Here is a 218,122-nt window from a genome sequence, read left to right on the forward strand (position 1 = left end):
AAACACATTTGTAGTTGATTTGGCATTGAAACTTGATTAGTTTCATCGACCAATCAGGCGTTGTATGTTATGTTATTTATTTCCCAAAGGAGGTTCTCATATCGCCCAATCGTTGTATGTATTAGGTATATTTCTTTAATTGTATACACAAAGTGGCACCATTTTTGTCAAATTCTAGTAATGATGGGAATCGAGAAAGCTCCTCAAATCTTATGGGCAGCACGGATAAGAATAAGAAAGCGGCGCACACCTCTCGACACCCTTGAGCTCTCATACCGGCGTTGCCCTAGAGCCATCTTAGATGACGCTTTTTGTGTGGGGTCCATCGACAACTTTAAGTTTTTTTTAACTTCATAAGAGCTTACGCCTTTAGATGACTGAGTGAATACATAAACATGATAATATTTTTCACCTGGCATGCAATCATGGTCGCGCGATTAATGATATAACAACAGGCCATCCATTTCGCACTATTTGTAAGTGCGATAGGGACGGCCTGATGTTTATCGTTTATCGCGCGACCATGATTGGACTGCTGCTGTTGAAGCCAAGGCGAAGATGACACGTAGCCTACGATAAAGCTAGTTCACCCAGAAGGTGCCTGTTCAGTGTTCACCCTTGATTTGAAGGCATCAAAGTGATCAGGTTACATTTTTCATAATTTCTGATACGCTTTGCCCTACGAAGGAATAGAGAGTGTTTGTGTCAGCAAAAAAACATGGACTTTGCCAACAATTCATCTGTTTTTGTTAAAATCGGTTATATGTTTTATCTGTGCCAATAATAGAGTTAAGGTTGTCACCTAATTAAATAATGTTGACATTGATATGAAATAACTTTGTTTGAATATTGTATAGTTTTATGACGATTTTATTATGTTATTATTGATATGTTAAAAATTATATCTCAATTAATTTTAAGTTTTGTTTAATGTATAACGTGCTCTCTGGTCAATGTAAATAAATCACTGCCCTTTATCACAGTGTACATATACTAAAAGTGCAATTATTTTATATTTATGTATTTTTTAAAATTAAAGTTGTATTATGTTGCTTACAAAGTCTTGCAGCCTTATGAATTTTACGTGTGATACATCTAATCAACAATTTATAATGAAAAATGCTGTACATAATATTATGCTTAATGTTACATTTTTACAAATATATTTTTAATTCTAAATTTTATGTTTTGTTTTAATTTAATTCTAATTTATGTTTTTACATAGTTCGAAACACTAAATACCTACAGTGTTAATTTTCAGGTAGCTACCCAAGCCCCGTAGCCGAATGGCATTGCTGCGACGCGAAACGAAATCGAAACGCCGCAGAAATGTACTCTGGCTATGTCGCGCCAATACGCAAGAGCGATAGAGATATATAGCTGCGAAAGAGATATTATCGTGAGCGTTTCGTGAGCGTTTGTGCATTCGGCTACGCACACAGAGCCTCATTCCATTATACAACCTGTTTTTACTGAATTCCGTTAACTTTAAGGGAAGGTTCTTTAGATCAAATCCAATACATTTCTAAGAAACAAACGTCTTAACACTTTCGAAACCGGGCTCTACGCGGCGCTACGACATTTTCGCTACATAAGGGGAAACCCATGTAATCGGCTACGCTTCTACGAGCGGTGTGTCCGACAGTCGGGTTCTTGGTAGCGAAAGTGTTAACTTTTATAGTTATCGAGTTATTAAAAAAAATAGGATAATTACTGAACACGTGTGTGACAGCCTTTACCAATTCCTAATGTTATTTGTTTTGACATGTGCCATCAATCACTTGACATTAACTTGAATGTAATTCTTAAGGGTCTCTCATACTAATTAATCCATTTATTATGTACGAAAACGATGAAAAAATTTTTTTGCAAATATAACTAAAAGTGATATACAGGATGGTTCCTGATAATGAACCTAACGACGTGTCGATTTAACGGAAAACAAAAAAAAACACTGTGTATGTATTTTGAATATATTGGGATGGGGCGCGATCAAATGAGAATACTCATAGTTAGGTAGGTACATAAACAGATAAACATAACTACATATACCTACCTGTAATAATAAATAAGACACTATTTACATTTCGAATCTAGTACATAATTAAAATCCAATCAGTTTGTGTAATCATTACTTTTTTTAGGCAAGCCCTTAGAATTATGTTGAACTCAACTTCCATTTTAAGAATTATAATGAAATGTGATAATGTTAATACATGTATAAATATACTAAGTAAAATAACAAATTTTAGTTTGATTAACCTTATATACGTACAAATCTGAAAAGTGCCGATTTTTATAATCCATTGTCAGCGTTTTTTGTTCGTAAGCTACACACAATAACCTATACTTAGTCACGAAATTGTTTTCATATCACAAAATAATATCTTATCTGTGATGTACAGATTGCATGCCGGGAATTCATATAAAGTCTAAAACTATTGTCAGGAGGGCGCTGTTATCTGATGTATGTGCTCACAGTTCAGTAGGTATAGTCAAAACTCCGTATAGACAGATAAAGTCTAAGAAAAAAACGTACCTCACTACCATACAGAAAAAGTTACGGTGGCCTAGATGGCATTACACCATTGGGGCACGCTCAGCTAGATGGCGCTAATATTAATATTTGACATTTTAAAACATATCAAGCTAACAATATGGGCCAAATTGTCAAAACTGAGGTTCAAAAGTTTTAAGCCTTGTCAAGAGATGGCAGTCTATGCACTGTGATTACACATTTTACTTCGACAGTAACTATCTATAATACTCGATACTCTTTGGTATAGTATAAAGAAAATAGTTTTCTCAAACATGGTATGAAATATTGATGTTATGTGCCTTATAATTGGCAGCGAAGTATGACGTTGCAGGTGCGGCTAGGACGATTGATAGATAATGGAATTTCATACAAACCTTGCAGGCCAAGGCCGGCAAAGTCCTCTTTTTAATTTCCAAACACAGATAATTGTGACATAACATCCAGGTATTTAGCCAATTAAAAAAAAACTATAAGGGGCTTTATAGACGTGCCGACTGCAACTGGTACGGGCCCTAGACAATATTTGATTTTGGGTGCGTTTTCATACAAAAAAAAACATTTTTTCGTTTTTTTTTTTTTAATTTTTTTTTAACTTTTTGTTTTTTTATAAGCGTATACGGGGTATCAAAGGGGAACGAAAATTCGATTATTTTTGCGCTACGACGCACCGCTTAGGAGATACAGCCATCCAAAGTTACTATTTTCAGTAGACTTTATTTATTTCATACCATGTTTGAGAAAAGCACTATACATACCTCGGCGGGAAATGGGGTTGCCCGCCTCAGACCTATCCGGCCTCGCTTCGCTCGGCCGTCTATATGTCTTCGGCCGGCAACCCCCTTTGTCCCGGCCTCTGTAGTAATGTACTATTAATGAAATTCTGCAACATGGCGCGTAGATAGTCATATAATATTTCTGGTCTGGTTTTATGTATTATTGAGAAGACATTTTGTTTAGTAGTACCTACCATTTTAACGAGCCACCAGAATTTAACAACTTGTCTAATTTCACCAATAGTAAACCTTACTATGTCGCAATAACGTTAAAAGTGATTTTTTCTTGTAGGTATATCACTTTGCGAATGTGCCACCCTGAAACACAGTTTCTCGAGCATAAACAAGTCTCGTTTTAAAGTATTCGTAAAAGAAGCTTAAAGTTTTCATATCTTAAAGATTTTCGTATGGGTGCTTTGGAAATCAATAGTTTTCAATTTCAGCAAACGTATATGTAGGTTCAAGGTTCATAAAAAACTCGGACGACTCGCATCCATACTTATCGACTCAACAATATTTGCACCTAAAACCAGCCTTAACTTTTTAAGCCTCTAGTTTAAATATTTTCTAACGAATCTGGCTAGTAACACTTGCACATAGTTTTTTTTTTCGTGATTTAGCGCATCCAAAATCGAACATGTCATCCTAGAAACGTCTTCGAAAACTTAAAAATCAGAACATTTCCAAATCTCTAAAACCGAGCTTTATGACTTAAATCTAGAGCATCTTTTCAAATAAAGACAATAGCCGGCGAGCGTTGAACCCAATCTGAACCATTTTGCGAATAAGATCGCCAGAAAACGTAAATCACTGCGCACAGCAGCCGCGTACGAAGCGCGAAATAGACGAGGATACTGTCGAATTATCCGCTAATAAAAACCAGCACTGCCCGAGCCACTGCGTACAGAAGCCAGTAAGTATTTCGTCGTTTATTTCGCTTTTAAGTTAAATAGGTTGTTTATAATATGGATGCACAAGTAGATTGTACAAAACAGTATAAAATACTTGTTACATATTTTAAAGAACCTAAACATTTTAGTGTGCCATCAGCAGAGGTGACCTGTTTGCCTTGGTGTGTTTTCACATTATCCGATCCGATACATACATTACAGGCGCCATCTTGGATTTTTTCTTTGAAATCCTTCCAACATCCGATATCGGATCGGATAATGTGAAAGCGGACTTAGTGTGACGTCAGAGATGTCAAATTTGAAGGAAAATAAATAACTTTGACAACCTCCGGCCATCAGCCGTAGAAAAGAACCGCTGGACTATTCGCGCCGTCTCTTAGACTCATACTTTTGCATGCATTTTTTAACTAGCCAGCATCTCTTTAAGTGTTGGTCAAGATCAAGATTCAATATCAGACCGTCCGTTAAAACGACTACAGGGACAATGATCATCAAATCCCACTAGTTATCTCGTGAGCCAAATCTAGGTACGAGTAAGTATTATCATATTTGATTTATATTTGTAAATTCTTGCCAACCGCCCACAGTATGCCAATATTTATAGTTCACTTTCGCGCAGGGCTTGAAGGCGAGAACTGCAATGCCGTTGTACCAGCGACCTCCGTTCTGGCGCGTGCCTCATCAGAGACCGGACCCTGATGACTGCAGGGATTTTGGACAACGGAGGCGGGTAAGTCCCATCTTTATACCGGGTGTGTTCTGTAATACGAGCAAATTATTAAAACAAATACTGTACTCCTCAACTAAAGATAGTATTGTTCAGTTATTTTTAAAAATATCTGTATATTTCTAATTTTTCATACAAATCAAATGTCAGCTTCGATATACGCCATCATTGTTGTACGTCTAATTGGATTGGCGTTGTCTGTCACTTTTTAAACATGACAAAATTCGCAATACATTGTGTCTTATTCAAAATCTAAATTACATATGTATAGCCTACAGTTTAATTTATTGCTCATACAGGTGACATTTTGTGTGTTATAGTGTCAATATTTGTATGGTTTTTAAACTGTGCCGCGTATAAATCAAGTATAAATTAAACAAAGTGTCTATGCTTTACCTACCCTGCAATGTCAAGCTGCTTAGTGTCAAGAGACACCGCGTGACCGATAATGAATTGCGTTGGTAGTGTTAAAATGTTTACTGTGTTAAAGTTACTGTTAGGTAAATGTTTTATTTTAGTTAAACATATGCATCTTGAGAGTGTAACCCAGTATAAAAAATCTTGACCAATTATTGTGTCTAAACTGTAATTAAAATTAACAAATTAGTAGGTACATCAACAATCTAAAAAAACCTTTAATAATTTCTGTTACCGACCAGATTGTCTCTTCACTAACTCATTACTCTCTCGTTATTCTTAATTCTTTCAGTTCCTCAGAATTTAAAATGTATTATTAGACAACGCCACAATTCCTCTGAGATATTAGTCGGTATTAAAGTCAAATGGTATGATTTAGTTTACCCATTACTCTCGCTATGAGTGCATAGACAAGTTACAAATCGTTCAGGCTCCTTATCGTTAGTTTTCTCTTTTTACTCTTCCGTGCTAACGATAGAGCCTGTATTTCGTTCACCAATAAGAGTGAAGGATTGTCACTTTGGCTAGTCTGGTTCGTATACACGGTCCATAGGCGATATCCTCTATAGATTCGGTAAGGAAACGCCAGACGGATTTAGAACGGCAGCTGCCAAATCATTGCGTTACGTTTCGTTTTAGGTCATGATAATATCTTGTAATATTGATGATTGATATTAAGTTTATTTTTAAAATTGTAGCGTCTGCGGTAATATTTTAAACAACGATAAAAATGGCTTGACCCTGATTGCTCTCCAAATACCTAAGCTGGTACCAATTTAACCACTCTAGAACCCTGTCTGATTCAGACACCGTGCTTTATTTGCGATAGAAATCACTTTCTCGCTTAAGGTACAGCGGGGCAAATGTCGACTGGGGGGTAAATGTTTTACAATGTTTGCATTATTAAATAGAGTGTCCACCTCGAGATTTGCCCCTCTGTACCTTACTGTGAAAAAGTTCTACATTGGCCTACGATTATAATTGGTTGACTATGCATCAAATGTTGTCGTAAGTGTATAAAATGTACTGAATGTTTTCTTCTTCAGCTATTTAATAGAACGATTCGAAGGATACTTATATCAGAATGACATCCACGTGATATCTTTACATTGTCGTGAATTTCCTTCGTGAAAGGGGCTTTAAGTAAAATTAACAGAATATGATAGGTGTTTGATGTTTTTTTTTACATAGTCAAGCCATTATATCCATAAAATATTGCCAGTTATAAAAATTACACCATGTCTTAGTTTAACTAATTGAAACTGTAGGTACTTGTCACTAAGTGTGCTACGCACGTAAGTATACTTATAAATACGAGAGTTGTTGCCCTATGATGGCCTTACCAGCAATAGTCTTCTTCTTTGTCGTATCCTCATGGCTGAGGGACGTGACGAATGTGGACACTCTTCACCAGTTGTCTCCACGCCACTCGATCCTGGGCCCGGTGCATGCTAGCCTGCAAAGTGGTCTTTGTCACAGACGTTATACCAGCAATAGTATAAATAAAAAATATACATATAAATATTGTACCGTTCTTTTCTACATTGATCTACATAGGGCCGGCTGCATCAAACCGTCTGTCACCGTTAAAGCGTTCGTTAAATTTTATTGTATAGGAAGTTCCATAGACATCTGCTGCGTGATGATGTGTCTGTCAAATGTGGTTGATGCAACTGGCCCTTAATCGTAGTTTTCATCCAAAATCGAAATGAAATTTCTATCGTCACCATTAAACCATGTTTAAGTATTGTTAAGAGGGAACAGTATACAGGGATATGTCAGCAACGCACGTTCAATTTATTTGCAAGAGAGTCATCTAAATATTCTACATGTTGCTGGCTGTAGATGCACGAAAACAGGCATAGAGGTATCTCAACGTAACACCTGTGTCGATACCTGCGTTGTTATTTTTTATACATTCTGTACAGTCAACCAATTAGAATCCTAGGCCACTCTAGAACCATGCCGTATTGCATGACACCGTGCTTTATTTGCTATAGAAGTCAGTTTGACTTTTACTGTGTTACTTTTACAGAGGCCTAGGATTCAGATTGGTTGACTGTATCTGGTGGCGGTGGTTGGTTGTCGGCTCGGTACTAATTCTGGTACGTCATAGTCGTTTATCAGCACAATTACAAAACCAAAACAAAAGCACACTAGCTCCCAGGTTCCGTGAATCACATGTTTTGAAGACGAATGTTAGCTGCCAGCCAGCCGTGCTATTTTTCATAATTTGTTTACAAATCCTGTGTCAGCGATGACTAATAACGTCCATTTTTATTTTTGTACGTTTTTTTGCTTTAAATGTACCTACCTGCCTAAGTAAACATATTATCCATTGAATTACGCTTAAAAATCTTAAGTTAAGCGACGGCGTTATCTAAAAATAGTTTCTTCAAAAATGGTTGTCCTAACCGCCTAAAGTTGGAATAGTTTTTGGTCGTTGTTTAACGTCCATTTTCGTCTCTTTTTGACATTTTATTGCTGTTTAGAAAAAAATGCAAGAGTTTTTTGGCACCACAAACAGAGAAAAAGCTTCAACCATATCTTTCGCATGCATAGGTAGGTACGATTAATTGATTTAATTATCACTATTGCGGACTATCGAAATATACCTAAGAAAATCTGAGTAGGTAGGTATCTATAAAATATATACTTCTAAAATGAATCATCAATTCACTTTCAATATAAAAATCGAAATTGGCAATCAATATTGCCCTAGGTTCCCGTAAATCGAACTAGGTCGATCGAGGCAGGGTTGCAGCGGGCGGGGCGCGCTAATTTTGCCACAACATCGCGCCTAGCCGTCGAGAGCGCACCGCGTGCAAGCCATGGGGCGGCTGCATACGTTTGTGGTGACCTTAAGGAGGGAGCATAGGGACACCAACTGGGGACTCCGGCTGGTTGGTGGCGCGGACCTCGCGACGCCGCTCATCGTCACTCGGGTAAGCCGGTGTAAACAAAGCTGGAACGCGTGGGCTGGAGTGTTTTGATACCGGCCTTGTCACCTGTGTTGTTTGAAGTGAACATTGTAAACGGTTACAGCTGTCTAAAATGTAGGCGTTAAATAATATAATGGTGGTAATATCAGCGACTTTCCATGATCATTTCGATTTATTTAGAGGATATTTATGAAAAGGTATAGGCCGGCGATGTACGTAAATATTCGTTAACTTTTAGATTTTTTTTTTATTACTTGTAGTTGTGATATTTATTTACCAATTGCCTAGTTTTGATTTTAGGACGTGTTGTCGTTTCTTACTTTTTTCTTTTTTCATATTTTTTTTCGTTTTGTTTTTGGTGGCCGGCAGAGAAAGTAAACAGGGTTGTTTCTGACGCATTTAGTGTCAATCTTAATCCATCGAATATTTAAACTGAAATGCATCTATAATAATTTCCTATAGTTGATGATATAATCTAATCTATAAGGTACCGGCGCCTGAGATGGCTCATCGTTAAAGTTTCACGCATACAATAAATCTGATTTGATAAATCATCGTGTTTCATTAAGACATTTACATTTCTAAATTTCGAAAGAAAAATGTCCCTTATTACCGACTCATTTTCAGTAGATCCGAATGAAAAATGAAAACGATTCAAACGAGTTGTCCAACTAAACCATCAACAAATCCAGAGCGATGTCTCTTTATAACCGATTTATTCTTAGACGCGTTCGACAGCCGCCTTAGACATTGTGAGGCTTGACCCCGTTTTAATGGTCGTCTCCGAATTTTACGGAAGTTCAAATCTCATTTCGACTGACCACAGGAGTTCGTAATGATAGATTAGCTTAGAAATATGTTTCCAATATTGCAACACTAGAATCTACTGCTTTCCAATATTGCAACACTAGAATTGCCAGCTCTTTTTGTGTCCCACTGCTGGGCAAGGGCCTCCCCCGCCCCGCATTTTTTCCACTCGACGCTGTTGTCGGCGTTTCTCACCATTTTGGGTAGAATGCGTCCAGGCAGTAGCCGAATGGCATTTCTGCGACGCAAAACGAAAACGAAACGCCGCCATAGGTAGTCTGGCTCTGTCACGCCAATACGCAAGAGCGATAAAGATAGATATCTACGAGCGTTTCGTTTCGTGAGCGTTTGTGCCATTCGGCTACGTAAATGAAAATGAAAATGAAATATTTATTTTTCAAGTAGGCATATTAAGTACAATGCGCATATGAACGTCAAATAAAGCTACGCCGGCTCTAACCCTACGCCTCAGCCTCGAGAAGATTTCAGTCCCCCCTCAGTTGGGAGGGGGGTATCCACTATGGGACCGGCAAAAAACTCGGCGGGCAACTTCTTTTCAAAACATTACATCTTATAATTAACATGCATTAAATAACAAGATACAATAATTTAACATGCAAAAGTATTCATCAAAGAATATGAACAGACTAGGTACCCTGGTCATCCCGTCAAGCTTACCTAGGTACTGATAATTTAGTAAAAATAGGAATGCTAATTTCTCTGTCGTGTACTGTTTTTATCTAATAAATACTTAAAATGATGACTGTGACATTTCAACAAAGAATAGATAAAACATAAATGAAATAATTGACACATTAAAAGTTTTATGCATATGTTTGCCTAATTAGAGGTTGCTGCCAAACCTCCAAAACCACATGATAATTAGCGACATAATTGTAACACCGACAGTTTATATTTTTACGATCTGTTAACAAAGGAGGGTCACGTGGTTTAGTTGTTGTTGCCAGACATGTGTGACATGTTTATTGTTGTCTTGATATTGCCATTATGTAAGGATTTAAGGATACATTTAAATCCGGGACGGAAGAGTATTATATAACTGTGACACTGGTTGGTGTTATTATAATTTCCAAGATGGTTATTGTAGATTGTAGCAGCTAGCAGCTCCTTGAACATTTTGACCAATTTCGAAGATGTTTTTGAATTTTCATTTGGAATGTTTGTATCGATCGTGAAATGGTCCAAATATATTTTATTTTTCTTATTTGTTTTTTATAGTTAATTTAGTAAATTTGTCCTGTTTTCATTTACCCATTTGAGACGTAATTAGATTTTGATTGAAACCATGAAGCTTTTCGGAATAACACGGCTTTGGGATCAAGCCTTTGGGGTATGAAACACAATTGTTTTCCCGGCACCAACACGAGAATAACAATTAACGTAACACATTGCAATCATAATCTCAATTAAAGTTATAAAATATACATATAAATATATTCATAACATAAACATTCAGTCGAATTGAGAACCTCCTCCTTTTTTTGAAATCGGTTAATAATCACTTAAAATCGTTGTGTGTGTGTGGATTGAGTGAGCACCTTCCGAAAATAAAAAAAATATGCTGATCATTTAGTAAAAGTTCTAAAACAATTGTAAAACGAATCTCTGAATTTGTAAAAAGATAAATCAAAAGATACAGCCATTAACATGTGCTCACTCAGTTCTCACAAACTACCAACGAAAACAGTGAATATATTCATTTAACATATAATATTTATATACTAACATTTAGTAAAAAATAGGCCAACCTACCTCTATAAATATTAGATCACCTAGTGACGTATTAAATTTTTTACAAATAGTTTCTTATGCTCACTCAATCCACACACTTTTGAAAAGCCGAATTTTGATGAAAAACATAAGATTTAGACCGCTATTATATGTGTATAGTTTAGTAAAAGTGAAATGGGAATTTGTAAAATACAAAACGAACCACTAACGTGTCAGGTTTTTTTATAATAAATTTTTGTAAGTGCTCACTCAGTCCACACGTTTTGAGAAAGTTAAAAATGTAAATATCTTACGATTTGTAGCACCTAAGACACTCAAAAGTACTTCAACATTTAGTAAAAATTTTTACTAAATATCCACCATCTAATATTTTATATTCATTGTCTGGTTTTAAAGATATTCAGACATAACTTTTCTCATACAAATGTATCAAGTAGGGTGACTACACTATGTCGGCTCCTGATTTTCCCCACCTTCCCATTGTCATATTGAGATTGGGGAGTTTCGTTCGTTCAATTTTGATAATATTAAACTAATACCATATTAATTATCCATCTGCAAACTGTTTTTAGGTTATTATCTTGGCCTAGTGATGATGTGTATTGTGTAATTTTTATCGACGTCAGGATAATAACCATATCGACATGCATGCATTAAAAAGGACATGAATAATAATTGGTAAGAAACAAAGAATATAATACTTCACTAGTAAGAAACCAGAACCTGGTAATCTAATCGCGCTAACAGATGAGCGTACCGGATTTGTAAGTGGGAGCGAGAAATAGTTATTCTTTTCTCGCTCCCACTTACAAATCCGGTAAACTATTATCGAAATTGAACGAAACTCCCCAATCTCAATATGACAATGGGAAGGTGGGGAAAATCAGGAGCCGACATAGTGTGGTCACCCTACTTGATACATTTGTATGAGAAAAGTTATGTCTGAATATCTTTAAAACCAGACAACGAATATAAAATATTAGATGGTGGATATTTAGTAAAAATTTTTACTAAATGTTGAAGTACTTTCGAGTGTCTTAGGTGCTACAAATCGTAAGATATTTACATTTTTAACTTTCTCAAAACGTGTGGACTGAGTGAGCACTTACAAAAATTTATTATAAAAAAACCTGACACGTTAGTGGTTCGTTTTGTATTTTACAAATTCCCATTTCACTTTTACTAAACTATACACATATAATAGCGGTCTAAATCTTATGTTTTTCATCAAAATTCGGCTTTTCAAAAGTGTGTGGATTGAGTGAGCATAAGAAACTATTTGTAAAAAATTTAATACGTCACTAGGTGATCTAATATTTATAGAGGTAGGTTGGCCTATTTTTTACTAAATGTTAGTATATAAATATTATATGTTAAATGAATATATTCACTGTTTTCGTTGGTAGTTTGTGAGAACTGAGTGAGCACATGTTAATGGCTGTATCTTTTGATTTATCTTTTTACAAATTCAGAGATTCGTTTTACAATTGTTTTAGAACTTTTACTAAATGATCAGCATATTTTTTTTTATTTTCGGAAGGTGCTCACTCAATCCACACACACACAAAATCGTTTTATACAAGCCAACACATGGGGAAACATCTCTAAATTCTCTTATAAATTTTTGAAACTCGTGTGGTGAAAAATATGTTAATAGCAAGCAATATAGTACCTATCGCTTAGGTAACTTTAAATTCTGTTCAGTGCAAACTAAAAGAAACTCGTGTACGTGAAGGCTAAGGGTAAGGTGAAACTACATCTACATCTACAATTATCGAGCATGACAGTAGACTATTACAGAGGATTTTTGTCAGATTAAATGTGGAAGTCAGTCCATTGACTACTGTGTCTTGTAACAGGATTAAAGCGTTTAACAGAAAAAATGGTGAAACTAAAAACTTTAAATGGAAATTATTCGCCTGGTACAGTCGACCAATTGGAACCCTAGGCCACTCTGTCCATCAAACCATGCCAATGACAAGCATTAAGAGATTTCTTGCAATCTGATTTATAAAGTCACTATGACATAGTTCTACAGTGGTTCCAAGGTTGATTGTGCCTATACTTCTGGAATTAGTAGGTACCTATACTTCACTTTCATCGTAGGAAATTATTAATATATTGATGGCGCTTATTAGCACGCTTCCGGATAACTCATGGTTGTACATTAAATCCATTAAAGTTATCTGGCGACCTTCAATGTAATAAATCTTCGATAACCTTGATCCCTTTCTCGTGCCTGTATTAAAATATTCATTGCTTCCTCACCATCTGGTCAATGAGTCATTGCAATATCGAGACGGGCTGCAGAATGATATTAAATATATTGGAAAGCTGAACAAAAATAAACGGTACATTTTTATGAGGGCGTATTTTGCAAGCAAATGCCACACGACCCGAAAGTATTTTTTTAGGTGACATGGATATATTTTTATCTCTATTATTTATGTACCTATATTTTTTTCCACCGTACCATTTACTCCCCAAACTACCCTATCGTAATGTCATTGCGATAAGAATTCAGGGTCTAAATACTAATGATGATTTACAAATTAAACTGCATACTTAAAAATTGTATTTGTTTAATAGCGTTAGCAAGAAAAAAAACAGATAGATAAATATATAGAAACTTTATTCTTTATTCTTTATTTATTTATTCCTTAAATTAACATTAGCAGCCTAGCTAAACATGTCAATCGTACAGGAGGGTATAAACATGAATAATCCTGGTACACTTATATAAAATAGTGTGGCGGAACATAAAGTACATAATATAGTAGGTACTCACACGTGGATCGAACTTGGAGTAGTTATAGACTCCAAGTGACGGGCGCTGATCGCAAGGAATTGCGGCTCCGTGCTGTGAAACATATCCACACTATATAAAATAGTGTATAAACACTTATATAAAATAGTGTGGCGGAACATAAAGTACATAATATAGTAGGTACTCACACGTGGATCGAACTTGGAGTAGTTATAGACTCCAAGTGACGGGCGCTGATCGCAAGGAATTGCGGCTCCGTGCTGTGAAACATATCCAGTTTGCTGTCGCTGGCCAGTATGTCATTGAGAAGGGTTAAAGCGTGGTGCAGTGGTGAGTGCGACAGAGCATGGGTGCGTGCCACCGAGATGGCGAAGTCTGTCGGCGGGGACGGAGTTTTAAACCTTAAGCGGTGCCGTGACCAAGATTTCCAAACTGTGCTGAATAACAAGTTTACTCTTTATTATTTGAAAAAATCATAGTTTCTAGATTTATCCTCGTATCTTTAGTGTAAATAGAGAAACAGAAAAAAGAGTTTGTGTAACGAGAAACCATGTAGACTAGGGAAGGTATGCACGATAAAGACATTGAGAGAAGAGTGAATGCTGGAAATCGAGTGAATGGGGAACTTAACGCTTATATCGGCAGCTAGAAGGCAGAATGTGTCGCATAAAGAACGGTTTGCTGTGCATAGAGAGGTAATGTTGCCTACACTTGCGTGATAGTCAAAGAGTAAGAATCAGGAACTATTAAGGGAAAACTGTGGAAAGAAGGCGCAGTGACGAAAATTAAGAAATGTATGTTTAGAAGGTTTAGACACGTGAAAAGAATGAGTGAAAAATTGTTAGCAAAAAGAGTTGGAGGACTAGGAGGGAAAAGTAGAAACCAGATTCGGAAGAGATAGACTTCGGCGAACTTTGCCTGATCCAATCAGAAAAGTCAAACTGACAGACGTATATGAGGAATGTTATGAAAGTGAAAGAAACGAAAGAGATTTATCAGGATCATAGCAGTGAAAATCTGTGGTGTCTACTTACCCCTCCAGGAAAAAAGCGTAACTATGCATGTATGTCTGTAAGGCTGTTGTGGTGTAAGATGATAAGACTTAGGTACCAAATAGTAGTTTAACGTCCTAAACTTCGGGAAATGACTTGACCTGCAAATACACTATACGGGGTTTTCATTCGTTTAAAAAGTATGTTTATGAGATGCAGCCAGAAATTGTGCGTCAAGCTTACTTTCTAGCATCTTTAGACTAGGTCATGCTAAAGATTACTTCATTTGACGTAAACGCAATGCGTCATGAGCGCAAGAGACACGCGTATCCGCCAGCTGGGCTATGTTAGATCATCAAAGACCCTCTGCCGCGCCACCATATGTGCATTTGAAAACACATCCAATTGCTCAACTTATCCTCATGCTAGAAGGTAGAAAATCGAACAGTTTTAAACAAATGATGAGCGTGAAGCCTTCACAGCTACGCAAGTCACAGCGAATTAGCTGAGAATCGCCGTCAAACAAGTGTTGATGGACACAAGTATTTTTATCACGTCCTCGCCATTGACTTGAGGAAGTGTGATGGATTTACGCAGCCCAATGTTCAGCCTCCTTAGAACTTCATAGCTTTGCAACAATCACTTCAGAAATCTTTATAGTTCCAAAGCTTTTGATAACTTTTAAACTGGTTTCCTACCTTGGTTTTCTGATGGGAATTAGCGGTGATCCGGCGGTTGTTTTCAGTAAAAATGTCGCCGGTTGGAGCGACGCCGGTACGCTTTTAGACTGGCTGCGGTCCAAAGTCGGTGCATACGTCGCTCTCATGTCGCGTCGCTCCAAGGTCGTCGCATGCACTTCTAACCCTTCGAGGCCCTAGCAATATGATAGCTGGTACCTCCACGCAAGTCACAAATGCTATGGCCGTAGGAAAATTCATAAGATCAACCAACCACAGCACAACCACAGAATTTATGTTTGTTCTGATTAGAAAGCAGTATAGAGCTCTTGGTAGGCCAAATGAAATGACCCATAAAGAATGTATAGAAAAACGTAGGTATTTCTTTCTCGTCACCTAGGGCTTTTTAAAACACTAATAAAAACTGCGTCAGTCTAGTTGACGATGGTTTGTTTAAATTCATAAGAATGCTTTTTGGATTAATGGATGCGCCAACCACAATTTATTGCTAATCATGCCAATTATGTATGTTTGTATATGACAGCAAACATACTAAGCATAGATTAATTTGTCTGCACATAAATAAAAGTTGCAAGATAGTTTGTCCATGCTAGACTTTTGATAGTGTTTCGCGTAGGATAACATTCATGAATGCGCAAATAGCTCTCGCGTTTTAAACTTATTACTGTTTTCCATAGCGACAGAGGTTTAAAATGTTATTGCAAGCGTGATTCAATCCATCCATCCCACACCTGGCTTTCTGTTTATATCTCTGAGGTGAGCGAACGAAACCTCAGAATGTCATGGCCCAACTCTCTCAACCTTCGAGTATGACATAATAATGTAATGAGCTATTTTCTTTCTAGGTATTTGCTAATTTATTTCGGGCGTCTGTGTGTCGGTTTAAACAAAAAATGTGCGTAGTTTCATTTGAGTTTTGAACGGATGAAAAATGGCGCTGTTTTTGTTGTTAAAATTAAAAGTTAAAATTAAAAGTAAGGCATTGAAATACTTGGATAACTTACCATTATGGTGGTCTTTGGGGGGTTTATTTTTTCCTTAATCTTTCACAGATCAACATCATATGATGAAAACCATCGGTCTTGAAACCGTTGTGAAATATGATCCGTTAGTATTTTCTTAATTTTTAGCACGTCACTTACCAAAGTTGCTGGAGTTTTATTTATTATTTTGGCGCTAACTGAAGTGATTCCTTGTTTACGTCTGGACTGTGGAGCTAATTGAGAACGCCAAAAGTCTTAATCCCGCTGAGAAACACATATGTATTTATAGAATCTGGAATAGATAAGTGTCTGAGGCGCCCACTAGACTTCTCTTATATTACGCACCTAATTTACTCGAGCTAAAATTAGATATTAATGAATGACACCCCCGGGAAATTATTCAGAATAATCAGAATTGCATCAGACCAAACCTTTGGATCCTAGACGTCCTTGTATGGTATGATCTTCGGACATCCTTAATATACCTATCCGTGATGATAGGTAGGACTTTGATTATATCATGGCGTTAATTCTGACCACATTGATTCTATTGAACTTTGAAAAACTTTGTCATAAAGGTTACCTTGCCTACCCTTTCTAATTAAAACTTGTTTATTTTTAATATGAAAACAAATGAACAAATATCCCATTTCAGGTGACCCCAGGCACGCCGGCCGGCAAGGATCTCTTGCGCGGCGATATTATAGCGAAGATCGATGACTACGATGCGCGAGACCTGCGTCACGAGGATGCGCAGAACCTGTTCAAAAATGCACAGAACCACATTAAACTTGTAGTGCAGAGGTAAGGGGAAAGCTATTTTTAGGAATGGGATAATGAATACAAAAGGGATACTAAAACGCGTGAAGTATGCAGGTCATATACCTACCTCAACAATATCTATGTATATCACGAATAACAAACGTTTTGAACCTTTGAACAGATATTGGTGTGGCATTTGGTAACATCATATGGAAAACGTAAATGACACAGTTGAAATAAAATAATAAACTTCTAATAAAAGTTATTAAAGCATCAAATTAGCTGCTATTACGAACGCTTCTTAGTATCTTTTATGTGTATTAACTATTAAAGAGCCTCATTGACTGGACTTCAAATTAAACTAAAAGATGACGAATGCCGATAACTAGGCTGCTTTATTTTGGATTTTGAAGCAATTATAAAGCTTGATCATAATCAGAGTTGACATCAATACTTACAAGCTTCAACCCTGGCTGTTTTCGAGCATAATCAGAGCTGACAGCAGTAATTAGGTACAAGCTTTGACCCTGGCTGTTCGCAACGCTTCAACATCGCATCATTTCCATTAAAAAGCGACGAATTGGAAGCCAAGGAATGAGTCGCCTTGATCGCACATTCCCGCGTTATTCAAAATAACTGAGGACAGGTCAATCTGCCAGATGGCGGATATGTGAAGGTGACACTGATTTATTTGAAATTTTTAAATTGACTAAGAATATAGCTAGAGGTTAAAGCAAAAGAAACGTATTCAAGAAAAGGGGACTGTTGAGTTGACCAAATTTTTTGTCGATTCCTTCGTGTTGAGCCTAGTCTTGCTCGACTCCGGAAACTCAAAAATATTGAAAAATATTTGAGCATTTATCGAGGTTAAAGAATTGGCTCAGTAAAGCCAAGAGACAGAGCTAAAATTACAATCGTATATTGACAAACGCTGAACGATGACGGAGATGCGTCGAAAATTACTTTTAATTTTATTCTTTTTTCCTTCTATTATTTGGATTTCATTTAACTATTCCTGGAATATATTTGAGGTTGATTACAGTTCCTCAAGTCAAGAGGATACGTTTCAATTTTGCGTCATGCCCTCAATTGTTTGTGTCCCAGCTTTCCTATAATTATAAAATAAGAAATAGTGTTCAAGAAGATGTGACCGCAGGGGTGGATCCAGTTCGCATCTTTACTCTCTGCCTCCACGGGCAACTGGCAGCTTTGTAGGCAGAGTTCCTACGCCCACCTTCTATCACGAGTTCGCTGAGTAAGCCTTGCATCCTAGGTGTCGTTTGAACCTTTCGGGAAACCTAGGATAAGCTCTATATACTAAAAGTAATATTGAATTTATTGGCCGATGTCTTCCCCATAGTAGAAGTCCTTATTTTAATATAATTATGATGAGCATTTTCCTATTTAAATCCGCGCATGATTCTTCTTCAGCCTAAACCAACAAAATTACTTAATTCCTGAAATTTATTAAAATATTTGCGTTTGTCTGTTTAAATATACATAATATATGCTACAAGTGTATAGCAGGTTCCGTAAGCTGACCGTAATAAAAATTGTTTGCTGATATATTGAAGCCCTTATTCGAATCTATTTTGGACATAGCCGTAATAAGCATTTGAATACAAATCCCAAATGGCATGTTCCTTATCTAACTCGAACCTGTAAAGTAAGTTTATACAAATGTTATTTAAATAAGTACTTATTGGGAATATCTGGAAAAGGTTACTTTAAATCAACCGTAGTATTTAAAATGTGTACTGGTAATGTTGGTATCTTCCCCATAACAATTGTCCTTAGTCAAATTTATTTTGGACGTAGCTAAGGTAAGCATTTTTCTTGTAGTCGGGTTCTTGTAATATGGTTCTTTTACAGCCGGGGCGCAAAATGACTTCGTTAGTTTAATTAAACATTTTGAGGTATTTACATAAGTGTTACAGTCGGCATAAAAGATGATGTCATGTAAATTGCATTTCACCTTATGTGCGAAACACGCTCCATGTAAACATATGCGTCAGTCGAGAATGTGAATGTCATGCTTCTTTTAACATGTTTTGCTTGTAAACATTACAAATTGTGGAGACAATTATGTGACAGAAAATAATTTGCATAAGTTGTCGGATTTTTAATGAATTATGCCAAATGATGCGTCATCATTGATGAAATATTTGGCTACTAAATGCTATCCTAATTTGAAAGTATTTAAAGTAGCATTTTAAGGCGATAGTGATAGCAGGGATCGGATACCGGTATTTTTTTCGGAACGGTTCCGTACGTTGACCCGAGAACTTTACTTTAGCGTTTCTGGTTCCATTAACCGGTATTCTTTTTCGTTCAGTGAACGAACGTTTATGAGTGAGAACTGTTCCGAAGAACAGAATTAAATGATACGTTCTTTAAAGAACAGTTCGCGGGAACGGAATTAAATGATACGTTCTTTAAAGAACAGTTCGCAGGAACGAAATTATTTCGGTTTTTCTATTTCCAAGAATTTGAACGAACAGTGCAAGCGGTGTCGGCCACGGCCATCACTTTAGTAACTTTAGTTTGATTTGAGACTAGCGGTGAGTAAACGTGGCGTCGAACGAAACAAATACGTCGAAAACATTCTGCACCACAACCACAATGAAGTAAGTTTTTTTCTTTTAACTTAGTGCTTTCAATTTTACCGATTTTAAAATTTAAGTAATGTCACGACGCTTAAGTATTTATTTACAGGCAATCGTACAGTCCAAGGTCAAATAAGGACGGGACGCCGCTATTAGCAAGAGCGAGCGTCCTTATTTGACCTTGGTACGGTCATCTCAGGTGTGTGTGTGTGTGTGTGTGTGTGTGTGTGTGTGTGTGTGTGTGTGTGTGTGTGTGTGTGTGTGCGTGTGCGTGTGCGTGTGCGTGTGCGTGTGCGTGTGCGTGTGCGTGTGCGTGTGTACAATATACACTACTTTCCCATTAATTGTGTCGTTGGTACTGTAGATAGTCAATTACCATAGAAATTACATCAGCTACTATCAACAATGGACCTTTAGGGTCAGTTGCACCAAACCGTCTGTCACCGTTAAAGCATTCGTTAAATTTTATTGTATGGACAGTTCCATAGGCGTCTGCTGCGTGACGATGATGTGTGTGTCAAATGTGGTTGATGCAACGGGCCCTTAGTCTAAAAACGTCACAATGAAAGATGTGAAATGTGCAATTAGTCACAAAAATAAATTGTTTTTACTCCCGTGTCCCAGAACTCGAAGAATCCCAATTCATCCAATGTTCTTATACTGCTGCGAGTGAAAGGGGCACTAATGATGATATTTATGACTTGATCGATGCACAGAATGAGCCACTGAGTAAGTACTTACCTATACTAAACCTTCATAAACCTAAATACTGAAACTCTGCCCGGTGGTTCGGTGTTAGGGCTTGCAATTATCCGTCCAATTCGAAATCCGGATGATTCGACTCGATATTTGAAAATCCGGATATTCGGATAAAATGGATATTTCGAATATTTTTTATTTTATTTAATAAATCTCATAATTAGTAACATAATTATGTACTACGATACGAAAAACACGTCGTAGGAAATTGTTATTTTATAATCAGGCTTGAGCTGTTGTTCGTAACCTTAATGTTAGGTTAGGTTACTTAGTTATTTCATTCTTGCCTTTTTTAGGGTTCCGTAGTCAACTAGGAACCCTTATAGCTTCGCCATGTCTGTTTGTCCGTCCGTCCGTCCGTCCGTCCGTCCGTCCGTCCGTCCGTCCGTCCGCGGATAATCTCAGTAACCGTAAGCACTAGAAAGCTGAAATTTGGTAGCAATATGTATATCAATCACGCCAACAAAGTGCAAAAATAAAAAATGGAAAAAAATGTTTTATTAGGGTACCACCCCTACATGTAAAGTGGGGGCAGATTTTTTTTTTCATTCCAACCCCAACGTGTGATACATCGTTGGATAGGTATTTAAAAATGAATAAGGGTTTACATAGATCGTTTTTTGATAATATTAATATTTTCGGAAATAATCGCTCTTAAAGGAAAAAAAAAGTGCGTCCCCCCCCCCCCTCTAACTTTTGAACCATATATTTAAAAAATATGAAAAAAATCACAAAAGTAGAACTTTATAAAGTGTGTGTGTGGATTGAGTGAGCACCTTCCGAAAATAAAAAAAAATATGCTGATCATTTAGTAAAAGTTCTAAAACAATTGTAAAACGAATCTCTGAATTTGTAAAAATATAAATCAAAAGATACAGCCATTAACATGTGCTCACTCAGTTCTCACAAACTACCATCGAAAACAGTGAATATATTCATTTAACATATAATATTTATATACTAACATTTAGTAAAAAATAGGCCAACCTACCTCTATAAATATTAGATCACCTAGTGACGTATTTAATTTTTTACAAATAGTTTCTTATGCTCACTCAATCCTCACACTTTTGAAAAGCCGAATTTTGATGAAAAACATAAGATTTAGACCGCTATTATATGTGTATAGTTTAGTAAAAGTGAAATGGGAATTTGTAAAATACAAAACGAACCACTAACGTGTCAGGTTTTTTTATAATAAATTTTTGTAAGTGCTCACTCAGTCCACACGTTTTGAGAAAGTTAAAAATGTAAATATCTTACGATTTGTAGCACCTAAGACACTCGAAAGTACTTCAACATTTAGTAAAAATTTTTACTAAATATCCACCATCTAATATTTTATATTCGTTGTCTGGTTTTAAAGATATTCAGACATAACTTTTCTCATACAAATGTATCAAGTAGGGTGACCACACTATGTCGGCTCCTGATTTTCCCCACCTTCCCATTGCAAGAAATAAGAGTATAACAGAACAAACATACATACATACAATCACGCCTGTGTCCCATGAAGGGGTAGGCAGAGCACATCAAACTACTTACTCAGGTTTCAGTGCCACTCTTGGCAAATAAGGGGTTGAAAGAAAACGAAACTGTGACATTGCAGTGACAGGTTGCCAGCCTGTCGCCTACGCCACAATTTAACCCATATCCCACAGTCGCCTTCTACGACACCCACGGGAAGAAAGGGGGTGGTGAAGTTCTTAACCCGTCACCACACGGGCACAGACAGAAATCAATAGATTATCTTCTTCTCCTTTCGCAAAGACCTAAGTAATGATGAAGTCTACTTACCTCAATAATATCTTCTCTGCCAAATGGAAAAAAAACAAGAGGATGTTATCAATTTACTATTTCAATAGTTTCTTTTCAATCAATTTTGAGAATTTCTAGAAAACTAAAAACTATAAAAAAAGTTGAGTTTGACCCGACAGATCAGGGTGCGTAGCTGAATGGCACTAATTACGAAACGCTCACGAAACGAAACGCTAGTAGATATCTATCTATATCGCTCGTGCGTATTGGCGCGACAGAGCCAGACTAACTGGCACGGCGTTTCGTTTCCGTTTGGCGTCGGAGTAATGCCATTCGGCTACGCACGCTGTAAAGCTGCTAACACATGACCGTACGAGCACCGTACCGCACCAAGGTCATCCATATGGATGCTTGCTAGCTTGTAAATGGGAGCGAGAAATAGTTATTATTTTCTCGCTGCCACTTACAAATCCGGTACGCTCATCTGTTAGCACGATTAGATTACCAGGTTCTGGTTTCTTACTAGTGAAGTATTATATTCTTTTTTTCTTACCAATTATCATTCATGTCCTTTTTAATGCATGAATGTCGATATGGTTATTATCCTGACGTCGATAAAAATTACACAATACACATCATCACTAGGCCAAGAACATAACCTAAAAACAGTTTGCAGATGGAGAAGTAATATGGTATTAGTTTAATATTATCAAAATTGAACGAAACTCCCCAATCTCAATATGACAATGGAAAGGTGGGGAAAATCAGGAGCCGACATAGTGTGGTCACCCTACTTGATACATTTGTATGAGAAAAGTTATGTCTGAATATCTTTAAAACCAGACAACGAATATAAAATATTAGATGGTGGATATTTAGTAAAAATTTTTATTAAATGTTGAAGTACTTTCGAGTGTCTTAGGTGCTACAAATCGTAAGATATTTACATTTTTAACTTTCTCAAAACGTGTGGACTGAGTGAGCACTTACAAAAATTTATTATAAAAAAACCTGACACGTTAGTGGTTCGTTTTGTATTTTACAAATTCCCATTTCACTTTTACTAAACTATACACATATAATAGCGGTCTAAATCTTATGTTTTTCATCAAAATTCGGCTTTTCAAAAGTGTGAGGATTGAGTGAGCATAAGAAACTATTTGTAAAAAATTAAATACGTCACTAGGTGATCTAATATTTATAGAGGTAGGTTGGCCTATTTTTTACTAAATGTTAGTATATAAATATTATATGTTAAATGAATATATTCACTGTTTTCGATGGTAGTTTGTGAGAACTGAGTGAGCACATGTTAATGGCTGTATCTTTTGATTTATCTTTTTACAAATTCAGAGATTCGTTTTACAATTGTTTTAGAACTTTTACTAAATGATCAGCATATTTTTTTTTATTTTCGGAAGGTGCTCACTCAATCCACACACACACACCTTTATAAAGACTTTCTAGGAAAATTGTTTTGAACTTGATAGGTTCAGTAGTTTTTGAGAAAAATACGGAAAACTACGGAACCCTACACTGAGCGTGGCCCGACACGCTCTTGGCCGGTTTTTATGAAATGACTTCAGTTGCCCATAAGATATATGATTTTATTTTTATGTAATTTTGACTAATATTTGATATTAATGAATTTTAATGCTAGAGACATAATCTGATTGCCATATGAGGCAAAACGTCATGTTGTGATCGTTTAGATCGAATATTACCTAAAAAAGGTATTACCTACCTACTCCTTGTTTAAATATCAGATTGCATTTACGAGGTTTTCATTGCCGATTTATTCAAATGCAAAAAGAACTATAACATATTACAAACACCATTTAGCTTTGTTAAATAACAAGGCTGAATGATCTTTCTCTCTAATAATTTTCACCTCTTATCTTTGATGACTTCGTGACTCCATTCCAGTTACACTTGGGACTCTCGGGTAGACGTTCTTAGCCAGAGGGCCTTACGTTACGTATACAGCGAAAAAGTTTTGGTGTTGCAACACTTGCAACCTATTTTGAAAGGATAAAATGTAAAAGCGTATCTGCTTAACTACTTCATCTTGTTCTGCAGTTCAATACTAAACAGGTCTTCCGCCGCGGGATACATAGAAGACTTCTTTTTGTCAGAAAATTTGAACAGTTTTAGTTCTGTTTGTAATTTATTTATTTATTTATAATGTATTCGGATGCTAACAATAATGAAAGTGCAGCGTTTGATACGGTACTCAGTGTCACTTGATTGATTGAGTTAAATTGATATACATTTACATGAGATTATCCACAAATATTCATGAAAAAAACCCTGCCTGCTAAGCCGCGGTCCCGGCGGATTCGAATCCCGGTAAGGGCATTTATTTGTGTGATGAGCATAGATATTTGTTCCTGAGTCTTGGATGTTTTCTGTGTATATAAGTATGTATTTATCTATATAAGTATGTATTCGTATCGTCGCCTAGCACCCATAGTACAAGCTTTGCTTAGTTTGGGGCTAGGTTGATCTATGTAAGATGTCCCCCAATATTTTTGTTTATTATTTATTTACTTATAGTCATACTTGTTATGGAGAATTTTTGGCCAAAAGCTGCACTTTTGGATGGAAGCAAGCCGCTTTGCATGGTGATAGTAGACATTATAGTAAACGATTTTTTCCGAGGATATCGAAATTTCATCTCTTAGGAAGCCGAGCGTAGCGAGGTGTTTTATGAAAATGAAAAAAATTCTATCTTTTTATTGTATCGTCCGATTTTGACAAAACGTATCTCAAATGAAAGGTATTAATTTGTGTAATTTAAAAAAAATACAAAGAAAAAAAATTTAAAAGAAAAGTAAGAAAAAAATAAAAAAAGTAAATTTCCGTCTCGCACTGAATAACTTCAAAGAATGACAGACAAAATGTACAATGTCGATATACAAGTTTTTTTTAATCGAAGACAGATAAATTTTTAGTTGAAAACTGAAGACCGCATCGAAATCAGATCAGCATTTTTTAAGATACAAGTTGCCAAAGTTGGGAAAGATCGCTTTATATGGCCACTTTGAAATTCCTTTGCCAGAAAGTCAGAAATAACATGTTTTTCTGACACAGAAAAATACATAGTAACAGTACACATCAAACTAAAATTAAAAATTCCGAGGATATTATAATTTCATCCCTTAGAACGACGAGCGTAGCGAGGTCGGTTACGAAAACCGAAAAAAAAATCTCATTTTTTTGTACGTCGTCCGATTTTGACAAAACATGTTTCATTTGAAAGGTATTACTTTATGTAACTTAAAAAATATTGAAAAAAATTGGAAAAAAATGTAAGATTTAAAAAAAAAACCTTAATTTTCGTATCACACTGAATAACCGCAAAAAACGGTAGACACGGTGTATAATTTCGATATATGATTTTTTTAAATTAAAGAAAAATAAATGCATGATTATAAACTAAAAACCGAATCGAAATCGAATCAGTAGTTTTTAAGATGCAAGTTGTCAAAGTTGGCTTAGTTCGTTTATATGGTCGCTTATAATAGTTATAATATAAATTCCTTAGCCAGAAAGTCAGAAACATTATATTTTTCTTACAGTTAAAAGTATGCATAGGTAATAGACATCATTATAAACATTTTTTTACAAGGATATAAAAATTTCATTCCTTAGAAACCCTTACAAAGACGATCCAATAAAAAAAACTGCCTTTTTTTTGTTTTTAGTAACAGACATCGCTACGCTCGGCTTTCCAAGGGATGAATTTTTTATATCCTCGTAAAAAATTGTTTATTATGATGTCTATTACCTATGCATACTTTTAACTGTGAGAAAAATATAATGTTTCTGACTTTCTGGCTAAGGAATTTATAAGCGACCATATAAACAAACTAAGCCAACTTTGACAAATTGCATCTTAAAAACTACTGATTCGATTTCGATTCGGTTTTTAGTTTATAATCATACATTTATTTGTCTTTAATTTAAAAAAATCATATATCGAAATTATACACCGTGTCTACCGTTTTTTGCGGTTATTCAGTGTGATACGAAAATTAAGGTTTTTTTTTTAAATCTTACATTTTTTTTCCAATTTTTTTCAATATTTTTTTTAAGTTACATAAAGTAATACCTTTCAAATGAAACATGTTTTGTCAAAATCGGACGACGTACAAAAAAATGAGATTTTTTTTCGGTTTTCGTAACCGACCTCGCTACGCTCGTCGTTCTAAGGGATGAAATTATAATATCCTCGGAATTTTTAATTTTATTTTGATGTGTACTGTTACTATGTATTTTTCTGTGTCCGAAAAACATATTATTTCTGACTTTCTGGCAAAGGAATTTCAAAGTGGCCATATAAAGCGATCTTTCCCAACTTTGGCAACTTGTATCTTAAAAAATGCTGATCTGATTTCGATGCGGTCTTCAGTTTTCAACTAAAAATTTATCTGTCTTCGATTAAAAAAAAACTTGTATATCGACATTGTACATTTTGTCTGTCATTCTTTGAAGTTATTCAGTGCGAGACGGAAATATAAATATTATTTTTTTCTTACTTTTATTTTAAATTTTTTTCTTTGTATTTTTTTTTTAATTACACAAATTAATACCTTTCATTTGAGATACGTTTTGTCAAAATCGGACGATACAATAAAAAGATAGAATTTTTTCATTTTCATAAAACACCTCGCTACGCTCGGCTTCTTAAGGGATGAAATTTCGATATCCTCGGAAAAAATCGTTTACTATGATGTCTACTATCACCATGCAAAGCGACTTGCTTCCATCCAAAAGTGCAGCTTTCTTTTCATAACTAGTATGACTATTATTAAATAAGGTAGTAGTGCCACTCAAGGAGTAATTTTTGATATAAATCGCTTTAATATCGTAAATGTGTTAATTTTACTTTAAAATTTGTTTTCCAAATGAGCTTCTTAAAAATTGCAATGGTATTTCTGTCATTCACAATATTCGAATTATTCGTTTTATCCGGATTTTAACGTGCAAATTATCCGAATTTCAAAATCAGCGGATATATCCGGATTACAATACAAGCCCTATTCGGTGTCACTCCTAAAGTAGGTACTTACAGGCGACCGTAACGACATATGTCAATTAGGGACGCAGTTATTTGTAAAAACCGGCCAAGAGCGTGTCGGGCCACGCTCAGTGTAGGGTTCCGTAGTTTTTCGTATTTATCTCAAAAACTTCTGAACCTATCAAGTTCAAAATAATTTTCCTAGAAAGTCTTTATAAAGTTCTACTTTTGTGATTTTTTTCATATTTTTTAAACATATGGTTCAAAAGTTAGAGGGGGGGGGGGGACGCACTTTTTTTCCTTTAGGAGCGATTATTTCCGAAGATATTAATATTATCAAAAAACGATCTTAGTAAACCCTTATTCATTTTTAAATACCTATCCAACAATATATCACACGTTGGGGTTGAAATGAAAAAAAAAAAATCAGCCCCCACTTTACATGTAGGGGGGGTACCCTAATAAAACATTTTTTTCCATTTTTTATTTTTGCACTTTGTTGGCGTGATTGATATACATATTGATACCAAATTTCAGCTTTCTAGTGCTTACGGTTACTGAGATTATCCGCGGACGGACGGACGGACGGACGGACGGACGGACGGACGGACAGACAGACATGGCGAAACTATAAGGGTTCCTAGTTGGCTACGGAACCCTAAAAATGAGAAAGCCTTATACGGTCAACCGGGGTGGCTTTAAAACGCAGGGGTGACTTTGAAAATTTAGTTTTAAAGTCATACTGTAAGTAAATTCGCGATTTTCTATGGTAGATTTACAAGAATATTTATTGATCTATTATCTATCTACTAATTACATGAACAGTTTCAGTAAATAATGAATGATGTTAATTTTAAAGCCGTTCAAATACCATCAAAGTAACCCCAAATTTTCCTAAAGCCACCCCGGTTGACGTAGCTCTCCCGCTCTTACAATCCCGTACTTGTTGGACCTTGGTCGGTTTGGTCGTCTGTAGACAGTGTAGACACTAATACACTCGCCAACTACAGTTGTGTATTCCATGTAGATACACCAAGGGCCCAATTCTCAAAAGCTTGTAACTTATTGTAATAATTTTCTAGAAATGTAAGTACATTATGCAAAATAAATAAGATATTTTTATTGCAGATAAAAGCTTTGACATAGATGATGAAGATCTAGCCTTCAAAAAAATATATATAGAGAAAAAACTACCCCATATCCAAGCGATTCTGATGACCTTGAGTTGGATGTAAGTGCTTATAGTGTGAGAAAGCTGTATAAAATATAATCTGCACTAATTTGTATAAATATGTGTGTTACTTAATCTGTGTGAATTTGTAATAGTGATATGTTTTTAAATGTTTTTAAGGACCAAGATGCAGTCCTTGAGAGAGCACAACCCATGCAATCCATTTATAGTGAACCGGAACCGGACGCGATGTGCCCTTGTTCATGCAAGCGTAATATAGTTGCAGTCGTTATAAGAAAAAAGTTAGAACAAGTTCCCGAAGAGAATTTACGGGCTTGTTTAGAAGATCTCGAAAATAAAATAGAAAAATATTATTAAATGTGTATCAAGATTATGTGTACTCTATCATAATTATAGCTTCAGTGTAAAAGTCAATCATATTTTGGTACATTCGTTAGTGAAATATCGTTATAAAATAAGGGTTATTCCACTAGTCAGAGTTACCACTAAGTTGTTACCAGTGGTAACTACAATGTTATTTTCCTATAGGCAATTACTGGAAAGATTATATCATAAGATTCATAAGTTTTGTTTTATTTTATACACATGTAAAGCATGACCAGAAATATATGACTACGCGCCATGTAGCGGAATTTCATTAAAACTATTTTCTTCATAGTCATCATACTATACTGAACTGTCACTCCATACATCAGAATAACAGCGCACTCCTGCCTGACAATAGTTATTTATATTTCTGGTCAGGCTTTAGTTTCTTAACCATACTTACCATATCCAACGCGATCAATGTTATTTTCACCAAATCTAATGGCAACAGCTGAGACTGTTTCCTCACCTTTAATTGATTGGCCTCAATGGCCACTGCGTAAGAGTCGTTAGAGGTGCACATTGACTTGCCTAATATCAAGGACGATAGATACCGGGACTGACAAAGCCCATACAAAAGTTTACCTCTGAAATGTCCCATACATTTCCGAGCGATTATTTCCGAAAAAATTAACAATATCAAAAAATGTTAGTAGTAAACCCCTATTCATTTTTTAATACCTATCCAACAATAGGTATATCACACGTCAGGGTTGAAATGAAAAAAAAATCTCTCCCCACTTTACGTGTAGGGGGGCGGGCACCCTAATAATGTTCTCATGCAATGATTAGTTGGTTTCGATTTAGCTTAATATATTTTTTGTTCTTATTTATGGTGTCTGTATTTAGCTCTGCCGTGAAAAATATTTAAAGAAATAAGGAGGCCGTTTCATCACCGCCACCAGTTCAAAACAAGGTCCCACGTAAGAAGAAAATAAACATCGACGACTTCGATACAGGCACAAGCTTCATGAATTTTAGGCTGTGTGGAAGTAGCAAGTCTTCAAACCTAGCTTATTAAATTGTCATTCTCTAAAACCATGCTTTAATTTTCTACAAATATTAACGCGAAACGAAACCCAGTACTCGCTGTCCCGATTATACATGACGTCGGCACATTATTGCCATATGAAAACGATTTGTAGCGACACTCTTCCAGGGTCAAATAAAAACTTGTCAGGCTTTAGTTACTAAAAAAAATCCGGATTTAATCCGGAGTTCGGATTTTGCCCTAAAAATAATCCGAAAATCCGGATTTTATATTATTGCAATCCCTAGGTATAACCCAATCCTTTCAGAAAATATTTACTTTATCACAAAATTATTTTAAACTTTCTTTTTGACATCGAAAAGGCTTTAGTTTTTTACATACCGAATAACTTTATTTCGGTATCATGATTCCTTTTAAGATAATTACATTATGTATAAGGTAAGGAATAATATTTAGAATACCTAAAATATGACAAATTTGCATTCTATTCAAATCAGTACGAGTATACTTCACGGAGTCCAAAACTATACGCAAATCAGAAGTCCAAAACTAGAAAAATATAGATAGAGACTATAGAGAGCGATTGCGGGCGCCGGTCGGCTCGAGCGCGAGTACTTGCGCCGCCGGCGTACGCGTCTGTGTGCGTGCGCCACGCGCACACACAACTTTACTATACAGGGCCTCTCTGTGGGTTCCGCCCCCGTCAACGCGACGGCGATAAAGACCTAAAAATCTGAATTCGTGCTTGCCTCCTGTATCGTCTTAATCCTTTAATGATTCCGTTAACGTGAAACTTTAAGTAGACAGGTTTTATGAAGACAATTGGCCGGTGAGCCCTACAATTTTAAAATTTGCCGCCCTTTATACATGGTGTATATTCTATGCTGTTTCTTCCTATCCTAATAGTTTCAATATCAAGCATACACTATCACTGCACGTTCGCTGTTTATATAAACGCCGAAAGTTGCAACTCAAGTAAATGAAGTAAACAAAACAAACAACCTACCTTCACCTTCATTGCCGGCCGCGGCCGGCCGGCTAACCGAAACAGAAATATACATGAACTTCGTGTGAAAAAGAGACAGCGAAAGGCGGCTCGTGCGTCGGCGAAAACGTTCGGCTCTGGCGCTCGCTACAGTCGCTATACCTACTCCCGCGCGGCTCGGAACGAAATAATATTGGTTTTAGGAACGCTAAAATTCTGTTCGTTCATTTAAACGTTACTGTAAGGAACTGTTCTTTGAGGGAACGAAATAAGAACCGAAACCGAAATTATTTTGTTCCCACTGAACAAAATTTATAATGAACCGTTCGTTTAGGGAACGATATAAGAACCGTAACCGAAATTATTTTGTTCCCATTGAACAAAATTTATAGGTAACGGTTTAAGAACGATATCAAATGGTATTTGGGAACGGGTTCCGATCCCTGAGTGATAGAACCCTACGAAATTTTTCTCTCCCATTTTCATACAAAAGTCCTCATTTTTTTCGGAGGATTTTAAGATTATTGATAACATTTATATTTTTACAATTTGTTTGTTTAGTACAGTGATAGGTATTTTTGAATTTTTTGTTGCTATTAAAGTAATGATCATTTCAAAAATTACAGTAATAATATATTATTACCTTACCAGCAGGTGCATTAGGGTAATTCCGAATGACAAGAATGCTCTGGTAATTCCGAAAGGGGAATCTTGATATGATGGAAATAATGGTGATTCTTATGCGACATTCGTAATTAGACGACTTTCGGAATGACCCTAATGCACCCTATTAAAAAATCTTACATAGTTACAAAAGAACATTAAAAAATAGTGGTATCCCTTTCAACATGTGAGAAAAGGAGACGACATCGACACTACGATGTTGCCACTTTTTAATTCCTATTCTTTTTGGTCAGACTATAAGCGAATGTAGAGTCTATGATTTTATTAATATAGGTACCTCCGTCAATTTACGTGAACTAATTGTCAAAAAATAAAAATTAAATATTATATATTTGACAAAATATGTAGTTCTAATGAAATTCCGTAACATGACGCGTAGTCATATTTTTTGGTCAGACTTTAAGCGAATGTAGTCTATGATTAATATAGGTACCTCCATATACCACAAATATATCACATAATCTCAATATCCCGACAGGAAATTAGGGACCATATTTATATGAAAATGCGGCCGTTCCCAGTTTCTCTAAAACTGCGCAATTATTATGGTTAAACTTAACAAACTATAAACATCGCTTGTTTCCATATTTCAGAAGTAGGACATTTAATGTTTACATGCTACCATGTGGCCCTAATTGTAACAAGCACGTTTGCATGAAATCACACGCCTGTTCAATGTTCAGTGCATTTTGTTTACTTTTAAAAATACTCGTATATACTATGATGTTCGTTTTAGATTATACATGAGTATTGTAGAATTGTTTACAAGAGTATTTATTTTTCAAGTTTTATTTTTGTTTATTTAGAATTTTACAGTTTGGCAAATTGGTACAGGAAGTTACCGTTTGGCATTGGAAAAATGTCAGTAGAAAAACCGTATTTTTTTAGGTTTCGATACCAAAAAGATATTTTTCCCCTCACTAGCTCGGAAACACGTGTTCTGTCATTTAATACCAGCGGGTAAAAAGTAAAAACGCATTTTATCCACTAGTGGGTAAAGTAATTTAACCTTGAATAAAGTAAAATTAACTGCTTTAAAATTGATAAAAGTAGGTGAATCTAGTAATAATGATGATTTACCACCTGTGAAACTACTAGAAGCAGTGATAAACGCATTTTTTGCGTTGTAGTTTCCTCGCTATAGTGAGGGGAAAAGTTTTGTGTTACACTCGGGTGCAAATGTATTTTACTTCTCGTGTGTTAAAAAACTCGCAAGTTCAGGATTCTATTCTCGAACCACTCGCTTCGCTCGTGGTTCAACTATAGAATCCTTTCACTTGTTCGTTTTTCAATTCCACACTCGACGTTAAAATACAACTTTGCCCCCTTGTATAACAAATAACTATTAAATGGGCTAAGATGTGACGGATAGTTCTCTCACAAAAAAAACATTGCAATTTGCAAGTCTTTTAATACTGCCGAAATGAGTCTTCCAAAGTACTTTAGAGTTCCAGAGGTCCAGATGCTAGAAAAAATTTATACCAACGTATTACTTAGACTTCAGATAGATACTCTTGTATATTTATTTGTCCATACTATTCAATGTTCGATTAACTCTTTCACTGCAAGTACATTGTGCATTAAGTCAGGGATAAACTAGGGGAACAAAGTGCCGCCATATAGTTACCTCAGTGAAAAGACTGCCGAAGTCGAGAAACGACATCTGGCGACACCGATACAAGACTTATGTCGCCACAATGTCGAGCGAGGTCCGATAACATCGCGCCACATCGCTCGCCGTCCCTGACGACACGCGTTGTGGGATGTTGGTCATCTAGTGTATCCCTGACTTTACGCTACGTAATAGTTAACACTTTCGCTACCAAGAACCCGACTGTCGGGTACACCGCTCGTAGAAGCGTAGCCGATTACATGGGTTTCCCCGTATGTAGCGAAAATGTCGTAGCGCCGCGTAGAGCCCGGTTTCGAAAGTGTTAACCTCTACGAAGACTTTTGCTACGACCTAAGACCTCCGCTACGAGGTAGCACTCGTAGCACTTCTACGCATTGAAAGAGTTAAGGAATCCAATAACGACCTGTCATCTACTACATTCGAACTATAATATGCGTTAGAAATTATCTCTAGATACGATGTCACTTTTGATATTGACATGATCGGATTATTATCGTATCTAGAGCAAATTTTTGACTTATATTAAAGTTCGAATCGGGCAATAAGCATTTGTTTGAGTTGTCCAAGTCAAAAGTTGATCTGTAACTGAAATGTCGCAATCGCGAGGGCCACGGAACGTGTGCTCTGAGCTTTCACGCTCAACGCGTGCATTTCGTGGACCGAGTCATCACACTATTGCAATTTGTTATTAGTTCCTTACACGGCACAGTATGAGTTTGTTCATTTTGTTACCATGTTCATATCACTCGCGCCATGTGTAGGGACGTGGATCGTGATCAGCCGCGCAGCGCCTCATCCCTAGCGCCCCGGTCGCCTGTCTTCAATGCGAACTCGCCATACAGGTATGTTCATTCTTCCATAGCACAGCGTAGTACCTGGGTGCGTAGCTGAATGGCAAAAACGCTCACGAAACGAAACGCTCGTAGATATCTATCTCTATCGCTCTTGCGAATTGGCGCGACAGAGTCAGACTACCTTTTCGTTTCGCGTCGGAGAAATGCCATTCGGCTACGGGGCCTGGGCACCATCTATTGCGAATATTGAGTTATAAAGAGTTCTAAATCCAAGAACACTATCATTCACTCTCCGCTCCGTGGCAAATGATACGCAAATGTCTGTGTCGCAGACGAAAGAGCGATAAAGAGAGAGAGAGAGAGAGAGAGAGAGAGAGATATGACTTCGGAGCGTTTATGATAGTACTCTTTGCCACAGCCGCAGATAATTTTGAGAAGTTTGGCTGTTAGGCTGTTACGATTATATAAAATACCTACAGATTCTGTAGAAAAATGAACGGACAATGGCATATTAAATTTGTAAGTTACGCAAGCTTAAGATTTTTTTTTGAGAGATTAGAAACTTACCTTGACTTAGTCTCCTTTACAGATCCAGGAATTGGAAGATTTACATTTGTGTTCTCATTATAAAGTACTAGCTTTTGCCTACGGCTTCTCTCGCGTTAGAAAGAGAAAAAGGAGTCTATGTCACTCTTCATCCCTTCAGCTATCTGCACTTAAAAAATCACGTCAATTCGTCGCTCCGTTTTGCCGTGAAAGACGGACAAACAGACACACACACTTTCCCATTTATAATATTAGTATGGATACCACCACATAGTAAGTAGTAACACTATGTCTCATCAGTATCGAATGCGACATCTGTGAAAACTTCGTGTCTTTAACAGTTACAAGTAAATAAAACAATTGGTCACACAAACATTAGTTGGCACACAGATACATCTCTCAGATTTCAATGTCAGATTCCATTAAAACCAATGCCCTTGTGTGTGATGTCATTGTCATTATGTAAGTCATCTCGTCAAGAACAATGGTCAAGATCATTTCTAAATTGAAAAGCTGAAAAATTCAATGTTAAATATTTCGGGATGTTCGAGTTTGAACATCTCGGAAAACGAATATTAATTGAGCAGTTACTAGAATTTTACTAAAAATAACGTATTAAATACATAAGGTATTCGACTATTCTCTAGGTTTTTGTGATTATAAGGCTCAAGTCTCAAGGTTCAAGTTTATGTAAATTAATTGCACTCCTTGAAATAAACAGAAACATTTAGAAAACTATCAACAATGCTAAACTATGTATAAAACTTGACGAAGCTTAGGTAGGCACGCAAGGGTCCCCAAATAAAACCCTTCCAATCCAGCTTACATATTTGACTACGTTGCATTGTGCTTGAATCTTTAGAAGTTAAAATATTGAGCATTAAAACGTACGCTGTTCACAGGACTCCAAGCCCGATGCCTCCGACGGCGTTCAGACCAGAGTCTCTACCCCGCACACCGGTTCCACAGCAGGGCTACGGGCCCCACGGCCACGCCCAGCAGACCTACCCGCCACAAATCGAGGGAGAGTATCGCACAATGATGCTCTCACCTACTTACTCTTCAAGGACAGATGATACGCTGGATGAGTCTTTGAATAGCCAGGTTAGTGAACTCTGCCCCGCACACCGGTTCTACGGCAGAGCTACGGTCCCCACAGCCACACCCAGCAGACTTACCCGCCACAAATCGAGGGAGAGTATCACACAATGATGCTCTCACCTATTTACTCTTCAAGAACAGACGATACGCTGGATGAATCCTTGAACAGCCAGGTTAGTGAACTTTGCCCCGCACACCGGTTCCACAGCAGGGCTACGGGCCCCACGGCCACGCCCAGCAGACTTACCCGCCACAAATCGAGGGAGAGTATCACACAATGATGCTCTCACCTACTTACTCTTCAAGGACAGATGATACGCTGGATGAGTCTCTGAATAGCCAGGTTAGTGAACTCTGCCCCGCACACCGGTTCCACGGCAGAGCTACGGTCCCCACAGCCACGACCAGCAGACTTACCCGTCGCAAATCGAGGGAGAGTATCGCACAATGATGCTCTCACCTATTTACTCCTCACGGACTGATGATACACTGGATGAATCTTTGAACAGTAGTCTCTAACCTATGGGTCTAATGAGAAACAGCATGCCTAAAACAGCCGACCTAGCTACAGCATATTCCTGTCGGTCACATAATCCTCACGGACAGTCAATGCACTCGACGAGTTTGAAAAGCCAGGTTAGTCAGTTCACTAGTGTAATAAATGACTTTTGTCAAGAGGGCGCTGTTATTCTGATGTAGGTATGTGGTGACAGTTTAGTATAGTATGAAGAAAATAGTTCTAATGAAATTCCGCAAGATGGCGCGTACTTAGTCATATATTTCTGGTCGGGCTTTAAAATACCAAACCGAAAGGGCAAATAGGCTTTCAACATCTTTTAACATTGCCTCGGATAGTGTATGCTGTTTGGCATTTGGATGCTATTTAGCATACTTGTTAGCGTATTATGTGCCGTAACACTCAGTTTTGCCCCAATCGACAACATGATTTAGCTCGTCCACATTTCGTCTATTTCCAAATTAATATCAATTATGCCAGCTCCACCTATTCGTACTATCTTTCACACTGAGAACTATGTATCTTATTGCAATTGCACATGAGACTCACCGATTATCAATTTAGAGTTGCAATGCTCCTTGCATGTGCAATATTCGTCATATTTGTTTTGAGACGCTGCCAACGCAGCGGCCGTGTCATTTCTGTTGCACTGTCCAAATATATTAAATAGTAGTCATGTTATACTGGGAGACGAATACCACTTGTCATAGCTATCATATGACTTGTGTAATAGGGCTCACTGATTATCTGGTTGCCGAAAGAAGGTTATTTGGCGTTGTCACTTTTTGGTTTTAACTGACTGGCCAATATCGTCCGGCGAAATGATTGTGAGTGGGCTTGTTTGATGCCTATTTAAGATGCCGTCTCCAACGCATGTTCTTTTATCCCTCTCACTGTCGCCAACGTCATCCTGGAATGCGAGGGAGTGAACACACAACGGGCTCAAATCCTCAAAACGATGAGGTCACTCCAAGAAGCCTGTGGAGACACCAGAAGGATCCTGCGCATCTGGGCGGAGTTAGGCTGGCTAGACCCCTAGCCGCACGGACATTGTCCTCTCTCTGTGATGCTAAATGCGGAAATCCGAGCCCATAACCATAACCCTCTCACTGAGCACCCTAAGGCACTGACCAAACACAGGCTACACCTGGAACCTGTAAGGTACAATTTTCTCCCTGGCACTGCACTGAACTTATGGAAGACAGGGAAAATATTTCGATTATATGAAATTATTTCCAATCAAGAGTCCCTCGGTACGCGTCCTTTCAATCGCTATCTAGAGGCACTTACTACATTCTCATTGCAATTTTTTACAATGTCTGCCAAATTTATCCAATTCACTAATCAACGGGGTAAAAAAGAACCACTTACTTTAACACATAATGGCAAAACCTTAGCAGAGTGTGATAACACCAAGTTCTTAGGTATTGTTCTGGATGATAGATGCACGTGGAGCATGCATGTCGATAAAGTTTGTACCAATATTAGTAGATATGCCTATGTTTTAATGCGCCTGTCAAAAACTGCTGATAAAAAACAGTCATGAAAGCATATCACGGATTTGTGGCATCTAACTTAAGATACGGATTACTGCTCTATGGCAATTCACCTCATATAAATCGTACCCTTATTGCCCAAAAGAAGTGTATAAGGGCAATCTGCAACACCTCGCGACGGACGTCTTGCAAAAACCTATTTGTGGATCTAAAGTTGTTAACAGTACATGCCCTGTATATATATGAAGTGTGTGTCTTTGTAAAAATGCACCCTAACATGTTCAAAAAAAAAGGGAAATAACACACTTTAACACAAGATTTCCAAACAAGCTAGTCCTACCAAAAATAAACACTAAAATGAAAAATAGCTGCTGTTACACAATGTGCATTAAAATATTTAATAAACTGCCTGAAGATATGAAAGAATTACCCCTTAATAGATTTAAAAATAAATTATACATATACCTAAGTCAGCAGAGTTGCTACAGTTTAGATGACTTCTTAAATTGCAATAACGTACAGACTGATTACTGAAACTTAACTATTAACTATTTAGGTACTTATTGTTTTAAATTAATTGGTCTGAATTGTTGTACCTACCTACTGACATCTAAAAACTGTGACATTCTTTATACCTTCTAATTTACTCAAATATTGCTCTTTTCTTATTTTAATGTTTAATCTCCTTTTATAATAGACGTATCTTTATGAATTTTAATTTTTTTTTCTCATGTTGAACCTAAGTTGCTAAACAATATTTGAGATACCAAATAATGTAAATTGTTATGTAATTTAATTATGGTGGGCCTAGCTTACTGTCTTCTTTTTCTCCCCTTGTTTGACATATAATTATCGTTAAGAATTGAATAATAAAATTATTGTTATAAGTAACTTAAGATAAATTAGCTAGTAAGGAATTAATTTGCATGACTTTTTGAAGTCTAAATGTACGCTCATATAACCATTGTAACATCTTATTGTACTACATTTATAGCAAATAAATATATTATATTATATTAAGTTTGAAAAAGTTTTTCTTTTCTCGACTTTAAAAGTCGGTATCTTGTCGATGTCCCGCCCTGAGACACTCAGGGAAGAGGAGCATCGGCGTCCCCAATATATATAGTGTTCCCTAGTACCTTAGATAAAATAGTGGTTGTATGGATGGCGGCTTGCTTTTGTAATATATGTATGTTTATTTGAGCATCTAATTTATCTATGTATCTATGTATGTTTTTTGCTACAATACCTGTGGCTCCTATTACTATCGGGATAACTGTAGCAGGCATCTTCCATAATCTTGTTACCTCTGTCCTCAACAGGTGATATTTGCTGAGTTTTTCAACCTCTTTTGGCCCTATGTTGTAGTCTGATGGAACAGTAATATCTATTAAATATATGTGCTTCTGTATTTTATCTATGTAAATAATGTCTGGTCTATTATGCGCTACTGTTACGTCTGTTTGTACCGGTATCTCCCACATAAGTTTTGCAGTATCGTTTTCTATTACCTGTGGTTGCGTTAAAGTTTCTTTCCACCAAAGGCTGTTAACATCGAATTCGTGCTTTTTTGCTATTGCCCAATGTACATATTGAACAATGTTGTTGTGTCGTCTGGTATAATAAGTGCCAGCCAGCTTCTCGCATCCTGAAACTATATGTTGCACGGTTTCATCTTTCGAGAGACAAAGCCGGCACCTACCATCCACGCCTTTTTTAAGTATGTCCCTCTCGATTTGGTTAGTGATTACAGCTTGATCTTGAATGGCAAAAATGGATGATTCAAGTATAGGAGATATCGATTGCTTCTTCATCCACCTGAATGAGTACTCGACGTCTATGTTTGTCTTTTCTAAAACTGCTTTAAGGAATTGACCGTGGAGAGGTTTACTCTTCCATATATTAATATTCTTTTTCACTACAGCCGATTTAATTTCTTCATCTGTCCAGTTCTCATTTCCTGTAATTGCCAGTTCTCTACAAAATTCTATTGCATCCTTCTCAATTGAATATTTATCCCGGTTTCTATCATGTAATACTATTGCCTTTATTAAGTGGTCATTTTCGTTCTGTAGATATTGTTTATATTTAATAATTTGTGTTTTGTATACATTTTCCATATTCATTAATCCTCTACCTCCTTTATCTATTGGTAAGTAGAGCCTGGTAACGTCTGCTTTCTGTTGCTGCGCTTTATTCATAGCTAAAAATTTCCTTGTTTTTGTATCAATTATTTGCTTGTTTTTGTATTATATTATATTATATTATATTATATTATATTATATTATATTATATTATATTATATTATATAATTGCAACGATATCTAAGCTCAAACATTCGACTAAGTCTAGCAAATTCTCCGATCCACCATTTTGTATCATGTCCTTGGCGTTTACGCGATATAGGTTAACACATACGTCTGCCTGGAGCCGTGCCAGGGCTCTATTATGTCTAAAGATACGTTATTAATTAAACCAGCCCACTGACGACACTAACTTATGATCACAGGCTCTTTGGTCGTGTAAAACTGGTCTAAGTCAATAAACTTTAGCAGGTACTTTCATTTCTCGAAAGTTATTTTAAGAGTGTTAGAATTTAATATTGTCTTCGGTTACCGCGATAGTTACTCATGAAATAAAACTATGGAAACGGATTAAATCGCGTATAATGAATTTAAAATACATCCCGACGTTTCGAACTCTTTACAGCGTTCGTGGTCAACGGGTGACTGAGGAAAAATTAAAATGTGCAAAAGCTACCCACTTACAAGAAATATTAACGAACCATGACCACAAATAATATAGATTTCTAAGGCAGGTTCACACACTATTAATAAAGCTAGTTATACAATATTCAAAAAATGTTACCATTACTCTGTTAAAAAATAATTAACCAATTAATCTACACAAAATTGACAAAGAAACAAACTGCAAATGTCCAACACCATACAACACAAATGCCTCACAGCCTTCGTCGTGCTTGTTCCATTATCAGATGTACTAATGGATCCCAAGCCGACACCGCCGGGTTTTTTTAACAGAGTAATGGTAAAATTTTTTGAATATTGTATAACTAGCTTTATTAATAGTGTGTGAACCTGCCTTAGAAATCTATATTATTTGTGGTCATGGTTCGTTAATATTTCTTGTAAGTGGGTAGCTTTTGCACATTTTAATTTTTCCTCAGTCACCCGTTGACCACGAACGCTGTAAAGAGTTCGAAACGTCGGGATGTATTTTAAATTCATTATACGCGATTTAATCCGTTTCCATAGTTTTATTTCATGAGTGTTAGAATTTGTTTTACAATAAGAAAAATATCGCCTCAGCCTACACCCCAAGGATGCGATGCATAAAAGTTCATCATTAACTTTTCAGTCTCTTGAATGTACTTAAGCTTAAGTACTAAACTTATTATTTAATCGTATGGCGATGTATACAAATAGGCAAAATAAAAAATATATAGGTAAGGCAACATAAGTTTTGCAACCACTGCACAGCACTGGGCGTCAACTCCTGTAGAGCATCCGGGCTACCCGAGTATGCCCGAAGTGGGTACCGCTGTATGATGTGCTGCATGGTCTATTCTTCGGTGCCGCAGTCGCATAGCATGGAGTCTTTCCATCCCCACTTATGAGGCTTACTATGCAGAAGCGAAGGTTTTATTTTGGAAAAATCTCAGAGTTTAGTCAAAATATCGGTTGCAAGTATCTAAATTAAAATGGTGGTTCCTACGACACTAGCTACATTCCTCATAGTTTATGTAGGTATACAATACAGGTATAAATTAAGTACTTACATACACTTAATTAAGGGTCAGTTGCACCATCCACCCTTAGACAGGGTAATCAACGTCACTCAAGAGTTCTATGTAACTTGCCATAGAAAAACATTTTCAGACTGTCTCCGAAAGACTCGAGCGTGCCATGCAAAAATGAATGCTATTTTAAAAATAATTCAAGTTATTTAACTGTCTTAATGTAGCGTCTTCCTATATCAAACTAGCAGGGTTTGTGATAAAAATACCATAAATACTACTTATAATCCTATTCATGCGAATCTAAATCGGTTTTCTGATTCATGGAGCGCAATTAGACTGCGTACACGCATTCGATGTGGGCATGAATTGCTGCGAATATGGCAGCAGTTCAAGTTTCAGCTGATGTGTGGAAAATCGCGGGTTTTCGCGCTACAGTAACTTTAATAATGTATTGTAAGTATACAAGTATTATTTATGCTTTTCAGTTCATCCATTCTATTTTCAATTCAACGTTACAATACAGTGTGAAGTCTTATTGCTGCATACAATTTTATGGCAAGTGATTTTATGTTCAAGTTTAGAATTCTTTCTTTTAACTTATTTGGCATCCAATATGCAGGTAAGTACCTATATCTATTCCGTTGGGAACATAATGTATTTTCAACGTATTTGGCATTTTAATTAACAGCTCTTATAGGTCTCCATCATTAGTGTTTACTTAAAACCAACCCCATATCCATACATATTCAATAACTGACCATACTTAAACTTAAGACATTGTGATGAAATGGGCCTCGTGAAAGTCGTGAACGATAAAAAAATTAGAATGATGTAGTTTCCTACTGCTATTGGAAGTATTCGCAGTAAACACTAGATATTTGCATACCTATTCCCACACAAAATTCATTTTTGAACCTTAGAGCAAACTTTCATGCAAATGCCTATGTAGGTATACATAATTGAACATTTAAGTTTGAAGCAATACTCGTGAATTAATCTGTACCGTAAAGCAAATTGGGCTTGAGTCAAGGTGCCTTTGAAGTGTTTACCTTGACAATAGGTGTTTTTCTGGAGAAGTCAAAAGTTGGAACCGACTTCCTACTAGACACGCGTAAACTAACCTCCAACGCTCGCCAATGATCAAGTATCGGACAATAAATAATGACAGGTTAACAGCGACTCCCACGTCACGCCTATTTTCCCGCTATTTTCCGAAATAGACTGCATCACGTTGTTTACGCAAAGCCACTGGACCGGCAGTCCGCGCTCGAACCTCGCTCGACCAACGTCCGTGCTCGCTACTCGACAAAAGTGCTTTAAGTGCTGCAGATATGGCCGTCAACCCTAACTTCTTCCCGAACGGATACCAGGATCCCATGCATCCTGAAGATGAAGTCGTCACCAACTGGGTGCGTTGCTTAAACCTGAATACTAACGTGCTAATCTAAATGAGATCCTCTAAGTAAAGGATTCTTTGATGACAGTGATTTAGATTAATATTCAAAGCCAGATGCTTGTTGGATTGGCGATTTGGAATCGTGAATTTCTCGTATGTTCTAAAGGCATCTAATTTGGGAGCACTTGAAGGCGTAGTGTTACAAAATATGTGATGTAATAACTCGTGGGCTTTACGGCGTAGTTCTCCGCAGTGAGTGATTCGTCGGAGATTTTCAGCACTTTATGTTGGCTTTTAAGAAAATGTAATATTTGACAGAAAAGTTGACCAAGACATCTAGGTCATCATAGCATAGCGCTGGAAACGAACCAGCGTAATCATTTTTCACGGCTGTTATTGTATTTAAGTCATTATTTATGTGCAAACTGCTTGCAGTATTAAGTAAGTAGGTTCCATTCTCTCCATCTTCTTCCATTTGTCTTCCTTCTTAAATTGATGTGCACCCTTATTTCCTATATCATCAAGTTTTATCGTTCCACTCTTTCCTTGCAAAAGACTTTTATTTCTGGGTTAGTTCCAGATCCAGATATTTATAACATCTTTTGTTTGGGGTTCATCATTTTGTACAGAAATTTAATCAGTGTATTTCTGTGGAGGAGGTTTTTGTCATTGTTTCATAAATTATGTGCTTAAGGAATTTGTAAGGTTAAATACGTACTTCGCGCTATAAGTATTCCTATTGTAAAGAAACTCTTATTTGCTTGAATTATGAAAAGTTTATTTTCTTCGACCATGCACTTAGTTTTTAATAGATTTCTTGAATAACTTTCGTGAAATTCACACTGTTTCCTCTATCTTGACTCAGAGGTTTGCACTGTCAGCTCGGCTGCCCAAAGCCTTCCCGCGCACGCCCGCAGTGTCGTTATAAGGCGTTGCCATGGTTACAGAGCCAAACAATGCGTTTTCAATTTTTTCGATACTGCGCGCATGCGCGGAAAGCCGGCGGACGCTAGCTTTGGGGAATAGACCTTTATGTAGGGTTTTAAAGATCTGTGCACGACCCTGTAAATGACGAATAACAGTCCGGGAGTAGAAAAAGTTTATTTTTTAAGTTTGCCAGTTGAATAACATTTGAAAGAAAACTGCCGCCAAAAATTAGTACCTACCTATATAATTCCCATTTTATACACAATCGAAAGTAAAATAATTCTATTAAATCACCTTCCATTTCACTATCATCGTATTTGATGTGAGTCGTCAGCTGTGGGTTATTTCCGTCGCAATGTCACGAAACGGACGCCCACGAGAGTTTCCTGGCGAGGCTTCTAACGAGTATTAATGTCGGATAAAAAAACATGTTTTGGCCTGAACTGCTTGTTACGACAACATTACGGCAGCATTGAGAAAATGTAACTAATGTATCTTCCATTTGTCTTGCACAAGTTGCCCAATCAATCGCATACAAATGCCCGAGACATGATCTGTTTAGTAAACTCGGCCGTACCGCAAAATTTTGTAGTGGCACTAAATCTGATAAAAATGTTTAAAAGAGGGTAAAGACTTTACTAAGTAGGTAGATATATAAGGATTAGCTGCGGGCGTAGCATGCAAATTGGATAGACTTTATCGCATCGGTGAGTCCTTATCGCACTTACAAATACGTAGGTAGTGCGAAAAGGACGATCTGACGTTAGGTATATATGGTTTACGGAGACCGTGCCTGTCTGTCTGAGGTCCATACGAATGTCAGATTTCCATCGCTGAAGTAGGTAAACTTGTGTAGGCAACTAAAAGTTGGACGTGGGAGTCTTAGAAGAGGCATACCTAGTGCAGTCCCACAGAATATATTTATGTTTTATCATAATTTCTGTAACTATTCGTCGGAATGTGTAATTCTTTTAGGATTCGCAATGTCCCGGAAATTTTGAGTTCAGGAAATCCTGATGAACCGGAAATCGAAGAACCTAATGGCATCAGGTCTTAACACTATGAAAATTTGATTGTTAATGGTGGAAAATGAAGCATATTTGCTTACCTGAAAGTGAACGATGTTAATGTGCTGGAACGAAGTGACATTTGTCCCCTAGTTTAGAGGGCTTAACCAGGACAAGTCTGGGAAATCTGAACAAATGGAAGTCCTACATTAATTTACACCCATACCCGCGTTTTCCACTATGATTTGGGGGCCAAATCGTGTGATTCTACCACCTCTCCCCAAAAATACCCATATCGCTGTTTACGCTTTAATAGTTATTTGTTATACAAGGGGGCAAAGTTGTATTTTAACGCCGAGTGTGGAATTGAAAAACGAGCAAGTGAAAGGATTCTAGAACTTGCGAGTTTTTTAACACACGAGAAGTAAAATACATTTGCACCCGAGTGTAACACAAAACTTTTCCCCTCACTATAGCGAGGACACTACAACGCAAAAAATGCGTTTATCACTGCTTCCAATAGTTCCACAGGTGGTAAATCATCTTTATTACTAGATTCACCTACTTTTATCAATTTTAAAGCAGTTAATTTGAATATTGTTTTGTTTCTTGTGTATTACTTGTAAACTATGTGAGGTGTGCAATAAAGAGTATTGTATTGTATTGTACATTCAAGGTCAAATTACTTTACCCACTAGTGGATAAAATGCGTTTTTACCCGCTGGTATTAAAGGACAAAACACGTGTTTCCGAGCTAGTGAGGGGAAAAATATATTTTTAATCACGGCATATATACCAAACACCCAAATAAAATATCAAAACCTCTATAAATAGCAGGAAATGGCAAGAATCCGCACTTTATACTCTGAGTAACGCGTTGCGTCAGCAGCTCGTAGGTAAACATTCAGGAATAGACGCTTTTGTTAGCGATAGCCATTTGGTGGCATACTTTTTAGTTTATTTTACAAAGTCGCTTAGCACATTGTTTTTATTTCCGGGAACATAAAAGTTCTTTGTACTGTCGGCATTAACATTTTGTTAACATAAAATTCCGTGTACCCTTCCGGGCAAAGTTGCCCTAGGAAGTTCAACTTTGCCTACACGATATAGCGATTCAGATTTTTTTAAATGTATTATATAGATGTAGATTTTTTTTTAAATAATTATACATTAATTATTTACTTCTAAGGGTCACTTGCAACAACGAAAATAGAGGGCTAACCCGCAGGTTAACCCACCATTTTATATGGAATTTGACAGATGACAGCCCACTAACCCTGAGTTAAGTGGTTGGTGCAAGTGGGTCTAAGCGGACGAATTGTTTGACTATGTCCCACGTGTGCTTTAAAATCTGTGCCTGGGCAGAAGGGTTGCCATTGGTTTTTATTTATTTTTAGGTCAAGATCGTTTAACTTTTCATTTATTGACATTGCTTCTTCAAACCAATATCCGGCCTTCAAACTTTATACAACATATCGCTTTGGAAACTGTCTCCCACCATATTTTCTTCTCGTCCCAAATCTTTGAAGTGGTTTGATTTTATAGCCGTCATCGACCCAAATTTGATTCTATCTAAAAAAGATTTCAACAGCAAGTTAAGTTTTGTGAAATATCCACTCTAAAGCATCTGATATAAGACTGAGTGTAGAACGATCCTAAATGTTATTTTATATAAATAGTGCGCTAGAAATCATAACCCACATGGAATAGCCTCGGGTAAATATAGCGACACGAGTTTAGTATAACCTCGATTACTTTAATGAATAGACGAACCTAAAATCCTCTATATTTTTGGGCAATGGCAAATAAACATGAAAATCATTTGGCCAAATGTCTGGAGATAGAAAACAATATATTGGGAAATCTAATAAAAATAAACTACTCTGCTCTGAACCCCTACGTACTTGTTTACTATTACAGAGTGCATTTATTACTAGTCTAGATTATTTAAGTGATTACCTAGTTCCTTTTTTAGACCTGTTCAAAAATTTCACTAAAATCTGCTGATAAATATGACTGGCAAGGAGCAAATATCAATCATCAGAAGCTGAAACGAACACCTCCTGTAAGCCTTCAATTTAATATTAAATATTTCAAGTTGGCCTCGACTGAAAGAACATGGGGGAGGCCGCATAGGACCATGGAAATTTCTTCCGTGATCCCTTTTTTTTCCATAATAACAGGATCTCATCATAATCATCATAATTTCAAATAAGCTTATATCTTGCAGCCATACCGCACGACGCCCCTCGTGCTGCCCGGCGCCAAGGTCCGCCGCGAGCCCGGCCCCACGGAGTCCTACTTGAGACACCACCCCAACCCGTCCATGAGGGCGCCCCCCAGCCACGATTACCGCGACACACTTATGAGGCAAAGGGTACGTTACGAGTTACTACACACATTCAGCAATTCTAATAAAAACATTACATGTGCCTATAACATTTGAAGAGTTCCCTCGATTTCTCCAGGATCCCATCATCAGACCCTGACTTGGTGCCAATGGGACCATCTCGGGGTTATACCGGTTCGATCAAAAAAAAAATTTTGAAAATCGGTCCACGATTCTCGGAGATATCGAGTAACATACATACAAAAAAAAAATTAAAAAAAAAATAAAAAAAAAAAAAAAAAAAACATTCAGTCGAATTGAGAACCTCCTCCTTTTTTGAAGTCGGTTAAAAAAGCTTGTACATTTGGCTCACGTCATCGATGTTGAAAAAATTGGTAGTTTGTTAGAGTAAATGATCCACCAGGTTTTCCAAAATGTCCCAGGAAGTTTATAGGTATGAGACTCTCCTTTTTAACCCAAAAAGTTATAAAAACCTGGTAACACAAAAGGAAAGTTTTATTTAAACTTCCTGGGACATTTTAGGAAACCTGAATTTACTCTATCAGTCTACCAATTTTTATCAATATCGAAACGCACAAACTTTTGACAATTACTTACGACACGGCGGTTTATTATGAAACTTTTGAAACTTGACGATGTTGACGATACTGACTTGACCTGTCTGTCAAGAGTTGATGGTGCTACTGGCACTAGAGGTAAAAACAGACAGGATTGGCCAGGCCTAGGGGTGCCATACTTACATGTGCAATGATTACATTAAAAGCCCTGATAATAAGGCAAATGTTTTGTCGCATCCCATGCGAAGTTAGAAAAAGATCATTCGTCATATAAAACTCAAATCAAGTCACCTTCCTTTTTTTAGTCTGTCATTCGGGTAATTTCGATGCATTTTTATTTCTTTAGATATTTCTCAGTGTGCAATTATTATCACGGCTGGCCTCCAGAAGTTGTTGATTAAAATTTACTTGGACTCCAGAAAATAAATTACATACATTTGTTAACACCAGCAAAAGTAAATTCAACGTGGGCACTAAAAACCAGGGACGAGTTCTATTTTAAATTTTATTACTCGGTAAAATAGTAAACAAGGTGAAGGCATGCACAGCTACCTATATATAACACTATGTTTGTTGTATGTATATATTCCAGTCCAAAGTATATAGGTACTTCAAGAGTATAAACAAGTAAGCTTGAAAGTGACTTGAAAGGAGACAAAGTTATGTTTAGAATAAGAGTAGATTGATATTTGTGGATGTGAATTTAAGAGTAAATATTTTAATATTTTATTTTGGTGAACAGTTCCCCAATAGATTATATTAGACGTATCTGTTATTAATCCGTCTCTCTTTCTTTCTGAATATCCAATGTATGTAATATTGGAGAAGAGTGGGCAGTGGGCACGTAGTTTACGTAGCTTAACTTTGCCCAGATACAAAAATATTATATCGTATAAAAATATTGTAAAAACAGGTTTCATTCCTCACTAAACATTTTAATATGTACCTACCGGAGGATCTGGTACTGAAATGCAAGACAAATGAATACCTACTAGTCATACTGGGAGAACAAAATTTATAGATACCTACATGCACTTACTTTTCTATGCACTATTTATACACACATGCATGCACACAAATACGTCCATACACATACACACAATTAAACTTGTACAATAGACGCTTTTGTATTGGTCGTTATTTAAGCCATAATTCTTAAGCCGTTGTACCTAGTTTATATAGGCACATTTAATTTTGAATCATACACAAACAGCATAACAATACGATTATTAGAATAAAATACTTTTAACTAGATGCACATTACTTTTAACTAGATGTAGATTTTTCCAAATTATGCCTGAACTAACGTACAAAATGTAAATTACTTTATTAGATTTTTAGTTATAGTTTTAGATAAAAAGCTAATTTAAAATTTGCACGGCTTAGCGAGTATTAAATTTAGAATTTTTGGTAACTTAGGTGGCTGAATCCGTGGTGCAGCGAGTGATCGGTGACGACAATAAGGTGGTTAGAGTGTGACGTGTTAGAGCTTCGAGCATGAGAATTTTCAGCAACTTGTGGCATTCTATTGCAGGCTAAAATAATGAACAACAGCAACAGAGAATGTCATATGTCATTTTCCAAATTCTCATAAAGTAAAATGTGAAAAAACAATTTGCTATTGTTGTATCTCTGAACGATAGATAAAATAGAATACTTAATTGAGAACCTGTAAAAATAATACGCAATAAGACTCTGTAATAGTTTTAAGTGTGTACTGTTATTTCCAAAATAGTCTATTTTGGTGCGAAATCATCAAGGTGTTATTATAACAACCTACACAGGTTAGCAGAGTTTTTTTTATTTGTTTATTTAAATAGCTGCAATAGACTGCCAGTCCACTCATCTGTCTATACGCCATCTTGATTTTCTTCATTAAAGCTTCCTATTTTCATCATTTCTTTCATAAAACATGCATTGGTTTCCACTCTGCGTGCTTTTCTTTTTATCTATGTCATTTTTAGGGTTCCGTAGTCAACTAGGAACCCTTATAGTTTCGCCATGTCTGTCTGTCCGTCCGTCCGTCCGTCCGTCCGTCCGTCCGTCCGTCCGTCCGCGGATAATCTCAGTAACCGTAAGCACTAGAAAGCTGAAATTTGGTACCAATACGTATAACATCTAAAGTGGGGGCTGATATTTTTTTTTCATTCCAACCCCAACGTGTGATATATCGTTGGATAGGTATTTAAAAATGAATAAGGGTTTACTAAAACCGTTTTTTGATAATATTAATATTTTCGGAAATAATCGCTCCTAAAGGAAAAAAAGTGCGTCCCCCCCCTCTAACTTTTGAACCATATGTTTAAAAAATATGAAAAAAATCACAAAAGTAGAACTTTATAAAGACTTTCTAGGAAAATTGTTTTGAACTTGATAGGTTCAGTAGTTTTTGAGAAAAATACGAAAAACTACGGAACCCTACACTGAGCGTGGCCCGACACGCTCTTGGCCGGTTTTTTTAAATTCAAATTGGCAAACGTGCTCCCAATAATCCACTTTAGACAGGTACAATACGGTCTGTTAATAATTAAAGTGATTTCGTTACTGAAATAATCGTCAGTTTTTCTTTATTATTTCGTGTTTACATATATTTAAGACATTACTTTATCTTTTCAGGGCTTTGTACACAAGCAATTCAACTCCCCGATCAATCTATATTCAGAGCAAAACATCGCCAACTCCATTAGGCAACAGTCCTCGCCCTTGCCGTGAGTATAAAGAACATTATAATGTAAACAACATTTTAAGAAACCAATAAATAACGAAAATAAACTCTCGACTTAAGAGTATGGAGCTTATTTTTGTGATATTTGTACAACTTTGCTCCATAGAAAACGTTGCATTAAAAAGTGTATGGGCAAAGTTGCATACTGGGCAAAGTTGGATGGTTTCGTTATATTAAATAAGTTAGAGATATCTTGTATTTTTATATTATAAACAGAGTTTATATAAATACTTGAATATACAACAATATTTTAGTAGAATTGATGAATTTTAAACTCGTCAATGTTATTTATATTTTTAATAATTTTGTTTATAGTCTCGCAAATTGTAGAGTAAAGAGATATGTAGAAAATGTTTTGAGTGTCATCATTTCGAGACTACGAATATCTTGGCACTGAATTTCAGGAGCATGGCTGAATGCCAAGCTAGTTATATTCACACATTCAATGCCTGACCGTCCGTCTGTGTATTATTCCAAAAATTGTCATAAAACAAGACATTTCTTGCGATATATTTTATTTACCCTGTTTAAGGGTTTTTAACCTGTGCCGTCTGTATGTTGTATAATATATATATTTTAATTGCTAGATATTACTAGTGATATAATATATATTGGCTTATTAGAATTCGAAATTAGACTAGTGAATCTAGTAGTGATCCCTCGCTTTGTGTGCTATACACAGAAAATATAATACAACTACTCAATCCATGTAAGGTCCATTCAATATTGGTTCACTGTGACGGTTCATGAAACCCTTACATCTTAACCTTAACTAATGGAAAACTTCCAATTCATGGATAACTCCACAGGTCGCTGTCTTCAAAAATGTTGAATTATTATGCTTAATAATGGACTATTTCTCTGCTTATATAGCGCTAACGGCCATTACGGACGGCCACACGTAGTCAAGAGGCAAGTGTTTTACTAGACACGGCTCGACGCCATCTCTCATGACGCATTAATGCTTATTTTATTTTTATTTTGCTATCTTTCGTCTTATGAAACTCGTTTTTCGATCTCCGTTCTGGCGACGACCGCCTGTCGCCACCGCCGGTCCTAGCGACCTATCATCCACACGTTCACGCGACAAACATTGTGTGCCATCGTGTGGGTGTAGCTATAATTATTTATTTAGCTTATAAGTCAACATTATCAGTCGTCTTCTAAATGATCGATGTCAGTATTTTTATCGACCTCTCCTTCCTCAAAAACAAACACGACTAAACACCTCGTTACGTCACTAACCGCTTCCGCGCCCTTCTAACGGTCCCCGGGTCTAATTCTAATGTTTCTGTCTATTTTGCGCCCGCTAACCACTAAACACTAACGCCCCGCCCGCCGCCCCGCCCGCCCGCAGCCACAAGCCGACGCTGCTGTACGACCCGGCCAAGTCGGAGACCTTCAAGGCGCTGCAGGAGGACGGGCTCGGCGATGTAGTGCAGGAGGTGCCCCAGCCAGTCGAGTGCAAGGTCTTCACTGCGCCGCCCAACAAGGTAACACACTATATTTTATCTTATAGAGCCAGTTCTTTTCGTGGTTTTGATTTGTGTATGCAGAAAATACCTAGATGTTGTTTTGTTAAAAATAATGTTTAACCAAATCCCTAAAACGAACCACGAGATGAATGGGCAGTCTTTAGTTGGTGATAGGTATAATTATTGTTTGCTATCCAAACTCCCTGTAATGATGACCATGATTAATGTCGATTGTCGACCAAGAGCAATAACAGGTCTATGGAACTGGAACACCCTTATTTTTCCTACAAACATTAACATATTCCAAAGCCATTAAAACGATGTTGACCAATAAATAACTTTGAAAGAGTCAAATGTGGTATTAATCAAATGTGTACATTGACAGAGGCCCGCGCCCACTCCGAAACCAACGAAACAGCTCGAGCAGGTGAACGGCCACGTAAAACAAACGACCTTCGTAAGTATTACACCTTTTGTTACTTAAAAAATACATGGACGAAGAAATACAATGTAGCATAGATTTTCAGATCCACAAAATCAGACTTCGTTAAGTTTTAGCCATGTAGGCCAACTTTACCTATTTATGAAAAACTGATACCTAATAAACCTTAATGTAATGATAACTTACCTTACCTATGGTATGGACCATTAAAATCATTTTAGGAAACTTTACCCATTGATAAAACTTTACACGGGCAAAGTTAAATCTCAAGTGGTAAAGTTGAACATTTACCTGTAGGTAATTTTGGGTAATTGATTTTTTGACAGAATTTTTGTCAGGTAAATATAAATAATTTATTTTAACACGATTATTTGTATTTCAGGTAAGCTCGTTACACGAAGAGCACATCCAGCAGTCGAACTCATTCAAGCGCCTCATGTACAACGTCCTTGGCGACGCCGAGTTCTAAAATACCTTCCAATGTTGACTTAGCTATGTGCAATTTAAAAAAAAAGTTTCTGAAAAAAACAAAAGAAAAACACGCACGACACGTACTTAACCCTTCACGCGTGTTGGTCGAAAGTCGAGGGTTCTCTCGCTTGTAAACAGAAAAGATAGATCTCGAATAAAAAATTGTTCAGGATCCTTTTCATAATATTATACAAAGAATCAAAGGAAACTGATCGTCATAATATATTGCCATTATGCACATAGCTAATAAAATAGCAGCTTCTTTCTCACATGCCAATGTATGTGTAGATACCACGAAGCTTGGCCCGTTGACTGATTTAGAAGGACGCCGATCTAACTGACTTCGGTTAGGAATGTAACTATAAGACTAACAAAACTATTTTAGGATGCTATTGTAATAAATACTCAGCAGTGTGTTATATTTTTCGGTGGATTTAATTTCTAATACTCGAGTATTAGCGATATGGATTATATTAAGTAGCGATGTAACGTATTATACTAAGTGTTGATTTTCTGTTTGGACAGAAATTAAATTGTTTATGTATACATAATGATGTTGAGTGTACAGTCTAGTCACCGACCCGAGCTCTGGTCGACGCACGCGTATCGAATTCGACCAGTTTAATAAATTATTTATTTTTATCTAGTAAGTTGTTTCATTTATTTGGCTTTTTCAATCCATTTTGAACCCTGAAGTGACTCAACCCATTGAAAAATTCATAGGAGAGGCATTCCACGAGAATTTCGCTAACAACATGCAATTCTTCTAATACTTCTGAAGACGCTATGAAAGTTGTGTCTGTCAACCTTGGTTAACAAATTGGCAGTATTTTCTCGTGCTTTACGGATTTGATTGAAATAGCTGGCATACAAGGCAAAAGCATGTCGTAAGCGACTTTCTCGTGGAATGCCCCAGGAGCGCCTAAAGTGCTTTTACTACAAGTTTTGATGACGTTCAAAAGGTTAATATAGGTGGGTGGGTAATTGTAGATGAAATATAGGTACTAGTTATAGGTAAGGCAACATGGGGCAAGATTGAAATGTTTGTAATATAGAAAGCCGCCTGTCGAGTCGAGCTTCGTTATATGGAACATTTTTCATCTCACCCCTCAAAAAACCCTTCCATCTTACCCCATGTTACCTTACCGCAAATGAAAACAACGAGTACAATCTCAAAATAACTATATTTATAACCTGGAGCTAACTAACAATGTTACACAACAAAATAAAATACAGTCTTACGAATTTCATGAATGATAAGTACACAGGTCAGAGAGAAAGTAATTTTGAGCAAAAATAAACTTAACTATATCACAATTATACTGACAAGGTGCCTTGTGTGCCAGATATGACCCACGGGACTTCGGATCGCAAATGGGTTAAAGTAACAACATTGTGATACAAAGATATTCACGTATTTTCAAATAAGGCACTAACTACGTTCGAAACATGAGAAAAACCAGGAAACTATCGGATGAACGCATTAATTAATATATCATGAAAATAATTATTTACACACAGCCGCATAACTTTCATTTACAGATACACAATAAAAGAGTGATATGTGACACGCATACGAGTAGTACACCAGATGAGTGTCAGTATATGCCCCCAAGGATCATAAAGACAGGGGAAATTTGTGAAACCCTGTGTTCCATTTATGGAACAATTTGACTGATAACTTTCTTGAACTCAAGCATGCATTTGATTACAATAGAATCTATTCCGAGTGATATATTTACATCTTAATCAAATTATTGCCTTTGGTAAGAGGTAGCGAAAGTCACTAGTCAAATAAAAAAACTGATTTTTCAATGCATTGAACAAACATCTAAAGTCTGTAAATGTATTTTACACCAATCTTTAGTGATCCTTGTTGGCACTTATGGTATCTCAATACCGCCAAGCGCCCATACTCTCCATCTTTTTACAAAAATATACAGTTTGCTTCGCTAAAACAATAAACATGTAAATAACTAAGTGCCCTTTAAAATAACATATTATTATAATTATATAATTAGTAGAAACTGGCAACAGATAGCATTCTGATAACCGTCATGATTAAAGAGAGATATGTTAAACAATTTGAACTAATTTAAGGATTACAAACGAATCGACTCATAAGTAAAATATAGCCGTACATAATACACCTAATTTTGGACTGATTTTTTTTTTGTTTAATTCATTAGCACCAAATGTCCAAACTATTAATTAACTACCTAACTACGAATATAATAATATGAGCCGTGAATAATTTGTGACATTATATTAAACATGCTTTTTATAGGAAACATTAAATTTACAACTTGTGGCAATAACGTGCATACAACATAAATGAGTGCCGCATTTAAATGTATTTTTAGGATATTATTGAGTTACTGACAAGTTAATAAAACATTTATAATTAATTATGATGATTGTCTGAAAATATAGAAATAAAACAGTTAATTATTGTTATTTTACGGTATTATTTCAGAGTTGAGTTGAATGAACAGTTAATGTGATGAAAACATTAAGCGATTTTTACATTTTTACATTTAGATTGTGTTATTTATAATATTACCTGGCCAAACTGTTATTAGGGTTACCAAGTGTTGTACAGAAAACTATAATATCGAATATTATTCGATGACGCCCGTTTTCGGTTAGAATAATAAGTCCATAACTTTATACGTTGTTAAGCCTTTAATTACCTTACATCATTAAGATTTTGGCAAAAATACGGCAGTACAAAAATAAACGGGCTCGTGTTGTTCGGATATAGAAGTGATGTGGTAACCGTAAAAAAAACTGCGTAATGGCAGTTTTTGAGGTTAACCGTTTGACTTTGCCCATAGCTGCCACAACAAAAAATGTAACAAACTTTTGGCACAAATAAAAGTACAATTCTATTTTAAATCAGTTGGTTAAAATACAACAAACAACCACTTGAGATAGTTATTTCCTATTCCAATTAATGTTTCACGACCCTACCAAAACATAGTTATGAATATTTTTAAAACATGATAATTATGTACAGTTAACTTTAAATGTACTAATGTCAAACGGTTAAAAGGTAAAGCGTCTATCATGGACTCAATGTATAAATGCTTCCTAAATGCATGACTAACGATGATATCACCAATTAATTTGTCTGCAATAATTAAAGTCTTTAGTTTTAGTAGTTCAACATTTTTCAAGTGTAAATACTGGCAGTAAAGAAAGAAGAAAACTGTATTTGTCTGACCTGAAGAGTCAAACTACTAAAACTAGAGTTACAGGTTGTTTAATCCTAATATTTATAAAATTTCTTTACAGGCGTAATATACATGGAATTAAATAAATATACTTTTTCATTATAAAAATAAACGGACAGTTGTTAGATTCATTTTGTAGAACTACAGAGTTAGTAAAGAGAGCCCTATTATAAGAGATGTACGTTAAGGAGATTCGACATTTGAAATATTAAACTACTTTTTATCTAAGTATGAAATCTCCAAGCATGTTCTAGGCGGTGATAAAATTGACAAATTAGAAGAGTATGCTCTACCGAATAGATTTTGCGTGGTAGAGCACAGTCTAAGAGATCAACAGTAAAAAATATGAGACATGGTATTTCGCATTGTTTTAGACAATATCAATCACGATAGACAAATGGAAAGCAGCAACATAAATATGAGTAAAGTTAAAATAAACACATTCGTTGCAATTACCTGTTATAGGAATTATGGGCAACGTTTTATTATCAAGACATATCAATTCGTGGAACAATAAGGAATATGTTCCGAAAATGGAACAAATGAAGTTTTTTTGTACCTTACGCGTCGAATGATAGTCCCTACTTCCTTCACATCCCTGTTTATGGACTCAAAAAAAATTGTGGGATAGGATTAGCGACATACTTTCTTACATAAATGTTATATTTTTCAATAAATTAAAATGCTGAACTTCCAAGCAGTGACAAATATTTACGTGATAGGCATATAAAAATTAACTGTCATAGGAACCATAACTCGACACGGAAGGTATAAGGGGAACAATTACGAAAATACGCACACACAACAACAAATGGCAACAGTATTCGTTGATGACAACAATTACGGCTTAAATGAAAGTAAGAAAATAGATCGATTACTAGGCTCAGACATGGAAACAATTATCCAGGCCGACATACTACCAAACAACCAAAAAACAAACCTAACTACGGTTTCATCCTTACTGGAAATTCATTTGGAACTGTCGGTAAAAGTAGTCGACTAACATCAACCTCATTCATTAAAATCGGCTTCGAATATTCGACGTGAAAAACGTGACTCAAAAAACCAGGTCCGGATTTAGTGACCTAAGAACCCTAGGCACTTAGTATGGCACATGAAATTCTAAATGAGAGTCTCAAAACCATTGCCAGGTTGCCTAGGCCTCTCGATCCGGGCCTTATGGGCCTAAGAGGAAATTCGGCCCTGCAAACAACCACCATCATGCATACAGACTGCGAAAATCGTTAAAAAAGTCGATTAAAAACAATGTAAGTAACGAAGCATGACAATAAATCAAAATATTCATAGATAATCTCTGATTGACTTTATCAACTTATAATAAAATAAATTTGGCTCGTGATCTGATTAATAGACGCGTTCGTATTATAATATATTTCACTATTTACAATGCTCGTAATGTTCTATAAGTAACTAGTTACTTGATTAAAGAACACATTATTTACAACTTGACCTCATCTTTACAATATTTTAGGTATGAAATATTAAAAGTATTATAATATTGCTGATGTTCGGTGATCATCACCGACCACAACACGTGTTTTTGACATGTTCCATATATGACCCACGCGCTGTTAAAGTGTTAATAGAGAGTCGTGTTCCTTTCTGCCCAAATGATTTAACGGGTTATTGAAAGTACTTAGTAATTATAAAGCTACATTAATGATGAATTAATTGCGAGACGGCCGTATTTTTGTCCTATAGAGTGTTACCCCCTTATTAGTGATGTGCAAAATGCGGAAACTTTCCAAAAAAACCTTAAATTTCTTGAAAAATTCACGAAACTTTCACGAAAAATAAAGGGAATTTAAATTTATGAAATGGAAAGTTTCCATCCATACAATTGTCCATACAAAGTATGGAAAGTTTCCGAAGTTTTCCTATGTGAAAATTTCAGAATTTTGGAAACTTTCCGTCGGCACATCAGTACCCCTTATTCATAAACGTGCACTAAAATTATCAAGCCGATGAAGTTCGTTTGTTCCTTTCTATCACGCCAATACGTTGGAAAGAGACACACGAACTTTATCAGCTTGATAAGTTTAGAGTACGTTTATGAATAAGGGGGTTAGAAATTAGCGCATAAAATTCAATTTTATATTGAGTTTTTAGTTGGCATTTACCCTGTACAGCTAAATGGAAGTACGGTAATTCGTACCGTTATTTAATGGAATGATGAATGATTCTATTATTAAAATTCAGAAGGGTTTAGGCGTATAATGTCCCACTCGCAAAACGTCCCTCCGCTATAATAACGTCCCATACGCAAAACGTCTTCTCTGCTAATTGTCCCTTATGCAAAAAACCCCATTCGCATTACGTCCCGTTATCAAAATGACCCATACCCTTCGCGAAATGTCCCTTCTGAAAATACCCCTATCGCTGAAAGTCACGGCTGCCTAATGCCCCTTTCGCAAAACGTCCCGTTTGCAAATAGCCAGGTTCTTATGGATTAAAGAGGTAATAATACAGATTGTTATCAATACTGGCCACTTGAATATAGTCCGGTTTCCTCACGATGTTTTCCTTCACCGAAAAGCAACTAGTAAATATCAAATGATATTTCGTACACAGTTCCAAAAAACTCATTGGTACGAGCCATTTTTTATGGGACATTTTGCGAAAGGGACGTGTTGCGATCGGGTTATTTCGTGAAAGGGACTTTCTGCGAAAGGGACGTAATTTATATAAAGGGACATTTTGAGAACGGGATATTTTGCAGAAGGGCCGTTTTGGCAATGGGACATTTTATAAAAGGGACCTTTTGCGAAAGGGACCAAGAGACGTTTTGCGAGTGGGACATTATACGCCTAAACCTTCAGAAGTAATCGAATAGGACACAAAATACGGCGAAGCTTGGATAGTTGAAGACGTTTAGATCATTATTTTCGTTAGAGGTAAATTATTGCGTCAGAAGATCTTTAAAAAAGTGTAGTTATTATGTCTTTTTTTTCACACCAGTTGCCTTCTCTTTCTTTCACGCGCAGGTGTTGCCATGTCACTAATAGTATAAATAACTAGAATAAATGTGATTCACATGATAAACAATGTTAAATTTGCAATAGCACTATGATGTTTTTAAGTAGGCACGTTATGCAAAAAGAAAGTAGTTAATTTATAGACAAACATTTGTTCCATAAAACATTTATTTTTCTCCTACGTTGCCAAAAAAACTAAAATAATTGAATTTCGTTGTATATGGGCCAATATTTAGTAAAATAAAGTTCATTAAATTAATAAATAATCTCATTTGGGCAAAGTTATAATATTGGGGTAAACTTGTAAAATTTGAAGGTTATATACATTATATTCACGTGTTATAAGATGTTATTGCATTTGTCTATATCTAACCGTAGAATTGATCGCTCGCAATTATAAATACATCGTTATTTATACAGTAGGCAGAATCGTAAAATAGTCGACTAGCGATATCTATTCTAGATATTTATATTTTTGCTCGTTCGAATTTTGTCAGAAAACGATAAAGGTCCCCAAACCTATTGACGCCTCTAGTCGACCAAAAATAGCTCGTTAGTATGACGCTGAATGCACGCGTACGCATGTTTATACTAACGAGCGGTTTTTGGTCGGGAAAAGACGATTGAACGTCGATAGGTTTGGGTATCCCTAAGAGTGCGTAGCCAATGTGACAATTGTTTACCCTATGTATTTAACGAAGTGTATTCTGTTGCAGTAATATGAGCGGGGTAATAGAGAGAGTATGTCTGTAATAACTAATATGCTATGGAGCGCGAATCCTTTGTTTAACTGAATAATTCGGCCCTTAACATTTTTGTGCGGTAGTCGAAATTGTAATTATACATATTTTGTATTAGGTCTCCGACTCGGTACCGCAGAGAACTCGTTAAAATGTACGGTACGGGAGGTTTATTAAGTGGCTAATATACGATCGCACCGCACCGCGACCTTGAAACTTTTCACGTACAGGATAGCACGAGGATAATCTCGTTACCGTGCGGTCGTGCGTTATTATTTTATTTCCGTGGTATACGTACGCGTACAGTGTGAGTCTGTTCCGTATTTACCATCTGGCACTTCACAACTCGGGTTTTAAACATGTTAAAATAATGTTCCAATCAAATCTGTTACAATTCGACTGTCAGATTTGTATGTCGCATCGGAGCCTTTACATTTACGTGAATCTAATTTTAGAAGATAGCCGGGTTCACACAGAGGCAATATGCTCGCGCGGTTAATGTTCAATGCGGACGTACCTAAGCGCCTCTGCCCGGGCGTACGTTTCGCTCGGTCGAGCGACCTGCCTAGGCGCGTCCCTCGAATATTTGTCGCGCGAGCGCATCGCCACGCGGCGTGGACCCGACTAATCAGATAGGCTATACAATACAAGTATACATACTTCGCTTCGGACAATCCGGGTACCGGAGTCTCTTCTAGTAGAGCTCCGGGTCGGGGTACAACGTGAGCCGCGCAGAGGCGGGCGGGCCTCAGGACGGCGGCGCGGGGGGCGCGGGCGCGGCGGGCAGCAGGGACTCGCGGGACGCGCGCAGCGCGGGCAGGTTGGGCAGCGAGCGCGCCGCGCGCGCGTCCAGCGCTAGCAGGGAGCGGATGTCGGCCTCTAGCGGGTCCGCGCTGCGACAACGAAAAAAAACAATAAATTAACGCATCGACTGACGAACTCACACTGCCTCGTTTAGCGAGTACACTGTACGGCAGAATCAGAAAGTAGTATTAAGTATCTAGAGTAGCTCGGAATATCATATGGTACACGATTGATGATTTTACTGTTGTAATTGTAGCACCGCTCACAATCTCTGCTTATCCTCGAGGTTGACTGGTAGAGAATGCGTTAAAGCATTAAGTCCGCATTTTTGTACTGCACGATTTTTTTCTTTTGTGCAATAAAGATTAAATAAATGAATACACCGTAGGAGCTTGTGCCTCCACCGCCACACTAACTGGCGTATTAGAACATCGCTTAGCGAGTTGCGGCGGATCCCGCGACGCATATATCGAAGCAACACCAGGCGGATTGAGGCGGATCCCGCGACGCATACATCGAAGCAACACCAGGCGGATTGCGGCGGATCCTTTTTTCACGAGCGCCCCTGATCTACTCTATATCTCACCAGATGTGGTACACCGTAGGAGCTCGCGCCTCGACCACCACACTAACTAACGTGTCGGAGCATCGTCTAGCGGGTTGGGACTTGTCCCGCAACGCGAGTCCCCCAAGCGGCGACTGAGGTTTGACAAAAGTATGAAAATAAACAAACATATACCTAATGTGGTACACTCTAGGCGCTTGTCACCGCCACACTAACGCATCAGCATCAGAGCAGCGTCTAGCTAGTGGTGACTGATCTCGCGACGCGGGCGCCACGTGCAACTGGCTCTTATCAATCGTCAGGAAGTAGTCTTTTTTTTATACCACGTCGGTGACAAACAGGTATACGGCCCGCCTGACGGAATGCGGTCACCGTAACCTATGGACGCCTGCAATTCAAGGGGTGTCACATGTGCGTCGCCGACCCATTAGAAACTTATACACTCCTTTTTTGAAGAACCCCATACTGTAGTTCATCGGGAATACCTCGGCAGGGAGCTCATTCCACAGCCGGAGCGTTGGTGGGAGGAGATTCCTCTGAAACGGTGCGCGACCATTTAGGTCGCAAAGTGTGTGGATGAGCGCCCCGTCGATGGCGAGCGGTGCGATGATGAAAAGTGGCCGTCGGCATCATGTCAAACAGTTCTTCAGAACACAACCCACTGTAGAGGCGATAGAACACACATAAGGAGGCGAAGTCTCTCCTTAGACTTAAGGGTTGAATACCGCCTGTGAGTTCGGGATCGTCGACAATAGAAGATAGTGTTACCTAATATGGTAGACCGTGGGCGCCTGCGCCTCGACCGCCACGCTGACCAGCGTGTCGGAGCAGCGCCTGGGTTGCGGCGGGTCCCGCGTGGCGGGCGCGGGCGCGGGCGGCCCGGGCGGCGGGCTGGGCGGCGCGAGGCGGCGCCGCGGGTCGGCGCGGTAGGACTCGAAGCCGCCGCTCTCGTCCTCCTCGTGGTACAGCGCCGGCCGCACCGGCTCGATGTTCGCTACCACCTGACGAACGAAACCGATCTAATGTATGTATATGTTATGGACCGAGTGATTAATGAGAGCATGATTAGAGATGGGCCGAATATTCGATAAATATTCGGTATGTTCGGCAAGTTTTTCAATGTTCGTATTCGGTCGCATTGCCGAATATTTAACCGAATAAACAAAGTAAATAACTAATTAAGATCTTACGTATTCCATTGGATAATAAGCTCCTATATTAGTAGCTAAAAATAAACTACCTAAAAATGCATCAAGATATAAACACAATTGTTTTGTAAAAAGTTTAAAAACCGTAGTTCAAGAGTTGAGAAAAGTTCAGAGTTGTTTTAACTAAGTTTTAGTTATCCACTAAATCATAAAAACATAGTTGTATTATGTATAACCATTATCGATCATTTCATAGTTTTAATCTTAACATTCACTTTAAAAATATGTCGTAACCGAATATTCGGCCGAATGTTCGGTTCGGTAAGAGCTGAACCGAATGTTCGGCCGAATATTCGTATTCGGCAAAGTCCATATTCGGCCCATCTCTAGGCATGATGTATAATGCCCGGGCATTATGAATAATGCCTAGCTGTATTGGGCAATGTGATTAATCATTGTCTAGACGCCATTTTTTATCACATTGCCCGGGATAATGCTACGTGATCGTTGAGCAAATTGATAATAAGTTTAACAAGTTTGCATGAACGCCATTTTTTATCACATTGCCGGTCATTATGATACTGCTACGTAATTGTTGGGCAATTATTAGATTAGATTAGATTAGATTTCATTTATTCACAAGAATATATGGTACATAAGATGTTACAAATGAAGATACAGAGCCTTAATACATTCGGCCGTTAGGCATGTGAAAATTGGTGTAGGCATAGCCTGCTTATTCTAGTACATGCGTATATTATATTACTATTGATACTTATAATTATTATGTCATTCAATCATATTTATTAAAGAGCAGTTTCCATGTCCTAGTATTACCTACATTATTCATTACTTACTATCTTAAATAAAATTACATTAACAAAGTATCGCTAAAAAAAGTATCTATTCTGTAATATGTTTTATTAATGAGCTCAGCCTTTAATTTTCTTTTGAATAGATTAAGGTGTAACTCTTTGAACTGCTCTGGTAAGTGGTTATATACTTTAGAGGCCATACCTAGTATGCTGTTTCGCAAAAGCGCAGTTTTTCCAGCTATTGGGTTAATTTTGTACTTGAAACGCCTGTTCCTAGAGTTTTCTGATATTAGTGGGAACAAATCAGGGTTTGATTTGACAAAAACTGACATTTCATAAACGTAAAGGCTGGCTAATGACATTATGTTTAGATCCTTAAAATATAGTTTACAACTTTCAGTCTGTTTTAGTCCACAGATGGCACGTACACATTTTTTTTTTTTTTTTTTTTTTTTTTTTTTTTTTTTTTTTTTTTTTTGCCCGGGCAATTTAATTATTTGAATAGTTATTATCAAACTGCCCACTCACAATGCGCTTTATGTATAGTGCCTTATTTATCACTTGGTCCATAACATATATACTTTATTGTCACTAAAAATAGGGCAAATGTCGCCACTCAAACACGTCTACGATATAAAAAGTCTACGTCTACTCACCGGGGTCATACCGTATCATAAAATGAACAAAAAACGCGAGCGAAACGTGGCAAGTTTTTTTTTATTCATAGAGAGCGGATATCAGGTACCGATATAAATATTAATATGGATATGACTAGTACAATTTTTTAAATACATGTCATGTGGTTTTTTAATAAGGTCTTACAATTTATTATTATCACATCGCACACCGCAAACTTCGCTGAATAATTAGATTAAATTAAAGTTATTTTTGCAACAAACTACTTTTAAAGAAAAGTATTTTATTCTAAATAAAAGAGTTTGTATACAGGAAGCGAATTATTTTCATTTTTCTATTCTTTGAGTCATAATAGAAGTTTTTGCTGTGCAATGCTCAGAAGAAATATTAAAGAAGAAGAACTTAAATAAATAAAATATTTAAAAATAACAAACATTTTTTTTATTTATTATCATCATATGTTTTGGCCCAATATTCACAAAAGCATCCAAACAGGGTTTTACTTTTATGTTCCGATACATTTTTTTTGTGTAGAAAAAAATAATCAATTATGCGAGTCATATCCATATTAATATTTAAATCGCTACCTGAAATTCGCTCTCTATTTATGCATAGTGAGTGATAACACAATTTAATATTTCCCAAGGGTGCAACTACTTGTGGATAATAGTGAAAACTAAGCAGTTTTGGCGTAATAAGCTCTTAACAGTCTTAACTTTTTATGTACCATTCCAGTACTATCTGTAACCTTCATCCCTCTACACCGTGTTTTAATTTGTTTTCCGTTAAATTCGACACGTGGCTAGGTTCATTATCATGAACCATCCTGTATATCACTTTTTGTTAAATTCGCAAAAAAATTTTTTTCATCATTTGCATACATAATAAATGAATTTTTTAGTGTGAGAGACCCTTAAGAATAACATTCAACTTAGTGTCAAGTGATTGACGGCACATGTCAAAACAAATTGTCACTACTTTAAAAAAAACTTGTACCTTCGTCTGTCAATGAAAAGAAAATTGGAGTAAGTATGTATGGAATGCATGTAGACTTACTGCGTTTTAACTTTGAGGAACAGCGCGAGATTTTTTTAAAGTAGTGACGAAATAACATTAGGAATTGGTAAACGTTATCGTTATCACACACGTGTTCAGTAATTATCTTTATTTTTTAATAACTCGATAACCGTAAGAGTTAAGACGCTAATTTCTTAGAGACATTAATTGTATTAAAATTTAATCTAAAGAACCTTCCCTTAAAGTTAACGAAATTCAATAAAAACAGGGTGTATAATAAGGCAGAGAATACGTGAACAACTGTAAATGCGCGTTAGTGGTGAGTGAGGGCGTTCATCTGGACTTATCTTTTTTTGTTTGCCATCGTTGCAGTACAAAACACCTGTAGCTCTTATCTAGTTACAATAATGGCTCAGCCACGACATTAGTCTAAGCGCGACAGCGGTGAGCGGCGGCCATACATTGGAGCGAGACACAGCGATGGGACTTTACATTCGCACGTATGGCTGCCGCTCACCGCTGTCGCGCTTAGACCAATGTCGTGGCTGGGCCGTAAGGTGGGTCAATACCTGTCCATGTGCGATAGCGCGGCGCTGTGTGCGCGGCGGAGAGTGGTGCGGTATGGGCATCTTTTCAGGCGCGTTCTGGATCAACAATATTCTGAAATAAAACGACACTCCGATTATCACGGTGGAACTATTAACATAAACAATAAGCCTTTTCTACTAAAATTACACTTTACAGTAGATAATGAACAAAATAAATTCGAGGGTTTACTGGTGATACCCGATAAGTTGAGAAAACTGGTTTTTGAAATTCGAACTATATGCAATTTTACAATGTTGTTATTTCAAGGACAAATTATCTCGATTTATCGGGTTTCTCCAGTAAACCCTCTAAATACGTAGATGTAGACAATACTTTTCAAATGAATTTTCCCGGAAACGTTCGTATTTGTTATGGTAGTTTAGACAGTCTTGTATTGAGACTGACTGAAATAACGTGACACGTTTGTACTTTCCCGCATAAATGAGAAGAAAAAGCTTTAATCACTACATCTGTACAACAAATCTTAAGCAGACATCGCTTCCGCACTCTCCATGTTTATTCCCTCAATAGGCTAGTTTCCTACTATTGTCCCAGAGCTGTAAGAACCTCTTTTTGACACATGACAGCGTCCACAAAAGGTAAACTCGTGCAACCTAATGAAATTTTAAATAAAATCCTGTAATAATATTTAAAAAAATCAAGTACTTAAAATAGTATTTTATACAATCGTGATATAATACAAAGCTTTTCAGTCGAGTACCATGTTTAGGCCACGAAGCTTTGCTGAGTGGCCTAATAGTAGGGTACGAGAGTGAAAAGCTTAATTATATCACTATTGTATACAATACTTTTTCTACGAGTCATCATCTTCATCATCAATGGACGGAAATATCATCATTCATGCAAGTTCAAATTAATGTTAATAGCGTCTTTCACCGTTGTATCAACATCGAGTTACCTAGCAACCAATTGTTTGTAATAACCGTCTCTGATTGGCCGATAACGCGACAGATAAAAAAAAATGTGTTTCAGATGCCGACAAATTTGCCAGGTATCGCAAATTAGTATAGAAATTGTATGAAGTTCTATTTTTGAAATTATTACAGTTAACAAAAGTCAACTATAATGAGATTATTATAGTTGAGTCGGAACTGCCATAGAGTATCCAACACTGAAAAGTTAGCACTTATAGTTTAGTCTGTGGTGTCCTAATTGACAGATTACAGCCGACTAGTAGAAAAACAATATTTCGCTTACTTTAAACATAATCTAACACATGTTATTTTTTACGGATCTTCGTTAGTGAGTATTTTACGATATTAATTTATCACGCAGGATTTACTTATTATGTCATTTATCATTCATTTTTATTTTTAAACTAGTGCTGTGGCAGAGTCTGTCATTTCAATTTAAATGACATTTCAGTAAGTTGATAAAATCGTATATTTGTTTAAGCGGCTCCTTGTACATAGGGCCTAATCGATTCAACCAATTCGAAATTAATCGTTAGATTTGGCAAACGATACGTCTTAGCCACATTGCAACATATTTCAAAACAAACGTGTCAAAAATGTGAACTTACAAATCCGGGATAATAGTAAAAAAGGATCGAGTTTCTAGAGAGTTACTGTCAAAGAAAAATGTGTAGCCACAGTGCATAGACTGCTATCTCTCGACACAGGCTTAAAACTTTTGAACCTCAGTTTTGACAATTTGGCCCATATTCTTAGCTTGACCCCCAAAGGTGTATCGCCATCTAGCCCACCGTACCTTTTTCTCTATGGTTCACAGTACGTTTTTTTTTCTTAGACTTTATCTGTCTATACGGAGTTACATATGTCTTTGCTACTAGTCAAATCAGCTTTTTTTTAAGAACTGTTAAAACGATTTGCTAATATGGAGTTACTATGAAATACTGAGGAGTGACGTCATGGCCAATTCATTTACTTTATATCTTTCTCTTTGACTTATTAAATAGAAATTATGTTTAAACATAACTACTGTCTATGTTTTCTTCTAATTATGTGGTGATTTATTTCGTGCAGTGCATAAAATATTTTATTTTAAGTATAGGAGACTAGCCTATTGCCTTTCTTTAGCTTTTTGTATCTTGCCACGTTAGTAGTAGGTTTATAGAGTATGGAAATGTTATTCAAGGTCATATATTTTTTACTATATTTAATATGATGTTACCTGTTGTGAGCGCGCCAACGATTACACAGGTGCAGGTACTGGCGGCACTGGATATACATGAACACTGCTCCGCCCGTGAACCCCACGGCGACCACTACCAGTTTTGTCCAGAACGGCCACGCTGAAATACAAACGAAACGGATATTTAGATAAATTATTATAAAACTGTGGGTTAAATTGTGGCGTAGGCGAGAGGCTGGCAACCTGTCACTGCAATGCGGGGCAAGTCAAGCCATTGAAGCTCATACTAGTGTCTGTGATATTTTAGTAATATCAAACAAATTTCGACGATTTCGTAAGCATTTTAGGAGAAAACTTTTCATTCATTAAAGAAAATTTCAGCAAGGACCAACTTTCGTGACGGATCACGCGAAAACTATAAGTGCTAGCACTAAAGTGTTAAGGAGAGATTCGTAGTAAATTTATTAAGGATTACCAATTTGTATGGACAAGTAAAAATATGATAAAGCAAAATTCAAATAGCTTGTCCTCTAGGTAGTTTTTCTCCAGTTCATCGACACTTAGTTTGCCCTAGTTTTTTTTTTGTTTAGTATTCTGAGCGGCAGCTGTATAAACAATAGCGAATAAAAAGTTCACTTTTGCATAGAGGCGTTACTAAAGGCGTTTAAACACGACACACAGTTTCATTTACTGTTTCATTCGGTAAAAAAGTGAAGCAGATGAGACAAATAGTCAAATCAAGTTCATTAATGTCGAAACGGATGGGCACAATGGAAAATTTATGAGAAACGAGAAAAGACTCATCATCATCAACGTAGAGGCATGTTTAGATATCTGTGATGTTGCTAGAGCCTTTCTCGAAAGTTACAAGCCTTGTAATACAAGTTGTTGGGTTGTCATGGAAACACACTTGTAATACAAGGACGTAGGGTAATAGTCAAACGGAATTAGAAAGACCGAACTGGGTGCGTAGCCGAATGGCACAAACGCTCACGAAACGAAACGCTCGTAGATATCTATCTCTATCGCTCTTGCGTATTGGCGCGACGGAGCCAGACTACCTTTCGCGGCGTTTCGTTTTCGTTTCGCGTCGCAGAAATGCCATTCGGCTACGGCACGTGGTCAGCCAGCTTAGCCAAAGTGACAATCATGGACGCTACGTGGCGATTGACAGTATCGACAAGCAGTCTGGCTCTGTCGCACTACTACGGAAGGGCAAACGGGAGAGCTAACTATTATACCTACGCTTATGAAGCGTAAGCTATTGTGACGTTGGTCAGGTACCTTACTCTAAATTAACTGGAAATAAAATCTAACAAACGTATTTTGAGAATAAACAACGTTCTGAAATGGACAGGCAATTAATTATGAATCATTCTTGATGAGCAGAGCTCACTTTAGCGCATATTAGTCTTTTAGACGATGGTAATACGTTAGAGGTAAATACAATACGTAATATTGCTAAGGATATGGATAGTGTAGTGCGCGTCGTTTACATTACAGCATCTTTTTTTTTAAATTATAAATGGGCTTACTCTTGGCCACAGACTAGCCAAAGGCAAAGACCTGGCCTACGATGGAGTGAGCTCGCCGAGAAGATGCCTGTTCACTCTTGATTTGAAGGTTGCCGGGTTATATGAGCTCGGAAATATAGCCTCCGGCAAGGAATTCCACTCCTTGGCAGTGCGTATAAGAAAAGAAGAAGCAAAGCGCTTCGTGCGGATTCGTGGAATATCTACCAAGTAAGGATGGAGACCGGCCATCTGTTCATTTAAAATGAGTGTTGAGTGCTGTCCTATTACAGAATGATAAAACGATAAGTTTCAAAAAGACACAACTGAAATGAAGGACGCCTGTTTCTACAAAAGACTGTAAGAAGCTTAAAAGAACTTAAATCTGACTTCACAACTAAGTATTTACAAATTGGGTGGCCCTTAAATAAGTTTAAGATACTAAGGACTTAAGTATTTTTTTCGATACCCCACTTCTCAAAACAATTCAAAGGAGGTACATTGAAATTTCTTGGTACTCGTACAAGGTTGCCTATTCTGTTACGCGTACTAAGTTTCTTCGGGTATTCGATCGAGGGCCTACAGCGAACACCGAAATTCGAAATATACGGGCATCTTGTTCTGACAGTACTACTATACCTACTTTGAATATAGCAAATGAGAAACTTCCGTGTTCGCGGTAAGCCAAACCAAAGATTTTGAATTGTCACATATCTGTGTTACATCAGGCCTAAGATTAACACTTAACACGTTGACGGAAACTAGACGGTTGTGGAAGTCTTTTTATTGCCTGGTGTCCGTTACAACATAATTAGGGCCCGTTGCATCAACCACAATTAATAAAATAATTTAAAGACACATGTTGATGTGTCACGCAGCAGAAGTCTATGGAAATTCCCATACAAAAAAATTGCGATTGCTAAATTCGGTGACAGGCGGTTTGGTGCAAGAGACCCTTAACGGTGGATGAGATTGTTACCTATGAGTCCTCGATGAACCTCTTCTACAGCCCGTTCTATGAGCACGAATAGACTCCACATGACGCAGAGCGCGGCCACGCAGTGGAATAGCACAGCGCAGCAGAGACGCCGGCGCTCCACGCCTGACATCTCCAGTAACCGCCACTGTAAAAAAAAGCCCTTTATTCATTTGTTTAACTAATACATTACACGTGTTTATATTTACAGTTAGTTTTATTATGAATCCCTATGGTGGGTAAAGGCCTCCTCCATTGATAGCCATTTTTCTCTATCCTGCGCCGCCTGGATCCAGTCCTTGCCGGCTATCCTTATCACATCCTCGTCCCAGCGCGTGAGCGGTCGGCCCCTGCCCCTCTTGCCGAATGGGCCCTTCCACTTCGTCACCTTTAATGTCCACCTTTGATCTTTTTGGCGAGCTGTGTGTCCTGCCCATTTCCATTTGAGTTTTAGCAGGAAGATATCTGAGTCACCTATGGCCTTGGTCGTTATGATCCGCACGCTGGCGGGGAGAAAGATCACGCTAGAATAGGTACTACAATACCTACTAACTAGAAGGACAATAGAAAGATTAGGTACTTGGGCTTACCCAAGTAATCTTTCTAATTGTCCTTCTATTATGTATTTTGAGCGAATCCAGTTTTTAGCTTTAGGCATAAATAACAAAAATTAAAAGTTAATTTGCCTTGCGTAAGACTTGAATCCACGGAGACTGGATCACTAGGCCCAGTGCTCGAAAGACGCCAAGGCGAATATTTTCACCATATTGGTCTATAGACATCTACAGTAAATGTTTTACACTTCTGAAAAGGCTACAGGTACTGGGTTTCCAAGTCATCATATTCGAATTCAACAACAAGGATGCGCTGTCGCTGTCCAATTGGTAATAACCTCTTAGACGACTGCGAACTCAGGATTTTTAAGCTCAATAACTAGCATCGTTTACACATTAGTGCTTGTTACAAAATTTGTATATTTCCATACCATAATGTAGGCAAATTACCTCTAATAAGTAAATATATAGATTGATACACAAACCCTGTACTTCCGAGTTATTTCAAGGATAATACACAGTTATTTGATACACAAGTTTTCCTGACATCGTTAGTGTTACAAGGTCAACTGTTTTTCGTACGTCAGCATTTCTAAATAAATAATTACCTACGCAGATGTGCATTCTGGCACGTACAGCGCGTTTGTACTCTTTAATACTTTGAAGAGATGTAATAATTAAAAACCGGCCAAGAGCGTGTCGGGCCACGCTCAGTGTAGGGTTCCGTAGTTTTCCGTATTTTTCTCAAAAACCACTGAACCTATCGAGTTCAAAACAATTTTCCTAGAAAGTATTTATAAAGTTCTACTTTAGTGATTTTTTTCATATTTTTTAAACATATGGTTCAAAAGTTAGAGGGGGGGGACGCACTTTTTTTCCTTTAGGAGCGATTATTTCCGAAAATATTAATATTATCAAAAAACGATCTTAGCAATCCCTTATTAATTTTTTAATACCTATCCAACAATATATCACACGTTGGGGTTGGAATGAAAAAAAATATCAGCCCCCACTTTACATGTAGGGGGGGGTACCCTAATAAAACATTTTTTTCCATTTTTTATTTTTGCACTTTGTTGGCGTGATTGATATACATATTGGTACCAAATTTCAGCTTTCTAGTGCAAACGGTTACTGAGATTATCCGCGGACGGACGGACGGACGGACAGACAGACAGACATGGCGAAACTATAAGGGTTCCTAGTTGACTACGGAACCCTAAAAAGGTTCAGTTCTGTCACACCTCGGACAATGGCAATCAAATATATGAAAGAGGCGCGTACGAGAAACGCACACAGTCTAAACTCGTGTAGGTAAACCCATGCCATGCTTGTATCATGGCTTGTATAAATGAAATATGACAGGTCGACTGGTCGCGTTTTTAACAAGCGGTAACTGAGAGGTGATCAAGAGCGGATGGGCGGCACTTTCAGCGGGGAGTGGGAGTGTCTTTGTTATACTGTGGCTTTGTCGACGTCTTTAAACAAGAATTATAGTATAAAATTGGGTATATGCACGAAAAAAGCCTTTTTCTACTCCCGAACTGTTATTCGTCATTTACAGGGTAGCCTCTTGGCGCCCAATGTACTTTCTGAAATACATTTGGTTTCAATGGAATTTTAACTTTCATGTAAACAAATAAAATATAATTTCTTTTGTTTCTGAAATTTTTCGAACAAAAGAAATTGAATTCAATCTCAAGTACAATAAGAATCAAAATTCCCTATCATAAATTTTGTATGGTGGGCGCTACGAGGGTAGTGCAAACCTTTGCGTCAAAATACAGGAAACAGTGGAAATTTCACGAAAGTTATTCTAGAAAACTATTAAAAACTAAGTACATGGTCGTAGAAAAAGTATTGTATGCAACGGTGTTTAACTGAGTCAAAAAATACTCGTGGCGTCTTTATTAACAATTTTCGGCTTCGCCTCAAATTGTTACCCATGCCACTCGTCTTTTTTGACCTCCTTTAAGCGCCTGTTGCATAAAATACTATTAAAATACCATACCGGCAAGCATGGTCGCACGATAAATGATAAAACATCAGGCCGTACCTATCGAACTTACAAATAGTGCGATAGGGAAGTCCTGATGTTTTATCACTTATCGCGCTGCCGTACTTGACTGCCATAAGTTTTAGAACACGATAGCGTAAATCGCTGAATATTTATACAATTTTTGGTTCCAGTAAGACCACGTTTTGTAAACTAATAAATAACTAAGCGAATGGATATAGAGGATTAGTTTTACTGCATGTATTCAGTGCAACTAGAACCTCCTTTTTGAAAATTTTAACCATGTTCTTTGTTTTAACAGATTTATGAGTAAAAATGGTTAAATATAATCAGTGTCACCACCTAACTGTGTATCAGCCATAAGTGTGGCGCCATCTACACGAGCTTATTTTTTGATTTTTTTTCTTAGACTTTCATCTTAGACGGAGTTATACAATGTCTTTGTCGGGTTGGATACCCAACACAAGCAACTCTAGTGTATGTATACTACCAAAAATAATATTAATGCGTGACGTTCACCCCGTATCGAGTATTATCATAATCGCTAGTAATAGTCAGTTTCCATACTTATATAATTAACTGAATCGCACCTGGTCACGTGCGTCCAAAACGAAATATCGACTACAGACGATTATACGCGATCACGCGAACTCATTAGAAACCTTACTCTTAAGGCATAAATTACGTATTATAGCCCTAATTTAATATTATAACGTCTTTTAAATAAAAACCCCGTGGTTTTTTTTGGCGGCGTGCTTAGGCCTCGTAAGCAAGGACGTAAGTAAATATTAATAAATATAATTGGGAACACCTTACATAGATCAACTTAGCCCCAAACTAAGCAAAGCTTGTACTATGGGTGCTAAGCGACGATATACATACTTAAATAGATAAATACATACTTATATACATAGAAAACATCAATGACTCAGGAACAAATATCTGTGCTCAATTGCTCATCACACAAATAAATGCCCTTACCAGGATTCTAATCCAGGACCGCGGCTTAGCAGGCAGGGTCACTACCGACTGAGCCAGACCGGTCGTCAAGTAAGTACTGGTAGGACACACTGCTGGTCGAATATGCGAGCCTTTTGTACTGCTGTGAAGTTCATTTCAAAGACGAATTTTATGTTGGAGTATGCTGCCCATGCTAGACTCTGCCGTCGCGCTATATCTCATTGCCCTGGTTTTCCCTACCGATGAAAATCTCGTGCCCCAGATAAACATACTTATAATACCTTTGGCTTTAGAAGTGGCAGATCAACGGAAGATGCAATTGTAGCCCTTACATCACTAATAAGTAAAAACGTTGATATGGGCAATAAATGCATGGCAGTATTTTTGGACCTGAAAAAGGCATTCGATACGGTATCTCTTCCCACACTTATTCATAAACTAGAACAAATTGGTATAAGAGGCACCCCTTGGACTTGTTGAGTGACTATTTACAGGGTCGAACACAAAAAGTAAAAATAGGGAATCATGTAAGCCAGGAAGCAGACGTTATTTTTGGTGTGCCTCAGGGAAGCGTCTTGGGCCCGACGCTCTTTCTGGTTTATATCAATGACCTGACAAACCTCCAAATAGAGAATGGGCAAGTGTTTTCGTACGCCGATGACACTGTCCTTGTTTTCGAAGGAAAATCTTGGGAAACAGTGTATAGAATGGCTGAGTCTGGTCTTGGTAGGGTATCCTCTTGGCTGAGAAATAATCTTCTTACACTAAACACAGCTAAAACTTGTTACATATGCTTCTCTAAGTATAAAAGTTCTCAGCCAAGAGGTGATCTAAATGTAGTGATTCATAACTGCACAAATGTCCCTAACGATTGTACGAGTACTTGCACACAGATTACTAAACTCGAATCAACAAAATACCTTGGTGTTATATTGGATCAGCGATTGTCTTGGCATCCACAAATTGATTATGTCAGTACTAGGATTAGAAAATTGATATGGATCTTCAAAAAACTGAGACATATTACTACCAAATCGCTCCTGTCACAAATCTATGTGGCTCTAGCACAGTCCGTTATGAATTACTGTATCTCAGTCTGGGGTGGTGCAAGTAAATGTAAATTCTTAGAAGTTGAACGGAGTCAAAGATGCCTACTAAAAGTCATGCACCAAAAACCATATCGCTACCCAACACAACAACTTTATGAAATCAGTGAACAGCTAACTATGAGAAAGTTATATGTTATAGCGGCTGTACTACGAGTCCACAAAAGTAAAAAAATTGATGTGACGGTGTTATCACGAAGACGTAAAAAAAGTGTTATCCCGCCAGTATACTGTAAATCTAAATTTGGAAAAAGACAGTATCAGGCATTATCAGTACACCTATATAATATAATAAATGACAAAATTAATATTTACCTCTTAGCTTGGTATGACTGTAAAAAAACCGTAGTGAAGTGGATACAAAACATAACATATGATGAAACAGAAATGTTAATAGGGTGATGAGTAGAAAAAGACACGCGAACACACACACTCACTCACACACACACACACACACACACACACACACACACACACACACACACACACACACACACACACACACACACACACACACACACACACACACACACACACACACACACACACACACACACACTCACATCTCAAATCTTTAACTGTGTAAAAATAAATGTAGTTGAAAATTGAGGAAGAGCGGGGCTTCCTGTCACAGGTATTATAAATACTTACTAGGAAGTCTCAACCTGCGAGTGTTATGTTGTAAATTGGTTTATGAAATAAATGCTTTTTGATTTTTTTTTTTTTTTTTTTTTTTGATACCTACTTTTTAGGGTTCCGTAGTCAACTAGGAACCCTTATAGTTTCGCCATGTCTGTCTGTCCGTCCGTCCGTCCGCGGATAATCTCAGTAACCGTTAGCACTAGAAAGCTGAAATTTGGTACCAATATGTATATCAATCACGCCAACAAAGTGCAAAAATAAAAAATGGAAAAAAATGTTTTATTAGGGTACCCCCCCTACATGTAAAGTGGGGGCTGATATTTTTTTTCATTCCAACCCCAACGTGTGATATATTATATTGATTTAAACTAACACGATCTTCACTCATATTATTAAATTAAAACGGAAAACAAGAACATATCGCGGCGGTCAAAAAACGACAAATAAATAAGTCTGCGGTTGCCGAGCATTTGCTAGAGTCAGGACCGAACCACTGGATTGAACTGCATAATCCCAAAGTCCTTTCAACTGAACGTCTTTACTATAGCAGGAAAGTACGTGAAGCGATTGAAATCAGGAAACATCGTAATTTCAATCAAAATGAAGGGCAAGGGATTTCATCTTCGTGGAATCCAGTGATTAGCAAGTGTAAACGTGAGAAAACTTCCCGTCTCATACCATCGGATGTCGTGAGTGTTGTATGTAGGCAGAGTGGCAACCCTAGCGTAAAAGTGACTGATGACAATCAAGTGCGGGTAGTTCGAAAAACTCGTACAGCTAGAAGATGTTGATACAACTCCCAGCCAGTCTACCCGTGACCACGGACGTAATGTCATGTCCGAAACGTCGGGTTAAATATAAAACGTAAGTTTTACGTGATTAAGTCCCGTTTTAATTTAATAATATGTGTGATATATTGTTGGATAGGTATTTAAAAATGAATAAGGGTTTACTAAGATCGTTTTTTGATAATATTAATATTTTCGGAAATAATCGCTCCTAAAGAAAAAAAAGTGCGTCCCCCCCCTCTAACTTTTGAACCATAAGTTTAAAAAATATGAAAAAAATCACAAAAGTAGAACTTTATAAAGACTTTCTAGGAAAATTGTTTTGAACTTGATAGGTTCAGTAGTTTTTGAGAAAAATACGGAAAACTATGGAACCCTACACTGAGCGTGGCCCGACACGCTCTTGGCCGGTTTTTTTCAACGACAACTTGGCGTACAGTAATTTACAGTGTTTACGCTCATTGTTTTTGCGACGTTTGTCGTTTGTGTTGTAAATTGATATCTTATTGATAATTCAATGTGAGTTGACAATATGCTTATCAGCATTCTGCACCATCGATCGAAGATAAACATAGATATTGCAACTCATCTACTTAATAATCAATATATTATGTAAATTACTACTATCTATCCTTTATCAAGATGTTTGGTTGCATTATCTGTTCAGTCAACCACTATCTAGGAAGATTTCCTCCTCGAGAGCGCTGGTGGCCTAGGTAAGAAAACAAGAGCGTGCGACTTTCAATCCGGAGGTCGCGAAACCAATGAGTTTTTCGGAACTTATGTGCGAAATGTCATTTGATATTTGCCAGTCGCTTTTCGGTGAAGGAAAACCGGACTAATTCCAATAAGGCCTAGTTACCCTTTAGGTTGGAAGGTCAGATGGCAGTCGCTTTCGTAAAATTAGTGGCTACGACAACTACTCCCAAGATTTACGGAACCCACCAGCGCACTTGGAAGATTTCCTATCGGACATATACATATCATCTTCAGAGCTGAATCTGACGGAAAATTTATTAATTCTGAATACTGATGTTTGTTTCTATTTCGACGTAATTTAGTCATATCCATACTTATATTATAAAATGGGAAAGTGTGTGTGTCTGTTTCTTTGTCCGTCTTTCACGACAAAACGCAGCGACGAATTGATGTGATTTTTTAAGTGGAGATAGTTGAAGTGATGGAGAGTGACATAGGCTACTTTTCGTCTCTTTCTAACTCTCCACTTCCCTAAAATGAGGGGTGGAAGATTGTATGGAGTATTCTGCAATTTGAGGTACCGGCCACATCAGAGCGTCGCGTGTCTCGGGGCGCGCAACGGACGTCCGCGCCACGCCACCTGAGTGTAATTCAAAAAGCGTCTCCTCAGTACATTTTGTATAGGAAGGACGTAAGGCGCGCCGCCAAGCGGCGCGGCGCGCGCCACGCCGCCGCCACGCCACCTCAGTCAATCTATGTAAAAAAAAGTCCTATAATATTTAATATTTGTCATCATTTCTAATACCTAAATCCATATTAAGTAGGTATAATACTTAATTGGTTTCCTGTACAATTGCATTACAAAATTACAGTTGTTGTCCAGTAGTTTCTAATCGAGCTCAATTTACTGAAAAGGTTTTCCTAGTAATTTACATTACTTTAATAACTATTATCCTAGTACTTGTTTTATCCTGACCTCGCATGCAAGAGTTATGGACCTAGGTATATGGATTACAAATAATTAAAACTTAGCAGAAGTAAACATAAGGATATCGGGTACTGTTTTGCATAATAAAATTATTAATTAAATCTTATCACTACATATTAGTGTGTAAGTATTTCTAGGTTGTTTACATAGTTCGGCACATACCGCGATACATACCCGTAGATGTCGCCAAATATAAGTACAGGGAGCAGGCAACTAGGCCTTGCTGGTGAGGCTGCGGAAGATTACTTCGGCGTTCCTGGGACCTCGTCTTTTAGGAAGGCGACGGTTAATTAGTGGATAAACCATGGGTCTCATCTGCCTTGGGAGTCCCACAAGACTCCAAGAAGTGACCCATTTAAAAAGGCAACTAGTCCTCATTACAAAAGCGAACCGTCTGTAACGTTGACATCAATTTGACAGTGGCTATATATAGGTATACCCAGACGCTACCATCTGTGTAAATTATGTATACTCATCTCGCTCGTACTGGCATATTAGGGCGAGCGAGATGTATAGGTACCAAAATCGCGGTGAGGCTACTGACCTTACACGCGTAGCGGAAAAACGGCTTACCAGGTAAGTACGTTTTCCTCGTAGCTTAATCGAAAAAGTAATTGGTTTTAATATGAAATTACCTATCGAATAATATGTAGAAAAAAATGCTTTTTCAGTACAGATCTGGTGTGTTTTGCCCGCACTAGTGCTCAAAGTGGTTCATTCAAGCGCGGATCCAGCTTCGTGCCCAGGGGGGGGTCATGTGGTAAAGGCCCAGGCCCCCCCGGGGGGGTCACGTGGTCTATTTGTATGGCCAGCCTAGGCTCCAGGGGGGGGGTCATGACCCCCATGACCCCCCCCTGGATCCGCGCATGGGTTCATTTCTTGTTAAGTCGAAAATCCGTCTTCCACTTTTCCGCACTTGTATCGTAAGGTACCTACTATTATTCATGGCAAAATACAAATAAAATACTGTAAGGCATAGCCACGAAACGGTTCAGACTTAGCATGGTGATATAGCAACAAGTATGTAATACCTACATGGTATCGAATTGCAAGATTTCATGGGACAGTGCGCTATTTATTTCCAAGTGAAATTAAATATAAGCGTAAAAAAAATAGCATATCGAATATTTTCAATGAATCACTTTTATCGCACTAAATATATTTGTAATGCTTGGCGTATTAAACTTTTTTTATTATACATGTCGTTAAATTTACTCGAAATTAAAGATAATGAGTAGACGTAAATAATGATATTAATGACTAATAACATATATTACAAAACCATTGTGTTAATTGTTAATAAGTCTATTCCACAGACAGGCCAATACAATACAATACAATGGGTTAATTTGGGTATTCCATATCGCAGTTGTTTCAAAGAATGTGTGTTATAGACAGTAATCGGACTCTTGGCGTCATTTCTAACAACATAAGGTGCATTATTCCGAAAACGTCATACAAATGACGACCAATTACTCGAATAGAGGACTTATATCTAATCGCTCCTAAGAAAAGTGCACGTTGTGGTAACCATAATACCTTTTAATCATTGTTATGACCTCGCAAATAAAAACATTAGGATGAAAGTAATCGTTCCATTTTAGCAGATAATCGCTTTTCGCTGAATGACTCGTCATGGCATAGCGCCAAATATATACCTACGATATCCAATTCCTTATAAGTAATAGATATATAAACTTTTGTGCGGTAGGTAGGTATGGCTTAGATCACCCAAACATCGGATCGTAACATGGTAATATAAATATGGATCGTTCAGTCAGTCTCGTTGTATTCTGAATCTGGCCATATGCCCATTATTTATGTAATAGAAGATTGCGATTTTACTATAGCAATTATTATTTATTTATGATTTTCCTAACCAAGCAAAGCTACATTCACATTTATTTATTTATTCTTACCCCTTACCAAATTTGTGCCACTTTAGCTAGATTTCTAACGTCGTTTTCATAATACGGCGTCAGTGCGGGACGTGATTCGAGTCTATCTTAGTAAAATCGCCATCAGATCAGATACATCAGTGCTGCCAGGCTGCTCAAAAATTTCTGAACATACCTTGCAAACACAGAATTAGATTTAGATAGATGAAACAAGTTCATCTATTTGTATGGCGGCCGAGCGTGTCAGATTTTGTACCTTGCCTGTGATTTTAAATAATTTAAATATGTGTCTGCCCTTGAGTGTTCACAATTTTTGTGTTGTTGCAATTAAATATCACGTAACGAGGCATTTTTAATGTTTTTGTTGACTTCAACTTACAAAAATTGACGCCCGAAAGCTGCAAGCTGCGATTAAAGACGGACAACTCAGTGGACTTTACTGAGGTCATTTCATCTATGGTATATATTTTATATATGACATCTGTGCTTGCAATAGAGTCGTGTTGAGATAGTAAGCGCTGTGGCCGCTCCGATATTATTAAAGGCGACTGTAGGTAGGTAGATACATACCTCATTGAAAGGCTTTATCTTGGTGTGCATGATGAAGTTGAACTTGCAAAGCTCGCAGGAGCGAGTCTCCGACGCTGTCAGCCATTGCTGCAGACAGCTCTGGTGGACGTACTTCAGGCTCCCTGTAACAATAAACCACACATTTACTCGGACGCCATTGCAGAAGCGAAGTCTATGCTACTTGTTTATATTACGTCGGTGGAAATAAAGCATAAGGCAAAAGCATGCGTCTCTTGAGTGTGGACGGTCCCTAAGAAGTCGTCCGGCAAGTTCAGAGGTGTTACGTGCGCGTTACTGACCCTAAGAAAAATCCTCGATAAATTCTGGCAACCTTATTGAGTCCACGCAGAGCGAGGCAATGTCTTAGCACGACAAACGGCGTTATGCAGACGTGCCAGCACAAAGGCAAGTCGACGGTAGACAATCGAAAGGTTTATTCAAAGGCAGGAACACAAGCAACAAGCAAGGGGTGTCAGTAGGTAAACCATGGGTCTCATTAGCCCTGTTCCCTGCACGTGGGATGGTATGCGTAACGTACTTCCCCTCCTAAAAAAAGGTGCATCCAATTTAGGGAGCACACCATGAGTGCGCTTCAGAATGCGCGCACATAGAATAGGTATACTGAATAGTATGTTATGTGCGCGCCTAATGAACGCAACTAATACACGACACGCGTAATCACGCAATCTAAAGCTAATATGCGTATTTTTAACGCATTTGTTAAATCGTCGATAAAAAAAGTAATAACTTTTCCTGATGGGTAGAGACAGGACAAAGAGAAAATGGTGTAGTGTGGGAGTATATAACTGCAGTTTTTGAAGATGGAAGTAATACTCTAATTCATTCCCAAGAGCATGCATGCATACACTGCAACCAGAATATTAACCATACTTATCAATTTTTATGTCCATATAAAATAAAATATGAATCATGAGTGACAAATATATATATATATAAGTATGTATAGACAGACGCAAGTGGGAGTCAAAATGCAATAAACAACTGAGTAATATTGTAACTAGTTTTATAGTAATATGTTTATGGTGACCAGTAAACAGACACAAGGACAACAAAGTTTGTAGAAAACATTGTAAAAACTATGATCCCCTACACAAAACGTGTGGTGATATTGTTGAATAAGTCTTTCAGAACCATTCTTAGATAAGTATTTTATTTTCAAAATATACTGAATTAATATTGTCTTCGGTTACTGTGATAGTTACTCATAAAATAAAACTATAGAATACTAAACTATGGTATGGGGATGAATTGTAAATTCATTATACGCGAATTCAATCCGTTTCCATAGTTTTATTTTATACTGAATTACTCTCTCAATCAAAAAACGTTTTCTCTCTCATCTGAATCAAAATTCAAAATCAGTTGATTGGTTGATAAATGGTTAAAACTATGTTGATGAAGCAGTAGGTAACAATGGAACCTAACACTGAACATGGCATGACATGCTCGTAGCCGGTTTAATAGCCGACTTTTTATCTAATACAACCCTAAGTTATTTAAGCATGAAGAGAAGACATGGAACAATTTGCACACATCTGGATAACTCCTGTGCCTCAATTGGTCAAATTGATTGGACCAAAGTTCCAAATGGTCACAAATTCAAGTTTCACCGGGAAGGTCTAAATTCTTCCAAAACTTTAAAAATTTGCAGCTTCATAAAATTATTTATAAATTACTACATTTAAAAAAGCAGCTTTACTCTTCAAGGAGTTTGCTAAGACTGTTAACTTCCAGAGAACAATGGATTAATTAAAAATACTATGAGACTTATTGAGTAAATAAACTAATACATGTTGTTAACGATGCGCGCAACCTGTTGTTTTGAATACTCCTAACTGTGTTGGCTACCTACAGGACAGGCTCTGCCTAGTGTAAGTCTTTGCGTTCATGTTATTAGAGTACTGCTTATTTTCGTCATGTTAATTGTAATTGCCTATTGTCATGTACTGTAATAAACTTTACTTTACATATAGAATAACAACAGCTGTTCAAACAGTCTTTATAAAATAATATTGACTCATTTTCCTTTAATTCCAAGGAAAAACATGATGAATCTTTTTTAAAACATGGTTGGTAGTCACAGTCTTGCCAGCAGTGTGAAAGACCATTTAAAAACACTTGCAGGTGTTTTTGGCTTGACAATATATTAAATTAAATATAACATTCCATGTGTTTTTTTAATTTCTTTTGGTATTTCAGATGAAAATGTCCTTACTTCACTTGAAGCATAGAGACCCTTCTGTAATGGAACCTCGCAAATAAGTTATTATGAAGTCTTATGGATAAATACAAATAAGACGCACATTTCATGTAAAATATTTTGACATTTGTTTGGGTCATTCTGACATCAACATCATAGTTTTTTAAATGCAATTAAAAACCTTTTTTAACCCCCGACACAAAAACGACGGGGTGTTATAAGTTTGACGTGTCTGTCTGTCTGTCCGTCTGTCTGTCTGTCTGTCTGTTTGTTTGTCTGTCTGTGTGTGTGTCTGTCTGTGGCATCGTAGCTCCCGAACGGATGAACCGATTTCGATTTAGTTTTTTTTATTTGAAAGCTGTGTTAGTCGGGAGTGTTCTTAGCCATATTTCATAAAAATCGGTCCACTAGATCGCGGTCGGGGGTTTTTTCAAAATTTTAATTTTGTGGTTAGGTTATAATTTATTTAAATACTTGCACTTATGGTTTGATAAAATTATCATTGGCCAAGTACCCACAAGACTGTTCACTTCCAGTCTGATAATGATCATATTTGCTATATTGTAGAATTAGCAATCATTGTATTGTCTTTACCATATTGATATATTGTATTTGTAAGAAAGGAATAAAACATAATTGAACTATCAAGCCCCTAAGTATTTTGATTAAGGAGATTTGGATGTACTTAATGTAATAAAACTTTTAAAAATTACTATTTATAAACATTAGCTTATTTAACAGGTTAAAAAACACTTCTAGTTCCTTAATAGCTTGATATATCAAATCATGGACCTTTTAAGTTGTTGAGGCCATAACAACAAAATACTTTGCAAGTGTATGTGACATATATGTATTTAATTTGTTTAGCTTATTAAAACCCTAATAAGGGTTAGGTGGCACAGAACCACGCTTATAGAACAGAATGGAAATCCATGAAAGAGGCATATGTTCAGCAGTGGATGCAAATATGCTGAGAAGAGGAGAAGAGAAGAGAAGGGTTAGGGGAAGGTATCTAAAAAACGAATAATAAATAATGCAAACAAACAAATCATAATGACTAACTTTTATCATGACTTTATATGCTCAATAAGTAAAATGTTTCACATATATTTTTTCTAAAATAAATGTTTAAGTTTAAGTTAAAATAATACCTTAAAGCAAGACCTTGATATTATGTGCACACTGTATATTTCACTAACACCAGCAAAAGTCAATGTCAACTCCACTTGATGTTGTAATCTGTTTATCAAACATGCTAATCCATTTACATGTCATATGTTTCCAACACTACATATCATGTATAATGTACACCCCATGTATGCCATAACGAATTCATTTCATGGAATATCTCTTGCACTGAATCTATTATTCCTAAATAACAATTTAAACAAACGTGTACTCAGATGTAAATATACTGATTGAGCAATCGACCAGAATACCAACGCGTGACGTGATTTACGTTATTTTCCATAAGACAACATCATGCTAGGAACAGAGGAGCTGACCTGAGCAGTAGCAGGGCGCCAGAAGGGGATTGTGGACCTCGCTCTCGCAGTGGCAAATGCGACAGATATCTCCGCTCGAGTTGCTGCATGAGGTTCGACTGCTATCTGACCCTCCTCGGATCACCTCTCGCCCGCAACCGCCGTTCCATTCCCAACTCTCGATTTCCGACGAATTTTTAACATTAATCTGCTGTACTGGCATTATGCTAACCAGCTCAAAAGAGCACTCATAACATTACAGAATTACAAAAAACTAAACTCGCACTCGCATCGAATATCGACAAAGCGACCATCCGGACACATGACACTGGCATTAATTACACTACCCTTTTAAGTAAATTAACCTTTTCGCGAAGAGTTAAAATATTAACAATAAAGACGAATTACATTTCATGTAATTATCATAGCTCTACACGAAAATATCAATAAAAATTATTAGTTACTCGTCTACTGTCAAACGCGATCTGATTTTCACAGATAACTGAAAAAAAATTTGGTCTACAATTTATGGCCATATTTGAAGTGGGCAACACTGGATGTTTACGCACAGTGTTTTTGTAGAGCGTTTTTTTAAACCAACGTTGTTTTTGATTTGGCTTTATGTTGGCAGTATTGAAGAAGGATATAGTTTCATCTCGTTTTAAAAACCAAATAAATCTATGAAACCAAATGCATACAGAGCGCCATCTATGTCATGGTTTCAGTTACTACCATCACTATCAGTGTTGTCACATCTACCTATTTATAGGTAGATCTACCTATTTTGCCTCCCGTCTACCTGTCTACCTATTTCGGTCCTAAATCTACCTATTTTCTAAAATATTACTATTGTAGAAAATTCTCCATGCGTGTTACGAAATTAAGTTTTACCTGTCTTATAATTACAGCATTTTACTTAAATCGGAACGTGTTTAGTGAATAATCTGTGGGTGAGTCATCGACCTACAATAGGGACTGAGCTCACACTTTTTTTGCCATACTAAATTGAACCTTATCACCTGCGCATAAAGGTGTTCTTGACAGACTAGCAAAAGTGTGGCCACATGAGAGGGTCAAAGTTGGGGCTGGTGTCCCTCTCGCACGTGTGACCAGTATTAAAAAAATACTATAATAGTAGTATTTTTACCTGTATGATAACTAAGTTTATAAACTTCTTAAATTATTTTCGTATTATATCGAGGCAAGGGTATTAATATCTTGTAACGAATTGGCAAGTCATTATTATGAAGCCATAAAACCAAAAAAATGCGCAATTATTAAAAACCTTTAATTGGGTATTAGTAGATTTGGTAGTAACTTTGAATATTGACTGGTATCCCCAAATGATGACAGTGATGACGTCATTCAAATGATTTTGATAGTGGTAATAAGTGCGAGAGGGACACCAGCCCCAACTTTAACCTCTCATGTGGACACACTTTTTGGCCTAACTACTCATTCTGGTTTAATTATAATTCTGTGGGGTGAGTCGGCTTGAAAGTCTCAAAGACTTTTACAGGGGACAGCTCCATCACATTTTTTGCCATACGAAATTAAACCTTATTACTGAAACAGAAAGTCGATCGTATCAGACTAGCGAAAACGGTCCACATGAGAGGGCATTGTTTGGGCTGGTGTCCCTCTCGCACGTGTTGCCAGTGTTAATGAGGTTCCCATATTAGTAGTATTTTTATCTGTATATTACCTGACTTTTTAACTTCTTATTTTATTTTAATGTTATATTCAAACTAGGGTTTCGATATATTTCAAAAAATTTGAAAATAATTATAATGTAATTATTTTGATGCCAGTAAATCAAAGATTTGTATAATTAAAAAATACTTTCAATTAGGTGTTAGTAGATTTGGTAGTAACTTTGAAAATTGACTGGTATCCCCAATTTATGACAGTGATGACGTCACTGAACAATGTTGACATTGTCAGCAAGTGCGAGAGGGACACCAGCCCAAACAATTACCTCTCATGTGGACACACTTTTTGACCTAACTAAACAATCTAGTTTAATAATTCTAAATCTATGGAAAGTCTTGATGTTTGACAGTTTTGACACTGACAGCCTGGTAGTGACAGTGACAGTGTCATTTGACCACATTTGACAATGACATTCCTCATAGCAGTGCAAATGTAGAAAGGCTATTTTCTTCAATAAATCTGATGAAAACTTGTCAAAGGAACAGATTATGTACGGAAACGTTAGAGGGGCTGCTTCATACAAAGCGGTTCATTGCGAACAATGGAGACGCTTGCTTGTGTTTAAAATATTTTAACAAAAACATGTATAAACACCATAAAGAACTCACCAAGTAAACCAATAAATATATTTTTAATAGTTTAGAAGCATTTTTAATCATTAAAACTGGACTTACCTTAGATGGTATTAAAACAGGTAGATCTACCTATTTTTCGTTTCTAATTCTACCAGTTTCTACCTATTTTTTTCACCCTGGTCTACCATTTTGTTCAAATTGTATGTGACAACACTGATCACTATTCACTTTGTCTTTTCATTATCTGTGCCGTCACGGACGAGACAAGAGGCCGCGCGTCTCGCTTAACTTAAAATAAAATAAAATTCAGTGCTACAAGATAATAACATGGCAGTTCCAGCTAATATTCAAGGAGAAGTCCTCTCTTTAATACATCAGTTTATGCTGGGTGTGGATAAATCGCTGGCTGCAGAAATATTGAAGAAAACTAAAGCGGTGAGTGCTTAACCCAAAGACCACGTGTGGGATGGCCACACGTGTTCTATACCCGGCGCCTGCTTGTAAGCTTTTTAATTAAACTGCAGTATGGAAACAACAAAAGTTTATGAATGTAATGTATTTTGTGAATATACTAACCTCTAAAAGTGAAATATGCCACGAGTCCTTCAATTTCCGACATGTTAAGGGTTCACACAACATGCCAAATTCTGTGAACATGTATTGAAAAGTCCACGTGTAATGGCTACTACTGCTACTAGTGAAACAACTTTGATATGTATGTTCTAATAAATTAATAATGAATGTGATTTAATATAAAACGTAGAGTTGGAAGATAGACTTATTTACGTCTCATTCCTCTTCACACTTCGAAACGCGTACAATATTGCGCCGTGGGTTAATAATTCGATTTTTCGCAACTATGATGTTACTTGTTACATGATATCCAATGATTGAAGTTAACAATCGTCACTACCTCTGAGTAACTTGTATATTTTCTGCAAGATACATAATTTATGGTGCAGTTGACATTTTGGGTGCATTCGTTTTTCAGAAACCGCGAGCCAAAAATCTACCAACACTGCTGGATATATTCACAGAGTATAAGAAAAAGGCTCCAGCCCCTAAAAAAGCAGCAGAAAGGTAAGATAATTCGGATAATTTTATTGAGCTATTTGCTTTTAGGTTATGTCTCCTAAATGAAAGAACGAGGCTGACTGAGACCAGATTAATTAAGTTTTTATTTGCCAATTGTTTAAATAAGTAAAATTACAAACAAATTATAAACAGTAAAATATTAGATTTAGCATCTATTGTTGGTCACAATGGTCACTGGCTTCATATTTCATATTATTTTGTTTCTAAATGTGGTAACACCACCAAAGTTACAAAATAAAAATAATGGCATAATATTCCAGCTCCGATGACTCAAGTGATGATGAGGCACCCAAAAAGCAGGCAGCAAAGCCAGTATTAAATGGCAAAGGTCCTGCTCAAAAGAAACAGGAGTCCTCGGATTCAGACAGCTCTGACGAAGAGCAGAAACCGGCACAGGTAAAGATAAAATCTAATAAAATCAATTTCATTTGGCTAAAAAATATCAAAACACAAGTCTTTCTTATTACAGAAATATTCTATCCTCAATTTATTAAGTTAAACAGAAAAGTTATAATGCCTTTGATTATTTTTAATGATGTTAAAATAGTCTATGAGTAATATGTGATTTTAAAATCATTTTCGTCACTACCTCTGAAAGCAATCACTTTACATGATGATCATCAATTAGTCTATTTGTAACTTTACTAAAAGCATTGCTTATTTTTAGAAAAAGGCAGCAGCCACCCCAGCCAAACCTGCAGCTAAGCCTGTGGCCAAGAAAGCCGAGTCATCATCAGACAGTGACAGTAGTGATGATGCCACGGCACAACCCAAGAAACAACCAGTCAAGCCGCAAGTCAACAATGTAGCCGCTGCCAAAAAGCAGGAATCATCATCTGATGACTCAAGTGATGAAGATGAGAAACCTGCACCTAAAGCAACTCCTGCCAAACCTGCACTTAAACCTGTAGCCAAGAAACAGGAGTCATCTTCTGACGACAGTGATAGTGAGGATGAGAAGCCCAAGCAGCCTGCTAAACCTGCAGCTAAAGCACCTGCTAAGAAAGACTCTTCATCTGATGATGACTCAAGCGAAGATGAAAAACCCAAACAGGCTGCTAAGACGCCAGTAAAGACCCCTGCCAAGCCTGCACCAGCAAAGAAAGCAGCATCTTCTTCTGATGATGATAGCAGTGAAGACGAAAAGCCCAAGCAAGCCGCTAAAGCTCCAGCAAAGGCTCCAGCCAAACCTACACCAGCCAAAAAGGCAGAGTCCTCTTCGGATGATGATAGCAGTGAGGATGAAAAGCCCAAGCAAGCTGCTAAAACACCAGTCAAGCCTGTACCAGCCAAGAAGGCAGAATCAGAAGATTCTGACAGTGACAGCAGCGAGGATGAAAAACCTAAGCCAGCTGTAAAAACCCCAGTTAAGACACCAGTCAAACCCGCTGCCAAAAAAGCTGAATCTTCATCAGATGATGACAGCAGTGAAGACGAAAAACCTAAAGCCATTCAGAAACCTAAAGCAACCCCGGCTAAGCCTGTAGCTAAAGCGGCTAAGAAAGAATCATCTTCGGACAGTGACAGCAGTGAAGATGAAAAGCCGGCTAAGAAGACTCCAGCCAAGCCCGCTGCCCCTGCTAAGAAGGACTCATCTGATGATAGTGACTCAAGTGAAGACGAGAAGCCTGCAGCCAAGAAGACACCTGCAAAGGCTCCGGCTAAGAAGCAAGAATCATCTGACGATGATTCTGAGGAGGATGAACCGCCTAAGAAAAAAAGTCATTCAGTCAGGATGAAAGCATGGACACGTCGCAGCAGGTAATGACCATTTTACAATTTTATAGCAAAGTTTTTGAAGTAATTGTAATAATGTTCAAAACCCCCAAGTAACCTAGTTGGGGTCCACTTGACAGGCCATGTTCTATTTAACATCTTTAAAGTTGAATTTAAAGTTGTTTATCATTTTACAGGGCAACCGTAAGAGGAAAGCATCTGGCAGTGAGGCAACGCCCGCAAAGAAACCCTACAGCAATTTTGTAAAGGTATGTATTCATACATACATACATACAATCACGCCTGTATCCCATAAAGGGGTAGGCAGAACACATGAAACTACTAAAGCTTCAGTGCCACTCTTGGCAAATAAGGGGTTGAAAGAAAACGAAACTGTGACATTGCAGTGACAGGTTGCCAGCCTCTCGCCTACGCCACAATTTAACCCATATCCCATAGTCGCCTTCTACGACACCCACGGGAAGAAAGGGGGTGGTGAAATTCTTAACCCGTCACCACACAGGTAACCACACAGGTATGTATTCATTAAACTATTTTATTTATTTATTTTTTTATTAAGGTGTCTATCATCACTAATTGATCATACGCCATGTAATTCGATGGTGAAGTGCCATGAACTCCTAACTAAGTACGAAAACCTAAGTAGTTGGGAGTTCATGGTACTTCACCGTTGAACTGATGTAATTTATAAGGTGGAGTATAAAGGGAAGACTTATATGGAAACACGTAGTACATTGTCTGTGCCTGGTGAGAAACACCAAGTTCATGAAAACCAATTTGCCTTTGCGTCTAATAGACTTTTTATACCCCATGGTGGCAAACAAGCATACGACCTGCCTGATGATAATGATGCTGCCACAAGGCCACACACTGTAATGTTATAAATAATGCAAATTTTGCAACATTTTCGTACCTCAGGGGGGTCGAGGGTCTAATTATAGCCCAGCCTCCAGGGGGCCCTTGGAATCGTCCTTGCATAAATGTGTCAGAAATTACATACACAATATTACAATAAAAAATTGTGACATTGTTTTTGCTTTGTTCCATCTTAAATATGAATATTAGGCAACTTGGTTTTACTTCTATCTCTACTCAATAATCATCACTGATTGGGGATTGGGTTGCAACTTGCAACTCGGGCAATATTGCCTGCCTACATTTTATTTTATTGTAGTATATTGTATTAAAATATTACCTACACTCAATTATTTTAACGCGGTTTCGTTACCTCTGCGTTGCAGCCAAAACCCCGATCAATAATAGGCGAGACGACTAAAAAAAAAATAATTAGTCCGTCAGTTAGATTATCAAAGAATTTTAGACACGTATTTTTTCTTTTTTCTCTTAAACGAAAAATTACGACGGTAATACAGTGCGTTGCAGTTTCGCGTGACGTCACGCCTAGGTACAATGTTTACTTAGACGTGACGTCACAAGCCCCCACTCTGGAACGTTGATGCTCTATATCTTTGTATTTTTTCATTAATTAGAAAAAGCGAAAAATATGTGTTCAGTATTTTTGGACGATCTAACTGACGGACTAAACAATGAATTTAAAAAATATAAAATGTTAAGTGCGCTTTTAAGCCGCGTATCGACTGCGGGCGGCTGCCGCGCGAGCCATGTTCGACCGCGCCAAACCTGCGTTTTGGTGCGAGAGCCAATTTAAAGCTCAACTTTCATATAGCGCGGCAGCGGCGCGCGGCAGGCGATCCGTGACCAAACATTCATTTAGGTCCGTCCCAATTGCGCACGCACAACACACTGACGCTCCTTTGCCGCGCCACCAAAAACCGACACGAACTGGTTCGCCGCGCGGCACGTTCGAGCGCGCCAATTAGAGATGGGTCGTGGGTAAATACCCAATCTACCCACCCGGGTATTTACCCGGTAAATACCTATCTACCCGGTATTTACCCGTATCTACCCAAATTGACGGGTAGATTCATTTCATGTTGCACATGCTGATTTGTGTTAAAATGGAGATAAATACTAAGTTAGTGGTTGTAATTATTATACACAATTCAAAACGAAACTGTTCAGTCAAATATACAATAAAGATTACAGAAGTTTTAATGTATATTTTCAAAAATAATTAAAAATAATATGTTTTACGTGTGCTTTTTTTAGATTGCATTAAATAGTCGTATTTATACGATAAAGATAAACTTCCTAGTACTGGTTGGAGGGGGTTATGGTGGGGTTAGGGGGGGTAAAATGTATTTTTTTCATATTTCATGGAAACTATCATGAATATTGAAAAGTTTTGTATGTACGAACTAAAGTAGACACAATTTCCTACAAAAAAGTTTATATACATTTTTGTCATAAAACATACTATGTATGAGTTATGAGCTTCAAAATGAGATTTTTAAAATATTTTTATTCACATATTTTCATTTACAGTTTTAATTTATCAGACTTATAATTTATATTAAAAGCATTTTAAATTATTTCCGTATGTCAGAGAATGATATTACACCATTTTCATAGTTGGAACGATACACTAAAATCACATTTTATCTCATAGCAACCTATTCGTTCTCAATTTGAATAAACATTATGTGTACAATTACAAAGACTGACTTAAATTAATCTATTTTAGCCCAAAACACCAATTAAAACGTCAAATTTGGAAGAAAAATTAAAATACCCGCGTATTTACCCGCGGGTAGGTAAATATCGGGTATTTACCCGGTAAATACCCACCGTCGGGTATTTACCTGGGTAGTTACCCATCTCTAGCGCCAATGTTCAAGCTGCCGCGCGCGGCAGACCCGTCCCCATATTGCGCGGCCGCCGCGCGAGCCAATGTTCGATGGTTTGCCGCGCGCAGTCGATACGCGGCTTTAGACAGTGCTATTCACGATAATGCGCAGATTTATCTGACCCAATCTTAATACGGTCGTATGTTAACACCATCCACTACAATTTCTAGGGTACATTGACCAACACTTCCACTCCCGGTGATAACCATAAACCCACCCCGTTCCGCCGCGTGGCCGAGGAGAAGGTCGAGGTCGACCCTAGACTTAAGGACAATTCTTTCGACGCTAAGGTAAATGCCCCCAAATTTCACAAGCCAAGGCAACTCCACGTACAAACGTTCAAGTGGCTTATAATTACGGGCATTTACTTTAATGAACTAACTATGTAGGGTTGTCTTGGTTTCGTATTCATAAGAATCTCTCTCCCAGGAGGGTGAAAACGGTGAAGAAGAGAACGAGGACGGAGGCTTCAAGTCCGGGTTCGGGGGCCGAGGAGGGTTCCGCGGCCGCGGGGGAGACCGGGGAGGCTTCCGCGGGGGAGACCGGGGAGGCTTCCGCGGGCGCGGTGGCTTCGATAGAGGAGGCCGGGGAGGCTTCGACCGCGGGCGCGGCGGCCGCGGCGGGCGCGGGGGCTTCGGAGACAGGGGGGGCTTCAGGGGCCGCGGCAATGACCGCGGGGGCCGCGGAGGCGACCGGGGAGGCTTCAGGGGCCGCGGCGGAGACCGAGGAGGCCGCGGGGGCGACCGCAACTCGTGGGGAGGAAACCGCGGAGGTGGCTTCAACAAAAGCTTCAATGACAGAAAGAGTTTTGATAGCGGAGAGAACCAGAACAAGAAAATTACGTTCGATTAAATAGGTAAAGTTTACAATTAATTAAGACTAATTTTTTATCAATTGTCTTCATAATCTTTTTTTATTTTTATTTATACTACGTTAACTTGCCATTTAGCATGAAATTTGTTCAACTTCTATATAGGCTTTAAAGTCCACATTTCCCATAAAATTTCGTTTTACATCTTTCTTTTTGAATTTTCAATAAAGTTCATAAAAATCAATTTCGATCGCATTAAATCTCCCTGAAAGTGTTTCTACTGCGCCATCAATAGGTTTGCGCGTGTAACCTCACTTACCATTGTCGTATTGTTTCCAGAGCGGCGCCCGCGGCTCGTGGGGCGAGCGAGCGAACCAGGACCTGAAGCACACGCGCGGCAAGTCCTTCAAGCACGAGAAGACCAAGAAGAAGCGCGGCTCCTACCGCGGCGGCGCCATCGACACCGGCGTGCACTCCATCAAGTTTGACGACTGACCAACTGAACAGTAATACTAAAGTACCAAGGCCTGTGCACATCGGATGCGTGCGCGTTGTATTGTACAGAAACCTAACAGAGACGGCACACCGCTAGCGTGATACAGACACGCACACGCAGCCGGTGTGCTCTGGCCATTGCTCCAGTGAATTTGATGACTAAAAGTGACAGACTTAATCATAAATGTAAACTCACAAACGTAATACAGCAACATGAAAATGTTGAGCAAGGCATTGTTTCAATTGCAAAGAAAAGAGCTAAAAGAGGAAATATGATGACATGATGAAAGTGTAAATTAGATGAAGCCACAGATTTTTTTGCACTTTAAACCATTTCGAGGTTTTATAAGTATGCTTTTTTTTCACTGCGAAAGTGAGCCCTATTAAATTAGCAAAATTCTGTCTTAGCTCAATATTTTTATCTATTGGCTGTAATACTTTTTTGGTTGAACTTAACGAAATTGTGAATATGTGGCAAATTAAATTATAAATTCATTGACATTTTTATGAAGGCTCGTGTATAAAGCCGTGCGTTTCTGAAAGGTAAATTAAAAAAGCAACAGTAAATATGATAAAGCCATGAAGTATTTCACAGTATTGAATGGAGATACCAGAAATATTTCAAGTATAAACATTCTCTTTACTTAATAACTAAGAACTCCCCAGTTATGTCTAGCTGTATTGAAAGCCTTCAGTGTATAAATTGTAAGTCTTAATTCTTGATGCATTTCCTATACTATTGTAAGAATAATATTTTATCAATATTTTAGGTTTTTAGCCTATCAATTTTACTTTTAAGGACAATATTTTTTACGGAGTAAAATTTGACATTCATTGCTTGGAGGAGTAATTTAACATTTGGGTAAGTCTAAATTAATTGGTGAATTCAAAAACAACTTTTATCTGTAATTTTTTTTGGATTAGCCATTCAAAGTTTAAGTGATTGAGTGATAGTAATAATTTTCAAAGGTGTCATAATTTAAGGATGAATTTAATAATTATTTTCAATACAACTTTAAATATACCAGTGTTTGAAAGTTATTACATCGCATAATTTGTTTTTGTATAATATGGTAGTTTCGATGTCTTATTTGTTCTTATAGACTAATGAAACTTGTAAATACGTTATTATAAGCTATAATCGATTCATTTTCGATCATTTCTTTAATTGTAGCTTATTATAGTCATTAAGAAAAGTTGTTTTATCTAGGTAAATAAACCGCCTCTAAATAAAAAAGGTTTTGACTATAAAATTGTCTTTTCTTCCCTTCTGAGCCTACAATATTTCACAGTACATATATTATGACGCTCATTATAAAACTTTACGCGTGTCGATAATGCCTTTGACTAATTGAGCACAAAATGAATAAAGCTAGGAACATACTACGCGGACGTCCGTCATCGCGCGTTCCGCGGACGCGGATCTGGACAATGAATATACACTTAACCGTGCAAACTAACGGTCGTGGACGTGGCCTTGAACGCATGGACGTCCGATCGAAATCTGGCTCGCTGGATGTTTTGGTCAGCCGAAGACCGTGCACACTGATCGGTCGCGGTCGCTCGACGAAGGACGTCCGCGTAGTATGTTCCTAGCTTCAAGGGCAAGCGCCACAAGGTGCGTTCTGAACGCAGCGTTCAATACCAGTGATTTTAAGGTGAGTATTACATTCTTTGGTCCACATAGATTTCGTAAGGCTTCCACCATGGTACCTATATTACAGTATCGAGGGCAGTGAGTAGTATATTTATTTGATCCAGACCGGATGTAAATGATTTTATTTAAATGTTTATTGATATTACAAAATGGCATTGTGTGAATAAAATATGAAGATTTTGAACGTATTCTGGTATGTCAATGTCATTATTGTTATTGTCAAAAAAGAACCTAACCTATGCGTGCACAATAACATATAACGATTAACGATTTAGTGGTAAATAATAAACAAAATGTTAAGCAATAGGGTAGTGCACCTATTTGCAAGATCTTTTGAACATTCTCACAATAGAAGCTTCAAAAACTTTGGCCATAAGAGACAGCCTATACCAGGAATAACAACGCTTTGGCATGGATTCTTAACTTTTACATTCATCGGACTTGGAATCGAATGGAAAAGGTAAAAAAATACACATATACATTACCAATACATCCTTGTTTCGTGCCATGTCATATAGTTAAGTTTTTATTTAGATTATTGTAATAGATTGTACGTAAACATACCTGCTTTGAAGCAAGATTTCTAATTTTGCAAGTGTCTGGTATAGTTATATAAGACGGGAACAGGTATTATGATACCATCAAGCTGATCTGCTGATGTAGGCGAAATTGGCCATACAATCTGATAAGGGTGAATCAACTTTTTGACCAACAGTTTTGAGTGTCTTAGGTGAAAATATGTCTCTGGATTTACCAAGAAATCGAACTTCTAATGAACAATGTTTCAGTTTATTGGGTTTAACAGTTAGGGCCTTGATTTTTTTGACATAATGTATAAAATAAATTGTTATTTTAATGATGAAATTTTCCAACTAAGTTAAATATATGCGTACAGAATTGAGTTGATAAAAAAGTTGATTTGCTCATAAAGCAATTGTAACCTGAGTATGGCCTGTTGGAATTGCTTTCATGAGTTGATGAAGGTTTTTTATTCATACAATACAGTCATGCTATATTTTTTTTCCATTTGACATACTTTTCATAGAAGTACCATATGTATTTAAATTATGAGTTAGTTAATAAATAAAATAAATAAAAATAGCCTTTAGTATCAAAGTTTCGTTTCTATTACATATTTTGTTATTTATTTATATCGGCAACTCCAACTCATCCTTTGAAGAAGGCCTCTTCTAACGTCTTCCACTGCTTCCTGTCTCTTGCCACATTCATCCACGCCCTTCCACCCGTCCTTCTCAAGTCTCCGGACCATCTACATTTTTGAGGCCCGCTTTTTCTTGTGCTGTACCTAGGGCACCATTCCACAAGCACATGGAAATGAGTTAGTTACTATCCATGTAACAAAACAGATCATTAAAAAAATACATTTCTAACTTAGTATTTTTTTTTCAGAATAGCAAAATTTATGCTGGGTGATGATGAGGTGCAAATATCGTGGGATCCGACAGACCCTGTCAAAAAGCAACAATAGGTAAACTTTATAATTATCTTATAATTTGTACAAATCCATACATTTAAATGTAGTGTTGAACTGTGATACATTGTTGTATAGTTAATAATGTATTTAGAAATAAAACATGTTCTTGGAAGGAACATAAATTACTTTTGTCTTAGTACTTAGCTTTTAGTCCATTCCTGGATATCTTGACCTATTTATAATAAGGAGTATGTATCTTAGTATCTGTTATAATTATAAATCATCATTTAAAATGGGGTGCCTTTCATTTTCAAACTTTAGTAGTTTATAATGGGCCCAACATTACTCTGTTTTTACTCAAATAGCCATTTAAATTATTAATAATTTAATTTTATACACCAAAGTTTGAGGGTAATCAGTGGATGGACCAATTTTTCGAAAGTACAATACGTCGAAACTTTCTAAAAACAGTATTTAATTCCAATTCGAATTGTAGTATTCTTTAATGAAAAGATCAAATTTAGAAGTGAGATCAAATCGAAGAGTTGAAACTAATGGCCATGATGTGGGCTTTGATCCCTGGCTACATTATTTGTTTAATATGTTTATTTTATGTCATGTGAGCTATCTCAGTCTACTTACTCATTTTGGTCCCTGAAAAGTAAAAAATATAAATAAAACAATATTACAAGAAAATATTTTATTTAAGCTCAGAATTGCTTATCAATCTAATGATAATTGTAATATTGCCTAAAATAAATATATCTGATTAATATTACTATTAACAAAAGTAAAAACGGCAAATTTCGAATTCTTACATTATATCATGTAGTCATAACTGTGGCTAAAAATAAGTTCTTAAAGCTAACATCAACTATAAAAAATGGTAGATTTAAATGTATTATAAATGGGCTATATTCATAAAAATACGCATTATTAATATTAATACCTCATTATTATAGTTAAATGGCTAAAATTAAATCTATAAATATTGTATTTCCTTCCATTTGGTGCACCAATCATAAAAGTAACGGTCAAAATTATCATTTTCGTTTTTTTCTCGTCATTCATATATAACCAAACATTTTAAAGTAACTACTTAGCCTTGGTCACATTGTTGCAGAACCATGAAACTTTTCATATCCTAATTTCCAAATTGACAATTTGATTGGTCCGATTTGTCAGACCCTTCTGTCGTTTCAGTACAAAATTTAAACAAAAGCATGAATGGGCAGCAAATTGACCAATGAAACTGCCTTTTAGTACTACCCTACCGAAAAACGAAATTTTCGATAATGGCGGTAGGCAACTTAAAACAAATACGTTTGTTGTTCCATTCCACGGTGTTGCAACATAAGAAATCAATGTGACTGCATTGTTAGTGTTAGTTAACTGGCAACATTCCGTAAGCTGTATACAAAGCTCAACTTTAAGAAAGTTACCCAGTGCCATAAATAAAAAGTTTATGGCACTTAATATTCTTCCTTAATATGAGTAAACAAATATATATCACTTTAATGCGAGCAATTTAATAAGCACCAATTGTTAATTTATAAATTACTCATACACAACAATTGTAAGTCGGTTAACTTTTATTATGTACATCTGTGAGTTAAGTATAAAGGGATGTTTTTTATCCAACGTCTAACTTAAAACGATATGTGTATGGAAGTGTCGGGTCCAACATCCAAACCTTTCAAAGTATGAGTAACTCGATGACTAGTTTAATATGCGTTTATATTTGACTAAATATTGGTAATTTAGAGTTTATTTTTTACCATGACAATTTTCCTTAACGTATTGATAAATAAGATTATATACAATTAAGAAGAAACATAGAATGATCGCATGATAGTGTACAGGCATATTGTAGATGGCGCGCAAAACGCCTGGCTCCTTAACTTTGACACTGTTTACTTTAGACTTCTTTCTTTCCCTCGGGGTTTCAGTCGCGTATGACTGAATGTTCGTCGCGTTTTCTTTTCGGTAATCACTTGTAGAATGAACACTGGAATCCACTTTGGTTTCTTGTGTTATTTGCGTTTGTTTGACTTCCCTGATCGATTCTCCCTCGTGTTGTAACACGGAGCTTCTCGCCTCCTTACCCCCGCACGCTTCCAAACTCTCTTGCAAGTAATGGTCAATCTTCGTCAACTGCTCTGATACATGGAAATTAGCTAGAGGGCTCGGTGACCTCGCTATCGGCTCCGATAGAAATCCTAACGGGCTGGGCGTCCTTTTAACTGACTCTGAAGCTAGGAAACCCGTGAAAGGGCTCGGTGGTATTTTAACACGTTCAGAATTCAAGAATCCCGCGAAAGGACTTGGTGAAACTTTAATTGGTTCTGAGGATAAAAATCCCGAAGGACTAGGTGACATTTTAACTGACTCTGACGATAAGAATCCCGCAGGACTAGGTGACATTTTAACTGATTCTGACGTCAAGAACCCCGATGGGCTAGGTGATCTTTTAACTTGCTCCGAATTTAAAAATCCCGCTAGAGGACTTGGTGTACTCTTAACCGGTTCGGTAGTAAGAAAGCCAGGCAGAGGGCTGGGGGACCTTTTGACCTCATCACCCAAATTGTTCTGGAATTGTTTCTCCTTGCATATCGAGTTGACGATCTTGTAGCTCTGCAGATCTTCGAATCCGTCCTTAATGTATGGAACTGGCGTCTGCGGCCGTTCGAATTGTGAAGGCGTCAGCAGACGAGGAGCGTTAAACTCTAGGACGGGTGTGAATTTGACTTTAATGACCTCCTCGTTCGTGACTGTTTCTGTTTTGACTATATCGTCTATATAGTCTTTACCAGTATTGCTGACGCTGTGGTAAACGCTGGGCGAGTCGGTGACGTCGCGGCGCGAGGAGCAGTGCATTCGATCGACAGTTACTTTGCTCAGTAACTTGCCATCTTTACTTCTGATGTCGGAAAACAGTCCTCCATCGAAGTGGAGGGGCGTTTCCAACTTTCTCGTCCTCTGCGGAGATTCCATACGAGGGGAAGGTGGTGCGGGGGCGGGTGACACCGGGCGGAAGGTAGTCGTAGAATAAACAGTATCAGAGTTGTACATGACGCAGCGACATCTAGCGGGCGTGTGTCTTGCAGAAGGGTCGTCCTCCCTTAGCGAAGAAGCTCTGTCCTTCGAGGTTCTTTTTGCAGACCTGGAAATAGTCAAACAGTCGTAACAGTGGATACTACACATGCGTTTAATTAGTTCACACGTCTATTACATATACATTAAAACAAGTTGAGGTATACATTGTCATAATACTATTTTCAATGAATTGATAAGTTTTGCTCTAGTATACAAATAATAATACGTTATTGAAGATGTCTGTATAAATTTATTTCATCAAACAATTCATTGAATGTGTCAAGTGTAGTACATAAAATAGCCAAACGATGCAAATAACTATACATATACATTACTGTATATATCAGTCAAATTCGTATATTTTGACGAGACAAAAGCATTACCGGGATCAAGCATTTGACAAAGGACAACCTTTAATTTAGCCTGGCATTCACTAGGGGACCAAACAAATCGTATCGACATAAGAAAGTCATGTGTTGCGATTATGTTAACCCCTTCAGTACTTTTAGGTGTTTAAAATAGTAATCAAACAAATCGATCCCCGTGTTTTAAAATCATTCGATTATTGGTTATAGAACCACAGATACAAAAGGTTGCCATAATAACATCTATGGTTTTTCGCATCTGTGACAGCATGCCATTGGCCGAATGAAAAAGTCACGTGGTTTTGTTTGTTTACGATTATTTAAATACCTGAAATAACGTGAATAACCAGCTTATATGTATAGACTTCCAGAACCTTGGGAAGTTTGAATGGAAACCATGTACAAGATGTTATATATACGGAACTACTAATATACAGTTATTCTAGGGGGAACACTCACGCATGAAAGGGATGTTAATCGGATAAAACGTAAATCTGATGTTACTGCGTATGATGATATTTATATGTCGTATAATTAGTTCATTGCCTATTTATAGACGTATGAACAGTGTGTAAAGAACTCAGTATAGCACCTATTTTCTGTGAACAATGGATTCAAATAATCTATTTACCGATTTAAGAATTGAACCTACTACTGCTTGAATGAATGAGTTCCTGAAATAATGGTATAAAGCGAAGAGCCCTAAATACTCAAAATACAGGTACAGACTTTTTAATATCCAATTTAATAAAATTTTATCTAATGATGTAAGTACCCATTCAACCAACGTTTATGGACTCTGGAAATTTTCTACCTATCCCTACCTACTGTCGATGTTTACTCCTAAAATTGTATTGAGTATATTATGTGTCATGGAATAAATAATTGATATAATGAATCTATACAACAGAAAATCTGTAGAATTTGCGTTTGAACTATGGACATTGGATTGTCAAGAGCTGGGGAAAAATTGAGTGAATATAGCGATTTCTTTATGACTGTGTTCTGAAGGATTACTGAATGGTATGGACCAGAGGTGTTACGGATTTTATATTTGGAAAAATGGAGAGGAGAAAAAATAATGCCGAAATTGACGATTTTACAATTTGAATTGGTATGAAATGAATCACAGTTTGACTATTTCATGTATTTACAATAGATTTCAGTTCATAAAAATATTGAGTATTTATCGTAAAATTTTATAATCGAATACCTAACTGGGACCCAATAATCGATTACATAAAGTGTGATCTAAAGAAAAGAGCTGAAACTGAAAAAAGAAAAAAAAGAGAAAAAAGTGGACAATAGCAAAATAATTTGTAAATAACAAAGTTCTCTTCTAAAACATTATTTAGGATATTTTGTAGCAAACGTATCTGTAACCAAATTAAGCTTCCAAAATTCAATTAACTATCCTTGCAACCAAACTAGGTTACAAATTATATCTGAACATTTTTCAAGTAACGTTATGCCATTTCCTACATTCCGTTGATGTTGCTGTTGCATCCACAGAAAAAGGGTGATTTGGCGAAAATTTGTTATAGCTCTTTAATTTCTCTTGAGACAAATTTGGCGTCACCTTATTCGCAGATTCCGGTATTTTTAGTTCCACCTTACAACAAACGTTATAATGCTTTACGTTTGCTTCTATGGCCCTTAGTGGGAAGATCAGAAAAATCTTTACTCATCAGAATGTTCGAAAATCGGGTCCCAGACCTAGATGAGTGTGTGTATTTAGTAGGTAGGCATCATACGCACCGTGCAGTTGAAGCAGTGACTGTGGTAGTTATTGTTGAGCGCCTCGACCCACCTGTCGCCCGCCTCCACCGGGAATCCGCACGCGAAACATTTCGTTGTGAACAACTCGTTCCAGTCTGGAATTTGGAAATTATGTGTTCGAGTTACGCCTAAAGAAAAGTGCGTCTCAAAAGTAAAATTGTCAGCACAATCGCATAAAAGGATATTCTGAAAAGGTAACGTAGGATAAAATAAAACAAAATCCCAAATAACCTGGTCCAAGAATCTTTGAAGACCGATTTTCCTTTTTAGTATTTCACATCAGCGTTCGTAATAAAGAAAAATATGACCCAGGAATCTGCGCTTCTGATTCTATAAAAACAGTAAGCACAAAGCAGTTTTCAGAACTGCTATTTTGAAGGTGCAGATTATTGATCCATCTCGTCTCGAAGCGGCATTCGAAGAAGAAGTTATCAAGTTAAAATAGAAGGACAGGCAGGATATCAGTTACCTGATTCACAGTAAGGCAGACCATCCTCCAGGAAGAAGGGGTTGTTTCCGAACAGCTTGCCGCAGTACACGCAGTTGAAGCACTCGGGGTGGAAGTGCTTGCCGATTGCGTTCAGACAATCCTGGAAAACATGGAGATTTGCGTTATATTTTACCAAGTCACGCAAATGAATAGTGAATAGGTGTTTAGTGTTTCCATATGATTAATGAAGAAGAAGTAAAGATTATACAATGAAAGTTTATAATAGAACTTTGCGGAAATGAAGGAATTATTCCTGTGCAAGAGACAAATAGGGTGGATGAAAATTACGAAAGACGTAAATTTAGGAAAACGAAAAGATGAAACTAAAGAAGGTCCGAGCATAAATACAAACTTAAGAGAGTGACGAAGAAACTTACGCCCTTGATTTTGGCGTGGCACTTGTCGCAAGCGGGCGCGATGTACTGCTCGAAGCAGAATTCGCAGTAGAGCTGGCCGTTCTCCTCCACGAAACCGATGTCCTGCAGCGGGCGTCTGCACGTCGCGTTTACGCAGATGAAGTGCTCGGGGCACCAGATGCGGCCCAGCGCGGTTATGAACGGACCCCTGTTTGGAAGATTAAGTATTAGATAATTTTGACAGCATCAGCTTATTAAGCTAAGTTCGCTCACTTTTTCCGATGTCAAACTCTTGAACTCCTGATACGCTACGATTGAATTTTTCTTTCACAGTTTTTTGAGATTATTAGACGTCTTTATGATTTTCTTACATCTCATTTTTGCCCTCTGTGACGTTATTGTGACGTAACAGGTGCTCATGAAGAAATATTTTGTAGCTAAGTTAATATGTTAATAAAAAACTCATGCTTCATTCTTAAAGACAGTCATGCTTTAACTTACTTTGTATTTTGTTGGGGGTTTGTATTTACTTTTTATATTTACAAAAATGTTTGTAGATTTTACCTGGTTATAGTTTTGTCACACTTGTGGCATACTGGTAGAAGTCCGTCAGCAACGTCGGCAGACGTCATTGTACTTAGAGGGCGGGCTATAATGTGAGAGTCCCTTCTGCCATCCACATTCCTCTCTGTTCTTTTCTGTCGGCGTTTAACTACAATATCCGCGTCATTGTCACTTTGCTTATTATAATCATTACTTGAAACATTCTCTCCTTCAACGGAATCTGCGTCATCAGAACTACTCCAATTACGTTGGTTGTTTATGTTGCCATTACCGTTTACTTTCACAGGTTTCAAAGAGTATAATGAATTGTCGTACAAATTGTGTGGTAATGAATCAATTTTCGGAGATTCGTCATTTTGGAATTTATTATTGCTCTTTTCGTTTGATATTTTCTCAAACATACTGGCTTTCATGAACGTGTTTGTGTCTGGAACCATGTTAATTATTCTGTCTTTTTGATAAAGATTATCAGAGTAGCCGTTCATATCGTTGACAAGACTTTCTTTTTCAAACGAATTCCTTTTACCCAAGAGATTCTTTTTTGAATCTACCAGAAGTTCTGTTTTAGTTAGATCATTTTTATTTATTCCATTGAGGAATGCAGTTTTTTCATTTGCATCCTTTTTTCGCAATGTATTCAAATAGTTATTTTCAACTTTTTCCTTTTCATTGTTCATTGAACCAACGGACCCGTTTAATTTCTTGTTTGTTTTCTCGAGAGTCTGTGTTTTTTCTACATGGTTGTGTCCGTTGTTTCCGCCATACAATGTCTTAGAATCTATCATATCTAACAATTGGCCAGTTGGAGAATTTCTGGCATTAAATGTCGGTATAGGAGTGTTTGGGATTGGTGGCGGAACCGGTACTCCATTAATTTTATTCGGAGCTGAAAATATTTTATTAGGGGTGTCATTTAACTTATCAAAGTACATTGGCGGCGGTGGTGGTGGGTTGCCATTGGCGTTAATAGTGACAGCGGGTGTCTGATTCGCGGGGCCGTCTTTTACTTTATCTCCGATGTGCTTGGTTTGGGGTGAAGAGCCGTTACTGTTGCCGTTAGTGAAATTTGCGGTTACAGCTGGGTGATTGTTTAAGAGGGTTTCTTTAATTTTATCCCCAATATGTTGAATGCTGTTGTCAGGTTTATGATTTCTCTCAAATGTTGTATTTAACGGTCGTCTCAAAGTATTTTCCCGGCTGCTGTCTCCTGATGAGAGATTATCCGTATTCAAGGGATGTTTTGTCACAACTGTGTCTTGAATCTTATCTGCCATGGATTGGATATGATCTGCTGGCTTTATTTTTCTCTGTACTCCAATTTCGTAACCGTTTAGTGCCATTTTTGCCATTTTTCTGATAAGTCTCTCCTCGGCTGCACTTTTAAATTCTGGTTTGTGAGGGACATGGTGTGTCGGCGTCTCGTTAGCTGTTAGAAAATCAAAACCAACAAGTTAAACAAGTGTTAAAAGCTGGGTTATATGAAAAATACCTAACACACACATCAAACACAAAATATTAACCCCCTTATTCATAAACGTACACTAAAGTTATCAAGTCGATAAAGTTCGTTTGTCCCTTTCTATCACACCAATACGTCGGAAAGGGACAAACTAACTTTATTGGCTTGATAACTTGTACGTTTATGAATAGGGGTAAGTATAGGTTATTACCTAACTCATAATTGTTTAATCAGTCTACTCGCTAGTCTTTCGACAACCTATTCACTCGAAACCATGCAACACGCATCAAACACAACAACTTCTCATGTTTTCTAGTCACCTAATATTGCCATTGCAGGAACCGCAAAGTGGGACACGAGACCCTGGCAGGGCAGCCTTGTTCAAAATGCCTCTGCCGCGTTTCGGGGCTGAAGAAACCCCAAAGGTTTTGCCACGAGCGGCAGCGCCTACGCTGGAACCTGTCGATGGGGTAGGATCACACACTGGACCTTGGTTAGCACCAGAAATCGAAGGATTTGGGTAACAGCTTTCAGTGTTTCTACTAGCAACAACATTTTGATTAGTGTGGTTAACAGATGAATTCTGGGTAGAAGACAAACTCATGACCGGAGGTGGAAACACTTGTTTACGATTATTGGATGTTTGAACGTTAGATTCAATTTGCTGTTGCGCACCAAATGATGACGAACCACCTTTATGTATTTCTATGACTTTAGCGGACTGTGTTCTCTCATACTCTTCATATGTCTTCCTGCTCGTTTGCACAGTAGTATTACCATACTCCGATATATTTTGCGATTGTGTTTGTCTTTGACCATAGTTTTGGTTGATTGCAGAATCTTCCTTGATGCTCATGTTGCCTTTATTATAAGTTTCGCTTTTGAAGCCAACGTTCGAATGTCTTTGTTCTTTAATAACAGATGGCTGATCTTGGCTCCAATTTTTAGCTCCAGAAGCGTTAAAAACTTCAACACCGCCTTGAAATCCTTTTTGTGACATTTCGTGCTCTTTGCGGAGATTCGATGTAGCTTGAGTTAGAAGGGAGTGAGCAGCACTTCTCTGCGGAGTTGATTCCTTGATACGGGGTGCGTGAGCCTTCAACGGATTCGGCGGTGGTCCGGGAGCTGGAGACTTAGATCTCATCCTCGGAGTGGGAGAACGGCTTGTAGTCTCCGGGCTCGATGGTTCATAAAGATGAGTTTCCAAGGCCGAATGCTCCACCGAGACTAAATTCATTTGATAATATGGGATTATAGGGGCAGGTTTGTTGATCATACTTGGAGTTGAAGGTCGGCTTCGAGCAGGGGACGCCCTGAGGAAAGGCTCATCAGTAACTGGTTGGAATGTCATTGAAATAGGTGCATCTTTATGGAAGTGTACAGGAGGTGGTTGGGCTGGAGTTTTTACATCTGGTGTAAATCTTGGTTGGGTAATGGGAGCCGGGGGTAATTTTGGTTCTACCGGCTTATCCTTCGGTTTGATAGGCGGGTCAGTGGTGGGAGTAACAGGCCTTTGAAGTACAGCGGGAGCAAAACTAACTTCGGGAGTTATTCCTCTTTGAGACGGTAGCTGCTCAAAGTGCTTTTGATATGGAGGAATATTGTCAGGTTTGTGTAATCCAGATTTTGATCTTACGGATACTGAAGACAAAGATTCCCTTTTATCTAATTGCTCGAAGAAGTTTTGAGCTGATTTGACAGATGAGAAACCTTGAGTAGACATATTACTGAACGTATTAGTTGACTGTTGCATTATTTGAGATTCTGTTATCATAGCTTCTTGTTTTCTTACAGATTTCTCGAAATTAGCTTTAACATCTTTACTCATAGGTGGGAAATTTGTTAGCTGGCAAAATTCTTCTGGCTGTGGTGGTGGGAAAACTTGTTTAGGCACGGGTCTAAAAGCAGACATTTCGGAAGAAGATTGTAATTTGCATGTGTTTTGCATATTTGAAGTTTCTGAATGAGTCATTTGTGTTATAGATTGCGTTGCGATAGGACGTACAATATCCGAAGAAGTTGATTGAACTTGGACTGTCGATGTTGAGGTATAATGGGTGGATTGACTACTTTGAATAGATTTATTAGTTATGCTTCCCAAAGGTAGAGGACTGTAAGAACGGTCTGGAGCAATGGTTAAAGCCTCCTTCAGAGAACTACGCTCAGCAGCTGGCAAAATGCTACCTCCTGGCGTGAAAGGCCGATCAGGAGCTGTGGTTAAAGCTTCAACAAATGGAGAAGCGGTTTCGTCTCGGGGCGGTACTTTAGGCTCTATGATAATTTTGAAATCCGGTGGAATGTAAGGTTCGGTTTCTGGTGGCAATGGTATAGGTTCATCTTTTTTTTCGGGTGGATTATAAGTCTTAATTGGTGGTATAGGTGTTATGCCACGTTTAGGTTGTTGTGCAAACATAGGTGACGGTTGTGGTGGAAGTTCTACTTGCCTTGGATCTTGTACTTCCTGCTGTACTTCATTTTGGGTTTCGTTAGAAACTGGAGGATTTGGATTTTGATTTTCAAGGAGTAAATTACTTTGAATGAGTAGATTACTAGGTGCTGCAGGTTCGGGCAATGGGGAGTATGGCCTATCCGGTGCTGTCGTTAATGCATCAATCATAGAACATACAAATCCTTTAGGAACTGGATTGGGAATAGATGTCGGTGGTAATGGTTTTATGGGTGATGTAGGATTTGACTGTAAATCATTCTTAACCGGGTTTTCTGTATTGGAATTAGTAACTGGAATATTTCCAATTGACTGTTTTCTATCTTCCTTAATTGTATTTTCCTGAATTGGGGACGTCTGCTGTTCCATAGACTCAGTCTGTTCTTTATCAGCTTTAGGTTCTTCTGTGTTGTTCGCAAATTCAACATTATTTAGTTTACATTCAGTTAAAGATTGTCTTTTGCTTTCCTGTGACATTTGAGCAGTGATTATTTCTGTGGTTGCAACGTCAACTGTTGTTATTTGACTTTCGATTACAGATTCCCTTCTATTTTCTTGGGAATTGCTTTTTGTTACAATATTTGCGTCTGGAGTATCTACAGCTTTAATTTGACTCTCAGTTACAGATTGCCTTTTGCATTCTTGGTTTCTTTGTTCGGATGGGAGAGCATCAATAGTTCTTGTTTGACTTTCGCAGACAGATTCTCGTCTGCTTTGTTGGCTTCTTGTTTCAGTTACGATTTCTGTTTTCGGAATGTCAACAGCTTTTATTTGACTCTCTGTTAACGATTCCCTCTTGCACTGCTCATAACGTTGCTCAGTCACCATTTCTGATTTCATTTCAGTTGCAGATTCTTTTCGTGACATGGATTTTGATTCAAATTTACTAATAGGATTATCGAATATTTTTTCTACTGGAGGGCTTGTCTGAGATTGATACATCGTCGACATCTGACTCTGAGAAACAGCTTGTTCTGAAAACGATTCTACAGTGCAGCTTGTTTCGCTTATTACTTGTTGAGACTGCTTGCTTTCCACTACTGACACGGTCTCCGAACGAGTAGTTGCTGCAGTGGCGGTTGACATTTGTGCCGCCGCGTATGAAGAGCTGGATGAAAATTCTGCAACTTGCTGTGAAGTTGAAATTGATTGCATGCTTGTATCCTGCATGGTGCTGACTGGCAATGCTACTTTGCTCATTTTCCTTTCCATGGGCGGTTCTTTAGTTGGAGCATGTTCGGGTTTGGGTTTTTGACAAACAGTTTTCGTGAAATCGCTCAATACATTAGGTGGTTCATCTTCTGGCGGGTTCGGTGGGGGCCACACAACGCTTTTCACATTCTTGCCTGTTAGTAAGTTACATGGTTTCGAAGGGTTTAAAAAGTGGTTGGAAAAAATGAAATAAATCATTAGTGATATTGAAAAAGCATTAATCCTATTAACTAAAATAAGCGGCACTAAAGAAATTAACGAAAAGTTTTACGGTGGCGAAGTATGAATGATCGTTGGAGTATCAGTGCCAGGAGTTATTTTAATGTTGCGGTTGACATTGGCTGCTCGCTTAGCGCATACATTACACATGTGTATTTAGATACAAATAGCTATTATAAGCCGAGTTGCGCTTTACACATTATCCTATTTATAAATTACCTTTAAAAATGGAACCTGGAGACTCTGCCAAAAATAATAATATTTTAGAAAAATCAAGTTTACTTCTTTATAGTGACTACAGCCATATACCAACCAAACACACGATGGTATATCTCATCTTTCGGTGTTTGAAAATACCATTTCATCTAGCGAAATGGTACCATGGTAAGCTTTTTGGAAAAACTTGTACCTCAATGAGTTGGGTACTTGTATTGTTTAATAGAAAAGTGAAAGAAGAATTGCTAGACAATGTCATTTTCGTGCTAACCAAGAGGCACTACAAACCACCTACTTACTTACATTACATCTTAAAATAAGTAATTAAATCTAAGAGTAATATTAAAAATAAATAATTAAATATAAGTAGTTCTAATGCGGCACCTATAACTCCGAAAAATAGCCAACCAACTAATTATTATTTTTTCGTGGCATCTTTTGCGTTTGCATGAGGATTAAGTATAGTACGAGTATATGTACCTATTGTATGATATAGTAAGGTTGTCTCAATGTTGACAAATTTACTGATGACTAATAAACTGTTGACCCCATTAAAGGTAGGTAGGTGACGCATACGCATCTGTCAATATTATTTGATTTGATCGATATTTCGATCATGGACTTTTAGTTTCGTCATCGTGTCAATATTATGCTATACGTCATATGAATTTACGTATATACTTATTGTTGGATACTTTTGTAAACAAACTAGACTTTTAATATAAAAATTTAACTTTCTAATATGTTATAATACGTCGTTGTTCACTTTAGTATCTAAATAAACCTTAGTTTTAATCTTAATAATATGACTTCTTAACACATATTGATGACTGATGAGGATTAACCTCTTATTATTTAAAATTATAAATGAAATCATCACAAACACACACACAGTTCGTCACAGTTTCGTTTTCTTTCAACCCCTTATTTGCCAAGAGTGGCACTGAAGCTTTAGTAGTTTCATGTGTTCTGCCTACCCCTTTATGGGATACAGGCGTGATTGTATGTATGTATGTATGTATCATCACAAAGTTAAACAATCTTTCCAAATATACCTATATAAAAATGTAAAATAAACAATTATCAAAATAGGTACACTTAATATTTGTACTTCATTCCCTAACGTATTTGCCTGAGACTTAGATAGCAAAAGTGACTCTCTTACTTGGCGCAAACGGCGCATGAGCTGGAGCGGGCGCGGGCGCAGGCGTGTAGGCGGGCGCGGGGGCGGGGGCGTAAGCGGGAGTGTACGCGGACGCGGGCGCCTGCACGGGCCGCGCGGGCGACAGCGGCGCTGAACGCGGTGACAGCGATGGTGAGTAGGCAGAGCCGATGGAAGATCCGAAAGGCTTCGGGCCGGATATGTTGCTCGATGGCTGCACATACCAGAAAGTCATTAATTTATTATTCACTAGACGAGAAAATGCAAGACGATTAGTATCAGCGATATGCAAAGTTTATTATTGCGTAACTTGGTTGGCGTCGAAGGTAAGCAACTTAGCTCAAATTTTCCGACATATGTGCCGATTTGAACGCCAGGCGAAGATGAGCGGCATCTATTTTTGGTCACTGGAAGATGTTGAAGACAGACAGAATAGCAAAGGCCTTATTGTCTCTTATATGACGTATGTACAATATGTACATAGTTAACGTCGCGATACGTCATCACCAGAAATGTCGAAACCATGCTTGTACAGCATCTTCACAGACACAACTAAACAGTGCCAACAAGACTACTCACGCTGAACAGTGAAGAAGATCCGTTGCTGTAGTTGCTGGTAGCCAGCGGCGGCAGCGGTGTCGAGTACGTGTTCGTCGGGATACGGCCGCCACTGTAAAAATAAAAATAAAACTAGTTAGCTTTTATATTTTTATTAGTACTTAAATACATTTTGGTCCTTCGAACCCGATTTAACTTTGAAACAGCAATAAAGAAAAAGCATTTAAGTAATTTTTAAAAGCCCCTTCTTGCGCATGTTAGGGGGGTGAATTATTAGCTATTGAAGTTAACCTCACTTTATCCTAAGCACATTTTGGTCCTACGAACCGGATTCGACTTCGAATAACAATTGTTGCATTTAAGTAATGTTCCATAAAATTCTCCCTTTAATTGCTTGAATTGGGGCCATTTGGTTTATTTAGTTTGAACTTCATTTCATTATTGGTCCTTCGAGCTAAATTTAAATAAGAAAAGAGTAAATAAATTTACTTCCTTGAGTTGAAGTCCTCCTTCCTCTAATAATGGCGAAGAATCAGTAAAAGTTCTGATTTTAATAATAAATTTAGATTAAGAACAAAATTCGGGCAGTGTAATGTTGACTGTTCGCACTTTGCTGGTGTGAGGTACTTGAGGTTGTTTAGTGAGAGTCCCGAAAATTTACTAGTAGAGTAGTAGATATACTAACGGTGGCACAGTGACGGGCTCCAGATTAGGCGCCGGCGGGTTCTGGCGGGCCACGAGCTTAGCGTGGATATCGCAGTACAGCTTGCCGTTGAGGTTGTAGTAGCCTTGGTTCTTCAGCGAAGTACCGCAAGTTGAGCACTTGAAGCATTCCACGTGCAGATTCTTGTCCTTGATGCGAACGAAAACGCCGCTACAGAAAACATACGGATTAGTTCCATGAATGTATCCAAGTCTATATGTGAATGTGTGGCGATAGTATCATGATAGGCAGTGAGATCTGTCCATGTACCAAGTTTTTGTGGTTCTGAATATTGTGAAGACTAATGAACTAATTGGCAAACGATACTTCGGAATGAAGTTTGATCCAATATTTTATGGACTGTCTAGAAAGGCAAGTGAAGATATTGAAATAAGGAAACTTATGTTTAACAAATCTTGTGGACATTTTCTGTGCGAGTGTTGTGCTTTTTACAAACATGCCCACCAAACACGTGCCATTTGATATCAATGATATCTACCATTCATAATGAAATGAACATATAAATTGAAAGATGTAGCGACAGCAGCGGCGGCTGGTCCATACAAGCCGATTCCCACCGGCTTGCCTAAAATTGATTACTAGTAAAGTACCTAATGTTAAAGTAGGTTTCTTTTTGGTTTGGTGTTGCCTAGCAGAAATTTTCACCAGCCGCCACTGAGCGACAGTCATGCTAAGTGTCATGATGCTAACTAATTTGCATTCTTACTACGAATACAACATTGAAAGAAGAGTATTAATGTAAAGATATGATAAATGGTGTTGAAGAAATAATAATAATTAGAGAATACACCTGTGTGATGAAAATGAGAAGTGAAATGGTATTTTATACGATAACTAACTAATATGCATGTGAGAAATTAAATAATTAACTGGCACAACCTAGAAAATGTGTTCCGTTGAACAAATTAATAGATCTGCCAAGTTAATTTACAAGTTACAGCTCCATTAAACAAACCCGAGCTAATTTCAACGAGATTCAAGGGAGCCATAACAGGAATATGATCGAACATATATACATAACTACATTAGATCTAATAGTGCACAGATCGACACGGTCGCAAACACGTCACGGCATTCACGGCCCTTACATAATGTAGCGATTACAGTCCGAGCAATAGGGCGTGTCGTTGACCACGGGCAGCGCGCCGGCTTCGGGCTGGGGTTGGGCCGGGACTCCCAGCGTTACGCTGCCGTCCGGGAGGACCTGGTGGCAGCCGACGGGGATGCTGGGCCGGTGTGTAGCTTCGGGGGCCAGCGTAGGAGGCGCCGGTGCGGCCTCAGGCTCTGAAGCTTGGACGGCGCTAGGTTCCGGTGTCTGCGTGCCCTGTGAGCGAGGCGGCTGTGGCGTCACGCACTGAGAGGTCCTGCATTGCGAGTTCCCGCGATTCGGGGTACGCGGCTGTGGGGTCCCGTGTTGCGAGTTCGCCGACTGCCCCGGGCCGCCAATCACGCGCGGCGTGGCCGAGCGAGAGCGGTGCGTCTTGTACAGCGCGCATGGCGTGCGCCCCACGCTGGCCCGCGAGTAAAAGTGAGACGCCTCTGCCGGCCGCAAGAATCCGTTACAAACATAACAAAAAGGGAAGGATGCCGGGATCCATGCCGGAAACCGTCCGCCGATCGGACCGTCGACATACAAGATCATGCAACAAGGAACACACTTTTTAAAGCCAAAAGTTTCGATTTATTTTTCCCGATTGAGAGACGTGTAACGCGTACTTATAATCTTCGCAAGTTGCCGATTTAAATATCGACGGCTCAATCAGCGCGCGCCACAAATGAACGATAGCCCTAGTGTTTGCCCCCGTGTCGGTCCGCGCGTGTCGTCGGACTTACGTGATGAGTCTCTCGCACTCCTCGCAAATGTTCTGTCCGACAGGTAAGCCCCCGGTGTTGTTGAGGGGCGCGTCGGGCCTTGTGACGGGCGCCTGCACGTGTCGGAGCCCCGTGGCCGCCGGAGGAGCGCCCGGAGCCACCTCTACTTGCCAATTTAAATTATCAGCCATTTTGAATAATTTTGAACGGCTATTAATGGTTTGATATCGTAAAGGGAACATAAAACCGATTACGATAGCGCGCTGATGCTTTTCAAGGTAAGTGCAAAAATTAAAATACGGTTTCTGTATTTAGTTAGTTACTCAAGATCTAGAAGAGCGCTTTTTGTATATACGAAAACACGAAAACAGACGGTAAGACGGTAAGTACAAAAATATATTTGGAGCAACTTCTATTTTTAAAATGAAAGGGAATTTTGATAGTTTAGGCTATGGAACAACGATTCGAACGAAAGGATGATGTTGATGGCATATTTACAAATATCATGGTTTTACAACAAAAATGTATTATCAAGTTACTTTTTCAAATTTTAAAGAGTTACACAAATAGGGTTGAGGGTGTGTCTCACCTGGCTCGGGATCATTCTGTTCCTCTTGCAGAACCTTAAACACGGCGCTCTTTTCCGCATCGTATGTTTTCTCATTTTTCTTGAAGTTTACTCTGTCGAGAAAAATATCACATTGGTACAAATACACACAACATTTCGCTTGGCCCAGGGGAACTAAATACTAAGGCTTATTGAAATTCACGTTAGTTGGGATGTATTAGTCCTTGCAAGTATGCATACGAGCATTTCAGGCATCTTGAAATCGATCTCAAGATTCTTCACATTCATAACAGCCAGTAGTAAAAAGTAACATAATGACATTAATGACAGAAACTTAAAAAACTGACGTCGCTTATGTGGCCCGTACTGCTTTAGAAGTACATTCTTATTATTAAATTTCGCTGCTATCATGCGACTCAATATACTTTCCAAACGAGGGTAAATTTCGGGCCATCATATATAATGCCTAATCGCGATGAAAAGTGCAGAAGCTGAATATGACTATAACTTTTAGTCTATAAACAAGGTTTTATTAACGGTTAGAATACAATGCGCCGTTTCGTCGCACCTCAGTTGCCGGAACTATCGAAAATTGCATGAAACTATGTACATATGCAGTAAATCTGAGCCTAGGCTACCTCAAGAGTAGCAAGATATTAAAGACAGATACAAACATCAAGATGGCAGTTTATATTATAGTTTATAATGGGTGAGAAAGGGGCAGCTAATAATTACTACAAGTCCTGGGTTCTGGGGACCACAAGACAGTAAATCCGCCATGGATGAGTAGAACCCAAAGTACTTACCCTAGCACGCCTCCAGCGAGCACCTCAGTTTGGGCGGAGAGTGTCTCCGCGATAGTCTGGTCGGAGTACATCTTCACGGGTGTGTTGTATTGCTTGTTCACTATGCTCGGTACGTTGTTGCCGTTCATCTGAGGACATTTACAGATTCCCACATAAGTCATCAACTCATCACTTTATAGATGCGTAGCTGTGGATAAAAATTTTCCTTGTAACAACTGCGTCATGACTCATGAAAAATCCAGAGGACTCATGACAACTCCGCCATCACGCGAAAAACAGCCGTCGGCGTAGCTTTATTTGACGTTTAATAACTCATCGTGATATTAATTACATTAAATTCAATTCAGTTTATTTGAAACTCATTGCTCATAAGATGTTAGTTACATACAATACAACATAACTCAAAAACTTCATCTTAACTAAATCACAAATGGTTCATCGTTTCTGGGTCTGTGAAGTCCTCAACAGTAGCCACATTATGCCCGGACAGTCAATTCTGTCCGTAATCATAGCTAGGAGTGAATGGTGTACAAGCTGACACGAACGTGCTGCACTAGTCTAATACTTACATAACCAAACGGCTTAGCAACGTTGTTGTGTCCGGAGCCGAAGGCGAGGTTGGGTTGGGGCGTGGCCTTCAGCGAGGTGTTGGTGACCGGGGTGGGGGAGGCCCCAAGAGGCCGGGAGCCGGGCCTTGGCAGGCTGCCCGTGGGGGTCACTGTGGGACGCCAGGTGCCACCTCCACTGAAGTATAAGGGAAAAACAAAACTATACTGCAAAATTTTCCAAACTGTACGCCGTGCTTAGAGACAGTGTATATCCTATAGACTATCGTAATATCGCTAAGGAATAGCGAACCTATTGATTGCTTTTAAGACATGCGACTGTTTTGATTAATCATTAATTTCGAAGATCACGGTGAGACAATGAAGCACGAAGCACATCACCAGTAGAAAATACTGATACGTCTGAACGCACAGAAATAGTTATTTTCCCCTCACTAGCTCGGAAATTCACCTACTTTTATCAATTTTAAAGCAGTTAATTTGACTTTATTCAAGGACAAATTACTTTACCCACTAGTGGATAAAATGCGTTTTTACCCGCTGGTATTAAAGGACAAAACAAGTGTTTCCGAGCTAGTGAGGGGAAAAAATATATGTTTCTTGAAATGCCTTACCTACGGAAAATTTTGTAAACATTTCTAGGAACTTCAGTAACATAGTTGTATCTAAGCTGCAAGTGCTGCTGCTTATTTTAAGATTTTGTCAAGAAGATTTACCGTTGTACTACGAGTTCTAGATTGACACCAGCAGCTCTGATAGCGTCCTGCGCCTCTTGGTGCCTGAGTGTGAACACGTCTGTGTTGTTGACTTTGATCAGCGCGTCGCCGGCTTGTAGCCCGGCACGCTCAGCTGGGCTGCCACCGTTAACCTGGAACAAGGAGCGGTTTGGTTAAAACGAATGAACCAATGTAGCTCAGCAATCCAAAGATGGTCTTAGTCTCCGAAACCACAGATCGCTATTTTTCCCGACCCTGCGCTACTTCCTCCCAATAATCGGTTAGCATCTGTCAATGATTCGCGTTTCCGAAAAATAAGTAAATAATCAACCACATGGCTTCCTACAAAATTCTGTAATCGTCATCAGCGGTGCCGCTTTATTAAATGATGCTTTCCGTAAGGACATGTAAATATGAGATGTCAAGACATGTCTACCATAGGTATTTATTGCACTTGAGACCTTGATCTTGATGACAAGGGGACCAATTGTACTTAAAGTGTACCACTATATACATTTAAACAAAATAACTAACTGCTAATGTATGTAAGTGAAAATAAAGATCAATTAAAACATATGAATAACGCACTGGCAGTGGTATGCTTACTGAAAACTTTTCCTCTGCATCAAGTTTTAGAACGTTTTAGACATAAAATACGATGACAGCCAAAGAATTCAGATAATTTTATCCGGAAATTTATATTTCTTTCAACTTGCCTATTAATATAGTCTTTTCCAGTGATCTATTTTATATTTTATCACTCTGTCCCAGTTATTGAATTATTACGGCTAGGAATGCACTCAAGCAGCCAACTGAAGATCTAAGTCTAGCTAGACTCCAATTGCCACATATTCAAGGTCCCCAAATCCAGGAATCCATTCCACGAAGATATTTTCTTCCTATCAGCATCAATGATCTTTTTATCACATGCCCCACATATGTATATGATGCGTCTAGGAATGCGAGCAGCGGAAGGAACATGACGTCACCGACGCTCGCGCCGATCCGCGCAAAAACTGGACGCGGTATCATGCGTGCCTATATTTAGTCGTTTAATTAAGTAAAGGTGAACTGCAGCGAATCATTCATATAAGGGACCGCACATGTTGTTAAATTAACTTCTTTTTGGATATATTAGTTGAGTAATTTGCAGAAGACGGGATACGAATGACGACTTTACTTTTGAATGAAATAGTGATGAATAGAATAAAGATGAATGATGAATAGAATAAATTTTCTTTGTGATTGATGGTCAATGCAAATAACTATAATTATGAGATCAGAAAAAGAAGAATGGATTTTTATTGATCGTCTGAAAAAATATTGATTGAGTAACAGGATGTTAGTCTCACCTACGAGCCCTATCTGCTAAAGAAAAAAGACAAATCCATTAATACAACCTACAAGAAAAGGTAAACAACTCATGTGCCTGGACCACAGCCAAGCTGTCATTCTGCCGAATATATGCTAGACGAACGGATCGTCCTACAGCCCACTCGGGTCAATCTGTCACCAATAAAGCTGATACATCCAAGATGCTTCACGATCTGACATGACATTGCAAGTGTTAATGTCCCAGTTTTATTTAGCAGCATTTAAAATTGGATATGTACCTACTGTACGCCTTATCTTGTTGCAATAAGGTTTCTGTAAGATTGGATTGAATTTTTGCATAATCAACTCGAACGATTTTAGAGATCGGTCGACTACCTGTAAATGAGTCATTACAATAGTATATTTTATCACTTGGCAAGATGATTGATTTGGCTTGATGGTTTTTAATGAGCATTACTCTTTGAATTACCAGTTACCTGTAGGTATTTTACAGGTTGTTTATTTAGCCACCTGTACCTAATAATTTACGGGACGAACACATAGATCTTAGGTATGATTATTTTGTTTAAATATGTCTGAAATAATATATTTAATTTCATTTATTAACGAAATCGCAAAAATAATACTCTCCCATAGAAAATTTCAAGGTCAGGAAAACAAAACGTTTTTATCAACCAATTGTTTTCTTGCCATTTCGGGTTTTTCTCGTACCTAGTAAAAGTTGCTGAGTAGGTATGTCTTATGTATTCTCCTCGATAACTACTACTGGTTACTACCACAACTATTTATTATCTATTAAATATGTATTTGTTTTTTTTGCATAAATATTTAGATTTTTATATAAACACTTAGTCCTTAAATACTGAAAACGACAACTTTACTCTCGGGTCGCGCAGGTTTTCAAGTCGAGTTTTCACGAAATTACTTGATATCAGAGACCAAAATGTACTTTTTTTATATAAGTGAATACTCCTTTTCACGTAAAAACCATAAAAAATACAGAAACGATGAAAAAACTCAGATTTTTGAAGAAAAACTCGAGGAATAGGTGATTTGACTACCCATTTTGATACGTCGATTCTAGCAACATGCAATGGTCCATAGAGTATAAAATGACTTGACTTGCTCACATGAGTAAACTAGCTTTCTGATTGGATAAATGATTACTTCACTCTCCATAGATAATATTTGTAAAAATCCATTTAGAAATCGGTCAATTCGAAAATGAAGCGTCACAGTATTGTTTATATGTGTGCGTGTATTGAGTTGTGCGTAAGCTGCGTAGGAGCAGGTCTGCACCGAAGCTAAATGGTATAGTTTGCTAGAGAGCAGATCTGCTCAAAGTTGAAATGGTATAGCTTGCTAGAGAGCAGATTTGCTCCAAGGTCAAATATTTCAAACTGTATACTTTGCTGGGGAGCAGATCTGCTCGCATATACAGCGGGTTTGTATATGGGAGCAGATCTGCTCCTTAGCAGTTTACAGACGGCGCAGTGCACCGGCGACTTTGTGTACGTACACAACGTGTCGCCATTTTGTTTTTACGCTAGTGTGAGTGTATTTTGGATAGGTTTTCAAAACGAAAGAATTTGCAAAATATCTATAACATATTTTACAAAACGAACTTTTATATTCAAATCTTCATAAAATTTCCCATAGGATTACTATTTCGCACCAATTGCAAATATTCTGCAATGGTCTCAAATACTTGAAAAACTTTACCTCACTTACAGTTACTTCTCACAGTCAAGACATTTATGCACAAAAAAAAAGAATTCTGTTTCTTTCTTTTGTAAGTAAGTATTAGTAATTCAGTATAAAACAATAACTTACCTTTTCCGTAAAGATTTCCCTCGTAAATTCCACACCTCCATCACAACAAAGTACAAGGCAAGCGCCATAACTTGCATTCTTGTAAGTTTTATTTGCAAACGTAAAGAATGCACCGGCAGATGTCTGACCTCAAGCTGCAAACTATGCTAATAACAAATGCATTTTGACATAATTCGTTGCACATTACGAAAATAGCTCTTCAACAGTTTTTTTTTTCGAGTTTAAACGGGTTTTAGCAATAGATCAGCAAAAGTAAGAATTTGCACCTTACGAGTGGCCTTAAAACGAAAGTGGTTGACCTACCTTGAAACCTAAAATATGGCGCTAATTTGCAACTGCCAACAGGAAACTTGGAGAAACAGTCACAGGTTTTTTAATCACTTGTGCAGAACTTTACTGTATGAGTCCTATAATTAACAATTAATTGGACTCATCCAAAAGTTTTTCCTTTATAGAATCACAAGAATGCACCAAACGATTTCGATGTTCAATTGTTTGTAACACTAATTTCCACTTCTACAGTATTTATTTGGAAACTATGACTCACTTTACGCGCGACCTTACGGAAAACAAACAAAACCAATGTCACCAAGAACTTGCATTGAAGATCGAACAGCTGTTGATGCTCAATTGTTTTAAACACCGCGCACTCTTTATTAGTTTTTTTCTATTTTATTATTTAGACAGCGGCCAGTTATCAATCTCAACGTGTTGTATCTTAAAAAGCGCGTACGCTCTTACGTGTCGTTTAAATAGTTGTGTAACTGCCCCCTCCATATCGTTGTTGTTATTCTTATCGTGACAAATACGTCGTCTTGATGAACCAGTTAAGGTGTGAACTCCGACTAAAGTATATCATTGTCAACACTTTTAATTGACTGATCTTCGACTGTATTGCAAATGTATAAAGTCCACATACAGTCTATTAGTGGTCCTTATCAAACAAGAGGTGTAAATTGTTGGAAGTGTGCCAAAGTGACCAGGTACATTTTAAACTACAACAAGCCAATGATTTTACGACTGGGGATTTATAGAGATAATATACCTAATGATAATAATAGCACCACAAATGACTATTTCATTTGCACAATTGGCTTTCCTGTCTAAGGGATCTCACATTGTATATTCCATTAAACGGGCTTTCTTCCCTGCTTGAATGAATCGAAATGTCATTTTTCTTCCTTGACGTGGTCGCAATAGTCAACATAAGTCTTATTTATTTATTTTCAATATTAATTGCTTCCACATTCGATGTTAACACTTGTGTAAATGTCTTTTTGCCCCCTTTTGAGTTGAACAAAAGACAATTTATTCTTTCACGTTCTTATGATGGCATTTGATCATAGCGACCAGACGAGATGGATTACATTTATTGTGGTCGTCTTGAAGCGCGTGCTTGTCTCTGTGTGTTGAATATATCATCTGTCGGGATTCAGTATTCCTGAGGCCTTATTATGGCCTTAGTAGGTACTTAATGGCGCCCGGCTGGCGAGTACAGTCTACCTCTAGATACAGTTCAGTTGTAATAAAGTCAGCATCAAATCGAACTATTATTGATTAAGTACAAACACTTCTCTCAATATATCATAGCGAAAGGAGTACGAAAAACAAGGTGGAATGCCAAGTGTTATTTACAATAAATACTAAAGATCTTTTATATTTTTCTTTACATGAAAAAGTGTGACATGAATAGGAGGGTCCAAAACTCGGAATTTGGTGACGTAACGTAATTAATGGATGACCTTATGACCTCGTCAACTTATGATTGGGATACATGCCTAAAACATTGCATTCCTTGCAATATTTATACTGACTGTATCATACCTAACAAGCCTATGGGTAAGGACTAATAATTTTTACCGACGGTTCATAAGCCTTTTCGGAAGTAATAAAACAATCTGCATTATATTATTTCCGCAATTTCGCAACTTGTTTCATTATTTTCAAAATTTAAATATTTAAATCAAAAATATAAGGTTGTAAATTGCGTACACTTGTAGGCGTTCATGGCATGAAGTTATGTGTTGACATTGCTGACATGACAATAATTACAACCAAGGTAAAAATAAAATAAAACAAAGTACTAATGACATGACCAATAACTGATTTATGTTAAAGTTAATTGAAGTGGAAGTTTGAGTAACTATTGTTGAACAATTTTAACGATTATGTCAATCTATACATGTCAGTTAATTGAGTTAGCGGTAGATAAAAGTGAGGTATAGTAATACTTAAGGGGCTCCACACGGTTTTTTATCGATTTTTGACAAGTTTTGAGTTAAAACTCCTAAATTTGCACTGCAGATATAATTATAAGACCAACGGCCATCGGTTCTTCAATCTTTTATCTCTATTCGTAAGAGCCATATTAAAAAAATACTTCTTTTTTTATGAATTTTTTAAACACGGTCTAAAATAACACTTTTATAGAAATTTTATTTTAGTCTAGAAGGGTATTACATACATGAATTTACATTCATGTAAATAAATCGACATGTTTGGATTTACCTTTAGCCTTTCTAAAAATACAAGTAATAAATTAAAACAAAAGTTATTACCAAAAAACAGTTTTTGACCCTAAAATTTTTCAATTTTGATTCCAAATATCACAGAAACAATGAGTTGTGACGGCATTATGAGATACTATTTATAATATCAATGGATTAAAATCGAAGGTCATTGGCGGAGGGAACGCCCTTAAGAGTAGATAAGACATACATAGAATGAATGGACATAAATGTACGTAACCAGGATGATCAAGAACAAAACATGACTTACTCTTGAATAGATGACGAGTGCAACTTTTGTCATTCCCGCTATTCCCGGTTAGAGTTGTCAAATTCAAAAAATTAAGATCCTGCTAAAAGTATGGATATCTCTCATAGACAGCATAGATGGTCACTACCTCCCAAAAAAATATTATTTTCTTAATTTAATTTTTTTACTGGCGTTTAGTTGTTAATTGAGATTTTTAAGAAACCATAATCCTCGGCAAATCTCTTTGAAATTATGACAAAGGATCTAAAACCCTGATTATATAGCCCTATTTCTCATCATCCTCCTTGCCTTATCCCGGCATTTGCCACGGCTCATGGAAGCCTGGGGTCCGCTTTGACAACTAATCCCAAGGTTTGGCGTAGGCACTAGTTTTACGAAAGCGACTGCCATCTGACCTTCCAACCCGAAGGGTAACTAGGCCTTATTGGAATTAGTCCGGTTTCCTCACGATGTTTTCCTTCACCGAAATATTTATATACCATCATATGTCAACCTTTTAACCAAACATTCGTAAACTTTATTGCAAATTGCAAAGACAAAGTCCAATGGACAATTGGAAACTGGTGAAGAGTTATGTTACAGTTTATAGCACATTTGCGTTAAAGAACACATTTATATCGGCGTTAGTTAGATGCGCATAAAGGCGGCATCGGCAAAGGTTTTAATACGTTTTTCCAGCAGATTTTCTCGCGGGAGTCTTCTCGACTTTCGATCTATTATTTCGATTTCCTCACGACAGGTTGGGACCGATCAACTAATCTCGCCCTCTGGACCCAACCCAAACTCTAGGATTTTTCTAGTGCAGAAAAATTCCATCCTGGATTTCCTTTGCTCAAATGCCCCGAGGGTAAACGTATCTAAAACATAATCCATGTCCTAAATCGGTAGCGGTGTAATCTTACAGCTCCGTGAAGAAAAACAAATTGATAATGAAAATTCTATATGCATTGTCTATAAAAAGTATTTAAAGTATTGTTTAATCCAACGGTCAAGGTCATTAAAGTGATTAGTCGCCTTAACAGCAGTGTTTCCTTGTATATTTTATTTGTGTGCCCTCGCACGCGCGGGCCTTATACGGCAGTAACAAGAACGGCGAACACTAGGGCCTTACATGCAAAACAGGGGGTTATTCCGAGAACTGGCGAATCGAATAGCTACTAATATAAACCCCCATACCAGCATTTCTTAAACTATGGAACGGGTTGCGTGCGATGTCACACATTTGTAATGTTCTCAAGTAAAAGGTGCCACACATTGTCGCTTACCATTTAAGGACAGTGCTGTTATAGATCATCCTTCTGCTTAAGCAACGATGGAACTACTCCGAAATATGTATAAGCACTTTTTAACACAACCAAGAGTGAGGCACCCGTCATGGATCAAAGCCCATTCAACGTAGATAATTACGGCAACACTATACCACTGGTGTCAAGTGATGGTACCTATGGCATTTCATTTTAAGGAGTACCTTTCGCATACAGGGTTTGAATCACAGATGTCATATATACTTACCATAGATCAAGCAAACGTATCTACTTAGCGTGTCAAATGAACTCAGTGAAATCCACTGAGTTGTCCGTCTTTAATCGCAGCTTGCAGCTTTCGGGCGTCAATTTTTGTAAGTTGAAGTCAATCAAAACATAAAAAATGCCTCGTTACGTGATATTCAATTGCAACAACACAAAAATTATGAACAATCAAGAGCCTGAGACATAAAATTACAGGCAAGAAACAACTTCAGTACAAAATTTGACACGCTCGGCCCCTATACAAATAGATGAACTTGTTTCTTCTATCTAAATATAGTTCTGTGGTTTGAATTTAATAGACTTCAAGTAACAATTTTATGTAGACATGTATCCATTCCGCTGTACCGGCCCAATAAAATTATAAACAATCACCTTAGTGTGTACGTACGCTTGGACAAGATGACCGTATCTTAGAAACCAATACAACGTTTTAAAAAAAACCCCATGCTGCGTTAATAGAAGATAACCTCCGGAGAAAGTTTAGGGCCCAGCTAGAGTTTTTGGTTAAAGTATATAAATGAGTATACATAGTTTCATTCCTCAGGGTCATAGAGAATTAGCTTAGTATAGTCTAGTAAGTGTAGTTAGTATTAATATTTTCTCTATGTGGCGCAAAAGTGTAATGTAATGTTTGACGTTGACTGTCCGTTTAGACAATTACCTATCTAAATGAGAGAACTGTTGCAATAACGTACTTGCATTGGTAAGTCTAAGTATCCTATCCATTTTCAGAAATCAATTTGCACCTATCAGAACTGCAATAATGTCGAACAAGAGTTGTCGAAACTTTGCTTCATTAGTAACACAGATTTAGTACGGAATGCCAACCCGGCCGACCACAGATAATAAAAGCTAAATAACACTCCTGAACAATACTGGACTTTATGTTTTTGCCACACGGTGTACTAACTGTCAGTCGAGAGTACGGAGTAGGACGATGGTAAACAACGTATAGGTAATTAGAAAATACCAACGCGATAATCCACAGAAGGCGTTGTCGTTCACTGTTCCAATTTCAAAACAAATCCCAGTCAGTAGAGTCACGTCTTTGAGAAGTGTACCTTTTCACACTTTAACCTTTTGGACATAAGGCTCGAAGTTGTGTAGATGTTTTTGGTGGGTACGTGAGTCAGATTGTGTTCAATCGGAGATAGAACCAGAAGGTTGCGTAACTTGGTCCGGTTGGGGCTGGTTGGTCATTTGTATTGTACCGTTTTGATATATAGGTAAGCTTTTAAAATCGTTGACCCGAAGAAGGGAGTCTGTAAACATTTAGTTGGAAACAAACCCATTGACATCACGCTAATTCAGGGACAGACAAGGTGTCCTCAATTCTTCAGTCTTCTGGATTGTGGTTAAGGATAAACTGGTTGAATATATAAATTCTTTAAATTATTTTAGATTAACTATCGCGGATCGAACTACATTTTATATGAAAAAGTATAAACGTTGAATTAAAATATAACCTAGATCCAGAGATGTAATATGTGCGGATCTCGGGTAAACTCCTTTATTTCATGTTACAATTCAAGTTTTCTGAACAGGGTGCGTAGCCGAATGGCACTAACGCTCACAAAACGCTCACGAAACGAAACGCTAGTAGATATCTATCTCTATCGCTCATGCGTATTGGCGCGAGAGAGCCGGACAAACTGGCGCGGCGTTTCGTTTTCGTTTGGCGTCGGAGAAATGCCATTCGGCTACGCACGCAGAAAAACAGTACATTGCGTAACGCAGTCCGGTTCTTCATCTGTATTGTGTCGATATAATTCAAGTTTTTTCCTGGATATTAAACCTCATTCAGCGCCGAACCTGTTATTTCAGTGTGTTCTAGACTGCGAGCAAAACCTAGGCGTGTAAAGGCGCCATGGCCTAAGTCCCTAGTTGTTAGTAAAAAGGGATGTCGAGTAAGTACTCGTAATTCGTCTTATTTCGTTTCTTATACGTACCCTATGGTGCGGCGTCTAAGCACAGAATATGTAATAGTACAAGTACAGAAGGCCCACTGCTTTGATGTTCACGAAATGCCGCCTTTTTAAATGCCTACAAAATTCTAACAAAGAAACGAGCCGCACGTGCACAGCGTCGGAGGATAGGGTTGTCTACAGATTAAAACGAATTTAATTAGAATGTTATAAAGTTATAATTACTGTTATATTTAAGTCTTGGTAAGGTACTTTGTAGGTATATATACACTTATACAGTATTTATATATTTTTGTTTAAGTCCCAACATCACAAGCCTTATTGAACTTTTTCGTGGGACTTTTTCTTCATGATGACTATTTAACTAAGCGTTATTAGCCATTCCACACTCGGACATCACATAATGAACCTTAAAAAAACTTGCAACGTAAAGTAACAATATAAAGTGCGAACGTGCGTTCCGTGAGAACGCGCGCCACCCCTGCTTAGGCCGCGAACTCGCGGCCGCCAGCATGTACTTGTAGCGCGGCGATAGAATCGCGGAGTGAGCCGCCCCTGGTCTAAGGCCTATAATCAATACGTTAGCTATAAGTGTTTAACGGGCTAGTTTTTTATTCGAAGACAATTTCATCGACTTAGTTCGCGTAGGGATCGTTTAAGTGCCCTCATCCTAGCTTAGCTCAGGAGAAAAATTCCTGAATAAATACTAATCCTAGAATAAGCACCTGTAACAATATAATAGGTTTATTAACCGCCTAGCCGTCTAGACATCAAGGCTTGCACAGACAAATGCCATTTCTATTCTATTATTTATTTATTATATTTCCAAAGATTTAATTAAAGCAGAATTTAATACAACTATTAGAGATGTTTATAATATCTATATACCTTTGAGCTCTTAGAGGATGGGTTTCTCGTTTTTGGTGGCGATTCCACACAATCTCGCTTGCCTTAGAGGGCTTAAAGCAATAACAGGGACCTGCAGGGAGTGCAGGGACAGTTGCATTTAATATTCATGTTCTCCTTCCTTCCGCAATTGCATTCTGATTCCGGATCAAACTCAATAATATTCCCATCGACAGTTGACAATGCATTTTTCACTGCATGTTTAATATTCTCAAACGGTATTTCACATGTCTTTGGAAACATCCAAGATGATCTCATAATACCTACTCATTATTGATAACCTTACTGCACTTAACCCCTTGTCGGAACGACAAAAGTATGTAACATGCCACTGATAACACGAACAAATTGATATTATGATTGATACTATGAGTTATGATCATGACGACTCTGTTGACTGGTGTAGGTCAACGATATCAGGAAATACAGTTGAACTTGAATCCTGATTGAGTCTAGTCTGTCTACTCTGTCTAGTAAATGATTAGAGTTAGAACTGAGTATTTAGACAAGTCACAATCGCTTACGATCATATTTTTATCGTAGCTCTCTATTGCTCTTCCATTTGCGCAATAGAGAGAGCTATCTTCTATAACTTTATCGATTGTAACGGTGGCTAAGTACTCTGGAGTGTTAACTGCCTAAAACATGTTCTAAAAAGACTAAAAAGGGGCCCCACAGTAAGACTGAAATTTGTATTAAGTATATAAGAATGGATTTCGATCAGAAATAGGGTAGGTTCTAGGTTAAAAAAAATAGCTATCACAAACGGACAGATGGACAGATAATGGACAAACTACAAAGGTTCCATTTCTGCCATTTTGGCTACGAAGGTACGGAACCCGAACATAATTTGTTGAAAAAAGGTTACTTATTTTCTAAGGTTTTTTTTCAATAAATTTTAACAAAAACTTGTTTATTACGATTCAGAATTGTAAAATAGTTATAAGGAAAATCATTGAAGGCGTGACTATATCCAATACTCGTAAATAAACAAGATCCAATTGATATCATTATCATCTTCAGAAAAACGCACGACTGACATCGTATTAGATGAGTCATCCTGGTATCCTTTTTTTGCATTAGTCATTATTAGATAGAGTTAGATAGAGTTAGATCAAGTTACATTGGAAACGATTTTGATAGCCCCGCATGTGCAAAGGGTTAAGTCAAAGTAATAATTTCATCGGATTTTAACATTTGCACCGGTGACTCTGTCAAATGTAAGTATGTAGATATCTAAAGTAGGTACGTACATCTCCAAGTCTAATTTTATTCCGAAAAGTGATAATATTTAGTCTGTGCGGAAAGATTAATGACTCTTCTCTTTCCGCACAAACTTTCTTGATAATTTTCAAAATTATATGCGGTCTAGTACTATCCTCGTTAGACTTATATTGGCCGGGATATAGACCGTGATTACCTTTTTGATTTTTGTCGAGCTCCCGATATTTCGACGCAGTTGCATGCATCATGATCGCGGAAAACACGGTTTATATCCCGGTCAATATAAGTCTAATGAAAATAACCGTGAATCATTCAAAACTCTTATAGTACTATTCTATTTCTAACTGCGACGTAACCCGTGCCCAAGTTACGTCCAATCCATAAACATGGAAAACATTGTCACGATAATGGTATCTTCCATTGTAAGTGGTCTTAAAAGGAGTCCACGCTAAGATAACACCTAAGTGTCGCTCCAAACAGACTTGCTTTAGCATTTTTATGAGACGCATTGTTTACAAATAAGGACTAGGACAAATGTAACACTGCAATTGCGACGTTTTGATGTTAGTTTTTGTAATTAAATGGGATATTTTCCTCAAATGTATTAAGTTAGGCGTTAGATTAAAGAAAACTGCGTCATTCTACGAGAAAAAGAGTCTTATGTTATGGCTTTCGGCGCATAAGTCCTAACCCAAAATTTTAATTTCACAGAAAATTCACAATATTGTATAGGCATATCTTAAATATTAAACATGAATATGTTTTACAAAAGTTTAAGTTCTATAGATATATAACTTTTATAAAGGCTGGTAACGTTCAAGCAAGCTCTGTAGCCAAAATCAGTGACTATGACAACACTATGAAAAAATATTGATACTTTTCCTTTATTCTACCATTGATGGATTGTGAACATCGGAAACCTACATTTCAGTCTTAAAAAATGCGGATCACAGAAATTATCTTCATAAGATGAAATATGTCCATAGAAGTTAAACTTTCGTGAATCATATTTATATTAGGAAAGTAGACGGTCGGTTGTAGCGCGAAATAATTTTTTTATGAGAGTTAAACCTTCGCCCCTACATTTTCATTAAATTTTAACCCCCGACGCAAAAACGACGGGATGTTATAAGTTTGACGTGTCTGTCTGTCTGTCTGTCTGTGGCATCGTATCTCCCTAACGGATGAACCCATTTAGATTTAGTATTTTTTGTTTGAAAATTGAATTAGTCGGGAGTGTTTTTAGCCATGTTTCATGAAAATCGGTCCACTATGTCGCGGTCGGGGGTATTTTCAAAGTTTTTATTTTTAATTGATGATTCCGCCAACGTCAAGATTTAGGAAGGCACGCGTTTTATGAAGACAATTGGCCGATGAGTCTTCAATTTGCCGCCTTTTTAGTACCAAGATTTGGTTGACCGTCTACAGACACCTAATCAACGATTTTACGTAGGTACTCAAAAGCTTCTTAAAACTGTAACCCATTTTCCCGGTGCAGTGAAGCCGGAGTGAAAGTATTGGTGACGCCATCATCTGGAATGCCGCCGGTCAAACCTGTCCGCTCCCGGCACGCGCATCTTCCGAACATCGTTGCTCTAACATTGGATTCTTGTTAACGAGCTTTTTCAAACGACTTTTTGTTGGTTTCCATGCCTCGGTGCAATAAGAAAAGTCTAACGGAATTCTTCGGGTTGGAATCGCAGTCGCTTTCGTAAAACTAGTTCCTACGCCAAATCTTGGGATTAATTATCAAAGCGGACTCCAGGCTCTCAAAGCCGTGGCGAATGCCGGGATAACGCAAGAAGGATGATGAAGAATATTCGACAAATTCTGAAAGAAAGACCCTGATGGATAACAGAGCGAACCCCTTAGTGGCTTTAGTTAGTCACGGAACACACAAAAAAGGGAGAAGTTAAACTGCAATTTTACTATAAACTTTGAATTAAATGGAAGGAGGAGAGTAAATTTTTTAACTAAGATTCTCAAGAAAATCGACAGCCGAAGATAATTCGACTATGAAATATCGGAGACGGCAAGGCCGATTGGGATTTTTTTGTTAAAAAGGTAAAATGTTAATTAGGCCAATATGTGATGAGCATGGGAAAATCGAAAAACATATTAAATATAAATAAATTTAATGGTTTAGCATCTAGTTTGTGTTGTATGTATATGTGTCATGTACCTATTTACACATCTCGGACACTGGCGATCAAATATATAAAAAGTCGGTTAAAGAGGTGCATTCCTAAGCACACATTCTATGCTCGTGTAGGTGAGCGCGTACCATGCTTGTATGAGTGAGATATGACAGGTCGAGAGTTCGCGTTTTTGACAGGCGGTAACTGTGAGGACCTAAATTTGAGCATTATTCTGCCAATAAAGAAATTATTATTTATTTATTTTAAAAAAAAAAAGGAATGCAAAATGTTCGAACAAAAAACCTTTTAGCGGATCTCACCTCAATTCAGCGTAAGTATATATTAATAATTTAAATAAAGCAATAAATCAGTTTAGCACGTACTACTTACTTACGTAGTGAACGAAATTAATGTCTTTAAAATATATCGGACATATGTCACGGCTGTCAAAAACTACTTTAACGGGCCGTTAACCGTTAATGATGAGGTAAAACGGGGTTATTACTGACACTAGAGGATGAGGCGAGGGCTTTGTAAAACCAATTTAAGATTGCTCTCCGATAGTATAATATTTAGATTCGATAAATTGATCCTAAAAATGATATCTATTCCTAGTCCCCGATTATCTAAAATCTGAACGCAGAGTCGGTATAGGGAAAAGTATCAAAACTTTTCAAGTATTCTATAATTTCTATATCAAATGTAATACTTAAAGCTCATAATAACTAATATATCAACATCTACTGTGAAACCAACTCCCAAAATCACGAATCTTTTTAGTTTAATATATTTTATGCTGGTAGGACCAGAAAACGCGGATCACATAATACTGGATCTCAAAATGTTGGTCTTCATCCGCGTACGTGCGCACGAGTTGAGAACGAACGTGATCGCTTATCGGAGTTATCGGCGACTATTGGACACTCAGCCTATGAAAACCAAAAACCAATGTCAGTAAGGCTGTGGTACACTAATGGCTCTTTATATGTACTTTTTTTTTTAAATTTCGAGGTTTATTTCTAATACTATACTTTTGGTTGTAATTTACAGGGTCAGGGTCATATTTAACACCTTACATACTATGTCAAGACAAGTTCTCCCCAAACACACCTTTGACAGATTGTAACTCACACCTCACACCTGTCCTCTAAAAGGGCACGGACGGTAAAGAAGAGCCCTTCTATGACAAGAATTTTGATGAGCCGAGACTAAATTCTAAACTTGCAAGTGCGCCTCTGACTGAAAAAAAAAATTGGAACCAACACCACTTCCGCATCCAGTGTGTCCCAGACGACTAGTAAAGACTAAAGTGCCTACATTTTTTGTGGCCACGCCCACACAAATCCACCTTAATATTACAGTTATTGAACAGCGGGTGATTTGTTTGTTTGATCAAGATGTGGTTTCGAATGCGTGTATATAATAATACTACTGGCAGCAACACTACTTAACCGCCATGCTATAAAAATTATGCTTTATTTTAAAATAAGCACATATGTACACAAAGTAATACAAAAGTACTGAAGTAGTTGGGATCCGTCAGTAAAAAAAAGGTAATAAAAAAAGTAGGCGCGAAAGCTTATCGTCCATAGACAATTTTAATTTCGCGCCTTTTCTTTCAGATAAAATTGATTGTCATCGTGCTTCACCGTGTCACCTAATCAACTAAAAAGTTTTTCGACTGCAAACATTTGTGAGTGTGCACGGGAAAACATTCCACTTTGTCGATTGCTATAAAACCGTTTTGTCAGTTTATTTATATAAATTAGATACAAGTAAATCTCGCCTTAATGGTAACCGACAAAGTGGGACGTTTTACTAGTACACTGGTCAAAAAGAGAAATAAAAAAACAAAGTGTGATGTAAAGCTGCATTTTCGGTATGTTATTTGAGGTCCTTGGGGGAATGTAGGACTATATTTTGCAAGCAAAAAAATGGTGTGCTAACTTCGTAATTAAAAAAAAAAAGTAAAAAAATCAGACTTTTTTTGGTTTTTGCCGTTTTATTAAAAAACTATGCATTTTTGGTCAAAAGTTGCTGTGTAATGTTGAAAGCGCATTAAATTACAAACAGTTTAACATCTTTTTTATTAATGTTCGTCAAATATTTTTTGAGATATGAAGCGTCAAAAAAAGAGCATTTTTCCCTTTTCTATGAAAATATTCGTTTTGCTAATATTTTGAGACAGATATCAGCAAAACAACTCAGGCTATTACATGAATTGTTAAATAAAAATGTAGAAAATTTCACTAGCTTTCATTTAAGACCAAAAGAGTGCCAGTTATTTAAAAAAATAGGATTATATCATAAGTCTAGTATAACTGGATCAGAAATAATCGGTGGATGGTAATGGCCAAATGGGATAGTTTACATATATTTACAGGAGGCGTAGCGGAAAACGAATTATTATTATTTGGGGGCTGTTCAAGTATTACTCAGACACATATTTGCGTATATCAAATCAACATTTATTTAGTAAGTTTTAAGTTTACGGTCAGAAAGACCTCAGGATCGCCGCTTGGCGGAAAAAAATATTTACGAGTAGAAAACCCTCATTAATTGAAATCAGATTGTTCCGAAATTGTTCTTGTACGGACTGGTTTTTAAAGCATATCACTGAGGGTCAATAACATCGATGCAATCTCACGAGCGTTGTCGTGGACGTACCCGAATCATAGTATTCTCCGTTTAACGAAATATCAGTACATAGTATGTGTTGTATTGCACGCGCAGGTCTTTCACCGCCGCGCAGATGTAGTTGGACCATAACTCGACAGTTTACACGCTTGTACAAAAACTGAGGAACAGCTGTCTTTTTACGCTGTCACTACATTTGGCGAATCTTCTAGCCAACATGTTTGCCCTTACTGCGGTGGCTCGCCTCTGCCTTTCTATGTCCTCCTGTGGCCCGTTTCTCGAAAGGTACAAGTCTTGTATTACAAGTGTGTTTCCATGACAACCCATACGATTTGACAGTTCGCGCACTTGTATTACAAGGCTTGTACCTTTCGAGAAACGGGCCCCTGGTCTTTTAAACTGGACAACAAGATGTGGCCAAGATATTTGACTTCGTGTACTCTCCGCAATTGAACTCCATCAAGCAAAAGAGGTGGTACATGTGTGGGCATATGTGCTGCCTCCATGAGCATAAATTCAGACTTGTCCGGATTGTATCTCATGTTATGCTGGCTGGCGTATCTCTCGCATTCTGCAAGTAACTTACGCATAGCTCCCACAGATGGTGCTAGTAGGACCATATCGTCTGCATATGCGATGTGATTTATCATTTGCCCATTTATGGAGCAGCCAACCTCGGTACTGGTCAAAGCCTGCGACAGCCTATCCATGTACACGCTGAAGAGAGCCGGAGACATACTGCCTCCTTGTCTCACGCCACAGTTTAGCCCGCTGGCTGTGGACAGAGTTGACTTCCATCTTACTACGTTCTTCTGCTGGGTATACCACTTCTCCAGTATCTTAATAATTGGCGTGGGCGCTTTCCGTTCCCGTAGTTTATTCCCCAGCAATTGGTGGTCAAATACAACTCAAGTGGACTTTCTATCACTACATGAGTTGTGCCATCAAGATGCAGAACCAGGACCCTCAAAAAGGAAAAAGTAAAATGTAACTAATTCTGTTTTATTTTCCTAATTTACTAAACTTCAAAATTTTACTGTATTTTATTTCTTTATTAGTAATAGTCAAATCGATGCAAAGTTAGCTTAGACAATTTTTTCAGATAAACGGATATCAAGAAAGTAAGATCGAATAGATAGCACTTTCAACCTAAAACTTTTAGCGTAAACTATTTTACCTTAACCAATCTACCAGACTCTTGGCTTCTCTATTTATAGATTTTTTTTTGTTTACCAAAGTAACTATTCGTCTTACTGACCTTTATTTGCACTAAAACTAAAGCAAAATAAATTTTATACAATGTTATATTGCAATATATATCATATCATGAAGTATTTTGCAGATATTTGTTTAAAAATATTGGCAAAACGCTACATTTTATAAATGCGTCAAAAATTAACCTTTTTTGACGCTTCATATCTCGAAAACTATTTGACGGACATTGATAAAAAAGATGTCAAACTGTTTGAAATTTAATGCGCTTTCAACATTACACAGCAACTTTTGACCAAAAACGCATAGTTTTTAATAAAAAAATAAAAACCAAAAAAGTCCGATTTTTTTACTTTCTTTTTTAAATTACGAAGTTAGCACACTTTTTTTTTGCTTGCAAAATATAGTCTTACATTCCCCCAAGGACTCCAAATAACATACCAAAAATTCAGCTTTACATCACACTTTGTTTTTTTAGCCGATTTTCATGTAAGATTTGACCGGTGTATAGACACGCTCACATTTTTGGAGATCCACATAAAAAATCGCATAGAAAATTAACGAGCAATGGGCTTCGTTTTTTGGCTGCGGGTTCGTGGAACTCTTATCTGACAGGTATTTATTAAAACAGCCCCATTCGACATCAAACTGATAAATGTTTAGAGCATCATATTGGAATCATATCAGTTGATTTTATTGGCGCGTTCACTTCGCTATATCCTTAATACGCAAATAAATTTTCCTAGCAGTTTCAGAACCGTCTAACATACCCGTATCTAAGTACAACACGCTTCATAAGCGCACTTTTGCAAAATTGAAAGCTATAAAAATGACTGAAACCGCAAAAAAGTATTCGAAGGGCGAGACGCGAGACGGCCGCTCAAATACTACTAGTACTTAATATCTAACTGATATTTCAGTATGATTCAAATATCAATTTGATATCACATATATTTTTGAATTGGCCTGAATTAATGTTGAATATTTGACGTCAGGGTGATATTATCTTTGATTAATAGACCTTTATTGCGAAGTTACTAGGTCCATATTAGTCAGTAAGTGCTGCTGCTGATGATAATAAATATGAACATAAAAACTTATTAAGCATAACTGAAAATTGCAGGCTCGTTTAAAGATGGCGAAGTAACGACCATGTAATTAAGTTAAGTAATACAGGTTAATATTACTGATCTGTATGTTATTATCTATTTGAATAATACGCCCACGCGAGCTTTTTTGGAATAGAGTTACTTTATGATACAAGTGCGGTAAGTTTAAAGTCGACACGAGTTTTAAAATACAGACAATACCTGCAACATACAAAGTTTTGCAGAAAGAACATAAGTAGTAGTCTTTAATTTATTTGATATCGGCAGTGCTACCTACTAGTAATTACCTAATGAACTAATGCCTAACATGTGCTAGTAAAAATATTAATAAGTAAATAATAAATTGATACTTCTATGACTGAAATAAAATTACCAATTATTTACTGAAAAAAGAATCGAAATGTTTAATTTCCTGACACGCGCGTTGGTGTCTTCCATTTCATACCGAGAAATTTTTAAAATAAAAAATATAATATAATAGTTTTACACATTATATAAGTACTTATTCAAAGAACAAGAGTACACAAATCCCTTACATTGTCTATAATGTCTATATTGTATAGTCTTAGTTAAAGCCAGTGCCTCACCGAGTCAAAACATATACTGTAGGTACTTAAAATACTTACGAATGATGAACGACACTATCGCTAAGCTCTTTGTACTATCGACACCTTTTAAGGCAAGCAGCTACATGCCATTGTCCATTTCTTTTGTGCGGTGTTACAAGTTACTAGACGACCGAGCGTGATTTGTGATAAATATTGCTGGTACTGGTACTCACAAAGAGGACAAGTAACTCTCTGTTTCGATTTGAGATGGTACTTTTAGGGCCATTTTTGCGTTCCATTCCAGGGTTAGCTTGAAAGTCGGAATTATCGGTCTATACAGGGCTATTCTGAAGTGCATGACACTGTCCTGAGTGTTCTGACACTAGTCTGATCTGATACGTTATTTCTTTTCCATTATTTCTATGCATCTCGCATTCTCGATCGTACTAGCATTTTAGGAATATGTAGTTTGTTTTTTATCAAAAGTTACCTTCACTCGTATAACATATTTTCCTTCTTTTCCCGTCAGAAAATGCACGATGGTTAAAATTGTGGAGTTTTTCATGAGCATCGTGTGCCAAAATATTATTATCTGTCTTGGTAATCAACAACTTTTGAACTTATTTCAAGATGATATGAATCTTGCTTCCGTTCATGTTTAGACATTTTTGTATCCAAATCATGTATTGCCATGTACTTGACGTACAGTGAGCTGCAAAACTGCATGGAGAAATTATAAATGAAGTAATTGATAAATTCGCCATGCACGTTTGCAGCTGGTAGTAGGTACTTAAGGCTAGTTCCAATATTTTATGTTTTAAGTTTAAACTAGGGATGTACCGACTATTGATTTGGCCGACTAGGCCGACTACCGACTAGTCGGCGCTTGGGTGGCCGATTAGTCGGCCGACTAGTCGGCTAGTCGTCCAAAACATAATTTTCGACTAAATTCACATTTTTAATGTCATTTTTGGTCCTTCGAACGCGCTTTTTATGATTTTTTACAAGTTCAAAGGTTCATGACAATATTTATATACATTTTCCATTTTTGACAACCGGCTTGGCTTAGTGGGTAGTGATCCTGCCTATGAAGTTGATAATCCTAGGTAGGATATTTATTTCTGTGCTAAATACAGATATTTGTTATTTTGACAAAAAAAAGGAATTACGAATAGTTACATAATACAACCATAATTTTCAGATGGTAATTTAATTTTGTACTGTTTTTCTATCACTAATGAAGTGCCGACTAATCGGCCCTTTTTGCCGACTAGTCGCCGACTACAAATGTGGCTGGATAGTCGGCTTTACGACTAGTCGGCGGCTAGTCGGTACATCCCTAGTTTAAACATAACAAGAAGTAATATAAAACCTTACCTTCTGCACGACTAGGGGTGTGCCGAAGTCCTTGCCGCCCTGCAGCCGGAATCCCAGAGGCTCCGGGCCCGACTTATTCAACCGCACAGTTAGCAACTGTGCCATCTGTCGACAATACATAGGAAACTTTAGTACATGGATCAGGCGGTAGATGGCGCTTATTTCACAGATTTCATTAGGAAGAGAGGAAGCTGAGAAGCCTGAGGGTCCGACTTGTTCAACCACATAGGTATGTACCAACTGTGCCATCAGTCGACAATACAAAGGAAACTTTAGAAATTACATGGTATCAGGCAGTAGAAGTCTCTTAGGCTCCTTAGGCATCCACAATCCACAATTTGGATGATTTGATTTCTAGTCCACGGAAATATTAGTTTCATTAAATTAAATTTGAAAATTGGGCTGTGGGTGTCCCTAACCGGATAGCTTTAAGCCTTTTGAATAAAAAATAAGTAATATTAATCTGATTCGTCGAGGTATATTTTTTAACATACAGAACTAGGTCACGCCGGAATTAGCAATGTGTATATAAAGTGAATATCGGCTTTTTCTTCGAACAAAACCGTTCTATTTTAACACTGACATATCCTATCCATATCGTATCTAGAGCTAATATTTGATGTACGACAATCTTAAAGTTAGCATTAGGTTATATCTTTTAGAATTTCTCAAAATACTTCCTGTAACCGTAAATATATTTCTACTGACCACGAATAACAATAACTCCTGTGGATATAACACCCGACAAGTGGTGGACAAGTGTCATATAAGCACTTAACTGAAAGGTTTTATGCCGACATCGGCGATAAACGAGATAAACATGACCGCAAGCCATCAACGATGGTGGCCTAAACGGTTCATCGATGTCTCATATGTTCGTGATAATAAACGTTATGCGCAAAATGTGGACCTGGCTTAAAAGCCTAAGCATAAAATGTGAACCTGCCTTAAAAGCCTACAGGTAAGCAGTAAACCTGTCATACTCATCGTTCTTATTTGAAGAAAAGGACCCGCAGCTTTTAGCCTCCATTATGCCTGGATAAGGGTCATATATCCTTTAAGAAAAGTAAACCTATACATATCACGCAAAATCCTGCCTGAAAGTACAGCTGTGTACTTACCACCAATAACTAGAACCATAGCAATAACTCTTATGGACAATTATCAGACCAGAGGTGGACAAAAAACACGCAGAGAGCATTAAAGATGAATTTTAAACGGCTCATTGATGAATTTTCATAAAAGCTAGATGGGAAGTTAAGCTTGTCATACTAACTTATAAAAAAATTACTTACATCATAAAAATCACTCAAAATACTTCCTGAAAATGCAGTTCTATTGACCACCACTGTAACCATAGCAAATACTCTACCATAACACAGCTTTTTGACTTTTCAACAAGTTCATCGATGTCGTCTACATAAGTGCGTGATAAACATTTATTAATCCACAAATGCGAACCTGCTTTAAAATTCTTTAGGCAAGTTAAGTATTAAACCTGTCATATTTGGAGAAAAGGATCTGGCGCTCTTAGCGTCCATTACGCCTGGATAAGACTCATAAATCCTCAAAGAATGAAAGTAAATTGGCGATTAAGATGACGAGGCATTAGCTTGGCATTTGATCGACCTAATTGATGATTTATTTTCTCCCGGCCAGACATCGTGCGATCTATTTTATCTGTGATCAAATCTAAGTGCGAACGCAAAGACATTAGTGAAAGGAGCCGAGCAAAACTTTCGTTTACAGGTACAAAGAATAAACAATAAACGAATCATTTATCAATATTCTTCAACAGGTCGTTGATTTCTCTTCGTGATATACTGGATTTAATTAAGGAATCTTGTGGTTAGATCTCGGATGACTTTAGCTTGGCTGAATCCGAAAAGTTTCAAGTCATTTGTATGATGGATTTTACAGTTCAAATTACCTACGCCTAGGAGGTTATGCGTGATCTTGACGAAGCTGATTAACGGAAAGTTTATATGTATAAAACATAATGTATTATTGGTATTATTGCTTATGAATAAACAACAAAAGTTTATATCGTGCATCTAAGATTTTGTTATTAAGGCGCCGGCAGACAGTCTTGAAATTCATAATCTGAAAAAAGGAGTTGTATGCAATCTGTCAGATCAATCTGAAAATTCATAATCTTAAAAAATAAGAGGATGTGTGGACAGTTGCGAAATAGTATGGAACTCCGTGCACTCGATCTGATTTTTAAAAGATTATAAATTTTTCAGATTATTAATTTTAAGATTGTCTGTTGCCGGCCTAACTAATATTGTTATCTAGATATAGAATAGAATCTATATTGCTCTCATGTTGGTGTACAGACACTTTGTCTACCTCGGATTAAGTTGCCAAAGTTTAAGTAACTACATACCTACTTATGCGTAATGGACAAGACTTACTCTAATCCCCTTGTACCGAAGTGGTCATAACGGTCAGCTAAAATAAAAACGCTATCATGATGCAATATTTCAGACAAAGCACTTCGAAAGTGAGAGTAATGTATAACCTTGCAAAGGGCGCTTGCGCATCGCAGACGATCGGACGATTGACGAACCATTGGCATCAGAATCAACTCTCACTCAACTGACTCATGTCATTTATTTTTATTTTCATGTCAAGTGTTCATCAAGACGATATACGCAGATTTATCTTAAACGAGGCAGTACAAGTACTTACATAAATATTTTTATAAGGATATAATTTGATTATAAAACGATATTATAATGCACAAGCAAACGTTGGTATTTATCTAGATAATATGTAATACACACAAACAATAAAAATACCTATCCTAATGAACTTTGTTAACAAACTGTTCTTTAACAAAAGGCATAATGCTGGAAATGAGGAGGCACACTGACATTTTATCCCGCCAGGCGGCGCCTATGCAAGTGTCTAGGCATGTCACTGTCATTCATATGTGAGAGAGAGAAAAAATATATCATCTTCTCGCTCTCAAGTTTGAAATTCTTTATCTGTGCAATGCTAGTGCAATAGACTATTAGGGTGGCGCCATCTGTCATAACCTTTGCGTGTGGCTCCTCATTAGAAATAAACAAAAAATATAACCGTCTTTATGGAAAATATCCCCTAACGAGAGCGTCTACTATTCAACTTAGAAACTTCTCGAGCGCAAACTGCGCCTTTGTGATCCGCGCGTCAAGCCTCATTTAATCATTTTTCTCCGCACATATTGAAATGAAATGCACTTGGAGAATTGCATATTCATCCTTCGACGCATCGGCACCAATCAAAAGGTCGCGACACTCTCGACTAACGTCTCCATCAATTCTCACAATAAAAAGACTAAACATGTTGTTAATGACGAGTCATTCAGGCGCCTCTGACAACTTTTTGTGCTCGTTTAGCGCTTACAAAATGGGTGGTACGTGTACTTGACCACATGTATTTTGTATTTAATGTATAAATTATGGCATAGACCGGGTATTTGCAGACTAGCGAGTTTAAAAGCGGTCGTAGTTGCGTTATATTGCAGCACTAATACTTTGTGTACTTTTATCAGAAGACGCCGCTTTACAGAACAAACGTAGCACCTGATTTACCACGGCTTTAATTTCATTATTTTTATACACATCATAGCTGAAACGTAGAATAATGTATTGTTTACACCTTATATACGACATGCGATCTAAACTAGGACAGTCTCTAAAAATGTAGGAAGCAGTTCATCTCTCCTCTTAGCTAAGTCGAGTTTTAAGATATATATTTGATGAAATGCCTCAATCTTTGTCAGTAACTGTCTTAAAACTATATCTAACTCCAACGGTACCCATAACCCAACCAAAAAAAGTGTAAACTTCTATGCCACTATAATATATAAAAATCAGTGAGAACATGACAGTAGCTATAAATGGTAAAGCCGCTCTATTCTCCAAGAATGCGGGCCGTCCTAACGATAGTCTTTTTGCTGTCATCTCGTGCCCATTCTTGATGGCGTCGTTACTCTTATCTGTGGAATGCATTGTTTAATTACATGCTGAAGGCGATTAGGTAGAACCTTTGAGTAATTATGTTAACTAGAGAGGGCACCTCAACTTGATTTTGTGTAACAACACTTAGAGCCGATCAGCACAACCGCGCTTAGACTGTGCCGAACGGCTGTGGTAGATTGACGTATCGCAATGAAAAATATTTCGTCTAAATAATGCCGTCATGTGTAGTGAGGTACTGTACAAACTGCTCAGGAAAATCTAACTAAAGCCAAGGAGTGACTTTTCATACGTAGGTTTACTGCATTTTTGTTTAAACACGCTTACTTTTTAAAAAATGTATCAATATAAACTCATGCCGAAGCGCCATGTTGCGGCGGCGCCGTTTCGTTGAAACCAAAGAGTAAAAAATGCAACAAAAGCAGACGTGACAATATCGCAAGTTAGTTCAAGTTTCCTATCATACATTAAATTATATATATGTATCGACGCAAAAAAGGTTATTTAATTATTATTGTCAGAATTGCACAGTTTTCCGACATGTCGGTCTATAACAGATTCTCAATACGCGTGTCGAATTTCATGTGAGTATGTAAATGTAAGTGCAGTACCTAACCTATCTGAATGAATTTGGGTAGGTAGACGGTCAAGCAAATTATGAGAGTATAAAAACGCGCGAAATTCAAATTTTGTATGGGACGATAAACCCGCGCCCATACATACATGGATGTAGTTAAAGTTATGTATGCGACTATACATAATTAGGCATTAAAACATTCATCTTATCTTATTAACACAACAAAAACAACACTCATGTTTTAATGCCTACCATTATGCAACAGTCACATAAATAACTAATATCCAGTTGCGGCTACGTGTACACATGTATGCTCAGTCCGTATGCAGCTTTCTATGTGGGCATTTAAAAAAATTGGGATTGAGTTGTTAAGAAAAAGTTAAATCGCTGTTAGTTTTGCAACGATAATTAAGCACGGAATTTCAATAAAAACATCGTTTTTGTTTTAATTATGTAAATTATACTAAGCTATAATCTAAATTCAGAACGTGAAAAAAGTTTAGTTTTAAATACAGATTTCAAGCTTGATTGTCGTTACAAAACTAACAGCGATTTATGTTTTTTGTTAACAACTCACGCTAATTGAGAGTCATAAATTAAAAAAATGCCCATGTAAACCCATGTCACTTCTATACTACGACTTCTAATCTATGCACTCTATGCAGGGCTCATCATCGCGACCGAAACGTCGTAAGCGCCGAGTAAAATCGTAGCGCTTGCGACGTTACGGAAGCAGGCCATTGGTTCACACCCCGCCCCCTCGCCCCGCCTTCAGCTTACAGGCTGTGACACGTTCGTTGTTTGCTATAGCTCCTCTATACGAAGTAATAATTACTCAATGGGTAGAACACAATATGTCAACGTAAAGTAATCATATGTTAGTAAATATTGTAAGACAAGGTTACACAAATTTACTTTTCCACGGAGTGATAGACGACGATGAACAGATAAACGCAAAAAAAAACACGATAACTCAAAAAGGCCCTGGAAAATAGGTTTGTACTAATTGTACTATACCTACACCTCGGGACTTCTCGAATTAGGGCCAGTTGCATCAACCGCATTTGACAGACACATCATCGTGACGCAGCAGACATCTATGGAACTTCCCATACAATCAAATTTAACGAATGCTTTAACGGTGACAGACGATTTGATGTAGCCGGGTCTTAATATTATCTAAAAAAGATCCCTTTATCTCGTTTAGGCTATACGAAGCCTGACAATTGTGTCTTAACACAAGATGAAGACGTTCCTGTAGGTAGACACTGTATATGTGAATACAAACGACAAATAAAAATAATATTTTGATATGGTTACTAGTTAACTAGGAAAAATGGCTGTTAAAGTCCATATTCGTGTTGTACATCCGATATTTTTTGAAGAAGCATTTTAGAATCCGAACTTGGACTTGACACACTTCCTTTCGCAAACTAAGATGCGGCCCACTGTGCTAATTTAAATGTGCTTATGGAATGTCTACCATTCACACAATTACTTGGCTTTTCTTAAGCCTTATGTAAATGAGATAAGGTCGACCGATGATCTGTTAAATATGCTTGCACTTTGTAAACTGAGATGCGCAACGCGCACGATGTATTGGAAGTATAATTGCAATATTTACATAAGTCTAACCACGGAGTTGAAATGTAGTCAGAGTATAGATGAAAACTAAATTGGAACTTCATAATGAACTGTTGTTATTTGAATAGGCTTTCCAAGTTTCCATGCCTAATGCTTCAAGTGCTATCGATACGGTCCTTGCCGTCCGAAATCAAAACGATCCCGATATTTTACTAAAAAACTTCTTATTGAGCATAGAGCACAAGGATCCTTTAGGCATCCAATGCCACATATGAAAACTTTACACCAAAAACTTAGATGGAAACACAACTAAACGTACGCACGTACGTACGTACATCAATCGTATTGACTCTTACATGTTGGAGATGAATGTTGATGGATGGAGAGGAAGGGGTAAACCCAAACAACGATGAATGGATTGTGTGAAAGAGAATATGAGAAAGAAGATAGAAGAGAATGGAAGAGGAAGACATGTACCCACTTAACGTGATAACATAAGGGTAGAAGGAGCAAGAAGAAGAGATACTCGTACTGCCCGTGCAAGCTCAGCTTGGACCGAAACGAATCTACTGACTCCCTTCCTTCCTAGGTTAAAGTTATCTGCCGTTCGTTCTTAATGTTAATAATCGACATTTATCAAGCTATTTTACCTCTGCCTATTTTTTAACTCTGTGAGACTGTATTCCACTTTCCATTACGCTTTGCTGCGTAGTTTAGCACGGCCTTGTCAAGATGCCGGATGAAAGTAAAAAGGTAAACATGTCCCTCTGACCTACACAGGTAATCGATCCATTGCTGAGGGATGTCACTGATCTGTTTGATGCTCTCGGCATTCCACGAATATTTACTTAGTAGATACTTATTTGATACCGTTGCGTTGAATTTAAAAACTAAGTTATCAAATGCTATCATGCCATATCTCGGTTTAATGGTAGCTTTATTCAGAAGTGTGAAATGGTCCTCTCCCTTTAGGTTAGGTCCTAATACGTGTAAGCTTTTGAAAAGTAACGTGTTCTTTGTGAAATCTATTATAAATATTGGGTTTATTAAAACTATTAACACATTGGATTATTAATATGACCGTTAAATTAGTAAAAAAAGTCTACCTTTAAAATTCCAAGAACGCGATCAAGCAACGAACTTATGTTTTTATTTAGTTAGTCATGCGTTAATCGGTGACGTCACACGATGACTAACATACGAGGGTCGCGGTGGAACCTGGTATCTCAGTATTTGGGTGATCCTTTGTCAGAAAAATGATGCATCACTCATGAAGACAATCGGTTCAAGATACTTTGTGTAAATAAGAAACTGTTGTTTTTAGGAGTCTGCAGACAAACTTGCAGAAATGATGATGATGATGATGATGTTTATTAACAATATTAATTAACATACATTGGAATGCCCTGCATTTAATTCCCAATTTGATGATGTGCAACGAAACGAAATACGACACGCGCATGTGGCCAATGTACCTATCTACTGTCTATCTACCCTTTGTGATCAATTGATCATTTATGGTCTTAACAAAATAACTTATTATGATTGACCAATAACGTTATTTCTACGATTCGTATGTGCTTACATTTTAAATCCGGTACGATTAAAAATAATGCATAAATTATAAACTAATCTAACAACCGAGGAAATACAATAGGTTCAAGAATGCTACCCTGCGCAAAAAAGTAACAGTCGTTTATGGTCTGTATTAGTTAATAAAATTATAAAGACCTATAATTAAGTACCTACGTAGATAAAAAGCTAACGGTAGTATCATAATTATAATTCGACTACGCCTATAAACGAAACTACTTTGTTGAACGGTACGGTCTATTAGCAGAAGATTCTGCCATCCTGGGTGGCTAGCCGAATGGCACAATCGCTCACGAAACGCTCACGAAACGAAGCGCTAATAGATATCTATCTCTATCGCGCTTGCGTATTGGCGCGACAGAGCCAGCGGCGTATCGCTTTCGTTTGGCGTCGGAGAAATGCCATTCGGCTACGGGGCCTGAAATACTTGTCCTAAAGAATAAGTACCTGCATTTTATTTATCTGTGCTATACTTTCAGCTACAGAAACAGTGTTTACAAATTAACGCTAGCTTTTTAAATAAACTTGCTATAGATTGAAAAAAAAACTACTAGTTGAATTTGTTTTTTTTTTTTTATTTTAAAATTAAAATTACTCTGAGGGGGTTTAAGTATGTGACTGGTTAATAGTTGATACTTAGCAACTTTTACTAATCGATCCATCCCAAAATTACGAAAGATATCGGTTGTACCATGTAGATTGTAGACTTTAGATATGAGGCGGCAAATTTTTCTCGCGAGTTGTTCAGTTATGGCCAACATGGATGGCAAAAATATAGTCAGAAATAACAAAATCAACCTGTATTACTTAGGCTGTCTAAGTAGGTAAATAGCGACCTTTAGGCATGGTAATTATAAATTGTCTTGAGAAAGAGATGCACGCTACCGGTAATGGCGTGAATCAAGGTCAATCAGCCATTTGCCTACAAGCGTATTCAGTTACGCTCAATTTGATATCATATTTATACTAACTTTCACGGTTTTTATAATGAAATAATAAATTATAAGTTGTATCAAGCCACTGGCTCCCGTGCGATTCAAAGATGTACCATACTTACTTAACTATATTTTTTAAACGAATTATTTAAATACACTCGACATGTTTCGATCCGCTCCAATGGCGCGATGGCGCGCTGTCCCTGTCATACCATGTTATATAACATTTATAATATAACAGCCCAGTGTGGGAGCACCATAAATAACATATATATTCGGATCGGTGTTTCGCTTTTTGCTTAATAAGATAAAAGTCCCGTTTCAGATCAGAAAATTAAGTTAAGTGTTACCTATTAATTGCGAGAACGTGCACTAATATTAATATGAAATTGGTAATTAGGTATATCATGTTTTATATCTGAGTACGCCTCCGTGTAATTGACACTGACAGTTATGATTGTAAAACGTGGTTGTGGGAGGCAATTAATTATATATTATTACGAGTAGCACGTTTAGGTATAATGGAGAATATTGAGATGTCAAATCACTTGATACACCACTTAAGGAAGACAGGCCATATTAAACACCCATGGTTCCGCCAATATATTAAAAAAAAAAAAAAAACAACTGAATTGATAAAAAAAAATATCGAACTCGCGTGTGCTCAGTAGGCCTAGCACATGATGGCCGCGGGAGTATGTCGCCGCGAGATAGATGCCACGTCTTCTTCTAACTGTATTAATGACATAAGGACGGGTAGTCTATCTCGCGGCGACATACTCCCGCGGCCATCAAGTGCTAGGCCTACAGATCTCAAATTTCAAAATTAGAATCTGTATAAAATGCTAACTTGGAAACATCCGACAATCGTGTTCGTTTCACTCGTTAAAAAGCAGAAGTAATATAATAATCGTTAATACCGCAAACGAGATTTTTTTGCACCTCAGACTTGCAGTAGCAACCGTCTAATACTAGTTTTTGCAAGGCTAAGTCTAGATTTAAGTATTATGTTAACCGCAAACGGGTCAGACAATCTCGCCTGAACTAAATTTAACCGAGGTGTTTAGCCACCAAAAAATGAGTATAGTATTAGGATTAATCTCCAAAATATCGTTGTCCAAAACGGACTAAGAACACACATATTCCTTAAATAATGGCTGTGGGCGGCGATTTCGGTAAATACACTAATATTTGTTACCTGTTAACGAGTAGGTTAAATGTAAACATTGACACCTGTTGCTTGCACAGGGAGCTAAAGCTAACTCATAGTCAGAAAACCCACTTACTAGCCACGTATTAAATTTGGAACTTATTTCTAATCCATAAATAAATAGATTAGGTACACAATCTTATACCTACGAACAACCTGGCAAAAAAGAGTAAATGGACCTATTTTTTTAACATTGCAACACTTACAAAACCACATGCCAAACGGTTTACATAGACGGTGGCGCCCCTATCCAGGCTGTACGTAAAAGTAGGGCTAGATTGGCGCGTGATTATGTCGCCGCGACATAGACTACCCGCGTCCTAATGTCATTAAATACATTAGAAAAACACATGTGATATTTGTGCTAATGATGTGCTAGCCCTGCAGAAGCCATATGAAGTAATTCTTGCTTAGCTACAGGATAGATACGTGGGATCACGCGCGTAGTAAAAATAGATAATCCACCGTTATTCTTAGACTACCAAGAAAATCTAGTTTTTCTAATGGTCGGATTATTGACTCACATTAGCAACAGATCTTTTTATAAACTAATGTATGTGTAGGCGGACTTTTGATTGGACATACATTTAAAATGTACAAGAAATGGCAGTTAGATTGTAAAAGACAATGTATTTAGACACAATACAAATAAGTTTTTAGTAATCTTTAAGAAGAGTCATTTTATTAGGTGCCTAATTACCTCCCGCCGGGGTGTACGTGGTGGAATGCTTATAGTGACCCTGCGACACTCCACCCAAGGCGGAGACGGAATTCGTTGGTGGTTTTAGACGGTAGTCCTACATTGGTTAGTCCGTCATCGCCACTGGTCCCCCGGACAAGGTGGCATGCGTAAATGCATTTCCCCAACGTTAAAAAAAAAAAAAAAAAAAAAAAGGTGCCTAATTACATTCACGAAGTTGTATGGGCTAATTATTTATAGCCATTAGGTAGGAAGGAATAGCTTCAGTTTCTACGAAGGTAACTGTTGGACTCAAGAATTCTCAGAGCAACAGAACGCGGAACGTCTACCACCTTCGGCTTAAAATCTCAAAACTTCGATTCTCCCCGACTCCCATAATCAATTAATCAAACTAATCAACATTTTTCGCATCATACCACCGTGCCGTGCGACCTATTGTTATCAATACCGGTGATCTCATTCGCCGTTATAGTTCGTGTCATTGATGAAGACGCCTCATTTGAATAATCTATCCTTTAATAACATGACAAAATGATCCAACGCACGCGTCGATGTATACAAACTTTATTCGTGTTTGGTCAGCTGTGTGGCTGCGGCCTTTGGGGTCGCGTCGATACACATGATTGTTAAAGAAATAAAGGTTTCTTTATCGCTGATATGAGTGATATTTACAGTCTTATACGACAATCGCATAGCAAAAAGCCTACTTGCCAACACCGAAGCACACATTCATCTGTTCCGAGGTTTTCATATTTTCTTATTAAATATCCCTTAAGAGTTTAAGAGCCATAGTACCCGCAACTATTAATCAGTACCCTATTATCTTTTCAGACTCTTCCGTTTATATGATTTTATGAATAGTTGTCAGATTTGAAAGCAAAATTAGAGAGACAAAATGGAGCTTACAATTTAGATAAGGAATTACAGTTGTACGAGTAGAGAATGAAGAGACAAGACCTTTTCTAACCTTGTCATAATTTCTATTCAAGATGGATGGATTTTCCCAAGCAAATTAAAAGAAACTATAGCTGATAGGGTACTAACGACTAATTATCTTATCTCAATCTCAAAACAAAGGGACAAAAGAGGTGTAAAATATAACCCTAATAAGTAATAGAACCCTTGACGCACGCCAATCATTAACACGTGTTGTAAGACTTGTAGATACCTAAGCCTCTACAATTTAGCAGATGCCAATCAATTTAAAACAGCTGTTTTCTTTTGTTCGAATTTTGTTAGGTAAAAATACATACAAAATTACCTACTAATTATTACAAAATTCATCGACTTAAAATATTCAAACTTTGGAACCTTTCTCGCATCTTTTTGGGACACCGAAACTAGGTAGTAAGTGCATTAGGGTAATTCCGAATCACAGAAATGCTCGCATAATTTCGAAAGGGGAATCTTCATATGATGGAAATAATGGTGGTATTTATACGACTTTCGGAATTATCCTAATGCACCTTACCGAATTGTATAGCGAAAAGAACGTTTATATGGACCAATGGAATGGCCCTAGTCCACACCTGGGGCCCAAAGCTGAGGATGTAACCGGGATGAAAGCTTGACATAAATAAGAAGTGCTTCAAGTGGGGTGTTCCTGACTGGATCGGACTAATTAATGCGGCTCAGCGACCCGAAACAAGAGCCCGCTACTTTTCCTGATCAACTCGAATTTACTGCTGATCTGTTTCAACCCTGACTGACTCATGTCATGCTCATGCATTTAGCCAAGAGTACAACGGTAAACGGTGACGAAAATTTTTCATCTGGCTCTGTTGCACTAATACCTAAGAGGACTAAAGAAATATCTGTAGGTGCGATACGCTGGTTATACGCTACAGAGTGTGAACGATTGTACCTCACCTACCTACTTTTGGGTACGGGCCCTGCTTCCCCAGCAGCACAGTATAATAAAGAGTACTATCGTGCCAGAGTATTGGGTCTAAGGTTACCCTTTTATACCAGTACACATAACCTAACAATGTCATGTACGAAGTCAGGGCTTTCACTGATGCGCCCGACCTCGCCCGAAGAGGTCGACCATTGTGGAAGCGAGATCAATAAGTGATAATTACGGGCTTAGACAAGGCACTTGCACAATTTGTTTACGTCTTTACTACAAGGATAGTGTATGTAATATGTAAGTAGGGCATATTTTAATGCACTACCAGAATAAGTAATAAGTGGTAATAACCAATACTTCTACCGTGCAGAAACTAAATTAACTTCATACAAAATCGATGTTTGACAGCGGACAAGGGTCTTATTGACTCTTTCTAATGCATGACACTTCTTCTTCTTAGGGCCACTTGCACCAACGAAAATGGGGGTTAACCCACCATTTTATATGGAATTTGACAGTTGACAGCCCACTAACCCTGAGTTAAGTGGTTGGTGCAAATGGGTTTATCCTGGCATTTATACCACGGCTCTTTTTCAGCCTGGGGTCGTCTTTGGCAGATTATTCAGGACACTTGACTATTTCAGTTTATCAAAAATCAAGTAGGTAGATAAATATCTTATCTGTGGTACTCAAGACGTCAAGTTGTGGCAACCCTAATTAATATTTTCTTGGCATTTTCATAATTTGCGACCCAAAATTAGCGTAGGTAAGTCGATATCGCTTCAAGTTTATGTAATTAACACAAAAACAATATTTTTATTGAAATTTCATGCTTAATTATCGTCACAAAACTGACAGCGAGTTAATTTTTGTTAACGACTTGCGCTAATTTTGGGTCCCAAATTCTGAAAATGCCCTCCTACGTAGCAAATATAGCAATGCGACACCCGAACAGAGCTAAGGTATCTTGAAATGAGAAGATTCCTATCACTACCTATTCTAATATTTCTACTTAATGTTTTTTTTTTCGTAAAGAGCGTACACCCATCTTAAAGGCCGGTAACGCACCTCTAACAATTCTGGTGTTTCGGGTGTCCATGGGCGGCAGTGATCGCTTACCATCAGGGGACCTGTCTGCTCGTTTGCTTCCTATTTCATAAAAACAATCATGTCACAGAACGTAAAATATCAACAACATAAAATGCACAAGGTGCATTGCATGAAACAGATGTTTTCATTATTACGTACTGCAAAGCGGTATGTCACTGTGCAAATAACTAATGCTCAAAGAAACCTTTTAACGGCGGGCACTTTTTAGCACGCATTCCTCATTCCACAAATAAATATTTTACGTCGGTATTTTTGGGGCTTTACCCTGCATCGAACATGGGTCTTTACTTATTTCTTGTGCACTTTGCATCCGCGAAATAATTATTTTATTTATTTTATTTCAAAACAAATTACACAGTATTACAGTGAGACACTAAGGCACTGTGCAATGCATAAAACATCATACTATATTGTTAATACTTAGTGTAATAACGTTAACATAATAAACTTAATAACTAACTGAAGACACCCGATCATCCATCGCTTCGCATAACCTCAGACATTCATCACATAAGACCTTCCATCTACTGGCAAAAACGTCACAGTCAGGTGCTGATTTGAGAAGCGCATTAAGGTACTTCAAAACGCGAACTAAGGGTGAGTTCCTGTACGCTACAGTGCGCGCTTTGGGAACTGCTAGCAAGTCACGAGTACGCGGCCTAATATTGGCCATTGCAAAGAAAATATCGACAGCCCGAACACTTGGAAACATTATGAAACATACCTACAGTTATTCATAGTAATTCTATGTAGGTATAGTCTGAATTGACCCAAGGAGTAGATTTGCTATTCATGCACGGTGTCACCTCTGCGTCTGCGTCAAAAAGCAACTGAATAATATTTAATTGACGATCAATTTTATCTTTATACTGTATGTGGGGTTTTCTGCCCCTCTAGCACAACTTGCTTTGTCGCGCTTGATGTATGGACTCGCGCGCGAGTTGTGCTAAAGGATCTGGTGTACCTAACCTCCTCAAAATTAAATAGGCGAGTCTATTTTCTCGAACTCGGTAATGACAGCCGTTGTTAGCACTATAGGTAACGTTCGGTCGCCTGCTCATTAGAATAGTAGTTCCAGCAGAGATGTTTTCACACAAAAAGTACGTCACTGTGACGTGCTCATAGAATTTACCTACATTTATTAAATTTAACCTCGCTTTATTTTCGTTAACATTCAAGCGGACGGCCGGCGGCCCTAGCTGCCGTGTCTATCCGTTCCGTTTCACGCTTTCAGCGTGGCTTTCTTCGTTTTTTTAATTCTTCGTTAGTGGCACTAGGTATAAATACATTATTCCTCGTAACAGTAGGGTATCTTTATCCTTAAGGTTCAGTGTGAAGAAAGTTCAAGGCCAAACCGTTATCTCGCTGTTATAGCGCATTTTTGGAAGCTCCAGAAATCGTACACTTTTCATATCATATTGGCAGTGGTGTTAGTGCGTTGTCACATTATCCGATCCGATATCGGATGTAGGACCGATATATCATATATTTAAGCCGCCATCTTTGATTTTTGCCTTTGAAATCCTTTGCCAAGCAGAAATTGTATCCTTTTCAGATTCAACCGAGAAAGTCGTCAAACGACTTTATTTTTCGAGTTGCTCAGCAAGATTACCGAGATGACATTTCATTTGACCTCTAACCCTCAATCCAATTTAAAAATATTGGATAACACATTGTATAATACAGTGATTACTGTGTGTCAATAACCTCCAAAACGCAAAGAGAGAACCTTGGGTAAAAATAATACGGTTGCGAAACTCTTGGCTCCTGGCCACGGGTGTGACGGTTGAGCTGATAACACTTTGCTTAATAAAATAGCACTCAAAATGATATGCGTGATATGCGATTGGGCATGTCTGAAGCGATCGATATTACAAAACACGCCGATACTTTGTTTACATTATAGGTTAAGTACCTTTTGCTGTAGGTGTTTCGGCGTTTTTATGGCTTGGGCGAGCAATTCTTTAAAATGCTTAAGCGGCTTGGATGATAATTTTTGTAAACTTGTTGAATTGGCTGTTGGCATTGGTATAATTGATTTTTTATTTTTTTCGATTAGCTATTTCATTATTTTTCCCCTTACTAGCTCGGAAACACGTGTTTTGTCCTTTAATACCAGCGGGTAAAAACGCATTTTATCCACTAGTGGATAAAGTAATTTGACCTTGAATATAATCATTTTTTCTGCTTTAAAATTGATAAAAGTGAGTGAATCTAGTGATCACGATGATTTTACCACCTGTGGAACTACTGAAAGCAGTGATAAACGCGCTTTTTGCGTTGTACTTTCCTCGCTATAGTGAGGGGAAAAGTTTTGTGTTACACTCGGGTGCAAATGTATTTTACTTCTCGTGTGTTAAAAAACTCGCAAGTTCAGGATTCTATTCTCGAACCACTCGCTTCGCTCGTGGTTCAACTATAGAATCCTTTCACTTGCTCGTTTTTCAATTCCACACTCGGCGTTAAAATACAACTTTGCACCCTTGTATAACAAATAACTATTAATAAAAACGCTACATTGGTTGACTGGTAGAGAATGCCTTATGGCATTAAGTTCGCCTATTGTACATTGTGTTTCTTTGTTCAATAAAGATTAAATAAATAAATAAATACATGACATCAACTTTAGAAATTCGTATTTCAGAAAAAAGTTTTCCATTTTTTGACCAACAAAAATAATGTATTGACAATGTAGAGACCGCAATATGAATCACGGGTTTAACTAGGTAGTTAACATGCATGTATTTGCACCTATATGGAGTAGTTAGAAGAATTTCATATTCTTCTGTAGGAATGTTTATTTACTAATAGACCATCGTCCACCGTAATTTATTATCGGTTTTCCCAAAGCAACCAAATCATGATAAAAGCGATAATTGTCATGACACAGCCGTAGTTTTACGTAAGATCCTTCTGTCGAGTGATATGTGGTAATTGAAGGCAAAGTGTGTATGTATGAGTCACGCAGTTCAGGGTTTCCTCATCAATGGCGTCAAATGTTATGTAAATAAAATCAATTTTAACAATTAAACTAGTCCGCTATATATTGTCTATACAGCATGTATCTGAACTAAAAGCCAACACTTAAACCCGTTAACGTTTAGATCATACTGAGCGACTTTTACCGAGGGACCAACCCCGAATTCCCAAAAAAAAAATTGGCTGTTTCTTATATTTTGGTCGTGTGAAGCTGAATTTTTATATGGGAGTTTCAATATTTTTTTCGCGATTTCAGTCTTGGTGCTATAGCAGAAATTACTCAGTATGATCTAAACGTAAACGGGTTTAAGTGTTGGCTTTTCGTTCAGATAGGTATACAACTAGAGTGACATCCAATGAAAACTGTAGATAAAAGTTCCGTAACTTTTTGGAATAATTCATGGGAAAATTCTCATGTGTCTGAAACTTTTCCAAAGGCTGATTGCCTCGATTGCACCACATGTCACCGTTAAAGTGTCCGCTAAATTTTATTGTATGGGAAGTTCCATAGACCTCTGCTGCGGAACGTTGATTTTCGTGTTAACAATGTTAACAGTGGTTGATGCAACTGACCCTAAAACTACAAGAAGTTGGGAAATAGTTTTTGCTTTTACATCGTTATTAACTGAACCCCGAAGTCATTCATTTCTATTCATAAAATCATCATGGTTTGATTTAAGTATGCGATTCTTTCATTTTTCGTGTTTTACGGCTACAACACACATCCCACATGCAGTAATTTAATGCACATGTTTATTTTTAGGACTTTTTCCGGCTAGCAACATTAATATTATAAATGGGTCATGATTGGCAACCAACCAATATTTTAATGGCAAAATTTTCGATTTAACATATCCGCTCAATGCAAACTTGGATACCTATTAATAACTTAAACACATATAGGTCAAGGAGTACGCATTAGGAGTGTGTGGTTATTGAACTAGGCAATTCAAATTAGGGCGTTGTTAAACCACAATAATTGAAACAAGCATGTATGTAATCCCTCTGATGATATTAAACTTGTTTTCCTTGTGTTTTCATAATGATTGTATAGCTATGTATATTGCATTAGGTATAGGAAGTTCAAATGCATGCACGTTTTATTTAGTTACTTATCATTGTTATGTGACACAGCTTTAATTAGGTATGTGTTGTACATGTGTATAAACTACCTATGAACTAATTTTGTTAATTTTTAAATCTAATAATAATTTACTTTGATATGCAGTATTTTATTGTTTTCAGTGGCGGTCTGATGACCCAGATTGAACACATTGTTGATGTACCTACTACAGTAAATTACATAATACCTAGAGGTATACCACATTATTATAGTAACAGTAGCCCTAATGCGAATGAAATAGGGTTTACATACATAGTTATATCATAAATCATAATGCTATTCTAAACATATCTACATTGAACTCATTAACTCCTACACAAATTACGGTATCAAATTATTTATTTAACATTATTTATACATCTCCGCGATGCCGTACATTTTATGCAAATGACAAAACAGTGTACTTATTGTTACATTTTTCCTCTTTCCTCCAGATGATGACGTCACATCACAACACAACCGTGTCCAAGGGTGAGCAATATGACTAAGGAACAGTCTCGATTGTCAGGAGCAGAACGGATGTGCACCATTGATCCCGGAGCAGTATTGGCATGTTTATGAGTCGCAAAATTAAATGGTTGTCTTCAATCAGTTGTGGGTATCAAGTCAAAAGTAATTGACCATCTTTAAACCTTCTCTGTGAGTCACTACCCTCGTAAGGCCCACCATAGTTAGTTTTCCTATTTTTAATTTGAACCTTGTTCTATAAGTGAACTTATAAGAATTTCGTTGTTTCAAAAATCAAGTATTAACCCTTCGTCTGTGTTTGATAAGGATCCTAACATTCCTAACATAAGGCGTTGGATTTTTAAAATGTATATCAAAGTTAATTATTTTATGACAATTTATTGACAGAAACAAACAACGGGTTAAACAAAAATAATTCTACTTTAATGAAAGATTGCAACAACTATGTACATTGTAATGTACATTGAGCCTTACGAGGCTACTGTCGTTACTCGTTACACTCTGAAAGACCAAATCATGCAAAAAAGGATTTAATTCAGAATAAACATTCTTCTTCAGGCGATTATTCCTGATATTTGAACTGTAGCTAGGTACGGTTCTCAACCACAGATGACTTTGATCATGGTACTTATTCATAGTCGTGACGTAGTTTTCTTGCGCTAACAGCCGAAACGTCACTGTCTCTAAGCCTAGACAAATTCATTGAACCGGTAAAACTGCCAGACACTATTTTATCTAAGTACATACCTGCAATTTAAAAACCGCAACTAAGACCACGAGAATCCAATAAAAAGTAAGGTAAGTGATAATGCTATTATTAGAATTAAATTGCCTAGACGAAAATAAGACTTGTTAAAAACGTGATGATTGGATGACACCGATGACATTTTTATGCACTTTGAACAAATATACCTACAACAGTCCCAGTGCAACGCTTTACAAAACTGATTCTCCTGTTTCATAGATAAAGTTTGAAATGGCTTGTTAATGCCTACAGCCGGTTTTTACTACAAAACTTCTAAACATAGACTCATTAAATATGCAGATTGGAGGAGACTATAACTCAAGTTGTCACTTTAATATTAAAATGGAATTGTGTGTCAATGACCAAACATTAATTCTTCTTTAGACAACACAATTTCTATGAATGAAAATGCTTATGCATTTTAATAAAACATACTTGTAATGGACTGTTATATATCTTATGGTCTGAAATAAATTTTATTTGAATATTAATAGAATATTTATTTATAAATAATAAATAAATATTATAGGATATTCTTACACAGATTGACAGAGGCCCACGGTAAGCTCAAGAAGGCTTGTGTTGTGGGTACTCAGACAACGACATAATTATATAATATATAAATACTTACATACATAGAAAACATCCATGACTCGGGAACAAATATCTGTCATCAAACAAATAAATGCGCTTGCCGGGATTCGAACCCGGGACTGCGGCGTAGCAGGTAGGGTCACTACCGACTGCGCCAGACCGGTCGTCAAAAATCGGTCGCCGGTTTATTATTTATATACATTTTGACAGCCGTCTGCTGGTTCAGTTTCCCCAAAAGAGCAAGCATTATCCAAGCGAGCTACGAGCGTACGCATAATATTTCGACTATTTTTAACACTATCGCGCTAAACAATGAGTCCATTCACGTCCATTAGTCCACACACTTATGCAACATATACTTGCACACTATTGACTGCTCTTAAACCATACTGCAAGGATTTAAGGTTCACTGATATTCAGTTTTACGTGTTGTTGTTGGTATATATGATTACATGAGTAATACCGGGTAGGCCTGGGGCTAGACTGACTCATCGTGCACCAATAACAATGGGCCACTAAACTGAAAGCTAAGAACATGCCATATTTAACATATAGCTAGGACACGAAAACTTATGTGGACTGCATTTAGCGGTAGATGCTCTCGATAAGGGAGCCCTTCTGTTTTGGCCTTCATTAGAAAGCTAAGGATAACCTGGAAGGACATGTATTGTTTTTTGAATTTGGAAGTTTTTGATACACAATAAGAAGGTCAAAATACATTTTGGGATATGTACAAAAAAATTGTCCACGAGGACTTAAGAGGATACAGTATGGTGCAGAAAAGAAAATAATGACATGCTGAAGGCTTCCCAGCAGGTAATGTGGTCCTCGTGCTATAAATGTATGTAGTATTCGTTTTATGCGCACACTGAGAGAAATTTGCATTGTGAATTTAACCAGTTCGACTTGTTTATCCGTTTGAAACAAAAGTATTTTAGTAAACGGAATAAATCACAATTTTGATGATACAAGTCGAATTTGTACGAACAACAACATCAAACTTGTTATTTCATGGAATCAGCCAAACATATGTTTAAAACAAAGGGATATTATTAAACGCACAGCAAAAAAATAATCGCCTATCAATTTATCGTCATCAATAATATACTTCTGTACATCAAATTAATTACTTCACTGCAAATAAACTAAATGATTAACAAAACTAGTGATGCAGATTATTCCAAAATACACATCAGCACGACATTACTTTTTTCCTCTAATGCAAGACAATTAAATTCCTTTAGGAACAAAAATACAACAATCTTATCAAAAATACTAATTGCGCAGCAATTTACCCGTCTTCATAGCAAATTATTTAATTCGAAGAGCATACATCCTTTTTTCTTATTTTTTAAGTATTCACGTTCAGCTAATTTAATAATTATTATAGCTACAATATCTTAATTCATTGCATTATTTCTAAGGAGCAGAATTGTCACCGTCACGAAAACAAATTTTTGCTAGAAAATTGGGTTAGGTTAGGTTAGAACTGCGACCCTCACGGAAACAAACTTTTGTAAGAAAAGTGGGTTAGATTAGGTTAGAACTGCGACCCTCACTGAAACAAACTTTTGTAAAAAGTGGGTTAGGTTAGGTTAGAACTGCGACCCTCACGGAAACAAACTTTTGTGAGAAAAGTGGGTTAGGTTAGGTTAGAACTGCGACTCCCTGGGGTCTCTGACGACGAGATGATGAGGGTAGACATCCGCCTGAGGGGAGGTAAAAAAGCTCCTGGGCCTGACGGGGTACCTGGAAAAGTCCTACCTATCATGCTAAAGCATCTCGGAAACCGAATTAGGGAACTTTTTGATGACTGCCTGAAGGAGGGCCTGTTTCCGAGAGGCTGGAAAGAGAGTAGGTTGTGCCTCCTCAGGAAAGACGGCCAATAGTGCTCCTTGACGAGGTAGGGAAGATCTTAGAGCGTATCCTTGCTGGCCGCATTCTCCAACATCTTAAGAACACCGGCCCGGACGTCAGTGACAGGCAATTCGGGTTCCGGGCGGGGCTGTCCACAATGGACGCACTTTCCTCTCTTAGGAAATTTAGTGAGGATGCAGCGGGGAGAGGGCAGGGTGTCGTAGCGTTATCACTCGACATCGCCAACGCCTTCGGCACCCTCTCATATACCGTAATCAAGGAGGCACTTCGGTACCACCACCTGAGGACAATCGTGGAGCACTACCTATCTGAGAGAGTAGTGCTCTACGAAACAAGAGAAGGTCGAGCAGAACGAGAAATGGCCTGCGGTGTTCCACAGGGGTCAGTCTTAGGACCACTCCTGTGGAACATCGGATATGATTGGGTGATAAGGGGGGCGCCGCTTCCCCGCATGTCCACCATATGTTACGCGGACGACACAATGGTGGCTGTGCGGGGAAGAGAATTGGAGGAGACACTGAGGAGGGCGGCGGTTGGCACAGAACTGACGGACGGCCGCATTCGCCTGCTTGGGTTAAGGTGGCCCTCTCGAAGACGGAAGCGATAGTTCTCGGGGGGAAAGGACGGCGCCTGCCCGCCGGCTTGACGATTCAGGTGGAGGGGGAATCTGTCCAGGTCCGTCAACAAAAAAAAAAGGTTAGAACTGCGGCCCTCACGGAAACAAACTTTTGTGAGAAAAGTGGGTTAGGTTAGGTTAGAACTTGCTCGATCCGCCAATCGCGTCATCTTGCGTAGGGACGGACTATCACTCGTTGAACCGTAAAAGCTGTTTAATGCAGTCAAAAAAGCCGTTCTTCTTCTCTGTGCGCTTGCGCTTTAAATTTTATGTTTTTTTGCTGGTCACTTTATGTTGTAATTAATAAAAAAATTGATTGCAATTAGAAAAAAATGCTGTGTCATTTAGATAAACTGCTGTATATTATGTAAAAATAGAAGCTACATTTAAAAAAAAAGCGTTGCTAGGTATGATGTGCGTTGGTAATTATTAGCGATGCATTAATGAAAAAGCTTTACTAGAAGTTAAAATAGATGTACGCTACGAATATATATTGTAGTGTATTTAGTAATATTTTGAGTTGCAAATTTTGCTGTGCAATTAGTATTTTTGATATGAATTTGGACTATTTTTGCGTAAAAAAAGTTATTTTTTTGATTTGCGTTTAAATACCACCCTAAAACAAATGTGTCATGTTGCTTTTATAAAATCAACGTGTTGATTCAAATGACAAGTAACTTGTAGAATGTACTAGTTACACTTATCAAAATCTAACCTGTTGTTTGAATCAAAGAGCACGTAATCACTATTTTAACCAAAAAACTTGTTGAACGAACATGATACTTAACTGATTGTTTTTTCTCTCAGTGCATAAAGCATCATCTCTTCTATTATTAAATATCCTTAAGTATTATTTATATTTTAAGGGAGCAGATAGGTAGACCTTAGAAACGATGCTACTACGGCAATACTTAACTACAAAAAAAATTTGTCCTATATCGGATACAAACCACCGAACCAAGTTATCGTTTGACGTAGGTATAAATATATAATATACAGAAAACAAATAAATCATTAAGGGCGTGTCTTGAGTGATAATGATAGACTTGATCATACCAAACCAAACTAAGATTTTATTTAATCGTGATAAGGTAAGTAATTACTTTGAACTAACATAAAATGTTTACTTTGTATTTAAAAAAAAAATAAACTAAGAAAATTTATTAAATCTTTCACCGAGAAGTTTTTTATTTACTGAAAATTACCTGCTAAAGAATAAATTCGGTATCGTGTTCTAAATGGAAAATAGAAGAAAAAAAATTGACTAAGTAAAAAATCACTTTCTTTTGTTAATCTTGAGCCAGTAGCCAAGATCTTATCGTTGATGCTCTGTAGCGTATCGTCTTATCCCTCTCTCTCTCTCTCTCTCTCTCTATCGTTCTTCCGTATTGGTGTGACAGAGCTAGTTAGCCTAGCCTATCTTTCGCTACGGAGCATCAACTATTGTACTCTTAGCTACAGGATTTTTAGGTTTAGTTTGCCAAATCTATATCAATATCCGATATTTGACGACCACATGTTAATTTTGACGTAAACCGTCAAGCTACATCGAAATCACAATGACTCAGACTCAAATTGCTACTAAACACAGTGAGTAAGCCTGATAATTATAAATGACCACCGTTTTTCAGTCGGTGACAATAATAAACTAAGTGCTAGGAAATATAATAGGTAGTCAAACTAACTCAAAGTATACCTACTGCGAGAGCTAAAAGACACTGGCTACAGTGGCTACTACTTAAATTTTTATTTCATTATTAAATTATTGAAATTTCACTACAAGAACAACCTTGAATCAAAGTATCTGTGGACTTCGATAACTCTTATTGATTTTAGTTATTCTTTGTCTTTTACAGCTTTCTCTCACAGTTTATCTGAGATGAACATTATATATGAATTAAATAAACAATTCAAACTTGTAAGTGACAAGAACAACATGGACTCAGTATTTCAAGGAAATCATTATTTCAGTTTCAGTAGACAATGATTTCATATTCCTCATAATAAGCGTCACGTAGGTAGGTAGCTACACTCATCGTAAGGAAAATGTATAAAAACAGAAACTAAAACTCATGCAATTCTAGGATCTAAATGTAACGCTGTTAGCATTATCTTGTTCATCTGTGGCAGTTGGTATACTCTGTCAACCAAGTCTGTCAGTAAATAAGAACAAAGAAAACTATATGCATCCTTTTCTTTAGGGTGCTAGAGAAAAGGATACCTATAGTTTTCTTAGTTCTTATTTACTGACAGACTTGTTTGACAGAATATATGCAATTCCGAATAGCTGGTATCCCTGCAATTTTAATATGTAAAAACTACGGCATGTACAGTGAGCTGCAAAATTGCATGGAGAAGTTATGAATGCATTAATTGATAAATTCGCCATGCACTTTTGCAGCTGATAGTAGAGTTAAGCAATTGGAACCCTAGGCCACTCTACAACCATGTCAAAATGACAAGCAATAAGAGATTTCTTACAATCTGATTTATAACGTCACTATGACATAGTTCTACAGTGGCGTAGGGTTCTAATTGGTTGACTGTACCTATATACTTTGCAGGCGTATTATTATTTGAATTTGAGGATATGAATTCGATATGGTTCGGTTAGAATAAACGTCACTTTTGACACTGATACGAGTAGATCCGATCCATATCTAATGACATATGTATTAAATTAAAGTTATACCTAATACTACGCCCGCTATTTAGCCTTATAATCACTTGGTGCCTTGTCTAAGTTTGGAACTTAGCTAACTTGCTATATCTAGTTTCGCCTCACGAGTTATTTTGCTATAGTTATTAAATAAACAGTGTTAGCCGTTATCAGAAATGTCCCGATTTACACGAACACACCCAGAAATGCGTTTACATTCGAAATTCCGCTTATTATTTAAGACCAAAATGAAGCCTAGAGTTTGTCTATGCTACCGACTTGAATAAAACAAAGTGTGAGAGTGTAATTAACGTTACATTTTCACTATCAATTGACACTAACGATGACATTGACACACTTAAGTCATTGCAGACGACATGCACTGCAGACTTGCTCCAGAACTTGTAATCTTTCTGATAGGAGGCAAATGAGCAGACAGATCGCCGGATGGTAAGCTATCCATATGCCTACATACTCTACATAATCTATACATGTTATAGGGAAACAATAAAGCACCTAACTGCTTAATATATAAACATACGGGTACCAAAACCGATTAACATAGATAAAAACAGTAATATCATTGGCGCTTAGTGATTGACGTATATAATATTATCTGTTAAGTTAACCCAAAAGGCAGCGATCTCAACATAGTGTAACGTAGAATAACGTAACGTAAATAAACAAACATAAATCCGATTCTGATTTATAGTTTCAAAAGATTTCAATGGATAGAAGGTGTAACATATTGATTGGAGAGAATCCTTTCAGGTTATTTTGCATAAGACATGAACTCTCATGATTCAATGTTTTAAAATGAGGGTATCTACACAACTAGTAGGGAACAAATCAATTTTTTTTTATTTGTTGTTTTTCAAGTACCTACTCACACTATTATATATAACTATAAACTATACATATATCTATTTCAGTTTGTAATGAGGGTTTATAATGGGTATCTACTATGAATAGGTACATGTGGCGTTCCATGTCTAAAAGGTCCTCGCTTCATCTGCATTAAAGATGATTTCTATTGGTTTCAGATAAAAACTTCCTTATTGCACTTGCAGTATTGCATAAGAGGACCCTTTTCTATGGAAAGCCACATAAAGTTAGAGTCATCAATTTAAATATGTTTATCTCCTTGTTAGTTTAACTACGAGTCAAACAGGTTTTTGTATGTCAATTAGGTATTCACATACAATTGTAACTAACATAATTATAGCCATTTGTTTATGATTTAATGAAGCTTTAAAATAACATGTTCTTTATATGAACAATCCCTTAATATCTTTGCTTGTATAAGTAATCTTTGTTTCACAATAAAAGAAGGCACAAATGGCGGACTCAATGCCATAAGGCATTGTCACCCACTGGACCCACCCATTGGTTCACTAACCAATATACCTATCTTAAGTACTTATTCTGATCGGAATAAACATTTTGTCTTATTATTCCCTTTTCATGTTGATTATTTCCGTTATTTTAAATTAGTTATTTGTTTTACAAGAGGGCACAATTCATGTTTAACCGTTCGTGTTAATATTGATATCGGAGAATGATGAGAAAAGTAGAGAAGTGGTACGAAAAATGGAATCTTCCGCGTTGCAAGTATTTCAAGGCACAAAGATTAAACAAAATTTTGAAAATTTTCAATGAGTGAAACACTAAAATTTTCACTACACAAACCAACCAACTATAGGTACATACCGACTTTAAATCAGTGATTAACCTCCCTCATAGTATTAAATACCTATTCATATTGGAGCAACATAAAGAACCTTTTTAAAATTTGCATTTCCTCTTTCCTTATTATCCTTTGTTCTTTGAGTAATCCTTTATTTACTTTCGACGAGCGCATGTTGAATTATTGACCTGTGCAAATATGAACGAAATACCCACGTATTGATTTTCGGTTATTTGTGAATTTCACGAATTTGCTCAGTTGCGCTATTTGCATAATTACCTAACTATCCGGTTACAAAAGTTATTGTCTATGTTTGTTAAAAAAAGTTTAATAATGCGATTGTCGCACTTACTTACCTAAACTTACGACTAATGCTTATAATAACTAAAGTTTTTATCACTTTCCAATTTGGTATTAGGTAGGCTAAAGGATTTTGGTTTTATGTGCATATAGATAGACAAAAATAAATCGTCAGCCAATAGGCTCTGAATCGATCTTATTGAGCATCAAATTCAAGAAATGAAATAACAGAAGTTAAGTAGGTATGTACTAAAATAATAAGTTTCGCCTTATAATCTCAATATCCACATATTTCTAACAGGTAACAAGAAGTCCAAGTCCCAAGTGCTATTTAAATAAAATAAATATTGGGGACACCTTCCAGAGATCAACTTAGCCCCAAACTAAGCAAAGCCTGTACTAAGGGTGCTAAGCGACGATAAACATACTTAAATAGATAAATACATAGAAAACATCCATGACTCAGGAACAAATATCTGTCTTACCGGGATTCGAACCCAGTCACTACCGACTGAGCCAGATCGGTCGTCATTCGCAATTCTAAAATTTTCATTCGCAAGTCCCATTTTTTGGTTACCGGTAATTGAATTATGTTGTTCCTGTTCAAACATTTCATAAGTCCACGGCAAAGTAAAAATCCCACTTCTCGAAGACAAACTGTCAATAAACACACTCAAATTCACGGCTATGTACCAAAACGTAATTTCACCCAGCCTCTCATTTTTAGTTGCGCGCGCAGAGTTTGGGTTGTTGCACCCGGTGCCGGGACCCGTCGGACCGGCCTGCTATCACGACCCGATTCATCGCCTGCCATGTGCTATCACCCATCGGTATATGCGGCATACCATGCCTGTGCTATGTTGGGCTTTATAAAGTCACTGTTCAATAACAATGAGTGGACGCTTTTTATTTAGGACTTGAAGAGCGTAACACAGGTATATAGTTACAGAGGTAAGTGACTTAAGGACTTTGCTGTCAGGTACCTTCACCCATTGCTACACTTGCTACCTACATAACTGTGCTGTTGGATTTTATAAATGATGGCAGACTGATATTACCTGCAGCATATTCTAAGCAAAGAGACTAAAAAATCGTTTTTTGAAAACATTAGTACCTAATACCTATCGACTCGAGTTTGATGTCACCTATAACCCCCATCACCGCTTAAATATTTAGGTAGGTAAATATACCGGCAACAGTAACAAGAACTACATTCTACAAAATTGCAAAAAAAAGTGGAAAACCGAATAACTAAACTGGCAAAATTGTTAATTCTTTTGCTTCCGATAATTGGTCGAAATATGTGTTGCATTGCGGATTATGTCCCTCCTGTGCATCTTTTGTCATGAGATAGGTATTGCCACCTGCTTTTAACAACCTCTACATCCTATGCAACAGCTGCAGTAACTGCACTTTAGCTTCAAAAGAAACGGTTAGTGAATTACGATGATTATGATACTCATAAACTGCAGGAACACAGTTACCTGTTAATATCTGACTGGAATCCCGCCACCAACCGATGTTGGTGGCGGGATTCCAGTCAGAAATTAACAGGTAACTGTGTTCGATTGACACTTTAGACCTCCAACTATTAACTAAGTAATTATACTTAGTATTATATGTATAGATATAAATAATACAAATTAGTCGTTACCTGATCCATTAAAATAAAGCAGAAACCATATCTCAATCGCCTGAAACGTAACTAAGTATAGGTAGGTACTATAATATACTAATCCAAAGCAGTTCGAGATCAAAGCACAGAGTTATTTTACGTCCCAAATTACCTACATCTGTCATAATTACTCGTACAATCGCAAGCGCAAGGTGCCAGATCTTTACAAAACCCAGAAATTACGTAAAAGTTGTTAATGAAACTGAATGTTACTGCCAGCGATAAAATCTTAACGAAACTGTAATAAAAACTACTGGATTCTTCAACGATGAATAAACGATGTGATAAGGCAAGGTTTGCCACGACCCTGTCATGTTTTCACAAGGTCCAGCGAAGAATTTTCCCCTCAGTATAATTATAGAGACAGGATGTAGTTGTCCCTTAGGAATGACTCTGAACACAATAATGCAGCCTCCACGGTCCAAGGTTCGGGTAAGCACCTCTATGGCACCAACCGGTTTAAAATTCGCGATCTGATTTTGCACCTCTGAATGGACAAAACTCATTGGATAATAATGCTTTGTGCATTGGCGGAACGAAACAATAAACTTGTTTTGAGAGACTTGAAAACCGGCAGTGTTTTCATATTGGAAATATTATCAAATTATCTATTGTGTCCCTGAAAATTCTCAAGACTTATTGAATAAGTAGGTAGAACATAATTTTCAGCGGGAAAACTTTGTAAAAAACATGTACAATTTGTAGACATTGAACTTGCAGACATTGGTTGGCGACCACCCAACTGGACTGGACGTAATTTACGTAGCCTGTACACAAAATCACCCATCTCACTGAATTCCTTGTGACATAACACGGTAATAATCCTTTGCTAATAAATAGAATTCATGACTAAGATGCTTACATCAGGTTTTAAGCGATGTATTGTTGTTTATCATTTTATTACATACTTTAGCTGTTTTGCATCGAGATGTTGCAAATTTGCGTGAATTTTAATGCTAACAAGTTTATGTCAGCTGATTTACATAGAAATTATAGCGTTAGGTAACCATGTGTAAATTATATTTTGCTATAGATTTCCTCAGTCGCATCCCAGAATAACAAGAAGGTAATAAATGCATGTTATTTTTCAAAAACTTTTCCTTAATCATACTGAAATATTTAAGTTCGTCGAGTTAGGTTGTTATTGTATGCTCATTGAATATTGTTATTTAAGAAAGTACTTATGATGTTGCAGAGCTTTCAGACATATAGGTTAGTGCAGTTGGCTAGAGCTGTTGACAAAATTGCGGTCATAGATGTCGTCAGAGGCGTCCGTCTGTGTTCTAGCCAGGACTTAAACTGATCGGCTACCACTGCATTTTGCAACTCTTGGCAAGCTATCGCATTTTGTCTGTACCACATTAATCCTGGACACGTACCATTAATAATGGGATTAATCATGACTAGGTTAGGTAAGTCGGCTAAATTGTCACTGAAACCTACTGATTTCAACTTACAAAATTGTAATTAATGCTTCAGGTTATTTTACAGAAAATATCTGAAATTCGGGCAGCGGCTGAAAGGTCGGACGCAAATAGATCAGATTAACGCCACACACATAAATATCGTCTCGACTAGCAAATTAATAAGCCTAGCATCTCGAGTTTCCTCAATCTTACTCCCGATTTAGCACTAGCTGTTCCCCGAAATCTGCTCAGCGCTTACCGTCGCGATAATATAATTAATATATTATAATACTCACGTTTGATATCGCTGTTTAGTGGTTCTTCACTAGGCACTGTCAATCACTGGTTCAAAACAACGCGCAGTTTGTAAAAGGCGATCGCGCTCGCGGGTATTTTTAGGTCGGTAATACGACACCGGCGGCGGACGGCGGTCGTTCGTTCGTGGAGTCCGGGCGAGCTGTGGCGCGCGAGTGACTCGCGGCGGCGGCGGCGCGCGCGCCGCGGCGCAGGACGATGCCCGGTCCCACCCACAAAGCCTGCAGTCTAGAACCTCTGCCCTAGGATGCATCTTGGTTTTTTAGCTTTAGTTTTTTAGAACTTAACCTAGCGGCTTGATTTTTTTTACAATTTATGCCATAGTTTCCGTCTGCTTTTTGAGAATCTAGAGACTTAACTGTGTAAAATCATTCGACATGGTTCTTATCTAATACCTTTAAACGAGCACTCTTGTATATTTATTTATTTTAAGTATAATTTCGACTTCGGAAACAGCTCTAACGATTTTGCTGTACCTAATTTGTTGTGGGGGTTTTCGGGGGTAAAGAAACTGAAAAATCGATCTAGCTTAGTCTTAGGTCCTGGTAAACGCGCACTGAGAGAAAATACAACCAGTTTTCATGTTCGTTCAACAAGTTTTTTGGTTAAAATAGCGCCTACGTGCTCTTTGGTTCAAACAACAAGCTACTTGTCATTTGAATCGGCAATATATTTGAATCAACAAGTCGATTTTATAAAAACAACCTGACACATATTGTTTTAAACATACGTTTGGCTGATTCAAACGGATAAACCGCAACAAGTCGAACTTGTTAAATTCACAATGCAAATTTCTCTCAGTGCGAGTTTTGGAGTTTTCATGCGTTTTTCTTTCGCATTATTATCTGTGTAAGAATGTCCTATAATATTTATTTATTTTATTTATTTATTTATTTATTATTAAACGCAAAATATGCTATACCATTGTATGATATATCATCTGAAAACACGATGTAGGTAATAACATAAAAATAAATATTCGCCCAGGTATAATTACGATAATTAAGTACCCAATGAAATAAAAAATATTTTTATCAAAATAGTGTTGTCGCTCGAGAGTTCCAGTGTCATGTTGAGCGACAGCGCCATCTTTGGACTACGAACTCAAACAAGAAGCTGTTGAACGTGGTGACGTATCAGACTGGTGACGTAGTGCACAACGTCTGTCACCACGCGGCGCCACTGTAGCGGGACCGAGAAGGGGTCGTGACAATGAAGACACGGCCCATCACTTTGCCATCGAGCAGCGACGAGAGTGGTCGAAATTGTATATTCCAATAGTTTTACTTTTCTAAGCTTAGCCTATTGATTTGCGGTAAAGTAGCTTCGAGTGATCTATTTCAATTTCAAGAATTGCTAATGATTAAAATGTTCCGATTATAATAAAGTCACGTACCCATTGCTATGATTGCTATAATTGCTGTGCTTATTAATCATTTTCTACATGTAACGATCGTAAAAGTCTTTGTTTGACATATTTCAGCGTGTTCAAAATAAACCGTTAATTATAAATAGTACTACTTGCCGATAAACCCTGTATTTATATTTATAGTGGAAATAAAAGGTATATCGTTGTATAATCTGTGTTCTTTTTATTTTATCAGAAGTATTGCGTATCTTCTGCGCCCACAACCATGCCACGTGCTCGGAAGAGGAAAGCGGGGAAAAGGAAATCGCGCCATCGGTCTACTAGCTCCGAATCGTCATCTACGAGCTACAGCAGCTCAAGCAGCTCGTCAAGCAGCGACAGCGACCGCGCTAGGAAGCGGCGTAGACGGCAGAAGAACAAACGAAGCCGAGAGACACAGCCAACCGTGAGTCAAAACATTGTTTTATCGTCAGTGATACCAGAGTTCGATCCGTTAATCGATGACGTTGATAGTTGGTTAGATGTGGTTGAGGCTAATGCGCGTACGTTTGGGTGGTCAAACAGTATGATAACATACCAAGCACTACAGAAATTGAAAAATACCGGTAAAATTTGGTTAGATGCTTTTCAAAAGAATGAGTGTAAATGGACATCTTGGACTTGGAAACAGTGGAGTGGTATGTTATCAGACACGTTTCAAGTTAAACGGAATACATTTGTACTTCTCAAGGAATTGATAGAAACGAAACCGTTGCCGAAGCAGTCGTTATATGAATTTTACTTTCAACAAAAAGCCAAAATTGACCGGTTACATTTAGGGTTTAGAGAACGCGACGTGATATCAATTATTGTTGGTTCGATAGGCGATGTTAACATTATTAACTCGGCGGAAGCGGGTAGTTTCAAATTTTGTGACGAGCTCGCTTCATTCTTACACGGCAAAGTCTACACAGAACCCGAGAAACCTGCGCCCAATAAAAATAGTGCGACTACCAAACACCCTTTTCGACCGACTAATACTAATTTAAATCCAACTGCCATAGATAATAAAGTGCCCAGTGCAAATGAAACTTCTACGTCAAGTAGCAACAGGAATGCAACTAACGGTATCACTTGTTATCGTTGCGGTGAACCGGGGCATAGAAGAATCACTTGCACTGTTAAAGATAATGTCAAATGCGTGTCATGTAATAAATTGGGACATTTAGAAAAAGCTTGCAAGTCAAAAACAAGCATGAAAGTCGAAAAGGATGCGGAAGTCAAAATGATTAATGATTCTAAGCAGAAATTTTTCAAAAAAATAATGTTAGATGAACTTGAATGCGAAGGTTTCTTTGATATGGGCGCTGCTTGTTCTCTGATAACGGAAGATTTTGTTAGGCAAAATAACTTGCATACATTTCGATTAAACGCACCTGTCAATCTTTTCGGATTCAGGAATGATTTGTCGGCTCAAGTGACTCATGCGGTGGCGGTTAATTTAAAGGTCGATTCAGTCGCGTTGATTACGACGTTTTATGTAATTGACACGTTGTCAGGTGGTGATATTCTAATAGGTCGCAATTTCACGGAAGATAAGAGGATTATGTACATTCGGTTGGGAGATAATTTAACATTTCAATCGGTCCAGTCAATGGAGGTGTTCAATATTAACACTAATGTACTCAATAATAGTAACAGTAAGGAACACGAATCGATCTTGAACGGCATTTTCTCGAAGTATCCTAAATGCATATCCAATGACTTGACCGATTTGGGTAAAACCACATGTGTTGAACTTGATATTGAGTTGACAACTGATAAACCAGTATGTCAGCGACCGTATAGAATGTCTGAATCTGAAAGAGCTACTACTCGCGAGATATGTAATGAGTTATTAGAAAGTGGCATTATTCGTAACAGTAATTCTCCTTACGCAAGCCCTGCACTACTAGTTAATAAGTCGTCAGGAGCCAAACGATTATGTGTAGATTACCGACAACTTAACAAGATCACGGTCAAGGAAAAATACCCAATGCCGTTAATCGAAGACCTCGTTGATAGGCTTAGGGGTTGTAAATATTATACCTCGTTAGATTTGAAGAGCGGTTATCACCAAATCTCAGTCAAACCTGAATCGGTCCATAAATTAGCCTTTGTTACGAGTGACGGGCACTATGAATATGTACGTATGCCGTTTGGCGTTTGTAACGGGCCAGCGGTTTTCCAACGATTGATGGATACAATCTTAGGTAATTTGCGTTTTGGGCGTGTCATTTGCTATATGGACGATTTGCTCATTGCCACAGAGACTCTGGAAGAAAATGTTGCGTGCTTAGATAATGTGCTGCAATTACTTGAATCGAATGGCCTAACTATCAATATTGAGAAATGTAAATTTTTCCAGGCAGAGGTAACTTTTCTGGGGTATCTAGTTTCAAAAGACGGGGTGCGTCCTAGTGATCGCAAATTAAAAGCCATAAAAGAGTTTCCCACTCCAAAAACTGTTCACCAGTTAAGACAATTCCTTGGGCTCATAAACTATTTTCGAAAGTTTATTAAAGATTGCGCTTTACTTTGTAAGCCCTTAAGCAATCGACTAAAGAAAGACTCTGTGTGGCAATGGAGCGATGAGCAAGACACTGCAGTAGAAAAATTGAAAGGTGCTTTAGTAGATAACGTCACGCTAAGCATTTTTGACCCAAAGTTGCCAATCAACCTTTATACTGATGCGAGTCGTGATGGTCTTGGTTGTATTTTGATGCAAACCACAGAACATGGCGAAAAACCAGTGCATTTTTACAGCCGACAGACAAGTAATGACGAAAAGAAATACCATTCTTTTGAGCTTGAGCTACTAGCCATTACAGGTGTTACAGGTTTACAAAAATTTCGTCATTACTTGTTGGGAACACAGTTCAAAATAATTACTGACTGCAATGCTGTGAGATATGCATTAACAAAACAAGAAATCGTGCCACGCATCAGTAGATGGGTTTTATACACTCAAGAATTTACATTCGAAATACAACACAGAGCTGGGTCACAAATGCAGCACGTCGACGCTCTGAGCCGAAACCCGATTAAAAACGATGACGTACCAACGGAAACTGAAGAAGTCATGTTAATAACCGAGGGAGATTGGCTTTTATCAGTCCAATTATTAGATTTAAATATCAGCAAAATTCGCGAAATCCTACAGTCAGGTGAGGCCGAAGCGAATAGGCAATTGTTTAATGAGTACGAGTTGGTCGGTAATAAGGTTTATCGCAGAACAGAATTTGGTAGACGTTGGGTAGTTCCGAAAAACTGTATCTGGCAGGTTATTCGACTAAATCACGATGATGTCGGGCATTTTGCGGTGGACAAGACTGTTGAAAGAATAAGATCGAAGTATTGGTTTCCGCGGTTAAAGAAAACTGTCACAAAATACATTAAAAATTGCCTTAATTGCATTTATAACAAACATGTCCACGGCAAAAAGCCCGGCGAGCTTTATCCTATACCTAAACACTGCAGGCCGTTTCATACGTTACATTTAGACCACCTGGGTCCCTTTGTCAAAACCACGCAACAAAATAGCCACTTGTTAGTAATGGTAGACGCTTTTACTAAATTTGTTTTCATATCCGCTGTCAAGAACACGAAAAGTCAAATCGTCATAAATGAATTGAGTAAATTGTTTAAATTGTTTGGGCCACCAAAACGGGTCATTTGTGACGCAGGTAGTGCTTTCACATCAAAACTATTTACTGAATTTTGTAAAAACTCCGGAATTAGGGCTCACATCATTGCTACCGGTGTCCCACGCTCTAACGGGCAGGTAGAGCGTTATAATCGGACCATTTTAGACGCTTTACGTAGCTTAGGCGCGGACACGAATGATAACAAATGGGACCAACACATTACAAAAATACAACAAGGAATTAATAGTACAATTAATAAAACAATAGCTGCGGTACCAAGTGAGGTATTTTTCGGGTATCGGATTCGAACTAGTAATGACGGAATCACTGATGATGATAATGTTGAGAACTCGGTCGATATGACGGCACTAAGGAATCAAGTCGATTCCAATATCAAAAAGAATGCCGTAATACAAAAACAAGCGTTTGATGCTAAACGTAAGAAAGCACCAAATTATACGGTAGGTGATTTGGTGGTGCTTAAAATTCCTAGCCAGTCAAACGATGGACAAAGTACAAAGTTATTACCGCTTTATAAAGGGCCATTCCAAGTAACCGAGGTTCTAGGCAAAGATCGCTACAAGGTTGCAGACATGAGAGGAGCAGAAAGAACTTCAAAACGGTACGATGGTACTGCATGTGTTGAGAACATGAAGCCGTGGATCAGCTTTGCAGCAGATTCCGACTCCGAACAGGACCCGGATGTTGTCAACAATATCGAAGGTAACATCTATCGATTTTGTTAAAAATTTGCAAAAGAGTTAATTTAATATTTAAATGTTTGGCCCAAATTTGTTTGATTTTAATACATTCAGTTTACTCAAACAGATAGTCAGTAATTTAACCTAAGTATATCTCAAAGGTTGTTTATGATCTAATGCAGTAGCCTCGTACAGAGATGGTAGTGTATGTACTTAAACTGTGGAAGATAGGAAGTGAAGGTCACTTTCTATTTTTATCGGGTATGTGGTGATACACGACTTGTAATCTGAACATTACAAGTTCAAACCACAATGGGGAGCGAGTTGGCCGGCGATGGGATAACAAACTCCACCCGAATAAAACAGTTTATTTACTTGCACTAATCTTTTAAAGGCTGCTTTATTTATGTATTTGTGAAACAAAACACTAAGACATTTGTGTTCTGTCCTCAGCTCCTGCATAAGATCCGGACGTGGCTCGGGACGAGCACGTGCTCCAGGCTGGCCGGATGTTGTCGCTCGAGAGTTCCAGTGTCATGTTGAGCGACAGCGCCATCTTTGGACTACGAACTCAAACAAGAAGCTGTTGAACGTGGTGACGTATCAGACTGGTGACGTAGTGCACAACGTCTGTCACCACGCGGCGCCACTGTAGCGGGACCGAGAAGGGGTCGTGACAATGAAGACACGGCCCATCACTTTGCCATCGAGCAGCGACGAGAGTGGTCGAAATTGTATATTCCAATAGTTTTACTTTTCTAAGCTTAGCCTATTGATTTGCGGTAAAGTAGCTTCGAGTGATCTATTTCAATTTCAAGAATTGCTAATGATTAAAATGTTCCGATTATAATAAAGTCACGTACCCATTGCTATGATTGCTATAATTGCTGTGCTTATTAATCATTTTCTACATGTAACGATCGTAAAAGTCTTTGTTTGACATATTTCAGCGTGTTCAAAATAAACCGTTAATTATAAATAGTACTACTTGCCGATAAACCCTGTATTTATATTTATAGTGGAAATAAAAGGTATATCGTTGTATAATCTGTGTTCTTTTTATTTTAATAGGTATGCCATTTTCAATAGAACATATTTATTTTATGAAACTTGTTCTGTTTTTAAATTCTTGAATCGCGGATCTAAGATATCCTTTCGCGGCTACCGGGCCGTCAGGTATTTAAAAACAAGAATGTCTATACAATACTTAAAACACTATAAACAATAACTACTACTAGATACGTAAAATACTTATGTATTTACCATCGCGAAATTCACATTTTATCGATATCGTTTATTTCATTCCCTGATACGATTCCCAATTTCGGTCTCACAAATTTCAAAAAAGCATTCCGCAGATATTCGAGTAGCGAAATCGGCAACTCAGAATCGGCCCCCGGTACGAAAATCTAGCCCGATAACACGCAGAGGCAATTAATCCGTCTGACTGAAGTTGTTGTGGTTGGCTTTATTTCAGTAGAAGTTGTATCCACAATGTGGTTTCAAATGCCACCGTTTTAAAACAACCACGAGACGTTACCCTTCTTCATTTAAATATGAACTTAGGTATTAGATTCGATCAAAAAGAGAAGAGTACCTATTTTTTTTTTATTTAAGAAAGAAACAAACGGTCTTTTACAAAAATATTAGTACATAGTATTTTTAAAATTTAAACCTGGAGTTTCATTTATGTTTTAAATATAATGCAGTGCAAAACAGTGAGTATCACACTATTCTACACTACACTACTAATTAGAATGTATGAACGTACATTTTGTGACTCTCATTCCGAAGAATCTATCCCTGAAGATGTTCGGCCTGACAATTTTGCGGTCATATTTAAATTAATAAACACAATTATTTACTTTTAGTCGAGAGCAAATGATCAGTAGTATCAAAACCAATTTAGCTGTTATAATATTCCAACCAAATAACAATTAAATAAAATGTGTCACGCCATTATTGTGTGGTATTTCGATTGTTATTGTAAAATACAAATCAATAATGTTACGGTATATTAGGTAACGGAATACAAGTTGTACGAGTTACAAATTGCTCAAAAAAAAAAACTTCACGTTATTTAAGTTAGCATGTCGTTGTTGGAGTCAGACCAACCTGAAAATTTTGTTAGACCAGGGTAACAATTTTGTTAGCGTCATGCTCAAGGGTTAAGTACCTAAACGTCATAATTTCTTACGAGCTTGACGTTTACAATGACACTTGCGCCGGCGTCGCTGTCAAAATCACTGCAAACTTAGCTTGGTTCTATCTTAGTAGGGTTTTTGCGTGTTCTTTATATTATTGCGGGTTATTGTACTTCTGTCCTTAAAGTCTAAGTCCCTTTTGTGCGGCGATGCGCAGTGTCAGATTAATAAAGCCTGCGTCTACCGAGACGGACACGCAGTCTGTTAAAAGCAGTATCTTGACTGGAAGTCTATTTGGGCCATTTTTTTTCAAAATTGTCCACCCCTTCATTTTTTTGGATTTGGAATTTTGTATGTGATTTCCACTCAGAATCGCTAGCTCTTTCAATCCTAATAGGAGAAAAAAAGTGTCCCAAGGTTTTTTCTCATTCCGTTTCATACATTTTGTATGGCGGTAACGGAATGGAAGGTTTGAAAAATGTATGGAAATCTTGGGATATTTGTGTTCTCCTGTTAGGATCAAAAGACCTCGCGATTCTGATTATCAATCGCGTAAAAAATACCCATGTTACAAAAAAGTGGGGTGGACCTTGAAAAAAAATGGCCCATTTTATGCCCATTTGCAATTTCTTAGCGAAGAGTTGCTGTAAGAATTATCCTGACAAATTCCTAAATTCCTGCAAGTTTATTTCTCCAAACAGTTCTTAGTGTATGAGACTGTATGCACTAAGCAGGCGCTTTAAATTTTGTAATCTATTTTTCATTGTCAACATTAGTAATTTCGTTTTTTTGTATATTTTGCGGAACGGAATTTTCAACATTCAGTTACATCATACATACGTATACCTACCTATTGAAATATTTGAATACTCGTATTCATGCAAATGTAACTTTTTGTATATTTTTTTTTGTGTTTTTACCACAGAACTTAATTTAGATAGAAGAAACAAATTCATAAATTTGTATAGGGGCGGAGCGTGTCAAATTTTGTACTGAAGTTGATTCTTGCCTGTAATTTTAAATATGTCTCAGGCTCTTGATTGTTCATAACTTTTGTGTTGTTGCAATTGAATATCACGTAACGAGGCATTTTTTATGTTTTGGTTGACTTCAACTTACAAAAATTGACGCCCGAAAGCTGCAAGCTGCGAGTAAAGACGGACAACCCAGTGGATTTCACTGAGTTCATTTGACACGCTAAGAAGATACGTTTGCTTGATCTATGATATATATGACATCTGTGGTTTTTACCATGTCAGCGCAGTATTTCAATCCCAGCTTGAACTAAAGTGTTTTAACAAGGATATTTTTAAATATATGTGAAATGTTTGGTAATTGTATGACTTCGATAAAATTTTAGGCATTTTTGACATGAACTGTAAGTAAACGTCTTTGAAAATCAATTTAGAATGAAACGAAAAACATAGAATTAATTTTTAACAAGTCTTGTAAAGTTTTTTTTAACAAGTTTTGTAATTCATTCAAGTCAAGATACTGTGTCAAACACTTGTAACTTTAGTTTTTTTTCTCAGTTGAAATCCGATTGGAATTATACGTCTCAACAGGTAGAGGTGAGATGTGCTCGATTAAAATTATAATAACTTTAAATTGCAATATAACGATTTATAATCATTATAATTTTGCAACCACACGTCTATGCACCGACTTATCAATCACTTCTTAGCCATTTAAATAGCATGGTTCCGTACAAAAAAAATATATATTGGGGTCACCTTACACTACACAGATCAACTTAGCCCCAAACTAAGCAAAGCTTGTACTATGGGTGCTACTGCTAAGCGCCATTATACATACTTAAATAGATAAATTAAACACATACTTATATACATAGAAAACATCCATGACTCAGGAACAAATAACTGTGTTCATCACACAAATAAATGCCCTTACTGGGATTCGAACCCAGGATCGCGGCTTAGCAGGCAGGGTCACTACCGACTGAACCAGACCGGTCGTCAAAAAGGTACAAAAGTAGGAAAGATAAGGTCTGACTACACGCTTCATATTGGTGGAGCGTTGCGAGGCGTGCGGCGCGCATGTCTAACAATTGAAGTTTATTCAAGTGTCCAGTGTGCGTAGCCAGATGCACAAACGCTCACGATAATCTTTCAATCTTTCTCACTTGATGGTCTCATCGGAAGATCAGCGCTGGAAGTCACCAGCAACACGCTGAGATGAGGCCATTTCGTGGCACTTCATTCCTTTCTGTCTTGTTGTTATTATATGTATTTTGTTTTACCTGTGTTCACGAATAAACGTTTATTCTATTCTAATATCTCCTTCGTTATCTATCTCTATCGTTCTTGCGTATTGGCGCGACAGAGCCAGCCTACATTTCTGCGGCGTTTCGGTTTGAGAAAAATAACTTCATAATATTGTCAAACAATTAAATCAACGTCCGTTCCGTGGGCTGAGTAAACCCTTAAGCAGTAGAGTTGGCGACTGAAACCGTGGGCTGAGTAAACCCTGTAGCGATGGCGAGTGGTCAACTGAACCCGTGGGCTGAGTAAACCCTGTAGCGATAGCGAGTGGTCAACTGAACCCGTGGGCTGAGTAGACCCTGTAGCGATAGCGAGTGGTCAACTGAACCCGTGGGCTGAGTAAACCCTGAACCGATAGCGAGTGGTCAACTGAACCCGTGGCCTGAGTTAACCCTGTAGCGATAGCGAGTGGTCAACTTAACCCGTGGGCTGAGTAAACCCTGTAGCGATAGCGAGTGGTCAACTGAACCCGTGGGCTGAGTAGACCCTGTAGCGATAGCGAGTGATCAACTGAACCAGTGGGCTGAGTAAACCCTGTAGCGATAGCGAGTGGTCAACTGAACCCGTGGGCTGAGTAGACCCTGTAGTGATAGCGAGTGGTCAACTGAACCCGTGGGCTGAGTAAACCCTGTAGCGATAGCGAGTGGTCAACTGAACCCGTGGGCTGAGTAGACCCTGTAGCGATAGCGAGTGGTCAACTGAACCCGTGGGCTGAGTATACCCTGTAGTGATAGCGAGTGGTCAACTGAACCCGTGGGCTGAGTAGACCCTGTAGCGATAGCGAGTGGTCAACTTAACCCGTGGGCTGAGTAGACCCTGTAGCGATAGCGAGTGGTCAACTTAACCCGTGGGCTGAGTAGACCCTGTAGCGATAGCGAGTGGTCAACTTAACCCGTGGGCTGAGTAAACCCTGTAGCGATAGCGAGTGGTCAACTGAACCCGTGGGCTGAGTAGACCCTGTAGCGCTAGCGAGTGGTCAACTTAACCCGTGGGCTGAGTAAACCCTGTAGCGATAGCGAGTGGTCAACTTAACCCGTGGGCTGAGTAGACTCTGTAGCGCTAGTGAGTGGTCAACTTAACCCGTGGGCTGAGTAGACCCTGTAGCGATAGCGAGTGGTCAACTTAACCCGTGGGCTGAGTAAACCCTATAGCGATAGCGAGTGGTCAACCGAACCCGTGGGCTGAGTAAACCCTGTAGCGATAGCGAGTGGTCAACTGAACCCGTGGGCTGAATAGACCCTGTAGCGTTAGCTAGTGGTCAACTGAACCCGTGGGCCGAGTTGGCCAGACAGGTGGGATGACTCACCCACAAAAAAAACCGTAAGGGGTGAATGAGCCCGCGGGACGATTTTTCCGTGGGCCCAGTTGCCCACAGAGTACAATTTGATGAGTATCACTTCGGCCGGTAAATTACAAATTCTTTATCAAAAATCTCTTTGTCTTTATTCGTCTTCGTATTGACCTCTCGGATAAAGTACGTTGAAATGCTTCTTTCGGAGAGGCTCCTAAACAGGTATGAGTCAGGTTTCATATTTGGTGTTTGAATAATTGAACCCTCAATATTAGGTAGGTACTTGTTCTCCATTCGTTTGCGAAAAAATAATTTCTTTATATGCCTTTCGACGTATTAAAGGATCGCATATCGGAACAATATAATTAAATGAAACGGCTAACTACATATCAGGGGCCCATTTCTCGAAAGGTACAAGCCTTGTATTACAAGTGCGCGAACTGTCAAATCGTATGGGTTGTCATGGAAACACACTTAATACAAGGCTTGTACCTTTCGAGAAACGGGCCCCAAATCTTACATTGTGAACGTACCTTAGGTTTTATGAAACTTCATCCGATCTTCATTGTGACGCACAACTCTCTGGACGGAAAGGTTCTTCACTCGTCAGCCTTTTGGAATAAGCTTTTTGACGTGTTCTACTGCTATCGATAACAATATCTTAGGTAACTGAAAAGTATTATTGCTGATTTAATTTTATTTCAAAACTCGAACCGCTAAAAAAACCTGAACATTCCGCACACCAAAATACTCTAAATAAGTATGATTATAAACTGAGAATAAGGGGAATACTTAGACCAAGCTAACGCTGCAGCGATTTTGATAACACAGGCTGCGCACTACGTGATAATTTTAACGCCAGTGATAAAATTATAAAAAAAATGGTCAAAGAGGAGCTTGGTCCAACTTTAAACTTAGGTGACAAAAAAGTACAAGTCGTAAAAACATTATTTATTCCATTCACTCCCACGTACAGCTACAGTCATAATAAACTCTATAAAAATAACTTAGTACCGCTACTCCTCCTCCACCTCGTCATCTGTCGTGAATTCGCTCTCATTTCCACCCTGTAACAAAAACAGTACATAATACATATAACAAAGAAAAATTTTTTTTTTTAATATTGGGGAAATCTTACACAGATCAACTTTAGCCCCAAACTAAGTAAAGCTTGTACTATGGGTGCTAAGCGACGATATACAATACTTAAATAGATAAATACATACTTATATACATAGAAAACATCCATGACTCAGGATTAAATATCTGTGTTCATCACACAAATAAATGCCCTGGCCGGGATTCGAACCGAGGACCGCGGCTTAGCAGGCAGGGTCACTACCGACTGAGCCAGACCGGTCGTCACAATTATTTTAATTTAATTTAATGTATTCTAATTTTAATAATATACTTATGATCCTATGTTGATAGCAAAATAAATGAAATGAAATTAGAAATGGAATGAGCATACTACCAGAAATTGAAACCTCTACCGAAATCAAAGAGTATTTTGGTGGGCGGAAAGTAAATTTTTAGATGAACATTCCGCCCGCCAAAATAATCTTGGATTTTTATCGATTGATGACAAAGTTTAATTCTCGTTCATTCTAATCCGCTTACATGTGTTGCGTACGAACATGGCGCATAGACATACCGCGTGGCGTACGTTTGTTAGAAGAGTTACTACTGGTCCGATACTGGTTCCATGCAAATATTTTCTGAGAAAGTGATATAACTAAATGTGTACCTGGTCCTGATTATCAGAGTCGGTGTCGGACAGGTCCCACTGCGGATGCTCGTGCGGGACGGCGGCCGCCTCCTTCACGTCCAACTTCAGGTCCAGTTGCTGGTCCATGCCGATGTACGAGTCTGTGATGAAAAATTACAGATTATAAGCGTGGAAAAAGTAAGCAGTTTCCTACCCAAATCATGCTTGGAACAAATACACTTTCAGCGCAAAAACCGCCTGTTTTTTATTATTATGAAAGGGCTTACTCTTGACCACAGACAAGCCAAAGGCAAAGACGTTGCCTGTTGATTTTTTAAATGAGGTTTGCAAATTATGAGTAGACATTTGAGAGAAAAACTGTAGGCACAAAGCATCAAATCCTCATACTAATATTGAAATTGCGAGCCTTCATTTACTGAAAGTTGTTAGTGTAAAAAAAATACAAAACTGAACATTCCGCCCGCCAAAATAAATTAACTGTGACAAAATATGGTTGTCTGTGTATTGTATCAAAATACTATATTAATATTTTAGATCCGTTTAGAAACTATAATAATAGTACAAGTACAAACTACACACCTGAGTGCAAACAAGCGCTGAGTGTAACATTTCGCGCACCAAAAGGGGCTAACTGTGACTTTAAGTGTGAAAAACGTGTTTGATGTATTTTAAATCAGTTTGTAAATTATAGTAGTACCAAAGAGGATAGAGTATTATAGAGAGTTACTGTCAAAGTAAAATGTGTAATCACAGTGCATAGACTGCCATCTCTCTACACAAGCTTAAAACTTTTGGACCTCAGTTTTGACAATTTGGCCCATATTGTTAGCATGATATGTGTTAAAATGTCAAATATTAATATTAGCGCCATCTAGCCGAGAGTCCCCCAATGGTGTAACGCCATCTAGGCCACCGTACCTTTTTCTCTAGGGCTTTGAGGTACGTTTTTTTCTTAGACTTTATCCGTCTATACGGAGTTACATATGTCTTTGGTAGTACTAACCTGATCGCAGACAAGCGCTAAGCGTATAAAGCTGCGGCCACCGCGGAGCTGTGAAACGCAGCTGCAGCTCCGTCTCGTGTAGGAGGGCCGTTACGTGCGCCGGCGCCGTGAGCAGCGTGTGCGACTTGCGGTCGCAGATATAGCACCACCAGTACTCTTGCTTGTCCTGCGACGGGAAAACGAACTGTTGTAGTCAAGGTATTAAATATAGATGCGGTCAAAGTTTCAAAAATATACACGACTTTATTGGGTTGTGCACATATTTTTAGCACTTTGTCCACATCTATATTTAATTGCTCGACTGTAGTACTGTGCCGAGCTTCAGAAATATGTTCTGGTGCAAGATGACACTAAATTGAGTAAGGAACGGAATCTTTAGTAATTGTAATTTTCAAATACATGAAGGAAATACTAACAGATTGATTAGTAAAGATGGGGTCGCAGTATCTCGATTAGTAAAATATGGGACGCCCATAATCTAAGATCAAGTAGAGCGAAAGACATATTTAACGGTACTTTACTAAAATAGTAACTGAGGAATTCCCGAAGTTTGTACATTTGGATCACGTCTTTGATTTTGATAAAAGTTGGTAGGCAGATTTCTATGCCGAAAATGTATAGAAATCTGGTAACAAAAAGGAAGGTTTCATACAAACTATCTAATTCTAAGACATTTTGATAAACCTAGTGGATCTTGCTCAGCATCATGGACTCTATCAGCCTACCAATTTTTATCAAAATCAAGGGCGTGATCCAAATGTGTAGTCAACCAATTGGAATCCTAGGCCACTGTAGAACTATGTCATAGTGACGTTACAAATCAAATTGTAAGAAATCTCTTACTGCTTGTTATTTTGACATGGTAGTAGAGTGGCCTAGGGTTCCAATTGGTTGACTATACAAACTTTTCGGGAATTGCTGAACTATAATTTTATTGGCTTTGGTTTATCTGTTAGTGTAAGTTGGTTCATAATAAATGAAATGAATTATTAATTTATTTCTAATAACACTATAAAGATGCTTACTGCTACTATTTCGCCAAACCAAAGTTTAACGGCGAGATTATGCACTCTTATACATGACTTGGCTTTGTGGCATAGACAAGGAATACGTCTTTATGTATAAATGCAATGATTTCGAATCTTAACCACGCATCTCAAGTAAAATATGTTCTTTTTTTTTCAACTACCCTCGTCACCTAACACAACTTGCCAACATACCTGCGGGTAGTAAGGGCAGTGCACAGGGTGCGAGGAGCGCGAGCGGCCCTCTAACCGCTCCCGCTTGTGAAGCCGCTTCTGGAATTTGTCCCATTGGTCGTCATCCTCCCCGGAAGACTTGCGGGACTCTTCGGACGCTGAGTCGTGTGATTCTGAGTCTTCGGCGCTCGATTCGTCTGATGAATCTTCCTCTGAAAATGGAACTTTTTTTAACACTAGACACAAGAACCCACCTGATGGGCGTTCCTGAACTGTTCGGATGCTGGATAACCCGCTGCACTGAGAGAAATTTGCATTGTGAATTTAACAAGTTCGACTTGTTGCGGTTTATCCGTTTGAATCAGCCAAACGTATGTTTAAAAAAATATGTGTCAGGTTGTTTTTATAAAATCGACTTGTTGATTCAAATATATTGCCGATTCAAATGACAAGTAGCTTGTTGTTTGAACCAAAGAGCACGTAGGCGCTATTTTAACCAAAAAACTTGTTGAACGAACATGAAAACTGGTTGTATTTTCTCTCAGTGTGGGTGGGTTCTTAACATACAAGCGGTTGTGGATTGCGATGGGTTTCTGACGAAGTGCGCCATCTTTTGTCTGGTAGTGTGTTAATATCCATATCCATAGTAATATTATAAATGGGAAAGTGTGTGTGTCTGTTTGTTTGTCCGTCTTTCACGGCAAAACGGAGAGACCTATCGACGTGATTTTTTAGGGGGAGATAGTTGAAGGGATGGAGAGTGGCATAGGCTACCTTTTGTCTCTTTCTAACCCCCCACTTCCCTAAAATGGCGGGTGGGAGTGAATTTTCGAATTTAACACGAGCGAAGCCGCGGGCAAAAGCTAGTGAATTGATAAGGCAACACTGAACGTTAAATATTTAACGCTGACAGTTGTAAGTGGCAACACTGAGCGTTAAACGTTTAACGCTGTTGGCTTAAAGGTCTCGTAATCAGGCCCCGTAGCCGAATGGCATTTCTACGACGCGAAACGAAAACGAAACGCCGCGAAAGGTAGTCTGGCTCTGTCGCGCCAATATGCAAGAGCGATAGATATAGATATCTACGAGCGTTTCGTTTCGTGAGCGTTTGTGCATTCGGCTACGCACGCTGGCCATAAAATCCTCAAAAAAAAAGTTGAATGTTGTGAGTTGGAAGTCTCATTAGAAATCTCACTTCAAAAAACCGGCCAAGAGCGTGTCGGGCCACGCTCAGTGTAGGGTTCCGTAGTTTTCCGTATTTTTCTCAAAAACGACTGAACCTAGCAAGTTCAAAACAATTTTCCTAGAAAGTCTTTATAAAGTTCTACTTTTGTGATTTTTTTCATTTTTTTTAAACATATGGTTCAAAAGTTAGAGGGGGGGGGACGCACTTTTTTTTCCTTTAGGAGCGATTATTTCCGAAAATATTAATATTATCAAAAAACAATCTTAGTAAACCCTTATTCATTTTTAAATACCTATCCAACAATATATCACACGTTGGGGTTGGAATGAAAAAAAAAATCAGCCCCCACTTTACATGTAGGGGAGGTACCCTAATAAAACATTTTTTTCCATTTTTTATTTTTGCACTTTGTTGGCGTGATTGATATACATATTGGTACCAAATTTCAGCTTTCTAGTGCTTACGGTTACTGAGATTATCCGCGGACGGACGGACGGACGGACGGACGGACGGACGGACGGACGGACGGACAGACAGACATGGCGAAACTATAAGGGTTCCTAGTTGACTACGGAACCCTAAAAATGTAAATAAAAAAAAGATTCAAAACCTTTTTTTTCCAAAATAGGTAAATTTAATGTTTTTCCTACTCAGAATCACGAACCCTTTCGATCCTACTAGGTAAAAAAAAAATCGTCCCAAATGTAATTTTTCTACTTCGTTACCATTTTTCAAACACTTTGTCCAGCGGTTAGAAAGTGGAAAGTATGTGAAATAATAGAAAATTTTGGGACCATTTTTTTGTCTCTTGTTTTTTGTCCTAGATCGAAAGGGCTCGTAATTCTGAGTAGGTAAAACATAAAATTTACCTAGTACAGTCGACCAAAAATGTGGTGTACCACCCTACGGTTGAGGTTCGTATGAACGTCATGAGACAACAAGGTCGATTTCCGCTTGCAATAATGTTATATCAGTGACAATTGCTCTCTCTATATATGATACTTATTACGTCATGCCATATGTCAAGTCAACCTTAGCGATCGTTAGAGCTCGCAGAAACTGGTAGACCACTTTCTTGGCCGACTGTACCTTAGAAAATTTTTTTTTTGGTGATTGTTCTCGCGAAAATGCCCAAATGTCATCGCCTAGTTACCTTCGTCGTCCTTCTTTTTTGGCTCCTTCTTCTTAGGCTCCTTCTCCTTCTGTTCCTTCTGTTCTTTGTTCTCCTTGACTTCTTGCACTGGTTCAGGTACGGGCTTGGCTGGCTGCTTGGCCGGCGCTGCCTTCTTGCCCTTTTTGGCTGGCGCTCGCTTGTTCTGCTGAAAATTGTGTTTTTATAAATATTTTGTGGTGTTATCCATTTGTCTTATTGCCAGACCCTTTAGCACAACTTGCCTTGTACCGCGCGAGTCCATACATCAAGCGCGACTTGAAGTATGGACTCGCGCGCGACAAGGCAAGTTGTGCTAGAGAGCCAGGTGTACATATAGGAAATAATCAATTGAGGAGTGGAATTCTTTGCCGGCTATATTTCCGACCTCATATAACCCGGCAACCTTCAAATCAAGAGTGAACGGGCATCTCCAGGGCGAGCTCACTCCATCGTAGGCCACGTCTTTGCCTTTGGCTAGTCTGTGGCCAAGAGTAAGCCCATTTGTAATAAAAAAAAAAACATTTGTCCCCGGTAGAGACTAATGCGAATGAATCCTGCCCTGTACTTGTAGCGCGGCGATAGAATCGCGGAGTGAGCCGCCCCTGGTAATTCCTTCGTATTTGGGTGAATCAACTTTTTCTTGCTTTTTGCAAGAATTACCCTTACTTATTATTAGGTCTACTTTTGTGATTTTGAACCTTACCATCGTGAATAAAGATCCTTATTTCACGTATACCAATTAGGGAAAAATTTAAAAACGATTCATTTTTAATTAAAACAATATGTGACCCAGTGGAAGAGACACTTTTTTCATACAAAAGTGAGGGACAGCTATGTCCACTGGGTCACTGCTCGAAACAAAGTTATAAAATAGGAAATCCTATAATTACATGTTGTATTGCGTAGCTAGTATATTTGTCTTTAATATAATAAGTATACATTAATTAGACTAAATCCCAATTAAATTTTCTGACCACATGTAGTCGAAGTATGCGAAATTTTGCTGGCAAAGAAAAGTTGATTCACCCATTTGCACGGAGACGTGCGAACGTGTCATGCTATTTCAGTCAGTCTCAGTACAAGATGTACTGACATTGACTGAACTAGCATGACAAATACGTACGTTTCCGTAAAAATACGAAGGAATTGCTTTTCGCACTACATCTGTAAAAAAACTTCCAGAAGTCAAAAAACCAATCATTTGTACCTACCCTTAATGCCATCAAAGTGGAAAGAGAAAAAGTTTAATCTTATACCTGTTTCATCCACACGGGCCTCTTCGAAACCTCCTTTTTGTCCTTGTCATTCTCTTCAGTTTTGTCGTTCTCTCCCTTTTTCGCATCACCGTTACCTTCCTCATCGTCCCTGTTGCGAAAAAATATATGATTTAGAATAATATGAGTGAGTTAACGGTAATGTAATATCAGTTCAATTAACGAAAGCGTAAAAAGCGCTGGTGGCCTAGCGGTAAGAGCGTGCGACTTTCAATCCGGAGGTCGCAGGTTTGAACCCCAGCACGTACCAATGAGTTTTTCGGAACTTCTGTGCGAAATGTCATTTGATATTTGCCAGTCGCTTTTCGGTGAAGGAAACATCGTGAGGAAACCGGACTAATCCCAATAAGGCCTGGTTACCCTTCGGGTTCGAATGTCAAGATGGCAGTTGCTTTCGTAAAACGCCAAATCTTGGGATTAGTTGTCAAAGCGGACCCCAGGCTCCGTAGCAATCGCCGATAGCTCATCGCTATTTGCTTTTGGTGGGAGCAGTGCCATAGCCCAATACGTAAGAGGATTCCGCGTTCACACACAAAAATATGAGCTTCGAATAAACATAACAAGATTTATTATGTAATAAATGTTATACAACCAGTTTTTATTGTATTCCGTTAACTTTAAGGGAAGGTTCATTAGATGAAATAAACTTAATTTCTCTAAGAAACTAGCATCTTAACTCTTACGGTTATCGAGTTATTAAAAAAATAAAGATAATTACTGAACACGTGTGTGACAGCCTTTACCAATTCCTAAAGTTATTTGTTTTGACATGTGCCGTCAATCACTTGACACTAACTTGAATTTTATTCTCAAGGGTTTCTCACACTAATAAATTAATTTATTATGTATGAAAATGATGAAAAAAATTATTTTGGGTTTTTAACTGAAAGTGATATACAGGGTGGTTCTTGATCATGAACCTAGCTTCGTGTCGAATTTAACAGAAAACAAAAAAAACACGGTGTATAATATAATATACACCGTGTTTTTTTTGTTTTCCGTTATACTCAACACACAGTTAGGTTCATCATCAGGAACCAAAAACCGGCCAAGAGCGTGTCGGGCCACGCTCAGTGTAGGGTTCCGTAGTTTTTCGTATTTTTCTCAAAAACTACTGAACCTATCAAGTTCAAAACAATTTTCCTAGAAAGTGTTTATAAAGTTCTACTTTTGTGATTTTTTTCATATTTTTTAAACATATGGTTCAAAAGTTAGAGGGGGGGGGACGCACTTTTTTTTCCTTTAGGAGCGATTATTTCCGAAAATATTAATATTATCAAAAAACGATCTTAGTTAACCCTTATTCATTTTTAAATACCTATCCAACAATATATCACACGTTGGGGTTGGTATGAAAAAAAATATCAGCCCCCACTTTACATGTAGGGGGGGTACCCTAATAAAACATTTTTTTCCATTTTTTATTTTTGCACTTTGTTGGCGTGATTGATATACATATTGGTACCAAATTTCAGCTTTCTAGTGCTTACGGTTACTGAGATTATCCGCGGACGGACGGACGGACGGACAGACAGACATGGCGAAACTATAAGGGTTCCTAGTTGACTACGGAACCCTAAAAACAGAGTGTATAATAACTCCACGGCCGATACGGCCACGGCGACTGCTTTCAAGTCCGTTGCTGTCTCTGATGTGCTAGCAAGTGGCTGACATAACCGATTTTAAATGTTAATAAATATGTGTATAGGTGGGTCACTATCAAATTTACCTTATCGCTAAAAGACTATATAGCTGACATGTCTGGATTGTGTTATGTCTTTGTGGCTACGTAGACATGAATGCTAAATGCGACTTTAGCAAAACGTCTGGATCTTAAAACGTAACAATTTAAAATGATCTAACTGCAAAACATCTTTATCTTCGAATGTCTGTATTACAAAACAGACATGAACGCTAAACAGTCAAGGAGCATAAAGTCTGGATTGTTTAATGTTTTTATTGCTATAAAGAATAAACGCCAAACGACCAGTTAGCAAAACGTCTGGTTTTAAAATGCTTAAGTGTCTTGAGAATTCAAACCTTCTCGCACTGTTATTAAGAACTGTTACATATTTATTATAAACCATGACGTCCATGACACATTATATTTCCGGACGTTTTGCTACTGTATCGTTCTGTGTTGACATCAACTAACTAACTACACTTTTGGCTTTTTAGATATGCGAATCATACGGACTATGTATATTTCCAGACGTTTGGCTACTCATTCATTCTAAGTCTTAGCCATCCAGTTAAATTGACTTGTTGCTGATTGAGTATTCTACTTTCATGTCATCCCAGCTAAATTGACTTTATGCTGACTGTATATTTACATTTTCTGACATCTAGTCGAAATAGTCGTTTAGCGATAAGGTAAATTTGATAGTGACCCGTGTGTCAGTTTGTTTGTCCGTCTTTCACGGCAAAACGGAGCGACGAATTGATGTGACTTTTTAAGTAGAGACAAATTAAGGGATGAAGAGTAAGATAGTAAGTAAGGCTACTTTTTGTCTCTTTCTAACGCGAGCGAAGCTGCAGGCAAAAGCTAGTATTGTTATATTAAAATATTTATCCATACTAATATTATAAATGGGAAAGTGTGTGTGTCTGTTTGTTTGTGCGTCTTTCACGGCAAAACGGAGCGACGAATTGACGTGATTTTTTAAGTGGAGACAGTTGAAGGGATGGAGAGTGACATAGGCTACTTTTTAGGGTTCCGTACCAAAAGTAACCCTTATGGCGCCGCTCTGTTGTCTATTTCTAACGCGAGCAAAGCAAAAACTAAATCAAAATCGGTTCACCCGTTCGGGAGCTACGATGCCACAGACAGACATGTCAAACTTATAACACCCCGTCGTTTTTGCGTCGGGGGTTAAAAATAAAAATATTGACTTGAATGCTGTTTGTGTGATTGTTTTTTTTTTTTTAATTTAAGATTGCCTGTGTAATGTGTTTTGTAGTATTTGAATGAAATAAATATTTTGTATAAGTTATTCACCATCTGATCTTGAATGCAGGGTCACTGATATTAGAACTTACTCAATATTTTTCTCCTTGATGCTGGAGTCACCGAAGAGTTCCTTCATGTTAGTTCTCCTCAGGAACACCGTTACAGTGACTATGGCGCCCGCTGTCACCACCGTCGAGTTTTCGTCGTCGATTACTGAAATAATAAACTAGATTAATAAAGTTTTATTTCATTTGTGTTTCAACTGGGGACTAAGCTATACAGGTCAATTCACAGGAGCTGGCTCGAACGAGTGAATGTAAATATGCGTGTCCGGTATATTAAGGCATTTCCAGAATTTGGGACCCCCCAATTAGCGTAAGTTGTTAACAAAAGTTATCTAGCTGTCAGTTTTGTAACGACAATTAAGCATAAAATCTGTCAAAAAATTAACGTTTTCACATTCTTAATGTAGATTATCGCTTAAAGTTTATGTTATCAACACAAAAACAATATTTTTATAGAAATGTCATCCTTAATTATCGTCACAAAACTGACAGTGAGTTAATTTTTGTTAACAACTTACGCTAATTGGGGGGTCCCAAATTCTTAACATGCCCAATAAAATAGTAGGTCTTGCCTAACGGCCGAGCCACGACAATGGTCTAACGGCTCAGCCACGACATTGGTCTAAGCGCGACAGCGGCGAGCGGCGGCCATACATTGAAGCGAGACACAGCGATGGGACTTTTCATTCGCACGTATGGCTGCCGCTCGCCGCTGCCGCGCTTAGACCAATGTCGTGGCTGGGCCGTAAGGCGGCCAGCGGGGCGGCCCGCGGCGCGAGAAACGCGCGCGGGTGCCAGCCATGCCATGTAGTTTTAGAAGCGGCGGCGGGAACTAGGAGCGGCTAGGACGGTTTCATATTTAAAAACATGTGTTTTATTGTTGAATATGACTCTTAAGCGCATAGAATGCTTTAAAATTAGTCAATAACGTCTTGTACAAGAAAAATCTGTGGGATAACTAAATACAGGATATTTCTAATTTTCTATGCTATCGCCTTAGTACGTTTTCACATTATCCGATCCGATATCTGATGTAGGAACGATTTCAAAGGCAAAAAACTTAAATATCGATCCTACATCCGATATCGGATCGGATAATGCGAAAACGCACTTAAAATACGGGACAGTCAAGACAGTTGCAAGTCAGTTGTTACGCCTATATCTATATTTTACAAAAATATATATTCACCTTCAGTATTAACCTGGAAGTGTATATAGGGCATGTTGCCCAGCACTTTGATGACGTCATCATACTGCTTATCATTCAGGAACCGCATAACCTGCCGCCTCTCATCCCCAGGTAACTGCGCCAGTTGTAGCAACGACTTAATATGCTTCTTCCGGCTCGTGAAGTACTTTAGATGGTCTTCGGTGATGTATGGCAGTTGAAGGAGTGGGGATTTGTACTCCCAGAGGCCTTGGACTATCATGGGGGATAGCTTCATGCAGTTCTCGATTGTTTCTATGGTCGGTAGGCGGGGTACTGGAAGAAAAAGATTAGAACATGGTAAGTTATTCGTAGTTTCTATGAGGATGATTTTAAGCTAAAACCATCATAGTCTGGCATATGACCTTTCTATGCTTTACCTACTAGACAGCAAGAAATTTTGTCCTAATCAAAATAATTTGCATGGTATAGCACACTAATAAGATCTATGGTGAATCAACTTATTGACAGATTTGTCTGTCTTTTGCTTGACATAATGTGTGTCTAGTTACCAATTAGTCGGGCTTGTAATATAATATACATAATTTCAAAATATTTTACATGGGTCTTTACTTATTTCTTGTGCACTTTGCAACCGCGAAATAATATTGGCCATTGCAAAGAAAATATCGACAGCCCGAACACTTGGAAACATTATGAAACATACCTACAGTTATTCATAGTAATTCTATGTAGGTATAGTCTGAATTGACCACCTAAAGGATCAACTCTTGTAAGTCTTGTAAATTGTAACACAAGGGACAGTAACTAACTTCTCCTAGCATAGGCGAGTGCTATAAGCCGATTGACGCAATTGACCATCTCCACAATGAGATCAGGGCAGCGTCTCACTATATATCTCCTATCGGCATCCAGCGCCTCACTAGGCAGACGCAGGCGGGACAGGTGGGCGTCGAGTAAGGCCCTGGCCTTGATACTAAAGGATCATCTCTTGTAACACAAGGGACAATAACTTACTTCTCCTAGCATAGGCGAGTGCTATAAGCCGATGGACGCAATTCACCATCTCCACAATGAGATCAGGGCAGCGTCCCACTATATATCTCCTATCAGCATCATGCACTTCACTAGGCAGACGCAGGCGGGACAGTTGGGCATGGAGTTAAGCCCCTGACCTTGATACTAAAGGATCAACTCTTGTAACACAAGGGACAGTAACTTACTTCTCCTAGCGTATGCGAGTGCTATAAGCTGATTGACGCAATTGACCATCTCTACAATCAGATCAGGGCAGCGTCCCACTATATATCTCCTATCGGCATCCAGAGCTTCGCTAGGCAGACGCAGGCGGGACAGGTGTGCGTGGAGTAAGGCCCTGGCCTTGATACTGTAGGGACGGCAAAGAGGTTGCTCTTTGTTTTTTTCGCCTAGGTTTGGGAGCTCACGGAGAAGCTGAAAAAAAGAAGACCATTAAAAAATCGCTTTAGCGTTTTTACTGACTAGTCTACGGTTTTACTGAGGCACTTTGCTTTTGTAAGTCTCAAAGTTATCCTCTATTTAAGTTGCAATTGTCAATCCTCTAATTTTGGCAATTTACAATTAAATACTTACTCGTTTTCTGTCTACTACGATTTAATTATATACAATCACGCCTGCATCCCATTAAGGGGTAAGCAGAGCACACGAAACTACCAAAGCTTCAGTGCCACTCCTGGCAAATAAGGGGTTGAAAGAATTTGACACTGTAGTGACAGGTTGCCAGCCTCTCGCCTACGCCACAATTTAACCCATATCCCATAATCGCCTTCTACGACACCCACGGGAAGAAAGGGGTGGTGAAATTCTTAACCCGTCACCACACAGGCTACGATTTAATTATTTTAAATTAAGCACATTACCGTCAATGCATAGCCCATAATCATGATGACGTGACTATTTTTTACAAGTTTACGTCATTTAACTATAATGTATTGTAAAGTAAATCAACAGCTCACAGAGCAGAGTGTTTAATAAAATAGACAAGATAAAATTTTCTTGGAGCGGACAGTGTTTTTAAAGTTATTTTGTCTTTCACAGCATCCATACCATATGAAATGCTGTACTATCTCGTATTCCGCATCTTTATAACCAGGAATTCGACTCAACAGATCCTTTTAATGGCACTAAAAATAAATTTAAAAATGACGTATTAAATATATTATTATTGAAAAATAACAGATAAAAAAAAAAAAATGTAATTCATTATAAAGTAAAAGGTAAAAGGTATTTTGTGTTTGGGCTTGGAAAGACGATATATCTTGGTATCTTATCACTTATAATATGGAAGGGTATATAAAAAAAAAAGTAGAACAATAGTAATTTCTTACAAGAGCTTAATCTGCGTAATATAGTGATCCTTGGGTATAAGCGTGAGTATAAGAATTATTTATAATCGCTAAATTCAAGTACCTATAAATATTATCATAGATTAAATAAAATATTATTAAGGTAGGGTAATATTTAACCTGCGTGTCGACCTCTAACTTCACTTTTCGTTGTATGTATTGTTTGCATCAGTTCACTGTTTTCTGTGTGGCTTGCACATTTTCACTGTAATTTTTTAAATATGTAACACAATTATTATTTTTTAGTAACATATTGTGTATAATACTTTTCACTCAACGGATAACTGTTATTGGCCTAAGACTATGTAAAAATACCTATGTAAGTTATATATTTACGGCTGTTGTTGTCCTGAATACCAATAAATAAAAAATAAAATAAAATAAATGATCTCAATTCATTTCATATTGTTCCGACAAAGCTTGTAGCTGATTTGTTTTATGTCCATTTGACGAAGCCTGCGCTGCTGATCACGAACCTTTGTTTAAATGAAAGTTAATGATATTGATTGTTTAATTTTGAGTTTTACCAGGGGCGGCTCACTCCGCGATTTTATCACCGCGCTTCAAGTACATGCCGGGGGCTGCGAGTTTGCGGCCTATTTAGTGGTGACGACCTGCGGGCGGCGCAATAGAATTCAATGACGGCTGCTCGCGTGCGGTCCGTTTGTTAATGTAGGTAAGAATTTAGAATGGCAGCATTTTGTGAATATCAAAGGAGTGAGCCTTCTCTACTTGTACTATTATATATTCTGTGGTTTTACCTTTTCCGACATATTAATCTCAACTTACCATAGGCACTTCTTCATTATCCGTGATTCTCTCAACGATCTCCGAGTTGTGTCTTTTATCGAACTCGCAAGACGCCGCGAGGATCATCAGCGCCCTCTTTAGGGGCATGGAGGGGGTCTTGTGGCAGAAGTAGAAGTACATCTGGGTGGTGTCGAGCAGGACTTGCTCGCCGGAGTAGCGGATGGAACGGTACCACCAGGTACCAACCTGGGAATTAAAATTTCTAGTAAAAACTTTCCTAAGACAACTACAAAAGAAAAAGTGATATTGAATTTTCCTAACCAAGGTAAGTATGTATGTATAGGAAATTGCTAAATAAATTATTCCATAAAATCCTTTTCACCTAAAAGGTACATTCACCTAAATTCACCAAATAACAAAATCTACCAACTCAAATTCTAATTCTACAAACTCCCAAAAGTTTATTCATCTTCGTGAAGTGTTGTCTCTGTGTGCAACACTCTTGGATCACGGGTGATAGCAGTATTTTCTTTGTTTTATATAGTTCTATATTAATTTCAAACTTATGGGATATAAAGAAAAGACATTAAAACTTACAACAGTAGGCAGTGCGACCATGAATACGAGTGCGTAGAGACCCAGGACCCACACACTGTTCTCCTTCTCAACGATCCAACTGGGCAGGGCTATACCGAAACTCATGGCCCCTGGGCCGTCAGGGTTGCCATACTTCTCCCAGTTGCGACGCGCCTCGTCATCTGTTAGAGCCTGTGGATAGTTAAATTATATCAGGAAATGTGTCAGATGTCACATCTTTCCGATTTTTGAGCTATAGGTACACGTATTATATATACATAGAGAATACTGATCCTCGCAGAGAAGCCTGATTCCATTTAACGTGTCTCATAAGAGGTATCCAATCATTCACAATAAAATGGTTTTATTTTAAAAGCCATATAAAGTAAAAGTTATATTTAAAATAAGACTAAAATCCAACCCATTTTCTTGAACAAGACAAGATCGTGGAATCATGGCATTTGAGATGGGGCATGAGTCTTTATTACTTTTTTACTAGTATTCGCGAGGAGTGGCGTCGTCATGATCACGATTAAAATGTGTTTGCAACTAAACTGTTATCAAATATGAGCATCCTTACCTGATATGCTTTAGTTAGCTTCATGAAAGCTTTTTCATCACCAGTCTCTTTATCAGGATGCAGAATCAAAGATTGCTTACGATAAGACTTCTTAATTTCAGCCTGCGTTGCACCGGGAGGCAAACCCAATATCTCATATGGATCAAAGTTAGACATTTCATAGTCAAACTGTGACACCTTATATGCTAAAAATGCAAGTAACACCCATCCCGAGATAATTGCGAGTTTAATTAGGAAATTCTTTAAAGATTTGTAAGGCTGTGATTGCTCTATTATTGACTGTTTCTTTATACAATTTGGACATTGACATCTTTCCGCTTGCTTTGCAGGATCTGAAACAAGGCAGATTTTTACAATAACATGATAATACAAAATATTATGTTTAAATCCTGATGAAATTAAGCCTAGGCTAAATGACTTTGGATTAGAAGTATAGTATAGGGGGATACCCAGAAAAGCTAAAAAACACATTTTTTTTAAAAAAGCTAAGAAACTTTATGGCCTAAGACACTGAATTCCTTTTGCCCCTTAAATTATATCATAGTTCAGTACAGAGTATTATTGTTCAGTTATCTAATTATGCCAGTAACCATTCTATGCCATTCTTTAATCACTTGGTTTAATTAGAGTTATTTTAAAATTTAATTAAATTTTTGACATGATAATTCTTATATAGTCTTGGACTCTACAAACCAATGAGACAACAACATATTTATTTCTAATACAGATTAAAGTAAATATTATAAAAAACCTTAACAATATTACCTTTTTGAAAATAATATGTAATATGTACTCTTTACGTAATGTTGTAACTAATAATGAAACAAACATGACTTGTACTTTAGAATCATTACTTTAGGTGATATTGAATTTAAACTGATAAGAATCTGAGATTTTACTCATTAAAATGAGTTTATAAATAGTCATACAGACGGCAACAGAGGCGTGGTTAGGCACTGCTGGTGGTGATGGGTGAGAAACATTGAGATCTTCATAGGCATATTATAGGCAAGGCTTAATGAGATCTACCTACTGCCTAGTGCTCTGAGGTTGATAAAGATGACGAGCTGTGTGCAGCGGCCGTGTCACTCATACATTAGCGTTGTGCGACGAATCAGTACGCCGCGCGACAAACCTATTGACATAACGGTACTAGCACCCATCTAACTACCAACTATGAGTCATATCAGCACCAAAATGTAGGACAATCATCAAATTAACATTAACAACTACGATTTTAAAGCGCATTAACGAAAAAACATGACTTAAAGCTTTACCTTCTTTTCTTTTCCTCGGCCAATAGTAAAACGTCGCTGGCACTAATATTAAAGCGAGGAATGATAACACAAAATAAAAGAATGTCGACCCACTCTCATCATATTCGAATTTTTGGCCTCCCATCGTTATTTTATTAAATCATTTGTGAAGAAAATGAAAATCACTACACGCAACACGAGCTCGATAGCGGAGACGTGTCATTAAACGTCACTTAAGTCATTGTCAAAATGCTGTTGTCATTTGTAATGGAACAGTTCGAGAAGACGCGTTAAATATATGGATAATGATAAGAAGGGCAGTTTAAAATGTAACTGGAACAACATAAGTACCGAAATGTCAACATATTGACATTTTATTTTTAATCTTCTGATGGCCCCTGTACACACATGGCCAACGGTTCCACCAGCCCTTTGTGAAACCCCTTGGCCAAGATAAGAGCCGCTGTTTACACATTGGCGAACCAATCACTTGGCATTGGCTCTTCATGAAAGATGGACGTGGAATGAAAAAATCTAGGAAATTCTTGGTCATAGACGTTGTCAGAAAAAAAATATTAAAAAATAATAACCCCGTAGTAAAATTAAATTATTTGCAATATTAACAATTTTTTGAATATTCTGATAAGAACATTTATCTTTTTTAGGAAATACATTAAACATTTGCAAGGTTATTTTATTTCCTAAAATCTACACTATTATTGGCATAGATAAACTTATTATTTTCGTAAATATATCACTACTGTCCTCTCCGACGGCTGACGACCAACTGAATGAAGCGCCAACGTGTAAACGCAGTTGGCCATTGGCGCCAAGATCCTTTGATGTGTGGACAAAAAACCGACACGAATCGGTTGGCCGGCAAGCGCAAGCGCCAACTGCCAACTTACGGCCAAGTAGCCCTCTACACACATGGCCAAGGGGGTTGGTGGAACTGTTGGCCATGTGTGTACAGCGGCCATGACAGAATCCACATCCAATGAAAATTCAAAAATAATATAAATATATAGACCAATATTATGAAACAGTGACGAAAAAAACTAACGTTGTAAGTATACACATACTTTTGATCACAGTTCAGTGTAATTACTTTCCATAAACAACAAATATATATTACGCAGTGTGCTTGCAATTAGACGTTTACGTTTCGTAAGTAATTTTGGCAATAGGCCTTCAGCGTGTTTGTTTTTTTATGAAGATATTTGTAAATTGCGATCAATTTCCTCTTGAACTTTGTTTTATTATTTCATAGACACAATTTGCAGATGGCGACCAAAACTATTGCAAGTGCCACCGTGAGGGCTGTGAAGAAGCGATTGCTGCCTTCTCGTGCTGCCCTAGTTCTTACTCCTTCAGCAGTAAACAAGATTAAGGAAATAATGGCTAAAGAAGAGGCTAAAGGATTCATCGGGCTGAAAGTGGGTGTCCGGCAAAGAGGTTGCAACGGTCTGTCCTACACACTGGATTATGCTAAGACTAAAGAGAAATTAGATGAAGAAGTGAAACAAGATGGAGTCACAATTATTATAGATAAGAAGGCACAGTTAACATTATTAGGTTTGTATTGATATTTTTGAATTGTTAGACCTAGTGTATTCTGCTGACCAAATTAAAGCTATCTAATGTCAATTAAAAATTGAGTAGTAGGAAAAGCTTTCCTAGATTAATAAATGTGTCTGTGTCATATATGGCATCATGATTATTTTTATTGCAGCAGTTGTTTATTCTAGCCAGGCACAATTGAATGTATAATTTGAAATTTATCACTGACTGGCCCTTTTCTTTAAATTTCTTACCAAAGAGTTAAAGTTTCAGTTAATTTTTTTAGCCTATTTATTAAAATATAATTTTTTACTTTTCAGGAACTGAAATGGACTTTGTAGAGAATAAGTTATCAGCTGAGTTTGTATTCAACAATCCAAACATCAAGGGCACCTGTGGTTGCGGAGAATCCTTTAGTATATAGAAAATAGACATTTATGCCAATAGCAATAAATTAGAAAAAAATACTATACAGGCTTACAATAATTACAATAATATCTCTACCTATTAACATGTTCACTGTGGTAGAGGGTCTAAAGATCTCTTACGAATTATGGTTAAATGTGAGTTAATTGCCACAGTGAAGGTGTTAACAGACTGGTTGTAATATCCAAATTATACTATTAGAATCAAATTATCAGTTTTCAAAAAGCCCAATAAGACCTAGACAGCTTGAATAATAATCTCTACTAGCAATTAATAGATCCATGTATTTTGCAAACATATTGTGCACTGCAGAAAATCCCCTACACATTGAAAAATTACCTTAAAATTATGCTTAATAATACACACATCTAATTTTCATCAACATTTGTTCTCTTTAATATTTTCAACTGTATTAGTACAGTTACTAAACTACATAATTATTGTATTTGAAATCATGTTTGCAAACTTATGTGGCTAAATAAATTAGTTGTGAATAAACCAACTTAGTTGGCAATTCAATGTATATTTTTGTAATATACCTGTAAGTTATATGCTTAGCTGTAGTTAAAGGACTTTGGTTCAATTACGTGATTTTCTGATTTATAAAAGATACTATTAAATAGATTGAACATTTCAAGTAATTTTATTGTTTTATCACAATTCTATGCCTGTTTACTATACTATGTCACAACACATTCTATCTGTTTACCTAAAAAGATTAATAAGAGACTGTGCTTCTGTAACTGTATTATACCGGCTAGCTTTTGCCAGCAACTTCATCTGCGTCAAATTAGTAACATGAATAGCAAAAAAATAAGGGCAATGTTAATAAAAATGAACAGGCGCTGCCTAAATATTTAATGTTCACGATGGTAGTGAGATAACTTTTAAAATTACGGGGATAATTTGTGATAAAAAAATCCTACATTGACCCAAGATACCAACAGTCGGTTCAGTCTATAAGCAATTAAGCATGAAAGCACAAACTACTAAAAAGATACTGATGAAAGGGTTTGGAGAGGGTCACTTGATCACTCATATAGTCACACCGGTATATTTTATGGTAGAAAATAATGAATAAAAAGGAAAGGGAGGAAAACGAAACATTAAATAAAATAAATAAATAAAAATAAAAATAAAATAGCCTTTATTTCAGACGTTTTGTTACATTTCATTTTGTTGTTGACATTCATAATATATTATATTTACTAGTTTTTGTCTGTATGCCTTTTGTAGGCAAAGGCCTCCCCTAACTCCTTCCATTTGTCTCTGTCTTTTGTTATTGTAGTCCAGGAACTTCCTGCAAAAACGAAACATTACATTAATTAAAATCACTATTATAATAGAAAAATCAATCACATAAAAAAATGTTTTAATGATAAGAAGAAAAAAAATATTCGTGAACGTAGATATTTCTGGAAATAACTAGGTTATGAACGCGTCCATGAGTGAATAGTCGAGCATCGTCCGTCGCATTCGCACAAATAACATGGAGGCATCGCTGTAGAAACTGACTTGAGCGTATTTGTCTTTGTTTACGTGTTGAATTAATGAAAGCAGAAAACGGTGGTTATAACAAGTGCACAAAGAAACATCCTTCTTTGGGTTATGAGATTTCTACAAAGACATTCTTACAGAGTTACTACGGAAAGCTAAAATTTGTGAAATGAATAACGGAGACGTCGGGGGGTCCAGAGGCAGAGGCCGCGGTTGGCAGCAGCCGGAAAACCAGCCTCGGGAGCTTCGGCGCCCGAAGATTGTCGGCGAGGATGCTAAAGGTAAAACGATGTTGTAAATACCCTACTTTTTTTAACCGACCCAGGTGCGATGACGTCGCCATAGTCGGCCAGTTAACTGCGTTTTTATTCAAGTCTTCAGGTGAAAGTTAAGGATTTCAATTTCTAATGACGTCGACGTAATTTGACAGAACGAAGACGGCCGGTCGCATACTTGCGGTATTTTCCGCTGAATCCTTATTTCATCTTCGAAGTATTTGTGTTTTTAACTAGGTTTATGCAAATAAGCTCATTTTGTATAAATACCTACGTAATTATCTAGTGTCACAATTTAATCAAGTGCTTTGACCTGTGATTTAATTTTAAGCCACATGTGTCTGTGTCACCCAGGGTTTTAAATGATTTTGTCTTATATTTGTGCCTAAGTAAGTAGCTTTTGATATTAGAAGTCTGTAAATACTAGTTTCATTATGCAGCCAAAAGAAGTGCCCTGTTATAATCATCACATAATACCCCTCACTTATGGGTACCCCCATGGTGGCACTTGATTAGGGGATTGGTGTCAAATTTGTGGATATCTGGACTTTGTAGTTGTTGTTAGCTACATGATAAACATCATCAATAAGTATTATAACATGTTATCTAATTTATTCTACACAACAAGTTTTACTCAACAATCTGAGAAGATTGAATAACTTAAGTTATGAAAGGGATCCTTGCATCTAATTAAACTAAATAATATTTTCAATCCTTTTTAGATAGCTAAGCCCTTTTTACTCTGGAATTGTGTATAAATTGCGTCCATCATTGTAAATTTGTGTCGCCAAATGTATAAAATCAAAATTTTGGTTTAAGTGGTTTGGTGTTGGATCCCAAATAAAGTACCTTGGTATAAATCTATGCATTTGCTTTGCAAAATATGGCAAAAACAAGAAATGATCACATTGTTGGTTAATAAAGATGATATTTGCATAATGTTACTTGGTTATACCTTATTGACCACTGTTCACTAACAATAAGAATGAAACACATTTATTTTCATACTTATTTAATTGCTTCATTTTCATAAGGTGTCTAAGAGATTCCCATATGTTTAATACATACCATGTACATGTTGAAATTTGTCTATGATTCTATATATTATGACCTACTTTGTTTTACGCTGCTGTATGCTGTTTTTATTGATGTTCCGGACACATGTTTCTGTAAAAAAATCATACTTTCCTAAAACACAATTCAAGTATTTTGTGATTAAAGCTGTAGTGGTTTAAAAGTCATTCAACTAAACTTGTTGATAGTTTGTTTTTATCAAGCAGATTTTTCAAACCAGATAAATAGTATTATCAGTGATTATAAAGATAACTAAATTAATACATCTCTACCTTTATCTGAATTTTTTTTGGAAGTCTGATCATTTTGTCTGCCTGTTGTTTCTTCACTATATAAATTTATTAAATATTGGAAGTGTAGTTAGGTCTATTTGGCTCAAATTGACCTAATGATGCTTATATGTATATACATTTGAAAAAATACAACAAGACTATTGCAAAGTTTATTATTTATTTCTTTCACACCATGTTATATAACATTTTACTTGTAAATTTTGCAATGTGATTTGTAAAATTTTTAGGAATGAAAAAGTTAGGTAAATTATTATTATTATTTGTAAAGCAGGCAGGCAGTTGTAGTAACTGATAAAGCCTGTATCCAGTTGTCGGTAGAGGTTTCAGGTGTTATGTGGAATTAGCACTGTGCTTGTCTAACTTATTCTTGAATTCGTTTACACTTTGGGCCGAAATGTTACAGTTCGGTTTTCAAAACCGAGTTCATATCTGAATAAACAGGAATCACAGCAACAATAAGTAATGTTTTCGTAACCTTTTTGAAATTTTGTAGTGGAAGCGCCCAAGTCGAACCTGTCTGCGGAGGCGAAGGAATGGTACCCACCAAACTACACCCCGCAGACATATGCGGCTGACCCAGCCCCGTATAGGCCCCAGAGGTTCTCCGTGCAGGACCGCCTGCGGCAGGCGCAAGATCAGAACCCGTACAACTTTGACAGCATGTCCTACTCGCTCGAGGAAGCTGAGAACATGGATTTGAGGGTATGTATATACTGAGTTTCAGAATAACCTCCTCAGTTCTCATGTACAGGTGTAGTATGAAAAGTTTTTCCTTAGTATTTTTACGGAAACTTATGAATGTGTCACGCTGTTTCAGTCAGTCTCAGTATGAGACGTACTGTCACTGTCTGAACTACCATGACAAATACGAACGTTTCCAGAAAAATACGAAGTACAATTTTTTGTACATATTCCAAAACTTATTAACTAGAACTTTTATTGAGTAACAAAAGTTCCAATTTTAAAAACATAATATATACTTCCAGGACTCAGGAGGAAAAGCCAATGACCAAATGTATTCAGCATTGTATAAATCAATAGTACATTGTGCAACAAGGGAGGTAAGGGGGTCATTAAATACGTGTGTCGTGATATATGAATATAGACACGAGTATTTAATATCCTTACCTCCTGAGTTACACACAATGTTTTTCATCACATTTGAGAGAAAAATACAGAGGAAAAAGTCATAAGGCAACAAAACGTTCAACGCAACGGCGGCGTTGCGACCAGTAGTGTATCTTGATCTATATCAGATTAACCATATTAAATCCATTGTTTTTGATAACAAACACCTTTTGAACGAAAACAAACACGAAAATAAATTATATATGCATATAAATTAAATGCGATGTTCAAGAAAACATATAAATCATATAATTGAATTAAATTTTTACTTATTTTTCATTCATTCATTAATTTTGATCTGTTGTACTCTCCGTTGCTAGGCAACGGTGGGCACCTCGCGCAGGCACGCGGTCAAGCGCGAATCGAGAACATATTGTCAGATTGTAAATTATAACGATTTATCCTAGTTAAATTTACGAAATAAATGCAAAACACACTGAAATAATTATAAACATAAATAAAATGCATTTTTCATACCGTATAATATCTTTTTCACCACACCAACTGGTAAAGGCTTACTTTGCTATTCGAAAACAGATAGCAAAATCGCATTTTATCCACGAGAATGCAAAGTAATTTTATACAATTTTTAACTACCTCTCGTTCGTTTTTCGTCACATTCCTAAATTTGTCTGATTCTGCTTTCGTCAGCCATTCTTTATTCGTAACGATCGTCGATGGTCTTTCTCAACTCATGGTCAAAGACGATAATGACTGCAAACTAAGTTGACGAATGAAGAATGGCTGACGAAAGCAGAATTGGACAAGTTTAGGAACGTGACGAAAAACGAACGAGTCGACCCAAGAGTATACCGAATACCGATCGTTGGCTATCGAGTAATGAAAAACTGGTTACTTATAGCGTATACTATAATTCCATTACTTTCGCAGGAGAACATCGGCAACCTGATAACAGTGATGTGCGAGATAACCTTCGACCCGGGCAAGTTCGACACCCTGTGCGGGCCGCTGGTCGACTCGTTCGCGTCCATGCTGCATGAGCGCAGCTACACGAGGGCGCTCATCGACGCCATCGTCAACCAGGTACGATCCCTGACACAGCTACCTGACAGCAGTGAACTTCGAGGCAAGTTCGACACCCTGTGCGGGCCGCTGGTCTACGCGTTCGTGTCAATGAGAATACACCATGGCGATTATATCGTTACGCCAACGTCAACCTGGTACGGAAGATATCTAGTACAAGAGATACCTGGTACCACAGCAACTTGGTCCTTTCATCTCATTGGATCTCTTTCTAAGGATCCAAAATGTTCTCTGTTAATCTTCATTGTTAAGAAATTCTCCTGAACTCCTGTTCAGTTCTTACGTCTTAGGGACTGGCCATATCTAAGAGACGCATGTCCTGAGGTGCGGAACGGAAGTCCGCGCCACGCCGCCTGAATGTAATTCAAAAAACGTCTCCTCAGTACATTTTGTATAGGAAAGACGTAAGACGCGCCTCAAGCGACGCCGCACCCCGTCGCCGCCACCGCGCCGCCGCCACCTCGTTAAATTACATTCAGGCGGCGTGGCGGAGACGTCCGTTGCGCGCCGCGAGATACGCAACGCTTAAGTGGGAACGCTACCTTAGAGTGCGCGAACACAACCCATTAAGAAAAAAGAGAATTGTACTATTCCCTTTTTTTGCATACTATTTTTAGCATAAGACAACAACAGTATGGTCCAGTCTCACTATGTTTGTGTTAACTTACACATTTGTCCTCAGTCGATTGGCGAGCCCAACTTCCGCTACAACGGCGCTCGCCTCTGTTCCATGTACGATTCCGTTGCCCCGCCCGAGGAGTCCACTTTCCGCGCCTGTCTCCTCGAGCGGTGCTCCGCCGAGGAAAACAAGATCATCACCGGTCTCGAGGGTTCTGAAGAGAATGTTCGCGGCTTCGCCATGTTTCTGGCTGAGATCTATACGCAATTAGAAGACAGCCAGGTTAGTTACCAATGAATCTGTTCACCTTCCAGATCTGTCTGTTTGAATCGTGCTCCACTGAGGAAAATAAGATCATCACCGGTCTCGAGGGTTCTGAAGAGAATGTTCGCGGCTTCGCCATGTTTCTGGCTGAGATCTACACGCAGCTAGAAGACAGCCAGGTTAGTTACCAATGAATCTGTTCACCTTCCAGATCTGTCTGTTTGAATGGTGCTCCACTGAGGAAAATAAGATCATCACCGGTCTCGAGGGTTCTGAAGAGAATGTTCGCGGCTTCGCCATGTTTCTGGCTGAGATCTATACGCAATTAGAAGACAGCCAGGTTAGTTACCAATGAATCTGTTCACCTTCCAGGGGGGTTACCATGACGTGCTAAAGCCGTTCAGTTTAGGTTGAGAGAGAGGGACGGAGCTATGTAACTGCTATAGCTGTGTCCCTTTCTCTCAACCTAAACTGAACGTCTTTAGTACGTCATGGTAACCCCCCAGATCTGTCTGTTTGAATCGTGCTCCACTGAGGAAAATAAGATCATCACCGGTCTCGAGGGTTCTGAAGAGAATGTTCGCGGCTTCGCCATGTTTTTCCGGTTTCCATCAGGCGGACTGTATACCTGTTTGCCACCGATGTGGTATAAAAAAACAGCCAGATACGCTGGCGTCCTAATATCTCTCGACAATATTCTAATAGCGTTATAAAAAGATACCTTTACTCGTATTCAAAAGTCGGAAATATGTCGGAAATATCTTTGTGCACAATTTTTATCTGCTGTGATTAATAATAGCTTGTCCCAAAGATGTTTTTTTTTTTCTGTTCTTCGGCCGGAAAGCATCAAATTTCGGGCTGCTGCGCTAAACGAAGTTACCGCCGAACAGAAAAATAGGACAGAAAAAACCGGCCAAGAGCGTGTCGGACCACGCTCAGTGTAGGGTTCCGTAGTTTTCCGTATTTTTCTCAAAAATTACAGTTAAATCAACCTATCTCAAAAACTATAAGAGATACTTTGATCAAACCAAAAATCGTTGAAAGAGTTAATTAGCATGCATCACCTCTATTTTTTTTAGAATTTTATACCCCGTAGTTATAAAAATAGAGGGGGGGGGACATACTTTTTACGACTTTGAGAGCTGATATCTCAAAAACCGTTCACTTTAAGAAAAATGTTTTTTAGAAAACTTTATATCATTTTAAAAGACCTTTCCATTGATACCCCACACGGGTATGTACATCGAAAAAAAAATTTTCATCCCTCAGTTACATGTATGGGGGGCCCCACCCCCAATTCTTTTTTTTACTATTTAGTGTCATAATTTTGTAGCGGTTCATACAACACATATTCCCATCAAATTTCATCACTGTAGTACTTATAGTTTCCGAGTAAATCGGCTGTGACAGACGGACAGACGGACAGACGGACAGACGGACAGACGGACATGACGAAACTATAAGGGTTCCGTTTTTGCCATTTTGGCTACGGAACCCTAAAAAGCCTCAAATCACATGTTTGTTGGCCTCGGCTCCGCCACGTGTGTGTGAGACATTTTTGTGACCTGTGACCTGAGACATTTTTTACTTTTTAACTTATTGTTATTGTCTGTCGTAGGGAGGGCGTATCCGATCGCTAGGCGAGAGCCTATGCAAGGTGCTGCTACACCTTCTCGACACCGACAACGAACCCAACATCAAGTCCGTTTGCCAGCTGCTGAAGGTGAGTTACTAACTTACTATAAGTCTCTAATGGGTCGGCAACGCGTATGTGACACCCCTTGAATTGCAGGCGTCCATAGGTTACGGTGACCGCTTTCCATCAGGCGGACCGTATGCCTGTTTGCCACTGACGTGGTATAAGACGGTGTCCCAAACCTTGGGATTTAAAGCGGACTCCAGGCTCCCATGAGTCATGGCAAACGCCGGGATAACGCAAGGAGGATGAAAATGAAAATTAATGAAAATGAAAATGAAATATTTATTTTTCAAGTAGGCATATTACAATGCGCATGTGAACGTCAAATAAAGCTACGCCGGCTCTAACCCTACGTCTCAGCCTCGAGAAAATTTCAGTCCCCCCTCAGTTGGGAGGGGGGACTGAAATCTGATGATCAGGGAGCGTACTTTTCATGCCGATGACATTAATCTGACGTCACGCTCCGTATAGGGTGATCCCAAATAGTTTTATTGTAAATTATTAATCATTAGTCGTCAATCATTTTAATCGTGTACAAATTACTTCAAATACAGTAGTCCATTTGGTTTAGGCGTATAATGTCCCACTCGCAAAACGTCCCTCCGCTATAATAACGTCCCATACGCAAAACGTCTTCTCTGCTAATTGTCCCTTATGCAAAAAACCCCATTCGCATTACGTCCCGTTATCAAAATGACCCATACCCTTCGCGAAATGTCCCTTCTGAAAATACCCCTATCGCTGAAAGTCACGGCTGCCTAATGCCCCTTTCGCAAAACGTCCCGTTTGCAAATAGCCAGGTTCTTATGGATTAAAGAGGTAATAATACAGATTGTTATCAATACTGGCCACTTGAATATAGTCCGGTTTCCTCACGATGTTTTCCTTCACCGAAAAGCAACTAGTAAATATCAAATGATATTTCGTACACAGTTCCAAAAAACTCATTGGTACGAGCCATTTTTTACGGGACATTTTGCGAAAGGGACGTGTTGCGATCGGGTTATTTCGTGAAAGGGACTTTCTGCGAAAGGGACGTAATTTATATAAAGGGACATTTTGAGAACGGGATATTTTGCAGAAGGGCCGTTTTGGCAATGGGACATTTTATAAAAGGGACCTTTTGCGAAAGGGACCAAGAGACGTTTTGCGAGTGGGACATTATACGCCTAAACCGTCCATTTACATGTGGCATAAATAATACCTACTTGAAACGTGAATAAAATTATTTGATTTGTTTTTATACATAAATGTAATTAAATAGTATTGTTAACAACACATTACAATAAATACGTAGAAAAGAGAATTCCTCTCTAACGTAAAGCACACCATCCTTCTTGCATTCATTACCATGCAAAGAAATTCATAACTTAAAATGATTAATGACTAATGATTAACTATTTACAATAAAACAATTTGTGATCACCCTATATGGAGTGTGACGTCAAATTGATGTCATCGGCACGAAAAGTACGCTCCCTGCTGATGATGAATGTTGTCGCCCCCTTTATACCCGACGTTGTGTAACACACATGCCTGAATCCGACTTGGGTATGGATCCGCGTGGGCAACAAGGGTTCATCATATCAGTAATACATATAACGCCATGCTACATGAGAGTAGGAGAAGGGGTCGCTTTCGACCACACTGTTATATGTATATTTACTCCAGAGTTGGCATCGCACGTCTGTTAATGAGAGTCAAGTCTACTGGCCTATCCAGAGTGACTCTCCCTGTACGATCGGTTCGCCTCCAGACTAAGTACTAGCTGAACATATAGTACTCTGGTGTCCTACACACCACCTGGACGTGGGGGCGCTGCCCCACGGGGTCCTCCATAAGCCTGCCCCCACTAGACCCGACCCTTACTCCAACTCATAACCGACCGTACTACATGCTTTGCCTGTGTGCTTCCGGTACACACTCCGGGGAGCCCTACGCTCCCCAGTCCAATGTCCTTGTATTATTTGTCTAGGTAGACACCTCAGGATTGGACTACGACTTAGTGAAACTACGTTAACCAAAGGCCGTTGGCTAACCCTTTGTTCCACTCCCATGTAGCTAGTATTGTCGATTATACAAGTATAAATATGTGTATAAACACTCACCAGGGCAGGCTCCTGTAACGGCGTGGAGGCGCTACATGTACTCCTCATTTCATACACCCCGCGCCGTCTCACGCCACGTGCACGTACCTTGCTTTTCTTCCAATGGCGCCAATGTGCTTCCGTCCCGCCATTGGAGCTGTCATTCGAGCTGTCCGTGTTGCCACATGACAAAGTAGTAACCTATTCAATACCACTTACCAATTTACATCGCGCTCGGCGCGACACTCTCGACAGCGAAAAAAGGTTATTGCAGCAAGGCGAGCAAGCTCCGCGTCCACTCCAGGATCTTATCCCTGGCTCGAATCGCTGCGCTCCGCTTGCTCCGACCAACGCCTCTCTCCTCCGGCTGCTCCCCTGATGGTGGGACTTCATCAGGACTGGATACTCCACAGTCACCCGTAGAATCAATCTCGATGTCGGGTTGTTCATCGAGTGCAGGTGTAGGGTTCAAACTCCTTGGAACCTCCACCTCTCCAGTGACCTCCTCGACCTCAACAGAATCTGCCGCCATGGGTTCTATGTCAGGTGTCTCGTCCTCCACCTCCAGCGGGTACAGATGGCCAACAGAACGTGTTAAAGTAGAATCGTCAGTCTTGACCCTCGCTACTCTACATTCGCCATCGCTTCCTCTGATCAGTTCGTGGATCTTCCCCACTTTCCAGAGGTTCCTGTTCTTGAGGTCCGATTTCACTTGTACGAGGTCGCCTACTTGTGGTGATCGAAGAGATTTCACTCTAGGCTGCTTGGGTGAGTTTTTGTATCTCTCTCTGAGACTAGCCAGATACTGTTGGATGAACATTCTTTTAAATTCCTCCAGAATGCTATACCCTCTCTTCCAGCTTTCAACAAGGTCGCTCTTTGTAGCCGTGTTACAAGTCGGTGAATCCACGGTGGACGGTCTCATAGTTAAACATTGTCCTAGGCTTAAAAAATCTGCTGGACAGAGAACATGTTCCACTTCAGTGCCGACTCTTGTCAGTGGTCTCGAATTAAGCACATTTTCCACCTCTTTCACCACTGTTAGTAGCCTGGTATCGTTAAGAAGGTGTTTTTCCAGTGTTCTTTTGAGGCAATGTTTTACCATGCCTATCAGCCGCTCATAAAATCCACCGTGCCACGGTGCTAGTTGACATATGAATTTCCACTGGATGTCATTCTTAACGCAGAATGGCTGTTGTACCATTTCAGCAACTAACTTGAAGCAAGTCGCATTGTCTGAGTATATCCGTTGCGGCTTGTTTCTCACAGCTATAAACCGTCGCAAGGCTAGGAGACATTCTTCAGCTGAAAGATCCTTTACAAGCTCAAGATGTATGGCTCTTACCGTCAAACACGTGAATAAAGCTATCCATCGCTTCTCTTTGCCAGTCTGGGTACTCACAAATAGCGGTCCTAGATAGTCAACACCAGTATAAGTGAAAGGTGTGTTATAATTCACTCGTTCTGGAGGTAGTGCCGGCGTAGCTGGTAAACGGTATGGACCACCTCCGTGTTTGACACACTGGGTGCAGCGTTTTAACACTTTCATCACCTGGGCTTTCCCCTGTGGTATCCAATAGCGTTCTCTGATGATACTCAATGTGTGTGGAGCACCGACGTGGTAGTTACTCTCATGGGTCTCCTTGATGACTCTGTCGGTGAACTCAGAGTTTTTTGGCAGTAGTATCGGATACTTCATGTCATAGCTCCAAGTGGTATTCGCCATACGTCCACGGCACCTCAGAAGGCCGTCTACATCGACAAAAAGATCTAAGTTTCGTGCTAAATGTGTTCTTTTACCATTTAGTTCTTCTTGAAAGTGACGTTTTTGTAGATCTTTTATCTCAGACACTCTTTTGTTAACAGTGGTCTGCTGCTGGATACCCTCTTCACTCTGATTCTCAGGATTGTCAAGTTCCATGGTTCCATCAGTAGGATATTCACCATTCTCTATGTGTGTGTTCAAATCCTGAGTCTCCATAGGTTCGTCGGGATCACTGGGACTTTCTTGCTCCAGGGCTTCACGTTGGTCAATGTTATCACCAGTGGATACTTCCTGTGTCGGTTCACCTGGGTAGTCACCCAGGACCTCCCCAACGGAAAGAAGGTTTTGATGTGACTCATAGAGTCTATTCTGGGGCCAGCAGGATTCTTCTTTGACAAGAAACTCTGGTCCGTTAAACCAAAGTTGTCTTTTCTCTTCAAACAGTTCGGGTCGTGTCGCAATGTCAGCAGGGTTTTGCTTTGTGTGGACGTAGAACATCTCTGTGTTGGGGTGGTCACGCTTTATTTCATTCACTCTGTTAGCAACAAAGGGTGGAAGCAATTCAGTAATACATATAACGCCATGCTACATGAGAGTAGGAGAAGGGGTCGCTTTCGACCACACTGTTATATGTATATTTACTCCAGAGTTGGCATCGCACGTCTGTTAATGAGAGTCAAGTCTACTGGCCTATCCAGAGTGACTCTCCCTGTACGATCGGTTCGCCTCCAGACTAAGTACTAGCTGAACATATAGTACTCTGGTGTCCTACACACCACCTGGACGTGGGGGCGCTGCCCCACGGGGTCCTCCATAAGCCTGCCCCCACTAGACCCGACCCTTACTCCAACTCATAACCGACCGTACTACATGCTTTGCCTGTGTGCTTCCGGTACACACTCCGGGGAGCCCTACGCTCCCCAGTCCAATGTCCTTGTATTATTTGTCTAGGTAGACACCTCAGGATTGGACTACGACTTAGTGAAACTACGTTAACCAAAGGCCGTTGGCTAACCCTTTGTTCCACTCCCATGTAGCTAGTATTGTCGATTATACAAGTATAAATATGTGTATAAACACTCACCAGGGCAGGCTCCTGTAACGGCGTGGAGGCGCTACATGTACTCCTCATTTCATACACCCCGCGCCGTCTCACGCCACGTGCACGTACCTTGCTTTTCTTCCAATGGCGCCAATGTGCTTCCGTCCCGCCATTGGAGCTGTCATTCGAGCTGTCCGTGTTGCCACATGACAAAGTAGTAACCTATTCAATACCACTTACCAATTTACATCGCGCTCGGCGCGACAAATGTTACATAACTTTTATTATATAATTTAATTATCAAGCGAACATTTTTAACTGACAATCTTGACTCTATACGTCGTATAATAATCGAAACGAAATCAGCCAAGAAGGTCAAAAGAACCTCTAAAATGTTTATACCTTATTTATAACACACGCTGAGTTTGCGTTTCCCTTACTCTGTTAAAAATAAATATGAACGATTAAGAAACGTGCGAATTCTTGACGCATGCACAAACGAACGTGCCTGCAATGATTACTTATTTGTTTTAACGCGGTCAGGCATAAGGTGACGTCAGTGACCCCAATAATATGGTCGCCTCGCTTTCTCGCGACATATGGATGGTTATTATTGTTTTGACTATATCAATATGTGTTTTTAATAATTTTGTTACTTTACTGGACTATGGAACTTCAGAACAAACGATTACAAGGATATATCAACTATTTTGCTGAAATAATTTCTTATTTATTTAATTGAGATTCTGTATATTCTGACGACAAAGGTTTCATAATAACTGTCTAGTTGTGATTTTGTTTTAATTTATAAAACGCACAGAAAAAAAGTGCCGTGCCAATATATCGAAAACCATGACATTTTCATTATCAAATTCGCTTAATGTCCTACCTATCACCCTTTTTCGTTTTGGAGTTGTAGGGACACCCTCGATTGATCGATCGATGTATGGCACCAAAAAAAATCCGGTTTTCAAACCAAAACAATGTTGCCCCTGCGAGCAATCGTGCCTGATGCCCGTTCCGTTCATCAACTGACATATTTTCAATAGCAAAATATTAATATTATCGTCACGATATTGTCTTCGGTCACCGCGATAGTTACTCATGAAATAAAACTATGGAAACGGATTAAATCGCGTATAATGAATTTATAATTCATCCCGACGTTTCGAACACTTTACAGCATTCGTGGTCAATGGGTGACTGAGGAAAAATTACAATGTGCTACCCACATACAAGAAATATTAACGAACCATGACCATAAATAATATAGATTTTTAAGGCGGGTTCACACATTATTAATAAAGCTAGTTATACAATATTAAAAAAAATCATTTCCATAGTTTTATTTCATGATTATCGTCAGGGTTCATTAATATTTTTTGTATGTAGGTAGCTTTTGCACATTGTAATTTTTCCTCAGTCACCCGTTGACCACGAATGCTGTAATGTGTTCGAAACGTCGGGATTAATTGTAAATTCATTATACGTGATACAATCCGTTTCCATAGTTTTATTTCATGAGTAACTATCGCGGTAACCGAAGACAATATTAAGCAAAATATTAAGTCTGAAAAACATTTTCGTGTCCAGCTTTCAGGCATCGCTCTGGACGCGGATTGCCCGGGCGGCATGCACGCCATGTTCGAGCGGCTGAAGCGACGCGCCGCGCTGCCCGCCGTGCGCGCCGTGCTAGCCCTGCGCCAGGGCCGCTGGGGGCTGGCCGAGCCCACACGAGGTATGTACAGACGCATATTATGTATATACAGAGATCAACCGTTATTTGTATGCCCTTTTCGTAATAATTTACCTTATATGCATTTAGAAATGACGTCTGAACACTGATTATATGAATATATTTCAACTGTTTTCCGCTTAAATCACATTTATTATGAAAATTGTTTTCCTTTATTGCTTACAACAAGTAGACTGTGCGAAAAGAGAACAATTGTGAAATATTCAATCTATGATCCTTCTCATTCCGAATTAGTCATGAAAATTGCTTTACAAATAGCAACCATTTCTCAGTCTCAAGGTTGACATTGCGATAACTTGTTCAAGTCGTCAACGATAAATTTATAAAATGACCTTATGGTTCGCCTTACATGGAGCCAAACTTATAAAATTGTATATGTCACCCCATAATTTTTCAATTACAGTTCTTGCCCTCCTAACTGCCCTATCTCTTCTTCTTTTTGGGGGAGCCAATCCCCATACACTAACCAATTTTTCATTTTTTGGGGAACCTATCCTCATACACTACCCAATCTTTTTATTTTTCTCGGGGAGCCTATCCCCATACACTACTTTACCCTCTGTTTATTAACTAGGTCGTGTTGGTACAGTGAGTAACGGCGACGGCGCGGGCGCGGGCGACGGCGGCTACCTCGCCGACGGGCACTCGCTCACGGCCGAGGAGTGCGCCTTCCTGCAGAGCAACCTGCCGCCCAAGTCTGCCGCTCTAGAGGAGGACATACTGTGAGTACTGGCATGATTGTTTGTACAGGCTGCAATACTTAGTATGTTGCTCTTCGACGGCCGCAGAAATATGGGACACGCTCAAAAAGATCTTGTCAGCGTTTGCGGCCTTCGTTGTTTAACATATTAATATTACGGCATAACTACTCTGCTCGTTATACTTCTGTGCATTGTTTGCCCATAGCGGTCAATATGGCGGCAATACAATGTCTGAGGACCCCAAAATCCCCTTTGAAGCGCACGTGCTTCATACATTGTGCAGATTTTTAATTTTTTATACCTAATCACGGTCACGAACAAAAATGATTCAAATACGTAAAAAAAGGGCAGTGATCGCCATTATAAATGTGTACTTTAAATCAATATTGAAAAAGGTGTGTTATTTTCATCATATTTCCGTTGTTTTCGAGTTTAATTAGTTTCTTAAAGTAATATTACCATTGTTTATTTATTATAACTGTAATTTGTTACTAAATAAATTATTTAGCTATCAACCCAGTACCTACCCACAACACAGGCCTTCTTCAGCTTACTATGTGTCTCAGTCAATTTGTGTGAGAATGTTATATAATATATATGTTTATTTATTTTATAAATTTCAGCGAGGAACTGGAGAATGAAGCCTGGGACACCGGCATGGACGCCGAGATGCAAGCCGGCTTCCTCGAGTTCCTCAAAATGTCCAACCAGATCAACCGATAACCTAGGTCCAGTGGCCGGGCTAAAAAAAAATATAAAACACAAAACTATAAAAAGATTTATCCCTAGAGCGACCAACTTTGTAATCACTCTAGAAGGAAACGGTTTCGATGTTTTGACATACTTTGCGAGATTAAATGTTTACCGTTAGTTCCATTTTTAGTGGGCAGTGTGGTTGAAATTCTTATATAGCCGGGTCGAAACAGGACGAGGGCTGACGCGAGACAATGTGCTCGCGCGGCAAATGTTCAATGTAGACGTGCCTCAGCCGAGGCAGGTTGGTCTTAAACTGGCGGGCTGCCTCAACCGAGGCAGGTCTACAATGAACGTTTGCCGCCCGACCACATTGCCTCACGTCGTGCCTGGCTCTGTCTGTACCCGGCTAATTGCGAAAAAAAAATGTAAGGTAAGGTGAGGTAAGACTAACGTAGTTTATTTTACTTAGGGCAAGAGCACAAGAATAAGAATTCCTTACAAGTGTTATTCTTGTTTTAGTGTTCTTATCCCATCTTACCTTCTTAGCTTAGGCATTTTTTCGCAATTTCTAGATTGGTACCTTAGTTAAAATTCATTAGGTAGACATTTTACTTCGCAAAGTATTGAGTAAATGTCTAAACTCAGTATAAACTTAAACGCGCCTGTGTCATCACTGCAGCTTATCTACTTAATGAATCGAAATTCGAAACTATTACATAAGTTTTACTCGCGCCTATTAAAATTTAAGAAGCAAACTTGAAAAAGATGTCTTTTCCGCGCTGATAGATGGCGCCTTTTAGAGTGGTTAGACAATTGGACATTATTTAAGAGCTTTTTAATTTTTAACATCGTGCTTTTTTCTTGAATAGCATAATAGGATCGATACAGTACATACGTTATACATGTTGACGGACATACTGTGGGATTTACGTGTAAATATAATTGAATATTGAGATATTGATAATGACATAAAATATCTATGAACCTGTTTGGTTTTGTTTCAAATATTCATTGATGGTATAAAATTGTGTAAAGTTGGTTACAAATTAGTGTTTCGAATTTGACAGTAGATGTTTTTTAAAGTTCCCATACCATATTATTGCCACGAGTTAGTTACTGATGCGTTCGCTAGCATTTGCGCAACTTATCACGTTCACGGACGGCTAGTGACGTCATCTGTCATAGGCCAAAGGAAACAAAAGACTACGCGTATGCTATAGCATACGTGTCCGCGAACGTGTTATACTCTCTATACATTCGCTCTTACTAACATGTCAGTTCGAAAAATATGTATAGAAACTTATACCAACATTAGAACATGTGTCTGTAGCTAACTCTTGGTTGAGTTATGGATAAAAAGTTGGATTATTCCTAACAATAAGGCATACAGTACTATTTACTTGTCAAATTCGAAGGCATGATTACATTCTTATAATTTACATTTTCTACACTTCATGACTTTGTTTTAGTCTATATTTATACGTAAATATGTAACATTCGTGATTGTTTTAGATTTGGACTAAATGTAAACAAGTATTTGTAATAGAAATTGATTTTCAAAACAACATTACTGGCTTACTGCACACTACGCTTGTAACGAAAAAAAAACATGCCTTTATTAGGTAATCAGGTGGGTAAGACATGTTAAGTCGGGGCAAATCTAACATTACCAGGGTTCCCTACAAGATTTAGGGTCATTTGCATAATCATCACAGCTAACATACACATCAACACGCAACAGAAGTCTGTGGAAATTCTCATACAAAAATATTTGACGAACGCTAAATTTGGTACCAGACATTTTGTTGACACACCCCACCTTACTTTTGATTCTTGTTTACATTTCGTTCAAAAATGTTAGTGATCTCATCTCTATGTATCCACAGTGGACACTTGCATCGCTCCTCTGTATATACTGCAGAGGGCTCAAGGCAAGCGCCCAATTATGTGTGAGCGAGATACTGCTATGTATACAGGTCCCGCTCTCTGCCGGATCTTTATGAAATACCGTTCCGTTGGTACATATCACCTGCTGATGTATTCAAAGGCTGATTGTCCGAAGTTTAATCATAGATAAAGAAAGACCGTTGTGGTTTTAAGTTTTTGAACTAGATGGCGGTGTGATACAACTAGATTTGTAATTGTATTGATAGATTTAAACACTTAAGAACTCATTACCGCATAATTCACCGAGCACTACAGTGCCTTCTACATCAGATGTAGTACTGTTCCATTCGCCGTACACTAGAAACCGTCTTACACCGCCATCTAGTTTTAATTTTAAAAACTTTCTACGACCTTTGATAGTATCTCTCCACGTCTTACTAATTTCTCCGTTTTTAACTGTTTTTTTTATATGTAATGAACTTTTTTCTATAATTGAATGAATTATTTAATTGATTGTATGTTGCCGAGTGAACAATTGTTCGAATAAAATGTTGCCTTTAGCACAAATATCGAATTTGCAAGTGAAGTTAGTCTGTTTCACATGTGTGCATTAATATATCAGAACTGTTGCCTTGACAGAGGAATGTTCAAATATTTGTCAATAACTTGTATGCTCCGATGTATCTGAAGCTAAATGTATTGTTTATGTATTTTTCTTTTCTTTCAAGAAAGTGTGAAACAGTGGGCCTACTGCGAAATACGAACGTCGAAATTACTTTATCTGCGTATCATCATTTATCCCGGTATTCGCCACGGCTCATGGGAGCCTGGGATCTGCTTAACAACTAATCCCAAGATTTGGCGTTGGCACTAGTTTTACGAAATGACTTTATCTGCGTATATATGGTTTGAATTTGCGACGGCTAAAGTGGAAATTTCAATAATCGTGCTTCGCTGTAGGCCCTCCGTTTATGCCCCTCAGAATTATTTCAAGTCAATAATGCTCATCTATTTTACTTCGCCTATATTCTCAAAAAGTTCTTCGTGATTTGTGTCGTGTACGTTGGGCCGCCATACTTGTTTTTTCTTACTTTCAATGAAATTTGAATACTGTGTGATTGTCTGAATAATAGACTTGATATCATTGACATGCTTCCACCATAAGTGCTGTTAAAGTGACCACATACCATAGATAGCAGAATAGAGTTTTGAGCGTCTTGTACAAAATTACACGCGGGTCTCCACAGACCGAGTAGTGAGGAAATTGCCAAGCGAAGTTGCCGATGCTTGGAAACTTGCCTCGGGACAAGTTGCTTTCGAGGCAAATATCTCGCGAGGCTGCGTTACGTATTTAAAAGTTGAAGTAGCTACTTAAAAAAAAACTATTCTGCTATTTATAGTCCACTAAGCTATTACATTGCAATAATAATAGTGAACTCCAGTTTTTGAATATTTATTCAGTACGGGATTTATTTACTTGCAATTAGGAGAATGTTTATAATATTCCATTGTATTTTTGTTGCAGTGATATTATGAATGTTATAAGAATAAATGGATATTTTAATAAAAGTCATTTCAATAAAACAATACGGTCGTTTTTATTTACAATCCAAGCTTACTGTAACACCTAAAAACGTAATAATACACTGAAATGCAATAAAACACTGTTTAGATGTGAGATCTTCCAATTAAGTAGTAACCCTACCTACCTACCTATCCGTACCTATAACTTTAACACGTTCACTGCTAGACAAAAACTGGCGCAGTACTCCAGAAGCGATCGTTGCCTAGCGGGTTGTCCGAAATCTGAGCAATCGGATTCCAGGGGGCCGATTTTTGAATTTCGGCCATTCGAATTCGTGAAATTCGTTCAATAATATCTCCATTACTAGCGATTTAAATTCTGACAGAATCGAAAACGAGTGGTCATTACATTACAACTAGTTTTAAAATTACTAGCCGTCCTTTTTCAAAAATAGCATTACGTCGTTTTCCACAGACTTTCGAACGACGAATTCGTGCGTTCATAATTTAAAAATCGATCCCCTGGCAGTGAATGTGTTAAACTTAGCGAGTTACAAGCCTTTCTTTTTTCTATGAGCTTTTGTCGCGTCAGCGTCAATTTTTGAAGCGAAAAGGACCCACAGTGACAGTACTCGCATGTACGACGCAAAAACGACGGGGTGTTATAAGTTTGACGTGTCTGTCTGTCTGTGGCATCGTAGCTCCCGAACGAATATACCGATTTAGATAATATTGTCTTCGGTTACCGCGATAGTTACTCATGAAATAAAACTATGGAAACTAATTAAATCGCGTATAATGAATTTTTCCCCTCACTAGCTCGGAAACACGTGTTTTGTCCTTTAATACCAGCGGGTAAAAACGCATTTTATCCACTAGTGGGTAAAGTAATTTGACCTTGAATAAAGTCAAATTAACTGCTTTAGAATTGATAAAAGTAGGTGAATCTAGTTATAAAGATGGTTTATTACCACCTGTGGAACTACTGAAAGCAGTGATAAACGCATTTTTTGCGTTGTAGTTTCCTCGCTATAGTGAGGGAAAAAGTTTTGTGTTACACTCGGGTGCAAATGTATTTTACTTCTCGTGTGTTAAAAAACTCGCAAGTTCAGGATTCTATTCTCGAACAACTCGCTTCGCTCGTGGTTCAACTATAGAATCCTTTCACTTGCTCGTTTTTCAATTCCACACTCGGCGTTAAAATACAACTTTGCCCCCTTATATAACAAATAACTATAAAATACATCCCGACGTTTCGAACTCTTTACAGCGTTCGTGGTCAACGGGTGACTGAGGAAAAATTAAAATGTGCAAAAGCTACCCACATACAAGAAATATTAACGAACCATGACCACAAATAATATAGATTTCTAAGGCAGGTTCACACACTATTATAAAGCTACTTATACAATATTCAAAAAATTTACCATTACTTTGTTAAAAAATAATTAACCAATTAATCTACACAAAATTGACAAAGAACAAACTGCAAATGTCCAACACCATACAACACAAATGCCTCACAGCCTTCGTCGTGCTTGTTCCATTATCAGATGTACTACTGAATCCCAAGCCGGTGGTAAAGTAAAGCCATCCTCTCTATTAAAGTTTGGATATTTTTTGATCTCAATGGCCTCTCGCAACATTCTGGGTATATATCGCTTCTCCTTAACAAGAACCAGAGGCTTGTCAAACTTTATAGCATGATTGACTTTATCCATGACATGTTCAGAGACTGCAGACCTTTGTAGTAGTAGTAGTAGTAATCACTTTATTGTGTACAACAGTTTATATACAATTTGTAGGAATAGAGATACAAAGGCGAGCTTATCCCTATAAGGGATCTCTTCCAGCTAACCTTGGAGAAGATGAGAGGATCGTTCCAGTACGTAAGATAGACAAACTTACAGGAGTACAATAAAGGTCAAAAGTAATCCAAAATATTGCTAACAATTATATAAACTACATAAATACAAAATGACACTATTAAATAAATTACATACTATACTAGAGTACATAAATAAAATACAAAATAAGTACCTAACCAATATATAAATATATCAATACATACATAATATATATATAAAATTCCCAACCATTATCATACTTGTTCAGAAAGCCAAAGTTTCTTCAGATTCACCTTGAGTGATGTCACAGACTGAGACCGTTTGAGCGACAGAGGCACCTCATTCCACAATTTCACAGCGCGCACCGTGAATGATTTTGCGTACGTACGTGTATTATTCATAGGAATAGCAAGCGTGAGATTCGCACTTGAACGTAAACGGTGTTCACTGCCCTCAGCCAGATACTTAAATCTCTCGGTAAGGTAAGAAGGAGAACAGGGGTTATAAAGTACGTTGTAAAGTAAGGACAGAACACGCACATCTCTACGTCGGCGGATCGGCAACCACCCGAGCTGGGAGCGAAAAT

The 218,122-nt window shown here is 37.9% G+C and overlaps 8 protein-coding genes and 1 long non-coding RNA gene across 32 annotated transcripts; 6 read left to right on the top strand and 3 right to left on the bottom strand.

Annotated features, from left to right (window-relative positions):
• Window positions 1-4,078: 4,078 nt before the first annotated feature.
• LOC125226645 (PDZ and LIM domain protein 3) lies at window positions 4,079-52,664 on the top strand. Of its 8 annotated transcripts, XM_048130680.1 has the most exons (13): window positions 4,079-4,225; window positions 4,843-4,953; window positions 16,964-17,112; window positions 18,227-18,325; window positions 33,829-33,909; window positions 35,310-35,511; window positions 46,842-46,988; window positions 48,938-48,982; window positions 50,135-50,226; window positions 51,117-51,155; window positions 51,601-51,736; window positions 52,104-52,175; window positions 52,543-52,664. In XM_048130680.1, exons 2-13 carry the CDS (start codon window positions 4,864-4,866, stop codon window positions 52,627-52,629), a joined length of 1,239 nt encoding a protein of 412 aa, XP_047986637.1. In that variant the 5' UTR covers window positions 4,079-4,225; window positions 4,843-4,863; the 3' UTR covers window positions 52,630-52,664. The 8 variants fall into 8 exon arrangements, 7 of the variants coding, with proteins under 7 accessions (XP_047986637.1, XP_047986636.1, XP_047986639.1 ...); XM_048130679.1 differs by lacking the exons at window positions 4,079-4,225; window positions 4,843-4,953 and adding an exon at window positions 8,157-8,312; XM_048130682.1 differs by lacking the exons at window positions 4,079-4,225; window positions 4,843-4,953; window positions 51,117-51,155 and adding an exon at window positions 8,157-8,312.
• A 6,044-nt stretch (window positions 52,665-58,708) lies between these two features.
• On the bottom strand, window positions 58,709-84,429 carry LOC125226646 (E3 ubiquitin-protein ligase MARCHF9-like). Of its 4 annotated transcripts, none has more exons than XM_048130687.1 (7): window positions 83,727-84,429; window positions 80,001-80,122; window positions 69,782-69,926; window positions 67,331-67,451; window positions 65,158-65,248; window positions 61,741-61,973; window positions 58,709-60,496 (listed from the first exon to the last, which is right to left on the bottom strand). In XM_048130687.1, exons 1-7 carry the CDS (start codon window positions 83,926-83,928, stop codon window positions 60,352-60,354), a joined length of 1,059 nt encoding a protein of 352 aa, XP_047986644.1. In that variant the 5' UTR covers window positions 83,929-84,429; the 3' UTR covers window positions 58,709-60,351. The 4 variants fall into 4 exon arrangements, with proteins under 4 accessions (XP_047986644.1, XP_047986645.1, XP_047986646.1 ...); XM_048130688.1 differs by having other exon boundaries at window positions 83,373-83,869; XM_048130689.1 differs by lacking the exon at window positions 83,727-84,429 and adding an exon at window positions 81,835-81,882.
• A 1,796-nt stretch (window positions 84,430-86,225) lies between these two features.
• Window positions 86,226-92,158, top strand: LOC125226378 (nucleolar protein dao-5). 2 transcript variants are annotated; one of them, XM_048130347.1, is made up of 6 exons: window positions 86,226-86,428; window positions 86,985-87,073; window positions 87,349-87,484; window positions 87,756-88,849; window positions 89,002-89,073; window positions 92,023-92,158. In XM_048130347.1, the coding sequence occupies exons 1-5, from the start codon at window positions 86,321-86,323 to the stop codon at window positions 89,069-89,071; spliced, it is 1,497 nt and encodes a 498-aa protein (XP_047986304.1). In that variant the 5' UTR covers window positions 86,226-86,320; the 3' UTR covers window positions 89,072-89,073; window positions 92,023-92,158. The 2 variants fall into 2 exon arrangements, with proteins under 2 accessions (XP_047986304.1, XP_047986305.1); XM_048130348.1 differs by lacking the exon at window positions 92,023-92,158 and adding an exon at window positions 91,764-91,883.
• Window positions 91,576-92,899, top strand: LOC125225966 (TATA-binding protein-associated factor 2N-like). Its single transcript, XM_048129780.1, has 4 exons — window positions 91,576-91,638; window positions 91,764-91,883; window positions 92,023-92,435; window positions 92,746-92,899. The coding sequence occupies exons 1-4, from the start codon at window positions 91,576-91,578 to the stop codon at window positions 92,897-92,899; spliced, it is 750 nt and encodes a 249-aa protein (XP_047985737.1).
• A 1,760-nt stretch (window positions 92,900-94,659) lies between these two features.
• LOC125226617 lies at window positions 94,660-96,284 on the top strand. Its single transcript, XR_007177094.1, has 2 exons — window positions 94,660-95,016; window positions 95,967-96,284. It is a non-coding gene; the product is annotated as an uncharacterized LOC125226617 (long non-coding RNA).
• A 392-nt stretch (window positions 96,285-96,676) lies between these two features.
• On the bottom strand, window positions 96,677-165,796 carry LOC125226615 (PDZ and LIM domain protein Zasp). 6 transcript variants are annotated; one of them, XM_048130644.1, is made up of 16 exons: window positions 165,609-165,796; window positions 135,657-135,761; window positions 115,106-115,257; window positions 114,393-114,567; window positions 113,824-113,951; window positions 113,039-113,130; window positions 111,726-112,176; window positions 110,599-110,787; window positions 109,935-110,025; window positions 109,359-109,569; window positions 108,197-108,220; window positions 102,642-104,067; window positions 102,099-102,285; window positions 101,701-101,821; window positions 101,211-101,326; window positions 96,677-99,154 (listed from the first exon to the last, which is right to left on the bottom strand). In XM_048130644.1, the coding sequence occupies exons 2-16, from the start codon at window positions 135,759-135,761 to the stop codon at window positions 99,077-99,079; spliced, it is 3,546 nt and encodes a 1,181-aa protein (XP_047986601.1). In that variant the 5' UTR covers window positions 165,609-165,796; the 3' UTR covers window positions 96,677-99,076. The 6 variants fall into 6 exon arrangements, with proteins under 6 accessions (XP_047986601.1, XP_047986604.1, XP_047986603.1 ...); XM_048130647.1 differs by lacking the exon at window positions 102,642-104,067 and adding an exon at window positions 104,421-104,559 and having other exon boundaries at window positions 165,609-165,795; XM_048130646.1 differs by lacking the exon at window positions 111,726-112,176 and adding an exon at window positions 112,471-112,612 and having other exon boundaries at window positions 165,609-165,795.
• Window positions 165,797-178,015: 12,219 nt separating this feature from the next.
• LOC125226144 (translocation protein SEC63 homolog) lies at window positions 178,016-194,579 on the bottom strand. Of its 2 annotated transcripts, none has more exons than XM_048130038.1 (13): window positions 194,374-194,579; window positions 193,097-193,428; window positions 192,538-192,708; window positions 191,980-192,186; window positions 190,030-190,258; window positions 188,828-189,121; window positions 187,663-187,786; window positions 184,606-184,714; window positions 183,350-183,512; window positions 181,032-181,222; window positions 179,812-179,977; window positions 178,827-178,948; window positions 178,016-178,146 (listed from the first exon to the last, which is right to left on the bottom strand). In XM_048130038.1, exons 1-13 carry the CDS (start codon window positions 194,495-194,497, stop codon window positions 178,096-178,098), a joined length of 2,283 nt encoding a protein of 760 aa, XP_047985995.1. In that variant the 5' UTR covers window positions 194,498-194,579; the 3' UTR covers window positions 178,016-178,095. The 2 variants fall into 2 exon arrangements, with proteins under 2 accessions (XP_047985995.1, XP_047985994.1); XM_048130037.1 differs by having other exon boundaries at window positions 183,350-183,515; window positions 194,374-194,578.
• A 753-nt stretch (window positions 194,580-195,332) lies between these two features.
• LOC125226322 (iron-sulfur cluster assembly 1 homolog, mitochondrial) lies at window positions 195,333-196,971 on the top strand. 3 transcript variants are annotated; one of them, XM_048130269.1, is made up of 3 exons: window positions 195,333-195,418; window positions 195,636-195,927; window positions 196,233-196,971. In XM_048130269.1, the coding sequence occupies exons 2-3, from the start codon at window positions 195,636-195,638 to the stop codon at window positions 196,334-196,336; spliced, it is 396 nt and encodes a 131-aa protein (XP_047986226.1). In that variant the 5' UTR covers window positions 195,333-195,418; the 3' UTR covers window positions 196,337-196,971. The 3 variants fall into 3 exon arrangements, with proteins under 3 accessions (XP_047986226.1, XP_047986228.1, XP_047986227.1); XM_048130271.1 differs by having other exon boundaries at window positions 195,340-195,418; window positions 195,623-195,927; XM_048130270.1 differs by having other exon boundaries at window positions 195,405-195,519.
• An 835-nt stretch (window positions 196,972-197,806) lies between these two features.
• Window positions 197,807-212,740, top strand: LOC125226089 (polyadenylate-binding protein-interacting protein 1). 5 transcript variants are annotated; one of them, XM_048129943.1, is made up of 9 exons: window positions 197,807-198,116; window positions 199,971-200,179; window positions 201,497-201,649; window positions 202,332-202,460; window positions 202,783-202,872; window positions 204,151-204,255; window positions 210,719-210,863; window positions 211,453-211,603; window positions 212,206-212,740. In XM_048129943.1, exons 1-9 carry the CDS (start codon window positions 198,005-198,007, stop codon window positions 212,303-212,305), a joined length of 1,194 nt encoding a protein of 397 aa, XP_047985900.1. In that variant the 5' UTR covers window positions 197,807-198,004; the 3' UTR covers window positions 212,306-212,740. The 5 variants fall into 5 exon arrangements, with proteins under 5 accessions (XP_047985900.1, XP_047985898.1, XP_047985899.1 ...); XM_048129941.1 differs by having other exon boundaries at window positions 197,808-198,116; window positions 202,332-202,550; window positions 202,744-202,872; window positions 211,456-211,603; XM_048129942.1 differs by having other exon boundaries at window positions 197,808-198,116; window positions 202,332-202,550; window positions 202,744-202,872; window positions 211,471-211,603.
• Window positions 212,741-218,122: the final 5,382 nt, after the last annotated feature.

This window comes from Leguminivora glycinivorella, chromosome 5, assembly GCF_023078275.1.
Source record: "Leguminivora glycinivorella isolate SPB_JAAS2020 chromosome 5, LegGlyc_1.1, whole genome shotgun sequence".
In the NCBI taxonomy this organism is placed as follows: Eukaryota; Metazoa; Arthropoda; class Insecta; order Lepidoptera; family Tortricidae; genus Leguminivora; species Leguminivora glycinivorella.

What these genes read in the sequence shown, in the direction of transcription:
- LOC125226645 (XM_048130679.1), top strand. Translation starts at nt 8,199, where the DNA reads ATGGGGCGGCTGCATACGTTTGTGGTGACCTTAAGGAGGGAGCATAGG. An exon ending in ATTAAACTTGTAGTGCAGAG is followed by an intron (nt 17,113 to 18,226) that starts GTAAGGGGAAAG and finishes ATGTGACCGCAG; the next exon opens with GGGTGGATCCAGTTCGCATC. An exon ending in AATGCGAACTCGCCATACAG is followed by an intron (nt 33,910 to 35,309) that starts GTATGTTCATTC and finishes CGCTGTTCACAG; the next exon opens with GACTCCAAGCCCGATGCCTC.
- LOC125226646 (XM_048130687.1), bottom strand. Translation starts at nt 83,928, where the DNA reads ATGCCAGTACAGCAGATTAATGTTAAAAATTCGTCGGAAATCGAGAGT. An exon ending in CGTTGGCGCGCTCACAACAG is followed by an intron (nt 65,249 to 67,330) that starts GTAACATCATAT and finishes GTTTTATTTCAG; the next exon opens with AATATTGTTGATCCAGAACG. An exon ending in GCGCTATCGCACATGGACAG is followed by an intron (nt 61,974 to 65,157) that starts GTATTGACCCAC and finishes TTCGTTCGTCAG; the next exon opens with GTGGTAGCGAACATCGAGCC.
- LOC125226378 (XM_048130347.1), top strand. Translation starts at nt 86,321, where the DNA reads ATGGCAGTTCCAGCTAATATTCAAGGAGAAGTCCTCTCTTTAATACAT. An exon ending in TATTGAAGAAAACTAAAGCG is followed by an intron (nt 86,429 to 86,984) that starts GTGAGTGCTTAA and finishes TTCGTTTTTCAG; the next exon opens with AAACCGCGAGCCAAAAATCT. An exon ending in AAGAGCAGAAACCGGCACAG is followed by an intron (nt 87,485 to 87,755) that starts GTAAAGATAAAA and finishes GCTTATTTTTAG; the next exon opens with AAAAAGGCAGCAGCCACCCC.
- LOC125225966 (XM_048129780.1), top strand. Translation starts at nt 91,576, where the DNA reads ATGTTCAAGCTGCCGCGCGCGGCAGACCCGTCCCCATATTGCGCGGCC. An exon ending in ACAATTCTTTCGACGCTAAG is followed by an intron (nt 91,884 to 92,022) that starts GTAAATGCCCCC and finishes TCTCTCTCCCAG; the next exon opens with GAGGGTGAAAACGGTGAAGA. An exon ending in AACCAGAACAAGAAAATTAC is followed by an intron (nt 92,436 to 92,745) that starts GTTCGATTAAAT and finishes TTGTTTCCAGAG; the next exon opens with CGGCGCCCGCGGCTCGTGGG.
- LOC125226615 (XM_048130644.1), bottom strand. Translation starts at nt 135,761, where the DNA reads ATGGCACAGTTGCTAACTGTGCGGTTGAATAAGTCGGGCCCGGAGCCT. An exon ending in ACAGAATGATCCCGAGCCAG is followed by an intron (nt 112,177 to 113,038) that starts GTGAGACACACC and finishes TGCGGCCGGCAG; the next exon opens with AGGCGTCTCACTTTTACTCG. An exon ending in GTCACTGCTTCAACTGCACG is followed by an intron (nt 99,155 to 101,210) that starts GTGCGTATGATG and finishes GACTATTTCCAG; the next exon opens with GTCTGCAAAAAGAACCTCGA.
- LOC125226144 (XM_048130037.1), bottom strand. Translation starts at nt 194,497, where the DNA reads ATGGGAGGCCAAAAATTCGAATATGATGAGAGTGGGTCGACATTCTTT. An exon ending in AGCTAACTAAAGCATATCAG is followed by an intron (nt 192,709 to 193,096) that starts GTAAGGATGCTC and finishes AACTATCCACAG; the next exon opens with GCTCTAACAGATGACGAGGC. An exon ending in ACTGCCCTTACTACCCGCAG is followed by an intron (nt 179,978 to 181,031) that starts GTATGTTGGCAA and finishes TTCCCGTCGCAG; the next exon opens with GACAAGCAAGAGTACTGGTG.
- LOC125226322 (XM_048130269.1), top strand. Translation starts at nt 195,636, where the DNA reads ATGGCGACCAAAACTATTGCAAGTGCCACCGTGAGGGCTGTGAAGAAG. An exon ending in GGCACAGTTAACATTATTAG is followed by an intron (nt 195,928 to 196,232) that starts GTTTGTATTGAT and finishes TTTACTTTTCAG; the next exon opens with GAACTGAAATGGACTTTGTA.
- LOC125226089 (XM_048129941.1), top strand. Translation starts at nt 198,005, where the DNA reads ATGAATAACGGAGACGTCGGGGGGTCCAGAGGCAGAGGCCGCGGTTGG. An exon ending in CTGAGAACATGGATTTGAGG is followed by an intron (nt 200,180 to 201,496) that starts GTATGTATATAC and finishes TTACTTTCGCAG; the next exon opens with GAGAACATCGGCAACCTGAT. An exon ending in CGCAATTAGAAGACAGCCAG is followed by an intron (nt 202,873 to 204,150) that starts GTTAGTTACCAA and finishes TGTCTGTCGTAG; the next exon opens with GGAGGGCGTATCCGATCGCT.